The 255284-nt window shown below is 53.3% G+C and overlaps 3 protein-coding genes across 3 annotated transcripts; 2 read left to right on the top strand and 1 right to left on the bottom strand.

Annotated features, from left to right (window-relative positions):
- The first annotated feature begins 5615 nt into the window (after positions 1-5615).
- On the top strand, positions 5616-14918 carry UTP11 (UTP11 small subunit processome component). Its single transcript, XM_004614233.2, has 8 exons — positions 5616-5776; positions 8842-8903; positions 10285-10387; positions 10780-10893; positions 11886-11979; positions 12074-12204; positions 13872-13982; positions 14659-14918. Exons 1-8 carry the CDS (start codon positions 5714-5716, stop codon positions 14740-14742), a joined length of 762 nt encoding a protein of 253 aa, XP_004614290.1. The 5' UTR covers positions 5616-5713; the 3' UTR covers positions 14743-14918.
- An 18275-nt stretch (positions 14919-33193) lies between these two features.
- Positions 33194-36177, bottom strand: POU3F1 (POU class 3 homeobox 1). The gene has a single exon (XM_055138804.1). The coding sequence runs from the start codon at positions 36122-36124 to the stop codon at positions 34769-34771; it is 1356 nt and encodes a 451-aa protein (XP_054994779.1). The 5' UTR covers positions 36125-36177; the 3' UTR covers positions 33194-34768.
- On the top strand, positions 36123-153284 carry LOC129404867 (basic proline-rich protein-like). The gene is made up of 5 exons (XM_055138442.1): positions 36123-36168; positions 36222-36900; positions 141897-141982; positions 145018-145166; positions 152957-153284. The coding sequence occupies exons 1-5, from the start codon at positions 36123-36125 to the stop codon at positions 153008-153010; spliced, it is 1014 nt and encodes a 337-aa protein (XP_054994417.1). The 3' UTR covers positions 153011-153284.
- Positions 153285-255284: the final 102000 nt, after the last annotated feature.

Here is a 255284-nt window from a genome sequence, read left to right as displayed (position 1 = left end):
AGTAGGGAGTGACTTTGAGGACTTGGAGGTTTCTGGAAACACGGGAACCCCCCCCTTTAATTCCTGACTTTATTTTAAAAGTCTGAGGGGGCAGAGCCAGAAATAACCACCTCTTCACCTCCATCTGCATCTTGGATTGGAGAAGTAGGTCCTGGGTTCCACAGTGCCCAGGAATAGCCGTGACCTTTGAGGACTAGGGGAGACCCCGTTTCTTGGCCCCATGACCTTAGGGCTTTTCAGGGAGGGGCTGGGGAGCGCTTGGGTGGGCCCTATGCGGGGGGAGTGGAAGGACTCTTTCTTCCCTCCAATTCTGCAGGTTCCCCCTGCCCACCCAGGAAAAACCAGCTTCGGCCAGGGACAGGAGGCCCCTCAGGGTCCTTGAGGCCAACCCTCCTGGGAGCCTCAGGCTTGTCACTAGGAATAAATAGACTCAATCTGGGTGGGGGAGGGAGGAGGCGCCCGTGCTGTTTGCAAAACAAGGGACAACAAATCAGCTCTGGAAATAACCTCAGTGCCTAGAGTAGAAGAGATTCAGGTGCCCAGAGACTCTCTTGGGTCTGGACTGGGTCCACCCAATGGCTCAGGGTCGGCTCTGTCTCCCTGGCTGGGAAGCTGGCTCCTGCCAGCCTTCTCCCATCTCTGAATCAGGGGTTACTGCTACTTCTTGGGGTCCCAAGACACCCTCCAGGCCAGGTTCCCTTTCAAAGTGAACTACCTGCCTGTTTATTATTGTTGTGGCGGCTGCCTACCCGTAGGTGCCCTGAGGACAGGGCAATGCCAGTTCTCCCATGCATTCCAGGTATGGACTGCAACTTTGGGCCCTAATAGCGCTCTGACTAATGAATGACAGATGCTGGTTTTACTTGTGACCTCCTCCCTATCCCCTTGGGACACAGGTACCTGCTATCTAAAGTCCAGGGGATGAGCAGGTGAAATCTCTCTGGGATTTGCAACCCTCCGAGACTCCTGGGGAGAGAGGATGGCTAGATAGGTCTGTTCTGGGATGAGAGAAAGAGGGGTTGAGAGTAAGTAAAGAAGTTGCCGGGCACAGGTAAAAGGTGGGGTCGCTTGTGGGTTGATTTTGTTTGTTTGTTTTTTTGGTTTGTTTTTTTTTTTTGAGGAGTGTTCCTGAAGGGCCCTCGTGGGACCTGCAGGCCATTCCTGGCAGTTCCGGTCAGCTGAGATGAATTCGAGGGCCCAGCACTGGGGTGCTGCTGGGCTGCTCTCATGCCAAGGACCACAGGGCCATACCCAGCGGTGTTGCTGAACCTCCAGGGCTTTGTCCAGTAAAACTGGGGATGGGAGATGTGATGCTGGGGGCTATGGAAAGGCTCCGTGCATGTAAGGCAGGCACACTAACCCCTTTACCACTCCCCAGTCTGGGAGCTTTGTTTTTTTATTCATGGCTAAACCTCTGCTTGACATCATTTGAAAGAGCCAATATCTCCTTAACTCCTGTGTTCTTACTCTTCATTAGTCCTTTGTCTGAGCACCTGACATTTCTGAATAAATTGATTATCTTCCAGCTTTATGAATGTAGTTTTACTCCTGGCTTATATTATTATTTTTGTGTGCATGTGGTGGGGGGGCATACCCAGTGGTGCTAAGGGCTTACTTCTGGCTTTGCACCCAGAGGTAAGCCCTGGCAGTGCTAGGAGGACCATATGTGGTGCTGGGAATTAAACCTAGTTCAGGTGCATATGAGGCAAATTTCCTAACCCTTGCACTGTCTCTTTGGTCACTTTTAAGCCCTGTTTTAATTTTTTTTCATAAAAAAAAATTATGGGTTGTGGGCCACACCCAGTTGTGCTCAGGGCTTACTCCTGGCTCTGCACTCAGGAATCATTCCTGGCAGGATATCTTTGGCCACTTAAAATTTTACTTATTTATTTATTTTTGGTTCGGAGCCACACCCAGCAATGCTCAGGGGCTACTCCTGGCTCAGCACTCAGGAATGACTACTCAAGAGACCATATGGGATGCTGGGATCAAACCCAGGTCAGCTGTGTATAAGACAAGTACCCAACCCACTGTACTATCTCCCCGGCCCCATCTTTGGCCACTTCTTACTTTTTTTTTTTTTTTTTTTGCTTTTTGGGTCACACCCAGCAATGCTCAGGGGTTACTCTTGGCTCTGCACTCGGGAATTACTCCTGGCGGTGCCTGGGGGACCATATGGAGTGCCAGGGATCAAACCCGGGTCAGCCATGTGCAAGGCAAACGCCCTACTTCTGCGCTATCGCTCCAGCCCCTCTTCCTCTTTTTTTAAAGAGAAGGAAATGGAGATAGCGACCTAGCAAGAGTGACACAGCCAATGATGACAAAGCCTGCATTCAAATCCAGACAGCCAAATATCAACACTCTTTCCACAAAACAAACTGTTAGGATCTTCATTATTTATGTAGGTTTCGAGGCCCCATCCAGCAAGTGCTCAGGGCTCACTCCTGGCTCTGTGCTCAGGGATCACTTCTGGCTAAGTGGTACTGGGATCAAGCCTGGATCGACTGTGTGCAAGGAAAGCACTTCATATACTGTACTATCACTCCAGCCTGCCCTGAGAGTCTGTAAGGCTCAGCCTCCTTTCCTGGGAAGAGTGGTTGACTCCCATTGTTTCACAGCATTCTTGTGCTGATGGGACAAGAGCACACAGTAGAAACTCAGCACACCGGACTCCTAACTGCCCTCCCCCACCCACCCCGCCCCTTTCATAGACTAGTGTTAGGGCCCTGCTTCTTACACTCGGAGTCAGAGGTCAGAGAGTAGATTTCTGACTTGGCTCAGCCTAGAGCAGGGAGATGGGCCCCAGGCAGGTGCTGTGTCCTTGCCTCCTCATTTCCAGCTCTCCAGTGGGCTCACATTTCCCTGCTCACTCTATTTCTGTAGACCCAGGACGACGTGCCCGGGGAGACCTAGGGATCAGCCACACGGACTCCCTGTTCCTGTTCCTCATCAGTCCTCCCCCTCTCCGGGGACAGGTGTGTCTGAGCTCAGGCTGGACGTGGACCTTGAGTGCTTTGTGGCTGGACTGAGATGAGTGGCAGCTAGTTGTCCTTTTGCCCACTCGGAAGGTTTCAGCACATCTTTCCTTTGTTTGTGATGGCCAGGGGGCCTGCTCAGGGTGTCCCAGCCCTTGGACGGCATTTCAAAGGAGGCCCTGGGTGCAGACGGACAGGCCTCTCATGATTTCCTCTGGGCGCTGAATCACTCTCTGATGCTTGTAACCACAAGCCCTTCCGTCCCTGGCTGGATTGCTCACTCTTACCCGTTGGGCTGCCTAGAGCCCCTGCAGGCCTCATGGCTTAACAGCTACCCTCTTTCAGATTGCCCTGAGTTCTCTCATGACCCAAAGTCTGGCACTGGCTATGTGGGTGCAGAGGGTGAAGGGAGTGACTTTCCACACAGTATAGAGTGGAAGAGGGTGGAGCTCAGGGAACCAACAGGGTTAAAGGCTGACTGCATACCCGGCCCTGTGTTAAGTGCGAGTCATTACCTCCTTGGATGTTCACAAAAGCCTTATAAGGTGATCATGGTTATTAGCATGTCACGTCAGAAGGTTTAAAGACCAGAAAGTCTAACATGTGACCCAGAACTGGGTGGGGGATGCAGAATTCAACCCCTGAGCTACTCCCAGAACCACTCCCTCTAGCATGCAGAGCTTTCTTTTGGGTATGCCCATCACATCTTGTCCTCCTGAAAGGTTGCAGAAGTGACAAGCTAACACCTGGTCAGTCTGATAGCTGAGTCCTTTCCTTCCTTCCTTTCATCTTGTTTTAGTTTTGCTTTGGGGGGGAGCATCCCTGGGGTGTTTAGTGCTAACTCCTGGTCTGTGCTCAAGGATCATTCCTGGGGGTTCTTAGGGTATGTGATGCCAGGAATTGCACCAGTTGGCCAAGTGCTAGGCAAACAACCTACCCACTGTACTATCTCCCTCCTTCCCTCCCTCCATCCTTTTCTTCTTTCCTTCCTTTCCTTCCTCCCTCTACTGAGCTCAAGGCCTCAAACATGCAATCCTGTGCTCTACTCAGAATATCCTAGATTTCTAAATTTTCAATGGGCTATCGAAGTGGGTATGGGTCAAATCATGAAGGATCTTTCAATGATCAAATAAAAAGTAAGATGGACTCTTTTTAATGCATGTGTCTCTAGTTAGGCAAATCTTAGGCTAAGAGGCAGGAAAAAACTTTTGTGTGGGCGGGGGGGTGAAGAGAAGAGAGGGCACATCCAGAGATGCTCAGGGTTTTACTCCTGGCTTTGCACTCAGGGATCATTCCTGGCAGGCTCAGGAAACCATCTGGGGTACTGGGGCTTGAACCTGGGTCGGGTGCATGCAAAATAGTGCCCTACCCACTATACTGTTGCTCCCACCAGAAAAGCAATTTTCTTGCAGGAAATCTCAGTTTCTTCACACTCATTGGCCTTTTTGGCACCTCTGGGGCTTGAGGAGAGGATTTTCCCAGAGGTTCTCATTTGGACAAAGAACTGTCAAGAAAAATAGATACAACTTCTGAACTTGTTGAAGGTTAGCTTCAAGTGATGGGAAAGAAACTACGTGTCTCTGGAGTGCTCTGCTGTACCCAACTCTCTCCTTAGAGGTAATAATAAAATAATAGACTAATATTAAAGAAGGCCACACCAGTTGTGAACTTGCTAAAAGATGAACACAACATCCCATCAACGCTTTAGGCATATTATTTCATATAATCTTCACAACTTGAAGACAGGAATGATAAAATATCTTAAACACTGTTTTAAAATAAATTTCGTGGGGGGCTGGGGCAATAGCACAGCGGGTAGGGCGTTTGCCTTGCATGCAGCCGACCCAAGTTCGATTCCCAGCATCCCATATGGTCCCCCAGCAGTGCCAGGAGTGATTCCTGAGTGTAGAGCCAGGAGTAACCCCTGTGCATTGCTGTGTGTGACCCAAAAAGCAAAAAAAAAAAAAAAAAAAAAAATTCGTGGGACTAAACAGGAAATATAGAGGGTAAGGTGCTTGCCTTGCATGCAGCTGGCCTGGGTTGGATCCAGCATTCCATATGGTCCCCCAAGCTGGTCAGGAGTGATTTCTGAGTGCAGAGTCAGGAGTAATCCCTGTGCACCTCCAGGTGTGGCCCCCAAACAAAACAAAACAAAACAAAACAAAACAAACCCAAAATTCTCTGATTTATGATCAAGAAATGTTTTCGCTGTATACTCATTTTATATACCTCTGTAGTCTGGGTTGTGTGAAAATTTCTCAGGAGAAAAAGGGGACTAGTGGGTCAAGTGTAAGGACCCTTGCTCTCTCTAGTTTTCCAATTTAAAGGCAGCACATAAGTAGAGCAAATTGGGAGGCTAGCCGTAGGGGAATACGCATGCGCATACTCAAGCCCGCCCAGCTCCGGCGCAGTGCCAGCCACGTGTTCCCAGGTGCCAACGCGGGGGCCTCAGGATGAAGAGAAGCTACACGTGGAGAAGCGTTGGCCAATAAGAAGGGGCCCTGGCTGAGTCTTGAGACTCGATCTAGAGAACTACCTTTCCCAGAGGTAGCCTGCGATGCCCCCGCGGCCAGAGAGCAAACTTCCGGGAAAGCCGTTATCGGATAGGCTGCGTTGAGGCAGTGGGCGGTGCCAAGCCGCCTTCGGCTCGGCCCGTTTCCGGCAGGGCCCGGGCACCGGTGGGCCGCGGCGGGGAGAGAGCTGGTGTCGTGTGTTGAGCCTTTCGGGCGTGAGCAGACATGGCGGCCGCCTTTCGGAAGGCGGCGAAGTCCCGGCAGCGGGAACACCGAGAACGAAGCCAGGTAGGCCCGCGCCGGTGCAGACCCGCCCGCCCGTGCCGACGAGGCGGGGCGGCACCTCGCGGCTCCGTGGGGGCCGCCCCGCGCGGTATCTGGGCGACGTAAGCTCGGGTCCGCCCCGAGCATCTCTGGCCCAGGTGGGACTGTCCGGCGCCCGCGGCGGGGGATGCGCAGCCTTCGGACTGTGGTTCGCCTCTCCGTGTCGGTGCATGCTGCGGAGGAGGGCCCCGACGGCCCCGAGTGCCCCACCGGGGAGGAGTGGCCGCAGTCCACGTGTCCACGCGCCGGCCTCTCGGAATCGCAGCGTCTCTTCCAGAAAGGTCCCCTGCAGGCCCCGGCAGGGCGTGTGCTGCCTTTACTGTGCAGGCGGGCGCGCCCAGGGGTGGTGTCACTGACCCCCGGAGCACCGGGGCCCGCCCAGACCCCTGCTTCGGAGCCTGTGCTTCCCGCTGTGTGCGCTGTGGTGGCCGGCGCAGGAGTGACATCTGCCGCCTTATTTCAGAGACCTAAGGCCGTAGTAGAAGTGTGAGCGTGTGCCACAACCAGCGCCAAATTGCTGTCCCCTCAGTATGTGCCGCTCCAGCGAGTGGCGGTAGGGACGGTTACTTTCTCAGGTTTGCAGGTGGGGAAACCAAGGCTCAGCTAGGTGAGCTTGTGTACATGAAGGCCAACAGCTGTACTGTAGGTGGGACGTGATAGATCGGGTTGGTCCTTGTTCTGGGATGGCAGTGACAACACGAAGGGAGAACTGGAGCAGGAAGAGGGGAGAGGACCAGAGCTGGTCTGGAAGGAAGGAGTCCTCGCTGTTACTCTCTGGGCATTGGCTCCATGCCGAGTAGACCCCTACAGGCTTGAACACAGTTATCGCACTTAATCCTCTGTAGTCCTAGGAGGTAAGTCTTACGCCCACCTTTACTGGAGGGGTGGGCAGCACCTGGATGTTTTCAGGGCTGACTCCTGGCTCTGTGCCCAAGAATCACTCCTGGCAAGGCAAGCACCTTACCCATGGTACTAATCTCTTCAGCCCTGTTACCTCATTTGATAGTTGAAAAATCTGACAGTTACAAAGAACAAGTCATGTTGACATGCTTCTCATGTAGTTTGGGTTTGGATTAGCAGAGGAGACAGAAAACCAATTGGAAACCAACCGATCTAAGATACACACGTGTGTGTGTGTGTGTGTGTGTGTGTGTGTGTGTGTGTGTGTATGTATTTTTTCTTTTTGGGTGAGTATTTGGGGACCAGACCTCGTGTTGCCTGTGGGCTACTCCTGGCTCAGCTTGGGGTTTATTCCTGGTGTCGCTCAGGGGGATTCTGTGGTTCCAGACCTTGAACCTGGGCCTCTTACATGCAACGTGTGCGCTCAGCCCTGTGAGTGATCTCTCTAGCCCTTGAAGACATTTCACATGGTGTGTATAATTATGTGAGCTATTTCAAATGCACATTCAAGAGGGATTTGAGATTGATGTCTTATGGGATTGGGGGAGCTAGTACAGCAGGCAAGATGCTTGCCTTGCATACTTTTGACCCTGGTTTGATCCTGGCCCTACCAGGAGTGAACTCTGATGTCAGAACTAGGAATAAGCCATGAGTACGTCAAGGTGTGGCCTCAAATGAAAAACTATATCCACCCCCAAAGAATTATTTCTGCCTGGTGTTGTCCTTTGACTCTTTCAAGTGTACCCTCTTCCTCTGTCAACTCTCTTTGTCATAATTAAAATTATCAGAAGATGGACTGGAGCGATAGTTCAGCAGGTAGGGCATTTGCAGCCAACCCAGATTTATTCCCTGCCACCACATGTGGTCCTCTGGGCCCACCAGGAGTAAGCCCCTGGGCACTAGCAGATGTGCCCTCAAAACAAAACAAAAAAATTATCAGGAGAGGTTTAGTGTGATTTTAAATATTGAGTCACTTATTACATCACTTCAAGGATGAAAGATGAGAAAGTTGATTTAACTAGGGTTATCCAAGTTGTTATTAAGTATAAGCAGAGAACTTAAATTTGAGCTGCGTAAAAGAGGCTGCGAACTCCAGCAGAGTGGGGGAGAGCAGACGGCCCCAGAGAGAATGGGTTGTAGTCGAGCTTTGCCAGTATGTCTGTTCTTGGCCAGGCCATTCTCCAAAGCTCCTTGCCTTCTGGAAAATTGAGGTTCTGGTAGCCTCTGCTTTGCTTATTTTCTGTGATTGTTGTGGGGAATAAATGAGAGTATGCATCATGAACGTAGCAGATGACTTTGTGAGAGAATAAGTGCTTCATAAACGTGTCCTATTACAATAAGGACAGCAGAGACATCTAGCCTAGACCCCTGACATATATTAGTGTTCAACAAATGGTAGTTCACAGAAAGATAATGCCGGGATTTAATCCTGAACCTTCTGTGCTATTCAAGTTCTGTCATAGAAAATATTTCTGTCATGCGTGTACCTATTGTTGTACCTAAGGCACAGTAGTAACAGTAAACACAGCGGGGCACCTGCTAGTGCCAAGCCATGTGCAAGTCCAGACACTTACTGAGACTCCTTTCATCCTCTTCTTACCAGGCCGACTGGGCACTAATTTGCATTTTATAGTTAGGAAAAAGCAGCTCAAAGTAGTATAGAATAGACCCAAGGTCACAGGTTATTTAGAAGAGGGAAAGCAGGGCTGTGAACCCATTTCTCCAGATTCTAAATTTAGTCCTTTGACCACGGTTGCCTCTCTGTTACTATGTTTTCCCCTCATAGTATTTTATAAGCCCTTGGATTAAGCCTGTAGTAATTTTAGTACAACTGGCAACTGCTTGCTTAGTGCAGAGTCATTGTTGCCTCTCCCTGTCCTTAATAGGTCAAGAACCTACTATGGCAGTGCTTGTGACCTCTCTGGCACCGGCGTGGTCCCTCTCATCCTTGGGCAGAGCCCAGCCTAGGGAGGGAGGGGAACAGACAGGGTAGCAAGTTGGCTCCAAGGACATGGGTTTACTGAGCACCCAGAGACTTTTGGGCCCTCAGTGTTGATTTGTACACATGTTTGTTTGCCGATAAAACTAAGCACATTTACTCACTCTTCACTTTTTTTTTTGTCTTTAAGCCTGGCTTTCGGAAACATCTGGGTCTTCTGGAGAAAAAGAAAGATTACAAACTTCGTGCAGAGTAAGTTCAAGACTTTCTGGTCGAGGTGCTGCCACGAAAGCTTACATCGTATTTGCACTGCAGGGAATGGCCCTAGCAGGGGATAATTTCCTACCATTGATAAAACGACCAAAGCTCTGCCAGCCTGTGACTCTGAATTTTTCTTTGTTTAGGCAGAACATAATTTATTTAACTGTAGTTGCATTGTGGATGTTCTTTTACTGTGTTACTCTGGATCATTTTCTCAGAGTGGCTTTGATTTGCCCCTTGGTATTTGAGCCAAAAGCTGGATCTTTTTTTCTTGAAGTACAAGATACAATCTAACATTCCAGTTGTTGAGTCTCTTACATCACCATGTGTGTGGTGTGGAATGAAGAGATGTGAAGAGTGGATTCATAAGACTTGAGCGTGGGTGATAATGAACTCTGAAAACTTGTTTTGTAAAATAGTTATCCACATTATTCTTTCTCTATAGCACTTTATTTGCAAAATACTTTGTAATTATTTCTCAGCCATGCATATCAGCTGAGGTCTTTTTTTATGCTCTTTTCAGATGGTGATGAATAATTTCACTGGGTCCCAGATATATTAAGGCAATAATAATTAACTTTATACTGTTATCAGGTCAGGAAGTATTCTACGAGATTAGCAGTGGGTCAGTTCTGACCTGCACCTTACCTTTTGTACTATCTTTCTGGTCCCGAGATTTGCAGTTCTTACATTCATTTGCTTCCAACAACCTTCAAAATACTATCATTAGTATATTCATTTTTACAGAGTAAATGGCATATGAGTGGTTAATTAACTTCTCCAGGATTAATTTAGCTAAAGCCGCACAGTCAGAATTGGAACCCAAGTAATCTGGTTCTATAGTCTGAAATTCCAGTCACTATGCTGTTGTAAACTGTGCAGTGGCTGAATCTTGGTGGTCATTTGATGTCCAAACACTCACCAGCACTCTGTCTAAGGAGTTTAAGTTTGTGCTTTATTTGGTGTCTCCCTGTCATTTCATAAATGAGACCAAAATATAGGTGAGACATTTTATTTCAGGTAGGACTGAGATAGGAGAGGACCTGAGAGAGACATGAGCTTACATCTGTGACAGTGAAGTGTGGGTCAGGGTATCAGAATGTGCTTCTTCATCTGAGCCAGTGCTCATCTGGTGGTTCAGTGCTCACACTCTGTGAAGCTATGAAGCTTGTGGGCACCAGGGTTGCACCTGGCAATGCTCAGGAGCCCATGCAGTGCCAGGTCTTGAATTCAGGGCTTTTTATGTGCTAGGTCTGGACTCTACCACTTGAGCCATCCCCTGTTTTATGAAGCTTTTTTGGTGAGCTTTAGAAACTTACAATGTTTGCCCCTTGTTGGTTGTCATTGTGAATTTCATTAAATTGCCTTTTAGTGACTACCGGAAAAAACAGGAATACCTTAGAGCTCTGCGGAAGAAGGCTCTTGAAAAAAATCCAGATGAATTCTACTATAAAATGACTCGAGTTAAACTCCAGGTGGGTGCCACATGGATCCACTAGTATTTTGTGCTTCAGTTCAGTTCATGAATGAAGGGGAGGGGCAGGTGGAAAAAGAGAATCCTTGCCCTTCGCTCTTCTCCGGTTGGTCCAAGTGCTCCTGGTCTGGACCCAAGTCTGCACTGCTTCATGAGCAGTGCCCATTTCTGCTTCTGTATCTGAAGTGTCTCCTGCCTGGAACAGTGGGTGCCTCGGTACACATTGAGGAGGGGCTACGTGGGGCATGCATCTCCAGGGATGCTTCTCCAGGGCTTGGTGCGTTGCGTTGCTGTTGCGGGAGTCGCTGGGTTGTGATTCAGTCAACATCTGTAGTGCCAGTTTACTAATGATGCTACTCTAATAGGGAATGTATCTTTAACTTTGAATTTTAGGATGGAGTTCATGTTACTAAGGAGACTAAGGAAGAAGTAACACCAGAACAGCTGAAACTGATGAGAACTCAGGATGTCAAATACGTAGAAATGAAAAGGGTTGCTGAAGCTAAGGTAACAGCGGAAGCTCTGTTCCAATGTATTTTTTTTTTCTTCTTGGGTCACACCCGGCGATGCTCAGGGCTTACTCCTGGCTCTGTACTCGAATTACTTCTGGCGGTGCTCAGGGGACCATAAGGGATGCTGGGAATCGAACCCAGGTTGACTGAGTGCAAGGCAAACTCCCTACCTGCTGTGCTATCACTCTAGCCCTGTTCCAGTGTATTTTTGTTGGTTAAGAATGGAAATATAAATTCATAGATCTCAAATTAGAAGTTGATTTTTTTTCCCTACCCTTTACAGTCTTTTCTTTTTGGGAGGGGGATTCGCCCCGGTGCTCAGGGTTTACTCCTGGCTCTCTGCTCAAGGATCATTGCTGGCAGGGCTCTAGGGACAATTTATGATGCCAGGGACCAAGTCTGGATCAGCTGCGTGCAGGACAAACACCCTACCTACTACACTGTGTGGCCCTGCCTTTTACAGTCTTGTCTAGATGTGGTAATACTGGAGAAGTACAGTTAGCAGGGCAGAGTGAATTCAAGTTTGGGAATGAGACAGACTTAGATTTGAATTCTGGCTTGATTCAACAACCTGATGGTTATGGCACACAGACCTTATTAGGTAGTTTCTTCATTTCCGTCTCATAGGATCGTTACTGGAATTAAGTGACTTGAACACCTAGCCCAGTACCTGATAATATGGTTGGTGCTTGATTTTAGCAATTTTTTTCCTGGAGAGGAACAAAGCACGTTCTGGGTCCGAGGGAGAGAGCACAGCAGACTGGAGCTCACGCTCTGTCTGCAGGATGCCTTGAAGGGAGCCCTGGTACTGTGTGATCTCGTCAGCACCGAGCATTCCCCGGTGTGGCCCCCAAAGGAAAATCAAAAAAAGAGTACATTTCTTTGCTGGCTGGTGAAAACGACATGAAATAGTTTAAAATGTTGTGAATTCATTTCTGATACCCCAGAAGAACCTGATAAAAAATGTGACCCTATTCTGTATTCTAGAAAATTGAAAGATTAAAATCAGAGCTCCATCTGCTGGATTTCCAGGGGAAGCAACAGAATAAGCATGTATTTTTTTTTGACACCAAAAAAGAAGGTATGAAATATCTGAAGGTATCTGGGACAGTCTAGCATGTTGATTGTGTTTTTGGCATTAGAAACAGTGCCTTAAGGATTGTCTTGACTTTCAGTTGAACAGTTTGATGTTGCAACTCACCTGCAAACAGCCCCGGAACTAGTTGACAGAGTATTTAATAGACCTACAATTGAAACCTTGCAGAAGCAGAAAATGAAAGGCTTTACCTGTGATACCCGACTTAAGGTAATTTTCTCTTTTTCTTCAAGTCTGAGTTGGGGGGAAGCTAAGTTCCCTCCCCCTCTCACCTCCCCAGCTGCATTTAATAAAATGTGAAAAACTCATTAAATTCCCCTCGAAATGTGCAAGGAGGGGTTGCTAATGGGATGAAAATGAAGGAGGTTTCCTTGGCTTTTAAGGCTGGAGGACATGTAGCATAGTGATCAGGAGCTTAGGTTCTTGCCTTGAGATCTGCATTTGAATCCCAGCTCTGACCCTGCCTGTGTGCTTTTAGTGCATCTAACAGATGTTAGTGTTTTAAAATGCAGGGAAGGACGAAGACTTGAAGCTTATGGGATTTGATGTTGAACCCTTAGCAGTGAACACACAAATCAAAAAGACTTTGGTATTATGCATGTGTATCTAAAATTTTGTATTGACTTCTCTTCATGGTGCTTTCTATCACTGTAACTGGAATTGTGCAGAAGACATGCTTTTTCTCAAAGCCTTCTGGAGTTGAACTCTCACTTCTTGACTGATTTCATTTAAAAAAATGCTGTCAATGTGTTTCAAGCAGACAGCTGTTCTGTTTTGATTTGAATCATTTACACCGCATCAGCTTTGCTTCCAATGTTTAATTTCACAGCAGTTTCTCTAGCTCAGAGGCAGCTAAACTTGCTTTAGTAATATAAATACCCCTAATTAGTTTGACTATATTGGGTAATCCCATAAATTTGACAGTCTGTGCAATAAAGTGAAAACAAAAGCTGTCTGAAACCACTGCTGTGAGAATGAATGGGTGAATTGTTTGAAGTCTGAGGCCCAGTAATATTTCCCATTCGGCAGATAATACTTTTGGCCGAGGTCTTCTGATGACCTTGTGTGTCAGTTGCATTTTCAAGTTAACTGTCATTTACACTCTTCAAGTATTGCTGTAGTCCCCCAAAAGATTAGAATTCCAGACTTCCAAACTCTTAATAATTTACCAGTATACCTTTTGAGAAGATGGGACTGTTTGGATTTTGCTAGTTTTGCTTTTTATTGTTATTTTGAGTAGGATTTAACACATCTCTGGAAAACCTTTTCCTCTACTGAAATGTTTTGTAGATAGGAATATATGCTTTTACAGATTTGCACACACAGTCTGTAGTTTATTTCAAAAACAAATCCAAAGGTTTCATCTCTCAGGTTTGTAATTCCCCCGCCCTGGCAGTCTAAGGACCATTTGATAGTCTTTGAGGACTGTCAGCTGTGATCACTTGAAGGTCAGCGTCCACTGGCCAAGTCCTGCCCTCTGGGTTATTTGTGGTGGGGTTTCTCACGCCAGCAGGATACCTGGTGTCCCTTTTCTGCTCCTCAGAGTGGGTGGGGCTTAGGTGCCAGTTCATTCCTGCTGCTCCTCTGAGGACTAGGACACTTCCAAGGTTGCAGCAGCATTTGTGTTGTAGTGGAAAGATTCCTGGGCTCCTTGCGACAGAAGGATAGCCCTGACTTGGCTCCGAGATCCCCGGGCAAGTCTCTGAGCTCTGGAATGTGATGTTCTTAAAATGGAACTTCTAGTCTCTCCTGATGTTGATTGTGCCATAAGAGGGGGGTGATGAAATAATTTCTGCATTTATGCTTAAGTGATCTAAACAGAGAAATTTTTGTTCCGTTAATTGTCTTTTTTAAAAAAAATGTATGTTCTTCTACAGCGGATAGCTAAAGAAAGGCAAAAGCAGTATAGCTGCCTGACACAACGAATTGAGCGTGAGAAGAAATTGTTCGTTATTGCACAGAAGATTCAGACACGCAAAGATCTTATGGTGAGGAGAGAGACCCTTAGGTCTTTTTTCCCTTTCCTTGTAAAGGTCTTAACTGAGACAGGGTTTCAGTTTTGTATAAATCAACCCCAGTGAAAATGTCTGCTCCTCAGGGGCAGTGGTTTGAGCCAGCGTCTGTTGCTCTGACAGTGTCGGAGTGTTCCTTGATTAAGAAGGTAATAAGGGGCTTATTAGTGTTTTGGAACAGCAAAGGGTAGGATCGAGTAGCGTATGAACTTTATAGCTTATGAGCAGCCATCTGTAACATTTAAACAGGTTAACAAAACAGAGCGTGCCACTCCTTGGTGTTTAAAAATAGACAACATTGTGTAGTTAAATAGCAAAGCTAAGGAATATAAGATGCCCCTTTCATATTATTATCATTCCTCTAAATGTCAGATTCTTCAGCTTTGCAGATCTGTTAGGCCTCTCTCAACTGGGGTTCCATGAGAGAATATACTTTACAAAATAAGATTTGCCTCTTTTTCTTTTCAGTATTCTCAAACTCTTCTACATAGCTAGTGTAAATCACAGGGGTACATTGATTCTTGGCATCTGGGGTCTCTCTTAAACTTTGAAAAGGGCTGAATTAGGGGCTTTCTAATAGGTATCATACTCACCTTCCTGTTTTGGAGAACTCTTTCTGCTGTGTACTGTTAACCTCTTTACTTTTTTATAGGATAAAACTCAGAGAGTGAAAGTGAAGAAAGAAACAGTGAACTCCCCAGCTATCTACAAATTCCAGGGTCGTCGAAAACGTTGAAGTGTTATAGATAAGCTTTTATCATTCCACATGGAAAGAAATTCTGTTTTCTTTCCAGTAACTTCAAATTCCATTAAGTCTAAGTGACGTGGTTTTCCTTTTTGTGACCATAATAAATTGTAGATCTGACATGTGATGTCTTTCAGTAAACATTAAAACCCCTTTCTTCATCTTGCTGTTTTGGGGTTGTGTGATCAGTCTGTTTACTTTCTTAAAATCTCTCTCTCTCTCTCTCTCTCTCTCTATATATATATATATATATATGCATATATATGTATGTATACACATATGTAGGAAATATGGAAAATAAATGCATTGATTTCTAATTGCAATACTTTAAAAGAGTAGCAAATAGATATTGCATATTGATAATGCTTAATCTAGGGAAAGGGTCTGTTAAGTAAACACTTACTGTGAACATTCTGGAATTTTGTTCATTTTATAAAGATCTACCTCAATTTTTTGTTATGTTTCTTTGTTTTGTAGTTGAAATTATAGTGAAAATGTTATAACTTTTATTAACTTTTCCATTTTGTTACAATTATTTTTTTGGCCACACCTAGTGGTGCTCAGGGCTTCCTACTGGCTCTGTGCTCAGAGATCACCCCTGGTGGACTCTGGGGACCATATAGGATGCTGGGGATCAAACCTGGGTTGACCACGTGCAAGGCAAACACCCCACTTGCTGCATTATTGCTCCGGCTCCCATGGGTACGTCTTTATTGAAGTTCAAATCAGAGCAGTGCTGACACCTTTTCTGCCTCCGCTCCGGGTGAGCTCACGATTCCTAGACTGATTGGCTTGGTGTAGCCCTTCACCAGGAGTACAGACCCCACAATGTGTGCAGCTCTCCTTCTCCCCACCAAGTGTCTTCCCCATGTTGGCACGGTAGGTCATGGTGGTGGGCCGGGACAAAGCGTCAGAGCCAGTGTGGGGGACTGGGTTCTGGGAAGCTCGTTCACACCACACCCTCTGTAGTGGAAATAGCTGTGCATGGATTTAAAAGATTTAAAAAAAAATCATTGAAATTGAATGTTTCCGTGACTTCTCAGTTCCTATGTACAGGGCAAAATGAAAGCCTGTTTCCTCAGGGTGTACCTGTTGGAATTCAGGTCTGAGAGCCCTGAAGAACAGGAGGCCCTTGGGATAGAAGCTGGCAGCTTTACCTTTAGAAAGGGAGGACATCAACTCCCTTTGGAGAGCGTCTGAGCTAAATAAATGCTGATAGTTTTCAAACCTAGGGATCTGGATGCTAAAGAAGGGACAGGTTTGTGGTATAAAGGAGTTAGACCAGCATTGTGTCCTTATGACAAAATGGCTTGATCCTGCTGTTCTGTTCTCATTCCTGCTAGGTAGGAAGGTAGGAGGAGGGTGGGGAATATGCTTAAATGCCATGTCAAGCACACACCCACACAAAGATAACACACTTCATATATTCTCACATTAATACAGGCACTTAGGCCTCATAAACAGGTGTGTGCACATTTTTTGGGGGGGTGTCACACCCGGTGATGCTCAGGGGTTACTTCTGGCTCTGCACTCAGGAATCACTCCTGGAAGTGCTCAGGGGCCTTATGTGATGCCAGGGACCAAAGATGGGTTGACTGCGTGCAGACAGACGCCCTACTCGCTGTACTATTGCTCCAGCCCCAATGTGTATGCGTCTTATATGCCAACATAAAGGGTTTCAGATTTATAGGTCCTTCAAGTCCTCACGTGAGCTGAAGTGTGTGTATCTAGGTACACAGCAGTACTTGAAGAGGCATGTGCATGAGCAAATGGAACAGGAAAGTCCATTGTTTGGGTTGCCATGAGTTATACTGAGGGTTGTCTGAGGAGAGATTAGTTCTTTGTGGTTTTACCCAAGATACAGGTTCCAGCCTCCTATGCCTCCTGAAATCGGCCAAGGCTTTGGTGCACAGAGTGGTTCAGACGCCTGGCTTCGGGCCGGAGAGATAGCGGGTAGGCTTACCTTTTACACGGCCCACTGGGTGTGGCCTAAAAACAGACTCCTAGTGGATTGCTTTGGAAGAAGATTTTTTTCTGTAGCATCCCCTAGTCCTTAGTGGTCTGGACTCTAGGCATTAAGCTCTGGCTGTGCCCAGGGAATTCTGTGTCACAGCAGTCTGCAGTGGCCGTGGGGAGCATTCGTGTGTGAGGACCACGTGTCAGGTATAAATTGAGTCCCCACAGCAGCAGCCTCACATCGCAGTAGAGAACCCCCCCAACCCCACTTAGTCTTAGGGCCTCTCTGGAGCAGGAGAGTGTCGAACCCTACTTATTTATTTATTTATTCATTTATTTATTGTGGGAGCTACTTCTAGTGGTGTTTGTCCTGGTAGTGCCCTGGCAGTGCTGGGGTGGGCTGTGTGGTGCAAGGTGCGAGTGATCACACCCGGGCTTCACATGACTTCTGTCAGCAGCATCCAGACTCCCTCCGTGCTTGTTCTGTGTGTTCTGGTTCTGTCACTTGAGCCACATTCTCCTCACATTCTGTTTTTTATTTCTTTTTGCGTTTTTGTTTTTTTTTTTCTGGACCACACCTGATACTACTCAGGGCTTACTCCTGGCTCTGAGCTCAGGGGTCACTTCTGGTGGGGCTCAGAGGACTATATGGGATGCCAGGATTGAACCTGGGTCGGCCATGTGCAAGGCAAGTGCCTTCCTTACCAGCTTACTATCAGTTGGGCCCCCCTCACTTTATCCTTTTTTAATTTTAATTATTATTATTTTATTAGTGAATCACCGTGAGGTACAATTACAAACTTACGAGCATTTGTGTTTGCATTTCAGTCATGCAGTGATCATCCCTCCACCAGTGCCCATTCTTGTCCACCAATGTTCCCAGTATCCCTCCCACCACCCCCACACCATCCCCCACCACCCCACCCCACCTCTGCGGCAGGGCATTCCCTTTTGTTCTCTCTCCCTTTGGGTGTTGTGGTTTGCAATAGAGGTATTGATTGAGTGGCCATCGTGTTCGGTCTAGAGTCTACTTTTGGCACGCATCTTTCAACCCCCCGAACGGGTCCTCCCAAACATCTTTTACTTGGTGTTCCCTTCTCTATCTGAGCTGCCTTTCCCCCCAGCATGCGAGGCCGGTTTCCAAGCTGCCCCTCACATAATTCTTAAGCAAAATCTTTTTCTGACTAGAGGGAACTTTCCTGTGGTGACAGGGTGGGAAAGGGTCCAGTAGGTGGAGCTGCTGCCCCTTCCCTGGGGTTAGTTCTCAAGGTGCTGGCTCCATCCACTTAGCCCTGGACTTCTGTCAGCGGCATCCAGACTCCCTCCGTGCTTGTTCTGTGTGTGCTGGAGTGACTGCCACGGGGCAGAGCCGGTGGGGAGGGGAGATCTCCTTGGCTTCCATGGCCCCAACGCCCAGTTCGAGGTTGGCGTGGCTCCGGATAAGGATTTCCCTTCCTGCCTCTTCCTGAAGGAAGCTGGCCCGAGGCTGTCCAGCAGTGGGTGCGCTGAGACCGGGGAGGAGTGTGCACGTGCTATCTCCCCACGCTGCTGGTGGTGGGGCACTGAGCAGTGAGCCGCCCGGCCCCCGGCAGGGAAGACAGCCAGCAGACGCAGACTTGCTCTGCCTACCTGTGGAGGCCGGGGAGGCCGGGGCCTGTCGGGACTTGAGATGGGGAGGCGAGCGTGTGTACGGTGCCGGCCTCCCCCCATCAAGCTCTCCTGATGCGGTGCCTCAGTTCCCAGTGGGGGTGTGGGGGGAGGCAGGCCGGGCTGGAGCCGGGGTGGGAGTCTTGGCCCAGCGCCCCGGGTGAGTGGAGAGCTTGGGGGCGGACCTGAAAGGCTGCGTTGGAGCTGAGCCCGCAGGTTTCTGGGGCTTGTGCAGCTGCCTCTAGGGTCAGAGAGTGCGCGCCTTCTTGCCAGCCCAGTCACGGGGCCTCCCTGCTGGCCGGGCTCCCGCCTCGCTGCCTGGGTCTGTCTCGGCTGAACGTACAGAGAAGGATCAGAAGGAAATCGAAGTGACTAAGAGAGGAGGCAGAGCTTGCTTGTCTGAGCTCACCATGGAGGAGACCGCCGGAGCGGCCCGGCTCTCACCACCTGGTCAGAGGGAACGGGGTCTCCTTCAGGCGCCTCTGAGGGAGATTGTGGGTCCTTATTCCTGGCTCTGGCACCACCGACTCATCTGCAGCTCTCCTCACCGACTCTGTGCCTGCTGCCCACTGTCCAGCTCGCGGCTTTGCTGGGCTCCTGGCTGGCCTCTGCTCCTGCCGCTGGAGGCGGTCCCAGACAGAGCCCAGGACCAGGCTATTGCTGGCAAGAGGAGGGTATCTGGGGGCTGCTGTTTGGGGTCCTGGCGGTGGGGAGAAAGCCCATTGTCTGTCACATGGGTGGCCGTGTTCAGGTCCCGTGTGAATGGAATAGTGGTGCCCCGGAGCAGCTGGGCAGCTTCCCACTGTATCAGCCTGACTCATTTGCAGCTTTGTCCCAGTTACCCCAAAGGCTCCTCTTTGAGGTGACAAATGTGGGGGCTTGGTTTCAGGTCTCATGCTTTCACATTACTGAGTGGAAAACACGCACACACGCACACACACACAGACACACAGACACATACACACACATACTCCCTTTCCAAATGCTCAAATCAGCTTCTACAGCAAAACCAACGTGTCCTGAGAGTGCTGAAAATCCACCCCCCCCTCCACTCTGCTGCTCAGCAGAGACCAGAGAGGGGTGAAAGCGAGAGGTGGGAGGGCTGGGAGAGGCCTGGGGACAGTCCCTTTGGAGGAAGCAGCACTTGCTTTCCTGCCAGTGAAGTCAGGGGAGGACTTGCAGGGCCCTGGTGCTCTGGAGCAGGGGTCTCCAGAGGGCAGCAGGGGGCCCAGGGGCCAGTGGGCTCAGGATGGGCAGGGGACCGGAAGGAAGCCAGCATCTCGGGTCATGAGTTAATTTGGTCCTTGGAGGTTGGGCAAATGACTCTTTTTTCAGGGTGCTTGTTAGGTGGAGTGGTACTGGGGAGAAGCGGGCTCCATCTGGCACATGGATGGCGGGGGTACCCCCCCACTCAGTGGCTGGTGACATCATGAACCGCCCCCAACCCTGACAGGGGGGCAGATGGCCTCTATGGCAGATGGAGACTAGGTCGGTAGTGGCTGGATGTGCTTCCCAGTATGAGAGAGAGAGAGAGAGAGAGAGAGAGAGAGAGAGAGAGAGAGAGAGAGAGAGAGAGAGAGAGAGAGAGAGAGAGAGAGAGAGAGAGAGTGTGTGAGAGAGAGAGAGAGAGGGAGAAAGAGAGAGAGAGATGGAATCCTGACCTTGGGTCATTCTAGGGAAGAAGGAAAGAGGGAGCCCAGGAAGGAGTTGGAGGAACTGGGGACACACCCAAGTTTGTGGAGCTCTGCCCATGTGCCCAGCTCCTGCCCAGGTCAGCTCTTCAGTGCTGGTCCCTGGGGTGGGAGTCTCTGCCACTGCTGGAGCCCGACGGGCTCGACGCAGACCCCCCTCAGGGCGCAGGGCCTGGGCAGCAGCTCCTCCCCGAGGACGCGCCAGTTTATCATGCGCTCGGGCTCCCTCACTGTGCAGGCAGGCAGCGGCCTTCATTAGCGGAGGAGCTGGGGTCTGTTTTGGCTGCCTCATCAGCATCAGTGAACTGCGTCCCTGCGAGATTTGATACAATTTAATTAACCTAATTAAAAGCTCTGATTGCAGAGATGATTGGGGTAGCGCCAGCAGCGACTGCATATTTATAATGAGCTGCAAGGTGTGGGACCGCAGCCAAACGCCACGCATCCTAATGAGCGGGAGCCGGGAGCCAGGGAGCGGGAGAGGGAACGTTTATTTTTGGCAACAATGCCCAGTTCCTCCCTGCCAGGGAGTCAGAGACCCGGGGAGCAGAGACAGACCTGCCCACCGTGCTCCGTGGCACGAGGTGGGAGCAGGCGCGTGTACTCCCCACGCGTTCCTGTGCCTGCAGACGCCCACCGGCGAGCACAGCGCAGCGCTCTTCACCTACAGAGTGGGGGGCTGGGACCCCAGCGAGGGAGGCTCCTGCCCTCCTCTCTCCGTCTCCAGCCTTAGGGGCTGTCTCCGGAACCCGAGTCCTGCCACAGGCCCCCGCAGACGCACCTCTTGTAAGACTTGAGCATCCTGGTGTCGGCTCTCAAACTTGCCGGCAAGATCAATCAGAGGCTGGCGGGGAGATGGAAAGGCTGTCTGGGGGTCAGAGAGGGGTCTGAGTGCCTCCGAGACCCAGGGGACGAACCTGGGCCAGGAGAAACAGAAGCTGACACATCTGCTCCTCCCGGGATCCCTTCTGCTTGCTTGCTTCGGAGGACCCTGCCCCGGGGAGGCCAACCCCCCGACCCCGGACGCTCCTCTCTTCTCCCTCTGCTGCTGTCTGGGGAGTCGGGGTTTGTCTGACTCAGCGTTTCCGCTGTAAATCACATCTAATAATAACGAGAGTGAGAGTGGTGGCAGAGATGCTGCTGGTGAAGGGGGCATTGGTGAGGGGAGGCCCGCTGCCCAGGTGCAGAAGGGTGTCAGGTAGGGAGGGGATGCTGGGGGCGGCAGGGCGGGGGCTGGGTGCTGGAAGCTGCCATCAGAGGCTTTGGGGGAAGAAGGTGGGAGCCGCTGCCGCTGCCTCCTCCCAGAGTGGGGGAAGTGGCTAGGTCAGGAGCTCGGCGGGGCTGACCCAGCCCCCACGGCACCAAGTGCCTCCCGGACAAGATGAGCTCGTCCCAGCCCACCTTGCAGGGCTGCCTCTGTCAGCTCCCGAGCTCCCGTATCAATCTTCTCTGTGGGTTTAATCATCTCTCTGTCATCCTGCTGGGCAGCCCTCCCCTGCCTGGGGTCCTGGCTCCCCGCCCGCCCCCTCACGTCTCTGCTGGGTGCGACCAGCTCTCCCCTCAGCCCCCCTTCGTCATAGGAGACACAGCGTACACTGGGGTGACTTGGCCCCAGGTTAGCCTTGGGGGTGGTCGTGGGGGGTCCCCTTTCTAGACAGTAAGCATGCGGTGGATATAGGGTAATGGCAGACAATCAGTCCTAGCAGGACCCCCAAGATTTGTGACTCCATTCCCACCTGGCTAAGGCAGGGCTGAGAAGTGGACCTTGGGAGCCTCCAGGTCCAAGAGAGTCTCATGTGGGTGCCGTCTCCGTCTCGGACTTCTCCCACCCTCCCACTGGGCCCTGGGGAGCCAGATCCTCCCATGGCCCTCCAGCCAGCCAGCCAGCCAGCCAGCCAGCTCGGGCCGCTTTCTGAGTGGGTCGGGAGCCTTGTGGCGCTCGGGGGCCTGTGGGCAGGAACCATGAGCCCACAGCTTTGCGTGCATCTCGGGAAAGAGGGTGCCCAGGAGTCAATGGAGCCTGTGTTGTGGTCCAGGCCGGGAGCCAGGGTGCAAGGGGCGCCGGGCCCATCCCTGTGCTGACGTGCGAGATGACCTTCAGGACCATGCTGTGGCCCCGTATGCTCTGCTCTCTCCCCTGCAGAGCGGTTGGGGAAGGGGCCGGGGGTGGTGTGTGGGTACCCCACCTCCTGCCACTTGCACCCCTGCTCTCCGTGCAGAGAGAAAGTGGCTTCTCACTTCTCGGCAGAGATGGGGAGGCCCTGCTTGGCTGAGCATCTCCCTGCTGGTCCTCAAGGTGGAGGCTGAGAGACCCCTAGAGGGGAACCCCGTGAGGAGGGGAGCAAAGACTCCAGAGGGCCCTGGCTGGCTGTGGGTGGAGGGGGTCGGCAGGGGCCAGCCCTGCCGGGGGCTGCAGGACAATGGCACGTTGATAGGGCTTGGTTGGTGCACTCACATGACCTGGCAGGGGTGGGTGGGCTGCACGTGGCTGAGCCGCCTGGGCTGACCTTTGGTCCTGGCTAGGGAAGAGAGGAAGCCATGAGGCGCTCCTGCCCACTCACTGCCCCGGGCACCCTGCCACGCCGCCCAGGAAGTGACCTCTGTATACACCCTCCATCTCCCTTCCTCGCCCGCCTCTCTCTGCTGTGCATCTGTCATATGTGCGTGTATGTGTGTGTGTATGTGTGTGCAATGCACACATGTGTGTGAGCTGGGGTGTGAGTGGGAGAAAGGGGGCTGCAGATGAGATATGGTGAGGGGAGATGACGCCATGAGGTTTTTTTTTTCTGAGCAGCAGAAAAAAAACTTCATCCATGATGGGGATGCCCGTGGCACATGTTGTGAGTTCATGGGCAGGGAGGACCCTGGGTCAGGGGGCAGTGCCCCGTACCTCAGTTGTGCTGTCACCCCTGTTGTCTGCTGGTTCAGGGAGGGGCTGACTCCTCTAGTCAGTGTGTCCCAGCTGGAACCTGCCTATCCTGCAAGACTTGGCGTTGTACAATTGTTGTAATCAATTGAATTCACTGAAAATGACCATTCTCTCAAAGAGCCCGGCAAGCTACCTAGAGTATCCCACCTGCACAGCAGAGCCTGGCAAACTACCCGTGGCGTATTCGATATGCCAAAAACAGTAACAAGTCTTACCATGGAGGTGTTACTGGTGCTCGCTCGAGCAAATAGATGAGCAACGGGATGGATGACAGTGACAGTGAAAAATGACCATTCAGTGAGGAGAGAAAGTGGGCACGCACGCATGCATGCATGCATGCATGCAAACATGCACACGTGCGTGCACACACACACACATACATACAGTGAGTTCCGCATAGCCAAGGGAACACAGAGGGAAGTCAAGATACAGAAAGACAGGGGTATATACACTTGTGTGTCTGTGGTCATGCCGTCTTTTCCCCTCTTCCCACCAAGATACATCAGTGGCAGTACACTGGGATTAGCTCAAGAGGACCTTTCCCTGAAGCCCCCAGGGCGAAGAATCAGGCCTGGGAGATGTACAAGTTGGTGCACAAGCCTAGTGGCTACAACTCAAAAGGCCACCATGGTCTGACTTGGTTACAGAACATTAGAAATAGGGGCCGGAGAGATCGTGCCCCTATATAATGTAAGAGGTAAGGCATTTGCCTCTTACATACCGAACCAGGTTCTCGTTCCCTGGCACTCCATTTGATGCCCTGAGCCCTGCCAGCAGTGATCCCTGAGTGCAGAGCCAGGAGTAAGCCCAGAACACAGCTGGGTGTGGCTCAAAAACTAAACCCAAGTCCAAGGAAAAGAACATTAGGAATAGTCCACAAAGATGGTTTTGTAAAGCAGAGCCTCTCTTGGCCGTGCTGGGCTGGCGGTGAGAGCTCAGGTCTGGGCCCAGGGTGCTGGGGGCCATCTGGGCCACACATGCTGGGTATGTGCTCCACCTCTTGGAGAAAGAGACATCCCCAGCCCTGTGTGAAGAGTGTTTTTTTTTTTTTTTTAAATGGGGCTGGAGTGATAGTACAGCAGGTAGGGCGTTTGCCTTACATGCGGCCCACCCGGGTTCGATTCCCAGCATCCCATATGGTTTCCCGAGCACCGCCAGGAGTAATTCCTGAGTACAGAGCCAGGAGTAATCCCTGTGCATCGCCAGGTGTGACCCAAAAAGCCAAAAAAAAAAAAAGTTAAAAAAAATGTTAAAATGTTAAAAAAAAAAGTCCAAGTTATTTTGAGGGGTGACTAGGACTAGTTAGCACTCCACCCTAGTGGAGTTAACACTGTCCACCCTGGGAACTCCACCCTGGCACAGTGTGAAGGGCCTCGCACCTGAGGTCTGATGGTGGGGGTTGCCCAGAGGCTGACCTGGGGGCCTCAGGAGAGGAGACCAGCATGTGTGCCCCAGTTGCTTGGCCGCTCAAGCATACAGCTCTGAGGGTTTTGCCAGAGTGTTTCTGGGCACTTCTCCCACTTCCACGTTCTGCCCCCCTCAGAGCCTCTTAATTCCCAGGGGTCCTGGGGAGTTGGTGGGGGAACGGTCCTCAGCGCTGTGGAGGCAGGGAGGACGGAGCCTGGAGGGACTGGGCTGGCTCTGGGGCCGCGGAGGCCTGGAGTGAAGGGGGCGGAGGGGGCCACTGGGGGCTGGGGCTGGCCCTTGGGGCTGCATCTGCAGGTGAAGCCCAAGTGGAGACTGGATGTAAGTGGGGTTGTTGGCGGTGGGGTTGGCAGGGCCTCACTTCCTGTCTTGTCAGGATTCTGAAAAGCCTATTTTTGGAGCCCCAAAGGCAGATGCTCCCCTGGTGAAGAGCGATCCTGGTGTCTACTCTGTCCTCAGAGGGGCAGGCCGGTCCCCTCCCCCGCGCTCCCCGTGTGAGCAGTCATACATCACCAAGGGGCCGGGGCTCCCTAGATGTATTGCCCTAATACGTCGCTATAGCAACCCCACTCTAATCCTGCATTATTCTAATGTGGTCCCCCTCCCCAGCATGATGTATAGCTTGGATCTCGGAGCTGCAGAGCCCCTTCTCAGAGACTGCTCTCAGCATCCCAGGGATGGGTGGGCCGGAGACCCTGTGCTTTCTGGGGCTGGTTCCCCCACACCCCGTGCATAGACTCCTTTGTGAGGCTGGGTGTAGAGGTGGGGCATGGCCCCTCGGCCCACCACCCGCCTGTCCACAGAGGGGAAGTGGCAGGCTGTGTGTCCCGGTCTTGGCACATGGGCGCCTGACGCACCAACCCACGCCAGCTCGCCTGGCCTGGGGACCTGAGGCCTTGGGGTTGGAGCCCAGGCTGGACAATGGCTGCATTCCGGCTGTCAGCCACAGGCCCCCATTGTTCCAATGGACACTGCCTGCTTGAGGGCCAAGATTCTGGCCCTCACCCCGCAGGGGCCGTAGGATGCTCCCTGGGCCACTCCCCCGGGGAACGATAGAGGGGTGATTCATGGGGTGGCCAGGGCATAGGCAGCCCCAGCTGTGCCCAGATTCTGGGGGCCAGAGGGGGAGGCGACTGAGGGTTGTTTGTGTCCAGGGAGGCGGTGTTGAATGGCCAGAAGACTCGGGGCTGTGGCCATTGGCCACGTCATCTCCTCCCTCCTGTGTGGGCTGGCCAGAGAGGCCCCATTGTCAGAGGGGCAGCCTACTCAGGCTGGAGGGGAGGCAGGATGGAGAGGGACCACCTTAGGGTTGGGATGCCACTCTGCTCTGGTGGGGGAAGAGAGGGTCGGAGAATGATAAGGATTGCCAGGTCTGGGGCCTGTACACTTCCCTGCATCAGGTACCCAGATGCAGCTGCCATTTCTGGTTTAAAAAACGTCCCAGTGGTCATCTTCAGCCTGGCAGGAGTTAGGTTCATAGGTTGCCTCCTTCTCCCGCTTCTCTGAAATTTCTCTAATTCAGATCATCAAGGAGGGTTTGAGCAAAGGGTTTCCTAGGACAGTGTCGGGGCTATACTGGCAACATCTACTGCAGAACCCGGAAGAAATGAGAGGAGCATGGAGGATTCCGCAGTTCTGATCCACTGACTCATAAGTGCAATAGTAGACATGTTTTCCTTCCAAACCATGACCTCACCTGGGCCTTCCCAATCTTAGTTTACGGGACTGAGAGGTCGGAGAGGAAGAGGGGAATCTGGGAGTGTTTGAAGGACAGGAGGTTGGGCGGTGTTTATGTTTATGGTCCCAGTGCTCACCACAGGGCCTCAAACTGTTTGGCTACATGACTGTATGAGGGGGTGGATGATGGGTGACCGGGTCGATGTGTGAATACAGGGTTGAAGAGGAGCTTGATGGCTGCATGGATGAATGGATGGTGGCAAGAAGAGGAAGAATGAAGGAATTCCTTTCTCTAAACTGAGGTCCAGGATGAGAAGTGACCCAACTTGGATCACACTAAGGCTGAACAATGAATGAGGCCTGAATGCAGGCACTGGGGGTCCAACCCCCTATAAGAATGGGGTGCTTGGTGCATTGATCTTGTTGTCAGCGTCATTGCAGGGATGCTAGGAGTTGGGACCTGAAGGAATTGCTGGCTCATGATAGGTGGTGTTTTAAAGAGAGAGAGACAGAGACAGAGACAGAGAGACAGACAAACAGACAGACAGACAATTACTGGGTGACTAGGAATGGGATAGGGAGAGAGAAAGCACAGGGAAAGGGAATGAGTGGGTTTGTCTCCTTGGGACCTGAGCCAGGAGTTCTATTCAGTTTTTCAGGGGGAAGGAACCTAGGGGTGAATCCAGAGCCCCACGTATGCATGGCAAGCTCTCACATTCCTGCCACATTCCTGCCCAATCGTTCTTTACAGTCCATCTCAAGGACATTTCCCTGACCCTTGTGGGGGCTCTCTTCCCAGAACTTGGCGTGGAATATACTTAGAAGAGACTCAGAGCATATTGCTGGAAGCATCGGGTTGCCACAAAGAGGCAGACATGGAGACTAAGTTGGGAGTCTGGTCCTGTTTTCTGGGTCATTTCAGTCATGTTTTGGGGCTTTTATTTCCTCACCCGTGGGCTAGGGATGAGAATTTGAATTTGATTTTTTTTTTCTAGAGTGATCTTGAGAATAAAGATAGTTCTGCTATAATTTTCTACAATGCCTTAGTTCAGCAAATAACATGATGATATACATTGTACATATAAAATTAATTTTAGAGCTAACATGTAATGTGCACTTACAACACACCGGGCTGTATCCTAAGTGTTTCTGTATTTTTTCTTATCTAATCCCCCCAGTAAGCCTCTGAGCAGGGGCCATTGTTACTTTTTTTTTAACAGGAGAGGAAACTGAGGTACAGAGGCTTCAGCAGTTGGCCCAGGGTAACTGGATAGCCAATGGTACAGCCTGGCTGAATCCTGAGCAGACGGTTTCAGCTGTGTGTGGCCGTGCAGATGTCAGTGCTCAGAAAAGAAGCAGCAGGGGCACACCAGACCTTCTTGGGTATCCTGGGCAAGTCAGCTGAGTTCTTTGAACCTCACAGAATTTACCAGATAATGGGCGGGGGTGTCGTTGGTGGAAAGGGTGCAGATCCTCACTCAACTCCAGCCCCCATGGCCCTCCAGCGTCCCTCCTTGGCCCTTTCTTGAATTCTGGCACCTTCTCTGCTTTGGGCACTTATTGCTAGCACTGGACACTCTATGGCCCCAGTAGGGACTGTAGGGAGAACACGTGTGGGTGTTGGCAAGATGTCCCGTTTCTGTTACTGCCTAGTTGTGTTGCCTTGTCCAGGTCATTGAAATTGGGTACCGGCTTCCTCCTTTTCAGCACAGGGAGAATCAGGAGAACAAACTCCGGAGTAAGTGTGGGAAAGTGAGTCTGCCTGAGTGCCCGGACAGAGCGGGGTCTGCAGTGAATGAAGCGTCTTCCCTTTCCGCTCTCTTACAAGGCCCCGCCTGGGCCGCGTGATAGAAACACTTTTCATTCATTCCTCACCTACTTATGCTAAGCGCTCTGTGCACACCATCCCACTTGATTCTCAAAATAGCTCTATGATGTAGGCACTGTCATTGTCACCGTTTCAGGAAACTGAGGCACAGAAAGGAATAAAAAGCTGGTGGAAAGTCACTCTGTTGCTAAGAGATGGGCCCTGGGGTCTGTCCCGCACCTTGATCCCCTCCTCCACCAGTCTGTCTGACCTCACAGCCTCCAGGCTTCACCATTCTACCCTGGGCTGCCCCTGACACAGGGAACACTTGCCTGGGACTCTGGTGACAATGGCAGGAGGCAGGAGACACACATCCCCTGGAGGGAGGGGACTTGCTGGAGGACCAGGTTTGCGTAGGAGCTGCTGGCTCAGTGGAACAGCTTCTAGCATGAAGGGAGCACTCCCTCGCCCCCTAGGGCCCCAACCCCAGGGGAAAGTCGAGACCAGCGTCCACGCATGGCCCACCCTCAGCACTGGCAGTGCTGGCCGCGGAGGAAGGCCCAGGCCTGCTCCGGCTCTTGCTGCTGTTCAGAGCGGAATAATCTAGAGTCTTTGAAGAAGGATTTCTGAAAAGCCATCAGGAGTGAATCATTGACTTAGGGAGGCGATGAATCAACGGGGAGTTCATAAAACAGCAAATGAATCGGGGGTGAGAACAGCCGAGCCACTGCCATTCCCTAGAACCCTCCGGGGACAGAGAGCCGAGAGAAAAGAAATAAAAATAACATGGGGCCTTCCACCTGCTACAAAACCCCTCCTTCCAGGTGGAAGGACAGAGCGAGAGGCCCACGGGTGGGACACGGCGGGAGGGGGGCAGCATGAGGCTCCTGGCACTCCTGGCTCCCCGGGTCCTGGCTGTGGGCGCAATTAGCCAACGCCTTTCCCCCTTCTTTTCAGGAGCCCTCACAAGAAAGAACACTGATTTTGACGAACACCCAGAATAATGTGAGATCAGGCACCATGCATTATGCATGAGGGCTGATTTTACATGAACATTATTTCTTGTGTACGAGACCATATGCCTCCGTGCTGTCTCTGCCGCCTAATAATGCTCAGACCCACCCTGGTCAGGAGCAGCCTGAGACAGGCCACTGCGTGTGTGTGCAGGGGGGTGCCGGGGCGGAGCACTCCTGGGACCTAGCTCGTGGAAGGGGGCCTCATTCAGATGCCCCAGAGGTGGGTGGGAGGGGAGTGTGTCCCCCGGGAGCTGAGGGTGGGTGTCACTGTGAAAAGCGCCAGTGTGTGTGTGTGTATGTGTGTGTGTGTGTGTGCGCGCGCGCGCGTGTGACATCAGGAGCCCGTGACTTGCTGATGTGGGGCTTATCGCGTGGTGATGTGGGGATGTGTGTGTAGCTGAGGTTTCACGGCACACAAGGGACGGCGGCAGGAATGTAGAGATCTAATTGCTGTGTGTGTTTGTATATATACACGCATATGTACGTGTGGGGGTGTGTGTTTGAAAAATAAGATCAGACATACATACAAACACACAGCCCAACTTTAATTATCAGGAGAGAGAGGAGGTAGCTGGGAGGAGCAGGGAACAATGGTGGGCAGGAACGAGTTTGGAGAACGGTTGGTGGGGTTTCGCTTGGAAATCTTGAGAGAAGGGAACTGTATCAGAGGCAGTCTAGGCTGACTTTGTGTGAGCATGCGTGTGTCTGTGTGCACATGTGTGCTTAGTCTCATAGGTCCAGGAACAAGTACCTGGCAGCACTGGAGTGCTCAGAACCAAGGACCCTCAAAGCTGGCTCTGGACAGCCCTTTGAGGTTTGGGTGTGATCACAGGCGAGAGCAAAATGATGAGCAGGTGATCAGGGTTTTAGATGGCTTGAGGAGGAGGAAAGGGGCTGGTGCTGAGGAAGAGATGAGGGGGTCTCTGTGATGGAGAGTTTCCACGAGGCCATGGGATGGGCAGTGGGGGATAGGTGGGGGTCTGGGCTGCCCTGGTGAGTGTGAGGAGCAGGGATGCTGACTTGGGTGGTGACAGGTTCTTCTGCCTTAACTTATCTCTTATGGGGAAGCCAACTTCAAGTTGACATTTTTGGGGGATGCTCAACTATGAGGTGGCCTTGGTGACTACTGCCGTGTCCCGGCATCAGGACCAATAGAGGGCAGTCCTCACACATGGAGGCCTGCCAGGCAGCAACGGGAGCTTCGCCAGGCCTGCCAGGCACCAACTCCAGGGCCAGCAGAGATGTCCAGGTGCGAGATGTGGGATAGGGACCAGATCTTTTTTCCTCGCCAGCCACCCTGCAGGAGGCCCCCTGGTGGATCCTCATCGCTAAGTGTACAGGGAGTAGCTGGGCCAGGAAACGATCCCCTTTCTAGGGTCGAGCCCTGCTGGGGAAAGTCTGAGCCTGGGTATATATGACACTGGAGCATCTCCAGTGGCCAAGGAACTCGGTTCTCAACAGCTTTAAGAGGGCAGTGTGGTTTGGGTGAGACCCGAGGCTGAGTCAAAGGCTGACCGCACAGGCTCTAAGTTATGCAACGTAAGAGCTAGTGTGGCTTCCTGGGGCAGGGGCTGGGGAGAATCCAGCATCCTTGAGAAGATTGTGTCTAGGGCAGGCCATTTTCGGGATTTGCCTAGGGAACCCCAAGGGACCCGCGTAGGCACCTACCCACCTGCAGGGGTCCCGCAGGCGTGCTTTTCCCCACCGTCTGTCACTCCTTAGGAGCAGCTGTGGACATGTGGTCCATGCAAGCTCATTCAACAGCACAGAGGTTCACTGGGAGCCGTGACGGAATCTGTGGCCGAAGGATCATAGAAAAGAAATTTGTTCAGTTGGAAAAAGGGGGGTGGGTGGGAGGTGAGACTGAAAGAAAAGAAAAGAAGTCCTGATCTGTCAGGGGGAGTTTGGGCTTCCAGGAGCTGAGTGCTGCTGGCTCTCAGGTGGATCCATACCCTCATGGGGTGAAGACACCCCACGGTCAAGTTCAGAGCTCATGGTGGCTTTCCTAAACTGTCCAGCAAGGAAGCCTCTGGGGCCAAATATTTCTCTCTCTCTCTCTCTCTCTTTTTTCAGTTTACTTAAATTTTTATTTTATGCTGAGCTTATTCCCGGGCCATAAGTTTTTGCTTCTTAAGTTTCTTTTGTGGTATAGTAAAATCAGCTCAGGTTCCACTGCCATGCCAGGCTGGAGGTCCGGGGAAGGGCTCTGGCGGCTTGGTGTGATCGTGAGTTTGGTCCCCTGGTTGCTGTCTCAGGCTAGATTCTCTGCAAAATCCTCACAAAGTGTTAAGGTCTTCTCCAGAGCCTCTTTTCACATGTTTCCTTTTTATTTTTTTTGTTCTACTACTCAGCTGCCGCTGGTCTGAGAAGGCGACATTGTTTTGCTGTTTTGGAGTTAACTTGTTTAAATAATAAATCTGCCCTTTTGTACAGGATTAAGCAGACAATTAGGAAATCAATCAATCAATTGGTGTCAGCTGCAGGCAGAGGCCGGTGACAGGCGGACTTCCCCCTCACCCCCGCCCTCCCCAATCTCGGAGTCCACTTGGGTTTAGCGGGCAGAGTGTTCGGAGCGGCGGCTTCCATTTCAGGGCCCCCGAGCCCGGACCCAGTCTGGAAAGGAGAAACCAGCAGGAAGCCTTGGGGGGCATGAACCTGCTTTGGACTTCCGTGCTCAATAGAGCAGGCAGTGAGAGAGAGGGTGGCCGGTGGCCCCAGACTACCACGTCAGCTGCCACTAAATTTCTGGCCTACTTAAGACGTCGAAGAGGGGCTAGGAGATGTCTCAGCTGGAACTCATGCTATGCATGTGGGAACCGTGGGTTTGGCCCCCACCCCACATCAGTGGGTGTGATCCTTCTCCCCACTAAAGGAAGCAGCCCCGGGCAGGCTCACTGGTTTGCCAATCTGGGGACTGGCTGGGACACGGATGCCAATGATGGAGCTTACCACTCACTAGGCTAGACTGAAGAAGGGGGGAAAAAGTGAGAGTAAGAGAGTCTGCGCCTTTGAAAATCACGGGGGGCTTTGTACTTGCGGAGGTAGCTCTCTCCAAGATCCAGGGACACAGTCCAGAAATTCACCGGAACTCTGAGCCCCCAAAATGCCCCAGCCGGGAGCGGCTAAATTGGGGGCCTGAGAACACCTTTCTGGGTGTTTGTGATGTTCTGGCGGAGCCGAGGCCTCTCGCAAGCCTGGGCAGCTCCCCTGGCGGCAGGGGCCACACACGCCTCTTCACTGGGGACCCGACTTTCTTCTCTGGCATGTGACTACGGCTTTAGGTGTGCAGTGTACGGAGAGGTAGAGAAACCTGCTGGTTTCTCCTGAGAAGGGCAAAGCGGCACATCTACGGAGGAAACAGGATGAGCTGTTTGATTGGTATTTGGAAAGGTTGTCAGAAAGGAAAAAGAGCTCGGATGAGTTTTGGCTCACACGGGGAGGGGTGCAGGCTGCACTGAGGCTAGAGAGAAGGGAGAGTGACAGTCGCTGTGTCCCCCCCAGGTTAGGGCACTGGAGCCCCACCGAGGAAGACGCGTTGTTCCCTGGGAGGCCGAGGCCTCCGGGACCCACCCTGAAGGGGAGGTGGTGACTTCTTCAGCTCTAGGGCCAGGTGCCCTGGAGGATCCGGGGCAGGTGGGCGGTTTGCAGAGGAGGAGGGCCCTGTGCCTGGAGCGAGCAGACAGGGCTCCTTCCTTGAGCCCATCAGCTCCCACAGGGCCACTCTGCCCACAATGTTCCTGCTCTCCGAGGGGCCCAGATGGCCTTGGCCCCCACTTGTTTGTGGGTGGAGAGCCAGTTGGGATGGGCGGGTGCGATCCCAACAGGTTTCCAGTTGCCCGGGTCCCCAGAAGGGCGAGCTTTACCCACCCCAATCCCCATAGGAAGGACAAAGTGAAACCGAAGTCAGGGTTTGGGGTGTGCCCCGTGGGGTCGCAAGGTGCCAGGCAGGTGGTCCAGGCTGAGCTGGCCTCTTCCTTGGTGAAGAAGGGCAGCGGAGTTGTGCCTGAGGAATGGCGCAGCCAAAGTCAGCGCTGGCTGCCGAGTCCTAGGCCCCGTGGCTCTCGAGTCTGCTTGTGGGCAGGGACAGGAGGTAGCTGCATTGTCCCTAAACTCAGGCTCCTGAGCAGTGCCTCCCACCTCCCGCCACCCCGAACCCCACTGTGGTGCAAAGTCCAGGCTGGCCGCAGACCTCTCCTCAAGAGAGTGAAGTCAGAAGTTTAGAGCGTAACAGGGTCCCCCATCACTTTTCCCGCACACTGACCCAGCCCTGACAGTAAAGAGAACAGGACACGGCCCTGGGGTACATGTTTATGTGAGTAATAAAATATTTACTATAACATAAATATAAAGGGAACTTCCCAGTCTACATTATTATTTTTTTTGCAATAAAGATACAAAGAGAATGCACCAAAACATTGTTCCAAAAATAATAAAAATAAAATAACAAAATTTAAATTCAAACGGTAACAAACAGAACAAGAAATGGAGTAGGGGGAAGCTCCAAACACATCCAGAAAATAAATAGAGATGGGTCGGAAATCTGGAAATCATATTAAAATATCCTTTTCGGGTTAGTCGTTGTACAAAATCCTTTAGAATGGGGTCGGAGGGCAACTGGGAAAACCAAAAATAAAAACCAAGCACAAAATGTTTCTTCTCCCCGCCAGTGTGTACATATCTCACATATTTACATGTTCCCCTGTCACCCCAACTTGGGGAGATCTTTCTCCCCGCCGCCCGGCAGCCTGCGTCCCAGGGAATGGACAGGGAGCAGACAGAGGCAGGCAGAAGGTTTCCAGGGAACGGCTTATTTCTACAGCTGGTTAAAAAATATCTCCAACTTTTCCAAGTTTCGTCTGTAAGTGGCCAGGAGGGCAGGCCCCGCGGGGAGCGAAGGCCCTGCGCGCTGCGGTCAGTCGGGGCTGGGCGAAGCCCCCTCCCCTCCGACTGTGAATGGGGGCGCGGACCTCTCCGGCGTGGCCAGGATCCGAGCGGGGCTCGGATGAAACGAAACGGGGAAAAAAAAAAAACCGCACACTCCAATTTTTTTTTTGTTAGTTTCTTTTTTTTTTTTTTTTGTTTTGCTTTCTTGGGGGGTAGGGGAAGGGGACGGTCAGGGGAAAAATAAATTAGGCTAGATTAAAGCTTTGGCTATTTCCTGCTTTTATACACAGACGCGGCTCTCGCGGCCTCCCCTCCGGGGCCCCGATAAATACAGTATACAGCGATTTAAATTAAGGGCGCGGGCGAAGTTAGAAGGACCCCAGGAGCCCAGAGGCTCCATGAATAAATAAAAACCGTAAAAAAAAAAAAAAAAAAAAAACCAAGCCCGGAGGAAGGGTGAGGGGGGTGGGGCGCATCCTTGCAGGAGAGAAGAGGCGTGGAGCGGATAAAAATGACAGTCCCCCCCCCTGGACCCGCAGGCTCGGGGTGCGCGCCCGGGAGAGCGGGTGCGGGGCTCTCCTCTCTTCGTGCTGTCTCCCCGAGAATCCCTAACCCCGCACCGCGTTACCTGTCGCTGTGGGGAGGCCGCTGCCGGGATCCGGCCCCGAACAGCCCGCGGGGGCAGGGGCGGGGGTCGTCGAGGGGAGGGGGCGGGGAGCAGGCGGCGGGCGGGATGCCCGCGGTGTGTGGGCGCGTTCCGGATCTTCGCTCCTCTCTACGCGGGTTGGCGACGCAGCCTGACGGGCCGTCTACGCCGCTCGCCCGAGAGGGTCGTCCGGTGTTTGGTTTTGTTCGAAAGTTTCTGGGCTTTTTTTTTTCTTTTTTTCCTTTTTTTTTTTTTGTAAAATCCAAAGCAACCGAACAAAAAGAGTGGCGGCGGCGCGGCGCCCAGCGGCGCGCGCCGGCGGGGTCCCGGCCGGCGGGGTCACTGCACCGAGCCGGGCAGTGTGTGGTGGTGGTGGTGATGCAGCGCGGCCGGCGGGGGCGGCGGGGGCGCAGAGGGCGGCGACGCGCCGCCTCCTCCCGGCCCCAGCTCGCCGGGGGCGTACACGTCGTCCATGGGCGGGTGGCCCGCGCCGGCCGCGGGGGTCATGCGCTTCTCCTTCTGCCGCCGGTTGCAGAACCAGACGCGCACCACCTCCTTCTCCAGCTGCAGGCTGTCGGCCAGGCCGGTGATCTCGTGCGCCGAGGGCTTGGGGCACTTGAGAAAGTGGCTCTCGAGCGCTCCTTTGACCCCCACCTCGATGGACGTGCGCTTCTTGCGCTTGCGGCCCTGCGCCGCGATCTTGTCCAGGTTGGTGGGGCTGCCGCTGGACGAGTCGGTCTCCTCCAGCCACTTGTTGAGCAGCGGCTTGAGCTTGCACATGTTCTTGAAGCTCAGCTGCAGGGCCTCGAAGCGGCAGATGGTGGTCTGCGAGAACACGTTGCCGTAGAGCGTGCCCAGCGCCAGTCCCACGTCGGCCTGCGTGAAGCCCAGCTTGATGCGCCGCTGCTTGAACTGCTTGGCGAACTGCTCCAGGTCGTCCGAGCTGGGCGCGTCCTCGTCCGAGTGCTCGCCCACCGACGAGCCGCCGCCGCCCGCACCCGGGTGCAGGTGTGCCGCCGCCGCGTGCAGGCCGCCCGCGTGGGCATGTCCGTGTGCGTGTCCGTGGGCGCCCAGGTGTGGCGGAGGCGACGGCTCCAGCTGCGCCTCGTGGCCGTCCTCGTGCAGCGCGTGGTGCAGGCCCGGTCCCGCGCCGCCGCCGCCCGCCGCCAGCATCCCCGCCAGGCCGCCGCCGCCGCCCCCCGGGTAGGCCGCCTGCGCGTACAGCCCGAGCGGCTGGGGTTGGTGGCCCCCGCCGGCACCCGGCGACGGCGACATGGCCGGGCCCAAGTGGTGAGCCGTGCCGCCCTGCGCCCATGCCGCGCCCGCGTGGGCCGCCCCCTGGTGCACCAGGCGCGCGTGGAAACCGCCGCCGCCGCCGCCGTCGTCGGCCCGGCCGGTGCCGCCGCCGCCCGCCTTGCCGTGCTCCAGGTGCGGGCCGCCGGTCCAGTCGCCGCCGCCGCCGCCTCCCGTGGGCAGCCACTGGGGGTGCGCTAGGCCCACGGGGTGGCCCGCGCCCGCGCCCAGCCACTCGTGGTGCATCAGCTTCTGCACTTCGCGGTACGCGGCCCCCGCGTGCAGCCGCTCGGCGGCCGCCGCCGCCGCCGCCGCCGCCGCGGCGTCCGGGTGCATCAGGGGTCCGGTGCCCCCGGCTCCGCCGCCGGGGCCCCGCGGCAGGTACTGCGCGGTGGTGGCCATGCCGCCCCGCGCCCTACACCGCGCCGCCGCCGCCGCTCCGCTCCGTCTGCGGGCCCCGCCGCCGCGCTCCGCCGGCTTAAAGCCCCGACCCGCTCAGCGCTCCGGAGCCCCGCCCCTCCTGCCGCCCATTGGCTGCGCGCGGAGCCACCGCCCGCCCCTCAGCCCCGGGCCCCGCCCCGCGAGCCCCCCCGCCGCCCGGTCGGGCCGCTCGGGGCTCGCCATTGGGCCGTGCGCCCGGGGTCCCGCGCGCCGGCGCCGCTGATTGGCCGCCGGGGCTTCATTCACTGCCCCCCTACGGTCCGCGTACACACTCACGCCCCGGGGGCGCGGCCGCCACGTGGGGAGTGGCGCGGGGGCGGCACCGGGACCGCACCCCCTCTCGTCCGGGCTGCGTGGGCCCCGCGCTCGCCCCGCGCTGGCGCCTCCGAACCCGGCGGGTCCCACACTCTGCGCGAGCCGGAGCCCCGCTCGCCTCCCGCCGGCGGGATCGCGCGCCCCGGGAAGCCACCCCGCCGCAGAGCCGCTGCCGGCTGGCTGCGGTTCCCGCGGGGTCCGGGCGGCTGTGAGCGCCAGGCGGTATTTGGGTCCGCGGCCCGGTTCCGACTCGGACGCTCACCTCCAGGCCCGGCGCCCAGGCCCGTTTCTTCCTCCGCACCCCGCGCGTCCACTCCGCCGACCTCCGCGGCCCCGAGGAGCGCGTCGCACGGGTTCCGGGCCGGACCGGTTCGGCGGCACGCCTCGCGCCGCCCTGCGTTCTCCCGGGCGTCCCGGCCCAGGTGAGTACCGCGCGGGCGACTCGCGGCCGGCGGCAGCGCTGCGGCGGCGACACGGGCGCGGCTGTTAGCCAGGCGGCGTCCCCGGGTTCCCCAACCTCGAGGCGGACACTTGGCTCCGGTGGAAAAGTGGGCTGACGCCGACGGTGGAGATGGACACTCTTGTCCGGTGCCGGCCGCGGTCGCCTTCCACTTTCTCTGCGGGTCTGAACCGCTCCTGGGCCGGGGTCACGACGGGGTCATGCCCCGGGGGAACTTGCTGAGAAGTGGCACGGACTTGGGGCTGGTGGCTGGCACTTTAGAAATGCAGCCTGCAGGCCGGGAGCTGTCCAGCCTGGCACGGAACCTTAGGCTGGAGTGGAATCGGATTTGCAGGAAAAGCTTGCTGGGCAAACTGAGGCCGACCTCTGTCTCCCCACTGTCCTCCTCACAGAGAAGGCAAAAGCGTCCTAAGCAGGCTGGGACGACAGCCCCAACTCTCTGGGCTGGAAGCTGAGTGGAGTGAGCTGTATTCCACTTCTCCTCCGTATGAGGCTCTGTCCTACGTCTTTTCTCTCTGGGATTTTGCCTCCCATGAGTTCATAGATTCGAGGGCCCTAACTGGCAAGTCAGGACTGCGGATTAAAGCTTCCCTGTAAGATGAAGGGCGATGGATAGGATGATGCAAAAGAGAGTAGGACCCCAGGAGTAGTTGGACAGAGGGCCTTGGGACAGGGGACATCCTGGGCAGTGATTGTCATCTAGGCCCTGGGATTCATCTCTGGCTGGCTGCCACGGGCTGGAGTGGGGCAGGGCAGGATCCTTGTTGGACCGTTGGCCACTGTTGTGAGCAGGGACATGAAAAACCTCCAAGGCTCCACAAATCCCGGGTTTGGGCCAGCTTGGACTTTGCTGAACTCAGGTCCTATGACATCCAGGACCTCCTGGTCCCCTCACCTTCCTGGCCCCTCTCTCGGGTGCAGGATGTGTGCGCCAGGCTTGGTACGCTGCCACGGGGGCTCCTTTTATGCCAGCACTCACCAGGCTTTTATGCCGTGAAACTTGGGCTTTGATGTGGATCCGCCGCTGTCTTCCTGGGCAAGATCTCCGGTCCCAGTCTTTCGAGCTGGTGGTTTTCCTGTATGTGAAGGGGAGAGCACGGCACTGTGGGCAGCCCACATCTTGCACGATAGTAAATCAGAGGCAGGTGGGAAGCAGGGCCGTGAGAAAACTCCCAGGAAGAGCTTTTCCTCTGGTTTTCTGCTGTTCATACCCTGCGATGAGCAGGGGTCCCCTGCTCTGTGTGGGGGTTTCTTCATCACAGATAGGGCTGTGGCCTGGGAGCCCATTAATCTCTCAGGCCCTTCCAGCACTGTGGGTTTGTGAATCTAGGGATTCCTCACAGTTCCTGTTGGGGGAAACAGAGAGGTCTGGACAGGGGGTGGGTGTAGCCATGCCCTGCATTTGGCGTGGCCCCTGAGATGTGAAGAACAAGGATGAATTGCTTTTCCTTTTCAGCTGTGCCTCTGAGCCTTGGGGGAGAGTACTGACACTGTGACCCCCCCCCCAGTGTAGAGATGAGGAAACCGAGGCATGGCCGAGGGCACACACTCACTCTTCATCATTTTCTCTAAGCTGGGAGATGGGCCGGGTGCATGGAGGTGACACCAGGGAGAGCCTGGAACCCTTCTCTCTCGCGAGGGCCATGGCCAGCTGGGACTGTTGCTACCACCTCCCCAAGTCTGTGCGGAATGGAGAGGCACCGGGCAGCCAAAGTCAGGCTCCGAGGTTCGCTAGCCAGCATGTCTCAGTGTAGTTACCCCCACAGCAGTCCCGTGGCTCTGAGCTCGTGGCTTAGCCTGCCTGTTTTCATCTTTAACTGGGAAGTAGAAGACCTGCTTCTCGGGATGGCCCTGAAGCTTCCAGGATGGCGCGGAACTGTTATTCCCATCCCCCTCGCAGGGTGAGCTGAGGCGGGGAAAAGAGGACACCCCTTTCTTCTAGGGGCAAGTTTTGGACCCTCTGCCAATATGTGGGTCTGCAGCCAGCATTTTCATGTGGCAGAGAGGTAAACTTCCTCCTCCTCGACATGTCTCTTGCTGCTGGTCCCTACGGTGTGTTTGTGGGCCCCCCACCCGGGAGGCTGGTACGCATGAGGGCAGACACATAGCTGCTGAGTGCCGCTTTTCTGCAGGAGCCCCGCTGTCCCATCCCAGACTACCAGGAGGAGCTGGGCCACAGGTGTGGTGTGGGATGCCCAGTGGAGGGCGCACACATGCACATGCACAGACACACACAGACACACCACAACACAGACACAGACATACACAGACACACAGACTTACACACAGAACACACACACAGACACACATACACACGCGCACACACACAGACACACACATACACACAACACAGACACAGGCACACAAACACACAGACTTACACACAGAACACACACACAGACACACACACACACACATACACACGCACACACTCCGCAGGTACTCACATCGCAGGTAGCATCGCTGTCCATCCAGATTCACAATAGGGGCGTTTCAACTCATACCTTCAGGTCAGATATTCAGTCCCACATGCCACACAGTGGGACGCTGTCTAAACGACAAGTACAGAGACCTCCCCCCCCACCCCATGTGCTCCAGTAGGCTTTGCTTCTGCAGCACAGAAACACACAAGACCTACTGTGTGCCAAGTCACATGCACAGGCACACCCAGTCCATACCGCACAGAGCTGCCGTCACACTCTCTCTCTGCTCAGGCGTGCACACACAGAGGCCCAGCCCCGACCTCCCATAAGCACCCAGATGCACCCCACGGGAGCTGCCACATCTGCACAGGGGCTCAGAAGACAGGCCCGCCTGCTCCAGGGCTCAGTCCACTCGCTGTGGAGACAGCGTTAGCCAAGGAAAGGGGGCGGCTCTTTGTCACTCTCCATGTCCACGGAGAGCAGCTCCTGACGCAGCTAGTCTCAGACTTCCCTTCCCCGCGGGACCCTGTGCAGCCCACCCCCCCAGACCAGGAGTGCCCCGGCTTCTCTGAGTGGCACGGCCTCCTCCAGGCTCTGGAGTGTGACCAAGCGCCTGCTCATTTGATCCAGGTCACTGAGCCTCCAGCAGATGGGGCCTTCACTGTGGGGGGTCTCTGAGCTGGAGGGGTTTTGGGAAGGCGGGGGGTGGGGGGAGGCTCTGCAGGGTGGGGGAATGAAGCTCTGTAGGCAGCTCCACAGACTGCAGCCCCACATACAATCTCTGCAGAGCCCGAATCACAGAAACAGCCCTCCGCAGTCTGCATTCACACCCGCCGCCAGAGATTCCTGAGCACTTCAGAACACAGTCACACTCGCCATCAGCACCCTGGGCGGCCACAGAGGTGCTGGAATATTCCCGACGCACAGACAGGAGCACCTGCAAGGTGGCTCAGAGGGCAGGGTTTGGGAGGGAGGCAAAGGGGAAGCTGCTTTCCCTTTTGTTTCTCCCACCCCGCCTTTTTTTTGGTTGTTGTTTTCAGTTTTGTGGACCCTACTTGGCAGTGTTTAGGGCTCACGCCTGGCTCTGTGCTCAGGGCTCGCTCCTGGCAGTGCTGGGGGCACCATATGCAGATTGAACCCGGGTCAGATGTGTGTGGGGCAAGTCCCTGCCCGCTGTGCTGTGTCTCTGGCTCTGGACTCTGTGCTGGGTTCTGCTGGCCGGTCAGTAGGTGTTTGGGATCCAGGGATGCACTGAGGGTAGAGGCGGCTGTGTGGACCCCAGGCCTTTGCACTGCTGAGAGATTCACGCTCAGGGACACTGTCCTGGATTCCATATAAGTCAGGGCCACTGCTAAGAGCTAGCAGAGACGGGGCCCCCTGGGGAGGGCTGCTGGAGGCCCGGAGTCTTTGTTCCAGGAGGGTTAGGCTGGACTGGGGGGAGGGCAGCAGGACGCCAGCAGCTGCAGAGCCGCTGGCAGTACCCTGTTCCTTTTCCTTCTGCACTTCTGCTTCCTGGGCTGAGATCTTGAATTTACAGCATCCCAGGGTCCGTGGCAGCCCAGCCTCAGGCTTGCTGGATGACACGGGCCAGCGCTGGGCACCTCATCTAGGGGAACCTTGGTATTCTCGTCTACACCTGGGGCAGGATGGACTGGGTCGGGTTGATTGCTCGGTGAAAGCAGCGTGAGATCACTGTTCCGTGGAGATGTCCAGAGGGAAAGTGGGGCTCCCTCCCCCTCCCCAGCTCTCTGGCTGCGATAGGGAGCCAGGGGCCAAGCCGGCCTGCCTCCCAGCCTCAGGAGGTAAAGCACATCCACGTGGTGGGGCTGCCCTGCTCCTTTCAGGGCTGGAATGTGATTTGGACAGTGGAGCTGGGCCCCGCTGTCGCCCTCCCACCTGGGGCCTTGCCAGGGTCATTTTAGCCCATCTGCCACCTCCCTGCACGGTGGTGGCAGCTCAGCAGATTTGGAGTGCTCACCACGGTCCAGAAAAGCACGTGCCGTGTGAGCGCTCAGGCCCGCAGGCTTTCGCCCCTAAACACAGCCCTCCCAGACACAGCAGACACGGCTGCTGCCTTCTCTGCACTCCCTGGGGCACAGGGGCCATGGAGCGCTCCTCGGAGGAGAATGACTCTGTCTCTCTGTACTCTCTCCCTCTCTGTTGAGGAAAGGTAGGCTGGAAGGTGGAGTAGCTCGCAGGGACGTTCTTCCCTGGCTCTCCCCTCTCCTCTGGCCTCTCCCCTTAGGCCCGTATGTGGGATGAGGGTTCTCCCTGGGCAGCACAGAATGGCCAGACCAGGGTGGTCAAGTGCTCTTGCAAGTTACTTTCATTTTTAGCAGACTGGCAGCCTCTGAGTCGGTGTTAATGCCCACAATCCAGTTATGCAGAGCCCGCACCGCAAATCGGTAAATCATTAGAGGGGATTAATCACTCAGAAAGGCTGGGGCTGGGTTTGGGTTCCTTTCCTCTCCCCCCACCCCAACACTTTTTATCATGGCTGCAAAAGTCCCCCCTCTACGGCGGCGGGGGTGGTGCACACCGCATGTGATAATTAAAGTCCTTGTCACTGTGGCCAGAAGAGTGAGTGCCTTCCTGGGCCTCATGGTGACTAGGGCCCAAATGAAGGTGCAGGGAGCCCCCGAATATGGGGCAGTTCAATGTGAATTTGGCTTGGAGGGCTGCTGGGTATTACTGTATTTTGTTGACTGTGTTAGCATGCTGGTGTGAGACTGTATGTGTGAGTGTGTGAGTATGTGTGTATGAGTTTGTGTATATGTGTATCGGTGTGTGTGTGTGTGTGTGAGTGTGTGTATGAATGTGTGTGAGTGTGTGTGTGAGTGTGTGTATGAATGAGTATGTATGAGCGTGTGTGTGCCCTACCCTTACCCACTGTAACTGTTTCTCAGGCCCCTTGGGAATGGTTTTAAATATCACCCCTGGGGAGGCTGGCAGGACAGCCTGGCAGATAGGGTGCTTGTCTTGCATGTGGCTGACCCGGGCTTGATCCTCAAAACCCCGTATGACCCCTCAGCATCATCAGAAATGATCCCTGAGCACAGAGTCGGGAGGAAGTCCTGAGCACCACCAGGTGTGCCCCCAAATCAAACAAACCCCAAACCTTCAAAACACATTTAATTCTCCCTACACCTTGTCCCCGACCCCCAGGTGGATCTTGAGGGGGAGCAGCTGTTTGGAGGACCAGCCCCAGCCCCACCAGAATTTGTGTGTGTGTGTGTGGGGGGTGGTGGTGGTGGCTCGAGGTTAATTTGCATATTCATAACTCTTGCCTCCGCAGCTGCCCTCCGGAAAAGTTGATTAGGAGAAATGGAGACGTCAGGCTCTTAGTGTGATACCTCTTACTCCCCCCACCCCTTCAGGTGTAGGGGCCCCAGTTTCTGTGTAGTCATAGTAGCCCCAACACTAGCTGTGAGGAGCTGCCTGGTCAGGGGAGGAAGCTCTTTTGCCTTCCAGGCTGTGGTGCTTCTGGAGGGCTCTTGGTTGAGGAAGGGGTCCTTCTAGCCAGGACAGGCTGATGGGTGCCACTGTCTCCAGGGCAGCCTCCCCAGCCCTTTCTTCCTGCCTAGAGCGGCCCCTGCCTCCCCATGTCGCATCAGTAACCATCCTGGGGGTCACTGCCGTGTGCCTTCAGGGATCAGCTCCCAGCCCTTCCCCCCTCCCAGTCCTAGAGGATGGGGTCGGGTAAAGCTTAGCGGGCCCAGTCACTCCCCAAGCCCACTCCTCTTCCCTGCTGTCTTTGTCCCTTGCCAAGCCAGCACGGGTCCCGGGTGTCAGTCTCTGCCCTGTGTGCACACGCTCTGCCGTCCTGTTCCCGTGCTCCTCCGTCGCCCCTGTGCTCCCTGCTCCTCTGTGTGGGAGTCAGCCTGGAGGCAGGGGAGGTCGGGCGGGGAGAACTCCTCGGCTGTTTCGGGTTCCTGCGGGATCTGCAGAGTTGGTCTGGCTCCGTGCTGGCCCTCCCCAGCTTCTGGGGCGTAGCAGGTGGAGGGGGGAAATGGCAAAGGAGGATTTAGGAATGATATTTTCCCAGGGACCTCTTAGCATCTTTATGTATCTCTGGTGGCAGACATCTGTCTGAGCTGAGGGTAGCATCTGGCGGGGCTGGAGACAACATCTGTGGAAGCCGAGACACCTGGCTGCGCCCAGCACATTGTCTGGCCCCGGGACAGCTTCTTCTTGGGCCCTGGACATGTGTCTGAACCTGACATGGCATCTGTCCGGGCCTGGGTCAGCAGCATCTTTCTCACCTGGGACAGTGTGTGTGTGTGTGTGTGTGTGTGTGTGTGTGTGTGTGTGTGTGTGTGTGTGTGTGTGTGTGTGTATGCCCTGGACTGACTCAGGGACTCAGTCAGCTCAGAACAAGAGCTGCCTGAGCCTAGGGTGGGGGGTGGGGAACTTGTCACTGCAGGGAATCCCCCAGAAGCACATGGAGGACATGCACATACCAAAAACTGCTGGACATGTTTGCCTTCCTGCTGGGGAAGGGCTTTTATATGTAGTGCCTCAGTTTACCTGTCTGTAGGCCCAGGCTTGCTCTGAGCAGCCCCGCCAAGGACTCTCTGCACCCACTGACACCAGGAAATCAAGATGCCGAGGCCAGGCCTGGGCAGGGACAGGTCGTAAGAGTCAGTGGCGGGCTGAGGACCCTTCTTCTGTCCTTCCTCCAGCCCTTTTGCTAAGTAAGGTCACAGAGTCCCCCCGGACATGATTCCTGCGAAGTCCTCCATGGCGCCCCATCGTGCCCGCCAGCAGCTGCGAAGCCCCCACCCGCCTCTGCTTCGCAGCAGGAGCTTCTGTCTGCACAGACACAACGTCTCCTCCTCCCCGCAGCCCCCGTCTTTGCACGTGACCTCTCCCCGCCTACTCCCAGCCCTTGGCTGTCCTGCTATGCTTGTCATATCCCTCCAGTGCTGGTTGGAGGGCCACCTGCCCTGGGAAGTCTTTTTGCCCAGGTCACTGCCCTGCTTCCACACTGCTCGCAGGCAGAAGACACCGGCTCAGTCTCCGCCATGGTCTGCAGAGCACAGGGCGGGTCTTCTTGTTTGAGCCTGTTCAGACGCCAAGTCAAAGGGAGCCGGCGCGACATAGTACAGCAGGGAGGGCATTTGCCTTGCACACAGCTGACTCGGGTTGATTCCTGGCATCCCTTGCACCCGCCAGAAGTGATCCCTGAGTGCAGAGCCAGGAGTAACCCCTGAGCATTGCTGGGTATGCCCCCCCCAAACCAAGCCAAACCAAAAAAAGGCACCTGGCCCTGGGACCAGAGCGCCCTGCACAAGGGCCGCTGGGGGCCTGGTTCTGCCCCATGTTCTTCTTCCACAACCAGAGCGGGGCTGTGAGGCTGCAGAGCATCGCTCCCTTTGCTCTCCCGGGAACAGGGGAGAGCAGTGAAGGTCAGGCCTGCAAGGAGCCCTGGAAACAGCTTCTGTGTGGGCTGGGGGGGGATGGGACTACATCTGAGGGAGAGGATCCTTCCCCGGGTCCCAGCCCAGCTCCTGGAGGGCGGGCAAGAGAAGCCTGGCTTGGCTAGTGTGGACAAGTTCCTGGGCTTCTGGGTTTGCTCGTCCTGCCAGAGGGGAAAATGACAAGCAACGTTCTTCACAAAAACATCACATCCCAGGCAAGTCGCTCTCCCCGTCCGACTCACCTGGCACCCAGCCGGGTTCAGAGGACTTGGGATCCCCCTTGGGGAGAGAGGAACTCCGAAGGGAGGCTGAGAAGCGAGGAGTCCTCTGTGGACAGTGCCCACCTCTCGGTGGCTTTGATCCTAGCCAGTAGGAAGAGCTTTATGGTTCCTGCGGCTGCCGAAAGCAATACTTGCTCGGGGGTCTGATTGCCTTGCCTCCAAACACGAGGCAACGGGAGGTAGAGGTCCCTGTTGATCTCTCCCGAGAGATTAACGAGCACCCCTCATAACCGCTCCATCTTTCTGGAACTCGTTTGCCTGGGCACTCCCTGTGTAAGAACAAGAGCTGAGGTTTGTTGAGCGCTTGCTATGTGCACAGGCTGTGTGGGCTGTGCCCCCCTGGCTTCATGCTGTCTCCTCGCCCAGCTGAGGTAGGCACAGAAGGCACTGGGCTCAGAGATGGCCGCGATAACAGCAACCCGCATAGACTGGGTGCTTCCGGTGCCAGAACCGTTCCAGGCGCTTCACGTGCTCTCACCGCACGCCCAAGGAACCAGCACGTAGGAGAATGCCGGGGATGTCACGGATGAGGAGTCACTTGCTGGCACTTGAACCTCCTATTGTGGATTTTTGAGAGTCTCCGTGACGAGGGCTGGATGGTTCGGAGGACCCCCGGGTGGGAGGGCTCTTGCCCAAACTCCTGAGCCCTAGGCAGCCTCCCGGTGCCTGGAGATGCTGACTCAGCAGCAAAAGATGTTAATTCCCCACCTTGGTTTGCATATGATTTACACATATTTATTTATGAGTGTCTTTGATTAATGTCAAAGTGCCTCAGTGTTTTTTTTTTTTTTCCTGCCAGGCTTTAGGGCCCTGCAGAGGGCATGGCCAGTGTGGACCGACTGGCCGCAGGCTCTGAGTGTGCCTGTATGTGTGTATGCATGCGTGCATGCCTCTGTGTGTGTGTGTGTATGTGTGCGTGCACGTGCATGTGTCTGCTCAGGGCTGTGATGTGCCAAGTGGCAGTTGTGGGTGGGTGCCTGATGCCAGAGGGTTGACTTGGAGGCTGATGAACCTGGGATTTGGGAGTGGGTTATTTGGGCCACCTCTGTGAAGGGGGTGGGGGCGGGGGTGGGGAATCTGGCTATATACGCAGGGTCCAGTGATAGGGTGGAAACAAGTTTGAGGACCTGGCACAGGTGGGTGACTGATGGGTGTTAAGGCCCTCCGAGATCTATATATATCTTGGAGAAGCCAGGATCCCCGCAAGCTTTCTGGGTAGATACTCAGACCCCAGGGAGCAGGGCAAAATCTGGGGGTGGCGTGAGGGCTTCCAAACAGGGTAGGATGGGACCTCCCCCAGCTGCTACCCCTGCAGACTGCTTACAGGGTCCTGGGGAGAGAGAAGGACTCAGGAACAGTGCCATCAGCAGGAGCAGGCAGTGTGTGCCGGCTGTGCCCGGCCCTGTGCCTGGCACTGTGGTGGGACCAGTCCCAGCCTGCAAACCTTGGCAGGGGAGCCGGAAAGATAAGGAGGGAAGGGCAGGCCCCAACCATGCGGCTTTGATCCTTCCTGGGGATCAGAGGTGGTGGCGGTCTTATCTCCTCATTACAGCAGAGCAGAGACCCAGAGGGCTGCAGTAACTTGCCCAAGGTCACACAGCAAGTGAGCGGAGGAGTGCAGATTTGAACCTGGCTCTGCCTTAGTCCAGAGCCCAAACATGTCGCCAGTGTTTGCTGCCTCCACCAGGTGTCAAACAAGGATCACACCTGCTGTGGCATTGCATGAGGGTTACTCGAGCTCACGTGTGTGTAGCTTAGTACTGTGGCGGGCATTCTCTCAGGGCTCCAGAAAAGTTGCTTTTTCCCTTTTCTCCTGGTCTGGCGGACCCTACCCTTCACATGGTACCATGGTTCTTGCCAAGACTGGTTAAAGGCAGTGGAGGGTGGGCACAGCCTCTGGGCTGGAGAGTCCTTGTTACAGGCACATCAGTGTATAAGAGGTACTTGCCTTAGTTGGCCCTGGTCCTGGGGACCTGGGGGCCTGGGGAGGGAGGAGGGACATTGAAGTGGTCAGGTTAGGATTTGTGTGTGTGTGTGTGTGTGTGTGTGTGTGTGTAAAGATTCTGTACTGAGGTGTGTGTGTGTGTTGGGGTTGGGGGTATGACTAAGAATCCTATATGGGAGTGGCGTGTGTGTGTTTGTGTGATTATGTGTAAAGGTCTTTTACTGGGATGTATGAGTACACATGAGTGTGTAAAGATCCTGTACTGGTTGTGTGTGTATGTGTGTGTGTGTGTGTGTGTGTGTGTGTGTGTCTGTCTGTCTGTCTGTCTGTCTGTCTGCCTGTGTCTATGTTGGTTAGGATCCTGTACTGGGAAAAGAGAGCTGACTTTGGGAACAGGAGAGAGCATGGTCTGCAGGCAGCAGTTAGGTCTGGTTTTCGTTTCTGGTCAGAGATCTGCCTTGAGTGTAAAAATGAGCAGGCAGCAGGAACAGCAGGTGCAAAGGCCATGGGGTGAGATGAACTGAAGGTGCACATTTCTTCAGTTGCTAGAGAGACAGTGTGGACTGAGATATCTCAGTGTTTAGAGGAGAGCAGCTGAGTGGGAGCAGTTCTTCCTTATTCCTTTGTTCATCAGTTCAACAAATATCTAGTGCCTGCTTAGTGCAGTACTATCCTAGGTGCTGATGTCTTATACCCGTGAGCATGAGCTCAGCTTTAGAGCATGTTATTTTGCTGTAAATATGAAAGTATTGAATATGATCATGTTTGAATATTTATAATGCAAGGAGACAGGGTGACAGGGGAGATGGTTGGATTCTCTCTGATTCCCACAGCCGCTTCCCCTCTCCCAGAAAGACCAGGACCCTCACAGTGGGAGAAGTGGGATGGTTCTGAGAAATCACTTTGCTAGAATTTTCCAGCTGTCGGCTGAGTCCTGCCAGGGCCAGGCCCAAGCCTCCCAGAAACCAGTAGGTGAGAGGAGATGAGTGTGGGTAAGGTGTCCGCCTCTGTCCCATCCAGCTGTGCCTCCCGCAGAGTGTCCTCACTGTGGGACTCCTGACCGTGTCTTCCTCACCCCTGGCCCCACATGGAGCCTGAGTGCTGACCTCTGGGCCCTGTTCAGGCGTCTGGTCTCAGTGCACCCTGGCCGTTGGCAGGGAGAGAAGATTCCACACTGCTGTCTCAAAGAATTGTCCTGAAATAATCCCCTGTGCTTGGCTGGTCCTGTGGAGGCAGCAGGAGCCTGTGCTTCTCAGCTGTGACCTCACTCCTCACCCTTTCCTGCAGGAGGAAGGACAGAGAAGAGGAACCAGAAAAGTTGTTCAAGATTCAGAGGTGAAGGAAGGTGCTGGGCACTTCTGTCAGTTTTTAGTAAGTGAGGAAATCTGGCAAGAGGAATTTTCCAGGTGGGATAAAGGGAAAAGAATGTCTTGTACATATTCCTTTCTATATTAATCTGTAAGTCATGGCTCCCCCTTCTCCCATCCATCTATCCTTCCATTCCCTCCGCTAACCTATCCATCTCTATACCCCACCCACCCCTGAGCCTCCTACCTACCTGTCCATCCACCCGTCCATTTACCACCACCAACTCATCCATTCATCTGCCCATCATCCGTCCACCTATCCATTCGCCCATCCATCCATCTGTCCATCCACCCACTCTCCCATTCTCCCACTCACCTCCACTGACCCATTGTACCATTCACCTATCATTTACCCATCCAGCCACTGCACTGACCTGTCCATTCATCATCCATCATTCAGCTCCTCATATACCCCTCATTGACCTATCCATCCATCCATCTGCTCACTTACATACCCCACTGACCAATCCATCCATTCATCCATTCACCCACTCAGCCCCACTGACCCATCCATCCATCCATCCATCCATCCATCCATCCATCCATCCATCCATCCATCCATCCATTCACTCACCCACTCACCTCCACTGTCCTATCCATCTATCCACTCACTCCACTGACCCATCTGTTCATCCATCCATCCATCCATCCATCCATCCATCCATTTACTTACCCACATACTTATCCATCCATTCTCCATTCTATTTATCCATTTATCCTTTCATCTGTCCATCCATCTGCCCATCCATACACTGAGTGACTATCTAACAGCCGCTGGTTTAGGTAGGCTTACTGATTGTGTGGGAGCAGGTCAGTGTTTATACTTTCGGGATCCTTCTGTTCATCAGTTTCCTCTGATCACTTGGTTCCTAGAGGCATTCTGTGGGAGTTGGTCCCATTCTCATAGGGCTGTTGGCTCCCTGGGCTCACGATGGTGCAGAACCTTCCGTGTTGCTTCCACACACCCTGGGCCAGGCCTGTGCCCTTCGCCAGGGTCCAGTTTGGAGAATGCGGCAAAGCTCCCGGGGCGGCCCTCGCTGCCTGGCAGCCTGCCTGTGCTGCTGGCCCCTTGCCAGCACCAAGCTTTTGTAGCGGGGAAAGTTGTGTCTCCGTGGAGCTTCTTCATTCGCTGTAGTAAACAAACAGGCTGGGAACTGAGGCCCAGGGCCGGGGGCCGGGGGTGACTCCACGCAACAGCAGGAGGGCTGTGGGCACTTAGACTTTGAGCCGGGTGGCTGTGGTAGGCCGGCGCTCTCCAGCCACTTTCCCGGCCCTGGGTGGGATAAAACTGTCAAAAAGACCCTAGCCGGAGAAGCAGATTAAGATGGAGGCAGGGAGGTGCAGAGAGAGGGTGGGAGGGCAGGAGGTGGCCGAGGGCATCGAGGCCTAGAGAATGGCGTGTGTGGTGGGGGGAGAGGCAGAAGGAGAGAGACATACAGAGGGGTGCAGGCATGGTCTGGTGCGTGTGAGAGAGGTAGAGAGGGAGAGAGAGATGGGGAGAAGAGAGCGAGGAGAGTGCAGAGGAGAGAGACCAGACTCGGAGGCAGAGGGGGAGACGCAGGGTGTCAGGGCAAAGGAAGACAGTGGTGGGCCCAGGGCCCAGCTGGAAGTGTGGGGCTCAACGGGCCCCTCCTCTGAGGAGGGCACACCACAGCGAACAAAACTTTTCCACTTGCTTAAGCTCATTCAAGCCTCACAATGGCAGGATGAGATGAGACTGGAGTCGGCCCTGGCAGGGGGGTGGGGATGTGCCCTCGCTGGAGAAGGCTGGGGGAGGGGAGCAGCGTGACTGAAGCCGGCCAGAAACAGCCCCCTCCAGAAATGCAAATCAGAATAAGCGTGTGCTATCTCCTCCTGCCAGTGAGACGGACACACGTCGAGGAGGAGAAACTTCCAGCGCTGGCAGGGAAGAGGGGAGAAACTCTGGGTGGGAATGTCTCTGTTGGAGACTTCTCAAAAAATTCAGTTGTGGGGCTGGAGTGATAGCACAGCAGGTAGGGCGTTTGCCTTGCACGCGGCCAACGTGGGTTCAAATCCCAGCATCCCATATGGTCACACAAGCACCGCCAGGGGTGATTCCTGAGTGCATGAGCCAGGAGTAACCCCTGTGCATTGCTGGGTGTGACCAAAAAGCAAAAAAAAAAAAAAAAAAATTCAGTTGTGAGCTTCAGGACTGAGAAGGTAGGAGAGGGGTTAAGGTACTTGTTTTCCATGCAGCCAATCGGGTTCGATCCCCAGCACTGCAGGTGAGCCCCCAAATGCTGCCAGGAGAGATTCCTGAGCACAGAGCTAGGAGTAACTTGTGAGCATGGCTGGGGGTGGCCCAGAAACAAAAAAAATACCAGAGCAAAACCAAAAATAATTAAGTTTCCATTTGACCTGGTGAAGCCACTTTGTGACATTCCCTCCCCCACCAAGAACCCAAAATACAGTATTTCAAAAAGATCCTTGCTGGTCTGTGCATTGCAACACTGATGACAGTAGCTGAGATCTGGAAATAAACCATGTATCCAAGAATAGATGATTGTATAAAAGAAGATGCTAACACACACAGTGGAATACCATGCAGCTCTGAGGGAAGTTCAGGGTTGCCCTGTCCATGGTTGCAACTAGAGGGGATCAGGCTGAGTGAAGGAGAGGGACAGACGCAGAATGATCCCTCTTATGTGGGGGTTACAAAGAAGCACATTAGGGGGTTAAAGCGGGCAATGGCAACAGCCCCTGAGTAGGCCTGCAGAATTGAGTGGCCAAGGGGGTGGGCAGGGTGATGGGAGAGGGTGGGGGGCACTGGGGAGGGACTCTGGCACTGGTGGGGGGTGTTGGAACATTTCCTACCCAAAATGCTGCTGCCAACAGTATTATATATCCTGGTATATATTATATATACCTAAGTGAAAATCGGGAGAAAAAGCAAAATAAAAGGAACTGCCCCTTGCAGTGGCTGAGGCCCGTGGCTGGCTCCTGGGCTGCTGAGGATCTGGTTGGGCACACTGGCAGGACAGGGCTGCTTCTCGTCTGGGGCAGCCTCTCTCTGTCCATGCCCCGGGTGACCCTGAGCCCCTACCCGTAGTGGGCGCTGTGGGGAGCAGGGACAGTTGACAACGGCTCCTCACTGTATCCTCTGGAAATTGCCTCGTTGGAAGTATGTGTGTGGGGTCCTTGCCCAGAGTTCTGCTCCTCCCTGGGGACAGTGTGCCTCTAGTGACAGGCCGGCTGGTGGGGGCAGTTGCCAAGGTTTGGTGCCCTGGCTTTAATCTGCGTGCTGCTGAAGTGGAGGCTTTGTGGAGATGGCGCGGGAGTCAGCTTCCCGCCTGCCTGCTGCCTCCCAGGCCTCCCCAGCAACCCTCCTTCCTGCAAACTCCAGGCTCTGTGTTGCCGAGAGTTGGGACCTCTGGTGCTCATGTGACCTCAGCCTAGACTTTGCACACTGCCTTCTCTCCCCTGTCCTTGGCGTTCAGGGCCAGTGGAGGGGACCTGTGCCGCAGTCTGGGTGGCATCTCCAGGCGGCGGGGGGCTATGCTTGCTCAGGAAGAGGCTTCTGAGGTGACAGTGGTCCCCAGTCTGTAGGTGGGGGCCAGGCTGGCTGCCCTGGGGCTATTGAGGACACAGAGGAAAGGTCACTAGGAGTCCAAGGGTCAGCCCTGGGAATGTGCCAGTCTGCAGGACCAGCCAGTGATAAATACTAATCCCAAGAGGCACAGCTGATATCGCCCCCCCCCACTTCCCATCCTCCCATCTCCTGGCTGCTAGCCTGCCTTCCTGCTCTTGGCCAGGACCCCTGAGCTTCCCCGTCTGTCCCCTCTGCCCCTTGCACTGTGCCCTCGGCCACAGCAGCCTTACACAGCTCACAGGTGCTGTGCAGAGAGCTGCAGTGTGAAATGAAGTAGGAACTGGATTCCAAAGACACGGGATGAAAAAAGAAACCAAACTATCTCTCTGATGATATAAATAGCGATGACGTTGGCAGGGTACTATTTTCAATGAAGTAAAACATATGATAAGAATTGGACGTTATCCATGTCTTTATGTTTGGTGTGGACATTAGAACATTTTAGATAGAATGTGTGATTCCGTTTCCAGTGGACAGTGCTGCTTGGAGGAGCCCCATATCTCGGTGCCAGGGGATTCCGGCCCGCCTGGCGTGGATCACGTCTGCCTCGGAGCCCAGCCCTGAAACTCTCCCACCTCGTCCCGGGCATGGCGCCCCAGGCTGCAGGTTCACCCTCTCACTTCCTTGTACCTCTTCCTTCCTGCCTCCTCTCCTTTGTTCCCTGGTTCTGGCTCCCTCACTCCCCTGCAACTTTATAAACTTTGTTTGATAAGGTGTCTCCCCAGCTGTACTGGGGGGCACTCCTGGAAACAGCCTGACGGTGTGGGCTTGCTGACACAGCACCCGGGACCCGGGGTGCTGGGGTACCGGGGCCACCCTGGAGGACAGGCATCCAGTTCAGGGCCCTTGTGCACACGCTCTCTGGCCCCCTTGGACTGAAGCTCAGTGCACTCTGACCCCAGGGCCTTTCACGTGCCATCTCTCTGCGCATTCCCTTCAAGCCTGATGTCTTCCCAGATGTCCCCTTCCCAGGGGGACTTTTTCTTTTATTTAAAAAATTTTTATTAAAAAATTGTTTTTTGTGCTTTGGGTCACACCCGACAATGCTCAGGGATTACACTTGGCTCTGACTCAGGGATCACTCCTGGCCATGCTCAGGGGACCAGGCCGGATGCTGGAGCTCGAACCTGGGTCAGCAGTGTGCAAGGCAAGCACCCTACCCGCTGTACTAGTTCTTCACCCCCTACCATTCCTGTCTAATTCCTCAAGCAGAACAGCTAAACTCGGGTGACCCTCCCCATGAAAGTGGGTTCATCTGTTCCCCACCTAGAGGGCAGTACTGTCTGCCTTGGTCACCCCGCAGGCTGTCCTCCCTGCACTAGGCTGGCCTCGAGTAGGACTCAGTCATAACAGTCAGTTCAGGGAGCCACGTGCAAGGTATTTGCCTTGCATGCAGTCAACCCGGGTTTGATCCCTGGCACCCCGGGGGGTTCCTGCAACCCCACCAGGGGTCATCCCGGAGGGAATTCAAAAGTAAGCCCTGATCAACAGGTGTGGCCTCCAAAACAAGGAAACGAACAAAAAATTGGTGAAGAGGTAAAATATATAATGACAGTGACAGAGATGCAGAAATGGAGATGGTCTCCAGGCAAGAGGGACACTGGGCATGGCTCTGTGGCCCGAGGCTGGAGACTGTGCTCTGCCCACTGCAGCATCTCTTCCTCCTCACCCAGGAAACTGGGAGAAGGAGCCTGAGTCATTGGGAGAAGCAACGTGATTGGAATGGGGCGGGGGATGGGGGCTGGGTAGGAGGGCTGAGTGGGTGACGGGTTGCTGGGGGGTGAGGGGTGAGGAGTGGAGGGAGTCGTTTATTTGCTCTTCTGGCACCTCTGATTTTCTGAGTGCTGGGACTCAGCACAATTTCCTGATTGTAGGGACTCAGCTTCCTTCCTCTGTGCTACCCCTGCCCCTGCCCTGCTGCCCTGGGGGTGGGGAGGGAGGGGCAGGTCCCTGGGGTGGGGGATAGCTCTGCAGTGTCCCCCAGCTCAGACAGGCATGCTGTGGCTGATGCTGAACTTGGGACCAGGGAGGAGGCTGTGACATGAGAGAGGAGGAGATAAAGATAGAGAGAGAGCAAGAGAGAGAGAGAGGGAGAGAGAGAGAGGGAGAGAGAACAAGAGAGAGAGGGGTGAGAGAGAGGGTGAGAGAGGGGAGAGAGAGGGGGAGAGATAGAGGGAGAGAGAGAGAGAGAGAGAGAGAGAGAGAGAGAGAGAGGGAAGTTGAGGCAGACTGGGGTGGAGGTGGGAGCAGGTAGGAAGGGTGGTGGGAGGGACACTGGGCACATTGTCGAGGAAATGAACACTGATGAAAAGACGGGTATTGAAACATTGACTGAAACCCAATCACAAACAACCTTGTAACTGTGCATCTCATGGTGATTCAATTTAAAAAAAAATAAAGAAGGGAAAGAGAGAATGAGGTTGGAGAAGAATGGAGGAGAGAGACTGGAGTCCGAGGTGGGCTGCAGCCGACCTCAGGCCCCTCTGCTGGGCAAGCTGCCCCCCGGGGTGGATCTGTGGCATTGGCAGCTTTGGGTGCTCAGACCCTGTGAGTGTTTGGACCCGCCTGCGCCCTCCGGCCAGCTCGATTCCTGCCCCCACCCAGGGCCAGGCTTTGGATGGGGCAGGTTGGCTTCTCTCTGTTGGGCCGACTTCCGCATGCCCCTGATGCCCCCTGTCCAGCGCCCTCTGAATCCGGGGGGTCTGTGCCACCGCGTGTGAGTGCCAGCGGCCAGGAGCCCCACGGTGCGTGAGCCGCCCTTCCCCCTGCGGGCTGCTGCCCACAGGGATGCCTTTCGGTGGCTCCAGCCTGAGGTGTGAACCCTGCCCCGCTTCTTCCCTGCTTATCTTCACGCTCATCGCAGCGGGACTGGGTTTGTGACTGTCCTGGGGCCACATCTGGAGGTGTACAGGGTGTTTGGGGCAGGGGGTACTCCTGACTCTGTGCTCAGGGGTTGCTCCCGGGGGTACTTGGAGGACCACGTGTGGAGGACTTGACCTGGGCCTTCCGCATGCAGACATGTTTGTGGCGCTTGCTCCAGCCCCAGCCTGAAGGTTTCTGGACACGTTTCTGGAAGTTCCGACCACTTCCCTGGACATTGGCCACTTAGAAGACTGTGCCATGGGACCAGTGCTTCGTCTTTCCAGTGAAGAAATGAGGCTGGCAGGGGTCTCGGGGAGCCCCGGGGGGAGCTGCCGGTAAGAGCAGGGCACAGGTGCCAGCGTTTGCTGTGGCACCCGGGAGTGGCTCTGCTTGCTTTTCTCTGTGGGCGGTGATTCCGGGGACTCTTCCTGCGGCCCCCGAAAGAGGCTGGCTGGGGGGCCTGGAGGGCTGAGGGGCAGGAGGCCGACCCGTGAAAGACACAGCGGGAGTGGGGGGCCGGGGCTGCCGTCAGAGCCGCCTGGGGAGTCGCACCAAGGGGCCCGCCTGGGCTGTTGGGTCCAGGGCTCTGGAGGTGGAGGCCCGGCAGCAGGAGTCACAGAGGACTGAGTGAGAAACAGAAATCTGCGGGAGAGGAGAGAGGCCTGGGGGGGACGTGAGGCACGAGGCCAGCAGGCGTCAGCAGCAGAGCCCGGCACCCCTTCACTTACAGGACATGGCGAAGGCACCTCGGAGGGACGGGCAGGTGTGAGGAGTGACAGGGAGCTTCCCCCGGGCCCCCCAGACCTCTGGAAGGTTCTCTGGGATGAGCAGATGAAGGAGGGCGGAGGCGCAAGGGGCAGCTGAGCCTGGCCGAGTCCCTGGACGCCGGTTCCCTTCTCTCCCCCCGGCCCTTCCTTCTGCTTCTGGAGCTCGGGCCGGGTTTCTGTTCTGCGGCTTCTCTAGGAGAGCCCAGGCCGCCTCTGGGTCCCTGGTACCCGGACAGATGTTCGGGGACCCAGGGTGGGGTGTGGGGATACAAGTCTGACCTGGCTTTCTCAGCCTGTTGCCCTATACTTGGAAAGCCTTGGAAGCCCCTTAGTCTAAGAATGTTTTATAGAGAAAAAAAAAAAGGCCCAGGGAGGGAGGAAATGGACCCCAGTTCATGACCCTAGAAATAATCTCCAGCCAGTCACGGAATCCCTACCCACCTGCTGGATGCCACAGGTTTCGCATCGATTTTAGTTTTTGTGTCTATTTTATTGATTCCCGTCTTTTCCTTGGGAGTTCCTGATTTTGAAGCTGAGGTTCAGAGGGGTAAAGTGATTTGTCTGAAGTCACACAGTAAGTGGGCCCAGGAGTCAGCCCTGATCTTTTATTTTATATATATATATATATATATATATATATATATATATATATATAAATTTTTTTTTTTTTTGCTGGGAGGGGTGGGGAAAACTTCCAAGCAGTGCTTTGGAGGCCTGAGGGGCCCATCTGGTGGTTCTTGGCCACCAGGGACCCTGAGTCAGTGCGGGGAGCCGAGGCTGAGACTGTTCTGGTCCTGCACTGCTGGGGCTTCCGGGCTGCCCACAGCGGGGCTGGGAGGCAGGGAGTGGCAATGTGTGATGCCAAGAATCGAAGCTGGGTCGGGCACATGCTAGGCGCGTGCTCCGACTGCTGTTCCGTCTCCCGGACCCCACTGGATTAATTCCCCCCAACCCCCCCTCCCATTCCGTTGGCTTGTTCCTCTGTCCCTCAGAGGCCTCAGGAATTCTGGAAGCGCCTCTGTCCTGTCGCGTCTGCAGGCCCCGGGCAGCGCTGAGCAGGGGACAGGCTGTCAGCGACAGACAGGGCCAGCCCACCAGCCTCTGGCCCGGACACGCACAAAGCCAGTGGAAGAAGCAGGCGCGGCCCCCCGCCTGCCTGCTGCCCCGCCGGCCAGGCAGGCCCCCAGCAGCCTGGCGTTCTCTCCTGGGGCTGGAGCTGCCTCTCCGCCTCTGCCAGCCCGCCTGATCGGGGCAGCGCCGGCTTCATGTATTATTAATAGCACTGCCAGCCTTCCTGTTTTCACGCTGATAACCTGCTGGGGAGGGCGGTGGGAGGGAGGGAGCAAGGTGGCAAACCCTGCAGCTTCCAGGGCCCTCCCCCTCAGCGCCGCAGCTCTGCGGGGGCTGGCCCAGCCCCAAGTCTCTGAACTTGGTTTCCAGAGCTCTCCCCACTTGAGTCCTGCAGGAGGGGACAGGGCCCTGGCAGGGAAACCGGGAGACGGGTGGGAGGGCCTGGGGGCTCTGGGGAGAGTCTCCCTCTTTGCTCCGTGGAGGACAGGCCTGGCTCCCAGCACCCCTCCTTTCCCAGGAGCAGGCCCGCCCACATCCAGGTAGTTGCAGGTGCAGTGGGGTAGTACGTGCCTGTGTCCCCAGTACGTGCCAGGGAGCCCCCAGGGATCTCTGAGGCCTAGGCCCAGCCACACTCGAGCCTCAGCCTGCATCCGAGCTACTTTCTTTTCAGCCCTTTCCTCAGACCTCATCTTTGACCTTGCGAAAGCCCCCAGTCTGGGCGTAGATGGAGCTACCCTGGCAGGGGTGAGTGGGGTGGTGAGGGCAGAGCTGGCCCTTGGAGCCAGCTGTAGGCCTCTTATTCTTTTTTTTGCTTTTTGGGTCATACCTGGCTATGCACAGGGGTCACTTCTGGCTCTGCACTCAGGAATTAGTGCTCAGGGGACCATATGGGATGCTGGGAATCGAATCCGGGTCGGCCGCGTGCAAGGCAAACGCCCTACCCGCTGTGCTATCGCTCCAGTCCCAGCTGTAGGTCTCTTGTCTGGGCCTCTCTCTCTCTCTCTCTCTCTCTCTCTCTGTTAACTGAATTAAAAAAATTGTTTTGTTTTGGTCCTGCCTGGTGGTATTCAGGGGTTCCTTCAGGCCTGGTGCTCGGGGTCACTCCTGGTACTGGGGTGGGGGATGCTGTAGTGCAGGGCGTCAGACCTGGTCTTCCTGCGTGTGGGGCAGGCACTCAGCACTCTGAACTATCTTTCTGGCCCCTTTTGCCGACGTCTTGTCAGTGAGTTCCTGTGGTCGTCCGAACTCGGCTTCGGTGGGAGTGTTCTACAGTGCAGGAAGTCTGCAGTCTCAGCGCTGGCCCTGACCCTGAAGCCTGGCTCCAGGCACCTCCGAGCTGGCCCTCGGACACTGACTGGCGCGGGGCCGAGCCCCGTAGGGAAGTGCTGAACGTGTCAGCACTCTCTTTGCCTTCAGCGTCTGCCCAGGCTGCCCCTGGATTCTTTACTCTCCCCTGCCTGATGATGTTAAATAACAATCCTGGAAGCAGTTATTCCAGCAGTGGCTGGAATTTGCATGTGCATGTTAGTTGTGTCCTGGGTCGGTCTGGTGTAAGAGCTTCCCAAGCAGTTCGTTTTTGTCTTCACATTGTGCGGTGTACCCTATTATTTCCATTTTGCAGGTGAGGGAGTGAGGCACAGAGAGTAGAGGGAGGACAGTCCAGCTGCCAGAGTTTGGGCCCTCCCAGCTCCCGTGTGTGACTGCAGGGAGCCTGGCACAGGGTTCTGCAGAGACTTTCTTACTGTCCTGTTCCTCCAGGCTCCCTTGCCGGTTTCCTCTGATGTCTCTCAGGGACGGGTCACTCCTGTCTCCAGTGCTTGCTCCGCCTGGTGCTGCAGCATTGGGCACGGGGGCCGGCCCTGAGGTGGGTATGAACTAGCTCCACTTAACGCAGGTGATCCTGGGAATAGGGCTTAGCACACTGGACATACAGATGCCCTCTGATCTACTGGTCGCTCCCCCAGCGGGGTCCCATCCGAGAGCTGTGGATTGCCAGTGGTCAGCAAAACATGCACACTGTACTTGGGACCTTGTGTTCTTGTGGGGGAGCCAGAACAAGAAGAAAAAAAAATCCAGCCAGATGCAGTTAAGAGATAACCCCAACCAGTTGGAGTGCTTGTTCTCCATTTGGGAGGCCTGGGTTCCATCCCTGGCATCATATTTTCCATCCGCCTGACCCCCCCAGCATTGCTAGGAGTGGCATTTGGGCACGAATCTGGAGCAGCCCCTGGGTACTACCTGGTGTGGGCCCTAAACCAAAAATGCAAGACAAGCGAACTAAAAAAAAAAAAAAAAAAGAAATCCAGTATCAAGCAGGTAGTGATCTGAGCAGAGGAGAGACGGTAAAGCAGGGCACAGCGATGGACAGTGCCCTGGAGGTGGCGATTTTGAGGGGTGCTCTTGGGAAGAGACAGTGGGAAGTGAGGCAAGAAGCTCTGCGGTATACTCAGGAACAGGCACTCTGGACGGAAGAGGGCCTGGAAGGCGGAGAAGGGAAGGGAAGCAGGCCGAGCTCTGGGAATGTTAGAACCTGCAGCATCCAGGGGGGAAGGGGGCCTGGTGGGGCTGAGGGAGGGGTGAGGGGGAACGGGGCGGGTGGGGCTGAGGGAGGAGCATGATGCGGGGGCAAGGGAGCCTGTTTCTTCTGCAGGAGAGGGACAGCAGGCTGTGAGGTGGGCGGGAGGCAGGAGGGGACCTGCTTTTGGAGACTGATGACAGTCGTTCCGCTCTGGGCAGGGTCGTGGGCCCCCAGGGAGCCAGATGCAGCCCTGAATCGCCTCAGCTGCCTCTCTGCACTGCTCCCAGCTGCGGCCTGGTTCTGAACACAAGAAGGCCCGGCCCGAAGGGCCTCGTCCTTCTCGGGTTTCTGCTGCCATCTCTGCTTGGCACCGCAGCTCCCCCTGAAGGGGCCCTAATACTCCAGGGTCACCTCTGGAGTGCCTGCTTTCCAGCCTCTTCACGTGTGAACCAGCTTCTTCCCGAAGACCCAGAAAGTCCCGGAGTAGAAGGGGCTGCAGTCCAGGGCGGAGGAGGACAGGGGATGCTGCTGGGGGAGGGGCGGGGGGGAAGGTCCGGCCAATCCGGAATAGACAGCAGCTATGTGGAGGGAGCCAGGGCAGGGACGTCCAGGCGGGGAGTGTGTGGACCGGATTTATTTGTCCAGTGCCACACCCCACTCCAGTGCCCTAAGCGCTCCACATCGTAAATAAAAGTCACCTCATAAATCTCCCCTGTAAATTTTCGGCGTGGAATTTCATTACTCGTCTCGTTTCCAGTCATTAGGTTTTAGTCCAATTTGGAGTTGTCCCGTGAGCCGTGTAAATCACGCCTGGACTCCGGGGAGCTCGGACCCCAGGGAGAAATCACGCTGTGACAGCCTGAGCCGAAATATATGGGCCCAAGGGTGCGGGTGAGGTGTATGCTGCCGGTGTGCCCCCCACACTCTGCAGAGAGTCTCTTGTGGGTAGCAGGCCCTTTACACGGGGTCTGGACACCCCACCAGGCCCCAAAGAGCAAGAATTACAGTTCCCATCTAACAAAAGGTGGCTCAGGGGGCTGGAGCGATAGTATAGCGGGTAGGGCATTTGCCTTGCATGCAGCCAACCCGGGTTCAAATCCCAGCATCCCATATGGTCCCCTGAGCACCGCCAGGAGTAATTCCTGAGTGCAAAGCCAGGAGTAACCCCTGTGCATCGCCAGGTGTGACCCAAAAAGCAAAAAACAAACAAACAAACAAACAAAAGGTGGCTCAGAGAGGGCAGCTGTTTACTCAAGGTCACACAGCCCTACTGGTTTGATTCTGAGCTCAGGTCACTTCCATTCCAAGTGTGTCTGCTGCCTTCCAGCTTCTTGACTGGAGGAGCTGTGCAGAGGACATTGTGCAATGCCTCCTCCCCCAGGAAGCTTTCCCTGGTTATACTGGCAGAAGTCCAGTAACCTGTCTTGGGATCCTGCTGTGTGGACTTGAACACTTTGGAGGCTCTGGTCATACCCAGGCGCCCCTCGTGGCTCCTCCACTGTGCTCTCTCACAGCTGGTCCCTCCCGGCCTTCTCTCCCAGCCCCGCACGCCTGAAGGATGCTGACTCCGTCGGGGTGTTCTTTCTCCTCCCATTTCAAGCATGAGCAACGGGAGAGACTTTTCCAGCAGATAGTTCGGTATTTAATACCTCACAAGTTGTCAGGACACTTTCCATTGAATGGAGAATGAACGAATGAATGAAATCACCCTAGAATGAGGGAGGGAGGGAAGCCTATGTATCTACATGGCCACAGTTTGGGCAGTTTCGTTCCCACAGCCCAGTGGGGATCTGTGTGAGCAGGGAAGATTCTAGACTCTTATGCCCAAGTCTTAGCTCAGGACCCAACTGAGTCCCAACTCCGACGTAGACCCCAGTCTCCGCCCCTGGCCCGTTTCCAGCTCTGCTTTCAACCCCAGCCTCTCAGCCTCCCCCGCAGGACCCTGGGCCTTCCTTCTGGGCTCCAGCCTGAGCCGACCTCCGCCCTGGTTGGACCCCAGCTCCCCTCATGAAATCAGCCGCAGCTTGGCATGACCCAGCTCTGACCTGAGCCTTACCTTCAAGCCCACCCCACCTCAGGCCCATCCGAAATCTGGTCCCATCCCTGATCTCCACCCAACTCTATTCCCTTTTTCCCAATTCCCATTTCCCAGGTCTAGCTCCAACCTGGCCCTCAATGTCACCAGTCTGTCCTTGGGGAGACAGTAGGCCCCCCCACACCCCACGGCAGGGAGCAGCCAGGGTACCCAGATGCTGGCCTGCTGTTCTTTCCTCCTGCTGCCTTGCAACTTGGAGAGGCCAGGGGCCCTGGTGGCCCCCGGGGGAACTCAGGGATAATTTCTTAGGTTTGCATTGTGAATTGCAGCTTACAAACCACACACACACACACATCTGTGGCCCACCCCGCCTTCTCATTGCTCGGGGAGGGAGATGCGAGCATTCCTGGAGGCTTGGGAGGTTAGGGAAAATGCGTTAGCTGGATTGTGGCAGAAGGGGTGCTGTAACCCAACTCTTCTCACTCTGAATTCCAGTCGATCATCATTCTCGCCAACCTGCAGCCTGCAAGGAACACAAGGAGGGTATGCACACGTGTGCACGCATGCACGCCTGTGTGTGTGTGTGTGTGTGTGTGTGTGTGTAAAACAGCAGGGACCCCTCTCCCATACTTAGCACTCTGAGGTGACAACAACAATCTCAGTGTTGTCTGAGTGTAGGAGGAGTCGTAGGGAGAGTGTGGAGGTGGTCAAAGAGCCTGTGAGTAGGGGAAGGTGGGATGGGTTAGGGCCCTGGCCAGAAACAGAATTCACCTGGGATGACTTACACAGAGACTGTAAGGAGCAGTGACTTACAAGGCAGGGGTGGAGTTCCAGAAGCAGGAAGGCTTGGTGAGGCCCCAGAGGCTGGCACCTGGGGATGCCCTGGTTGCCTCCAAAGCTGATGGGGCCAGGAAGGAGATGCTGTATTTGCAGCCAGACCATGCCAGAGGGCTGGTGCCATGGAGGACGGGTGGGACAACCTTGGAGAAACAGCCACTTCCAGACCTGTTGCCTGGGAGGGAGAGGGAAGGAATTCTTTGTCTCTTCCTCCTCCTCCTGTCAACCTCTGCTGTTTCTCCTCCCTCTCTTGTCCCTCCAGCCAGGGCCACTCGGGCCAGTGCATGTGTGTGTATGTATGTATATTTATGTGTGTATGTATATGTGTATGTGTGTGGGTGTATGTGTGTGTATGTATGGGGTGTATTTATGTGTGTATGTGTGTATATGTGTGTATGTGTATATGTATGAATGTTTATTTATGTGTGTATATGTGTATATGTGTGTGTATGTGTGTATGTATAAATGTGTATTTATGTGTGTATGTGTGTATGTATAAATGTGTATTTATGTGTGTATGTGTGTATGTATATATGTGTGTATTTATATGTATATGTGTATGTATAAATGTGTGTGTGTGTGTGTGTGTGTGTGTGTGTGTGTGTGTGTGTGTGAGAGCTCTTAGGGCCCACAGCAGGTCCCAGCAGGGCAGGGCCTGAATCTGGAGCAGGGGATTCAGGGAGAGTCAGCAGTACCAGGAGACAGATGGAGAGGCACGTGTCAAGGAGAGATAGACAAACAGAGTGAGGTGGAGGCCATGGGCGAGGGAGAGAAAGGGCTCGGCATGTTTGTCAGGCAAGTCTGCTGAACCCAAATCTGACTCATCTGTGTCTCCTCAAATAAGCCTCCGGGAAGTGAAGGCTCAGGGCTGGCAGCAAGCAGGCAAGTCCACAAATATCTGGGCAGCAAATCCCGACTCTGGGAAAGGAGCCTTGGGGTGTCGACTCCCCAGCCCCAGCCCCGCCACCTTGGGGGAGTGGCCTCCGCCTTGGGAATAAGGGAAGCAAGGGAGAAGTCTCAGTCTGAAGGCCAGAGAACCAAGAGCACCACGTGCCAGGGCAGAAGGAGTCAGTCCCTGGACAGGGGATGGAGAGGAGCAGGTTCCCTCTCCTGGGCCTCTGCAGACTGGCGGATGCCCTCTGCCTTGGGAAGTTTCTTTATTCCACCTGCCAACTCAAATGCTCATTTATCTCTTCTGGAAATGCCCTCCCTTACAGAAATCAGGTTTCACCAGCACGCGGGGCATCCCATCGCCCAGTGGGCCGGACTCACAGACCAGCCATCCCTGCAAGCCCCACACTTGAACAAGCCCTGTCTGCAGCCTGTGGAAGAGGCATAAAAGCTCTTGCTTGGAACCACGGAGTGTGAAACCAGCAATCCCAGGAAATTTCAGGAAATGGGCGTTTCCAGGTCTCCTGCAGACAGCTCCCCCTCCCCCCAGCTGAGGTAGCACCTTCCCAGGACTCCCTGTTCATCAGTAACTCCCCTTTGGGTACCACGCCCAGGGGTTCCCAGGAAGGAGGTGACTCAGCGTCAGTCCTGGAGTCCATCTGTGTGGGAGCCTGGAGACCTGGCATCCTCGGGTTCCGGGCGGGCCCCACACCTCCTCTGACCCTAGACGGAGGTGGGGTGGCTCTTGTGAGCCCCGGCAGCCCTTCCCCCTCATTTCCGCCACTGCCTCTCTGGCTCTGAGCCCCACAGCTTCTCTTCATCCAGACCCTCCCCTCCTGTCTCCTGCCTCTGGGCAGAGACTCTGGCCATGGTGCTGAAGGTGGTCCTGGCCCTGCCAGGGTCTTGCAGGCCTTCAGGGGAGCCGGGTCCTGCTCTGCACTGGCGAAGGCAGAGGGAGCCCCCTGGGACTGAGCATCTGCTGTGTGACTGTATTTCTGCCGTTCACCAATCCCATTGCTCTGGCACATGATCCCCAGGAGGAAGAGATTATCATGGGGAAACTGTTGGGGTGGGGACAGCAGTCCCACACCTTCTAGGAAACAGCAATGCCGCTTCCTCTAGGTTTCAGGTAGCCCTGACTGCCTCAGAGGGTCCTGGGACAATTAAGGGCAGCCGAGAAAACAGTGACATGCAGAAATGGTTGATAAAACTGTGAAGGAACGTCTGTTGGCATTGGTTCTGAGCCTGCGGCCAGAGATGAATGATTGAAACACCAGGCTTGTTAAAGCGAGAGCGCGTTTGATTTCTCTCCCCTGCACTGCATGCGATTTCGCTGGAGGGAAGTTAGCAATCAGCTAATTGACATTGAATTAACCATGAAACTCAGCCCGTGCCTTCTCTCTGAAGCGCTCTCCAGCAAGACTTTATCAAGGCTTTGAATTATTGATTATTACTTATAGCTCTGATGGGGTGATTTCCTTTTATTTGTTTTCACGTTGGGTGTCCTTCATAAATGTCCCTGAGAGAGGGAGGCACCCAGACGGCAACGCTTCTTGCAGAGGAGCGTGGGGGGAGGAGGCGAGTCAGGGTGGACAGGGCTCAGACAAATACGCCCATATTTGTTAAACCACAAGACTTTATTATGATGATGATTACTGCTATTATTATTACTCTTAGTATTATTTGTGCTTGCTGCTGTTACTGCAGCAAAGCCTCACGTAACCTGACTAACAGGGCTGGGGTCTTTGTTGATTTCTCATGATGCCGAGCTAAGAGTCTGAGTACGCTGCATGCCTTCCCTCTCGCATATGTCTCGCGGTCTGTCTAGTCCAACTTTCAGCTATCTAACTTCTTCCAACTGGCCCTGCTCTAGACAGTTTCCTGGACGGCTGATTGTGTATGTCTGCGTGCATGTGTGTGTATGTATGTGCATGTGTGTGTGTGCATGTGCGTCTGCATGTGTGTGTGTGTGTGCATGTGCATATGTGTGTGTGTGTGTGTGTTTGTAGGGAGGGGGAGGTTTGGGCCATGCCTGGCAGTACTCAGGGGCTGTTTCTGTCTCTGTGCTCTAGGATTTCTCTTGGTGCCGCTGGGGATTGAGTTGGGTCAGCTGCATGCAGGGCAAGTGCATTACCCCTGGTTCCATGTGTCTAACCTGCATGGCCTGTTCTGGGGCTGGGGCATTTTCTCCCCCCTCCAACAGTCACTTCAAAGGTGCTCAGCTCTGGCTGGTACCTTTCGACTGGTCCCTGGGGCTCCTCCTCATCTGTTCTCTGCCCTCGTGCCCTATTGAGTCATTTCCTTCACTCTGTCCCTGGACAGCCCTTCAGGAATCTGGAATGAGATGGCGTGGCTGCTCCTCTACCGGGGCAACGGTCTTTTCAAGTCTCCCCAGAGATTGGATTTCAGGTTCCCTCTCCCAGCTGGTTCCCTCTTTTGCTGAGAATCCAGTGTATCTGGGGTCTCCGAGGAGAAGACGTCGGCAGGAATGGGAGTGTGTCCTGCCTCGGTGGGTGGGACAGAGCCTTCAGCAGCGCCAGGAGAGGCAGCACCGAGGGGGAGCACCCTACTGTGTGCTGAATTGAGTTCTTCTATTTCCCGCGTCTGGGGGCCCTGGGACGAACCTGGCCGGCGGTCTGGGTACTGACGCCCTGTGTGCCATGTTCTTTGTGACCCGGCTCTGCATAAAGTCACAAGTGACATTCTGGACCGAGTTTGTGACATCCCCCTTGCATCTGGAAACCAGACAATTGCTCTAAGACAACGTGTGCCCCTGAGTCAGTGCTGGGGAGGGCCTGGGCCCCGTGAGACTTGGGCTGGGTGAAGAGGACCTTTCTGGCTTCAGTCCCGATGGTTTCGCTGCAGCAGGGCCTGGTCGGATCCCCCTCCCCCCTCCCCCAACCCGTTTGCCCTTCACACGTGCACTGGACTGTGAGTCAGTTTCATCATCTCTGTGACAGGGGCTGTGAGGCATGTTCCTCCTCCATGAGGCCTTGCCAGGATTCGCAGCGGCCTTGAACTCCTTAAGGTCAGGGTGCACGCTTCCTTCCTGCTTTCTCCCGTGGAGCCAAGCTTGCCACCCACAGGGGAGTCTTCAGAGTGGGGTGAAGGGGGTAAGAAAAGGGATTTCTGGGTCCTTCACGATGGAGGCCCCCTGGGAACCAGGCAGCGTAGACTCATCTCTGGGTCCCTCCTGGATGTGTGTCACCTGGATTTGGTTGCCTCAGTGAGTTGGTGTCTAATAGACTTTCAAGGTTCTGTCACGGAGGGTGGGGACAGGACGAGGCGTTTGGGAAGCATGCAGAGTACATGTCAAATGCCCTCACTGCCCACCTCTCCAGCCTCGGCCAGGGGGCCCAGGTACCTTGGAATGGGGAAGGGTCTGGGCCCCTGGCTGCCTGAGGGGAGGAGTCTCTAGATACAGGCTCAAGTAGCCACTGGCCAGCTCTGGGCCAGACACTGGGCGAGTGGGCACCCACCCCCAGGCTCTCTCCTTAGCTCCCTGCCCTTCCCCCAACAGGTGTCTCTCCAGAAGTTCTGTTGGGTCCCAGCAGACCCCTGGGAAGGGGCAGGGTGGAGCTACGTCACTGTTGACCTGTGTCCAGTGTATGTCTGTGAGAGTCCTCTGGCCAGGGACAGCACAGAGGGGCAGACATCGTGGAGAGGGCGAAGGGCCAGTGGCACGCCATTTGGGATGCCTGCAATCCCCGGGAAAGAAGAGAAGAGCGGGAACTCCCAATTGGGGAACGTGTTAGTTGCAAGTTATACTTGATAATGAGTTTAATCCCTAATTAGCAGAGGGAAGGGTTGAGAGAGACAGTGCATTGGGTAGGGCTCCTCATTGCATGTGGTTGACTTGGGTTCAATCCCTGACACCTCAAAAGGTTCCCTGAGCCCTGCCAGAAATGATCCCTGAGTGCAAAGCTAGGAGTAAGCCCTGAGTACAGCAGGGTATGGCCCCAAAGGAAAAAACAAGCAAACAAAACCCAAAAGCAAAAAAAAAAATGGAGTATTAGTTGCATTTGACAGATGAGCAAGTTGATGCCTAGTAATTTCTTTTCCTTTTTGGGTCATACCCGGCGATGCTCAGGGCTTACTCCTGGCTCTGCACTCAGGAATTACTCCTGGAGGTGCTCAGGGGATCATATGGGATGCTGGGAATTGAACCTGGGTCAGCCGCGTGCAAGGCCAACGCCCTACCCGTTGTGCTATCGCTCTAGCCCCAATGCCTAGTAATTTGAGTTGGGTCTTGAATCCAAGTTTACATTCCTTCCAAGCCTGCCCCTTGTAATCACCACCTGCCTTCCATGACTTGTCCTCTTCATCTTTCACTCTCCTCCGCCTTGACACATGGACCATTTGCTTTCCTCCCAAATATATTTGAGTTGCCATTACCAGGCTTTGTAATTGGAGCCTTTATGATTATTTTGAGATGGAAAAGATGGGGGTGATTTTTGCTGCAGCTTCTTGGTAGTCAGGACTTACTCCTGCTCTGTGCTCAGAGATTATTCCTGGTGGTGCTTGGGAGAACACATGTAGTCCCGGGGATTGAACTGATATCTTAAGCAAGACCATTGCCTTACCCCTGTACTATCTCTCCGGCCCTGGAACCCCAGTTTTTTTTTCCTCCTGAAAATAGGGATAATAGTAGATCTAACCTCTTGTTTTGATTGAGATAATATGCATAGAATATTTATCAGTGTTAGTATTGTTAGTCCTTAATATAGTAATAACTAACATCTATGGAATATTTTGCTTACCATGTCTCAGGCTAATGGCTCAATGCTTTCTCTGGTTCATTTGATTGACTTCTCAAAACAACCCTGTGGGACAGACAGATGAGGGAAACTGAGACATAAGAGAAGTGAAGTGGGTTATCACACACTGTGAACTTGGGGTCTGAGGCCTGGTTATCTGAGCTGAATGTGGTCAGCGCCACAGAATAGTAACAGCCTAGGCAGGACATCCAGGCGTTGGGCGCTGTTCTGTCAGTGCTAGTCTCTCTCTCGTCTCAGTGTTTGAAACCGTCTTCTAGGAAAGCAAGACTAGGTAACTTGCTCAAGAGCTCACAGCTTGGGGCTGGAGTGATCGTACAGTGGGCAAGGCACTTGCCTTACGTGCAGCGCACCCGGGTTAGATCCCCGGCATCCCACATGGTTCCATGAGCCAGGACTCAGCCCTGAGCACTGGCTGTGGCCCAATCACAACAACAGCAGCGGCAGCAACAACAACAACAAGAGCCCACAGCTTGTCACAGGCGCTCAGAACCCAGGTCCCTATTCCTGCACTTCCCACCGTCCCCTTGGTAGTGGGGAGGATCAAGGTGTGACCTGGTCTTTGAATAGGCCAGGATGCTCAAACAGAAAATTACCAGATACATGCTCAAGACAAAAAGCTTCCGGGAAGTGTAAGGGGCAAGGATCGAACTCTCAGGCCAGGGTCCACCCAGAGGCAGAGGTGTTGCCTCGCTGACTGCACTTCTGCGCAGCGATCAGGCTTGCGGTTGGCTTCCTCCAGCCTTGGCCAGCTCCACGCATCTTGGGCTGGCCCCGACAGGTCTGGCTTGACTCAAGCCAGCTTAAATCAGTAAGATCATGTTGCAGCCAGTTGGGACCAGTCTGGACTGGATCTGCCAAGTTTCAGTTCAAGCGAGTGTGTGGGCGGACTCCCCTTTGGCTCCCGTGCCGGCTCTTCTGTAGGACTCGCTGGTCGGGACACAGAGAGAGAAAGTGAGTGAACTAGTAACCTGAGGGGGGCTAGTGCTTGGACCTTGGGTGCCTGCAGCTGGAGGGTCCTGGAGGGAGCCCTGGGTGGCCCTGGGTGGCCCAGCTCTGCCCCACCCAGTCTGCCCTCCTGCCCTGTCCCAGGGTTGTCCCCTTGCTGCGTGCAAGTGTCTTCTGCAGATTTGCCCCTTCAGTTGCCTTTTGCAGGTGTAGCACCACTGTGCAACTCGGGAACAAGAGCCAGCTCGGGTTGTGGGTGGAGCCTTCTGGGGTGGGTGACTGGAGAAGGTGATGCTCTTCCATCTTGGGTCCCCTAAAACTGGTGCAACGGGCACCACGGCGCCGGAAACCCAACGGAACATGGTTCTGGTGGGGGCTGGGGAGGAGGGGGGCAGGGAGGCGGTGCTGGCAGATGCGACCAGTCTCAGGTGTCCTTGTCCTGGTCCAGCAGGTCTGGGGAACAGGTCCCACGTAGGCCGGGCACCACCGTGAGGTGGTTGCTCTGTTCCCAGCCGGACTGCGAGAGTGGGCACACCCAGGAGCACCAACCACAGCTGACGTTCTCCGGGGTCAGGCGCCTCCAGTTCTGAAGACTGAGATTGTGGATTTGGGGCTGGGGGCCGGCAGCACCATCGGGGTGGGGGTTTGTATCTGTAGCAGGAGAGTAGAGGCGTCCAACACACTTCATGGTCACGCAGAGCCTGGAGGTGGCCAGACCCCTCCTCCCAGAGACCCACACGCTGCTGCTGGTGGTTCGGCTGGAGAGAGCAGGGGCAGGGGGTCTCCTCTCCCCTGTCTTCTGTCTCCAACCCCGCTCCCCTTCTGCCATGATCTCTGCCTCCTTCATTGAAGCAGGCTCTGCTCTAGAGAGAGGCCGGCTCCCCATCTCTTGCCCACCACCTCCCCCCCAACCCCAGTGAGTCAGACCAGGCCCCCGGCCCTTAGAACCCCAAAACACTTCCTAAGCCCCCAAGAACCCTCATCTTTAAGCTCGCTGTGGTGGGACTTGGGGCCACAAAGGACGGGGGTGTGTGTGGTTGACGAGTGCCAGTTAAGGGGGACTCTGTGGGCTGTGCCAGGGGCCCAGCTGAGTCCAGAAACAGCTGACCCTGGGGACAGCAATGCCATGAGTGACTGTCCCCAGTGCCTCCATGCCCTGCCCTGCACGTGCTGAGCCCAGAATTCCCTGGGACACATTGAAGACTTGCTGTCCAGAGCTACGAGGGTGACCGCGCCCAGGAACGGGCTATGCCCAGGGTGGCTGCGGCCCGACAGTGTTTCGAGATGTCCCCTCCACAGCAACGTCCAGTGACTCTGCTCAGGAGCCCCAGTGGCTGGTGAATAGACTGAGCCTCAGAACTGACCCTGCCCGGGGCTGCCCGAGGCCCTGGGAGTCACGGATGCTGGTGGTGGGCAGGCAGACGCTGCCCTCCCCGAGAGGGAGAAGGGCCTTTGGGGGTAGTTTTTCTTCATCCGCACCCCGAGTGCAGACAGCCTCAGACTTCCTAATTTGGAACCTGGCCAAGAGAGAAGGAAAGAGGAAGGAAAAATCAGAGGGATTAGGCACCATACTGTGTCCAAAAAGCCAGCCCTTCCTTCCACTGTGTTATTTCATTCCTAGGGCAGACGAGGCAGCTGAGATCAGCCCCATTTATAGATGAGCAAACTGAGGCTCCCTGTTCCAGGGATGGAGCTCGTGCAAGGCAAGTCCCTCCCCGCTGTACTGTCTCTCTGGCCCTGATGTGAACATTTACTGGTCCTTCAAACTCCTGCAACTCCTTTGCTTTGAAATATGTGGGCTTGTTGTCCCCCCTGTGGCCCCCCACCCCCGCCTGGCTCCCCTGGTGAAGGAGGAAGTGGCCTCTCCCCGTCTCACAGAAAGGAGCATGGGGAGCCTCAGAGTCCAGCTCTGGGCAGCCCAGCCAGTGTCCTGGCTTCTCTGCGGGAGCGGGCCCTTGGCAGGCCTGGGAGGAAGGGCTTCCCGCGGGCCGCATTCCTGCCTGCTGTCCCGGAGCCCAGCGGCCCCAGCACAAGCTCCCTTTCATGGCGCTCAACAAGGCGCCTTCTGAGCCCCGGCTCGGCTGTGCAAACATGCACATCTGGGCTGCTGGCTGGGGCCGGGCAGCGGAACTCCCCCACAGCTGGCCAGCTGCTCCCGACCTCCCGGACAAAGGGAGCTTTGGCCATCTGGGGGCTCCCCGGGAACACGGGGCTCCCGAGAGTAAGCACAGTGCCCGTCCGGCCCTCCGCGGAGAGTGGTTCCCGCTGGCTGAGCCCTGTCACTTTCCGAAGGGCAGGGACATGACGCAGGCAGCGCTTCCTGCCGGGGGCATGTCCGTCTGCCTCCCAGGCCGCTGCCTATAGAACAGGGCGCCCGGAGAAGGACTGTGGGTGGCCTGGGCTGCCGGTGTGGGCAGAGGGGCCTCGGAGCAACCCTCTAGTCTGACCCTCATCGTCAGGAGTTGCAGTTTCATGGACGAGAGAAACACACCAAGTGATCATCAGAAGCAGTGGTAGAGTCATGCTTTTCAGATTCTGGGTACTGCTGCCTTACCTATTTTAACTCAGTTTATCTGGATTATTCTTCCCAGTGTACAGACTAGGCAGTCGAGGCCCAGAGAGATTAGGTGATGTGCTTCAGGCCAGACAGCTTGGAAGTGATAGGGCTAGGACTTGAATTCTGCTTTTTTTTTGGTGTGTGTGTGTGTGTGTGTTTTGTTTTGGAGCCATATCTGGCAGTACTCTCGGCTTGCTCCTGGCTCTGTGCTCAGGGCTCTCACCTTGAGGTACTCGTGAGACCATACACAGTATCCAGTCAAGCCTGGGTTGGCTGCATGCAAGGCAAGTGCTCTCCCTGCTCTACTATCGCGCTGGTCCAAATTCTGCGTTCTTAGTGATGACGTATACTTACAGCCCCTGCTGAGGGCAACGAAGGGGATCTGGGGAGGAAAATGGGGCCCCACTGAAGGACAGTCACGTTGGCAGTTCAGAGGCTGTCTCAGGAGTGTAGGGGAGGCCAGGGAGATGCTGCAGTGAGCTGGAGCTCCAGGCTTGGTCCCCAGTACCAGCTGATGCTCCAAGTGCCACCAGGAGCAACGGCGGAGCACTGAGCAGGAGTAGCCCCCAAGCACCACCGGGTGCAGCCCAGAAACCAATCCACAAACTAGCAAGAGCATAAGAGATAGTGGTTTCTCGGCCTGGGTCGAGGGCTGTGGGGCGGGGTGCGGGGTGGCGCGGAGATGGTGGGTTCGGTGAGGAGAGTGGACTGGGGCTAGGTGCAGGGCCTAGCTTGACCCGGCAGCTGTGTTCAGAGACAGAGCCTGGCCCCCGTGGCCTGTGGACAGTGTGGGGTGCCACCGTGTCCTCAGACAGCAGCAGGAGCGCCTGTTGGCAGCCCTGGATTGGTTGTGAATCCTGTCTCTCCTCTGGCCAGCTGTCGGAGTGGGGTGAATTCCTCTCTCCAGCACCTTCGTTTCTCCTGCCATGGGGGAAGCATGTGCCCCTCCTGGGCAGTAAAACGGTGGGAATGACCATGGCGGGGAAGGGCAGAGAGGAAGGGTCAGAGCAGCTGTTTGCCACAACTGGTTAATGGCATCCTTTGAGACTCCCTTCCGTGTGACAGACGGGACTTGGGAGGCCTGGGCACTAGTGTGCAGCATGTCCCATGGTGCTGAACATGCCTTCTCGATCTGGACCTCGGTCTCCTCTGGCTCATGAGGTGGCAGGACCAGAACTGTGCTGCAGGCAGGTGGGGCAGGAAAAGGAGCCCCTGGATTTTGCATCTGGAGTAGTGCCGCCAGGAAGTACACGTCTCTTCACTCCAGCTCCTCTCATATGTTTAACTGAGCATCTATTAACCGAGGCGCAGCAGTATGGCTCGGAAAAGAGGGTGGCCTGGTCCCTGTGAGTCTCCAAGGCACGTTGTGCAGGGCGGAGGTGGATATGAGCAAGAAACCAACCCAGAATCTGGTTGGCATCACGAGATATCCTAGAAAAATAGGAAAGTCCCCAGCGATGCAGCAGAAGAGAGGCAGGGGGCTGGGGACGCCTTTGGGGATGGCGAGGCCGGGGATGCCTAGGGGTGGTGGTGGGGGAGGTTCCCCAGGAGGTGAACAGGTCACCTGGGGTTCAGAGCGAGGTCCTGCCGAGGTTCTGGGGGGCCAGGGGAGTGCAGCAGCAGGGCGGGAGCTCAGCCCTGTGGTCCTGTTGGGGGGGTGGTGAACTTTAGGAGCCGTGGGAAGCCTTTGAAAGGATTAAAGCCAGGCCGTGACATAACCCTGCGGTACCTCTTCAAAGGTCGCACCGACTGCCCTGCCTCAGAGCAGAGCTGGTGGTGGGGAGAAGGCATGGACACCCCTCTCGGACCCCACCAGAGGATGACCCTGTCGGTTTAGGCATTCCTTGCCCTCCTTGTCCGGACCGTGAGCCAGGAACCCCACAGATGGCCAGCCCCCGTGGGCTGGGCTGGAAGCTGGGGCCCCCAGGGTGGGATGTGGGTGTGGACGTGGTTGCCTTGCCCGGCTTCCACGCGCCACGCAGGGCAGACCCCCCGCCCCCACCCCGCATGGGGCTTTTGAATTAAAAAGTCTTAACTTTTTCTTTTAAATGGCAGCTCTGTGTACTGTACATGGTAATTAATACATTAGCATTTATGCAAAATACCATCACAGCCGGGCTGGTATGTCAGCTGCCTTCCTGAGCTGCAAAAATGTGAGCGCCCCGAGGTACCTCAGACAGGCCCCCACCCCTTGCACACGGCTCTCTTTGACCTACGCGCACCCAGAGTCTGCTCCTGCGGGCGCCACCCCCGCCGCTCCCAGGGCCCCTGGCCGAGGCATGTCTGTGTTGCTGTGTGTGTGTGTGCACCCAGGCCGCCTGCGTTCACACGCATGCACTTACGTGTGTCGAGGGTGTCCCTGTATCTTTGTGTCTGGGCGGGTTATGTATGTGCACCCGTGAACACGTGTGTGTTTTGCCTGCAGACCCGTGTCTTTGTGAATGGGTCTGTGTGCACAAGTGTAGACGTGTGCGCACCAGCATGTGTGCTTGTGTGTGCGCGCGCCTGTGTGGTTTATGCCTGCAGGCGCCCGTACGGGCATGTGCATGGTCACATGTGTCCACGCTGTGTTAGTGGCTCTGTGCGGGTCCTTTGGTCCTCTGTGGGCTCTGCTGTAGTGCGTGTGCCCCCGTGTGCCAGAGAACTGCGTGTCTCTGCTTACATTTGCCTGTCCCCTTGTGTGTACCTGGACAGATGGAAATTGTGTGTGTGTGAGAGACGTTTGTGTTTTCTTCTGGGCGGGCTGTCACACCTAGTGGTGCTTGGGGTGGCTCCTGGCAGTGCTCTGGGGACCATACTGTGTCAGTGGGGGCAGAGCCCGTGCCTCCTGCATGCAGAGCCTGAGTTGTGGCCCTGAGCTCTCTCCTGGCCCCGACAGTGGGCTCGGAAGGAAGTCGTAATGCAGTGGAGAGAAGAGCCACTGGCAACAGGTGGTATCGGGGCTTAAGCCTGAATGACCCTATTTCTAGCTTTGCCCTCCACTGCCCTGTGCCTCAGTTTCCTTCTCTGGCCAACGGAAGTGAGGAAATCGCCCTTCCCATAAGAGCGACCACAGGCTTTCCTGGGCCTGGGTGTCCTGCCGGGGATGCCCAGTGCTTCGAGAGGCACCTTCGAGCAGGGAGTGGCACTGTGGGGGGTGGGGAAGTCTCTGTGGATGCAGTTCTGGATGGTGGTGGTTGGGTCCCGGGCAGGAGCCTGCGTCGTGAGCAGAGCTGTGTGGTGCCTGCAGGTTGGGCGCGGCACACAGCCAGGAGCAGGGGTCAGCAGAGGAAATCACCCAGAGTCCAGCGGTAGTGGGCAGTGGGGAGCCAGGCAGGCCTTTGAGAAGATGCTAGAGATGGGGACAGAGGGGAGAGGCGGGTGACTGGCCGGCAAGGTCTGAGCAGAGGCCGTGGGGAAGGCAGGAAGGGGTGGCCAGAGGGTGCTGCTGAGTCAGCGCAGCGGGGAGAGGGACCAGGTACTGCCCAGGGAGGGGCAGAGTGGGCGGCAGCCCCCCGGTGGGTGCCTGGCGAGGGGACACAGGGGGACGAAGGACAGCTCTTTGGACGGAGGGTGACCCTCACACACCTTGAGTGGCCATCCCTGTGAGGTGCCACGCGCCCACCCGTTCATGCTCAGACACCAGGCACTGGGTGCCCGAGAGGCTGACCCAGGTGGACAAGAAGGTGAGTCCACCTCGGTGTGAGGCACCGGTGGCTGGAGAGATGGTGGAGTCTGGAAAGAAATGGTCAAGGCTTGGGAAGTTGGGAGCAGGAGAAGGATGGAGGGAGAGGGGGAGAGATAGAGAGAGAGGGAGAAGGAAGGAGCAGGATTGGGGAGAGAGAAAGAGAGAGAGGGAGGGGGTGTGGGGAAGAGAGAGGGAGGTAGGGGCAGGGGGAGAGGGAGTGGGGTAGGGAGGGGCAGGGAGGGGCAGGGAGGGGAATGGGGGAATAGAGAGTGAAGATGAGGGGCAAAGAGAAGGGGGATGGGGGAGAAGCAGGCCTGAGGACAGATGTTGGGGGTCCAGAGTCGGGGTGCAGGTGGGGGTCAGGGTTCCCTCTGAGGAAATCTTTCCTTCCCTTTTATTGGTGGGGGTGGTGGTGAGGGAGACACACCCGGCCCTCCCCAGGGCTTACTCCTGGCTCTGCACTCGGAGTTACTCCTGACAGTGCTTGGAACCATCTGGGGTGCCAGGGATCAAACCCGGGTTGGCCGCGTGCATGGCCAGCATCCTACCTGCTGTTCTATTGCTCCAGTCTCAAAAAGAAAACTTCTCTGTCCTCTTCTTGGCCCTGTCTGGCGTCCGCCAAGGGGTCCCTGTGTCCTGACCTGTGAAAGGGGCTCACTACGGGGCCCGTCCTCCAGGAACGTCCAGAATGTGCCAGTCTCTAGGACACCTGCTTCACCAGCCCCAGTGGGTGCTCAGTGAATGGACTTTGGCTCGGGAGCCCCTGTAAGGACTCGGGCACCAGGGGTACAGGGGCCAGTGGGGCTCCCTGGCTCCCGACCCGATGGGGAGGGTCATGAAGGAGGACTTTCCAAAGGAGGTGGCTCCCTGGCTGCTTCCAGGAGGATAATTAAATCTTGGGGCAGGGGTGGGGGTGAGGAGTGGAGGGGAGTGGCGGAGCTTAGGGCTGGTGGCACGGAGAGTCCACGTGTGTGGTGGCAGCACACGTGTGTGGGCGAGGAGAGGGGAGGTCTGCGGGACGGGGCGCAGAGCCCTTGAGCCTGGCAGGCGGGTACCCAGAGGTCTGCGGAGGAGGAAGGGCTGAGCAGCCTGTGTTGGAGGGAAATCTCTCCGGGGACCGGGCACCGCGGGAGGCGGCCAGGCTCTCTGTGACTGTGTTTGGGATAACGGCGGTGCCCCCGGCCTCCTGCCATTCGTCTCAAGGATGGAGGCCCCAGACCTTTTAAAGATGGGGCGTTGGAAGGATGCACAGAGCGGGCGGTGAGGCTGGCCCGCAGCCCGTGGCTTCTCCGGCTTCCAGGTGGCTCTGTGTGTGCCGGGCAGGCAGGAGGGGTGCAGGAGGAGTGGAGGCGTGTGGGGAAGAGCTGGGCTCCCTTCACCCTTCGGGGGAGCCCCTCAGGAGGAGGGCGGGCGTGGCGTCCGCCGCCCCCTCCCTCCCTGGCAGGGCGAGGACGGGGACGAGGACGAGCTCATGTATTTTCATGCTGCGGCCTGGCTGCTCCGAGGCTGGGGGCCCGCTTCGGGGTGGGCCGGCTCCCCCTTGAAGCAGACACTCCGCTATTGTTCAAAATGGAATTGGCCCCAGGAAGCTTGGAGCCTGCAAAAACCGCTATGAATTTTGCAAAACAGCTCTGAGGCGGGAAAACATGTCAGAGTCAAATGCGGAAATCCCCATTTAGAAACTCACTCTGGACAGGCACGGGCTGCCTGGAGAAGAAAGGGGCCGGGGGCTGGGGCAGAGAAGCCCCCTGTGTGTGGGGAGACCCCACCCCGGAGCCGCAGGGCGAGTCCCCGTGCCCTGGAGCCCCCAGTCTCCAGACAGAGCTCCTCACATCCTCCAGGTACCTGCACTCCCCCCACCTCCCCAGTTTGAGGGCAGCTTTATCATTCTGTTAAAAAGGATGCATATGTTCGTTGCAAAAATAAATACATAAATAAATAAATAAACAGACAATATGGAAAAGTTCAAAGACAAATATAAAAACCACCTCAGATTTCACCATCCAGAGATAACCACGTACCATTTTGGCGAACATCCTCCCAGACTTGTCCCTGTGCATAAATATGCACAAATAGATTCTCTGTCTGCAGCCAGAGGACGTGTGCTGCTCTGTCACCTGTGCCCCCACCTCCCCCCCTCGTCACGGGCATCCCTCATGTCAGCTGTGCAGACCCTCCTCCTTCCAGCGCCTGCTCTGCTTCCGGCCCTACCCGGTCTTGCTCCCCCAGGCCCCTGCAGGAGGCTGTGTCCGGGTTTCCCGTGCTTTTGCTCTTCTAAAACATCCTCGTGACGAACATGTGTGCATTTCATTTATTCACTCACTCATTCATTCACACCATGGCTGTTTCTTTTTTTCTTTTTTCTTTTTGTTTTTTTGGGTCACATCCGGCAATGCACAGGGGTTACTCCTGGCTCTACACTCAGGAATTACTCCTGCCGGTACTCAGGGGACCATATGGGATGCTGGGAATCGAACCCGGGTCGGCCGCGTGCAAGGCAAATGCCCTACCCGCTGTGCTATCGCTCCAGCCCCATGGCTGTTTCTTCACATGTGCTCCACATAGCAGCTCAGGGCCAGCTAGGGGGATGGGGCGGTGGATGAAACGACAGGGCCTTCCTTACTTTGGTGGAGTTTATAACGCAGCAGGCGACAGGACCTCCAGCCAGACCGTGGATCAAGTGATCCTCAGCAGTGAGCTTCTGTAGGACGTGCTCGGAGAGATACTCCATCGGCAGGTACTCGGTACTCCTGATTACAAAGGGAGAGTTCTGGCTCCTGTTTAAGGAAGATGAGAGACTTCCTTAGAACCAAGACTTGGGGATGAAGGTGGGGGGGGTGGGATGCTTCTCAGAGGAGGTGACATTCGGGTTGAGGCTGGTTAGGGAATAGGAGGGGGACTGGTGGGGGCCATGGATGGGCCAGTAAGAGCATTTCACTGAGTGTACCCCTCGCCCCCTGCCCCCGTCCATTTAAGATACAGAAAATTTCTAAAACTACAACAAAAAATAACCCCAAAACCCTACAAACCCACAAAACACCTGAATTGCTGGATCAAAGGGTAAGCGGAGTTTGCATTTTGTTACCTATTGTAAATTGCTCTCCGGGAAGGGGTTTCGGATTTACAGTCCCATAAAGGGGACATGGGGCGGCTGTCAGGAGGATTCAGTGAGCGGCAGGCGAGGAGAGCTCCTCGGAGCCCGCTCAGACAGGAAGTGAGCCTGCCGGTGCTCTCCCGAGCCGTTATTATTATAATGATCTTTGCCAATCTAATGGGTGAAAAATGATATCTCATCTTTGTTTTTAACCAGTGTATCTCTCCTCGACCCTGAAGGAGGAAGTGGAGCTCTTGTGTGTGCGTGTGGAGGGGGCAGGCGGGGGGTGGCGGGGGGTGGGGTGGGGGGTGGGGAACTGTCTCTCTTAAGTCACCTGTGCCAGGCACCTCCTGGTGCTGCGGGGAGGGGCAGGGCCCCCCTGGCCCACTGCCGTGTCTTTACAGCAAGGCCCTGGGGCTCAGCGAGGATCGCAAGTCCCACGTGGCTCTGGGCTTCCGAAGACTGGTACCAATTAGAGGGTGGTTTGGAACCCTGGCAGGCTGGGCGTGATGCCCGTGGGGAGGGACGGGCAGAGAGGTGCCCCCTCCCCCCAGGCAGAATCCACATGCCATTAGGAGTGCTTAGAGATCCCAGGTGCTCCTGGATGGTATTAATGCAGCGATATGAATATTAACCGCCAGGCCATTAATATTAATGACAATAATAAACAAGTGTGAGGATTGTTTTTAAAGAGGGCTGCTGCTCCAGCTGTTGCCTCCCTTCATTAAGCAGCGTCGGAGGTGCCAGGCCTTCCTCACCCCAGACCTCCCGCAAGAGTCAGTCGTGTCCTCGTGACCTCCGGCCGGGCAGGGCCTGAGCCCACTGGGGCGGCATCAATGCTCGGGATTGAAGGAGGGCGGAGGCAGGAAACCTGAGTTTCCAGCCCAGGCGCTGGGGGGCCGGGAAGGGATGAATCGGCCGGTGTCTGAGCCGCCAGCTGCGGATGCTGGAAGGCTGGACTCCCCCTGACCTCTGCAGGCATCAGGCCCAGTCTGCTGCGGCCCCACGGGGGTGCGGGCAGGGGCTGTGCCAGGGGCCAGGCTCTCGCGAAGGTGGCTGGAGGAATTATCCTGCTAAAGTGGTCATGAATTATAGAAAGGAAGGGTGTGTGTGTGTGTGTGTGTGTGTGTGTGTGTGTGTGTGTGTGTGTGTGTGTGTGGTGTGTGGAAGGCCCGGAATATCATATGTGTAAATAAACCGGAGTGGCGGCCAGGCATGAAAGCCAACCACCAAACCCCTCGTCCCTGGCGCGCCTCTCGTGCCGACCCGCGCCCCTCTGATGCCAGCTCTCACAGCCAGTGGCTCACAGCCGCCTCCTTCAAAGGATTTGTTAATAAGTCAATGACGGAACATCTAAAGAGGAAAAATATTTCTCTTTATAGTTGGAGATAATTGTCCCAGGAAAAAAAAAAAACAACAAACCTTTAATTACAACTCACATGGAGAAGGCTTGATTTGTGGGCCGAGCCCAAATGCTGAGGAGCTGGATGTAAAATATTTGTAATATTTAGGGAACCTAGAGTTTTACATAAAAGTAAACAGCATTGCCTGAAGGCACAATTTCCAGCAACACAATAAAATGTGCAGTGAATTTATGGCGGCCATCCATTAGCTCTTACCAAGGCAACGTCGCCCCTATCTGTCGTCCATCATTATAATAGAGGGTTAATGCACCGAATTTACATAAAAAAGTCATATTGTCTGCATGAATTATTTACACTCGAAGCTGTTTTTACAGCTTGGTTTCAAGCTGGATTCTGGGAGAGATTCTGCCAGTAAATTACTCTGTGGAGACCTGGGTCTATAACTGCTCGCGGAGCCGGCAATGAAAAGCAAGGAAAATGGGCAGGCCCTGGCGGGTCATTGGTGCCGCCGCCGCCCTCGGTGGGGGCTGCGTGCCGAGAGGCTGCGAGGAGTCTCTGTCTCTGGGCCCGCCGCTGCGAGTGAAAGCCGGCTGCGGGTGCGGGGCCCCTGAGCACCTCTCTCAGGCTTTCGAGGTATCCCGGGGCGCTTCTGGGCTGAGGTCAGCTTGTGCCGGGACCAGGGTTCTGAGAGGAGAGGAGCGGCGGTGTGTGTGCAGTGGGGGTTTGGGGAGGGGGGGGCTCCCTGGTCCTGTGCGTGACCCCCGTGGCCCCCTTGTACAGAGAAGCAGACAGAGATGGGGGGTGGCACCTGCTCAAGCAGGAAGCCCGTCCGTCCCCAGGGCTCCAGGGGAGTTGTGGCTGTGCAGGAGAGCGGCCACCTGGGTCACACAGGGAGTCCCGTGGCCCCCTACCCCTGCCCTCCCGCCCCCCCCCCCCGCCAGCCCCTGTGCCTTCTAGAGTCTGTACTGACTGGAGGACAGTTCTAGTGAGCAGGCTGACTTCTTCAGTTCTCTTCAATTTGGGAGTGTTGGGGAGAACTGCTGAATGGGGAGCCCTTTGTGGAGGGGGATGCTGGCTGGATGTCTAATTCCACCCCACTGCACAAACCTGGCAAAGCTCCTTAACTTCTAGGCCTCAGTTTCTACAGCTGTAAAATGGGCTCCCCACCCACCCACCACCGCTCCAGTCCTGCCCACCGCAACAATAACAAAAGGGTTGACTGGGTCACATGGGGTGGGGAATCTGTGATGCCTTAGAGGCAAGACCTCAGGGCAGGAGGGGGCTGCCCAGGGGAGTCTGGGGCTGAAGGCTGAGAGAGGGAGAGGAGGAGAAGGTGTAAGACAGAGCGGGAAGGCCAGACGATCTGACAGAGAAAAGAACGCCAGGGCCAGAGACTGGGAGAGACAACGGGCAGAGAGAAGGCCCCAGAGCGGGGAGAAGTGGCGAGGGCAGAGGGGAGCCTTCAGCGGTGAGGTCAGGGAGGTTGGCAGGATGGAGCTGCCTCCCGCCGGCCCTGTCTCCCAGCCAGGGTGTTCCTGGGACCCCTCACCACCCCCCCGTCCCCGGGACAGCCCTCGCAGGGGGCCTCAGGAGCAGCCACCGAGGTCCCAGGATAACACCAGGGGCTGGAAGGGCCTCCTGCTGGCCGCCCCGGCCTCCTTGCCAGACCTGTGCCCAGCCTGTGGGGAGTGGGATTTAAGTCTGAACCTGGCTTCCTCGCCCCGGAGAGGCAGAGTTTCAGCGATCAATCTCTCTGGCTTCCCGGGAGCGGCCACACGCATGTGCACAGACACACACCTGATGGTGCTCCTGGGCTGTGGGTTCCCGGGTGTGTTGTGTGCCCGCCAAACCATGCTCCTGTGTACCGCGCTAGGCCCGGGGGAGGGAACTGTGGCTGGATGGCTGGGCACCCTGGGTGGGGGGCGCGGTGGCACGTGGACGATTAACACAGAAATCACAAGAAACTTTTCACGTTGCACCATCATGGGGCTAAGAAGAGGGAATGCGTGTGGCCCCGGGCGCACACCCTGGCTGGGGTCCTGGTGAACGCTGAGGTGCATGGCTCCTGGATGGGCCGCTGGGGTAGCGTACAGATCTCAGAATGGGGGGCTGCCTGGCGCCCTCTCCCCGCCCTGGCCCAGGTAAGCTGGTGCCCCTCTCTGCGCTTCCATGTCCGGGGCTGGGGTCCTCCAGATTCTTTCTAGTCTCTTGGGATGACCATCGGGTGCTTCTTGGGAGTTTGGTACTCGGGGCTAGTGTGTTTGTTTGTGAGTACGTGTACATATTGTGTGTGCACTTTTCACAGCCAAGAGTAGACCGTACTGGGCTTCAGTGCCTAGGTTTGTATCGTGAGTTTGTTGAGTCTGGTGTGTGTGTTGTGTTGTGAATTTGAGTTGCGTTTGTTGCGAGTCTGTGTGAGTCTGGTGTGAGCGTCACAGTGAGATTGGCAGATGATCTGGGGGTGTGTTTTGCTTCAGTGGAGTCAGGACATGAGGCCACTCCCCACATCTGAGGTCTTCACCGCTTTGCTCTAACTGGTCCCCGGTGAACACAGTGTCTGTCACCTACTCATTCTTTGTTGTTGTTGTTGTTTTTGTTTTTTGGCTTTTAGTGCCAGATCTGGCTGTGCTCAGGGCTTACTCTTGGCTCTGTACTCAAGGATAACTCCTGGTGGGCATGGGCGACTATATATGACGCTGGGGATTGAACCCAGGGCAGTCACGTGCAAGGCAAACACTACCCGCTATACCCTCTCTCTAGCCTACTACTGATTCACTTTATGCTTTCTCTCTGCCCTGCCAGAATGTAAATGCCAGGAGGACAGGAGTTCAGCTGTTTGTGTCTGTGACTCTGATTAGAACAACCTCTGCTACACAGTGGCGTTGTGGATGTGGAACTACGAAATGAATAAACAACTTTGTCACCTCCTTCAAGATGTCTCTGAACTGTCATTTTGTTGGTTTTGGTTTTGGGCTCCACCTGACAATGCTCAGGGGCTACTCCTGGCTCTGCACTCAGGAATCACTCCTGGCGGTGTCTGGGGAACCGTATGGGATGCTGGGGATAGAAACCTGCTCACTCACATGCAAGGCAAGCTCCCTATCTGCTGTATTATCTTTCCAGCCCCACTTTTTTTTTTTTTTTGGTTGCAGTACCAGGGCTTAAACCCAGGCCCTCCAACATGCAGGTCCACACCCCACACCACCTCTGACCCTAGTGCCCCTCTCGCCCTTGGAAATGCAGTGGATCATAAAGCACCCTTGGGCACCCAGCCTCTGGCTCCACCGAGGTGCACAGCAGAGGGAGCAGAGGAGAGCGAAGTTACTGTGGGGAAAGAGTGTTGCTTATCTCTCCAGGAGCAGTCTTGCTGGCGTTCCGAGAACAGAAGAGCAGATTTCAGGGTTCGGGAAGGGGGTGGGTGGAGAAGATGAAGAGAGTAGGTTCAGGCAGCATTTGGAGGAAGAAGGAATAAACATCTTAGCCGGAGGAGGCAGTGGGGTCCCAAGACTGTTCCCCCCACGCCTCTCGCCTTGTCAGGGGTCCCTGCTGTTTGACAGCTGAGACATGCCTGCCGTTCTCGGTGTCAGGGAGTGTCTGGCTTTGTGTGGGAGCGAATACCAATGTCTGGAGCTGGACTGCTCTGGGCAGAGCTGCTGACCACGAGCACGTGGGTCCCTTCCTTTCCCTCTTCTCTTTCCCCTGTCCTTCCTCTGCCACCACCACCATTGTCGGAAGCCGGGAGTGGCACGCGTGCCTGACTGCGGTACTCACGCATTTCCAGTTGCTCGCCGGGGGCTTGAGCTCCATCCTCCTAAGTCTTGGTGCTTGGTCACATTCTGTCTGTGCTGGCTGGGTCCCCTCAGTGCTCACTCAGGTTTTCGCCAGGGGTCCAGGGCAGCAGGGCCAGAGACTAAGTCTTTCCCTTAAAAAATGTTTTTTCATTTTAGGTTGCTTTGATAATGTTAGTGTATGGTACTGATGTGCAAAGTTACTGTACCTCAGCATAGCCAAGGAGTCCACGTGTCACCCCTGGTGTGGTTTCTCCCCTCCGTCCCCCTCCCTCCACTGTTTGTTAGTCAGTTTTGTAATCCCAGGCCACGACTTGGGCGTTGATGCTCTCTGTTGCCTTGTTTTGTCTGAGTATCTGGTATCCTTCTCCCTCTGACTTATTTTGCCTAGCATGATGCCTTTCAGTTCCATCCAAGTTGCGGTGAGCTGCATGATTTCATCACTTCGCTGCATAGTACTCCATTGTCTATAAACGCCACAGCTTATTTATCCACTTACTTGTGATTGGGCACTTGGATTGTTTCCGGATTCTGGCTATTGTACTAAGTGAGGAGCATAGGAATGCATATATCTATTCAAATTAATGTTTTTGTGTTTGGGAGTAGACACTGAGAAGTGGAATTGCTGGGTCATCTGGGAGTACTATTTTTTTTTTTTGACAGGGGTGTTGGGCCATGCCCAGGGACCCAGGGATGCTTAAGAATACTCCTTTCTTTGTTCTCAGGGATTCTTTCTGGAGGGGTGATCGGGGGACCAGGGTGGTGCCAGGGATTTGATTCCGGGTTGGCAGCATGCAAGGTAGCACCTTATCTCCTGTACTATCCCCCCGACTCTAATTTTTTTTTTGAGAGGTCTCCATACTGCTTTCCACACAGGCTGAAGCAGGTGACAGTCGTACCACCATATCCCTACCAATGCTGTGGCTTCTGGTCTTTTTAATATATGTCATCTCAGTGGTATGAGATATCTCATTATTGTTTTGACTTGAATTTCCCTAATAATAAGTGATGATGAACACTTTTTCATATGCCTACTAGCCATCTGTTTGTCTTTGGGGAAGTGTCTGTTCATCTCCTCTCCCCATTTTTTTCATGGGGTTCTTGGATCTTTTATTGTTGAACTTTGTGAGTACTTTGTATATGTTGGTATTAACTTGATCTGATATATTGCATGCAAAATATTTTCTCCCATTCATTAGGGAATCTTTATATTATAGGTTTTTTTCCCACACCTGGTGGTGTTCAGAGCTTACTACGGGCTGTGCATTCAAGGATCATTCCTGGTGGGCTTGGGGTACCATAGGGGGTGCTGAGGATCAAACCTGGATTGGCCGTATGCAAAGCAAGTGCCCTACCCGCTACACTCACTTTGGCCCCAGGAGTCCTTATATTTTAGTCCTAGTATTTCTCCCCACCCACCCCAAGCCCCTACTTAGGCCAGCAGCGTAGAAGACGTGGTCTCTTGGAGACAGCGTGGTGCCAGAGTGAGATGGAACCTGGTGCAGTGACTGCAGAAGGTTCTAGAACCTCTCTGATGGCTGGTCTGTTGCTTTTTATCTGGAGGTTTGTGCCTGGACCTGTGACCTCACATACTTGAGGCACATGATCTAGCCACCACCCCACTCTCTGTAACCTCTCCGAACCCCACTTTCTTAGGCAAAAAGGAGGCGCTTTCCTTTCATGGCCGAATGGAAAGTCTCAAGCTCTTATTGCCACTCTTTTGTTGTCATAGTTTAAAAAAAAAAAAACGCGGGCCCAGGGGCAGAAGAGGTTCTTGGCTGCACGGTGAAAGCTGTCCCCCGATCCTGCATGCACTCACCGAGCCCGGCTGGACGGCTTCGCCTCCTGGCAGCTGGCAGAGGAAAGTGGGCTCCTGGGAGGTGAGAGGAGCCCATCAAGCATCATCCATCGTGTTCCGGGCACTTCCTGTTCAGGATGGTCCAGCAGCTGCCCAGGGATGACAGTGGTCCATTTTACAGATGAGCAGCGAGTCTCCCGGAAGCTGAGCCCGTGGTGCTGGGATGCTCGCCTGGGGCTGTCTGACCCTTTTTGCCACGTCCTCGCTGCCTTGTGTCTTTGCGGCTCTCGAAGATAGCTGTGAGAGGCCGAGGGGAGCCCAGGATGCCTGGACAACACCAGGGAAGGTCACAGAGTGGAGCCAGGTCAGTCCACGGAGGGCCTGAGATGCTTTCATGGGGTTCTGCCCTGCGCCCTGCTCTGACCCACATATCTGCTGAGGACTCCGGAAGATGCGGAGGGCACAGTCCTGGGACAACAGGGAGTGGTAGGTCAGAGAGAAGGATGGAGACCACCTTGAAGAGCCAGGTCTGGAAAGATCCCCAGAGGTAGCAGATTTGCCAGAGGAACAAATGACTTCAGCGGGATGGAAAGCCATGGGAGAAATGTTGTTTCCCATTGGCCGGGGGCGTGACAGGGTGAGGGCTGAGAGACAGTTTACGGCCAACCCTGCTCTGTTCCCGGCACTGCACAGTCCCTCTGACAGAGCTGCTAGCTCAGTAAGCCAAGAATCGCCTGGAGCGGCCTCTGGATCTCCCGGGAATGCTCGGAAGGCCCCTTCTCCTCCCTAAACAGCAGCACCTGGAAGAGGAATTAGGAGTTGAAGTGTCTCTAAGTTCAATTAATAAGGGTCACATTATTAGAGGTCTGGGGATTGGTCCAAGGGAGGGAACCGTCGTCCTGGGCCCACTTGTTCTAAGTCCTGGAAGTCTAGACTGTGCATATTTGAAGACTGTGGGCTATTTGCTGCCTTTTCAGTCCCCCCCCCATTTTATTTTTTAGGTTCCAAGGGGAGCAGAGCTCGACCCCTGGATTCCATCCTGATCACCCGTCCCCCCCAGAAGCACTGCTGTGAAGGTGGGAAAGGAAGCTTCGTTTGAGCAGCATGTCCTGGACTCCAGCTTTGGGCCAAACCACCCACATTTGGGGAGAGGAAAGGTGTGGACCCTGAATGTTCTGGGAGTGGGAGGGATTTGGGTGTCCCAGACTACTGACCAGGTGTCACCTCCCCTTCCCAGCAGTCTCTGTCTCTCCCCAGAGCCCTTGTCCGCTGGACACGGTTCGCCAGGGCGGACGGGGCTGGCCCTCCCAGGAGCACGGGCCCTGCAGCTGCTCCGGGGCGGCAGGACCCCTGCTGTTGGAGTGTCAGCTGTGCCCAGCGAGTGCGCGCTGGGCTGGGAGGGGCACGGTGCAGCCGGGGTTCTGTTCCCTTCTCGCAGCTGAGCGGGAGAAGCCGGGGAGCCTCCCTCTCTCCTGCCAGACTCACAGCCACTTTTTCCCGAGAAACAGGGGACTGCAGACACTTTCACTCATTAAATGCTTCTCTTCCTTTGAAATCTGCTTTTGTCATCCTCCCCCCCAGCCCAAACGGAAAAGTAAGACGGATGATATTGAAATAATTAAGGCATTTGTGATAGGAAGGTTAAAGCAGATTGTTGGGGGTGGGGAAGGGGGGTTGGATGTGTCCCACGTTTCTGTACACAGGCTGCTCAGAGCCTGTTGAGGAGGGGCTGAAAAAAGTGCTTGTGGATCTGCCCGGCTCCTAGCCAGAGCGGCCTCACGCAGAGTCCTGCGCTCTCACTGAGAGACAGCGGGGACCAGACCTGACATTTCTCAGGAGTCCCCTGAATGCCAGGCCTGCGATTGGGTGAGCTCCTCCAGGCCCTGGGCATTGGACCCATTTTACAGGCAGGAAGGTTGAGGCTCAGGATGATTCAGGCTGGCCAGGGACAGGCAGACTGAACTGGGGCTGAATGTCCATCTCTCTGTCTCCCAGGACCAGCTGCTCTGTCACCTGGGCAGCTGCCAGTTAGCTGGGGGCGTGGGGTAGGAGGATGTCAAAAGGAGAAGGAGGAGTGGAGGGAAGACGAGAAACATTTGCTGGCATGGGGGCGTGCGTCCTGCCTGGCAAGGCACCGCAGGGCACGCTGCCGAGAGAGAGCGCGGCCGCACTCGCTGGCTTCTGACCAGTCTGGATGGTGGGGTGTGGATGGGAACCAGGAGGGGCTTCCTGGAGGTGGAGGGCCACAGGAGCTGAGAGGAGGTGAGGGAGGGCCTTGTCTCAGCATGAGCCCAGATGGGACCGTCCTGAGCGGGTAGCCAGGGTGTGAGGAGGGGAGCCGGGTCTTGATGACTGTGTGGGCCGACGGGGCTATAAAAGCCAGTGCTTGGGGCTTCTCCTGGCAGTGCTCAGGGGACCAGGCAGTGCCCGGGGTGGAACCAGCCTCCTGCATGCTGACCCCGTCAGACTCTCTCTGGCCCCAGGTGTCTGGGCCTTGTCCTGACTGCCAGCGACTTGCCATGTGATGTTGGCAATCCCCTTAGGGATCCCTCACCCCTGGGCTGTAGATTTTCTGTCCACGGAGTCACAGAAGTGACCTTAGGGGATCCCTAAGGCTCCCAGCAGGGATCCACGAACAGACTCTGTGATCCAGTGGGCCTTGAACGTCAAGTTGGCACTAGAAGCATGAACTGCAGGTGTGAAATGGGGGCCCAGGAGTTGTCCACTAAACTGTCCTCTGTTCTGTTTGTCTAGAAGGATTTTGGAGGTGGAGGGACGGGGAAGGATGAGAGAAGGAGGGCATTTGGAGTGGGGGTGTAGAGCATGGGCAGAAGTGCTGAGAGCATGAGGCCAAAGACCCTGAGGTGTTTGTTGTTGCTGAATAACCAAGACCCAGAATTCAGGGCTGGATCCAGAGCACAGCAGGGAGGGCATTTACCTTGAACTCAGGTTCAAGGTATAACCTGAGTTCAATCCCCGGCATCCCATATGGTCCCCCAAGCACCGCCAAGAGTAATTCCTGAGTGCAGAGCCAGGAGTCACCCCTGAGCATCGCCAGGTGTGACCCAAAAAGCCAAAAAAAAAAAAAGCAGGAGATAAGGGACCAGACTGCAGAGGGACAGAGGGAGGGGGGCCAGACCTGGTGTTGACAGGAGCTTGCATTCCTCCTCCGGGTAAGGGGAGACACTGCAGCGATGTGAGGGACAATTCTGGAAGGTCCCTTGACAGTGTGGCCCATGGGATATGTGAAGGTGCTCGGGGGACCATATGGGATGCTGGGAATCGAACCCGGGTCGGCCGCATGCAAGGCAAACGCCCTACCCACAGTGCTATCGCTCTAACCCCCCACGAACAGATTTTTACTGAGATCCAAGACATAGGAGCCAGAGAGGGCGTCCGGGAAGGATGGCGAGCCCCATTTCAGATCTGGGATTCAGTCTGTGCAATGGCCTTTCCCCGTTTCTCCTCCTCCGCTCCTCTCCCGCCTCCCTTCTGCATTTACTCGGGGCCAGGCACCGCTGGGTACTCCCTTAGGGTGCTCAGGCAGCTCTTCCTTCGGAGGCTCTTCACTTCTGTCTCCCTCCCGCCAGGAGTCCCCCTTCCTTCCACAGGGCGAGGTCAGGGAGGAGACCACCCTCCCCGCTGCCCCCAGCCCCATCATCTCTGCTTTGGGGAGTGTGGGCTAAGGCAGGGAGAAAACCCGAAGAGCCTGGATTCGGCTGGAATGTCGGCCGCACCTGTTGAGTGGGCTTCGGGGCCCTCAGCCAGACCCTCCTTCTCCTTCCTCTTTGGGACATCCCTGGGCATCTCCAGATTGATTCCCCTCTCCTCCCCTGACCGGATGATTTCCACCACAGAAATGAGCAAATTAGTGACCGATTCCACAACTCAGGGGTTGTTTTCCCCTCTGGGTTGCTGGTTGGTAAATATTTCCCGTCATGCCTCTGCTTCCCAAGTGACAGGCCGCCAGACGCTGAGCATGGCTCCGGGTGTCCACATATGCATGTCGTTGGCACGCGTGACGAGCTAGCTGGTGTCGATTTCTTTCCTGTGTGCAGGGAAAGCTGCTGGTGGTGCCTTGAAACGTTTTTAAATGGTGTGTTTTTAGGGTTTGGGTCACACCTGGCGATGCTCAGGAGTTACTCCCGGCTCTGCACTCAGGGATCACTCCTGGCGGTGCCTGGGGGATCCAACCCTGGTCTGCTGCATGCGAGGCAAGTGCTTTGCCCTCTATACTATGTCTCCATCAGCCTCCCCCCCCCCGCCCCTTATTTTAAAAAGTCTTCCTAGCAATGTATGGGGGCTACTCCTGGCAGGGCTTGGCCAGCCAGGTGGGAAGGCTCAGTGCTTGGGTGCAGTGAACAGTGCTCCTGGGGCCGAGCAGTGCTGGGGGGACCTCCAGGGCCACACTTAGCAGTGGGGGCTCAGTCCTGGGGCCTCTGCAGGCACGGCCCACACGGCAGCTCTCTGAGCTGTCTTCCCCACTCCTGCTGGGTTTTCTCAGCATAAGGGGTCCTGCCAGCGGGGGATGCTCCTCTCGGACAGCCCCGTCCCGGCGTGGGCCTGTTCCCCTGGCCTCTGTGGGGGCCAGACTCGGGGGGCACAGATCTGGGAGGTGGGTGGCTGTAGGTTTGGACTTGGCTCTGCCTCCTGCCTGCTTGGTAATCACCCTGAGCCAGGAATTTAATCGCTGTGCGTCTCATCACGGCACCTGTGAACCCCGGCAGGCTGTGTGTCCCTCGGCAACTTGTGGTGGAGAGGAGGTGAGGTAATGGGCGTGTGGGCGTGCGAGTGGCTGGCGGCGAGGCCCCGGTTTCTGCCTGGCCAAGGCGGTCTTCTTCCCTGGAAGGTCCAGTGTGGACTCCAGTATCGGCTCTGACATGAGGCTTGGGGGAGCGGAGGGGCCGGGGTGCTGCCCTGGGGCGGGCAGGCGCTTCCCTACAGACCCCCACGTGTGGGAGGGCAGTGGAGGGGTCTCCTGCCTTTCCAGGGCTCCCCAGCAGAGCTGCAGATCAGCACCGTCTTCAGCTCGCTGTGGGTGTCGGGGGACAGGGGTGGTGGCCTGACCACACTGATTTACGGCCGTGGCCACTAGCAGGTGAAAACACCAAAGTTATGTGAATTTTACCTGGCCAGGTCTCAGAAGTCTGCAAGACTGCTCTCCGGCAAGAAAACTTGCCCCGTACTTTTGGGAAGAAACGTTTGAAATTGAAGTGAGGACCAGAGAGATAATACAGGGGTAGTGTGCTTGCCTTATACGCAGCTGACCCAGGTTCCAGCCCTGGCACCTCCGGGTGGCCTCCGAAGCACAGCAAGGTGTGGCCCAGAAACCAAGAAAAAAAATCGAGGTGAAGTGGGAGAGAGGAGGTGGTGGTTGGTGAGTCACTGTGTCTTCAGATCAGATCTGGGTTGGGGGTGGAGGAGGGTTTGGGATGTGTGGGTTGAGAACTAGCTGCAGAGGTTTCCTGGGCAATGTCATCTCTGGCTGTGTGACTACGGGCAAGTTCCTTAACTTGCCTGAGTCTCAGGATTGCTGTGAAGGTCCACAGCCTGGTTTGTAGACTTTCGTCAGTCCCGAGTACTGAGGGGAAGAATACCCCTGGGACTATACAAGCAAACTGTGTACGGCTGAGTTGATTGCCTGTTGGCTACGGAGCCCGATCTCTGGGAGCTGAATGGGAGAGGACCCGTTTTCAGAGCTCTGGGGCTTGTCTTGGGCCCTGAAGCCAATTTGCCAGTGTCCCAGGAAAGTGAAGAGAAAGAGGTCACAGTGCAGTTGATGGGTTGCTGCAGGTGCTGGGGGTGGGGCGGGGCTCTGTGGCTGAGCCCTGATTGACTTCCTCACTCAGGACACTCCTGCCCCCCATGCGCCTTGGCACTTTGGTTGGTGCTAAACTAATGAGTACACATCGGGATTGGTTCAGGTTGGTCCAATCAAATAGAAACGTGGGACTTTTGTGAGATGGTTGGGGAAATACTTTATCTCAGTGATCCACATCGAGTGCCTGGTGGAGTCAAGCTTGAACAGACTTGAAAATATTGATGCCTGGGTCCTACCTCAGCGATGATTCTGATGTCACGACTGTGGTCCAGCCCTCAGCCATGTTATTAGGAATATTAGGAAGACATTTGGCATCGTCACAGCTCTCCTGGTGATCCAGATAAGTCTGAAGCCCTTTGCTCTAGTGGGACTTAATTGATGAAACAGGCAACCAGTTCCTGACAGGCATCCGGTGACTTGGAACACGCCTGGAGTCACTCTCAAGTCTGGGGAGATGGGAAGAACCCAGAGAACTGTAGGTAAGCAGCCTGCGGGCTCTGAGAGATGGAGCCTGGGTGTTCTGGAAGTGTGCTGGTTTGTTTTGGGCCACACCTGTGGTACTCAGAGGACCTTATGTGGTGGTGCCAGGGATTGAACAGGGCTTGGCAACATGCAAGGCAAGCTCCTTAATCCTAGTACTATCTCACTTTTGTAAAGTGAGCTAAGAACTCCATTTTATTCAACAGTTTAGGTGCTATATATATATATATATTTTTTTTTCTTTTCCGAGTGATAGCACAACAGGTTAGGCATTTGCCTTGCACTCAGCCAACCCAGGTTCGATTCCTCCGCCCCTCTGGGAGAGCACAGCAAGCTACCGAGAATCTCTCGCCCCCATGGCAGAGCCTGGCAAGCTACCTGTGGCTTTTCAATATGCCAAAAACAGTAACAAGTCTCACAATGGAGATGTTACTCGTGCCTGCTCAAGCAAATCGATGAGCGAGGGGATGACAGTGACAGTGACAATGACTTCTTTTCAACTCTAAGATGATGCTGATACAGCCTGGAGTGAGGCCCTTCCTAGTGTTAGGAGCTCTCTGTGTGGACATGGTCTTGGCTGGAGTAAAGGGTTGGTTGTGGGGCAAACTGGGCAGTGCAATAGGGGCTACAGGAAATGAGGTGGAAAGGAAGTTGGGGTTGAATAATGAAAAGATTTGACTCTAGTTGAAGAATTTGGGCTTGATTCTGTAGGCAGTGGGGGGACAATGAGAGATTTGTGAGCAAAGGGGAGGGAGTTATTGAGTGACTGAATGTCGTAGTATTTTAAAAAGTCATCCTAAGGGTGGAATGTAGGTTGGGTTGGCAGAGAAGTTGGGGGCTGAGACTTAAGGAGAAATCATTTGCTGGTGCTGTACACAGTGTACTTATTATCTCTCTTAATCCTAACAGTCTCTCTTTCTCTTTTTAAAAGCCGAATTTCGAGGATCTTGAGGACTCGACCTATTGTTAGTAAATGGCAGTCAGGGCATGCACATAGGTCACCGTGCTCCACATCCTGTCCCATCATGCCTTGTGTTTGTGATGACACAGGCAACAAGTGAATAGGGGCCAGACCAGGACAGTGGAAAGAACGGAACCAGAGTCAGTAGAATGTTGAGATTCTAGATGTGGTCTATTTAAAGGCAAAAACTAGGCTAGGGGAGGTAGCTGTTATTATCCATACTTTTAAGAAACACTTTCCCCTAGCGTGTAATTTATAATTACGTAGAAAGATAAAATAGAAAATACAAATATGGGGAAACGAGAAAATTATGATGATTTTCAGATAAAATGATTATCTGGAAAGTCAGGGACAACTTCTTTTTATTGGGGGGGGAATGCACACTGGGCTGTGCCCAGACCTTAGTCCGGGCTCTGCGCTCAGGGATCACTCCTGGTGGGCTCCAGGGACCATCAGGGGTGACAGGGATTGAACCCGGACTGCTAGCATGCAAGGTAAATGCCCTACCAGCAGTACTATCACTCTGGCCCCTGCCAAAGACAATTGTCTGAAAATAACAGCAACAATAAATAGCGCTTAGTAAAATGGCCAATAGCCAAAGCAATCTACAAAATCTAATAGCTTCTCTGCTTATAGAACAACTATCTAGAAGGCAAAATAAAAGTTCACTTTCAGTGTCAAGAGGAAAACATTAGCACGAACTGCGTGGTGCTGCCTTCATGAGAAACGTGTAGCACCTACCAGGAGGGCTCAGTGAGGGTGCAGAGAGGAGACCGCCGGGAGGAAGACCCGACAGGTAGGTCCCCAGTCTCCCCAAGGGGCTGCACAAAGTCCACCCCAGTAATTCCCAGTGGATTCATTTTTTTCCCCTTTGGAATTTGAAAAAAAATCATAAAATTGATCTGGAAGAATAGAAAACAACACTGAGTATTAGGTATTAGGGCTCAAACAGGCTCAAACAGGGAAAGCCTAAAAAAGAAAAATGATCATTATTTACTTGATCAGATGTGTTCTACATAGAACCCCAAATTTAGGTTTTATTATTGCAGATGAGGCATATCCGGCCAGTGTTTGGTGTTTACTCCTGGCTCTGCATTCAGGAGACCATATGGGGTGCTAGGGGTCGATTGCCCTACCTGCTATACAATCTCTCCGGCCCCAGCCTAATATTCACTGTATCACTATCATCCTGTTGCTCATCGATTTGCTCAAGGGGGCACCAGTAACATCTCCATTGTGAAACTTGTTGGTACAGCCTAAAATTAAATTTAAAAAAAGGTGTTTCTATTGAGTCAGGAAAGTATGAGCTATTTTAGGAAGGGTATTGGGATAGAATGGACCCATCATTACAACATGAGTTGGCTTTCTACCTTATTCCAATATGATTAAGCCATGAAGGCCAGAGAAATAGAAACAGAGATGAATATTTCAATTATCTTAAGGGAAGAAAGTTTCTTCAAGCATGACTTTATCCAGAAATCATTAAAAAAGAAAAAAGGATAAATTGGGTATGTGAAAACAAAAAAATGTACATACCCTGAAGATCATTGAAGAAATAAAAGAGAAACAAGGTAGAAACAAACTTTCATGGCAGATGAAAGTCTAATTTCAGGGGCTGAATCAATAGTGCAACGGGCAGGACATTTGCCTTGTACGTGGTTGACCCGGGTTCAATCCCTGGCATCCCATATGGTCCCCTGAGCACTGACAGGGGTAATTCCTGAGTGCAAAGCCAGGAGTAACCCCTGAGAACTGCTGACTGTGACCTAAAAAAAGAAAAAAAGTTTAATTTTAAATATATAAAGAACTCATAGTTCTTTAGGGAAAAGATAAATATTTTTTAAAAAAAGGGCATTAGGGCTCAAACAGGCAATGCACAGAAAAGGTAGTTCCAGATGATCAGCACTAGAAGATGTTCACTCACTCATCAGTAACCTAAGTGCCAGCAAAGGTGTGTGTCCTCTGTGCTCCTTTGGTTCAACTGTGCACTGAAGTTCAGGGTTAGTGGCAGTTTGGGGAGCCCTGGGCACCCAATGAGAGGAAGGACTCTGTGGCACTTTCCCCGAGGGGCACAGTGGTAACGGGAGGTGGCATCCCCCTATTGCATGTTCTCCTTCGCCATCTTATCCTATAGGGACAGTTGCAAAAATGAAGGAAAATCTTTGTGTGTGGATATTTATCTCAACATTGTTTACGAGAGCGAAATTTCAACAACATCCTAAACCATCCTTAGAGACCCAGTTACAGTACGGCACAAACATACAATGAAATACTATGAAGTAATTAAAATAATTTTTTGTGGAGCTCTATTTATTGACATAGAAAGATGTCTGTGACATATTGTTGAGAGAGAAAAGCAGGTGTCAGTGAGAACAGTATGTATAATACAATCCCTCGTCTATAAAATTATATACATAGATCTCTATGTGTATATATGCATAGAGATATGTCTGGAAGGCTGTTCACCAAAATGCTAGGAGTGATTATATCTGGGCGGTAGGATTTTGGGTGATTTTCACTTTCTTTTTCATACTTTTAAGTATTTAAAAAAGAAGAGAGAGCATACTTTTCCATCTGAAGAAGTAATAAAGCTGTTTTCATTTTGGAAGTTCAATATTCCATACGAAAAATCCGCACACGAGCTATTTAACTGATATGGATAAAGGGTCAAGACGTGAGGCGAGAATTTGGTTCTGGGGCCTGGAAGGGTTTTGAATGGTGTGTCACAGAGCAGGGTGGATTCTGGGGAACAAGGAGGCATGAGCCTTTCCAGGCTCTGCCTTGTGGCAGTGAAGGTGTGGAGGGTGGAGGGGCATTAGGAGGCTGATCAGAGAGAGGTAGGGGTGGGAGAGGTAGAGCCAGGAGGAGAGAGGGGCTCTTTGGCATGAGTCATTGAGCCTGGGGCCCAGAGTATGGGTATATTTATGAAAGGGAAGAAGACTACGATGGGCTGTGGGGAAGGCGAGGGACCCTGTGGGACCTCAGAGTTCCACGGAGGGTCTGGGGAGGGAAGTTCTCTGCAAAGGCCAACTTTGTCTTTCACTTACACCAAGGAATAGGTACAGGACTCGACAGATCGGAGTTTGTTGGGACAAACTCCGGAGAGAGTCCTGGAGGAGTGGGGCTGGTCATCCAGGGGCGGGAGTCAGTTGGAGAAAGGGGGGCTGCATCTTCGGGGAGCAGATGTGAATGGAAAGGAGAACTGTTGCCATACAGCTGTCACGTGTGTCTGCGCCCCAGCACGGGTCGGTAGGGCTCACCTGTCACTCTGCTGCGCCCCCCGAAGCCCCAGGCTTCCCCGCCAGCCCGGTCGGGCAGCCCCTGGCAGCGTGTCGGACTTGGCCGGTTTGATGAACCTGCTCTCCGTGCCCGGGCTTGAGCGCATACTTGGAGGATGATGAGAAGGTGGGCAGGGAAGGGGTGACTAAAGGCATGGCCGAGAGCATGCGCTCCCCGGGAGCGGGTGTCCGGGCCCCGGATGGCCGGCTGCTGTCTGAGTGAGGTGACCCCCGGCAGAAGGATGGTGTGACCGGCCTGTGACCGGTGTGTGAATGATGAGTGGGTATCTACACAGACACGTGGGGGCTCGCTGTGGTCCCCCCATCTGCAGTCTAGGGAAGGCATTGGGGGCCCACTGTTATTTAGGTGGCAGAGAGGAGGCCTCTGGGTCCTGTGGGGTGGTTGATATTCTCCCTGGCGAGGAGGAAACGGCTCTGCTGGGCCCCGAGGCCAGTGCATATGAGAGCAGTGTGGGGGCAGTCTAGGCGTGGTCCCCTCCAGGAAAAGGCTGGGGAGAGGCTCGGCCCCTGCTCCATGGAGGAATGTGTGAGGGAGCACAGCAAGGAGCAGACATGGGCTTTGAGCCCTAAGTCGTGGCCCCTAGAACATGTTCCCAGGGACCCTTCCCTCCTGAGCGGGGTCCCTGGGGAAGGGATGGTTCCCCACCAAGCCCTGCTCATGCCCATGGTCAGGGCTCTAAGATGCCCTGAAGTGCCCAGATTTCCTCCAAGCTTTACCAGCCCCAAAACTTTTTTGACCAAACCCTGACGTGCCTCCTGCAGGAAGGTGTCTGGCCCGGCACAGGGCGTTGACAGGGCCCGTGCGGGGCTGTGGATGACAGCCAGGTTTTGACTGAGGTCAAGGATGACCTTTGTGGCAACCGCAGATGCTCTGACCGTGAAGGAGGCCGAGAAGGGCTGACGTGCAGGTGGCCCTGGCAGGGCACGGCTGAGGTCTGGGCTCCCGGAGACGGCTCTGTGACTGCCTACAGGTGGTTCTGCTCCCTCGGAGCTGGTGTCTGTGCATACGCAGCTCAGGAATCCTCGGGAATCTGGAAATGAACAGTCTGAGAAGGTAAGACACGAACACATAAATATCCTCATTAAGTCCCAAATACACATCCCAAACTTTACATAACAGGAGCAGCAGCTGGAGACGCCCACAGCCCTAATTGCTTTGCTGCTGCAGGAGAACGTCCTCTCTCCACTCCGCGTCTCCCATTCATTTAGGTAATTACGGAGAGAGCCAGCTGCGGAGGGCCAGTGGCCGGTAGGCGGGCGGGTACCTCTGGCGTGTGGGCGCACCCGGGTGATGGCGTGAGCTGGAGCCGCTCTCTGCTTTCCTCCTGGCCAGTGGGCTGTGAGGATGGGGGGGTCCACCACTCAGCGGGTCTGTCCCGATCCTGCTGAGGCCCAGACTGAGCAGCACTCGCCTGGCCGGCTCAGGGGGTGTGCAGGAAGACCCCAGGGCCCATACAGGACTGGGATGGGAACGGGTAAAAGAAACCAGCTCCGTCCCATAGGGCTCTCTTGGATTCTCCGTGGGCTGGGGTGCTGGCTAGGCCATCAGGCCCTGCCCTCTGACCTCACACCCAGGGAGGAAGCAGCCGTGGGCAGCCCGAAGGCAGGCCCCTAGGTCAGCGGTCAGTGCTGAGAGGTCCTGAAGACTTGAGAAACTGACCTGGCGCTGGGACAGGTGAAAACTTCTGAGGAGAAGCGACAGTGGCCTTGGCAGAATGGGAGGAGAGAGGGAGAGAGGGGGAGAGCTGCCACAGGCCCGTGGTCCCTCCTGCACACGGGCCCTGAAGTGGCCACGTGTGGTCCCGTGTCCCCGCACCCCAGGGCATAGTAGCTGTTCGGGAGTCTTGAGACTTCTCGAGAATTCTCCAAGGGCACCCCAGCATGGAGCTCTCAGCTGGGAGCTGGCCAGGTGCCTCCTGTCCTGACTGGCCCTGGACGGGGGGTCGTCTGCCTGAGGGGTGCCCCTCTGGGGAGGGACCCGAGGACAGCGGTGTCACGAGCGCCCTGCCCACCAGGCTCTCTCACCGATGACGAGTGAAACTTTTCTGCCTGGTTCTCTCCCAGCCGCCAGCTCGGCTCCCCCAGCCTCAAGTGGCGGCTCCTTGGGCCGGAAACAATGTGCTTTCTCCACGCCTGGGAGTGGAAGTCAGCAGTTTGGCACCGTCTGGCTGGCAGCCTCCACCGGCTTCCTTTGGCACTTTATTGGCAAAGGCGGTGACATTTCTTTCAGTTGGGTGGGTGGAGCTGTTATGCAAACTCGCGCGCTCCTCATTCGCCAGATGAATATTCATGACTCAGGCAATCTGTGGCGGCCAGACTTTCCTGCGGGCGGCAGCTTTCTTCCCTTCCTCTCTCTCTCCTTTCTCCTTCTCCCATTCCCAGCACTTTGGAAAGCTGGAGAGCAGCTATATTTAATTTACAAATACAGAGCTATTTAGCTTGCCTTTTGAGGTGCAGGCATGCGGGGGGACGGGGGGTGGGGGGTGGGGGCCGTGCTGGGGAATGGCAGCCGTGGCTGGGCCTTTTGCTCCCTGACCCTGGGCCTTTGGGGCTGCGGAGGCCTGGGGGTCCTTCTGAGTTTGGCAGCTGGGTCCCTGCGGGCCTGCCGGCATTACAGCCGCCCCAGCCCACCCCCCCTTTGCTGGGCAGGGGGTTGAGAGGGCAGTGAGCTGTGCCTGCTGGGTGCACCGGCCAGACCCCACCACGGTGCCCCTGCTCCCTGCCACCCGCCTACTGCCACCCCGGAGTCCCTGTTTGTATCCATCTCCCCCCCCCCCCCCCCCACATTGGCTCTCCAGCCATTGCTTTCCTGGGAAGGGTCCTGCCCCTGGTGGTGGTGGTGGTGGTAGTGGAGTGTGTGTGGGGGGGTGGTCCGCAGGGAGACTGCTGTTTCCTCCCTCGGAAGGATGCTCCTTCTCACTTCCTTTGTCTCCCCCTGCAGAGGCCCCCAGGAGCCTGACCGAGGGGGGTCAGCGTTCCCAGAATTTGCCCGGGACGTGCTCGCGTGTGCCTGCGTGCGTGTGTGTAAATATTTACGCACAGCTTCAGGGACGCTGTGTGCCTACATCTATGTTCAAGTGTCTGCGCGTGTGTCTGGATGTGGAAGGGCGTGAATGTGTATGTGGCGGCAAGTCTGGAACGCCCGCATGTGCGAATGCGCCTCTCCAGGCAGAGCTGCGTGAGGGGCGCTGGTGCTGGGCGCTGCCGGGGGCCGAGGCGCGTGGATGGGTGCGGGTGGTGGAGGTGTGCCTCGGAGTCTGGACGAGAGAGCGTGAGAGAGTGTGTGTGCGTCGGGGGGGGGGGGAGGGAGGGAGGGAGAGAGACAGACAGACAGAGAGAGACAGACAGAGGCAGAGAGGGAGGAGAGACAGAGAGAAGGGGAGAGAGAGACAGAGAGAGAAGGGGAGAAAGAGACAGAGAGAAGGGGAGAGAGAGACAGAGAGAGAAGGGGAGAAAGAGACAGAGAGAAGGGGAGGAGAAGAAGGGGAGAGGGAGAAGGGGAGAGAAAGAGAAGGGGGGAGAGAGACAAAGAGAGGCAGAGGGAAAAAGAAGGGGAGAGAGAAAGAAGGGGCGAGAAAGTAAGGGAGAGAGAGAAAGAGCGTAAGAGGGAGAGAGAGACCGGGAGAGAGAAGAGCGCGTTGCTTCCTGACCTCCATTCTCTCCCCAACCTTCTCCTCTCCAGTGAGGTGGAGGGGGACAGTCCCCCCACCCCGCCACCCTGCTTTGGCAAGTGTTACAGATTCTCTCCAAGGATGGGAACAGAAGGCTTCCCAGCACACAGCGTCCCGAAATTACTTTATATTCCCCCCCTTGTTCCATCTCATCAAAATAGCAGCATTGGGCTCACCCGCTCTCCCTGCCCACCGCTCGGCCCGGGGAGGCAGCGGGGAGGGCCGGCTGGTGTGAGCCCCTTTGCGAGCACCTTGTAGCCGGAGCCAAGGAGCTGTCTTCCAAGCCTCCTCGGTCCACGGCCCGTGCTTCAGTGGCAAGAGCCAGCTGCCTCCCTGCCTGCCAGCAACTGCCAAGCTCTTCCAGAACCCACACCCAGGCCCGGCCTCATTTACAAATATGCAAATTTGCATCTTTTCTGGTATGCAAATGGAGACATGACAAATATCTAATTAGGGTCAAAAGAAGCACTCAGAACCAATTAGTTGTGGGGTCGATTCCTTCCTGGGCCCTCCTGCTCCCCTCCCAGACCGTGTCTGCATGGGGTCTCCTGTCCCGTTGGGCTGGGGCAGTGAACAGGAAACGCCAAGGGAGACACAAGTTTCCGCAGGAGACCTGGCTGTGCGTGGACTGCCTTGCTGGGGCCTCAGTCCCTTCCTTTGGGCAACAGGACAGTGACAGTGAGCACCGGGCCCCTGTCCTCCAGCCCGCGGGGGACGGGCCGTGGGAGGCGCAGATGTACGCTGCCTTTGAGAACCGTGCTCAACATTCCTCCAATAGGCACCCCGTTTGGCCTCTTCCAAAATGCTCCTGCCCTTGATTTCTATAATCATCCCGCCCCGCCCTCGGAATTAGATGAATTAGATGTAATGACAAGATGGCAGTACACGTCGGCCCGGGTGCCAGCCCCGGCCAATTAGGAATGGCTGCCTGGAGTTGTGTGTTTAAAGAAGATTCCGAGGCCAAGTCTGGATTCACTGAAAAAGCCGGCGATTGAGGCGTGTCACCTGCTGCGGGTGGGGCTGGGTGGGCTCTGGCATCTGATGGCCAGGAGACGAGGGGGCGGGGGTGGGGGTGGGGAGCAGGGACGGGCTGCACCCTGGGGAAGTGGCTTCCGCTGCCTTGGCTCAGCTTCTGTGCCCAGGATGAAAACCAAGCCTGACCTGGGTTCTGGGGAAGCTGAAACACAGGGAGGGTAGGCCGGGCCATTTTCCCTTTGGCAGGGGAGGTGGCTCTTGCACCGAGCGGTGGGGATCTACGACCCCACTGCAGCGTGAACCCCCCGGACTCCGTGCAGGCCTGCGGGCTCTTCTCTTCACCACAGCGGGAGCCGGGCTCCCTCCTCGCCCCTGCACCGATGCCCCAAGCAGGCAGACACAAGCCCGCTGGCCGGGCTCCACTCCTGGGTGTGAAATTTGGCTGAGTCGGCACCTGGGAGAATGGGGCAATTGCCATCCTGGAGCCTGGGGCCTGGGCCAGGGCCAATGGGCCCATGGAGGGATGGTGGGAGGGCTGAGTGCCAGGGAGCCAAAGCAAGGCAGCTGGCGGGAGCGGGCAGGGAAGAACCTGGCTGGAGGAGAGTCAGCTCAAGGGAACAGAGAGTCAGGGCCTGAGCTCCGAGCAGAGCCAAGGGGAGTGTGTGTGTGTGTGTGTATGCGTGCGTGTGTGTGTGTGTGTGTGTGTGTGTGTGTTTTGTGGCTGCTGGCAGTGTGTGTGTGCATGTGTGTGTATATGTATGTGTGTATATGTGTGTGGTCCTGAGTATCCTTTCCAGTGTATGTGTGTATATGTGTGCATTTGTGGTATGTGGCTGCTGACACTGTGTGTGCATGTATATTATATATGTGTATCTGTGTATACGTATGGTGTGTATATACATGTGTATGTATATATGTTTGTGTTTATGTGTGTGCACGTGTGTGGCTGCTGGCAGTATGCAGTATGTGTGTGCATATATGTGTATGTGGGTATGTATGTGTATGTATATGTATGTGTGCTCATGTATGTGTATGTGGGTATGTATGTATGTGTGTATGTGTATATGTATGTGTGTATGTGTGTGTGTATGTATGTATGTATGTGTGGGTATGTGTATGTGGTGTATGGCTGCTGGTAGTGCCCAAGCACATTGGCTCTGGGCATCCTTTGTGCCTATGTGTGCGGGCACCTTGGGGACATGTGTTCCTGTAAACCACACATCTGCATCCCATCCCAGGACTGAGTGGTCCCTGGAGTGGGATGCCCTGTGCGCTGTGCCTGCCGCCCTTGGGGAGACAGTACACTTCTTGGTGTGTGTGTGTGTGTGTTTGTGTGTGTGTGAACGCCTTTGTACATGGACCTCTGGGTGTCCATTTGTGCAGCTCCCAGTGCCATGCAGGTGAGGGCCTGCAGCTGCCTGGTTCACCACCCCTCAGGGCCTGTGGACATGAGCCCATGTTGTTCTCGGGGCATCCATGCAGCGTCACTGTGGTCCTGAGTCTCTTTCCAGTGACCCTCTGTGAGTCCGGCCCAGCAAGACGTCTGCCCAGGGACCTGCATTGGTGCTTGTCTCTGAGGCCATGCCTGTATATTAGAACATTTCTGACTCTGCAGCTCTAATCACGAGGGTGTTAGTATCCCTGTTGGGGTGCAGGCACGGCTCTATCAGGCGAGCAGGAGGGACTCTCCCGTGTGGCTGCCGCAGTTCCAGGCCTCCCAGGATCTTAAATCCTGGGTCTGGGACCTTTTGGACCCTCCTGTGTGTTCTTCGTCACCGGCTTCCCCCGATCTGACCAGATTTGAGATTTCTGGTCAGATCTGGGGATTTAGCTGCTGCTCCTCACTCTTTTCCCATTTCCTTTCCCTCTTCTGTTCTTCCTCCCTGTTCCCTCTTCTTTCCCCTTCTTCATCCTTCTTTCCTTCCTTTCTTCCTCCTCACAGCTCATTTGGACAGACCTGGACAGAACCACACTGGCTCCTGGGTTCTTTAGATAAAAGTCACTGCCTCCCCCCACCCCTCTCCACAGCCTCCCCATTGCATTTTAGTAATCGCTAAAAAAAAAGTATAAAAAGTATAAAAGTAAATCACTGCAGCACGAGGACCAGGGACTTTTCCTCCTCTTCCTTCAGGAGCCCCCATTCTTTCTCCCAGGCTTCCTACGTTCTAAAGCCCTTTGGCTGGGGCTGGGGGGCACATCTGCGCTGAGGGGTTGCTGATCTGTGCCAGTGCTTCTGTGGTCACTGGTTCTCTGCCGGCCGTTCCCGTCTTCCTGTCTGCCTGGGTTCTGCTTCAGCCTCGGCTGCCTCCTCTTCCCTGCCCGGTGACCCAGATCATACCCAGGCAGCTCACCCCTGGAGCTTCTCTCACGTGCCAGCCGGGAGTGCCTCGCCCATCCTGGCTCAGGGATGGGGTCAGCGGCATCCCTGTGTGCAAGCCTGCGGGCCCAGCAGCGCTGCCCGAAAACGCTGAGGGATGAGTCTGCCGAGACACAGGGGCCCCGGCTCAGACCTCGCAGCTATCAACGGCCTCCCCTCTCCTTACAGTCTGTCCCCTCTGCGGAAGAGCTGGGATTTGGGATGGAATTTAAAATAAAAAGATTGATTAAAAGTTGGAAACTGTAAACATGAAAAGAAAAGCCACTCCAGACCAATAAGTGCCACGTGATCTTCGTGTAAAGAGGAAGCCTGGGGGCTGGAGCAATAGCACAGCGGGTAGGGCGTTTGCCTTGCATGCGGCCAACCCGGGTTCAAATCCCAGCATCCCATATGGTCCCCCGAGCACCGCCAGGAGTGATTCCTGAGTGCATGAGCCAGGGGTGACCCCTGTGCATTGCTGGGTGTGACCCAAAAACAAACAAACAAACACACACAAAAAGAGGAAGCCTGTTAAGATGACGTCTTAGGGACAGGTCCAGATTAGCACACAGGTCTCTGCTGGTGAGTGTCTTGATTTTTCTCCCATCTTTGGGGGCTGTGTCTCACTCAGCATCCCCAGAGCAGGCAGGCTTCGAGGGCGAGAAGGAAGAAGCTGCGCTGCAGACCTGGAGAAGCCCCGGGTCATTCTCATGGTGGCGTGAGCCTTCTGACGCTCTGTGCTCTCGGCCCAGTGGGGAGAAGGGTCTGTACATGCACCTTCAGGGAGCATTTGGGAGGAGCGGGAAAATGAGTGCACAGGCATGTATCCCTCAGTCTAACCACTTCCATCTCTGCTGTCTGGTGACAGGCTGAGTGCCGTCTGACCCCCGTTCCCCAGGGGTCTGCACTGCAGCCACAGTGGTCTGATGGTCAGTCAGGTCGTGTCGCATGACTGTTCAGAGCTGCTGTGGCTCCTCTTGTGTCTGGACTGAAAGCCAAGGTTGTCACGACCACCTTCAGGCCCTGACACTGTCCTGGTTCTGCAGCGGCATCTCACTTCCCTGCAAGCGCGTGGCCCTCCTCGCTGTTGCTCCGGGTTCCAGTCAGCATCATTCCAGCCGCGGGACCTTGGCACGCGCTGTGTGATCCCGGCCGAGAGGCTCTCGCCTGAATCTCTTCAGGGCTTCCTCTGCTGTTCCCTTCTGGCCTTTCCCCCAAGGCCAGCCTCTCCTGGAGGAACCAGGCTCTTCCTGACATTGTTTTCCTGGCACACAGCACCTCCTATTCGACCCTCCCCTGTCCTGATTTATGGTCATTCACAGCGCGGTTCTCTCCGAGAGCCTGGAAGACGCCTCTTGAGAGCAGGGGTTTCTGTCTGTGCTCCCACCATCTGGAACAGTGCCTGGCCCGTCACAAATGCTCAGGAAACCTCGCCTGAATGAGCTGCTCTGCACCTCCCAGAGAACCCGGGCCTGGCGCTGCCGTGTGCTGCTCGGGCCATCAGGCCGCCTCTGTTCCGGGGCGGCCCTCCTGGAGGAGGTTGGTCCCTCCAGCCTTTTCTCACTAAGCTTGTGGGTGGACGGGGATGACACCTGCCCCTCTCGGGGCCGTCCACTCAGGGGAGGCCGGTTGGTTCTTAATTTCTGACCCAGTTTGAGAGTCTCGGGCACTGCTTCCCGCCACCCCCGTCTCTGTGCATATTGGCCGATGTGTGTCCAGGGCGACGTGCCCCGGGCGGGCTCCCACTCAGCAGTGTCTGTCTGTGGGAGGAGGGCCATGCAGACTGAGGGCGGTGGCGGCGGGCCGGCCAGGGTGGGGAGCGGAGGAGGCAGGAAGCCGGGCGGAGGGCAGCGGGTAGGACTGCAGCGGGCTTCCTGAGGCCAGCATTGTGCTGTGTGTGTGGCGGGGCTGGGGGGGCTCAGCAGCTGCCTCAGTTTACCTGCTGAACACTGATGAAGGGCCTAGGAGTCAGGTGATGGAGGCCCCTCAGGGCCAGAAGGAAGATGCTGGTGAAGGTGGGGAGAGAGCCTGGACTTGCACACGTCCTCAAAGATCGGGAAGAGGGGAGCGGTGTCCGGGAACTCCCCCTGCCCAGAGGGCTCGAGGGCAGCTTTGTCCAGGTGTGAGGACAGAGTTCGTTTCTTCTCTCTAGTCACTGGCGGAGCTGGTGGTCCCTTCTCAAGCAGTGTTTTTATTTGTTCAAAAGAAACCCTGTTTGGGGGGCTGGAGTAATAGCACAGCAGGTAGGGCGTTTGCCTTGCACGCAGGTGATCCGGGTTCGAATCCCAGCATCCCATATGGTTCCCCGGCACCGCCAGGAGTAATTCCTGAGTGCAGAGCCAGGAGTAACCCCTGTGCATTACTGGGTGTGAGCTCCCCCCCCCAAAAAAAAAAGCAAAAAAAAAGAAAAAAGAAAAAAGAAACCCTGTTTGGGTTTTGGGACACACCTGTGGTGCTCAGTGCTTCCGCCGGACTCTGTGCTCGAGCATCACTTCTGGCAGAGTTTGGGAGGGGACTGTAGGGATGCAGGGGATGGAGCCCAGGCGTGTCGTGCGCCAGGCAAGTGGCCTCCGCGCTGTCCTGGCTCCCTGGCTCTCTAGCAGTGTTTTGAGTTGTGTGAAGTGGAACCCTGATGGGCGGGGGGTGGGGGGGGCGGGCTCATTCTGTCTCATTCCCATTCTCCCTTGAGAAGACACCCCCCACCCCCCTGGACAGCATCACCGACCCTGCCCCTCCCCACGTGCATACACTTGGAGTGGAGCCAGAGTGCCGGAGCCTTTTCTCACTAGTGGGGGGGCGCCAGGCATAGCCCACCACTCCAGGGAGCGGGGTCTGAACTGTGTGGGAGCCATGGGGAGCAGAGGGCGGGGCTGCCTGCTGGGTGCCAGGTGCCCGGAGTGCTTCCTGGCTGGTTCGTGCAGAGCTGGAGCAACAGGGCTCAGGGATTGGGGTCTCAGGACGGGGCTGGGGTGGTTGGTGCTCAGGAGGGAGAATGGGACTAATGGAACCAGAGATCCTTTCGGAGGTGGATCTAGGACATTCTCCAGGCTGCCAGAGCTTTCTCCTCCATCACTCCCGCCCAGGCCCCTGGGGCCTTTGCTCGTACTGGTGTCATCCCGCTAGGCCCCCTGTATCAGCACTGCCTCCAAGTTACTTTTTCAATGACAGTGGGCTTCCGGCTGGGGAGACATTGGAAATCCCGAGCTTCGTCTCTGAAGTCGGTCCAGGTGGGGCTATATAAACCACATAGCGGGATCTTTCCCTGCCAGCGAGAACGCCAGCCACCCCTGGTGGAGTCGCTTCTCTGAGTTCAGTCTTTGAGACCAGGCCTGCCGTGGGCAGATTCCCCCAACCCAAAAGGCAGGGTCTTTGCTCCCCCCTCCACGGCGGCAGAGATGGTTCTGGAACCTCAGCAGCCGATGCTCCCTCCGGCTGCCGGCAGCGAGGCAGTGGGAAGGTGGCCCCGGGCCCCTTTGACAAACACTTTGTGCTTCCCACCTCAGCCTCCTCGCTCCGTGGGCGGGGAGCCGGCACTGGTCTATTAGCTTTCTCCCGCTGTCCCCCGAGGGTGCATTTGTCTGTTTTGCATTTTTTCCAGGCTGTAGTTAGACACCTCCTGGTCCTGGGGGGAGTGCTGCAAAGAGAAAATGTCAGGGCGACACGCCGCCGAGATAACATTAGCGAAATATCAAGTCCTTTATGATGTCAGGAGGGATTCCTTCCCGCCGCCGAAGCTGCCTAATGACATCATAAAACAGGCCTGCGGCAGCCGCATCCTCCCCAGTCATCAATCAGGCCTGTCTGTGGAGGCCCCAGCTCCGGGGTGGGGGTGTGTGTGCACAGGCCCCAGCTAGCATGGTGGGGCGGGGGCTGGGGTGCAGGATCTGAAACTTGGTGGAGGCCCCAGCAAGGCAGCACCAGGCAGAAGGGCTGGTGTGCCGGCAGCCCTTAGGAAGGTCAGCAACCCTGGAGGCCAACTGTCCCCCAAGATTAGCTGGGGGTCAGGGGTAGACTTGGCTTCTGTGCCTCGCCCAAGGCTGAGAGAATTGCTCTGGGGCAGGAAGGGCTCCCCGGGAGCTTTTGTTCTGCCTGGAGATTCTCAGGGGTTCCTCATCTGGCCCACTTGTATGCAAGTATCGTCAGCCGCGTGTTCAGGACGCCATGGGGCGTCAGAGGCAGATGGAGGAGTTTCCGGCTCCTCGGGGGCAGGTGTGGGCTGCTGCAGCAGTGTGTATGCACGAGTGTGTGCGGGTGCACGTGTGTGTGTGCGGATCTCTGTGTGTACATGTGTGCAGGTGCGTGTGTGCGTGTGTTTCTGTCTCGTGGAGATACTGGGGTGTGCCTTTTCCCACCTGCCTGTGTGTGTGCCGGAGACTCCTTCACCCTGAGTGTCCCTGTGTGCATGCACACGCATGTCAAGTGTCTGTAGTTGCAGGTGGGGAGATGTAGAAGGGGGTTAGGGAATCCTGAAGAGGGTGGGGGATCTCTGGAGGGCTGGGGCGAGGGCGCTTCTCTCCACTCTTGGGAGAGAGCTTCGAATGTAAGTTGATTGGAATCACCCAGGAGGATCTAAAATCCTCCCCGGGTTCCAGGGGCAGCTCAGAGAATCACCCTGGACTCTCAGGAGCTGGGGGCCAGAAGGGAGATTTTATTTTTATTTTTATTATTATTATTATTTTTTCTTTTTGGGTCACACCCGGAGATGCACAGGGGTTACTCCTGGCTCATGCACTCAGAAATTACTCCTGGCAGTGCTGGGGGACCATATGGGATGCTGGGAATTGAACCTACCCACTGTGCTATCACTCCAGCCCCAGAAGGGAGATTTTTAAAGGCTCCCCAGGTAATTCCCAGGCATTGTCTTCTAAGTGTAGCCCCTGGACTAGTTCTGTTGGCCTCTTCTGGGAATTCCTAGGACCTGCAGAATATCAGGCACACACCCTATCATAATCTGCATCCCCATCTACATATACATTTTAATTGATTTACCAAGTTATTCATGATTGAGTTTCAAGCATACGATGTTCCAGTCCCAATCCCTTCACCAGTGTCCACTTCCCTTCACCGAGGTCTCTGGTTACCCTTCTACCCCGCAGCCTGCTGTCTGGCTGGCACCTTGTTTCGCCCCCCCCACCCCCACCACCCAGTATTGTGGTTTATAATACTGTTACCAGAATTTCATGTGTGACACTCCACCACCTTTTAGCCCCCAGCCCGACAGTGACGACTTCCTTCCTGGCACCTGCCGCACACTCTCAGCCCCAAGCTTCTTACTGAAGTCCACATCTCATGTTCTTCATTACTATTGCTTTTGGACATTTCTTATTCCCCTATTTTGTTTCTTTATATCTTGCATCGGAGGTTGTTTTTTTTTTTTCTTTTTGGGTCACACCTGGCAATGCACAGGAGTTACTCCTGGCTCTGCACTCAGGAATTATTCCTGGCGGTGCTCAGAGGACCATATGGGATGCTGGGAATCGAACCCAGGTTGGCCTCGTGCAAGCCAAACGTGCTACTCGCTGTGCTATCGCTCCGGCCCAGCATTAGAGGTTATTTTTGTTGTTGTTGTTGTTGTTGTTATTTTTGTGCCACACTCAGTGGTATTCCTGGCTTACTCCTGGCTTTTGCACTCAGACCTCAGAGGATCATACGGGGCCCTGGGGAGAGAACGTCACTCAGTCATGTGTGAGGCAAGTGCCCTACCCACTGTACTCCCTCTCCGGCCCGCGCCCATCTGTGTTTTAATGAAACTAGGAAGAGAAGAGCAGGCTCGCTGGTGGGCGCAGAGCTCCGAGTTTCTCTTGCAGAAGGTCTGGGTGGGGGAGGCCTGAGAAGCTAATTTGTTTCCCCACTGTTAGTGTTGGTGATTCTGGGAGTTGCATCTGATTACCACTGGCTGAGCCATAGAGTGACGGAGCTATGGGGCATGGAGAGTGTCGAGGGGGTGACACGGGGAGAGGAGGTCTTGGTCCCTCTAGAAGTGCATGTGCCCCCACTTCTCTCGAAGAGTAGCCAGCCATCATGTCAGGCCTCAGTGTCCCTGATTTGGGGTTCCGTGTATGGATGGGGGTGATAAAGAAAACAGACACGGTTTTCTCCTGCTGGCATTCCCCCTGCCCTTGGGTCACCAGGAGACCCCCTCCCAACCACTCTGTCGAGGAAAGGGACTCCGGGATGAGGCTCTCTTTGGTCCCCAAGACCCCCAGGAAATGCACACAGTAGCAGAGGTGGGGCTCACTAATTGAGGGTGGGGGGCTCGTGCATTCCACGTGCCTGGACCTTCCCCTGTTGGCTTAGCTGGCGAGGGAGAGAGGAGGGAGAGGGGAAGGAGAGGGGAGGGAGAGGGGAGGGAGAGGGGAGGGAGAGGGGAGGGAGAGGGGAGGGAGAGGGGAGGGAGAGGGGAGGGAGAGGGGAGGTGTTCCTGAGGGTGGGCCGGGAGGCCGCTGAAGGTGTTCCTGAGAGGAAAGCCCTCTGGGACCCCCTGGCTTTCTGTGAGGACTGGGAGCAGGGATACCCAGCAGCAGTGGTGGCGGGGCCGGTGGGGTGGCTGGGGGCAGCCTCTGGGGCGGCAGGAGCGGGGTCAGCGGTGGGGGTGGGTGGCTGCGGGCTGGGCTGCTCTTGCTCCCCCGCTGCAGTGCCGTGTGCCGGCATCTCCCGGGCCCCGTGACCTGAGGCTGGGGAGGAGATAGGGATCGCAGGAATACCAGAGGTGTGAGGCAGCGGTGACCTCACCCAGGGTGTGCCGCTCCCCCAGCCGCTTGGCTCCCAGGCACCCGCAGGCCGGCGTAGACAACAAGCCACGGCCAGCTGTGGCCCCGCGTCCCTACGCACAGGGCTGGGTGGGAGCCAGGGCTCAGCCCCTGGGCTGCCTGCGGGCACACGCTGGGGGCCGAGGGAATCCCGGGCTATCTCAGGCTTCTGGGGGGTGGGCCGTGCCGGGCACAGGGGAGCAGCCTCTGGGGCTGGAGAGGGCAGTTCAGGACTGGGCTGAGCGCCCTGGACCAGGACGTGAGCCTGGCAGCCTGTCTCGGCCCGGGGAGGGGTCAAGGACAAGGGAGGGGTGCCCTGGCAGAGGAGCCCCCGCTCTGTGCCAGCCGGCAGTGCCCCAAGGGGAGCCCCACGCAGACCGGCCTGAAGAGGTGGGGGGAGCAGAGTTCTCAAGCCGAGAGGGTCAGGGTCAGAGGCGTCAGGGGCCACAGGTCCCCCATGGTGCTCCGCAGGTGGGGCCGGGGGCCTGGCACGCCGGGAGCTCAGGGGCTCCTCACAGTCAGTGAGGCTCAGTGGCTAGGGCAGCGAGTGCATTAGGCAGCGGGCAGCAGCCCTGGGACCTGGCCCTGTGCCTCCCGTGGGGGCCGCCCGGGGCCCCTCCCACGTCCCACTCAGTCTTGCCGCTCCGTGCGAGCAGGCTCAGGTCCTTCCCACGCCTGCTCCCCGCGCCCTGTCGCACACAGCGGGCAGCCGCACCCACTGCAGAGGCACCCACGCTCAGGCCCGCTGCCTCCACGCACACCCCACACCCACACTCGCGAGCAGGCAGGTGGCCTCGCCCAGGTCTGGGGCACCAGTTGCGTGCGGGGGACACTTGCCTGGGCGTCAGGAAGGAGTAGATGCTGGGCCTGGTTGTCACCAGCCTTTTCTGCCGGGCCCCCTGTCTGTGGGCCCAGAGTTTCAACACTAGCAGGACCCCCGGCATCTGTCCTGGGCCCAAGGCGCCCCGGCGGGGGGGGGGGGTAGGGCTGCCTCATAATCCAAGCAGCTGCTCAGAGCCCCTTATCAGGTCCGCGTTGATTTGTTCTATCAGCTGAGAAGAAGAGTTTAAGGGGTGGACTGGGGTGTGCCCTGGGGTAGAGCGCTTTCCTCTGCATGCTTGGATTCCGTCCCTGGCAACACATGTGTGCGGTTACATACACTTACACACACACACACACACACACACACATTTGGGGCTAGAGAAACGGCATGTATGACCTGAGTGCATGTTTACATATGGGAGCCCCGGGTCCAATCCTTGGCATCTTATGGTCACCCAGGTACTTCCTGGTGTGATCCCAAAACACAAACCAAAGAAACCCAAAGGGAAGTCAGAGACACATCCCGCACCCTGGGAGAGCCGGGCTCTGTCACCAGGCTCTTCTGCAGCCATTACCCTCTTCTCAAGGGGCGACTGGGCCTCTCGGTGTGTACTGACAGAACACAACCCAGAGGGGCCTCCGCGCACCCCTGCTGTGAGGGCTGGAGCGCTTCCTGGAGGAGGAGGCAGGGAGGTTTTCTGGGAGGGCACGCCAGGGCCCCGGCCTGGCTCTAGGCTTGACACCCTCAGCTTAAGCCTCCAGGGAGCTTCGTCAGAGATCAGAAATCAGCTTCGTGGGGGAAATTTCGCAAATTCCCAGCAGCCTGCGGCCCCACCTGGCGTGGGCAGGCTCCAGCCTTTTCTCAGGGGCTGGGGCTGGGACCTCCCATTTTTTTTGCTCCCTGGGGCCCTCCACGAGAACCCCCTGGAGGCCCTTGCTCTTGTTGCCTGGGGCGGGGTGGGAATGGAGTGCTGGGGCCTCTGGGGGGCTTTCCTTCCCTCCTCAATGCCAGGGGCCCCACCGGTCCCCCCGTGCTCTGCAGGCTCCCTGGTCCTGCCTCTCCCCCTGTCCCGGGACCCCTCCCCAGCCCCAGCAGGGCCCAGGGCAGGGCCCGCAGCTGCCCCAGAGCTGCAGCCAGGACGCTGGCCGGAGCCGTGAGGCACGTGTCCCACCGCACACTGGCCCTGGGACGGGGGCTCGCAGCCTCCAGCCTGGTTATCTGATTTGGGGGCTGATGGGGTTTCTAATGGAAAACAATATGGTAATTTCAGAATGTTCCTGATTAGATGAAAATGATATTGCATCAAAGTTACTTCCTTAATTTATTCAGAAAATAACAAGAGAGAATTCTCTCCTAAGATCCTTAATTAAACCCCAGCCTCCCCTGCTCTGCGGAGCTCCAGGTGTGGGGGACAAAGGCAGCTCTGGGCCGAGTTCCGCCGCCCCCCCCACCCCGCCACCACCAGGCTGACGCCCAGACTGCAGGGTCTAGTCAGGTCCCCTCACACAGCTGCTCTCTGCCTGGACAGAGGTGGGCAGCGTGGGGAGACCCCTCTCACTGCCGCCCTTCCTGTCTCCTCAGGCTCATCTGGGGTCCTCAGGTGCCCATAGACTCACAGCAGGGCTGCAGAGCCGGACACACGGGCTTCCTTGGCAGGGTGAGCGGCAAATGTGCTGGGAGGGTCAGTGAGTGGCACTTCACGGGGAAGAAGCTGAACCCTCTGCAAAGCCCCCCTCAGGGGGACCCGGTGGAACCCGGCGGGGCCAAAGGCAGAGGAGTGAGGGGATGCAGGAAGTGGAGGTGGGACCTCAGGAGCAGGAGGGAGCAGGAGCTTCTCTCAGGCCGGAGAGGCAAACGCAGGGACAGACAGGTGGACGGACAGACAGAGCTGTGGCTGCGGTCTCTCACCGCTGCTCTTGAAGCTGTGGGGCCCGATCCTGGGACGCCCAGGCCACAGAGCGGGCCAAAGCCGGATCTGGGGCGAGGAGATCGAGAATGGCTTGCACAGTCCCCAAAGTGATGGAAAACCACCTCTCCTTGTCCATGGCATCAGAATCTCACCAGCACGTCCTCCTTTCTTTCCCTCGTCACTCCCTTAGCAGCTCCAAAACAGGCTTTCAGCCCACGCAGGAAAGAAACAGACTCCGAGAGGTTGAGGGATATCTCTGAAGTCACACAGCTGGGAAGGGATTTGAACTCAGGTCTGCGTCACCCCAGGTCCCACCCAGGAAAGGCTGGGAGGCACATGGAGAGCCTGATCTAAGTTTGGGGCAGGGTTCTGGTGGGTCAGGGCTCTGTCTAGAAGCATTTGGGAGGCCACAAGAGAAATCCTGACCCCCTTTTGTGGGTCGAGAAGGGGCGTCTCAGCAAACGGAGGTGACCAGCACCTCAGGAACCAGCCTTTCGGCTCTGGCGGTACCTCCTGCCTGGGCCGGGATGCAGCCAGCGGACCCGCTGAGCAAGAGGCTTGGGGCTGTGGAAGGAGGAGGTGTCATTGCTGAGATGAGGTTGTGTTGGAAGGAACTGTTTGTCGTCTTCCAGGGGCATCCCCTTAGCTCACATGCTGGGTTCCAGGGTGCTGTCCTCATCCCCTCCCCCCGCCCTGCCATGGAGGTGCTGGAGGGCCCTCGAGAGCCCCAGCCGTGGGTGCCGGTGTGGCACAGGGTGGCCCCAGGCCCGTGGTTGCTGCAGGGACCTCCGGTGCAAGGAAAATTCTGAGGGGGGGAGGCGCTATGGGTGTGTAAGCACTGTGTGTGTGTGTGTGTGTGTGTGTGTGTGTGCACGCGCACATGCATGTACTGCAGTACAGCTGCAGGGAGCAGGTCTCTGAATAGATCATTTAGTCCCACACTGCTTTTGTTGTAATATTGATGAGATCAAAACAGCCCCGGCACAAAGTTGAACAAAGTGACCCTAATGTCGAGGTTCAGGATAGGTGGCATGTGACGCGGGGCACCCACATGTGAGAGAGAGATGGGGAGAGAGAGACAGAGAGGGAGAGAGGGAGGAGAGGGGCGGAGAGAGGAAGAGGGATAGAGAGGGAGAGAAGAGGGAGAAGGGAGGCACAGAGGGATTTGTTGGGCTTATTAGGGATCAGAGGGTCAAAGGAAAGAAAGAAAATGACCCTTTATGGGTAATATGAGGTGAGAGCAATGCTAAAAATAATAGCAGCTAATTTTTAGGTCATACTTTACCAAAGCCTGTTTTAAGCCGTATATATAAGATAAAAACAACTCTGGTGCCAGGTGAGCAAATGCCCCTAATGTTGAGATTAAGGATGGATTGTATGTGACTTGGGGCACCCACATATGAGAGATGGGGTGTATATATATACATATATATATATATATATATATATATATACTCTAATTTTGCTTTTTTAAGGTATTTTTTTAGGGGAGGGGCCACATCTTAAGCAATGCCCAGGGGCCTAGGTGATATTCAGCTGTGTAGACGCGATAGTTCTGTGCTAGGACCTGGCGCTGTCTGGTTGCTGCTCGGGCCCAACTGTGCTTGGGGGCCTCCCAGACTGTACCCAGCAGTACTTGGGGCTGTGCAGTGCATTCCAGGCACACATGCCTGACCCCTGCATAAGCTCCCTGGCCCAGTATTAACAAGTTTTAATCCTTGTAATGAATTTAGGAGATAGATACTATTGTGACTGGATTTTACAGATGGGGAAATGGAGGCCCGGAGCAATTCAGCGATGTGTCAAATGGTAGCACTATAAATGGGGCCCATAGCGGTCTGAGACTGGGCCTGGGGGATGTGCAGGCCAGGAACAGGGGCTCCAGCTTCAGCCGTCCTTGGCTTCGGCTCTTTGTGTGGCCATGACGGTGGCTAGTTGGCTGCCCCCGCTAAGCCTGAGTACCAGGCAAGTGACCTCACTGAGCCAAATCATGGGTGTGGAGAATGGCTGGCCTGGGGGGGTGGGGTTCGCTCGGGGCCCCTGCTGTTTTCTGGGGAGGTGGTGGAATGGGCAGCGGGCGCTCTGGGGGAGCCTCACAGCTAAACTGAGGTGTGAGGCCCCCCAGTTGGGTTTTATGCAGGAACTGGGGGGTGCGCCTCTGAAGGCCCCTCTGGCTGTAGCTGGGACGGGAGAGACGGGGGTGGGAGGCCAGGGGCTGCCACAGCTGGGACGGGAGAGATGGGGGTGGGAGGCCAGGGGCTGCCACATGCCCTCCGTGCCTGCCTGCGGGGCAGGAGGAGATGGGGCCACGAGCGTGGAGAAGCTGGGACTGTGCTCTGGCAGGTACAGAAAGGCCTCCTCGCACTGGGATGCATGAGTGAGGGCAGAGACAGTATGGAGGGTGAGCCCCCCCACAGCCCCCCCCCAGTCCCCCGGAGGGTAGGGAAGCCTGCAGCCCTGGGAGCTGAGACAAGGAGCAGCCTCTGACCCTGGAGGTCTCAGCTGGCCGCGGGATTTGCCGTGATGGGGCCAAGGGCAGGAGAACAGGCAAAACCAGTGCACAGACAGGAGATGAGTTGGAGCAGTGCTGGATTTCCCCTCCAACGAAAAGTTTTCTCTTCCTTCCTTCCTTCCTTCCTTCCTTCCTTCCTTCCTTCCTTCCTTCCTTCCTTCCTTCCTTCCTTCCTTCCTTCCTTCCTTCCTTCCTTCCTTCCTTCCTCTCTTTCTTTTTCCCTCCCTCCCTCCCTCCCTCCCTCCCTCCCTCCCTCCCTCCCTTCCTTCCTTCCTTCCTTCCTTCCTTCCTTCCTTCCTTCCTTCCTTCCTTCCTTCCTTCCTTCCTTCCTTCCTTCCTTCCTTCCTTCCTTTCTCCCTCCCTCCCTCTCCTCCTCCTCCTCCTCCTCCTCCTCCTCCTCCTCCTCCTCCTCCTCCTCCTCCTCCTTCTTCTTCTTCTTCTTCTTCTTCTTCTTCTTCTTCTTCTTCTTCTTCTTCTTCTTCTTCTTCTTCTTCTTCTTCTTCTTCCTTTCTTTCTCCTTTCTTCCTTTTTGAGGGCAGGAAAATTAGACCGTACAGGCCAGTGCTTGGGAATTACTCCTGGCTCTGTGTTCAGGGGTCTTCCCCGCGGTGCTCTGGGACCATATGTGGTACAAGCCTGAGCCTGGGCTTGCCAGGGTCAAGGCAAACACCTTAACCCTTCCCTTCTGCTATCTTTTCGGCCCTGAGTTTTATTTTTCTTTAGAAAAATTGATTTCTTTTTTTAATTTCTTTTTTTAAGTTTTTTTTTTTATTTTTGGGGTCACACTGACCTATGCTCAGGGGTTACTCCCAGCTCTGCAGTCAGGAGTTACTCCTGTGGTGCTTGGGGGACCATATGGGATGCTGGGGATTGAACCTGGGCCGCCGCGTGCAAGGCAAACGCCCTCCTCACTGTACTATGATTCCGGCGCCGGCACCCCCATTTCTAAAACACTCTAGCAGAGAGATTCAGGGGACCCAGTTAGAATTCTCATTCTGGGGTTCCCCCAGGGGTTCCCATTCCCACAAGATCCCTCTGTCCAGGCGTTTGCTCAGGCAAATCCTCCCTCTCCGAGTGGCCACCTCGCAGGACAGCACACTGCCTGGGGACACTGGCTAGGCCACGCTGTGGCAGCAGCTCTGACGGGGGGGGGGGTCAGAGCTGGGCTGACAGCCTGGGGGGCAGCTCAGGTGCCCGGGGCTTCTCTCTGCCCAAGGCTCTGGGCACCCCCCTGTGGCCTCCCCACTGGCCAGGGACTCAGCTATTCCTGAGGGACTGGGAGCGGGAGGGATTTCTGACCAGGGCCGGACCCCCCTCAGCGGACTCCCCCACCTTCCGATGTGCCAGGCCCTGCCTCTCTCCCGGAGTCTGAGGCCAGGCGGAGACGCTGAGCTCAAGGCACATTGCCCATATGTGCGGACACTTGGCCTCAGAGCCTGGCACCTGCCATTTCTCAGCTGTTTTCTAGGGCTGCGGGCTGTGCCCACCTCGGCCCTGCTGCCCTCTCCTGGGCTAGCATTACCCTCCCCCCAGCCCCCCAGATCATTTGGCTGTCCCAGAGGTGGGTTTGGGTGAGGCCGAGGCCCCCATTGCTGGCCTGTGCCTCCTCCCTGGACCTTCCCTGTCAGGATTGGCGGGCTCCCTTCTCCAGCCCCAGGGCTGGTGGGGGCGGGGGGCCGGGCTCCGGGGCCTGAGCCCCCGGCTCAGCTCTCCTCCTACCCAAACCCCAACTCCGAGAGTTTGCTGGCAGCTGCGTCGATGACTTTGGTGTAGTTTCTGTGGTTTAATAAGCTACAAAAACGACATTATTTTAAGCCAATCTGGATATAGCACAAAAACTCTCACCCCGTCTGTTCTGTGAAACTCAGATACCCTGACGAGCACACAGCTCACAACCAACTAATACAATATTCCACTGGGCGCGCTGTCAGCGGGCCCCACGCGGGAGCTGCTCCCGCAGGACGGCCCAGGCGCCCACCGCAGGCAGCCCGGGGAGGTGGGAGGCTGGGACCGTGAGGAGGAGGAGGAGGAGGAGGCAGGAAGAAGGCCAAGGGGGGGGGCCGCGGGGGGAGGGGCGCTGCCTCTCTCCTCTCCCCCGGGGAGCCGGGCCGGCCACCGCCCCTTTGGGCTCCCCACCCCCTCCCGGGACGCAGCGAGGAGAGGGTGTTTCTGGCCTGCTGACAGCCGCTCTACTCCCACAACTTGCATATGTCTGATTCCGAAGCCGGGAAGTGTGTCCAACACACCCAATGCAAAGACAGGTTGTTGAATATTTTTTCTCTCATCACTAAAAAGGATTCCCTGCTGGGTGCAATCAAGATCCATAAACTCACGGCTCGAGTCGGTGTGAAAGCAGAGCTCCAGCCCAGACTCCCTCGCTGGCGCTAAATGCAGGCTCGGGGCGGAGAGGAGAGAGGCACAGACATCCGCAGACAGTCTGGCCTTGCGACCGGCAGTTCCCGGCACATTAGGCAGTGCGCTTATTTTGGGCGACTCTTCAGTGGATTAACTTTCATTGCAAAGTTTCCCAGCTCGGGGCCTGGTGACCGTGCTGCTGCCCGCCTTCCCTTCCGTGGGAATCAGGCTGCAAGGAGCCAGGGGCCGGAGCTGGTGGCTGCGAGCGGGGCTTCCTGTAGCTGCGGGTATCGGCAGAGGGAGAGGGAAGCCAGAGTAAGAGATCTCTTGCCGAGGCCCCTGATGGCCTGGACAACCTTTTTTGCTGACTGGGCCTGCTCTAGGGTGGACCTGATGCCCAGTGCCTCCCCCCGTCACTCCCAGCCCGGCACATACTGAACTTGCAGGCTTTGGAGATCTGGCAAGATTCCCTTGCTCTGCCTTGCTCTGCCCTGGGTGGGCTTGGCTTCCATCCAAGGCCCTCCCCACTGGGCCTCCCCCCTACCCCTAGCATCCCAGGACACAGACTGGAGCTTGGAATTGTCTTATTTACGTAAAGGCTAGAGTGCCTTTTACTCCCTGTTCATCAAGCGGGAAGACTGAGGAGGAGGGACATGTGGTGGGACTCTTGGCTGGATGCTCTCAGGGGTGGGAAGGGCAGAGAGAAAACCGGAGGGAGAGGAGGAGGAGGAGGAGGAGGAGGAGGATGAGGAGGGGGCAACTTGCTCCAGGCTCCTTTCTTTTTTTTTTTTGCTTTTTGGGTCACACCTGGCAATGCACAGGGGTTACTCCTGGCTCTGCACTCAGGAATTACCCCTGGCGGTGCTCAGGGGACCATATGGGATGCTGGGATTCGAACCCGGGTTGGCCGCGTGCAAGGCAAACGCCCTACCCGCTGTGCTATCACTCCAGCCCCCTCCTTTCTGATGCCTTTGGGAAGGTAGAGTTTGGGGCTTCTGCAGAAACTGAGGGGTGCCCTCCCCGCCCCTCGGTGGTTCTTCTTTGAGAGATGTGATCAGTTCAGAGAGTAAAAAGAACTTCCATAAATTATGAAGAAGCAGCAAAATACTGTAATCTCCTCTAATGCTCCTCTGTCCCCCAGCACCCCACTTTCTGGTGGCACACAAAGTATCCTTTAAAGCCAGGAGGGGAAAAAATGGTGTAAGAGAATGAAAATTATTATTTTGCACCTCGTCCTTTGCCGGGGGTGGGGGGACAGGGGTGGGATTATGTTCTCCTTGATAATGAAGTTAGGTGGAAGGGGAGGTCTTATTTCTATCCTACAGGTAATTTGTGTAGGAATCAAAAGCATGGCTCCTCTGGCTTCCTCTCTGAAAACAAGGAATTATTTAACACGCATTGACACGGGTGCGGCAGTTGGGTCAGTGAAATCCCCGTCCAGTGTGAGCCGCTGGTGGTGCACACTGCTGGTAGCCTGTTAGTGAAACTCCATAGGCTGCAGTCATCAGTGGCAGCTAAAAGCACTCGGTGGAAGAAATTTTCTGACTAAAAAGGCGATGCAATGAAAAGATGAAAAATAAAACCAAGGAGGAGCTTTGGAGCAGACAGAGTCGAGAGCGGGGGTGTCTCCAGACTGTGGGACCAATCATAGTCCCTCTCTCATTTATTCACAACACTTGGTGCTGGTGGTTCTAAGGGACCCGGCAAGGGTGGGGTGGGGAGCGCTGAGTGGTCCCCTAGGAGAGAAGAGCAGGGCATGCCCATTCCAGCGCGTGGCTGTCCATTTGCACTCGCCGAGGGTGTTCGGGCATTTGCAGTTGGAGCCTCCCCGCCACCGCCGGAGGCCCCAGACACACCTCCTCCGGTGCCTTCCACCCATGCGTGGAGGCCCAAAAGGAATGGGGTCCTTTTGCCTTGAAGTTAGACGGAGGCAATGACATAGACAGAGGAAGTAGAGGAAGTGTCAAGGCCGTTTTGGGGAGCCCTGGCTGAAACAAGAACCCGTTCCCTCTCTCATAGATTATAAAGCATGCTCTCTCTCCGCACCCCTCCCCCCACCGCCCGCCCCCCCCTCCCAGAGATCAGCACATTGCAAAGACAGGTTGTTGAATATTTTCTCTCTCATCACTAAGAAGGCCTCCCTGCTGGGTGTAATCAAGAACCATAAACTCGCCTCACTGCTGCTCGCAGCTCGAGTCCGTGTGAATCGAGCCCCGCTCCACTTGCCTCGATGCAGACACGCTCAGGCCAGTGAAGACGGGCATGGGGGGGGCTGGGTCCCCCTCCGGAGGGAGGGGCTGCGCCCAGCAAGGCAGGTGGGGGGCTGCTCTCCCAGACTCTCCTGGCCAGCCAGCAGGGGCCCCGGGCTCCGTAATGACTGAGCCTGGAATTCAAGGGGCGTCTCCGCAAAGGTCAGGAGGGAGAGTAATCGATGGATGCCTGCAGACAAGGAGTCAGGGCACTGACAAGCGCCACTCCCTGACCTTCACCCGGTCCCCAGGTCCCTGTGGAGCGGGGAGAGGAGGCAGGAGGACCTCTCGGGCCTGGTGGCTCTCGGCAAGGGCCAGCCCGAGCATTCTTTGGTCCAGTTTCCAGAAATGCCCCTTTCACGGTGGCAGAGGGCTGAGAACCGGTATGGATCCAGGGGGAGTCGGGGTGGGGGTGGGGTGGCTGAATGACAGGGGAGGAAGTGGGGAAGGTGAGGAAGACACTGATGCTCAATGTGCCCTTCTCTCTTTGTCCGGAAATCCAGTCACCGGCTTGGGAATAGAAGAGTCTCCAGCCTGCCCCTGGGCTGCTCCCCAGTGTCGCCGGGTCGCCCCTTCTTCCTGACCTCTGTGCTCCCTCCCGGTGACCTTTCCAAACCCTGGGTCTGTCTGCCCTTCCCCTCCCAACCCTGTTGCTCTGTTGCCTGTGGAAAGTGAAGTGAGTGGGGAGCGGGGTACCCACGCTCTGCTCGCGTGGCCTTATCAGACTCCTGGAGCCAGCAGCCTTCTGGTCACCCACTGCTCTCGCCTCTGACCCTCCTGCCTCATTGCTTTTTCTTTCTCCTCTTTCGAGTGAACTTCTGCCCATTTCTTTCCCTCCCAGATTCAGCGGAAATGTCTCCTGGAGCAGTGTTCTCTGACCCCTGAGGCAGAAGCCGTCCATGTCCCGGCCGCCACGTGTCCCTCAACCATTGTCCCCTTCAGCCTTTGACTCCTGCAGCAGCGTAGCCCTGCCCATGCGTCTCCTGGTGGCCTACGTGTCTCTGGGCCAGGGATGAGCCGATTGTGGGCTCGGGGTGCCTCAGGAGCTGGAAGATATGATCAGAAATTACAACAGCACGTCCGACATGGCCCTCTGTCCTGCAGAACTGAATACCTCCATGTCGGCGTACCCCTGTCCATGCTTCCCCTCGGCGTCTGTCCAGGCACGCAGGGCACCCCTGGAGGACAGGCTAGAATCTGGGTCCTCTCTGAAAGGGATGGGATGGGGCTCCAGGGGTGCTGATGAGGTTTTGGAAGTGGTTTGGATTTTGCAACAAAGAATCTGCCCAGAGCTCAGCCAGGGAGCTGCATGGTCCTCGGTGCCGTTGGTGGCGTGGTGTGGCTGTATGACTGTGCAGGGCTGCAGTGCTCAGCCTTCGGTGGGGTGAGGGTGGCGGGCTCACCCAGAGCCAGCCTGCAGGCTCACTCCCCGCACAGGGCTGCCAGATCCAACCTGCTCTTCTCCCCAGGCTGCCCGTGCTGTAGCTCTGGGGGTGGGGGGGGAGGCAACAATGTTGCTCTGTGGCCCCTTCACCTCTCCAGGGACGCAAGGCGTGGGGACTCAGATAAAGAGAAGGGCCTCTTCCAGGCTGGCGGCAAGCCCCCCTCCCTCCCTGCTGAGACCACGGAGATATCGCCCACCAGCTTCAGGGCCCTCATAACTCTTTCAAGACAATCACTTTATTTATATGAGTTTGCTTTAAAGAACCCACGGACGACCCACCGTGGGGACCGCTCCTACCGGCTCAGCTTGATTCTCTCCTACCCTCCGAGTCCATAACTCTTAGTCTTTTGATTCTCCCAGTCCACAAACTATAAAAATCTTATTTCTATAAGGTCTTTTATGGTTACCAAGATAGTCAATAGTGTCATTTTCATTCATATCATTCTGCAGGGAAGTTAGAGGAAGCGAACCAGACAGAGGCAAGCTATAAATAAGGCTGGGCTACACAGGGCCCCCAGTGGAACCCGCTGCGTTCTTGGAAACCGACTCATGCCCAGAGCACGCGTGTGCACACACACACACACACACACGCGCGCGCACACACACGCGCGTACACGCACACATGTGCCTGTGCACGTGAGGAGACAGGTGCCTGCAAACTCCCCGTGTGCATGGAGTGGGGAGGTGCGGCATGAGCACGGGCTCGCTTGCACACACGCACGGGCACGGAGTTGTTCCCAGCCCTTGGCAGTCTTAGAGAAGAAGCGCTTGATGGAATTTTCCTGGCTCTGCAGGGCCAAGAGCAGGCAGCCGCACTTGCTACAGCGAGCTGGGGGCACTGAGACCCGCCGGCCCCGAGAACATTCCAGAGCGATGAAGGGCGTGTTGGGCAGCCGCCACCGTGAGCTCGCAGATGGATGGAGCTCCAGGTTCCCGCCATGCAGGAGGTGCTGCCCCGGCTGGGCGCGGGGCTCCCTCTCACGGTGGGCGTCCGACGGCCCCCCCTTTCCCGGAGGACAGATGGCTCGCTTTCCCCTTCAGATTCGACGTTAGCTCGACTCTCACCCTGGCACACCGGTCCCTCACCCGAGGAGCTGGATCCCCCATGTTAGGACCCCGGAGGAGGAGCAGGAGAGCTGGAGGATGGGAGGGGAGGAGGGAGCAGAACAGGAGAGGAGCAAGCATGGGTGGCAGCCTCAAGTTCCCTGGGGAGCACTGTCAGCCTGCTGCAGTCAGGGAGCAGGTGGAGGGGAGAAGGGGCTTCGAGGCTCTTGCAAGTCCTCACCCCCCCCCTCAGGGAACTCTGGGCTCATCAGCCAGGGGCACAGAGAAAGGGGGGGCCCTGGAGCCTGGGCTCTGGGGTTGACCCTATTTGCTCCCCATCTCTGGGTGAGTTCAAGGACAGTTCATGGGCCTGGTCCCTCTAATTTGGAGCTGGGCTGGGGAGCTGCACCCCAGGGCCCAGGCAGGTCTGGCTCAGCGGGGACAGTGAGTCTGGATGTTGGCAGCGTCCCTGGGATGCCGTGGGGTGGGCGGGGCTGGGCAAAGGTCTGGGCAATTGGAGGAGCCAGTTCGGAACTGGTGGGCTTGGAAACTTGGAGCAACTGCAGCAGTCCCCCCCACCCCAGTGTGTCTGAGACCCTAAACGGGCTCCCCTCTCGCCTCGGGCCCTCCCCTCTCCCCGTGCCCCACGCGCAGCTAAACATGGGGTGAGCAGGGAATGTGCCCGGGGCTCTGAGCTCAGGGCCTTGGAATTCCTCTATTTCCCCTCCTGCCTTCTTCAAGGGAACTATTAATTGTAATTTAAGTCTCCTAAGTTAAAAGCAGCATGCAGATTTAAGGATTCTTTCATCCCAATTACACATCTTCTCCGGCTGCACTTTAGTGCCAGGCTTTTATCTGTTGTTCTGGGGAATCACTTACCGGCCAGAGCGCGGGCTGCGCACAGATCTCCTGATTATGTTTGATGGCAAATGGAGAGTTAACTGCCCGCCCTCCTCTGAGCTGTGTCGGCAGTTTTCTGGCCGAGACTGAAATCTGGGGAGCAGGGGGCCTGGAGTGGAGGAGCTGCAGGGACCCCCTGTCCTGGGGTGGCCAGTACAGGTCTGCAGGGGACCTGGAGGCTCAGGTAGCTCAGACAGCGCCCTCCTACCCTCAGCATCCCGGAGACCAGGCGCGTGCTCAGTTGCCAGCCAAATACAGCTGCTGGTTTCTTCCCACAGCTGTAGGGGAAGGACCTGAGCAGCAGCGTCCTCACTCACAGTAGCCTGTGCCCCGTGGCTAGGGTCACTGTGACACTCACACGTACGCACAGTCTTACAGGTGTACAGTCGTATCCCATGCCAAATCTGAAGCATGCATGACGCACACGCACATCCATAAGTGCCCCCCTCCCCCCCACACACACCCCTAGGGTCACACACAGAGATTCCGGGCACACACAGTCTAGAGCATGTGTGTGTACTACAGTGGAAGTAGTGTGCAAGACTCAGGACTCAGTGCACACACAGTTCAGAGCACACAGTGGGGAAAGTGTGCACACACACAATCCAGAGCACACAGTGGGGAGAGTGTGCCCACACACACAGTCCAGAGCACACAGTGGGGGGAGTGTGCACACACACAGTCCAGAGCACACAGTGTGGGGAGTGTGCACATATACACACAGTCCAGAAGCATGCATCAGGGAAAGTTTGCACACCCCGAGCTCACTTCTGCTCACTCTCAGTGTCACCCGGTGCCATTCTATTTTCAGGGACCCTGCTCTTCCCTGCAGTCCTCCTCTGGCCTTGCACACACACAGTTCTGCTCTTCTCCAACCTTGCACAGGGCATCTTTGTCTGCAGACCCCCGTAATTATGCTGCCGTTGGAACTTGGAGAGGATCTTGGAATGACAACGACAGGACTATAGAGGCAGGTCCCTCTGTAGCCACGGGACCCTTGAGCCATGGGACCCTTGTGTCCCAGGGCCCCGTCCATCGTGCCCTGTTGGGGTGTCCATGTCACGGAGCTCAGAGGGCTGTCCCTCATTCTGTGGAGTGTCTCATTCCAAAGCAGAACTCCCTGCCTCCCCCAAACCTGCCTCCCCTTTGCTGTGTCCCTGCTTCAGCTCTGGGCAAGCTCTTCCTTTCATCGCTCGCTCGGGAGAGGAAAGCCTGGAATTATTTGTCTGCCTCCTCTCCCCTCCCCTTCCCTCCTCTCCCCTCCCCTCCCCTCCCCTCCCCTCCCCTCCCCTCCCCTTCCATCCCCTCCTCTCTTCTCCCCTCCTCTCCTCTCCCCTCCCCTCCCCTCCCATCCCCCTCCCCTTCCCTCCCCTCTCCTTCTCTTCTTTTCCTATACCCCAGTTGATCTGCAGGTCTTACTGGGTGGGTTTCAACAGTACCTTCCTGATCGGATCCTTTTACCCCTCTCCTCTGCCATCACCTGGAGTGGGGTACACTTTTCGTTTCCTGCAGTAACCTCCAAACATGTGCTTCTCTGCCTGTATCCACAGAACACCCAGAGGTTTCAATCCCTGCTGCTTCTCTGCTCCTTTCTCAGAAAGTGGACACTCAACATTTTTCCAGGTTCCTCCTCTCCCCTTCCTCAGCAGCCTAGCAGGGAGGGGTTCCCTTGCTGGGGTCTTGCCCCACTTATCTACCTATCTCGTCTCCTGGATCACTTTGTACCTGCACTCCACTTGGAGACCCTCCTTTGCTGCAAGTCTTTACTTAATGCTCCGCTCTTTACACATTGGCTCTTTAAGTCTACACTCTGCTGTCCTCTCTGCTCCTGACTGCTCTATTCCCACTGTTGTTGCCCCCTCTTAAATTGTACACCTTTCCTTTGTAGGTGGGTCCCTCAACAATGGGGATGTAGTTTTGCTTGCAGGAAATCTGGGGTGAGTTGGGGGAAGGCTCTTAGATCTGGTCTTATGGGAAATGGGGGAGACAGCACTGAGCAGAGGGAATTGCTGAGCTATATCATCACTAGGGCTACAGTACACCCACTGGGTAGCAGGGCAAACTAAGTTGCAGAGACATTCCCTCCCCTGTCTTTTTAAATTTTTAAAGTTTTTTTTGGCCACACCCAGCAACACTCAGGAGTAATTTCTGGCTCTGCACTCAGAAATCATTCCTGGTGGTGCTCAGGGGACCATATGAGATGCCAGGGATCAAACCTGGCTGTCTGCATGCAAGGCAAGCACCCTACCTGCTGTTCTATCCCTCTGGCCCTCCTACCCTGTTTGATCAGACATTGGAGGTGAACTGCCTCCAGGGAAGGGAGCGACTGGGTGATACGGGGCAGTCCTGGAGGAGAGGGACTCAGCTGATTGGTCACTTGCCAGTCAGTGCTAGGGGCTCCTGGCATGTAGAAGCTGGGTGAGTGAGCCCTCCGTTCAGAAGCTGAGGGTCTGGGCATCATAACCCAGGACCTTTTAGATATACAAGTGAGGGCATACAAATGCTGTGGTCCAGCATTTCTACTGCTGGAGAATAAGTCCCAGGAGGGAAGGGCTCCCGGTGGGCAGAGCTCCCTGACGTTTCCTGCGGGTCCACAGTAGCACTACCAAATATTTGCGGAGTGAGCGACTGAGCCTGCTCTTCCTCGGTGCTCTTATGGCCTCATGGTGACCACTCTTGGAATCCTAATCCCTTCTGCCATCAAACGTCCTGCAACTGTAGTCAAAATGTCTAATATCACTTTGAGCCTCTGTTTCTTTATCTGTAAAATGGGAGAACAGAAGCACCTACCTTCTGGGGGCGGGAGGGATGGGTGTGTGTGTTGGAATTGTACCGCATGGAGCAGGGTCTGGAGCGAAGCTGCTCATCAGTCAGTATGGAATGTTGTTGATGATACTGTTTGGGCCTTCTTTGCCTTGCTTGGCTTGCTGCCAGGACTGATTGGACTTCGAGACGAAACCCAAACTCCTGCTGGGGACACTCAGGTGTCCGAGGTGAGCAGGGGGCTGCTTCTGCAAGGCAGAGGTGCAGCACTCAGCGCATGGGGGCCCAGGAGTCTAGAGGTCTGCTCCGGAGTGGAAGTGCAGAATCCCTGTTCCAGAGAGTCCCGGCGTGACTGCACACTCGTGAGCATGTCTATTTGGAGTCAGGACTGCCTTCCTGAGCCCAGTGTTCTCTGCCTCTGGGATGTGAAGCCTTGGAAGGAAACTAGCAGGGGCAGGACCTGGAGGGACCAAAGGTTCATCAGCCCGGCTGCTCGCTGCCTCCTGCCTGGGCATCTTTCCTCCTGTTCCCCCGAGGTCTCCATCTCTCCATCACACGTCTCCATCTCCAGTGGTCCACGTGAGGTCAAATCTGGTGCTCACTAGACCTTAGCCGCCACCGATGCCGACCACCCCTTTGCATCTTGAGTTTTCTGATACGATGCTCTGGGGCCGGTGTGCGCTGAGGTGTGGTCCCCAGATACCCATCCACACCTGGCAGTGGGATACCGATATTCTCGGTCCGTGAAAACATGAAGTGGCAGCAGCATTCAGCCGAAGGTCTCCCCAAGCACTGGCCGTAGGAACTCTCCCAAGCCATCACCTTCTCTGGAGGCAGTTCGTATTCCAGGACAGGCCGATTTCTCTTGCCTCGTTATGGGAGATCTCAAAAGCACCGTCCCTCCTGGAGAACTTTCCTTGGGATTGACAAATGCGTTGTATTGCAAATGCGTTAGAATTCACTCTTCCTCTGCCCGAGGCTGCTACCCTCCCTTCATATATAGGTGTTGTTCCCACGATCACCCTCCAGGAAGCCATCTGTGCGCAAATCTCCATGTCCTGTGTTTCTAGGGAGCCTGACCTACTCTACTAGAGTTGGTGCTGGAGTGGTTCCTAGGAAACCAGCCCTCAGATGGGATTGTGGAGCCATAGCCCCCCTGCTGTCCAGTTGGTAATATGAACCCTCTCACTGGTGGTGGGTGGGAGGAATGATAGCACCCCCCTCCCCCTTCCCACAACTCCCCCTACCCCCCACAATCCCCAGATGAGCAATTGTTTCATTTTTCACCAGTGGTAAACTGGGGTGGGTACTGGTCGGAGGAGATGCAGTGGGAGTAGGCAGAGAGACTCAGGAAGGAGTAATGATGAAGGCGATGGAATGAGATGATTTTGCTGGGGGCTCTCGCTGCATTGGAAAAGGACAATGAGAGGTTGAGGGTGATTAATCACCAATAAAAGGTGAAGTGAGAGAAGCAGAGGCCTCCTTCCTCTTAGATGAGCGACTTTCTTCTGCAGCTGGAGGGCAGACAAAAACTGGTTTGGACCAGGAATTAATTGCAAGAGGAGCAGATTCCCAGAGAAAATGGAATTCTCCACATAGCCAGGTGACACTGCCTCGGCTGGTCTTGATGGAGGAGAAATGGGGTCCTCACCCTGGGGTGGGGACCTGGGGGGCTGCATTTGGATCTCTGGGCTGCACTGAGCCCTCGAGCTGTGTCTTCTGCTAAAGTTGGCCTGTGCTTGAAGATGTGCAGAAGCTTCTCCCTTTTTGAGATGTCCTGTGTCAGGGTCTCCCTGGACCCCATTCCCGGCAGCCCCACTGATCGTGAAGAGAAGTTGAAGTTGCTTCTGAACCAAGGCAGTTGCATGTGTGGAAGCTGGGAGTTTAACCTTATTTCTCTCCCGCATCCCTGGCAGACTTTCTGCCTCTAGTCTTTATCATTCATATTGCTCTCAGAGGGGTCTTTCTGGAACAGATCTTACCTGGCCTCAGCCCTGGCTAGAACACTGTCCAGGTCTTCATGCCTCTAGGGAAAGGCCAGACTTTGTCACGGACTGTTGCTCTATCTCGGCCCCCTTGTCCCCTTTCTGGAGTCTTCTCTTTGCACTTGTCATCTGTGTTCTCGTATTGAGGGATTTCCTGGGTTTGGAAAATCTCGCTTCACCCTCCACACCTCTGTCCTTATTCAAGTGTCACAATCACTCCCATTGCATCCTTCCTGTGACTCCTTGATCCTGGTTCTAAGAACTAACAGCGAGAGTGATCTTGCTTCGGTCTATGACCGCTGCTGGAGTTGACCGATGACCATGAGGGGATGACCCAGAGAGCTGACCTACAGGTCTCCATGGAACGAGGGGACGATTCAACTTCCAGAGCTTCTTAGGATGAGTCTGAGCTGAACCCGCCAATGTGGAGCTCTGCACATATTTCTCCACCCGAGCACCCCACTGAACCTCACAACACTCTCTTGCAAAGTCTGTTTCAGAAGAAGTCAACCTACAGCAGTTAAAGAGTTCTTAGTTCTTATTTCTGTAGCCCCTCCACCCCCCGCCAGAATTGCACATGTGCATTTGGTAGTTGCTTCTTTTCACTGGTCTGGTGCTGGATAAAAAGAACACCCTGATTTGTAGGGACTTCAAAGTATGGTTGCCTTCTTTCTCATGATCTTATGGGCTGGCTGGCCTCACTGGGGCAGCTCTGCCGTGTCTGTCCTCTGAGAGCTCTGCTGATACTAGGCTGTCACTCCTCCTCAGGGACTCATCCTCTAGACTTCTTATCACTGACACACTTGGCTTTGGCTCCCTTACAGCATGGCATCAGGGCCTCTGGAGCAAAGAACTGGATGCAGTGGTCCTTGTAAGACTGCGACTTAGACAATATCAAGTGTCATTCTCCCTGTATTCTATTGCTCATAGATAGACACCAGGTTCAAGGGGAGGGTAAATAGGCCATACCTTTTCATGGGTAGAGCATCACCCTTCCTAGAGTCAGAGGAAGGCCTTAATGATTATATTTGGAAACTCTCTACTGCAAGGCATAATAATCATTTGCTGGAAGCTCATGAGGGCTAGATTCAACTAGAGACCATGTTGTCCCAGCCTAGGCACTTCCAGGAGCTGTTAGAGTTTTTGGTGGTGGGATGCGCTCCAGGCTTTATCCATCGTGCTGTGTTTGGTCTTTATGGAGTTTAGGGAGATGGTAGAAAGCTGTGCCCTAGACTGTCAGCTGCCTCTATTGAAACATCATTTTCATGTCCAAGATAGTGACTCCACATGGGGATCTATATGGGTATGGAGTCTGCCCCCTGAGGCATGAGTGGGGCACATATTTTTCAGCCACATGGTTGCCCAGGACCTGGGATCCAAACACAGATTTAATAATTAAAACTAATTTCTCTTGTCTCTTGTCATTGTACATTTAGAGCATGTGGAAGTCATTAGTGCTGTTTGTCAAATATTTCTGGCTATGCACCTGCTGAACACATGGAACAATTGCACTTCTTGGCCCTCTTGTGGTTGGGTGAAGTCTGGTGATTCATTCTGGCCAATGAGTTGTGAATGGAAGTGACTCGTGCCATGTCTGGGCATTTAATTGCTGCGTGGCGCTCTCTCCAGGGCTCTTCTTCCCTCTGCTTTGGTGACTGGCGGCGTTGAAAACCCTGTCTGCTTCATCAGTTGGGAGAAGAGGCACGGTCCAGAGCCCTAGCACTCCCAGGATATGCAAGTGGCATGATTAAGGAATGATTTGTGCCAGATCTGAGGTCTCAAAGACTAAGGGGATGTTTGTCATACATGTGGTATCTGGACTGATTTAAGGGGTTTTGCTTGATCACAACCAAGCTCCTATTAACATTTAGGTTCATTTGATTCTGGATAGAGATGGGGCTTTTGGGAAAGAACTAACTTGCAAGCAGGAGGGCATAAAGATTGGAGCAGATGTCAGAGTGGATTTCCTACGCATAGGCCTCCTAATATGAAAGCTAACATATTGGTATAATTTAGATTTGTAAGGCCTTAATATTAAATGGGATGGGAATATTCAGGAAAGTGGGAAAGTTTAAAGATTCCTACCCCTGCCTCCATATGTACTTTTCTCCCTCAAAACTTTTCCCCCAATCCCTCACTGCTAGGGATTTGAATAGTTGTCTTAAAAGCAGAGTGATTTGAATGCCCAGACATTTGCATATGGACTTTCCTTCTGTGACTTTCTTTATTCTAGTTCAGCGCCTCTCTAACTTTAGTGTGCCTAAAAATTTCTGTTCATGACTGTGTAAACGAACCCATGGATACTGGCCTTTATGAGTGGTTTAAATTTCTCAAGGGTACTTTTGACGGTAGACAATTCTTGTCTTATGCACAGACTTCAAAATCTAACCCCTCTGTAAAATGAGATTCCATTGTTCAAAACCAAAAGGGTCTTGCAAATTTCATGAGTTGCGGAGAGCACAAGATGTCAACGGCAGCTGCTCTTAGCCCATTTTCCACCCATCACCCAAGTCCTGCTGATTTTACACCCACAGACTAAGGCTCCATCTTCTCTTGCCTGCATTGCTCTAAAGGGTTCCTCACTTAACTTTTTTGCTTTTAGTCTTGTTGCCATCAATCCTTTGTCTGCATCCAAAATGAGACTTTCCAGACACCCATCTGGTTTATTCCCCTGTGTGTATCCTTCATTGGCCTCCCATTGATTGGTCTAACCAGGAAGGCCATCATCTTTTATGGGTCCTTCCTACCGCTTGCCTTCATTTCCTAGCAAATCTCCCCACTTGGACTCTTGGTGGTTAGAGTATGAGAGGTCGTGTGGCCACGAATGCAGCCACATGCTCCAGGAATTCTAAAATTTAGAATATGATTATACAGCAGATTCATTCATGGATGAGGCCTATGTTGCTCTCTTCCGGGAGCTTTATTTCTGAGTCTCTCAATCGTGACCATTGATGAGATTATATGGCACCAGGAGCAGTTAGTCAGTGTGACTGCCAAGCTATTGGTACTCTTGGGAGATGGGAGGAGGAGGCCCATTTCCACTCTGAGAGAGCTTGGAGATTTCCGTCACGGGTCCCGAATACCTGGTCAACTTGTTTTTAATATCTGATGAAGACTTGTTTCTTACACTAGAATGTAAAGTATAGGAGATCAGGGGTTGTGCCTTTCTTGTTATTCCAACATTCCCAGCACACACAATGTGCACTGTATTCCTTGCATGAATGAATGTACAGTGCCAACAGTGATATGGTGGTGGTGACTTTGATACTGGCGATGGCACTTCCATTTCTGTCTCCTATGGCTGTTGTCTCTAATGATTACTCTGACTGGTGTGGTGGTGGAAGTGGGAATTATCTCGGAATGCAGAGCTAAGACTCAGTGGTGGAAGAGAGTAAGGGCCAGTGAATGGCTAAATCAGTTATGGGACAGAGCTAGATGGTATTGGAATTTATAAGCAATCTTTAGTCTCTCCTTCTCTTTATATCTTACTCTTCCTTTCCCTTTGATTGGAAACTAACCTTTTGGATATGTGGTGAGGCAAGATGAGCATGGATGATAGTTTTTAAAATGTTAGTGAGATTTTAGAAAGAAACTGGCCTGCAGATGGGATTGTGGCTCAATGCTAAGTGAATGTCTAGTGTTTGTGAGGCTCTTCCCCCCATTCCCTCCATGCACGTATGTGTGGGCATGCATGCATGCGCGCGCGCACACACACACACACACACAAATCCAACAAAATAACAGTCAAAAGCAAACTTTGTTGAGTACAGTCTTACTCAAACCTGTGGGACAGACCAGTGAAGAGCCATATTGTGGTATGAAGCCTGAGAGCACAGATATTGAGATTTGGGTTAATATTGGGCTATTGTTTAATTATCTTGCTGGGGCTTTAGAACACTATTACGTGTGTGTGTGTGTGTGTGAGAGAGAGAGAGAGGGAGGGAGGGAGGAGAAAGAGAGAATAAGATTTCTCTAGGAAAAAAATCAACATTCTTAATTTCTGTTATCCTAGGAGGATTCTGGAGCAGAAAATGAGAAGGTACAAGGTAGCATGTAGCTTTAGGGAAATTTCCCTCTTCTTCCTGGAGTCTTGGGTTGATGTGTCCTGGATTTGAAGCCTTGGGTTGTTGTAATTAAATAGAACATCATATTAGTTAAGTCAAGCCCTTCATATCTCAATATCCTAGCTAAATAAAATATTTGTCACTTCCAAAATAGATGTTCCCAATCCCAGGCAATAGTCTTCTATGTGGCACTTAGGGATCCAGGATCCCTCCATCCTTGTAGCTATTGTAGCTACTTGTAGCCCTCCCTCTGCTCCCGAAGAGAGTACAGAGCCCGCCCCAAGAAGGAGGACACTGAAAGAGCTATACTGTTTATCCACATGTACAGGGAGGAAGTAGAGCAATACATATAGAAGCAGATTCTGAAGGCTTTGAACTTAGGGGTGAGTTGAAATAGAAATCTAGATCAGGGAGAGTAATACTGTAGCACTGTCATCCCGTTGTTCATCGATTTGCTTGAGTGGGCACCAGTAATGTCTCCATTGTAAGACTTGTTACAGTTTTTGGCATATCGAATACACCACGGGTAGCTTGTTAGGCTCTGCCATGCAGGCAGAATACTCTCAGTAGCTTGCCAGCCTCTTCGAGAGGGGCAGAGGAATCAAACCCAGGTTGGCCGTGTGCAAGGCAAATGCCTTACCCTCTGTGCTTTGGTTCCAGCTCAGATCAGGGAGAGTAGGAATACTTATTTGGGAGTCAGGATTTAATGTCTTGCAAGGATACTGGGAGTCAGTTCTCAATGCTGCTGAGACGTTTCTCTGAAGCTGGAACAGAATTGTGACTTGCAGTACATCAGTGGAGAGGCTGGAGTTACTTTGTCTAGTTCTGAGGAAATGATCCAAACATCCAAATGTTTAGAGAGCTGGCATGAAACTCTAAGGTCAGCTGGATCTGATCTCTGGAGGGCCCAGAGGACAGTGTCTTCACTAAAATACAAAGATATGTATGGTGAATATAAGGTATATAGGAGCCGAGGAGCTCAGTTGTTGCTATGCGCTATTGGTGAGGGGTGAGGGCAAGAGGATTCATCCCCTTGAGATCAGTTGGCTTCTGTCCACAGCCATCTCACACATGTACAATGGGTCATTCATTATAAAGAATAGCATGGTAGAGGAGACACCAAGGAGGACTCCCTCCCACCAAGCTGATCTCGCTAAAGAAGCTTCTCAATGTATGAGCCATCAGCAGTCGAGATCAGTACCCTCACTATGTTGTTGGTTCATGTGGAGGACTAGACTCCAGTGAAAATAGGAAAGAACCCATTGATTGTAAAACAAAGATTTCCGACTACTTGTTTTCTCATGTTAGTAGATTTGCATACAAAGAAAGGAGGTAGGATTTCTATTCCAGAATAGGGACAATGAGGAATAAGTCTGGCATTTTTTCAACTTCTCTGCAAATTTTCTTCAGTTTCTGCTTTAATTATGATTGTTGGGACCATCATCACCCAAATCCATGTCTTACAGTGAGTTTTAAGGGGGATGTGTGGCGGGGGAGGCAGAATATAATAATAAAGTTAAAATTTTGCCTTAGGTGAAGTGAAATCCATTGAAAAAAATTAAGCAGTGGCAATACATATCAAATTTGCATTTAGAAAGATAACTGCAGGCTGTGTAGAGAATGGACTGGTAGGACCAGAACAGATTAGGGAGCCTAGTTAGGAGATAATAACAAAATTCCACACTAGATATGATGGTTTTGGATTCATGTGATAGTGGGAATATTCAGTAGGCTGTTGAATACATTTGTATTTCTAGAGTCTAAAATAATGCCTGGCATATTAGTAACTCGATAAATAATTGTTCATTGGCATTGATTTGATGATCTCCCCTCCCCTCGCAGCAGTGATATAGGAGTGCAAATGTTACTTTCTGTTTAGGGTATTTTAGTATTCAAGTAAATGGCTAAGTTAGCCTAAGCCCAAGATCTTTGATCTTTGAAGACTTTGACAGAGTACTTGATTCACTGAAGCCTTTGGATATTCAAGGTCTTGAAGAATAGAGGTGTGTGTCAAAGATCCACATGAATTCCAGGACCTGGATTTTCTGAATGAGGTAGTGATGGGGTTTGGAGTGGGGTGGAATAAAACATTGTACAGGTTTAAGTAGACTTAGAAATTGGGTAACTTAGGATTAAATCTTCACTCTACCCTTTCCTAGCTTTGTGATATTGGGATAATTATTTAAATTCTAAAGCATATTTTACATGTATGTAATATGAGAACATTCATGTCATTTGCCTCAGTGCTATTGTGAGAATGAAATGTGATAAAGCACATATCAGTTCAATATGTGGCATACAGAAACCGTTTGATAAATGTTATTTATAATAATCTACCAGTCAAGAATATTGAGTTACTTTAATCTGTCCAGTGATATATATTTGTCATATTCATTCTACCTTTCCAGTAAGGTGTCATCATTTTAATTTCCATTTTACATGCAGGAAAGACAAGGCAAGAGAGTTGAAATGACTTCACCCACTCAAGACTCTAGTGGAACTCGGGCAACTTGTCAGGTTTTTGACCCTATACCCTGTTTCCCATGACTCATCCATGGAGGTTTAAAGGTGGGTGGGTGGGTCCATCCAGCCCAGTCTAGCAACATGGACAAATGCCAGAGTTGCAGGTGTGTGAGTGTGTGTGTGTGTATGTATGTGTGCGCGCATGTGTATATGCATATACACATGCACATGCATGTTGGAGGACTGGTGTAAAATGGGAGACATCTCTTCTATGTCTCCAAGTTTTCAGGAACCCCCACCTCACAGAGGGCAAATTTTTGTTCCATCCTTTCAATATTGTTCTTGATCTTCCTACCTGGACTGATCTTCTTGAGAAGGCCTATTAAGTGAGCTGAAACATTTTTTTTTCTTTTCATGTGTCTTTGTATCCTGTTGTCCAAGCTGAGTCAACTGGACAATTCAAGACCTGGAAGAAATCTGTGATCAGAATGCCTACATTTTCATTTAGATGCTTATTACTCCAGGAGTCAGAATAATTCCTTTTTCTTTCTGGGGATCAGTTTCCTCTCAGTACCAGATGGGGACTGACCCAGCCTGACACTCCATGACTCAATGTTGCACCTTCCCACTTGTGGGGGAAGGAAGGAGAGATTAGGGGCTGTGCCATCCATCTCCTTCCTGAGATGGCTCCTCAGAGCTCTATATTTCTTGCCTATAGTGACCAGGGAATTTTCCCCTATTGATTGCATTCTGTAATCGAGCTTAACAAATAGAACTTCCCTCAAATGATTCTTCCAACTAAACTGATAGAAAGCTAACCTTGTTATATTTATTGACAGAACATTGAAATAAATATTATAGGTCTAGAGGGAATGTTTCAGTCCATTGATTTTTTTAAGGAAATAATAAATGGAGCCTATTCCCTTTGGCATATTATGCTGGGAATAATCTGAAAAAATGCTTAGCTTGTTCAACACAGAGCTTAGAAACCTTCCTTCCACTCCCCATGGAGCATGGGCCCTTTGCATAAATCTGCTCTGGCCCAGACAATCAATTTTCAATTTTAATTATTTTCAAAACTCGTTTATTATTTGCTTGTTCTGTGAGTCGGGAGCTTTTCTTTCTTGGTGAGTTTGCAGCCAGGAGTGATCAAATCTCTGGCCTGGGTCTGGGTGCATGAAATCTCTTAGTCTTACCCACCTATGAGGAAAGCTCACTGGCACTCTTTGGAGGGTCCCTTGTTTGACGGAAACTGACTGAAAATCTGGCCCCTGGCCCATACTTGTAAATAAAGCTTTATTGAAAAGTAGTCACATCCCTTTGGTTACATGTTATATGTGGCTATTTTCCGCTATAGCAGTAGAGTTGAGTAGTTTTGACAGAGACCAGATATCGCCCACAAACTATAAAAATTTGCTGTGTATTCTGGGCCTTTTATTTATTTATTTTATAGGGGGAGGGGCACACGTGGTGGTGCTCAGTGGCTAGCTGGGGATTGCTTCTGCTGGTGCTTAGTGGACCAAGCACCCTGTGAAGACGGACTGAATCTGAGCCTCCTCCATGCGAAGCATATGCTCCAGCAGTTTGAACTATCATCGCTCTGGCCCCACACTCTCTGTTCTATTTATATTTAGGCCACATCTGGTGGGCTTGCTCTTGGCTCTGTGCTCAGGGGACTATGTCCAGTGCCCAGGATCAAACACTACTCAGAGACAGGTAATAGTCTAGGGTCTTCTAGTTGTTATTTTCTATTGTTCTGCTCAGCACTGTCTTTCAGAGCCAGAGAGAAGAATGCAAAGGGCATTAAAGCAGAGAGCTGCATCAACCACCCCTCACTCATCCCTATTCCCTCTCCACTGAAGACTTCTGGGATTATATTATTCCTTGCATCACTCTTTTTTGCTCTCAGCCATTTGCTCCTCTTTCCTTCCTTCCATAAGAGTGGGGGCATCTGGCATCTGGTTCAAGGCCTTCTTTTTTTAAAAAAAATCAATTTTTGGTTGTGGGGCCTTACCTGGCCATGTTCATGGACTACTTTTAGCTTAGAGCATGGGGTTGCTTCTGGTATGGGATCATGTGGTGTCAAGAATTGAGCCTGGGCTTTCCACATGCAAAGCATGTGCTCTAGCCTTTGAAATATATCGCAAGCCTCTTACGGTCCTCTTTGCTTGGGCATTTCTCACCTTTATTCATGCTGCAGATGTTGCTGAGTGCCCAGAACCCTTTATGCTTGGTGAGTCATATAGTCTTAGCAGTGCTTTATGAAAGAACTATAGCCAGAGTCTCACATATTTCAGCTCACAATGAAAGGCTTTCTGGACAGTAGTCTTATAGAAAGCCATCCTGTGACCCCTCTGCCTCCTGGGCTATTGTCATCTCTTTGGTCTTTTGGAAACCAGATAGATTGAAGGCGTTTCTTTGTGTACTTCCTGCTCCTTAACCTCTCTCCTCCGTCTTCTCCAAAAGCCTTCACCATCAAGACTGTTCTCAAGAGACCCCTAAGAGTTACGACAATTGCAAGAATGGTACTTTCCAGTCTGTACGTTTGGGATCTGTCTTGCCTATGAGACTTGAGCACTATCTTCTAGAAATGCTTCTTCCAACAGCCTTTTCCAGACCTTTCTCCAGCCTTTGCAAATGTTCTCAGCATCATTTTATGCCCCTGCAATTTTCTTTATTTTCTGCCTTAACTTCTGGGTTGCCAGGGATTGACTCCTACATCCTCATTGCACTCAGGGTCATGCCATCACTCTGAATAGGGATTAAATGTTAGGCTCCTCCGTTGTCCCCCAAATCTCAACCCACTGCCTTCATTTCTGTTCTGGACTTAAAAATGTGTGTACAACTATATGCCCCTTGCCAATCCCTCAGGTGTTTCAAAATTCAAAATGCTGAACTTGTGATTTCCCCTCCTATCTATAAATTACCAATATTAATGAATTATTTCAAGCAAGCTGTTAGAGCCCAAGGCTTCTGCTCTCTCATTCTTTATTTAGATCCAGCCCTGTTGATTTTGCTTATTAAATACCTCTCACATTTATTCTCTCCATTTTACTATCGATACAACTGCCTTCGTTCATGCCCCTCTCATCTCTCATCTGAGTAATTAGCCGCTTACCTAATTTAACAACTGTTCATTGTGTATTATTACATGCTGCCAGATACTGGCTTACCCCTCCTGGATTTAGATCCTGAGAAGGAAGGACTCTGAAAGACAAGTAAGGGCATACTTAAAGAAAAGACTTTTAATAATGTTAGTCTTTGGAAGAAAATAAAATTGGGGGATGTGCAGGAAATTGACCAGAAGTGAATCCCTTTTGACTGGGGTTAGGAAAATCTCCCCAAGGAGATAACCTTTGAGCTCACATCTGGAAAACAAGAAGGGCAGCAGCTACAGATCTGTGAATGACCCTAGCAGAGGGAGTCCCTGCCATGAGTTTAAGGGGTACAAAAGGTCATTGTCATTGGAGGTAGAGGGTTTGGGGAAGGTCACTAGGAAATGCATTTCAAGAGTAGCTAAAGGATACAGCATACTGGGCATTATAGGATGTCACAGATAATATAGATTTTTGGGAACAGGGATGCTTTTTTTTTTTTTTGCTTTTTGGGTCACACCTGGCGATGCACAGGGGTTACTCCTGGTTCTGCACTCAGGAATTACTCCTGGCGGTGCTCAGGGGACCATATGGGATGCTGGGATTTGAACCCGGGTCGGCCGCGTGCAAGGCAAACGCCCTACCCGCTGTGCTATCGCTCCAGCCCCGGGAACAGGGATGCTTTTAAGTGTGACTGATTTATAATGAATGTGGAATCAGGGAGATGGTCAGGAGGCCATTGTGATAGTGAGGAGGTGATGGACAAGGTCTGGAAGGGAATGAGAGAAGCACGATTTGCTTTGGAGGCAGTCAGCAGGCTTACTGGTGTGCTGATGTAGGGGTGAAGGCAGGGAGAGATGCCTCCTAAAGCCCACATTCCCCTTTCTCCCTGTGCCTACTCACAGAGAAAAGAGAGGTCTCTGGACAAGAACTCCACTGCCTCCCGATCCCTGGCTCTGACATGCTGACTCAGACAGAGGCCAAGGACACATTCCCACCTAGACAACAGCCTGGCCCACATTTGAACCAGTGGGTGAACATCAGTCATATCCTGAGCCATGGGACGAATGAGTCTAGGCAGGCTCCTATCCCTCCTCCGTCCCCAGGCTGCCTTTTTCCCTAGGAGCCATCCAGCTGGAGACCCACATGCCTCTTCCTATCCTGTCTGTGCTCTGCCTGGACCCTGAAGTCCGAGTTTCACGGTACTCCTGGCTCTAGTTTGGATGTTGAAGGTTCTGAGTGTCAGAATTCCCCTTTGGGACTGGCTGGAATGGCAGATCTAGAGGTAAAAGGAGAAAAGAAGAGTCTGGTTTTAGTTGAGTCCTCCATGAGTGAGTGTGGTTTTACAAAATCCTCTCTATGTCTCTTCCTGAGGCTGGTTATGATTCCCCAGAAATCATAATCAAGGGAAGGACATACCATCATGAACCCCTATCCAGCCATCAGTAAAAATGTTTTCAGGGACCATATGGGTAAAAAAATTAAGTTGTTTTTTTATTTTTTGGGTGGGGGGGGAGGAAGGGAGCCTGTGGTTGATTTGCCAAAGGGTGGAGAGGAGGTTGGGGTTGACAGAGCACTGCTCAGCGCCAAGAGACTGTCAACGTGTGGGAAGTTGAACATGGCGTTACCAGAGCTTCTGAGCTTCAGAGTCAGAAATCTGGAATCAGATGTGAAATCTCCTGCTTGTTCAAGGCTGGCAATGAACTCAGTTAGGAGACCACTGCCTCCGCCTTCACAGCGTCACGGTGCCTCTGACCAAAGGTGGCTGGTTTGTGATGCCTAATATAGAATCACGGAGGAACCTGAGACAGAGAGGGGCATAATGGAAGCCAGGCACACCGGCTCATGCCAGATGCAAATGCGAAGTCTAGGAAGTACCCACAACTTGATGTCCATGTGTTCCCATGGACCAGGAATGCGTCACAACACACAGCTGCCGAAGACGGAAATGCTCAAGACTTCATTTGAGCTATGGAACCCCATCCAGGGTCCCTATTAACGTCAGTTAATTAGCTGTAGTTGGCCACAATACATGTATTCTCATGCATACTTGTTTATTAATTCCACAAGGCCCCATGGTCATGGTGTGAGACACAACTGAGCAGGAGAAAAGAAATACTAATAGTGCGTATAAGGGCTGGGAAAGGCAAGGATTGGGGAAGCCCAGGATCCAACAAGCATGGGCTGAGAAATTGGTTTTCAGCAAGGGCAGATGGCAGAGGACATGGCTGTGGGTGCTTGGCTATTAGCATCACTATTGAAACGAACCTCCAAGTGGCCCCATGCATAGTTGGCGGTAAGCAGTTGGCAGTTGGCATGGCCTCCTGCTTTGACTCTGTGCCATGACAACTATTCCCAACTGGTGCTCTCTAATGAGAATTCCTCAGTTCTCCAGGCTCAGCCGCTCTGAGGTGGGGGCAGAATGGGGCAGAAACCTCGGCAGGGACAGAGGTGGGAGGCCTGGTTGCCCCTGGTGTTCACGGGAGTCAGTCTCTCTGCACCTCTGCCCCTGGCACACTAAGGCACATGCTGCAGACCGGGACACAGAGGCTTCCTGTGTTCTTAGGACAGAGACCTTGATTTTGGGACAGGCATTCTTCCTGTTAGTCAACTTGAAAATATAAGGGTGTATTTCCTAAACACAAAACAAGTGAATAGAGCTAAAAAATTGAATTAATATTGAAAATAATAAAAATATGCAGTGTTACCAAGTAAAGGGTGCTAGGAGAGCCCGCTCAGGATGAGAGATGCGGGCTGACAATAGACTATAGACTGAACATGATTGCCATTTAATACCTCTATGGCAAACCACAACACCCAAAAAGAGAGAGAGAGCAAATGGGAATGCCCTGCCACAGAGGTGGGACAGGGTGGAGGGGATAGCATGGGGGTGTGGGAGGGATGCTGGGACCACTGGTGGTGGAAAATGGGCACTGGTGGAGGGATGGGTACTTGATTATTGCATGACTGAAACGCAAGCATGAAAGTTTGTAAGTCTGTAACTGTACGTCACATTGCTGTTGCTGTTTTAAGTAGCCCATTGTCCCTGCAGGGCTTCTTACCATCTTTGGGTCTGGGTGTCTTCATGTATCAGGGTCAGGAGTGGGAAGTCTCTAGGAAACTAGAAATTTGATAAACTTATATAAATTTCTGTTTTCAGGCTTGATGGAGTCCTTGGCCTCTGTCACACCACAGGGGCCAGTAGGTCAAATGACGTGACGGTGCAGACCCTACGCCAGTTGTGTGCTTTGTCCCTGAGCAGGATTGCAGAGAAGCTCTGCTCTCCGTCTGGAACTTCAGACCCTATCCCTGCCCCTCCGAGGGGGCCATGTACACAGTCAGACCCTGGTTTTCCAAAGATCTCGTGGACGGGATAGTAGGTTAACAGGTTCTTGGGAATTTTGAGTTTTAGTGAGACACTAAATAAGTGACTATTGAATAATGTCTCATTCATCATGGGCAAGAATTGTTTCTTTCTCATCAATGCCACACAAAACATTGAATATGACTGATTCAAGGACCAGCGTGGCAGAGCCATGGCCAGGAGAAAGACCTGGGTTCCAAGCCTGTCTCTGCTTCTTAGCTGTGTAGCCTTCGGAGGGTCATCCACCCTGCTGGGGCCATCTCCGTAACTGCAAAATGATAAGAACATGACCTTTATTAAAGATGAAACAAGATCATGCGTGGGAAGCTGTTGGCGGAGTCCCTGGTGCACAGGGCATGTGACACTAATGGCAGCTGTTATTAGGACGTGACTGGGCTGGGGTGGGTGGGGGGAGGGCGTGTCATGTTGAGGGGGTGGTGTCCTCCTTCTCATGCTCAGCTCAAGAAGGTGGGGGCAGGCAGCAGGACGGACGGTCGGTCTTCCCTGGAGGCTGAAGCTGGCCACGCGGCTCCTCTGGGTGCAGCTGACCATGTCAAGCTGTGTGGCTGCTTCCGGGGACGATGGCGTTGGGTGCTCAACGGCTTGAAGAGGGCGAGTTGTCAGGGGGTCTGGGGGACTGGAAATTCTGTCCTGGGAAGCAGGGCCGGGGCAGCTCCATGAGAAAGCAGTTTCTCATCACACTGCTGCCAGGCTGTTGTGGGCAGAGCGAGGGGCTGTGCTGTACCCAGGAGGGTGGGGAAGACCCCGTCATGCGATTGCTGGGCTCACACAGCCCAGGCTCAGCCCCCTCTCCCCTCGCCCGCTGTGCTCGTGGCTCTCCACGAGGCCCAACTCCACAACCATGTGGGTTCCGCTCTGCCCCCATGAAAACACTACCCGACCATCCTGGGGTGGGGTGGGGCTGTGCACCGAATCCCCGTAGCTGCCCTCTAGGCCCCTCGTTTTCTTTGAGCTTTTGGTCTAGACTTTACTTTCTTGGCAATGAATCGAACCCAGACTTGGCCCAGAAGGGTTTGTGAGGCTCTGGGTTCAATCTCCAGCACAATCAGAACAAAAACAAAAAACAAAACAAAACCGCCTAACGACCCCCCACCCCTCCCTCCAACAAATGACTCTTGTTTGGTGCCTGGGCCTCCCCAGCTCCAATGTGGGGGCCTTTGTCTTCTCTGGGGGTGGCGCCACGCCAGCTACAGCTTGGCTCTGGCCCTGGCTGCCAGCCAGTGAGGAAGCTCCGGCCTCCCTGTGTGTCAGGAGGTGGGACCCGCCCCCCAACACAGGGGACAGTCACCGCCCCCAGGGGGTAGCTCTGTCGGGGAGGGACGGGCTGGAGAGTCCGTCAGCCTCTTGCCACCCCATGGACTGGATGACAGGGTCAGCCCCGCCAGAATGAGCCTCTTGCCAAGACCCTAGATTTTCTCTGTGGCACTTCTGGCCCCCAGGAGCTATCAGGAGCTCTGACAGTTGGTGGGGGCTGGGGGGCAGGTAGTGGGAGAGGGAAATACATTTTTAAAGATAACCTGGAGGCAAATATAATATTTATACTTATTTATCCTCAGAGCTCACTCGCAAGGGCCCAGACATGTCTAATGAGCAGGAATTGCAAAATGGCCACGGATCCTCCTTGTCTGCCTTTGCAGGGCCTCTGAGCCGTCACAGGGACCCAGATTTTTCAACTGTGTGACTGCTGCAGGCGAAACGGCTGTAAGGAACCCCAGGACGCGCAGTGAGTGCCCGACTCCCAGAGGCCTCGAGCCACAAAACTGCCAACCCAGGAAAATGAGGCATTCCCCCGCCCCCGCAGTCAGAACACAGCATCCACATAGGAGCCCATGCGAAACGTGCATGCGTGCACCCACACGCATCCGTGGTGAGGCCCTGGCACGCTCCACAGGGCTTCCCTCACAGGCCTGCAGGCCTCCGTGTTCGAACCCCTAATTCTGCCCCATGCAGGGCTTATGCCACATCTGGACAGGCTCAGGGCCTGTCTGGTTGAGGGCTCATCCCTGTTCTGCTCACTCTGAGTCCCAGTGCCCGGGACAGTGTCTGGAGGCCTTTGTCTAAGGATTCCTGAGACCTGAGGCCAGCACGATCTGCTGTGGGATGCGAGTGACAGGTGGGTTATATATAATCCGGTTCACTCAAGCATTTCACAGCGTGATTCCCATTTCTACAAACACACAAACATGCACTATTCATGCACACAGAAAACTGATGATATTTCACACACACACACACACACATACATACACACACACACACACACACACACACACACACACACGCACGCACATATTCAGAGATGGCATAGCCGGATCTGATATTCGTTTGTAGAGTCTGGCGACAGGTGTGTGGGTTTAGAGGTCCCAGGTGGGTCTGCTGTAAATTACTCTCAGGTCATCAGGGGTCTTTCTGGAGCACTTGATAGAGCTGTGATGTCTGTGTCACCCTGTGAGCCCCTGTGAGCTCTGTCTCCTCAGTTTTTAACTGAGCACCTGCTGTGTAATCAAGTCTTGCACATAGCAGTTAAAGGAAGGGGAATGAAGGCTTGGTACTTCCCTTCTGTGGTGTCTCTGCTCTGGGTTGCTTGGTAGTCACATCTTCTCTCGGCACCAGGAGAGCACCTTGAGTGCTAACAGTAGGGGATGTCCAGGCTAGGTCTCAAAGGTTCCAGTTTCTGGTATAGCCCTGACCGCCACTGCATTTTATTTATTTATTTATTTATTTATTTATTTATTTATTTATTTTTTGCTTTTTGTGTCACACCCAGCGATGCTCAGGGGTTACTCCTGGCTTTGCACTCAGGAATTACTCCTGGCGGTGCTTCGGGGACCATATGGGATGCCGGGGATCGAACCCAGGTCGGCCGCGTGCAAGGCAAACGCCCTACCTGCTGTGCTATCGCTCCGGCCCCCGACACTGCATTTGAAACTCACTGCATTTGCTCCCCTGGGATGCTGCAGCCTGTGTGTGGGACCAGCCTCCCTGCTTCCCGGGAGCTTCATCGAGCATCAATTCCCTCCTCCTGTGGGTGGATCGTGGCTAGCTGGACTTGCTGGTGGCCGGGTAGGGCTGTGGTTTAGAGAGCTTGGGTTTCCATCATGCTGCATCTTAATGTCACCTGGCCTGAAAAATACCTGCACAGAAGGAACTGTGTTGCCTTAAAGCCAGGACGGAGTCTTCCTGTATCCCTGTTGCACTGGGCCAGTCTCACCAGTTCTTGCTACAGGTCAAGAGGGGAGGTGCATAGGACCCATCCCTGACCGCTCAAGGAGCAGTGGGTCCAGGTCTCGCCCCTGAGCCTCTCATTTCTACCACAATGCTTGCTCTGGCTTCTAGGAGGCTGGATGCCCGTTCCCCTCACGTCCACAGGAAAAGAAAGAAGAGCAATTTCCTCGATGCTAACGACATAATTTTAACCAACCAGGAGTTTCTTCCACAAACAGCTGGTTTTGCCGGCTAATTGCTATTTAAAAGAATGACTTCTGGCTGCTTCTAGCTAGCGGCTCCCAAATCGCAAACTAGTTTTTCTTTATTGAGTGATTTTGCAACACCCTCCCCAATCCACGATAGAGATAATTGGCTTAGAAGCCTGAGGACCAGGGTACCTCCTATTCTTCACACCTGAGGTACTTCCAGGTACCCCCACGAAGGATTATATAAACAACAATAATAGCAGTAGCTGCCGAAACAGATGACACAGTCGCATTCTGAATGTCCCTGTGGACTGTCGCCCCCTGTTCCCTGAAAACGCTTTTGGTGTGTCTTCCTCAGGATGGAGGCCACACCTGACACCCAGACTCTGCTTTGCGATGAGGCACCCATCCCACTAGGTCCCAGAGACGTGGCTGGTCCTCTCCCAGCGGGTCCCTCCCAGCGGCTGCTCTACCCTGAGGCCACCTGACTCGCTCTGGAGCGCCAATTGTCTGGCGGCGGGCTGCCGACGGTGCCAAGGACCCCTGGCCTCAGTTCTTCCCAGAAGTCAATTTCAAGCCCCAGATTAGCCTTTGTTGAGGCTGCGTCACAGCTCAAAGCTCCCCCTGTTCAATTCTGCTCTTCTGCTTCCCAGAGAGGTGCAGGGTCCCTTATAAATTCTCTCCAGGCTCATTTCCAAGCAGAGTCTGTCTACCGTCAGCCACTTTGGTCCTTTTCTGACAATTCTCTGCCTCTGCTTCTGTTATTTGGGTGAACGTTGGAGAACTTGTTGCATTCTGGTGCAGTCTGGCACAGCCTGGGCTGATGTGGGAAAACTGGGATGCAGGGGTAAGCAAGAGGCTCTTACCTGTGGTAAGAGGCTGGGGAGACGCCGGAAGGGCTGAGCCTATGCTGTGCATGTAGGGGGTTCAGATTTGGTCCCTATTGCCCCATGGTTTTCCTGAGAACCACCAGGTGTGACTCCCCCCCCAAACACTGAGCTGGGTGTTGCTCCCGAGCACTGCTGGGTGTGCTCCCCCACCCCCACCACTGTATGACAGGATCTCAGGTGCTCTTGCCTGGGTCTCACTGGGCTCACTGGGTTTCCGTCTAGCCCACAACTTCCACAGAGCTCTGGACAGTAGGCAGTGCACGGCCAGGGTTGCAGAGAAGCACTGTGAGTCCTCCTGAGGGGTGGGGGGAGGGCGGTTCTGTCTTTGCTGTCAGCACACAGGAACCTCCTCTGTGTGGCTGTGCTCAGGAGAGACTCCTGTGTGCGCCAGGAAGGGAGGGAGCTGGATGGCCGGACCCTTTGGCACTGCCAGCCTTTCCCTTCCCTTCCCGCAGGGCCCTGGGCTGCAGAGAGCGTGAGAAACCCTGCTGTGTGTCTCTGCTTGCAGTCACATCTCCTTTGCAGTCTCCGCTCTGCACGCTTGAGAGTCCAGCCTGCAGGCTGCGTGTGCAGGCCCTTCTGCCATCTGCCACTGGTGAATGCGGTGAGTGTGTGGCATGCTCAGGAGCCTGGGGGGTGGGGAACCCGGCCCCGGCCCTTCCTGCACTGCCTGCATCTCTGGCGAGGCTGCGTGCTCCGGTGCTTTGGCTCCAGGTCTGCTGGGTGACAGGCCGAGGGCCATCAACTCCAGAGAACCACCTCCTCCCCTCCTCCTCCTCCTCCTCCCTCTTGAGTCCTGTAGTCCCACATGGCTTCCTCCTCACCCCTCTGCACCTCTCTGGCTGGGTTTCAGCTTCTCTGCCCCCTGCGGATCCTAGTCCTTGAAATTTCTTGCTACAGATTCTTTTGTTTTTGCCGGGGTCTGTGAGGGGTGTGTGTGTGTGTGTGTGTGTGTGTGTGTGTGTGTGTGTGTGTGTGTGTGTGTGTGTGTGTGTGTGTGAGTGTATGCTGAGGACTTTTAAGTGGTTCTCAGGGGATCCCAGAGCTATTCTACTAATGGAGCCAGCAGTTCAGTGCCAGTCCCTAAGAATGTGGGGTTGGTCAGACCCAAGTACTAGAGACCACCAGAGCCACCCCAGTGGTGTTTGGGCACCTCCTGGCAATGTCTGGGAACCCTTGTGATGCCAGAGATTGGATCCAAGTTGATCTAACTCCTAACTGCTATCATTACTTCCTGCCCCCCATATTAGAAATTCTTGAGGCAGATTCTGTTTTCCTGGTTAGGTTGTGACTCATGCTTTTATATTTATTTATTAATTTATATTTTTTTGCAGTTCTGATTGCATTGGGGTCTGGTTTTAAAAGGGGAAGTTTTCTGGAACACCCCCTTCTAGCCCAGGATTCCAACCAGAAGGTCCTTTTAGGGATTTGGGGAGACTTCCTGTCTGCACCTTATTTTTTTTTCCCTTTTTGGGTCACACCCGGCGATGCACAGAGGTTACTCCTGGCTCTGCACTCAGGAATTACTCCTGGCAGTGCTGGGGGAACCATATGGGATGCTGGGAATCGAACCTGGGTTGGCCGTGTGCAAAGCAAACGCCCTACCCGCTGTGCTATTGCTCTGGCCCCTGCACCTTCTTGAGTGTTTGAGCCATTCAGAGTTTAAAGCGGGGGCGGGGGGGACAGCAGAGGGGGGGCTGTTACTCTGAAGCTGTACGTGCTGCCGGTACGTACAGCCAAGTAGCTCCACGCAGACGCTGCAGCTTTAATCCTATTATAATAGCAGGAAGACTGTGCAGTCGAACAGTTCGGAGAAGCATTGCCTCAGAAATGAATTGGGAGCTTTTCCACTCTAGGACTCCTCAGAACTTTTTAGACGCTGGGCTCCTTTGTGAGCCTGCAGGAGGGGAAGTGGTTTGCAGAGTTTCCTGAGCTCATTTAACCTCAGGTCCCTCTTTCCCGCACTGTCTCAGGGAGACACGCCCAGGTGACCCACTCTGGAGAACTTTCTCCACAGCTCTGCGTGGGTGTGGGTGTCCCGTTGATCTGTGTGCTGGATGGGGCCAGTGCTGTGTTCAGGGGGAGAATATTGTCCCGTGTGAGGACAGGAGAGAACCACCCATTTGGGGGCAAGTCCTCATGCCCTGTACTTCATGAACTGAACCCATTTCTTTTGGTGGGGGGGTTTGCTCCTTAGCAGTGCTCAGGGGGCCCAGGGCCACTCCTGGTGAAACTCTGCTAAGGGGGCTAGATGGCTCAAGGGCCCAAGGATCTTGTTGGGTGTTCAGGGCCTGCAGTGCTTGGGACCACCAGAACCACCCTGGTGGTGCTTCGGGGGCTCCAAGACCACGCGGGGCGGGGCAGGTGGAGGATCAAATGGCTGCGTGATGTTAGGGATAGAATCTTGGTGTGCCCCTGGCCTCCGATCTCTCCTTGGCTCCTAACAGTTTTTATTTCCTTCATGTTTCCTCTTGTGTATTTTTTCCACCCCCCAGCCCCGTTGGAGAGATTCTGCACATCCTCCAGCTAAGATCTGGGAGTGTAGTAGGACTTCTGGAAGGACTGGAGGGATAGTCTCTGGACTGCGCTCAGCTGGTGCTGCCCAGTGTGTGCATCAGCACTGAGTGTGAGGAGGGTGTTGGAACCTGCGTCCAGTTGTGGAGGGTCCCATAGTCCCCTCCCAAAGGTGCTGGGCGACCGACCACCGGAGCCTCTGGCAGGCTCTTGGATGGGGGAAAGCCCATGACAGCCCAGCTCCCCTCACACCTCTCTTTCTCGGGGGACCAGAGCTGCTCCCCAGCCCTGCCAACGCATGAGTCCCCAGCTTGCTGGTGCTTCCCTGCCTGGCCCAGTCTCTGCAGTCTGCCTGGTTCCTCTCCTGGATGACTCTATGCCTGCACTCCAGTTGGCCCAGTCGAGATGAACCAACAGTCGAGCTCCCGTTCACCAGATCCCTTCATCTAGATTCTGCGTTTGCTGCTGCTTCACGTGAATACCTTGGGCCTGGAAATGCCGGGGGGCGGGGGGGGGTCACCTGCTACCAGTTCTGGCTCATGGTCCTACTTCTCAGTTGTCCTAAATGGCTTTTTCTTTTACTGGTGGGGGAGCCACACCTCGCGATGCTCAGGGCCTACTCGTGGCTCTGTGCTCAGGTATTACTCCTGGCAGGCTCAGGGGGAAACATATAGAGTGCTGGGGATTAAACGTGGGTTGGCTGCCTTCAAGGCAAGTACCTACCCGCTGTACTATCTTTCTGCTCCCCTAAAAGACTTTCTCGTATTTCAAATCAAATTTTGAACAAGAATCCAATCAAAGTATATGTTTTGCATTTGTAATAGTCTCAGCTGTACAGACATTTTTTGTGTTGTGGATTTTGTGGAGTGGAGGCCAGTTATCTTGGAGGAGAGTGTGGATACTAAACTCCTCGTTGTTTTCTCCTGGTGCCATTTAGCTTGCACCTCCTCCCCCCGTTTATCCTGTAAACCAGAGGTTACTCTGAGATGCTTAATTAGAGACAAATTACTGTTCCCAAGAATATGTCCCAGGGGCTATGCTCTCATGTTGGAATACATTAGAAACACAAAGTAGTTTCTTGAAACTTTCTTGAAATGCACTTTGAAAGAATAAAATAAAATGGAAAGAACAAAATAAACTTTATTTGTTCTTGGGTCATACTCAAGGTTTACTTCTGAGCTCTGCACTCAGGTGACCTCTTCTGGTGGGGCTTGGGGGACCCTATGGGGTGCTGCGTGCAAGGCAAGTGCCTTACCCACCATGCTCTTACGCTCACACCAGCTTTATTTTCATGATTTTGGTTTGGGGGCCACACTTGGTGGTGTTCGGGGGGATACTCCAGGCCGGGTGCTCCCGGTGGTGCTGAGGAGGCCATGCAGTGCTGGGAAATGAACCCGGTCTCCTGAATGTAAAAGCATGCGCTCAGCCCTTTGAAACACCGTCTGGCCCCAAGAGTGAAATAAACTTTAATATACAATATGATATGCAAGTTCTGGCAGAACTCTCTCATCGGGACTCAAAACAGCAATTTTGAGGGGAGGAGATTGAAATTCTTATTTATAGAGGAACTGAGGCTAAGAGGTAGAGAGCGAAGCAAACCTTTATTAAGCAGCTCTCAGGGGCCCTGCTGGCCCAGACATTCTCCATCCTCCTTGATTTCTGCTTCACGCAGGGAGTTCTGGAAGGGAGGTCACATGCCCAGGGTCTGAGTCAATTAAACGCCAGGGCTCACATCAAACTTAAATCTTACTCTGGTGCTGAGTGTGTTCTGCTCTACCCCGCTGCTACCCCCAGGATTCTGCGCATCCAGTAGCTAAACTTCGGCTCTTTAACTTCAACCTGATCTCAGCTTATGTTGGAGTCACGCCCCAATAAAGTAATAAATCCAGGTTCAATCTCTGGCACCATTTATGTCCCCTGAGCACCTCCAGGAGTGATGCCTGAGCACAGAGTCCAGAGTAAGCTCTGAGCATCAGTGAGTGTGACTCCTAAACAAAAACAACCCCAACATGGAAGCCAAAATGTCTGTAATACACCTAACCTAGTAAACATCAGAGCTCCACCTTGCCCACCTCAAATGCTCGGAAGACGTATGTTAGTCGGGGCAAAACCATGGATCACAAAGCCTCTTCACACGCCAACTTGTTGGTTCTCGGTGTCAGTGATTGAACACAGCACTGGAAGTCCACACAGAGCGGCGTGTGCATCTGTGCCTTTCATGCGCACGGCTGAAAGTAAGCTGGGCCTGAGGAACGTTTGACACTTTGAACGAAGATCAATGCTGGATGATGGTGTGGCTTCCGTGACAGCGCCATCAATTTCTCTCTCCTTGCGTGTGGCGGAGGACAGCTGGCAGAAGGCACCATGGAGGAAGGAAGGGTGTTGACCCTCAGGACTGTGGGGAGGGGGGAGCTGAGGTTCAGGGAGAAGTGGGATGAGTGAGCAGGCCACGCCCAGGCATCTGACAGAGACTTGGGAGGAGAAATGACTTTGGGGACAGGATGACTTGCCTTGGCTTGTGCAAGATGCGGCAGCATGACACCACCCCTCAGGGCCCTCAGACAAAGCCTCAAGTCTGGGGCTCGAGTCCCCAAATGTATTCCTGTGATGCTTCCTGCCTCCTTATATGTATTGCATTCATACCCCTCTGTGCTGGCCCTGACCTCAAGCCTATCCATCAAGGCCCAGCTCCTAAGATCCCTATTTCTACTAGAAAGTAGCCTTCTTTGCATTGGCCCCCGAGTTCCTCCTCTGGGCCTCTGCTACCACCTTATCACAACACCATGTGTCTCAGGACTGGGGCCGGGCAAGTCACTCTGGTTTGAGTCTGGGTGCGATTCTGTGAGTTCCCCATCAAAGCTCTGCATTTCTTCTTTCATGAAACTTTTTTTTTTTTTGCTTTTTGGGTCACACCCGGTGATGCACAGGGGTTACTTCTGGCTTTGCACTCAGGAATTACTCCTGGCGGTGCTCAGGGGACCATATAGGATGCTGGGAATCGAACCTGGGTTGGCCGTGTGCAAGGCAAACACCCTACCCTCTGTGCTATAGCTCCAGCCCCTTTCTCATGAAACTTGGGAATAATAATGACCCCAACTTTATAGGGTGCTTGTGTGACTCCATCACTGATTCTGTGACGGGCTTGGCAGGGTGAACACTGTTCCTCTGTTCCCCACTTTGTGATCAGTGATGGGATTTGTTAAATGCTCCCCGGACCAAATGGCCGATGGGACACTGAGCAGGTGTGTGTTGGGGACAATCCTTTTTGTCAGTTGGTTTCTCTCCCCGAATACTCCCATGGATGCACCAGACGTGGGGCTCGCAACAATTTGGCTTTTCTTAGCACCCCTGAGTGTGGGACAGGCTGGGCTGGGCCCACAGCCAGCAATGAAGCGCTCGCTAATAATATCATTATATGCTGAATAATTATCTGCCATTTAAATATTCATCTGTTGTTGGGGGCAAGGCCTTTTATCAGCGTCTGAGGATGCTTCAGCAGCGGGAGGAGATGGATGTCAGCATGGCTGACTTTGCTGTGAAGGGCGACCTGGGGTCCAGAGAGAGCTGCTGGAGTGGCCGGTCGACAGTCAGCTAATATATAACCGCAATATCCTCACGTGATAAACGGCCAGTCCATAAATGCTGCCTATGAGCAAGCCCAAGACAATATTGGAAGCATTCATTTCATTTGACTAATGCTTATCTATTTTTTATTCTGTTCCATCTTTAAGGAAGTCCCCTCTTTCTTCCCTACACAGGGAGGTGGGGTCCTAGAGCTGCGGATGGCATGGAGCAGAGGGGGTGGGGGGATTACCTGCTCTGTCCTTGCTCCCGGGCCCTTGGGACGGTGCAGGGAGCTGGTCCCAGGCCTGGGAGCTCTTCCTTATGGAGTCGTGTCAATGGCTCCATGCAGGAAGTCCTTGGGCTCTCTGTTGGGATGGGGCAGAGTGGCATGAGCACCTTGGGCTTCACCAGGTGGGCCGAAGCTGCTGTGGCCCCCCAGTTAGAGATGAGACTCGAGAGAAGGTGTTGCAGGGGGGAGGTCCAGCAGGCAGGGTCTGTTATCATGAAACAGCTCCCTCGGGTTGCTGAATAAGCGAGTGAGAGGGGAGGAAGAGAGGGGCCCAGCCTGAGCAGAGGGAAGAGGAGGAGGGAGGGAAGAGAAAAGAAGAGTGAGGGATGAAGGGGTGGAAGGGGCATGAGACTTGAGCTGGTTAACTAGCTCTCGCTGGAGGGAGGCTGCCGGGTTCTGGAATCAGTCTGGACCTGAGTTCCGACTTCGTGTCTGACTGTGTGACCTTGAGTCAGGGCTACCGTCTCCGAGAATCGCTTTCCCCTTTGTACAACGGGCAAAATAACTATACTTCTCTTATGTTTTAGTCAGCGATTCCTACACAGATTCTAACCAATTGCCACACACTGTGATTTTCAGTAGTGTGTGTGTTTCGGTTCTGTGGGTCTGAGGCTCAGGTGTGGTGCAGTTGGGTCCTCTCTGGAGTCTCCGAAGTACAGTCAAGGTGCCAAGGTGCTGTGTCCTCCTCCGGTGGCTTGGCAGGGGATGGAGCTCCATGCACACTCCCTTTGGCCATTGGCCCAGTTCACTCTTTGCTGGACTAGACCCGCAGGCCCTGGCCTCTAGCTGGTGGTGTGCTGGCGGTGACCTTCTGCTCAGCTGGGTCCCATGGTTCCTCACTGCTGGGGCTCTTCACCAGGGGCCCTGAGGTGTAAGGAGAGCCTGAGTCCAGCTTGTTCAGATGGAACCTGGAAAGTCACCGGTGCCATTGCATGTTGGTTAGAAAAAAGCTCCTCGTCTGGTCCACACTCGTGGGAAGGGATGGTTCGAGGGTGTGGACACCAGCGGGTGGGGATCTCCTACGTGTCTGTCCACCCACTGCCCCTCACCGTGACGGTCAGCGCCTACTCCATGCCACTTAGACACTGTCCTAAGTGCTCTTCACCAACCAGCTTGTTCAGTTTTCAGCCGCAGCCCAGCGAGGGCTGTAATTATCACCTCTGCCCTGGGGAAGAAGTGGCGATATGGCACATTGGCTGCAGCAGTATGGTGGTGGCAGGTGAATTCGGCACCTACATCGCATACTCACGCCCCAGCTCAGATACTCAGGTGCAGTCTCACGGGGCTGCTGGCACAGACGATCCGTATAAGCGGCTGAGTGCAGGTGTGGGGCTGTCACACCCCCATGTGGAAGCCACGACACTTTCTGTTGCCACCCAGAGCTCTGGAGAGCAAGGCGGGGAGAGGGAGGGAGAAGCCGGCCAGTGGGTGATCCTGCCCTTCCCGAACACCCCAGCCCCAACCCGCTCACGTCTGAGTCCTCAGCTTACAGGGTATTATTTCCTGTGGTTGCTATAACTAGTGGCTGTCAGCTCAATGGCTTTAAAAAACAAACAAGCTATTGCCTTCGCGTTGGGGAGGGGAGGTCAGAAGTCTTGAGTGTCTCTGGGCGGAAGCCATGGTGTTGGCAGGGCGGTGCATCCTGCCAGAGGATTAAGAGGCAAACTAGCATGACTTTTCCCTTTTTATTTTCTTTTTTTTCTTTTTTGGGAATGCACAGGGGTTACTCCTGGCTCTTTACTCAGGAATCACCCCTGTCGGTGCTCAGGGGACCATATGGGATGCTGGGATTCGAACCTGGGTCGGCCGCGTGCAAGGCAAACGCCCTACCTGCTGTGCTATTCCTCCAGCCCCCTCTTTTTCTTTTCTTGTTTTTGAGCCACCCCAGCTGGCGCTGGGGGTGTCTCCTTGGCGGGTGCTGGGTCTCGAACCCGCTGAGTTATCATCTCCCGGGCTCAAGAGGCAGCTTTGGCTCCGATGTGGCTTATGCCTTCCCCACTTAAAAACACCTTAATGTGTTCTTACAGCAGATATATAGAACCGGCATGGATGATGGACAACACGGAGACAGGCACGCGTAGGGAGGACAGCTGCGGCATGGAGAGTGACAGAATGGAGGCTGTGGTGACAGTGGCACTGCACCTGCCCGGGAGCTGCCGTCAAAGTACTCGGACTCGTATCCGGACCTCAGCACTGACGTGCTCCGGGAAAATGGAGCAGGGCTATTTATAATGGTGATAAAGCCAAACTGTTGAAACTGTTCACAGAGCCATTTGACTCGCATTCGTGTTCTATGTCTCGGCAGTTGTATTAAAAATAAAATGAAATAAAAATAAAAATAAAATGACATGCAAATGGAAATGGAAAGATGTCCATCGCCTGATTTCTGTCCCTTACGTTTTATGTGCAGTCCCCTACATAGGTGGATGTGGGTCCTCTGGGGGAAAATACCTGGCATGCAAAACTACCAATGAGAGGAAGAGGTTTCTGTTTTTTGACAATGAAAGGTTTGTCATCATAGAGGGACTGGACTCAGGGACTCACGTTCATTAAGCACGTGTCCTGCCACTGTGCTCTCTCCCTGGGCCCATCAGAGTGGGTACCCCACCAGGTACTCTCCATGTGCATTGGTTGTACTAGTGGCGCGTCTTTGGGGATAATTGTTACTTGTTTCGCCTGGAGATCTTGCAGCTTGGCATCCCCAACGAGGTTAATCAGGTAGTGCTTGCTCAACTTCTGTAAAGCACTTGAGGTTCAGTTCTGATGTCCTGAACAGTTTTCTTTTTAATTTTAATTTTTTTTTTATTTATACCAGATCCAGGACGAAAACCTGTTCAGTGAACTTGGAAGAGCTGATTTATGTTATTGCCCTTGCCCCAGGATGGGGCATGTAAGGGTGAAGTTTATTTGCCCCTCCAATAGAGGGTGCCATCTTCCGCAGCCAGTTGAGAGAGTAATGCTTCAGATATTGCCTTTCTCATTTTCTAATGGCCACTGACTTTCTTTGGCTAGTGACCCCTTCGTCCATCTTCAGGGTCAGCCATGGCCAGCCATCTATCTCCCACATGCCACTTTGACAAGAATCCTTCTGCTTCTTGCTCCCTCTTTTAAGGACCTCTGCGATTGATTATACCCGGCCTACCCAGATAATCCAAGATTATCCCTCCTTGAAAGGCAGCTGATTAGCAAACTTCATTCCATCTGCAACCTAGATTTGCATAACATAGCATGGTTGAAGTTTGGGGGATTAGGACTTTGTTAGGGTTTGAATGTTTTGCATCCCGCCCCCCCTCCCCATTCATTTGTTGAAACACTACCTTCCAGGGTAATGGTATTTGGAAGTGCCACCTTTGGGAGGTGATTAGGGTTAGGGGGATCATGTGTGGGGAGCCCCCAGGAACAGGATTAGCAGGTTTATAAAAGAGAACCTGACCTCCCCCCTCCCTGCAGGGGGGGAACACAGCGGGGAGCCGGTCATCTATAGACCAGGAGGTGGGCTCCCAACAGACACCCAACTGGCTGGTGCCATGTTGGGCTTCCCAGCCTGCACAAGAGCAAGAGGGACCTTTCTTGAAGCCAGTGGGTCTGTGGGATTTTGTTAAAGCAGCCCAACAGATGGGCATGCGTGCCTTGGGGGGCGTGTGTCCTTAGTGGGCTAGAGTTGGATGTCGTATCTGCTCTGGCTCCCTTTGCTTCTCCATCTCTGCCTTCTTCCAGGCTCTGAGGGCCAGCAGCTGAAGTGAATGGATTCTTGGAATGTTAAATAACACCAGGCAAATGAGCTCTGATTCGAATCCAAGCATTTTTGATTTTAATGTAATTTTTGGTTTTGGCTTGGGGGCTACGCCCATACCCAGGGCTCTCTCCTGGCTCTGTGCTCATCGATCATGCGTCTGGTGGGCTCAGGGGACCATAGTGGGTTGCCAGGGGTAGAACTGTGGTTGACTGCAGGCAAAGCAAGTGCTCTACCCACTGTACTATCTCTCTGGCCTCAAATCCACGCCTTTAGGAGCCCTGGTTTGGTGACGAGCACCTTCTGTGGCCGCGGTCAGCTGGCAGTGGTCAGGCACTCTTGGGATCCAGGAGCACGTGGGGCTCAGAGCCAGGTGCAGGGATGCTGGCACCTCTGGGTGGGAGGCAGAGCCAGGACCTGCGCAGCCCTTCCAGAAAGAGTCCCTGTCCTCTCGGCTGATGCAGCTTCTGCTGGGCGACCATCCCCTGTAGTTGAGTGGCCTGTGCGTCAGGCCGAGCCATCGAACTGTCCTCAGCCCTGTCCTGGGCCTCGTAGCACACAGCCCTCAGCACAAATACAGACTGACTTTGCTGAAGGTGGCGCTGAACTCGATCCAGCAGCTTCTCACGCCCTCTCGACCTACCCTTCTGGGGCGTACCCCATCTCACGCCCTCTTGACCTACCCTTCTGGGGCGTACCCCATCTCCTTCCAAAGCGCTCAGCTTGTCCTGCTGGGGGGACCAGCTGGCTGCGGGCACAGTGCATGTGTGCACAGGCATTCCCCCATGGCCTGGCCCCCGAAGGCAGGGATGGGGGGCTGGCACTCGAGGGGGCTTCCTGCTACCCTTGCACCGCCCCGGCTGCCTCCTTCCCACTCTCTCTCCCCCTCGCATTGGCCATTCCCCGGAGGTCGGGCCCGGTGTAATTACAGGGTGTCTGCTGCCTCCCTATAAATCTAATAGACTTTTTGGCCTTGTCAGATTAAAACTTACCTATCAACCCGCCGCAGTCCTCTAGATCTCCCTAAATCTGTACTTGGGAGAGAATTTATGGCCAGGAATTGCATTTTGCAAAATGATTAAAGTTGCCAAACAGCCATAAAAAGTTGCAGGAGGAGATATGGTTTTTTTGAAAGTCTGCTTAATTTATAAGGGGTGGAAGGTTTATTGTCATTTAGAGTCCACAGCGAGGCAGCGATGGAGCGTTTGGCGGCAGCTGTGCACAGCTGCTCTCGCTTTATGCCTTTTACATGTTTTTAAATTGCCCTGTTTGAATCCGGCCTTCTGTAGCGGCAGTAACGCCCTGGCGGCAGCGGCTTTGTAAGAGAGTCACCCCCCGCCCCCATCCCCCAAGTGTCCTCTGATGCCAGGCCCCACTCATCCTTTCTTCCCCCACCCTCTCCAGGCTCCCAATCCAGAGGCACTTCCGAAGGTGGACCTTGTCCTGTGCTGGCCAGGGTGGCCCATTCCACGGTCCTCTGCTGGGTCGGTCTCTGGAACATAGGCTAAGACACATGCAAAAGCTCTTAAGTGTCTTGATGATTTCACGTGTGCTGTCTTCGTACTTATGGCCGCAGATGAAACAAGATAAAACAAGCTCCGAGCACACGGCGCTTCCTCGTGAGCTAATAAATAGAACCAGGGCTCCCACTCACTGCCCACTTAGCAGTGCTGGGAGCGCCGTGCGGGGCTTCACGTGTGCTCATTCATTCCCCCCGCTCACTGCCACTCGGCTCTCAGGAAGCTTGAAGCACTGCCGTCCAAGGTCATGCAACAAACACTCTGTGAATATTAGCTGATATTTTTAATCCTCTTAGGACAGGAGCCTTATCGGCTGTGCTCCCACCTTGGCAGCTAGACGGCTCTCAGTCAGTCCTGCTGATTGCACGCACGCAAGCACGCACGCATGCGTGGACTTGTCATGTGATCCCGGAAGTACAGGCTCAAACCCTGAGCTGAAGAGCACCCAAGCCCCTCCTAGGTGCTTTTCACATTCCGACACCCCCCCTTCCCAGTTTGTTGTGCGGTGTTGTGGATGGAACCAGGGTTTCACCCATATTGGAGCAAGTGCTCTACTGCTGGTCCACAGCCCTAGACTTGACCTATTTGAGAGAATGGATAACGGCAACCTTCACAACAATGCCACAAAGAGGAAGGTTTAGGCATTCCGCAGCAGAGGACTTGACAGTGGAGACAGGTTTGACACCTACTCAGCGGGGGCCAGGATTCCATGTCTGGCATTTTTGCTGTTGTTGTGCCTGGCCGCCCACGGTTAGGAATTTGGGGGTATGTTGAGAACCTTTCCTGCTTTGTATTATCACGTCTCTGAATGAACGATTTAAGGCTCTTCCTGTTCCTGGAGCGAGCAGATATCATTGGGCTGCACTAGCTCGAGACAGGGACGAATGGAGACATTACTGGCGCCCGCTCGAGCAAATCGAAGATCAACGGGACTACAAGTGATACAAGTGATTATCAAGTCTAATGATAAACACCTTTAACTCACTAGCATGAGGCACCACTCAGTCACCTTTCAACATATTGGAGGTGCCGCTGTCCCCCCATTCTTTAGATGTGGAAACAGGCTCAAAGAGTTTCAGTGGAATGAAGACCTAAGCCTCAGGGCATGAGTGAGGAGGCTGCTGTCACAAAGCAGGGTGGGCATTGCTGGGAGGGAAGACCTTCCAGTCACTCTGGACATGGAGAAGAGGAGCATCAGGGAGGGCTTCCTGGAGGAAGGGTTGGTAGATGGAGCTGCTGACCCACTGTGGGTGGGGCAGCCTGAAGCAATATGGGCCCTGCAGCAAGAGACACAGAGATCTGGCCAGAGGCATTCTTAAGGGCTCCCTGGCCACAGGGTTCAGCTCTAGTCCCAGAGTCCCCGCTGTAGAGATGTTTAAGGTGGCCCCTCCTCTCTCGGCAGGGGTCAGCTGGCCAGAGCTGGAGCAGTCAGGCTTCTTGGGTTTGATCCCTCTGTTCCCTGGTCCTCCCTTTAGCACTGCCATGTTCTCTCTACGGTCAGGGCCTGTCTGGGAAGGAGCCTCCCCTTCTGCTTTCCTTTTCTCGGGTCCCACAGTCTTCTCTGGGCTCTTCCCTCACTTATTCATCCCCTCATCCATTCCCTCATACATTCATTCATCCATTCATTCATTTAATAAAGAGCTCTTTGAGGACCTGGTCTGTTTTGTGCTTTTTGTTATAGTTCTGTCTTTTGGACTATATCTGGTGGCACTGGGGCTCCTCCTGGCTCAAGGCTTGGGGGGTTGTTCCTGGTGATGCTCAGGGGTTCATGAAGTGCCAGGACCCCAGGCCTGCACGCCCAGCATGTACTCCAGCCCATCTGAGGACCGAGACTGTCCTGGATACTCATCTAGGGGCTGGGACCTCAGCAGGGAATATCTCAGACAGGACTTTCTCCCCGTGTTCACCATGAACCTGTGAGTAAGCACCATGATTTCGGGGAGGGACATGTGGCTGGATGTCAGGTAAGCAAGCTGGTATGATGGGAAGTGACTGAGGACACGTGTGTGCATGCATGAGCAGTGTTTTCATTAGCACTTAGGGCAATCTGTTCTCATATTTAAGTGAGGAGAAGCCAATGGAGGAAGAACATCTCACATAGAGGGACTAAGTAGTCAAAAGGCCCCGAAGTGGGAAGGGCTCCAGGTGGGCCAGAACTGTCTGAGTCCCCAAATCTAGGAACAGAGCCTGGAGATCAGAGAGGGAGCAGCAGAGAGGCTGGTGACCAGGAGCGGGGATTCGCCAAGTCAGATCCCACGGAAGCAGTAGGCCAGCATCAGACTTTGGATTTTAGCCCAAGTGCAACAGGATGCTCCCGGAAGATTGAATTCGAGGGAAAACCTGGTCAGATTTAATTTGAGAGGATCATTCTGTCTTTGGTATTGAGAACAGACAGTAGATTATCCAGACAGCCATAAATCCTCGCCCACACCAAATGCTCCTCCGGATGCACCGTACCCCATCGTGCACCTGCCAATCCCAACGAAGCCTTTCCCCCTGTTTCCTAGAGCATTCCCAGCCATCCCTCTGCTCCCAGATTCCTGCTCCTGGACAAGCTTCCTGGAAGGCGCGCGTCCCCCTCTGGGGACGGGCAAAGGACCAGTGTCAGCCTTGATCAATCTCACTTTGTTCTGTTCCTGCGTCTTCCTGCTCCTGCACTGGACAAGCAGCTCCTCGAGGACCAGCCTGTGGCCGTCTTAGCTCTGAGAACCAGCATCCTGCAGCCGGCCGGCCCCTTGCAGGGATCTGCCATCTGCTCTTGGGTGCCCGAGAACTTTCCGAGTCTCCAAGTCATTGGCATAAGTGCTAGGTGTGCAAGCTCCCTTTGTCAAATTAGATAATAATGTTAGAAGTAGGGTAATCTACTATTTCCCATAACATTTACATGAAACTTAGACTTACTAGGAAGTTTGACATCTGGAGGTTAAGTTTGTGAGTATTTATGAAAAACATTAGTCTGTGATAGTCAAAATTGGAATAGTGCTCTCTCCCCAACTGCCCCCCTGTTGCCCAGAGACCGTGTTTGTTAAAGGATCCATTTGTTAAAATACTTGTCAGTACTTGTGCTTGAGAGAATCTGTTTGTTGGGATATTTTCTGTGCGCACTTGGTGGCTTATGGCTATAAACCTGTGTTTGTCCCCCAGTGCTGTTCACACAGCCCCTTCTGGTGCTAATGAACTTACAAGATAGAAAAGAGGAACTTGTCTGACTAAGTTAGGAATGAATCTGGAACTGCCTCCCTAGTTTGTGATTTGGGCAAATAGAAACAGAAGAAGATGGGAGCCAGGCCCCAGGACAAGATGCCTGATTTACTGAAACTTTTCTGCAAAGTTCCACCCTGCAGAACAGACACCTTAACCCTGACAGTGAGTGAATGCGGGAACTGATGGCATTGCTGGGCCAGACACCCCCCACCCCGACACACACACCCCTAACTCAGCAGCTCCGTCCTTGGAGAGTGTGGCCTGAGCAGAGATCTGTGGGCTAACACCAGCTCACCCCAGCCTGCCCTGTGCACGCGCAGCCTGCACCCCAGTGGTTTCCCAGAAGGTCCCATAGACAGTAGCCCCAGAGGCAGAGCGCCGATGTGGCACAGGGTATGGGCCTGGCAAGCCCCAGAGGAACGTTGGCCCATGGACTGCACCCTTAATCCCTCTAGTGCTTGCTTTGAGGTATGTCAAACAGCTGATCTTTAAAACGAACAGTTGTCACTTAGATCTTGGGCAAAGAGGCTGGACAAGTTACAGAACTTCTCTCTCTCTCTCTCTCTCTCTCTCTCTCTCTTTTTGGGGTCACACTTGGCGATGCTCCGGGGTTACTCCTGGCTCTGCACCCAGAAATTACTCCTGGCAGTGCTCAGGGGACCATATGGGATGCTGGGAATCGAACTTGGGTCGGTTGCGTGCGAGGCAAATGCCCTACATGCTGTGCTACTGCTCAAGCCCCAAGTTACAGAACTTCTTGACGCCTCAGTGTCTCCCTCCATGAAATGGGAGGTCAGAGTGCACATACATCACCTCACCACAGTCCAGAGGCCCTAGGAGTTGGCTGCTTGCCTGCATCCTGACAACTAAAGAGAGAAGGAAGAGAAAGCTGTCTCCCGCTCTGATTGCTTTGCTCAGACATCTCAGAGCCCAGTGTGACAGCAGGGGTCCAGTGTGATCAAATGCTGTACTTCTTAGCCCTGGTGCAGAGACCCACGGTCATCCTGGCTTACTGCTGCTCCGCCTCCAAGGAGTGAGGGTGCCTTTTCAACTGAGGTGCTAAATTTCCCATCTTGGTGCCTTAAAAAATAATTCAAACAATCTAATTAAAGAGCAGTGATTTGCAAGGTTATTGATAGTTGGGTTTTAGGCGCATAATATTTCAACACCAATCCCATCACCAGTGTCAACTTCCCTCCACCAGTGCTCCCATCCTCCATCCCACACTCCTCATCCCCCACCTGCCACCTCGACAGGCACGTTACAAAGTTCAGTAGTTGCAGCTTAGAGCTCATGTTTTCAGTGCTGTTGAGTCTGTGTTTTTGGTATACAGCTATTCTGCAATTCCACATCCCCAGTGTAACCAATGCCCCAACCCCTGCCCCCCAATTACTTCCATTCCTCATCTTCTACCATCTTCTCCTGTTTTCTTTCCTTCTCTCCTTCTCCTCCCTATGCTCCTGGGTCAAGGGTGATCCAGGCATCCCCCTTTGTTACAGGACATTGCCTCATCCAGTTATTCGATATACCACAGACAAGGGAGCCCATCCTGTGTTTGTCTTTCTTCTCCTGGCTTACTTCACTCAACACAATATCTTCCAGTTCTAAGTGGGTTGCCTCTTCCTCTGTCTTTCACATTCATTCCTTCCACAGAGCCTCAGGGGGACCTCCTGTGTGTGCCAGAGACCAAGGACACAGAGGAAGGTGGACTCCATCCTCCTGTATGCTGCCTTCTAACAGGAGAAGGTGGGGATTGGGGGAAAACCCATAGGTCGCTGGGACCATGGGGGTAGAGGGGTGGGAGACAAGAGGGATCTGATTCTAAGGCCCATTCCAGGAAGTAAGTCTGGCCTGACTGAGCTCTGTTGTTCAGAAGTTGGGGGCACGAAGGGTGGTCCTATCTGGGGGGGAGGGGCGCAGCACAGGCCTAGTCCCTGTGTGCCAGCAGTTGGTGACTCCAGACATGGGTCTTCCTGCATCTTTCTCCCTGCCCTGGTTATTGGTAGGACGGAACATGAGAGATGTGTTTTGTGCTCAGGGCTGAAGGTAAGTCCCCTTTTAAATTAAAGCATCACCCTCATTGTTATTGTTAATTATTACTGTGGCTTTGGGTTCATAGCATTTTGGGTTCAAAATTTACAGGAGAGATTTCTTAGGTAACTCCACCCCCACTCCACCAGAGGTGGATGTTTATTAACATCAGGGAGTTGACACCCATCGACACACCCCATCACTCCCAAATCCCACAGTTTTACAGTGTGGGGGGGTCACTCTTGGTATTGCCCATGATGGGTTTGGACAGTCATATAATGGCATGTGCCACTCCGTTCAGTACCACACAGAGCCTGTCCCTGCCCTGAAGTGCTTTGCAGGTGAACCACTTTTTTTTTTTTAAAAACTCCAGAGACATCCTTAGTGGAGGATATTAGGACAGGAGAGTCATACACAACAGAGGAAGGCAGAGCCTGACTTGGCATCTCCTTAAAAGCAAGCAAAAGGATGAAAGCCATGGTTGAACCAAGTGAGGGAGCCCAAACCAGAGAGAGCCAGAAATACCAAAAAACCTTGACGCCCACATCGCAAGTTCTGTCAGCGAGCTAAGGGGCGTTCTCTCAGTTTTGCCCAGCTGACGGAACATTCGGGGATCCCAGGACCCCAGTTTAACGCCCCCCCCCACAACCAGCAAAGTGGAGGGTGGCATTGTTGTCCATCATAAAAATCAATGGTTCTTCTGCTACGTGGTCAATATTTATTTGGCTTTAGCATTGTTTAATTCAATGCATCAATTAAAGATAGTGTAATGTCTGCTCCGCTCTGCAGCCCCGGCCTCTGTGTGTCGTTACCTCATCTCTTTGAGATCACTCACGTCCTTACGTCTCTGCTCCTTTGTCCCCTTGCATAACTCAAGGACAGGAGTAATTGACGTGAAACTTTTAAAAATTAATTTCGCTGCATATGCCATGGAGGGGGAGTGCAAGTCCTCCCAGCCATTTATAACGTCACGGTGATTGGTCCTGACAAAACAATACCTTAAAAACTCACCAAAGTAAATTATGGCCCGAGCAAATGGCTGCTCCGCGGCAGGGCCGGAGGCTTGGAGGGGAGCCAGGCAAAAACAAAGTAATGTGCTTTTGATATTAATAACAGAGATGATATTGATCTGCAAGCTAGTGTCACTTCTCCACTCCGGCGAGGAGATTGCTCCCGGCAGTTAGTCCACTGAAAGCCACTTTCCATGCAGGCCATTTAATTTTGCGAGTCTTTAATTATGTGAAATGGAGTCTAGTTAAAGGGCCAGGTCCCAGCTCTGCCGGGTGGAGACGTGGGCTGGGATTCAGGAAGCTGTCAGAAATGAATATAACTCAATTCTTAGATCTGCAAATGCAGTTGTCTTTCTCAATGTTGATTTCATCCCCGCACTCCGCTGGCCCAGTGCCACCGTGCATCAGGACAGACACAGCCTCTGATTACAGGACCACATTTTTCAAAGAACCTGAAGTTAATGTGCCTGTTTTCTGCATAATAAAAGTCATAACTCACAGGCACCGCCGACGCCTCGCTCCTGAAAGGGAGCCTGGACAGGCTGCAGAAGCCGTACGCTCGGCCCCGACACCCTGCCCGCGTTCAGCCAGACCCGAGGGTGGACAGTTGGGTCTCCCGTGGAGCCTCGGCAGACCACACCGAGACCACAAGCCCGCCCGCAGGTCTGATCGCCTTTCAGCATGGCGATTCCACGGCCCCAAAGAGGGAGACAGCCAGAGAGACCTGTGGCCCCTGTTCAGGCTTCGGGAAGCCTTTAATTATGGTCAGTACCTCCCTCCCTCCCACTTCTGATCTCTGACGCCCCTTTCTCAGGTCGAGAAGTGCTTTCTCCTTTCTCACCCCTGTGTCTGCGTATGTGTTTACATTCCTCCCGTGTGTCCAGACGCTCTTCAAAGGCACTGTGTCATATATGCACACATGCAGGCTGACGTGTGTTGGTGGGCGTGTGTGCCCGGAACCTTTTCCTGGACTCTGTTTACCTGTGGCTCCTAGTGCCCAGGCAGTCTTTCCTGCGTGTGACTGAGCTCGCTTGTTGAAAAAGAGTTAGGGTGCAGCCTGCGTGGAGATGGGGGATGGTGGGGAGCGCTCAGTGGAGAGGGGTGTCCCTCAGTGTTTCATGACAGGAGCTACCTGAAGATCTGCAGGGCGACCTGGCCACCCCCTGCCTCTGGAACACTCTTCTGTTACCTGAACCCCAGAACGGTATTACAAAGGAGGCCCAGAGCAAATCACCATCTGGGACCAGGAATTCAGCTCCTGGACAGCGCCTCTTTCCAGGACACAGTCCAGAGGCAGGCGCCAGGCGCGAAGGTGGCAGACCCAAGAGGAACCCTGCTGGGACGCCCCACAATGTCACCCCTGGGGGGGCGGCGCTCAGCAGAGCTTTGCTCAGAGCCTTCCTCTCTTACCTGACAAGTCGATTCCACAGCTCCTACCGTGTCCGCCTTGCCGAGGATCTAGGGGCAGAAAACCCCACAGAGCAGCTTGTAGAGAAGCAAAGCCCCACGGTGGTAGGCGATTGTGGCTGAAAGGGAGGGACGCGAGAAAAACTCTCTGAGCAGACAAAAGAACTCGACACCATGAGGGTTCTTTTTATCCAAAGTGGATTTTTATAGTGCATCACTGGGCGGGTGGAGAGTAAGAGTACCCCCGGGTAGCTGGGAAAGGCTGGGGTGAAGGAAGTCAGCCGGGCTCCTCAGCCGCAGGAGATGATGGTGTCCTCGGCGGGCACACGTGGGCCCTTTCCAAGCACAGGAGGGATGGAATTGCATTGTTTCCCCCAAGCTCATTTGCCCATAAGTCTCTGCTTCCCTCCCCCTCCCCCAGGGTGCTGAGGTTAGCATTCAGCCGAGCACACTCTGGGGAGTGCTGATGTACCCGGGGGGTGTTTGTCCTGGCAACTGTCGAGGATACCATCTGCTTTTTGGTGGTCGACAGCCATGGAGTCTCCTCACAGAAACAGCCGTTTGGAGACACACCCCTCCCCAAATTATTTAGTGCGTGTGGTTTCAGTGGGAGCTTATCCCTCAGCTCCAAAGCAGGACAGTCATCCGTGCTCAGCTGCTGTGACAATGGGCTATCCCCACCCCCTGCCCAGTTTAAAGCTGAGCACACGTGCTTTAGAGCGCCCGGGATGCCGTGGCATTTTGAGGGGGTTCTGGAGACAAGTCTGGGATTCCTAGGTGGAGGATGTGGGGCCTGCAGCTATGACACTCAGTATCTGAGCCTAGAAGGAGCCAACACAGGAGAGGGAGGGGCCAAGAGGTGGAGAGCAAAAGGCTTGTTTTTCTGAATATGTTGGTCTGGATGTGCTGAGAAAATTAGGATGGAAGAAGGGCCCAGCATGATGACCCCATGACAGGTGAGGAAGTGACTGTTGCTTGGGTCCAAGGGAAGATAATGCGGACTCAGTGATTGAGCCAATCTTTACTGGGCTGTGATTGAGGCAGGGGAAGGAATGATGGAGTCCAGATTTTTTTTTTTTGTGTGTGTGTGTGTCTGTTTTTGTTTTTCAGTCACACCCGGCAATGCTTGGGGATTACACCTGGCTCTACACTCAGAAGTCACACCTGGTGGTGCTCAGGGGACCATATGGGATGCTGGATTGGCCACATGCAAGGCAGAGGCCTTACCCACTGTGCTATTGCTCCATTCAAGCCCAGATTTTTGACTTGCTAAGCTGGGTGGACGGTGTTACCTTCTAAGGCAGACCAGGTTTATCTTGGTGGAAGGGGGTTGGCAGAAGACCACGGAGACATCAGTCCTCCTGGACTTAGGGCGGTTGAGTGATCTCAATGGAAATATTGAATAGGGTATTGACTCTAAGGTCAGAGAAGCTTGGGTGGGAGATATAATTTGGGGGGGGGGAGACATTGGCCCATGGGAGGTAATGCATGACCTGTGGCCTGGTCATTGACACCCGTGTCTGGAACAGGAGGGTCAGGTGTTAAAGGAACTGTAAGAACAATCCTCAGAAAGATAAGACAGGGGAAAGTTAGGAGGAGTCAGAAGAAAGACTCCACCTGCTGAGAAGCCGAGTCGGAAGAGCACTGAAAGGTGCTCTTTGGACGTAATACTGGGAATCAGAAATCCCGCTAGTCAGAGCATTTGGTGGTGTGCAGGGCAGGAGTCAGGGGAGCGGGTGGAGGAACGAGCAGGAGGTGGGAATCCGGCAGAGCGATCGTCAGCTTCAGCAGCGTGAACAACGGCAGACAGACGTGCACGCTGTGGCCCTGGGCCAGGCCTGAGAGTGCGTGTACACATTAGTCCTCACAACGACTCCTGGAAGTAGTTACATTCATTTCCATTTTATAGATGAGGAAACAGGCTGGTCGGTAATTTGTCGGAGGCCATGCAGTGGCGTGTAGAACAGGAATTCAAACGCCAACAAGGCTGACTCCAGCATCCCTCGAACTCAGCTGTTAATTGATATCCAGGAAATACAGGCAGACAAAGCTTGCAAGCAGCTTGACTGTGAAGGCAAGGAGGGGAGAGAGAGGGAGGGAGGGAGAGAGAGAGGAGAGAAGAGGAAAGAGAGAGGGAGAGAGAGACAGAGAAGAGAGAGGAGAGATAGAGAAGAGAGGAGGGAAAGGGAGAGACAGAGACAGAGACAGAGACAGAGACAGGCAGGCTTGTGGAACCCCTGGAAGGTTTATCTACGACACAGAGATCTCAGCTGCGGGAGACGTTGGGAAATGGAAAACGGGAGGGTAGAAGAAATGGGGGTAGGGGGTAGAAAATGGGGCTTCGATGACTCCAAACATCTGGGGAGCTGGGAGGAGGAGCCCCTCATCAAATCAGGAAGTGGGAGAGAAAGAGCACCCAGGTGGGGGAGGTTTGCAGGTAGGATTCCTTTTGGGAGCACTTTCTGACAGGGGGCAGGGAGTGGAAGCAGGAATAAAGCATCTCAGAGGTTCGAGGGGATGGGGCATGTTTAAAATAGTCATGGAGAGCGGACGAGGATGTGTTTCCAGCTGGTGACCTTAAACTGGTGGGCTTGTGCGCAGCACAGAGAGGGCAGAGGGCTCACCTCAGATGGAATTTGGTAAAGTCAAGAAAAGATTCTGAGGAAGAGAGTGCGGGTGTGTCCCCAGTGCATTGGTGGTGCCTTCTGGTCCTGACACTTCCTGGGTGCTCCCACCCTGCAGATCCACCCTCCCCTGTCTAACGGGTTGAGGCCACCTGCCCCGGGTGGACGTCTGGCTCTCCAGAGTCACGGCTGGCTGACTTGAATTTCCTTTGCGTGCAGCCTGGTCTGTCAGAGGGAGAGTCATGTCTGGGGCAAGGTGCATGATTATAGGCACTCAGGATGCTTTGCTGGCTCCCCATTTCCTTTCCTCTTGATTGCAAAGTCAATTTTTGGTTTTGGGGTCCTCCCAAGTTTCCTGTATTGATCATGCCTGCTGTCCACTGCTCCATCTCCCAGATTCCTGATACCCCCTAGAAACAGACATGCACTCTCCAGGGTCCTGAGTTCAGGACGTGACATGTCAGGATTGGGGAGGACAAGTGGGGTTTTGGGAGGAACCTTTGCAGCAGAGCCTTGGAAGCCCCAATTGCTCCAAGAGAGTTTTCCAGCATCTAAGATCCCTGGGATCCAAGAGGTGCTGGGAACTCTGGCATCAATGCCCCGTTAATCCCTGGACAGAGTTCCTGCAAGGGCTGCTCACTGTGGGTGTGAGGTGGAGGTGGGGCAGTTTCCCTGTGGTGGTTCTGGAGCAGGAGGCTCTTGGCTCCCAGCCTCCCTGGGGCTGGCCCTTCAGGCTCTCCCTGACCTCTTCCCCAGGGTATCATGAGCTGGAGCACTAAGTCGGGGCTCTGAATTGCTGCTGGGCATTTGTTTCTGTCCTTTAGGCTAGAGAAGAGGGAGGGGCTGAGCAAGGAGCAGAGAAGGAACTCAGTTGGACTTATGCATAGATGAAGCCTTTCTGGGGGCCACATCACTCTGCAGTTTAGTGAATCCTTCTAATGAGCCTGGGAGGGCGGTTCCTGGTTCAACCTCATCTCACAGGGTGGGAACAGCCACGACCTGCTGGGTCCTTGTGTGTGGTGGAGCCAGGACTTGTGGCCCCTGAAACTTGGCTGGAGCACCGGGTGGCCAGGGACAGAAGCCCACACCTACAGTGCCCCCCCCCAACAGAGCTGTATAGGCTCAGCATATGAGGGACTCAGTCGGGCAGGGGCAGTCGGGCCGGATTGCCCTCCTCCGAGCCCCCTCTCCTCTGTGCCAGCTGCTTCCGCTGTGCATCGCTGTGTGCTGCTCTCTGGCCGAGGAGAGCAGGATTGCGGATGGCAACCTCGCCAGCCCCTGGTGTTGTGGAGAAGGACCAGCTCAGTGCTGCAAGGGGGCTGCTGTCAGACTAAGTGACAGACTTAGTGTTTTTCTCTACCTTGACCTTGTCATGGATTGCCCCTCCTCTGAGTGGGAAAATGAGCTCGCCGGTAAGGGGGTGGCACTGGGGTGCAAAGTCTCTTCTCTGTCCGGGTCCCGCTGACTCAAGCCTAGGTCTGAAAGGCCAGGCTGCCCAGAGCTTTTCAGATGCCTGTGGTGCGGGTGCTGAGTGACCCTGGCTCAACCCCAAGTCCTCTGGGCAAATCTGAGATGGGAGAGAGGCTGGGACCAGGGGCAGGGGTGGGCGGGTGGAGGAGGGTTGCTGGGAAGAGGATGTGAGGGTTCAGGACGCGGGGATGGCAGGTTGCCTGCCCGGGGCTGCCTCTGCCCGAGCTCTGGTTCTGGGAGCCTGGAATGTGGGCACTTCCCCGGCCGGCCCCGGCAGGGAGCGAGCAGTTGGAGGCAGGAGGCAGGCAGGCATGGTGCGGGCCCTGCCCATCTGCGGAGCGCTCGGTGGCTGGCTGGAACTGAGCAGTGGACGGCGTTTGGACTCGGAGGCTGCGAGGCAGAGCCGCGAACGCCAACAGTCTGGAGCAGGCTCCGGAGGGAGACAGGCTCGGGCCCGTTCCCTGAGCTCAGTTCCCACGACAGCTCAGCAGACAGATGGACCTGGAGATCCTCGCCGCCTGGCCAGGAGGGTGTACACACGAGTGGGAAAGTGGGCGCCCCGCAAGGAAGGACGGCAGGAGGCTCCCGACAGAGTCCGGGGGCCGAGGGAGGCCTGGGCCGGACTGTCAGACAGGCCAGGAGGATGTGCTGGGCCCCAGGCCGGATGGGCCCTGGGCCTCGGCCCTGTCCAGCTCTGCGCCTGCCCGGGGTCCAAGCCCAGATGCTTCTCTGAGCCAGCACCCACTCCGAGGCCCCCTGACCACACTCCGACCACCTGGACCCCGAATCTGGCTTTAGACTGAGCAAAGCAGTCCTGATCCCAGCCCCAGCCCTGGCCATACCCTGCCCCCAGCCCTGCACTTCACCCCTGCAGGGTGACTGCCGTGTGACCAGACTCTCTCCACAGAACCGCCTGTCCAGGGGATGTCCCCTGACACGTGGGTACAGCCAGAGCAGCAAGAAACAAGAGTGCGGGTGTGGGGGCTACAGGCTGATGAGGGGAGAGGGAGCTTGTAGGGATGCAGCCCCCCACTCTCCTCTTCTCCCACCTTGGCAGGTCCAAATGTCAGAGCCGGGACAGAGCCCATGGTGGGGGCACCTGGAGACTGTGTGGGTTCAGACAGGGGGCGCAAGGGACGCTGGCAGAAGGGTGGCTTGGGGTGCTGGTGGTACTCAAGGGTGCTAATGTTCAGGGCACACCGCTACTGTCAGCACTCTGGGATCTCTGCTCTGTCCTTGTCGAGGCTCAGTGACATATTGGGGCACTTCCCCTTGAGCCCGCACCCTGTTGATGATATCTGAGGGGTCTCTCCGGTTACAGGAATGTGCTGCCCCTAATATGCATGCATATGCAGCGTGTGTGAATGTGTGCATGTGTGTGTATGCGTGTACACATGAGCATGTGTGCGAACATGTGCACGTGTGAGTGTGTATGTGTGTGCATGTGTGTGTAAGCACAAGCATGTGTGAGCATGTGTGAACATGTGGACTTGTGAGTGTGTATGTGTGTGCATGTGTGTGTACATGTGAGCATGTGTACATGGGTATATGTGTATACATGTGTGAGCATCTATGTGTGTACACATGAGCATGTGTGTGTGCATGTGCACGTGTGACTGTGTATATGTATGCATGTGTGTGCGTGTGTGTGTCCCCAGAGCCCCTGGGAGCACCCCAAGGGACTGGAGTTTGTGGGTGAATAGCTCAGCTTCCTCCTCTTCCAGCGAAGCTGCCGGAGGTGATTCCTGCTCTGTGTTCTAGACCAGAGCTCCGCAAGCTTCTCTGCAAAAAGACCAGATAGCCAATAATTTAGACTTGGAGGGTCAGATGGTCTCTGCTGCCACGATTCTGTTCTGTCTGTTGTTATGACAGAAAAGCCGTCACAGACAACACAGAAAGGAATGGGCATGGCGGAGTGCCCTCCACGAGAGCTTTATTTACAAAAACAGGAGACATGCTGAAGCTTGCCTGGATGTCCCAGGCAGCACTGAGTAGAGTGGTAACCCAAGCTGTGACCCAGCCTTTGTCGGCTCCAACCCCGTCCCCTGCCCCCCAGCTCCCCTTTGCACTCCCCACTGCTTCCCGATTCACTGACTTGCTCTGGAATTCCTGTCTCAGATCTGCTGCAGGGCCCTCAGCCTCGGACAGACCCCAGTGGACAGAGGCAAGGATCGAGTCCCTGGTGCTGAGCACTGCACACGTGGACACACGAGGAGGGTCAGAGCTGCCCTCGTGGGTGACTGTGCGTGCACCCAGACCTGTAGCCGGGGAGAAGAGGTGTGCCAAGTGGCCTGGAGACAGGCCCGAACCCGCAAGTTATTTTGTATCCTGGTTTGCTACCAGGGACAGCTGGCATAGAGCACCCCGGGGTCAGCTGTCTGAACGGGCCCTGTCCGGTCACACCCTCACTGCGTCCTTCCCTGGGAGATTCACTGGATATAGCTCATGATTCTCCCTTCCCAGAGGGAGTACTCATAGAGGAAAGGAATTTGCTCTAGATTGCAGAGCTTATACTTGGCAGAACTGAGTCTCACTCACAGTGCTCTCAGCAGCTGAGGGAAGCAGAGGAGGGGGTACACACATTTTGGGGGCTGGTGCTCAGAGAAGCTTCTGCTTACCCCCTTCCCTGTTTCTCTATTGAGATCTCATCAGATCATACACACGCACAAAGGGCCCATAGGGAGCAACTCCCCTCACTCCCATTTTACAGATGGGAAAACTGAGGCCTGGAATGGAGAAAGAACTTTCCAAGTGAATCAGTGACTCGGGTCAGACAGGAGCAGGAGCATCAGATCGCCAATAAAGCAACGTGGGTCCTCGAGTTCCTACCAGTGTTGGGGCATCTCTGATATGTGGGCTCCCAGAGACCAGCTCTGGAGTGGACCTCAGCCCTGAGTCAGCCTATCCCTCTCTCCCCGCTGCTGAAGCTCAACTCTCCGGGCTCTGGCGCTGCCTGAACACTCCTGTGCCAGCCTGCTCTCGGCAGAGTGCAGATTATCGCTCTTGTGCTAATTATTTTTATGATTAAAAGATGATAAATTATTAAACAAAGTCTGAAAAATGTGCCAAGATCTACTCTGAGGCTGGGCCTGAGAAGTTGCCCCCTCGGCGTCCACATTAATTAATAAACGAGGCTCTCTGTGGAGGGGGCCACAGCTGGCACATCTGGCAGCCAGGCAGGGGCTGGCGGAGGGCAGATGCTGGCCAGGCGGGAGGAAGGGGGCTCCTGGGGTGCCCCCAGCCTGGGCTTTGGGAGCGGAGGCCCCTCCCTCTCTGTGCCCCACCAGGACTCAGCGGAGGCCCCGCACCTGGTGCCTGGAAGAGGCGTCGGCCATGAACCTGAGTGAAAGGCTGCTGTCAGGTCAGCCCCTCGGTCCTGCTCCCCTTCCCCAGGAGCAGATGGGGGAGAAGCTGAGTGTCAGGGAGAAGGCAGGAAACCAGACTCCAATCCCTGCCAGCCACTTTCTCCTCAGTCACAGTGGGGAGGCTTCTGAGCCTCCATTTCTGCACCTGTGAAATGGGTGGCGATGACCTCTAACCTGGCCATGCCAGGGTGTTGGTGAGGGGGGATAGGGAAGATGTGGAGCCATTAGTTGCTGTGAGCTCAAATTTGCGTTTATTGAGCTTAGTACCACCGTGCAATCTCTGGCTGCGGACTCTGCTCAGTCCAACCTTTCTGAGTCCCAGTTTTCTTCTCTGCTTAATGGGAAGGAGGAACCCTAAACCCTTGGGTCAAGGGCGAAAGCTCTAAAGTGAGTAAACGCTCCGTCCGTGATGCGTGGAAGATCACTTCTTTGTCTCCTTTGCTGGTTCCTCCTTCCTTCCCCACCTCCACCCCTGTGGGGTCCCGTGTCTCAGCATGGCTCTCTACTCTCTCCTCTCCTCTCCCCCTCCTCACCTCGCTCCTGTGTGCTGCTGCTCCCCACCTGGATAGCTCTAGCCTGGAACTCAAACCAGATCCCCCCAGCCTGCCGTCCCCCCCACGCCCCCTTTGCTGACAGATGGCTCGAGTCGATCACATCGAAGAACACAACCCTACGAGGATTCTCGATGTTCCTCTCGCAAACCTGCCTCCCCGTCCCCCCTCCCTCCACGCCCCCACCCTGCTGGTGCCAAGCATCCTTCCCTATCCGTGAGGAGACTTCCGGCTCTTTCAGTCTCACTTTCTTGCCCATCCGGAAGTCCAGCTGGGTTCCCGTTCCACCTGTGAGGTGAAGCCCGGTCGTTTCCTCTGCCCCCTGACACTCCCTCTGGTGCCTGCTCCCCCTGATGTCTGCCCACGATCCCAGGGCCTTGTCTTGCCTCTAGTCCTGCAGCTGCCACTACATCGGTGCCCCCTGCTTGGCCACTGTCCCTGAATGCTGGGCCCCCCAGAGCGGCCGGATTCAGTCCTTTAAAATAGACCAGGCGTCTTCCTCGTCCACTCAGCACTTTCTAGCAAATCAGCGGCTCTCCACAGCGCAGAGGAAACATTTTTTGTGGAGGTCTCCAGGCCCTACCACCTGAACACCCCCTCATGAAGCCTTCCTCCCCTGTGGTGCCAGCCACATGCCCTCCTGGCTCCCTAGAGCTGGGCTCCTTCCTCAGGGCTAGGAGGAGGTGCCCCGGGTGAGCGGGCATGCCCGGTCCCCACGCTCCCCGTGCCATGGACCTGAAGACTGTGAACCAACGCGTGTATCCGCCCGAGCCCTGGCGCAGGACGGGGGTCTCTGCCTGTCTTGTCCTCTGCGCCAGGGGCCGAGGCTGTGCAGGAAGGCCCCGGTTCTCCCTGCTCTACGGATGTGACAAACTTTGGCGTGTGCCTGGGCAGCTAAGTGACTCTCTATGGGCTGGGGTCTAGGCTGAAGGCGGGGGTCTCTCCAACCTTGTTTCCCCCAGAAAATGGGGCAGGAAGCAGCTGACGCCAGGGCCCCAGGACACTGGCCTTGGGTTCTGCACAAAACCACCCTGTGCACTGCAGTTATCTGCAGTTCATCTGAAATGCCCCCCTCAGCCCTCACATTTTCATCTTCTCCATCCACTCTGCCTCCTGTCTGCAGATTTGGGGGGCAGGGGGGCCAGCTCCCTGTATCCACCAGACCACCTTCCCCCACTGGGCTCTGGGAAAGGCCCCTGGCGGGGGGGAGGTCATCACTTTCTTGGGACCAACGGAGCATCCTGGGGAGGCGCTGGTTTTCCTAAAGGGTTCCAACGCTTCCTCTCCTGCTGTCAGGGGTCCCCCAGTTGCCCCGCACAGCCTTTAATGCCGGAGCTCTGGAAAGGGCTGCAACCCACGGGTTAACTTGCTTTCCCTATTAAATATTTACATAAACACACTCAGGAAGGTGTGTGTAAGTTATCAATAATGCAAGGCCAGCCTAGGCTCGGTGAGAGCTAAGAGACCCAAATTGTATCATCATAATCCATTATTCACATATAATGCGTCTATTCTCCTCCATTAGCGCAGGCAGGAAATGCCCCTGAGTGCCGGGCAGGCTTTGGAAAGTGCAATAAATGGGGGAGAGACACATGGCAGGGGGACGGCAGCTGTAGTTAAACAAGTGTAAATTAGTGCCCGGCCGCTCCCCGCCTGCAGCCTGAGCACTGGGCACGGGCCTGGCAGGGAGGGCTGAGGGGCGGCGGGGAGCTCGCCATCACCCCACAGCCCTCCAGGCCTGGCTGGCCCAGAGAGGCGCTCCTCACTGGCCATGCTGGACAAAGAGTGTTTTGCTCTGGCAGGACTGGCTGTCAGGCTGGCAGTGCCACTGAAGGGGGAGATTTCCTAGGGGTGGGGGGCCAGGGGGTGATGGCCAGCTGTCCCAAGCGGTGGGCCCAGCTTGCTACGGGTGGGCTTGCTGGAAGGGAGGTCTCCTCTGTCCATGGAGGCATGATCAGAGCAGGCGTCCCCCAAAGCACGCGAGGGCCAAGCTTGGGAAAGACAGAGTGGCCCCCTCTTGTTCGCTTCTTGGCTTTGTCCTCTCTGCAGGCAGCTGTCCCCCTTGCCTCCCCCTGCCCTCCCCACTGCCCAAGACTGTGGTCAGTCTCTTGGGTTCGATGGGGACTGTGACCATCCCAGCCTAATAGCCAGTCCTGCCAGCTTTGCTAGCTCTTTGGCCTTCTTTTTCCTCTCTCCATCACCCAGTTCCCCTGGTGGGAGGTGGGGGTTGGGGTTGGGGGTCAGGGATGGGGGTCAAGGATTGGGGGGGAGTGGTCCCAGAGTCACCTGTGCATGCACTGTGCAGACCCAGGCTGAATGGAGGCTGTGCAGCCTGGTCTCGGAGTGGCTGTCCATCTGGTCTGAGCTCTAACTTTCTGCCCTGTGAACTTTCTTAGGTTTCAGGAGCATCCCGAGGCTTCCGGGCCTCAGATTCCCTCCTTACGAAGATAATGGCTGGCTGAGGTGATGCACAGCTGTGCTGTTGTGAGCACACAAGTATTTCAGGGTGCTGGACTTTCCTCTGGATCCATCAGAGCTGAGGACTGTGTCCAAGGCTAGTGGAGTTTTCTGCGTTAGGCCACACGGCTGTAGGCCCTGAAGGCTGGGTGCTGGGGTTGAGCTGGTTGTGTCTGCAGTAGGTCCCCAAAATCAACCTTAGTATGTCCCCCTCATGGAGAGGGGGTCGTGAGCTCAGCGCTTAAGGAGGAGGTTGGTACTGGCCAGTGGAGGCCACAAGATCAAACGCCAGTTTGCAAAGGCAGACGACAGGCAACCAGATGTAACCTTTTTCCAAACAGGTGTGGGTGTGGGTGTTGGTTGGCCCAGCCAAACCAGTGTTTATTTATTTATTTTTTTTGGAATCACATCTGGTAGTGCTCAGGGGCTCTTCCCAGCAGTACTGACGGTGGGGTGCTCCAGTACTGGGAATCAGACCCGGCCTTCCCCATGCAAAGCACGTGCTCAGTTTCTAGAACTCCCCCTCCAGCCAGCTCCTGGCCCATCTTTGATCAAATATCCCCCTATCTAAAGTGGCCCCGTGGCTTGATGAGCCCCCTCCGCCTGCAGCCTTCCTCCCCTCCCCCGTGCTACCTAGACCTGCATACAAACCTACCGACACCTTATATAAACCCACCGGTCTGCTTGCTCGTTACGTGTCTCCTGGCCAGAACCCCAGCTCCATAAAGCCGAGGATCTTACTTGTCTGTCTGCTTTTCACCGTTCCCCCAGGCCCAGCACAGCGCCTCGTAGAAATGTTCTCCCTGTCCATCGGATGAGTGATGCTGGAGTCCAGGCTAGCACACAGCGAATGCTCTGCCCCTCTCTGTGTGTGCTGCCCTGTAATCAGCTCCTCCGTGAAGCCTGCTCCCGTCTGCTGAGACCAGAGGGCATCAATATTCAACTGCCTTTGCATGGACTCATTTGGTTCTGGGGCCTAGTCACCATCTACTGGGCTAAGTGGGCCCATGTCCCAAGTATCTCCATGCACACTTTTCTTCTTTAAAAAATTTTATTTTTATAAGGTAGTTCACAATATTCGATTATATTTAATATTCAAACACCAATCCCAACACCATTATACCTTCCCACCACCGTATTTTGGATGTTTCCATCCCAAACCCCAATCCCTGCCCCAAAGCAGAACCAAAATAATTTATTTTTGTATTGTTTGTTATGAATAAACTGCTGAAAGTGCTTAAAAAACTTTACTGAGAGGAGAGTGTGGGAAGATTGTTGTATTTCATCCAGGGGCCACTAAGCCCTTTTATAAGAAATTATTAGTATGTTATTAAGAATTGAGGCTTGTGTGCATATATATAAATAAATTTTTACAGATACATGTATACATATAATGTATCTGTAAAATATAAATATATGCATATAGGTGTATCTGTAAAATATATTTATTAAATATATTTATCATTGTATCACTGTCATCCCTGGGGGTCTGCTACGCTGGTAGGTGAGGAAGTCCTGACCCCAAGTGGATTCTAACACTGTCTCCCCCATGTCAGTAGCAGATGTCCCGGAAAGACCATACGGGATGCCAGGGATGGAACCTGAGTGAGCTGCATGCAAGGTAAGCATCCTATCTGTTCTACCAACACCCTGGCCCCATACCAGAAAGACTTTAAAGCGGACACAGATACTTAGTCTCAAAAGGGTTCTAACAGAGCTTTGACTACTGAAACCTCTAAATGCTCCTTAGTCCTACTGGGTTTAACCAATGAACATTCATGCATTCGCTCATCTGCTCACTCACTCATTGAATCAGGGTGCTATGTGCCCTGTGCTTCCAGGTGGCGGGGGAACAAATGAGGTCCAGCCTTCATCCTGATGACAGTTTAGTGACAGAATGACAAAAGCAATAGAAACAGCAAGGATGGCTTTCATTTTCAAGCTACCTTGTAATGTGCCAGCATCTATTCTACAGATCGCCCCGTATCTCATCCCCACCACATTCCTGTGAGGTCAACATCAACATCCGACCTTCAGGGATAAGACACCCCAAGTTCAGAGAAGCACATGACTGTCCCAAAGTCACGCAAGGGGCAGGGGATAAAATTGAATCCAGATTCCTCTGCTTGCGTAACTTCAAGAAGTCCGATCCCTCAGAGGCAGCTTCTGAAAAAGCAGCATCTCCTGCCTACCCAGAACATTCCAGAGGAAGGAGAGCACAAATGGTGTGCAATCCAGCGTAAGGAACCAGGAGGGATCCTGGGCCCACCCAGAGGTAGGAGTTCAAGGCAGAGTGACGGGAACCCCACTTAGCCTGTAGGGCTAAATCTGTGAGCAGGGACAGCCCAGGACTTGCTTGGACAATGGCCCAAGTGGGTCATGTGACAGCTTTACTGTCTGATGAATAGATCCCCGGGGACCAGGAGAAATTCAGCCTGGTGCTGGAAGATGCAGAGGCAAGACAAGGTCTGTCCCCAGTCTACTGGGGGGCACACTGGTGACAGTAGGTAGGATGATGCATCCTTGGATTCTGAGAGGGACAATGCAGATGGTCTGGGGCTGCCTGGATGCTAGTCTCTCCCTCGGCGCTGACTTGGGAAAACAGCTCTGGGAAAGAGAGTCAACATGAGGACGAAGGGTGAGGCCCGGGGAGAGAGCCCAGGCTCTGCTCTCGAGCACGCATGGCATCCCCAGGGGCCGTCAGAGAATTGCACCCCCCTCCGGAGATCTGAACTCCTTCTGCTGGGGTGAGACTTTCACCTTTGATGGTCCTGGGAGCAGGGGCCAGTGATGCCCAGTATTCGGGGTCTGCTCCAGGCCAACAGTCAATAGGGCTGGCACAGGGAAGGGAAGATGGACATGAAGAAAGAGGCAGCAAGGACTAGGTAGAACCTGAAAGGATGACTTGGGGTCTGCCAGAAGTTGGACACAGTGGGACTCACACCTGTGCCTCAGTGGGTCCTAAGGTGTCCTTCAGTGGGACTCACACCTGTGCCTCAGTGGGACCCACACTTGTCCCTCAGTGGGACTCACAGCTGTCCCTCAGTGGGAGTTCAGTTGTCTCCCACTGCCTTCACAACTCTGACTGGTGACACTGGAGATCTGGTGACATGGTGATGATGTGGGTGATCAGGTGACACAGTGATGATAAGGCGATCTAGTGACATTGTGGTAATATGGGTAAGCTGGTGATAAGGTGATATTGTGATAATACCAGTAATCTGGTGACAGTGGGTGATCTGGTGACAGGGTGATCCTTCCAGAAAGGAACAGCCTGGGCAAAAGCCAGCATCTGTTGCGGGGGGTGCTGGTGTGTTTGGGTACTGGAAGGCAGGTGGGGGATGGATGGAGGCTGAGACAGGAGATCAAGAATGATGGTGGAGAAGGGTTGAGTGTTGGCTTATGGGAATCTAAAGCCAAAGGTGTTTTCCAGCCTTGGCTGACTCAGCGGTGGTGGGAAATAGCCCCAAATGAGGCCCCAGGGGTCCCCGCTGCTCCGGCCTTCTGGGGTGTTTATCTCACTTTCTTCAAATCAAAGTCCTCCTCTAGAGCTTCTGGGCCACCCTGCCACCCCTCCTGGCTGCCCCTTGCCCCTCGCCCCACTCCTCGATTGCTGGTCACTGCACCCCCATGCAGCCCAGCTGGGTGGCCTCTGCTCTGGAGGGTTCCTCACAGCAAGGGGAGTGGGCTTTTGTCACTGTTTCACAGGCAACTGTGGGGGCATTTCTTGGTGCCTTGGAGGCAGTTTCCACTGGGATAGGATGACGTACAGCAGGAGGTGAGCAGACTGTCAAGGACTGCGAAGCCAGCACCACCCTCACCCTCCAGTGGCAGGAGCCACAGACTCTACCATGCTGCTGGCAGCTCCCCGACCCATCTCTTCCAGACCCTTCCAGGAAACTCCAGCTACCAAGCACAATTCAAGGCACGCCCCCTGGCAATGCTCTCCCCTTCCATCCCGAGCCCCGGGCAGGGCCTCCTCAATCTCACAGTGTAAGGGTCTTGCCAAGCTATTTTCCTGCTCCCCGGGGAAGACAGTTGCAGAGTCTCGGGCATAAATAGACACCACCCACCCCCTGCCTCACTCCACCCACCTCCTGCTCTGTCCAAAGACTGAGTGAGATGCAAAGGTGACTTTGCAGCTATCAAAAGTGATCACGGGGATGCCTGGCAGAGTGTGGAGAACACCCCGGGCCCCACGTGAAGACGCTGCACTCTCACTTCCGGGCCTCGAATTGACAGAAAACATTTGCGCAGATGTATGGATATATATGTACGGTGGCTCCACTGTGCTAAACATTGGAGCTACTCTAAATGCCTGGCAGTGGAGGGATAAGTAAAATAAGCAATGGGGTGTATATGGTGATAAAAAGACAGAAGTGGCTCTCTTTATATACTGACATGCAAATAGATCCATAATGCTGTGGAGTGAAAAAAGTTGCAAGACGGAGTTGGTATATTTCTTGGTAGAAAGTTTTAAAGTATACATATCCGTGTGCCTGTGTGTTTGTAGATGCAGCATAAGTCTCTGGAAGGGCAGGTCATAAACTGCTCATCGTGTTTGCCTTCCAGGGGGGTGTCTGTACCTTGGGAAATGTCCCCTCTCCTGGATTGCTTTAATTTCTTACCACAAGCACATATTGTTTATATAATTCCTAAAAAAAACTCAATATTTTCTTGTTTGGGGCTCATAGCCAGCAATGCTCTGGGCTTATTCCTGGCTCTGTGCTCAGGGGTCCCAGCTGGCAGTCCTTGGGGGATCCTAGCCAGGGCTCGGGATTGAACCTGGATTGACAGGTGCCTTACCCCTGTACTAGCTCTCTCCCCAAAACTCAGCAGTTTTTTCTCTTTGAAGACAAATGTTTACCAATCCATGCCAAATATGAATGGGATGAGGCAAAGTCATTTCCATCTGAGGAGAGAATGTGCTAGAAATCCTGGTGGGTGGGATGACAGGTGCAGCCCACAGAAGTGAATGGTGGATACGGTGGGGTTCAGGGGGAGTCCCCTACTTCCTCCAGCAGCCTGGGCAGGGCTAAGATCTGCAGCACGCCAAATTTTTCCCAGTATCACTCTTAGCCCAGAAACCCCAGCCCACATCCCCTCCCTTGCAAGTGGCACTGGGTATCAACTATTCAATTATTTTCAAATAGTTGAGCTTGGGTCTGGATTGAATAAATCACATTGATGCCAATTTCCAGGGAAGTCCTTTCATATTTTATGATCCGGCCCCCACTTCCCACCCCCTCCTTCCTTCCGTGTGCTCCTGTTAATGAACCTGGAGACTGCAAAGGCGGCCTGGACGTCCCTGCCACGGAGCCCCACACGGCCTCGCTGCCGCTGAACGTGCTGTGGTTCAGCGCTGGTTCCTTTCCCTGTGCACAGGCCTCGGGAAATTGATATGCAGGCAGGATTATGCTTTGTTTCAATCTCAGCCCTGGCTTCTGAGAGAATACATTATCCAAATCGGGGCATGTGGTTGGAATTCTGCGAAACTCACTTATGTCACACGTGGCCTGCCAGCGAGGTGTCCAGCCGGTCCCAGGCAGCACAAATACCCGCGATCAGAGAGTATAACCACGAAAGCCATCAGCTGGGGAGCGGTCCTGGAGTCAATCATTCATTCTGCCAAGGCAGGAGGGGGCCTCACACACATCAGGCCTTCACCTTGGCCATCCTGTGTGCCAGCCTGCCCCAGGCCTGGGGACAGGTGCACTTCCTCTCGTCTTTCTGGCTCTTGTATTTAGAATTAGGATTTATTCAAAAAGCTGATTGAACAGGAACATGGAGACCAGAGGGAGGCTTTATTTAATTTTTAACTCTGTGTGTGTGTGTGTGTGTGTGTGTGTGTGTTTGAACCACACCTGGTGTGCTCAGGGCTTAACTCCTAGCTCCGTGCTCAGGGATCACTCCTGGTGGTGCTTGGGGGACCATATGGGATACTGGGCATTGAGCACAAGTCAGGCACGTGCAAGGCAAGAGTCTTACCTGCTAGACTTTCTCTCTGGCTCTTCTTGTTTTCATCACTTTTTAAAAAAATTTGTAAACAGCTCTTAAATTTCGTTTGCTTTGGAATTTGAGAATGGGAAAGAAGGCTGTGAACTTGGCCATGCATTTTAAGTTCCACCTGTCTTGAATCTTGTCTGTGATGGGACCGCAGAAGGAGCCACTCGTTGGTGATGATTTGGGAGCCACCGCAAATCCCAGTCCCACTTGCTCTTTAAATGTTAGATTTTTAATGATTTAGGAACCAAAAGAATAACTAAGAAGCCCAGCAGTCATTATCTCAAATAATGAGACTTTTTAATGCAAAATCAATGTTTGTTATAATGAAAATAGATTCCTTAGCTCCTGCAGGGCCAAATGTACAAATCTTTTCTGCGGTTAAATAAAATGTGACGGCTCATTTTCAAGAGGATGGTGAGCATTTTTATTCAAGAGTAAAAATAAAATGTCAGAACTTATTTACTTTTATTAAGTGCTCATTCTCAATCAGATACTCTAATCAATATCTAATTGGTGGTGAGGAAACAGAAAATAATTTTTATGCCAACTTGGGGAAAGGAGGGAAAGTAGAAGTCAAAAGAATGGCTTACAGTGCATCTTCAAGTGGCAATAACAGCAAATATTTATTAAGCAGATGCCTCATTCCTGGACTGTGCTAAATGCTTTGTTTGTCTGCTATGGTCATGCCTTCCCAAGAATCTGCAATCTGGGGACTCAAGAAGGTGCAGTTGTGGTCCCTATTTACAGATGAGCAAACTGAGGCTTGAGAAAGTACTCACTCATGCTCTTGGATGGTAAAGCAGGGAGGAAGCCATGTCTGTTGACTCTTTTGCCCTGACTCTTATTCTGTCTATCCTGCTAACCCTTTGGAAAAGATTCTTTTTTTTTTTTTTTGCATTGAGATGTATCCCTAGCCCCTAGAAAATATCTTAATTTTTTTTTTTCAAATTGACTCATTTTTGAGAGATGAGCTTTGCCAATAGCAACACTTCTTTTAGTACTAAGAGAAGGACTGAAACAGTATGAGCACTGAAACAGTAAACTTAAAATAGTCTGGAGAGGTAAAAATTTCCCTCAAATACATGACATGCTTGTCTGTCTTAGCAAACAGCACACTGAGGAAAAATTTAACTTTTTTTTTTTCTTTAGTGACTCAGAACCCAGCTGGATTCTGATGTGAGGTGTCTGTAGACTCACTCAAAGAAGGAGTGGAGAGCGGGCTCTGATGTCTGGTCCTGTGCACGTGGGCACGCCCCTTGTGAGCTCCCTGAGACCTGGGCCTGGTGATGCTCTGTGATGTTAAGCTTCAGGAGGATCAGTTACGTCTGCCCTCAGAAGAACCTTCTCGGCACTAGATTTTCTGTGAAAATATTCAGACTCGCTCTGAGGCAGAGTGAGACAGCCCCGGGCCTAGAGATGTTCAATCAAGACCAGTTCCAGAGAGGGTTTAGAGAGGATGGATTTAAATGCCCCCCCCCTTTTTTTTCCAGGTGGGTCAGCAGTAAAAATGCTGTTTTTGACATTGTAGGCCATAGTCTTTGTCCCCAGTACTCAGCTCTACCTTCAGCAAAATGAGCCAAAGACACTATGGAAACAGATAAGTGTGGTCATGTTCCAGCAAAAGTTTATTTATAAAAGCAGATGGATGGTGAGTCCAGGTCCTAATTTGCTGATCCTTGTATTACGCTTTCCAATGAGAAATTTCTCTTCACATTCCTCATGTGCTGGGTGACACCCTGGCAGTTGGAGACTGCCGTAATCAATAATAAGTTAATTCTTACGTAATTCTTACTCGGTACCATGCACTTTCCCAACCTCTTGATCACGCCTTTAATCCTCACAAAAATCTTTAAATGAGTGTCAATGTTATTATTATTCCCATTTTACCATACAAAAATACAAAATTTTACCATAGAAAATTTCAGTTGTATGTTATCTGACTTGGTACACATTTAGTGCAGGTCTGGCTCCAGTTCTCAATTAAGATATATTGAGTACTCACTTTCCCAGGTCTGTCACTCAATATTTGTCATACATGATGTCATTATAGCCTCTCAGCACCCTTACAAAAATGCTCCAATGAGTATAATTCCCATTTTGTAGAGGAGGGGACCAAAGCTTAGAGATGCTGAACTACTTACTTACCCCACATCACAGTTGAGCCGAGAAGCAGCCTTATGGTCCTGAGTAGCCCACGTCACTCATGTGCCCAGACTCCTGGCACTATTTCTGCCTTGTCAGCAAATCTTGTTTGTTTCCACTTGAGAGCCACACCCCAGCTCAAGTTTCATCACCTTCCCAGGACCGCCCTTGGGCAGAGCGACTGTGAGGGCTCCACCAACCAACCAGTCTCCCTGCTTGCATTCTTGCAACTCTTGCCCTATATTGTTACAAAATAAATAATAGCAATTGAAAAGTTGTGATTTTTTAAAAACCACATCATTTTCTTTTTGTTTGATAATTAGTTTTAGGGAGCAGAGATATTATAGTTATACTTGAAATGACCTTTCAAGTGCTACCAAATGTATGCTACCTTTCCTCTTTCCTTTCTAGAGGTAACTACTATCCATAATTTGTTTTCTTGGCTTAATTTCCAGATACATTTTACTTTTATTCTTAAACATTTATAAATCAATAAATACATAAACCAATAAATACAACCAGTCAATAAGTACATATAAAGTAGGTTTGCTTTGGATACTTTATAAAGTGATACTAAATGGTTTCTATTTTTCAGCTTGACATTTTGAGGAGATAACAATTGTTAGAAATACATTCTATTTATATTTGAGCTCTACTGTTACTATTATCCTTCCCCACCCACATTTTTTGTTTTTGGGCCACATCTGGTGGTGCTCAGGGGTTACTCCTGGCTTTGCACTCAGGAATAACTCCTAGTTGTGCATGGGAGACCATATGGGATGCTGGAGATTGAATATGGGCTGACTGCATGCAAGGCAAGTGCCCTCTACTTGCTGTACCTATTACTTCAGTCCTGATATTAGTATCCTTTCTATTGTAGCTGAGGTAAGTAACACGGACACAATAGTACTTCCATTTGTGTTTATATATATGTATATGTATATATATATATATGCCAGGGAACTTTATATGTATATAGTGCTTTTGACATGTATGTGTGTGTATATATATATATATATATGTATGTATGTATCACTGTCATCCCGTTGATCATCAATTTGCTTTAGCGGGCCCAGTAGCGTCTCCATTCGTCCTAGCCCTGAGATTTTAGCAGCCTCTCTTTACTCGTCCTTCCCAATGGTGCTGCATTAGAGGCTCTTTCAGGGTCAGTGGAATGAGATCTATCATTGTTACTACTTTTGGCATGTGAAGACGCCACAGGGAGCTTGCCAGGCTCTCCCATGTGGGCAGGAAACTCTCGGTAGTTTGCCAGGTTTTGTGAGAGGGAGAAATAGGCTATAAGATGTTGCACAGCCGAGAAGGTGACCACATGCTTTCGGGAGTTTGGTTTTATAGTCTCTGGATTTTGGCTGTTGATGGGATTATATGGTGCTGGGGGCAGTTTGTGGGTGTGACTTCCTAGCTATTGGAAAATGGGGGATCTGGGTGGAAGAGGCACAGTCCCGATCCGAGCAGGCTTGGCGATCTCAGCGTTGGGTCCCGCACAACTGGATTCCTCTGTGTGGAGAGTGGCCTTGAGCATGGCTGTGACTGGGTTCCGGAGGTCTTCAGCTGCCAGGGCGGGAAGGGAAACTCAACCTGGCCCTCTCCGAGGGGCCCCAAAGAAGATAGCCAGGCACGGGGGTGGAGCTATAGCACAGTGGGTAGGATGTTTGCCTTGTACTCGGCTGACCTGGGTTCAATTCCCAGCATCCCCAAAATAAATAAATAAATAAATAAATAAATAAATAAAATTTGATCTACAGAGTATCTTTCTTCAAATTCTTAATCTTTATTTTTTCAATGTTTTGTATAATTTTTAAGGTATTAGTGTTGCACTCCTTTTTTTGCACTTCTTTTGTTAAATTCATATATATATATGAATTAATGTTTCATATTCTTGCAACAGATGCCAAAAAGTGGAATTACTGGGTCATATGAGAGCTTTATTTTTGTTTGTTTTTTTTGGGGGGGAATCTCCATATCATTTTCTTTAGAGCCTGAACCAGATGACATTCCTACCAATAGTAAATGAAGTTTCCTTTCTTTCTGCATGATCATTTAAGAAAAATCTGTTCTATTAATGTATTTTATAAATACAATAAAATTGACATACAATAAAATTCATTCATCTCAAGCATACTGTTCAACGACCTTTGGCAAATGTGAAAGTCCACCATCATCCATAACTAATAGAAGAGTGCCTGTTCTAGTAGTTACTCAGTAAGTGCTCAGTGAAGGAAGGAAGTAGTGAGCAGCTGGAGGACTGTCTGAGTTCACAGAGCCACCAGGTGCTCAGCATATTAGGGTCCTCTGGAAAGGTCCCAGGTCTGTCATCAAGCATTTTTGGGTCTGCTCTAAGAGAGGCACCATGCAAGAGAAAGTTGGGAGAATTCAGGGAGCCCACAGGAGTTCAGACCACAGTGAGGCATAGACAGATGCTCAGATGAGGGTGGGGTGATCCCCGAAGAGCTGAGAAGGATGAGGATGGGTGGGAGAGAGGGCACCCAGGCTGAAGAGATGCTGAGAGAAGATGGGTTCTGTTGGGACATCCTAGCAAATCATTTTCAAAACAGTAGAGAATGTGTGAAACGGAGATGGGCGGGATCAGGTAGGGGCTAGGTCAAAAGGGGCCCTGGATGGAGAACAGACTTCATTCTGCAGGGGGCCTGGGGGCATTAAGGAATGTTGGAGAAACATTCAAAAAACGGGAAACCACACCTAGGCTTTTTTTTTTTTTGTCTTTTTGGGTTAGATGCTCAAGGTGGCACTTTATCAGTTACTCCCTCCCCACCCCAGCAATCAACACGACCTCCTGGGTGTCCATCTCTGTAAATGTTCTGCTGGGCCCTAGCCACTCATCTTTTAGAACTCAGTCACCAGCTCGTCACTGTGGGTTCATCCCTGTGGGTTGACATTTTCTTTCCATGACATTTTTTTAAAATTATATTTTATTTTTGGGCAGAGCCTGGCAAGCTACCCATGGCGTATTTGATATGCCAAAAACAGTAACGATATGTCTCATTACCCTGACCCTCAAAGAGCCTACAATCATTGGAAAGATGAGAAAGGAGAGGCTGTTAAAATCTCAGGGCTGGGAAGAATAAAGATGTTACTGGTGCTCACTCGAGTAAATCGACGAACAACGGGATGACAGTGATACAGCGATACAATGATATTTTATTTTCATAAGGTTGTTCACATTAATTGATTACATACACCAATCCCACCACCGTTATACCTTCCCACCACCATTAGTTTGAATTTTCCCACCACCATTCAAGCTTGCCTGCTACAGGCAGATGCTAGGTGATTTATTTTCTGTTGCTTATTATGAATATCGTGAGAGGTCCTGGAATTCTAAAATTGTAAATGATTGGGGTCTGGAGACATCTCTGTAGGGAACTAATCCATTTTGAGATTCATTTGTGAGTCTCTGGATCAAGGCAGTTCTTAGGTGTGACAGCCAGGACCCTGAAGAGGTGGGGAGATGGGAAAGGATGGCTCGTCCTTGCCACCTCCATGTGGCCTGGAGTCATCAGTCCCTCATCCTGCATACCTGGGTTTTTCTTCTGGAAGTTTGTGGCCACCGGGGGTTCATTTAGAGTGCGTGGACATTTTTTTTAACAGAGTTATCAGGGGTTTGCAGCCAGTGGTACTAGGGGGACATGCAGAGCCAAGGACCAAATTCAAGGCCCCATGGATGCTAGTCATCTCTCTAGCTTGAACCATCACCAGGGCTGATTTTGTTGTCCTGCTGTATCCTGCCTCTCTCGCAGGTACGAAGGCAGGACTGTTTTTTGTTTTTTGTTTTTTTTTGTTTTGTTTTGTTTTTGGGTCACACCAGTGATGCTCAGGAGGCTACTCCTGGCTCTGTACTTAGGAATTACTCCTGGCAGTGCTCAGGGGACCATATGGGATGCCGGGGATTGAACCTGGGTCGGCTGCATGACAGGCAATCGCCCTACTCACTGTGCTATTGCTCCAGCCCTGGGTGTTGCAAGTAGGAAGCCAAAAGCAATCGCATCTTTATTCTCACTAGCTTCTGAAACTCAGCATTCCTCCCCATCAGGAATGTAAGGCACTTGCCCTGGTAGAAAGAAGAGTGCAGGAACTTGGTCACCAGCAGAAATGACATGCTTTACATTTGTTGGAAATATCTTGAAATTAATTTATGCTACCTAGAGATCATATTGTGTTAAGAAGACCGGGCAGATCTTGCTGCCCAATACATTAATAAAGGAACTCTTCTAGCTTGATTTCACAGATTTAATTCTTAGGATCTGGATATCTATATTTAAAACAAGTGATTCTCCATAGAACCCTGTGTATTTACTTGCTGCAACCTGAAGTATCATCCTGAGAAAGGTTCATAGACTTCACAGTAGGACCCACCGTGTAACAACAACAAAAAGGATGAAGAACGCTGCAAGGAGTATTGCGGTTCCTTCACAAAGCCCCTCCTTACCCCCAAGTCCCTCCAAGTGTAGCTGGCACATCTTCTGTGCCTCATTGTAACTGTGTGGTAGTGGAAACTAGTCACGGACATAAGCACCCCCTCCCCCTCCCTGGAGACAGAGCTCCCAGTAGGTGGAATGGAGTTTGAGTCATGTGTCTGTTCCCCATAGAATTGTTCGGTGCATAATAGATGCTCCGTAAATGCATGGGCAAGTAATGAGTGAGTGAAGAGGGGGGAATCCACGAAGAAGGAAATGAACCCTGAGCCTTATGGGGATTCCCCTCCTGTAGGAATGTTGAACCCTTTAAAGTCCACTGTAGGCCAGCCCCTGGGAACTCTCCCATCTCTGACCACAGTGAGCCCCTCCAACTCTGCTCCAAAGAGACCCGGAGCCCTGCTTTCTAGCTGGAAGGAAGCTGGAGCTCAGGGAAGACACGTGCTCAGTTAGCATTGGAGGCCTTTCTCCTCTACACTGCATTTGGTTCACACCTAGGAGGCAGGTGATGGGTAAAGGCAGTAAAGGCAGAGGTGGGAGGTGGTGGAACCAAAGACTAGGAACTGAGGCCACCCAAGGGGAGCAGCCTAGTGGGAGCTGAGGTTTGGGGCAGGGGTGGGGGGGGGGGTGGCATGACCACTGTCAGAGGCTCAGTGACTGCCAGAAAAGAGGGGGAAGAAACACCCTGGCTTCTTCCTTCTCCCAGCTTCCAGTCTTCTCCAGTGCCTTTCAAAGGCCAAACATTCCAGAAATTTAGTGTGGGGAAGCTGGGAAATGTAGTTCCCAGAGATATGGAGCAGAGGCAAGAAGGGTGGGCATGGCTCTGAGAGCCCATTGGAGGGTGCGTGGCCGAGAGCTCTCGAAAGAGCAGAAATCTGGGCTGTGCTCAGGTCAGCACACAAGCAGATCGAGGGGCCCAGCCAGTGGGACTCTGGCCCTGAGCATGAATCTGGAGCAATTGGAGAGACAGACCACTTAGTGGTGGTCATCAACCCTCAGGGCACACTCATCCTGGTTTCTCTTCTGCCAACCTTCACTCCCGGAGGGAGCTCATCCTGTCTCTTGACATCACACATCCTCTGTGCGTGAATGACTCCTCAGTGCTGAACCAGCCCCTGAACTCCACACCTGCACACCCACCTGTCCTCCCCACAGCACCGCCCGGGATTGGGGAGCAAAAGGATCTAGTCAGGAGCCAGATGCTTTATTTTCACCTTCTTCCTTTTTTCCCTTTTTTATTATAGCATCATAATTTACCAAGTTGTTCATAATACAGTTGTTTCCGGCATTAAATGTTCTAGCACAATCCCACCACCAATGTCCCCAGTTGCTCACCCAACATCCCAGCCCGCCCGCTTAGCAGACACAAACAAATATGCTTGAGATTGTTTGTTGTAACACAAAAGCAAATGGAATGATCAAAACATAGATCAGTGAGTCAGTTTGTGATAATTGCTGTATCTCACAGTGATGTCCCTAATGTCATCGCCTGAGGGTTTGCTGTTGGGGTTGGTGCTAGCTGAACCTCGGTGTTGTTGTTTAGGCTCACTGAGCTTGGTGGTCTTCCATGCAACTTGCCCAGTAGATTTTCTGTGATCCTCCTGAACTGACAGTTCTAGGGAATTTGGAGGTGTCAGGGCCCCGTGGCCTGGGAGCTCTGGAGCTGGAATGTGGCCTGGCAGTTTTATGAGGTTCAGTTGTGGAACTGGGCTGTTGTTTCTGTGTTGGAGGGTGTGCGGTGTGGGGCTGAGGGCTGCTGTGCCTTTAGGCAGAAAGGGGAATCTGCCCGCCCCCATTCAGAGATGGCCCAGAGTTTTCATCTTTTTTTTTTCTTTTTGGGTCACACACGTCACACCCAGTGATGCTCAGGGGTTACTCCTGGCTCTGCACTCAGGAATTACTCCTGGTGGTGCTTGGGGAACCATATAAACGCCAGGGATTGAACTCGGATTGGCTGAGTGCACGGCAAATGCCCTACCTGCTGTGCTATTGCTTTGGCCCCAGCCCCTAGAGGTTTTCAGCCCAGACCAGTCTACCTGGGAAGGTTCAGCAGGTGTGTGTGTGTGTGTGTGTGTGTGCATGTGATGAATTATTGGTGACATGGGGGCCTGGGCACTTTGGTGGTGGAGAAGGTGTAGTAACTGTATATCAAAACAATAAATGTCAACATTATCATAACCTTGTAACCTTACACACAGAAGTGCACACACACATGTAAACACAGTCACATGCGCACACACATGCACATGTGCATACACGCACACGTACACACATGCACAGACGTACACAAGCACACATGCACATGCACACACATGCATGCACACACATATTCACATGTGCAGGCACGCGGATATGCTCTCTCTCTCTCTCTCACACACACACAACACACACACACACACACACACACACACTCCAACCATTTTGGCAACTTCTTTCCTTCGTGCAGTCTCTCTAGGTCATCATCCGCAATGGCCTGACATCAACAAGGCTGTGCTTAGGGCTCCTCATGGTCCATTTCACGGGATCCTTTCAGTGCTCCTGAGACCCCCACGGAGCTGATCTTCCCATCTCACAAGGCAGCAGGTGCAGGGAGGTCTGGGGACATGCCCAAGAGCCCTGCTCTGAGGCAGAGGAAGGTTAGGGCCCTCCAGCTCCTGACCCCACTCTCTCTAGGATCTGCCTCTCTCCCCTCTGCCGAGGGAGAGGTCTCAGCCAAGTTTCTAGGCATTTGACAAGAGCACAGAGGGGGACCCTGGAACCCCACGCTCCTGAAGGTTCCCTCCAGACCCTTGCAACTGCTCTCCACTGCCTCCCTTGGTGCCTCTTCCAACTAATCTCATTACCCCCTTTATGCTTCCTGATGCCAGTCGTCGTGGTCCCCGTCAGGCTCCCCCTCACCCCTGCCCTCTAATCGTCATCTGCTCCACGCTGGCTGACTGCCAGGGACTGCCTCGCTCCTCTGTCTTCTGAAAAGCTTGTTTCTGTGGCAAAGAACACATCAGCCTCCTCCTCTTCCTCCTCCTCCTCCCTGGGGTCTCCCTCCAGGACACAGTTTCCTGCAGCCTCTGGGGGCAGCTTTGGTCCCCCAGTCAGGGGTCACAGGTCCTGGTTGGTGGCGAGGTGGCCTTCTGGCCTCTTGCCATTATTTATTTATCCTTGTCTGTCCCGAGTCCTGCCATTAGACCTCGCCTCTTGAATACCCCCGTAATGCTCCTCTGCGGAGCCCGGCTCACCCTGTTCCCATTCCCTGGAGACTCAAATGCCACCTCCTCTGTTTCTCTGACACTGTCCCTTGGCACAGTTAAGGAGATCCCGGAGGTCACGTTCCATAGAGAGCAGCTGGCCAGAGAGGCAGGCGGGGGCAGCTGGCGCCAAGGGTGAATCAAGGCTCTTGAGATGATGGGAGGGCAAGGCCACAGGCACAGAGGGCTTGGAGAAAGAGAGGCCAGTTCTGCTACTCTTTGGTTTAGCACCTCTGTGGCCTCTCACCTCCCTGGGTCCCCACACACCTGCCAGCCTGACCCTCACTCCTGCTGCTCTCACTTTCCTCTCTCCAATTCCTTTTGGGGTTGGAGCTGCAGGGCTCTGCAAGGGGCAGGAGCTGGAGCCTGGCCCCAGGGGCAGGGGCTGCAGCCTTGTGGAAGGAGTTACGGGGGAGGGGGGGAGCATGGAGGAGAGAGGAGAGAGGAGGGAGGAGGAAGGGGGAGGGAGGGAAGGGAGAAGGGAAGAGGGAAGTTGGAGAGGGAGGAAGAGGAGGAGGAGGAAGAGGAGGAGGGAGCTGGCTTTCTCTCCTACCCCACTGGGGCTCCAGGTCTTTCTAGCCTCCCTTTTCTTTTTTTCTTTTTTAATTTTTTAATTTTTTAATTAGTGAGTCACAGTGAGGGTACAGTTACAGATTCAAACATTTCGTGCTTGTTTTTCCCTCATGCAGTGTTTGGGAGCCCATCCCTCCACCAGTGTCCATTCTCCACCACCCATGAACCCAGTATCCCTCCCACCCCCCATCCCATCCCCCCACCCCACCCCGGCTCTGTGGCGGGGCATTCCAATTTGTTCTCTCTCTCTCTCCTTGTGGGTGTTGTGGTCTGCAATATAGCCTCTCTTTTCTGCTTCTGCTATCTGGAAGTTAGGTTCTGGTGGGCAAGTCGAGTCTTAAGCATCCGCCCTATCACTTACCGGATACGGCTGAGTGCCGGGGAGCTGCGCTGGGCCTGCGCATGCTTTGTGGCACGTACCCAGGCTGCTCCTGCCTGCACAGGGCCACTGGGTCACCCCCAGGAGCATCCTGGGAAGCACACAGTCTGGAAGGAGAGTCTCTTGCCCCCAGCCCTCTGCCCCCACCCCTTGGCCCCCAATTTCCAATGCGGCTGCTCTGAGGCTGCCTTCGGGCCTTTTCCTGGCACACAGGGGGGTGGCCCAGCTGCCCCTGAGCCTCAGGCCTCTCCTCCTCACCCTGGCACATGGCTTTCCTACCCCCACCCCCCAGCTGTCATCTCCAGCTCCCCTTTCCTGTCACCTCTGCCCGCAGGCTCCCTGCTCAGCGGGCTCTGGCCTGGCCGCTCAGCCCCTCTCCCCCGCCCCAGCTCAGGCCCACCCAGCGTCTCTCTCCTCCTCTCCACCCTCCCCCTGGCTGACCCCAGCCAGAGAATCTATTGTCCTCCTCCCTGGCAGCCAATCCCCAGCCGCCCTGACAGCCCCCATCAAGGAGGCACATTGGGAGCAAGCGGCTCATTTACATGGGACACAGGGGCCGGTTCTGTCTTCAGAAGAAAGGAGACTCAGGCCACCTAGATGGCTGGACCCCGAGCTGAGGGCACAGCCTGCTGCCCCTCCTGCCGAGGGGTGGGAGCAGGAGAGAGCAACAAAGGAAACGAAGGGTTGGGTGGGGGGCGGTGAACGCCATTCAGTTGTCTCTTTGTATTTGTTTGGAGAGTAACTTTATTTATTTTTTGCCTGCATGTGCCCTTATGAAAGAAACATTGAGGGACTGTTTGTCCCTTTCTGCCTTGTCCCTTTCTGCCCGCTCCCAGCCCTCATGGTTAGAGTTACCTCATCATCTCTCCCTTCTGGCCCCGATCTAGCTTTTATTTAAAAACCAAGCGATAGGGGCCGGAGTCATAGTACAGTGGGTAGGGCGTTTGCCTTGCATGTGGAGACCCGGGTTCGAACCCCGGCATCCCATATGGTCTCCCAAGCACTGCAAGGAGTAATTCCTGAGTGCAGAGCCAGGAGTAACCCCTGTGCATTGCTGGGTGTGACCCAAAATGGAAAAAAAAAGTAAGATTAAAAACCAAGTGATCATGGTGCAGAAAGGCAGGAGGCGGGCGCAGGTGAGCTGGGAGGGGCTGTGGGGTCCACGTTTCACCCCAGCTCCATGTTTGGCAAGGCACTTTGGGGAGCCTCAGTTTCCCTCTGGCTAAGGTGTGGAGGGTAACAGGAGTGCACTGGTGGCCGTGTGGATGGGAGGAGTGAGAGCAAGGGTGCTGGGTGCTCGGAGCAGGCCAAGGAGCGGAGCCCTGCGGGGTGCTCCCTGGGAAGGCTGAGGCACCCGGGCCTCCTCCTCCCGCCCTGACGCACCTCGGGCTGCGGGCACAGGGTACAGAAGGCCACTTCTTCTAGTCCTCTCCGTCAGGTCCCTTTTTCCCACCCCACCCTGGTTAAAGAGTGGGGGAGGCAGGCAGAGTTGGGCAAGCAGCGCCCCGAGTGCCGTGGGAACAGGGGTTAGGAGCTAGGCTAAGCCAGCCCGCTCTGCCCCTGGGTTAATTGCAGGCTCCGGCACGGCATTTCCTGCCAAGCCCTGGAAAGTTCTCCACCACAGAGTCCTGGTCCATTGGTGGAGTCTCTGCAGGCGTCGTGGGACAGGGAGGATGAGGTGGCATCTGCTGGCCCCTCCAGGGGCTCTGGGCTCAAGCTGGGGCTTGGGTGAGCTTCATGGGCAGGGCACTAAGGCTGACACGAATGAATGGGTAGAGGGTGGTCAGCCAAAAAGGGACAGGCAAGACTATCTGTGGGTGGGGAAGCTGCTGGGACTGAGATTTGAAGCTGGCTGGAGGGGACATGATCTTCCTGGGCTTCTCATAGGAGGCTGAAGCACGGGAGAGGAACAGGTGAGGAAGGCATGAGAGATGGAGAAAAGCACTCAGTGGGGAGGCAGGGGACAGATGGGCACTGGGAACGGGAATGCTTATTTGTTTTGGGGGGGCTACACCTGGCAGTGCTCGGAGTTACTCCTGGCACTGTGCTCAGAAATCACTCCTGGTGGTGCTTGGGGGACCATATGGGATGCTGAGGATCAAACTTGGGTCAGCTACGTGCAAGGCAAGCACTCTCCCTGCTGTACTATCGCTCCAGCCCTGAAACATGAACTCTTTCCTGACCCCCTGGGCCCCTCAGCTGAGGAAGCCCCTGTGGCTGTCTCAGGCCCACCACAGCATACCCCTGTGGGCCCCTCTTGGGTGCCCAGCTGTGCCCACCACATGACCTCCTGGGAGAAGCTCCCCCCTGGAGCAGGAGCGGCTGGACACAGAGACAAGAAGACGGGTTGTCCTGGTCTTGTCCCCAGGGAGTCCCTAGGGTCTGGGGGTGGTGAGGAGCGGCGGTGCCCCTGGCATGGCGAGGCTGAGGGGTTGGGCTGTGCTGCCTGAGCCTGAGAGCTGTCAGGCTCAGCACAGGGCCGGGCTCCTTCTGCAGGAAGGCTGAAGGGTCGCAGTGGGGGGCTAAGAGCGGAGCGGGGCCATTGCTCCTCATCCCGACAGCAGCGCTGGGTCCTCCCCATCAGCTGAGAGAATCTGAGCTCCAGACCACCCCATCCCCAACCCCGACTAAGGACACCTCAGGGACCAGGTCCAGGGTTTTCCTGAAGCAGAATCTTCCCCTGGTGCCCCACTTTTCTGGAGGGAAGAGGCCCCTGGCATTCTGGAATGCTTTAGAGACAGACCCTCTTTCCCCTCCTGCTTTCATCATCTCCCATCTCTTCTGCTCCCCTCCTAGGGGCTGAGGAGACAGACCCCGTGCTCCCCGAGCAGACCCCACCCCTCGCTCTCGTATCTAGGGTGCCACACAGGCTGGTTCCCAAAGTGGGTGCCCTGCTCTGGAGACAACCGAGTGATAGTGGTGCGTGCACCTGGGAACACCTTCTGCACTTTGGCTTAAAGAAGGGGTATTTCCAGGTGGCACAGAGTCATTTTTTTTTTCTGGGAAGGGGCAGTAGGCTCAGAAAGTTTGGGACCTTCCGCTCCAGGGCTGGCAGGCTGGGCCACTGGGCTCTCACCCAGGCTCCTCTGCGCAGGAAGAATTTCCGTCTCCTTCCACCACTCCCCGGGCACAGGCCCAGCTCCCACTCTCCCCTTCATCCCTGAGAGCCTAATTGAAGAGGCTCCGCCTGGCAGAGAAGATGAAAGCTTTATCTTCCCAGTCCATCCCGAAGCGTGTGAAGATGATGGATGAGTTTCCAGACCCGCACGCTCCTCCCAGCAGCATTAACAAAATTGCCTTTCAGGGTCCCCGCTCCCTGGGCAGGGCCGGCTGCGCCGTGGACGGGAGACCTGGGCTTTGGCACTCGATGGGGAGCATTAAAATCATTTTAATGCTGTGTCTTAGGAACCCGCCTGTGCGCCCGTCCCAGTGCTGGCATCAGAAAGAGATGAATCGTGTTTGTTAAAAAGCTCTTTGGTGTGGCCTGATTGACCATTAGGAGCACTCTCTGGGCGCAGGATGTGTGGACTCAGTCTCTGGGGCTGGACGGGATGCTCAGAGCTGTCCTGCTGGCCCCGTTGGTCAGGACCAAGTCTTCCCCCTTACATCTCTCCCCCTGGCAGAGGTCAGAGGTGGAGGCGGGGCAGAGTCCGGAGTAAGAATTGTGGCCTGGTGTGGGATGCTGTGGGTTATGCTGGGTAAATGCGTTCTCCTTCATCATCTCTCTGTCTATGAAATAAGGGGGGTGGCAAGTTGTTAGGGCTGGATTATGTCCCCCCCCCCAACTCATGTATTAAAATCCTAGACCTAGGCTCTCACACCCAGATCTGATTGGAAAACAGAGACTGTCAGAGTGTTTCTTTCTCCTGATAGGGTCACCGTGTTGTGGAAATGAGCAAAGTGGACAGCCAGCCACGGACCCTGTGACGATGAATGTGTGGAGTCTGAAAGCCAAGGAGAGGCAGGAGTTCCAGCACCCCCTGAAGCTAGGAGATGGCCCTGAGCAGTGTCCCAAGGAACTGACCCTGTCATTGCCTAATTGCAGGCTTCTGTCTGCCACAACCGTGTGGGTTAGTTTCTGGGGCTGAAGCCGCTTGTGGGGGGCACTTGGTTACAGTGGTCATAGGGATGAACTCTCTGGCATAAGCTTCTCTCCCTCGAGGCTTCCTGAGGTGGAGGCTGGGCCCTGGCCTGGGGCACAGTGGGGTCCAGCTGGGATGGGCAGCACCCAGGGCGTGTTCTCTCTCTAATATGCCAGGACCTTGGAATAGACATGTCTGAAGTCTTTGTTCTTGTGATTAAAATAGTTTTGGGGGTCCAGGCACCCAGAAGGAGATGGGGTGGAGAGAGCCCAGGAGCCCAGGTGGAAGTCTGGAATATTCCATGCCTAGGGGCGGGGGCCTGGAACCCTGGTCCAGAAGCCTGGAACACATAGGGACAAACTTCTCAACCCCTCCCAGGTTATTGTATTCCCAGTTTCCCAGATGAATAATGAAAAAACTTTCAGACATCTTCCTACTTTAAGTAGGTATCAGTGAACAGTACAGGAAAAGGAAGCATAAAATTCTTGCACACCAAAAATGCACAGTAGAAATGACATCAGCACCTGTATATTCATTGCAGCACTGTTCACCATAGCCAGAATCTGGAGAGCGCCTGAGAACAGGTGACTGGTTAAAGAAACTTTGCTACATCTACACAGTGGAATACTATGCTGCTGTTAGGAGAAATAAAGTCATGAAATTTGCTTATAAGTAGATGGGCATGGAGAGTATCATGCTAAGTGAAATGAGTCAGAAAGAGAAAGACAGACATAGAAGGACCACACTCATTTGTGGAATATAAAATAACATAACATGAGACTGACACCCAAGGACAATAGACAGAAGGGCCAGGAATATTGCCCCATAGTTGGAAACCTGCCTCATGAGCTGGGGGAGAAGGCAGCTGGAATAGAGAAGGGATCACTAAGACAATGATGGTTGGAGGAATCGTTCGGGATGGGAAATGTGTGCTGAAAGTAGATAAAGGGCCAAACTTGATAACCTCTCAGTATCTGTATTGCAAACAATAATGCCCCAAAGTAGAGAGAGAGTATGGGGGAAATTGTCTGTCATGGAGGCAGGAGGAGGGTTGGAAAGGGGGGGCTATACTGGGGACGTTGGTGGTGGAGAATGTGCACTGGTAGAGGGATGGGTGTTTGATCATTGTATAACTGAAACTCAAACATGAAAGCTTTGTAACTGTTGTAACTGTATCTCATGGTGATTTAATAAAAAAATTTTTTTTGAACACCTGAATATGAGACCTGAGATGCAAATATGCCGATATTTACTGAGCACCCAGTACCCCAGACAGTGGGTTAAGGATTCTAGTGATCCCACTGTCAGCTGGTGGCTCCGTGCTGTGGTGGACACTGCACCCGGTGCACAGATACTCTGTGGTAGCAATTCTGTCACTACACTACTGTTCAAAATCACACCGTCCCCATTTCACAGAGCAGGAAAAGTGAGCCACAGCAAAGAAGACTGGCCCGAAGTTGCCTGGACAGCAAGTGGCGCCTCTCGGATGTGAAATGAGCGACTCTAATCCCAGCCCACTCTGAGCTTAAGTGCTCGTAGCTTGGGGGCCTGAGCTGGCAGCCCCAAGTCTGCTCAGGAGACTCTGGGAACTGGGGCTCACAGAGCAGCCCAGAAAAAATGATGGGGGCTGGAAAGCCTCAGGACTGGAGGTAAGATAGTGGCCGGAAGTGCCCTGGTGACCCTGGGTCAGGCTTGTGGTGGGAGGTGGGGGCTGTTTATCCAGTCCAAGTGTTGGTGGCCGAGGGGGAAGCTTGTTCAGGGAGGACGACTGGGTGGGGACGGGGGATCAGCCTGGCCCTTGGCTGCCACCCCCCGCCCCCCGGGGCAGGTAGCGCCAGGTGTTTCTGGCACAGCCTCTGGGAAGGCCAATCAGGCAGGAGCGGAGCGGGCTGCGGGCCGGGATTGCTCCGGATTGCTCTTGCAATCAGGGCATTTCACACAGCAAATTGTGGTCATTTAGACTTCTCAACAGCGAGCTTAATTTCGGGCCCAAGCGCGGTGGATATTCAGAGACACAATGAGGTAATTTCACATTTTAAAGCAGAGAATGCAGCGTAAATTAGTAGAAAAATCATGACACTTATAAACCCCGTTCTAAAGATGTATTGTTCCCTTTTCTTCTGGGAGAAAAAAAAATCAGCTTCTATTAAGATTGAATTAACCACTGGAGGAGAATTCCTTCGACGGCCGATTCATAAGGAGAAAAATCTATTTTAAACTTGGTCAAAAGGCTTTTGCAGAAAGTGGTGGGAAGAGAGTTCCGAGGAAATGCAGGTGTTCTCTCAGCGGGACTGGGCGCCTGGGTGCCTGGCAGGAGGGTGGGCCCTATTGGCCACCGCGGCTAGGGCCCCTGGGGGGATCCTGGCCTGGCCTAAATGCCCGCCTCTGCAAGTCAGCGGCGTCTGGGGCTCGCCCTCACCAAGCGCGTTGGTCCTGGACTCACGAGCGGCTGAAAGGGTAGAGATGTGTGTGGGTCCGGCTGCCGGAAGCAGAAGCCAAGCCCTTCCCCTGCCAACTCCAGGACCGGAAGCAGGTGCCCAGTTTCCTCCTCTGAACTCAGGATCTACAAATGCAGGCCGGGAGCACCCATTTTGGGGGTTCAGTGAGGAGGGGGGTAGCTCATAAAAATCCTGACATGGAGAAAGCTCGCAGGCCAGTTTGGGGTGTCTCCCCAGAGTCCCCTGAGATAAGGACTGGAAGCCATGAGGCAAGTCCACTTCCTCTGCGGGCAGTGAGCCCTCAGTCCCACTGGGAAGTGGGAGCCTGCATGGTAAAGCACCCCCCCTCTGCGTGAGACGGTGGGCATGTACACCCCAAGTCCCCTACTCCAGGCACCTTTAATTTACCGGCTTTTCCTACAGCAAGATGTCAAAGAGGGTTCCAAGGACAAGAGAACCCCATCTCTCCAGCCAGGAGGGTGCGGGCAGGCCTGGGGTGTGGGGCTGGCACTGTTCTTCCAAGCCCCCATGCTGAGGGCTGGCTCTGCTCAGACTCACACGTTTCTTTGATCCCAGACAGCCCCTGCCTGCTTCATGTCATCGAGGGCCCAAGCCGAGGAGACTGGGTTTGACCCCAGCTCCGAGCAGACTGCCAGCCTGAATTCCTTCTCTTCTTGCTCTGGGCTGCAAAGTATCTCCCATCTCTTGGGAGGTCTTCCCCCAAACTCCCATGCCTTGAAACAAATGATCCTCGACGACACGGGCTGAGGGTAATGGGCACCCCTTTCCTCGCCTGTCCCAGCCTCCCTCCCTCTGGCTCTGGAGCTGAGCGGACCAACAAGGTTTCATTGTGTGGAGCTAGACCTGGGGGCCGAGGACCAGAGCTCTGGCCAGCTGGGCAGGTACCTGATTTCCTGAAGCGAAAAGAAGTAGTGGGTCCGGGCTTCTGGCCTTCCTTCGGTCCCTCCAAGAGTCTCGAGGCAGGAAGGGGAGGTCTGGGCCGTAAGCCTCGGCTTGGGCAGGTGGTCCCAGGATTCCCTTTTATTTTAAGACCAACATCCGAGTGGAAGCGAATTCCCCCAGAAACCCATGACCTTGTCTCCGCAGAGCAGATTGATTGAATACGGGCCCACCCCCTGCACTGCTCCCCAGTTCTAGGGGGAGGGGAGAGGCGTCCTGCCCCAGGGCCGCAGACAGCAGGAAGGAAGGAAGGCCCAGCCTTTAAGACCTGCAGGACTTTCAAATCAACTTTTCATGAAGAACTCCCCAGAGCCACATAGTCCTTTCTTTTTCCCTCTTTATGATAAGTTTCCAGCTCATTCCCCACCCCCTACCCTGATCAATCGATTCTAATGTCAATGAAAAGGCTTTTTTCTGAGACCCTGAGTGACAGTGCCCCTGAGCGTGGTGGCCTTGAGTCCAGTGCTGGAGCAAAGCTCCGGGGTCCAGAGGCAGGCGGTGTCCAGCCCAGGATGCAGGGAGCAGAGGCCGCTGGCTGTCTGGAGCTGGCCCCCTCTCCTTCCCCCCGGCCGGCAGCCTCCCGGGGCCTTGCCTCTCGCCCCGGCAGTGTGCCACTGCCCCCGACAGCCAAGGGCAGCGAGATGGCTGTTCAGAGTGAGCTTTCTACAAAGACAGAAATAATCGGGTTGACCAAAGGGGAAAAAAGGGAAAATTGAGCATTATGAGGGTGATAATTCAGAAAGTGTCAGCGTCAGAGTAATTGAATCGGATGACATTTTGTGCTACGGGAAACAATAGCAGCTCGCCCGCTGCCCGGCTGATGCATGTCTGGTTCATGTTTAACAAAACAAGGGCAGGGGTCACGCAGCCACGAGCCCCATAAATAACCCGTTAATGGGATTTCCAAACAAGCTGTCCTCAAAGTGGCTTTCCGTCTCACTGAGAGAATATTAAAATGCAAATGGATTCGGGCTGTGTCTTCATAAACAACCGTGTTCATTTAACCTCCGACCTCCCCGCTTAACTGCCCATTCCAGCAATTTGTACGGGCTCCTCGGCCGCCGGCTCCTCGCGGTAATTCAGGGAAAGTGCATTAAAGGAAAGGGTTACAGTTGGCGACGCTCAGTTAATCACACTATTGAGATGTTTATGGACAGAATCCGCTCCACTCGCTGGGCTCAGGCCTTCTGCCCCCACTGGCCTGCCCTGGGTAACTCCTGAGTTCCTTTTGTTTCTGGGGGGTCTGGGGAGGTGGGTAAGCCGGAGTGCTCCCCAGTGGAGGACTCTTTGGCCGCTGTTCCTCGGGTGCTGGGCTAGGGTGCCACGGCCCGCAGTGCAGTGCTCTGCCTAGTGATGGTTGCTAGGCGCCTTGATCTTTCTGGAGTGGCCCTGTCTCTCCTGGGTAACTGAAAGTGGCTTGTGTTTTTGGGAGGTGTCCCCGCCCCATCTGTTCTGGCCTGGGCTTTGGCTTGGCAGAGTCCGCAGCCTTGAAGAACCCCCAGAGAGGCCGCTGGAATCTCTGCTTCTGGCAGGGCCCCCAAGCTTCCTCCCGCAGTGACCCCGAGTCCATCTGCCGGAGCGGAAAGAGAAGACGGGCAGGAAGCAAGGGCAGAGGGGCGCCTGCCAGGGTGCGAGCTCCGACAGCCCCAGTGTCCCAGGGGTGAACCAGGCCTCTGCTGGGGGTGGCACGTGTGTCTCTGCAGCCTGGCTGGACTTTCCCACAAAGAACCACGTCGACTGACGTGTGGGGCTGTGACGTGACTCCCGGGCTCCAGTCTGAGGCTGGGAAGGGTCAGACTGCGAGAAGCAGAGAGGGTGGGCCTGCTGGAGCCCGGGCCTGCTGCTGCTCCAGTGGTCAGAGAGCCCACCTGTGGCCCCGTAGGGGTTGCCTGCCCGGAGCTGGGTGGGCGTGCTGGAGGGAGGGCCGGGGCCAGGGTGGGCTCCTCGAGTCAGTGGCCTGCGCCCTGCTGAAGGCTGGTGCTCTTCTCCAAGGGGCCATCTTTCTCTGCACCCCTTCCTCTATTACTTTGCCCAGGTCATGTATCCAGCTTTCTGACGGCCGTCCAGGACCACTCAAATGGGAAGCCGCCAACTCTGTCTGCTCTCCTGCCTGAGAGGCTCAGCCACAACCTGTCCCGGCCTCACATGGCCTGGGAGGGGGTGTGAGCCTGCCTGGGAGCGTGGCTATGAGCTGGCCCGGGCATTGGCGGACGCTGGCCTCGGGGCTGCACGGCTTCTGGGAAGGGGCCCCAGGCTCCTCTCCCCCTGCCCTCCTGCCCCCTCTTCTCCAGTTTAGCCCCCTCAGAGTGCATGTGGGGGTCCCAGAGGAGGGCAAGGCGAGTCCTGCAGTCCTTCCTCCAGAACTCCTGTTATGGTCCCTCACTTTCCTTGCAGGGCGGCAATTTTTTTCTCCTTCTCTCCCTGTTTCCATTTCTCTTGTTCTCTGGGCCTTTGCCTAGTTTCTTGTTTGTTTGTTTGTTTCTTACGTATCTTTCTTCCCTCCCTCCCCCTCCTTCCCTCCTTCTCTCCTTCTCTCTCTTTCTCTCCCCCAACCCCAATATCTTCTCAACTCATCTGCTCACCCCCTGGCTCCAGGGAAACTCCACCATCTTGGGGGGGTCCCTACAAAAGCCCCCTGCAGGTGTTTCTTTGTCTCCAATCTCACCTTTTGTCTTCTCTGCTTTCACAGTGGTTCATCGAAAATGCAAATTGGACTGTGTCCTTCCCTGGCTTAAAATCCTTAAAGGTTCCCCACTGCTCTCAGGACTAACCCCAGATTCCTCACTGGGACACACTTGGCCTCCGCAGCACTGTGGCCACCTCTGGCTGCTCATCAACTCTCTCTTCACTGCCCTGGGCTCCTCTCTGCAGTGTTTGTGTGCCAGGGGAGAGGAGAAAAGAATGTGGACACAGTGGCAGTATGGGGGGAGGGAGAGGAAGAGAGAGGGGGGGGAGAGGGAGAGAGAAAGGGAGGGAGAGAGAGGGAGGGGGAAAGGGAGGAGAGGAAGAGAGAAAAGGAGGGAGAGGGAGAGGGAGGGGGAGAGAGGGAGGGAGAAAGAGAGGGGAGAGAGGGTGAGAGAGGGAGAGAGAGGGAGGGAGAGAGATGGAGGGAGAGAAAGGGAGGGAGAGAGAGGGGAGAGAGGGTAAGAGAGGGAGAGAGAGAGGGAGGGAGAGAGAGGAAAGAGAGGAAAAGAGAGAAGGAAAGAGGGAGGGAGAGAGAGGGAGAGAAGGAGAGGGAGGGAGAGGGAGGAGAAGGGATGAGAAAGTGGGGAGAGAGAGGGAGAGGGGGAGAGGGAGGGGGAGAGGGAGAGAGGGAGAGAGGGGGAGAGGGAGGGGAGAGGGAGGGGGAGCTAAAGAGAGGGAGAGAGAGAAAGGGAGAGAAGAGGAGAGGGAGAGAGAGGGAGGGAGAGGGAGGGAGAGAGAGGAGAGAGGGGGGAGAGGGAGAGAGAGGAGAGAGGGGGAGAGGGAGAGAGATAAGAAATGAAGACAGGGGTACCGTAGCTCTAGCTCTCAGCCCTCAGGCCAACTCAGTCCCATGTGTGGGGAATTTCTATGGCACTGGAACCTGCACTTCTAACCGACTGGACACGCTGACTCTCCTGTCGTGCCCTAGGAAGGAAGGACTCTCGGATGGTGCCGGGGACGAGGGCACAGGTCTCTGGAGGCAGGTGCATGAACAGAGGTCACAGGTGCTGGTGGCCCGACTTCTTGGTGAAGTGGGAAGTGAGGTCACTGTGATGGGGGTAGGGGGTGTCAGGAGCGAGAAGGATGAAGGCAGGGCTCAGTCTCAGAGGGTCACAGAGTAGGAATTCAACCAAGGGGCAAATTGGTGGCCTGCTGGGGAGCAGGGGGAGCCCTGGGTGATGCCTGGAGTTGTGAGACTGGTGATTCCCCGCAGCAGGGTCTGGTGGCTGGAGTTTCGAAGCGTCCCCCGGGGATGGTTGGGTTGACCTGGGAATGGAACTTCTCCAAGGTGCGTGGAAAATGGAGGGGTCAGAGTATTAAAGCCTTTGGGAAAAGAGCAGATGGTGTAATAGACCATCTCCGTGGGGCTGGGGGGAGAGAGGCAGGAAGTCGACTGGGAAATCTGCAAGAGGAACGTTGGTGGTTCTGTGACCCAGGAAGAGTGGGAATGGGAGGAGGGGTAGGAGAAGGAGCAGATCTGGGCTGAGCAGCGGGCCATGTGTTTATCTCACGAATGTGGGTCAAGCTCACCATGTGGTACATGGGGGCTCGAGAGCAGCTGAGGTGTATTTCGGGGGAGCCCTGAACTGTAACAAGTCAGTCGCGGGCACAGTGACGGAAACTATCTATCTGGGGTGGGTAGGAAGCCCAGTGGTGCTCGGGGGTTGCTCTCTCCCCTTCCCCCTCTCCCCCACTCTAGCAGATCTTGCTTAGTCAGAATTGAGCAGTGGAGGACCATATGCAGTGCATGGACTGTCCACCTGAGGTTGGACATGTGCGAGACAAGTGCCTTAACCCCTGTGCTATCTCTCTGACCCTCGAAAGGTGTTGGGGTGACTGGATCTTGTGTCACTGCCTCACCCACCAGTCCAGGTTGAGAATATGAGCATCACCACCAAGTCTGCACTCTTGGGCAAAAGTGAGTCCCAAGGCCTCCCCCAAGAAACAACGCAGGGAGCCAGTCTCCTCCTCTAGAAAGGAAGTTGCGTGATGACACTGGGGCAAGCAAGGCCCAGAGCACCCAGGGAGCTCGATCGCCAGCCCTAACACGGAGGGTCCCCAAGTGCTCAGGTCTTCAGAGACAGAGGGGGGCTGGCAGAGGGCTCTGGAGTAAAGAAGCTTCAGGGAGGACAGGGCTGGGTCTCAGGGAGGGGGCAGTATGAGTGTGTGAAGAGTTGAGTGTGTGTCAGAGAGACTTAGTGTATGTGGTGTGAAGAAGTGAGAGTGTTGAAGTGAATGTGTGTGAGTGTGTATGAGTGTGTGTGTCTTTTTTTTTATTGAATCACTGTGAGAACAGTTACAAAGCTTTCAGGTTTAAGTCTCAGTCGTACAATGATCCAATACCCATCCCTTCACCAGTGCACATGTTCTACCACCAAGAACCCCAGCATACCACCCTCCCACCCCCACCCCTGCCTGTGTGGCAGATGATTTTCACTTTACTCTCTCTTTACTTTGATTACATTCAATTTTGACAGAAAACCCACTAATATTATTTGGAATTTCCCCCAACAATCAGACCTGCTGAAAAGGCATCATTAGATAATTTGTTTTCTATTGCTGAGAATGAAGAGCACATGATGTCTGGTTTTGGAATTCTGGTATTTTAGTAATTAAATCCAGAGGTATTTCTGCCAGCAGCTGCTGCATTCTGAGATTGGTTTGTGTGCCTTTGGGATCATGGCCATTCAGGAGTGGAGGAGCTGTTTGTGGGCGGCCGCTTGGGGTCTCGTTCGGGTGGGGAGCAGGGCCGGTTCCACCCTTCCCCTCCATCATGAGATTTCCCATGTGCCCCATCACTGCAAACTCCTACCTCTCTGTCCAATTGGTTCTGAAAGGTGGCAGTCGCCATGCTGCCGCAAAGGGGAAAAGGCCGAGGGGCAAAAACCCTTCTCCTTCCGGGGCAGCACGGGGCCATAGCTTAGTTCACAGTCCAGGAGCATTTCTGCCAGCAGTTGCTGCATTCTGAGATTGGTTTGTGTGCCTCTGGGATCATGGCTATTCAGGGTCGGAGGAGCCATTCAAGGGCGGCTGCTCGGGGCAGGGAGTAGGGGAGTGTGTGTGTCTGTGAGCATGTGAAAGAGTGAGTCATTTTGTGTGTATGCATGTGTGTATGAGTGCATCTAAGTGTATGTGAGTGTGTAAGAGCATATGTGTATGTGTGTATGACTATTTGAGTGTGTTTGTGTGTAAGCATGTGAAAGTGTGTGTGGACATATATATACATATAAGTATGTAAGTTTATGTGTATGAGCATATGAGGATATGTCAGTATGTATATGGGTTTGTGTATGAGTATGTACATGAGTGTGTATGTGTGTGAGCATATGTATGTGTGTATATGAGTGTGTGAGGGTTTGTGTGTGAGTGTGTGTATGAGTGTGTATATGGTGTGTAGTGCGTACATGAGTGAGTGTATGTGCATGAGTGTGTATGTGCATGGTCATGTAAGTGTGTGAGTGTGTGTGTTTATGAGTGTGTGTATGGGTATATGAGTATGTAAGCATATTTGAGCATGTGAGAGTGTGTGTGAGCATGTGAGTGTCTATAGTTTGTGTGTGTGTGTGTGTGTGTATGTATGCTGAGATGTTGAAGTGGGTGGGCATGAGAGGAGACCAGATTCTGACAGGGTGGGCAGCTGCAGTGACAAGCTTGGGAACTAGTTCCGGGTCCTTTGTGGAACTGTGGCATTAGCAATTCTGTCCCTTGACTCCCCCTGCCCCACCTCAGTGCTGAGAACTGACAGAAGGTCACGGCCCATCAAGACGCTGCCCAGGGGAAGGTTGCTCCATCAGCTCTTTCTTATTGACCGGACTGTCTTCACTTTCTTTCACTCAACAAGTAATTATTGAGCATCAGTCATGTGCCAGGCTCTGTGCAGGGGGACGGGGAGAAGACAGTGCCTGCCCTTGGGGACGGGAAGTCCAACCATTGTGGCCAAGGTGCGTCTCCACTCTCCACAAGTGTGTGTGCACAAACAGGTGGGCCCCCAGCCCTCCCTCATGCTTTGTGACTCAAATCACATATGCTTGCTAATTAAAACACAAAACTTTAAAATCATATTAATCATGTATTTTCCTACTTTGATTTTTGACAAGTCAATCTTTTTCTAGAATAGGAAACAATTATTGTTTTTTGGGCCATACCCAGTGGCACCCAGGACTTGTGCTCAAGGATCACCCCTGGTGGTGCTTGGAGGACCCTATGGGGTGCTGGGGATCAAATCTGGGTCTGCTGTGTGCAAGGCAAGCACCTTACTGGCTGTACTATCTCTCTGACCTTTGAAAATTTTAGAAAACAATTGTAGATTCTGCTTAAGAGCTTTAAAACAAAATCTCTCCTTTATTGGTTGACTCTTGAATCAACATCTTTGAACAAAGGAAATGCCAGGGATCTGCTTTAAAAAAAAACTAGAACCAGTGGCTGGAGAGATAATACAGCAGGTAGGACACTTGCCTTGTGCATGACTGTCCTGAATTTTATCCCTGGCATCCCATATGGTCCCCAGAGCACTGCCAGGAGTAATTCCTGAGTGAAGAACCAGGAGTAAGCCTTGAGCATTGCTGTGTGTGGCCCTAAAACCAACAATTAACTAAATAAAATAAATTTCTTAAAAAAAACAAAAAAATTAGAACCACAAGAAACCAAGAATAATAATAGTAGCAACAATAATAGCAACCTCCTTACCTGTGACATTCTGCAATCCCCAAAGCCCACTCCTACACATTATGCCAGTGTCCTGTAAAATGTCTTTCAAGGTTGACCCGAAGTTCCCTGGAAAGTTTATGGGGACAAGTATGGCCTTGGCCGAGGGGCAGGCTTGAGTGGCTTTGTGTGCCGGACAGCTTGTTGGTCAAGGGGTCCTTTCGAGGGGAAGAGGTGCCTCCTTTGTCCCCAGGGGCAGGACTGGCCCCTCGCAGAAGGCTGGAAACACGCTTCACAGGGCTTTCCAAGGACCCCTATGACCAGATTCATTTATGAGGTCTGAGAAGAGTCATCGACTCTAGGAAGATTCCAGTGTTGAAGGCATAAGTCCCCCTAGGGTCCTGCAGAACAAGGCTACATGCTCTCAGAGTCGGGAGCGTTGTGCGTGGAAACTGTTAATCAGGATGATGCAGGCACATACCTAATGGACACCGTAAATATAGGTGGGTGTCAGGGCTGCCCTCTGCTCCTCCAGGGCTTACACGGAACCTCACCCTTCTTCCTCTTTGGAGACTAGATCGGGTCCTTGCTCTGTGCTCTCCTCAGCTTCCGGGGTGCCCCCAGAGACCTCCCCATCCACACACATCCCAGGGGGCGATGAGCAGACCCACAGACAGCCTCAGAGGCACTCCGATGTGGACAGACAGACACCTTTCAGCCCCTTAGTCAATGGCATCTGAATGCTGGCTCTGGTTTACCCACTGTACTGTCTAGTTAGAAACTTTTTGTTTCAGGGCTGGAGCGGTAGCACAGCAGGTAGGATGTTTGCCTTGCACGTGGCCGACCTGGATTCGATTCCCAGCATCCCATATAGTCCCCTGAGCACTGCCAGGAGTAATTCCTGAGTGCGGAGCCAGGAGTAACCCCTGTGCATCGCCGGGTATGACCCAAAAAGCAAAAAAAAAGAGAAACTTTTTGTTTCTTGGGCCACACCTGGAGATGCTCAGGAATTACCCCTGGCTTTCTGGTTTAGGAATTACTCCTGGAAGTGCTCAAGGGACTATATAGCATGCCGGGGATTAGGCCTGAGCTGGCTGCGTGCAAGGCAAGTACCCTGCCCACTGTACTATCGCTCAGTTCCCAAGTTAGGCAACTTTTGAGGTAAATCCTAAACTGATGGATGAGTATTGAGAAGAAGGCAGGAGATAAATAGAAGGATTAGGAAAAATTTAGGGGTACAACAGATCCAATTAATAAATAATTATGAGGGGCATGCTTTTACCTACATATATTAACTTACTATGGTTGACAAAAGGTCATGACATGGAGCGGGAGCAATAGTACAGTGGGTAGGGCACTTGCCTTGCACATGGCCGACTCGGGCTTGATCCCTGGCACCCCATGCAGTTCCTTGGGGCCTGCTTGAGTGATCCTTCAGTGCAGAGCCAGGAGTAAGCCCTGAGCACTGCTGTTGTGCCCCCTGCCCCACCCACAAGAGACGTAATAACTTCTTTTGGGGGAACTTCCAAGAGGCATTCAGGGGCCCAAGAGCCACCTGGGTGAGGTGATTTAAGGCTAGAGTCTAGTGAAGCCTCAGTGCTTGGGCCCCCCAATGTGGCGCTCCCAGGGCTAACAGCCAGTGGCTTTCAGGGCCATGCAGTCCTGGGATCGGATTTGGGGCTTTGAGCCTGTGAGTCATGTGCCCCAACCCTGAGCTCTCTCCCCAGTCCCAACACCAGGAACTATTTTATCTCCAGGTCACAGATGAGGAAGGCGAGGTGACTGTCGCCTGCCCGAAGCCCAGGCTTCCTTGTTTCTCGATTCTGAGGCAGCCATGTATGGGCAGGGTGGTGACAGTCGTGTTTAAGGAGAGGAAGGACACAGGAAGACTGTGGGTTGGACGGTCAGCAGGGGCCGGCGGTGACACTCAGACATGCTGCCATGGTGTGTCCCGTGAGTCACCTGGAGAGAAAGGGTCTGAGGACACTGGGCTCTGTGTCCAGGTAGATGAGCACTGGTCAGAGAGAGAGAGAGTCCTGGGCGCCAGGACCCTGAGGTGACATGGGGAGTGGGGGTTGGAGGAGCTCAGCAGGGGAAGATGCCCCAGAGAGGAGAGAGAGAGGGAGAGAGGAGAGAGAGAGTAGAGAGAGAGGAGGGAGAGAGGAGAGAGAGGAGAGAGAGAGGAGAGAGAGGAGAGAGGGAGAGTGGAGAGAGAGAGGGAGAGAGGAGAGAGAGGAGAGAGAGAGGAGAGAGAGGAGAGAGAGAGGAAGAGTGGAGAGAGAGCAGAGAGAGAGGAGAGAGGAGAGAGTAGAGAGAGAGAGGAGGGAGAGAGGAGAGAGAGGAGAGAGAGAGGAGAGAGAGGAGAGAGGGAGAGTGGAGAGAGAGAGGGAGAGAGGAGAGAGAGGAGAGAGAGGAGAGAGAGGAGAGAGAGAGGAAGAGTGGTGAGAGAGAGGAGAGAGAGAGGGAGAGAGGAGAGAGAGAGAGGGAGAGAGGTGAGAGAGAGGAGAGAGAGAGAGAGAGAGAGCAGAGAGAGAGAGGAGAGAGAGGAGAGAGAGGAGAGAGAGGGGAGAGAGAGCCAGTGCCATGGCAAAGGCTTCCGAGGGAGCCCAGAGCACTGTGGGAAACGAAGGGGGCGGTGCTGGCTGCTATCAGAAGGAAGGAGCGCAGAGGACCCCAAACACCGTGGTCCTCTCTCTCTCCCTCCCCCTCCACTCTCCTCTCCTCACTCCTCTCTCCCATCTCTCCTTCTCTCCCTTCCCTCTCCCTTCCTCCACCTTTCACCTCCTCTCTCGCTCCTCTCTCCCTGTCCCTCCCTGTTCCTCCTTCTCTCCCCTTTTTCTCCCTCTCCCTCCTTCCCCCTGCCTTTCTTCCCTCTCTCCTTATCCCTCCCTTCTTCTCTCTCCCTTTCCCCTTCTCCATCCTTGACCCTCCTCTCTTCTCCTTATCCCCCTCTTTGCTCTCCCCCTCCTTGTCCCTCCCTCTCTCTTCCATCCCCTCCCCATCCCTCCTTCTCTCCCCCCTCTTTCTCCCCCCTCTCTTTCCTCTCTCTCTCTGTCTGCTGATCCTGCTTTCCTTCTCTCCCCTCTTATCTTCTGTTCTCTCCCTCCCTCCCTCCCTCCCTCCCTCCCTCCCTCCCTCCCTCCCTCCCTCCCTCCCTCCCTCCCTCCCTCCCTCCCTCTGTGTTTCTCTCTTTCTGCATCTGTCTGTCTGTCTGTCTGTCCCTCTCTGAAGGGGAAGCTGAAGCGCTTTGGGAGCCCCCTCTCCTTGGAGATTGATCGGAGCAAACACCCAGTTTATCATTTCCTCCCAGGATCCTCGAGAGCCTCTCTGGCTAGATAGAAATCTGAGGCTTGTCATGAAATGGGGGAGACAGATCCTGACAGCCCGTCCTCTGAAACCTGCCTGCTACCTCCGCACCTGGAGAGCCCCTGGAGGTTGGGGCGCTGGCGGGCGGGGTGGGGTGGCCCTCATCCTGTCTGCTCCCCTGGGCTCCTGCAGGCAAACACCTGGAGCCCTGCTAGCAGGCCCAGGCTGCTCTGGGACTAAGCCCCACACCTGACAGTGGCGTTTGCACCTCTCCAGCCCTCACGCCAGTCTGTGCCACCTGCAAGCACACACATCCAGGCACACGTATATACATGCATGCACATGTATGCACACACATGCACATGCATGCACGGCCTGGCTACAGCAGACTGTGGTCCCCCGGGGCTGGGGGGAGCAGCTGGGAGAGAAGTGGCTCTGTCTGGCTGGGGTGCTCGCTCTGCTTCCTCTTCTGTACGTTTGTTTCCTCATTTAATACACAAGGACCTTCATTCGGGAGGAGCGTCTAACACACTGCCAGTCCCAGCAATGTCGTCAGGTCCCAGGTGAGGACGAACCAGGTCCTGGTTCCTCTTCCCTGTAGCCCCACCAGGAAGCGTCAGGGGCTGTGTCCACCTCCAGGGCAGGGCAGCCCCAGGCTCCAGGGGCTCAGCTTCGCTCCTCTCTCAGCCTCGGCGCTCCCAGGCGTCAGGCCCGCGGTCTGACTGCGGAACGCTGGCGTCTGAGTGCAAGGCCATGTTCTTTGCCTGTGAGTTTTCCGCTTCCCAATCCTGAACCCTCTGACTCTCATCAGAGGCATCTTCTTAAATGACTCGTCGGCCCCTGTCACTCCCAGCAAAGACCAGAACCTAAGTCTGGTCTTCCTGCAGCTGCATTAAAGAACAAAACAGAACAAAACACCAAATCCCAGCAAACCCAAAGCCTTGGGTGATCTCCTATCTCACTTTCCCACACATTGTCTTGGACCTGAGCACCAGACAAGGAGCAGTGCCCCCTCCACCCCATGCCGTGTACCTACCTGTCCAGGAGGCTGGTGGGCTCCTAGAGGCAAGACTCCCGGCTCTGAGCACCTTCTCCATCCCTGGCATCTTCTCTCCCACGAGCTTCCCCCAACCTCAGCTTCAGTGCAAATTTGTATAATGAAAGCTCAGGCGGGAAGTACAGGAAAAGCTCCCTTGAGTAGTAGGCACTGACTTTGACTGAGCGCCATCTCTGTCCCCAGTTTTGTGGGAGAGCTTTTGGGCAAATAAAGAATGAAGAGACTCTGTCTCTATTCCTAGAAGCTGGATAGCTACATGTCACACTGCGGGAAAATAGGAGCTGTTAGCACATGTGGCCTTGATGCTGGCTGGGGTTTGTAGCTTGACAAGAAATCAAAGAGAAATCAGGGCAGACTTCTGGAAAGGGAGGGCACTGGCATGACACCTTTGGGAACTGGGAAAGGACAATTCTGGGGAGACTCTTGAGACATTCACATTCATTTATTTGCCCCACTCTAGCTGCTGCCTGTCCCCTGGGTCCTCTATCCCTGACCAACTCTTTATTTTTTACTTTTGCTTTTTGGGTTACACCTGGCGATGCACAGGGGTTACTCCTGGCTCTACACTCAGGAATCACCCCTGGTGGTGCTCAGGGGACCATATGGGATGCTGGGAATCGAACCCGGGTCAGCCGCATGCAAGGCAAACGCCCTACCTGCTGTGCTATCACTCCAGCCCCCCTGGGTCAACTCTTGAAGTCTCACTTCCCACCCTAAAGCAGGAAGGGCTTCCTACACCTTGTCTCCTGTGGGTTGGTCCTCCTGAGAGCAAGGGTCTACTTCCTCCTCTTCCCGGCCAACTCCTGATGATCCCTCCGTCACACCTTAGACACCACTTCCTCTACCCCCGACTGCTTAGTTAGTTTAACTCTCCTGCGTCCTTTGCTCCCCCTTCTGCCGTTGTCAGCTCAGCTGGACAGGATTAAGTTCATTGTCTGCTTGTCCCCCTGGTTGGCAGCAAACCAACCAAGAAGTCCAACCCTGGGTCTGTGTTTAGCCGATTTATCCTTGCACACAGTAGGCACTTCACGGGTGTAGGCAGGATTAGTGATAACTAGCTTGACAAACAGCAGCTAGTTCTCGAGTTCTTGTATCACTGCCAGGAATGCTCTTCCGGGTCAGCACCTCAGCCTTCGCCCTGGGTCCCGGCTCTGCTCCCTCTGGGTCCTGGTTGCCAAACCCAACCCCCCGAGTGAAGGGTTACGTCCAGTTCCAGACTGGGCATGTCTTGAAAACAAGGCTGTGGAAGCCACAATGGGCTTGATCCGGAGCGCTTGTCCCTGCTAATTATTACGGACAAGCCTCCTTATTGAACCCCGTCCTCTTATTGACATTCGGATGCATGAGCTGAGGCTGTTGTTTTAAACGCACTCATTAGCCACACAAATCAGTCCTGTTGACAGAGCGCCTTTGAATAAGCATCTCGCCGTAGTCATTGGACAAGGAGCAATTTATAATGCCATTAGCAACGCTTTCGAAGGTTACAGGCATCAAAAATTGTTCAGCCGTAATTATTCTTAATGGATACAAGGAATAAACTGACGCAGGACAGCTTTTTCATTAGCCTTCAATCAAGGCTGATGGCTTTGAGAAATGTACAGTAAGTGCGTTTTGGGGAGAAATAATGGTGTTACAGCACCTTTCCCAGGAAAATGCTCTCGGTACACAGCTTAACTTTTAATGGCCTTAATTTGACATAATTAAAAAAAATTTGAATTTGTTTTTGAAGATCTTGAAATAAATTATTTGGCTCCCATTTTAACCCTTGGAGGCACTGGCACTAAGTAGCGATAAGGGAGCATGGGAGCCGGTCTCTGGGAGCAGAGGGGCGGTGTGGGGATTTGGGGCTTGTAGACCAGAACTCTCCCCAAAATCCTACTCGTCTGTGACTGGGAGCGCTGCCCTACCTGGGGCTTCTGAGGGGCTTTGAGAGGCCCCCAGGGAGAAGAGGTAGGTCAGGGGAAATCAGGTCTGTGCTCCAGAGCGCACTGGGGGCAGCTAGGGAGTGAGGAAGAATCTCACTCTTGTATGACAGGCCAAGGAAAATGGCAGCATCAGGATGAGGTCTTGGCCTGAGTTGTGGAACCTCAGGTCCCTCTGAGCCTTGGTGTTTTTCCACCTGTGAAATGGGGGTGATAATATCCATCAATATCCATATCTTGGGGCCAGTGTGAGGATTTGATGGAAGAACTGATTGAAAAAACTGTTGGCCCATTCCTGGAACCACCATAGGTGCTCAATTAATGTTCCTTTTCTACAGTCAGTGTCTCACTAAGCACTCACTAAGGGTGCTCTTGGTCAAGTTCTTTTATTTTTGCATTTTGGGTCACACCCAGCGATGCACTGGGGTTACTCCTGGCTCTGCACTCAGTAATTACTCCTGGTGGTTGCTTGGGGGACCATATGGGATATCAGGGATTGAACCCAGGTCAGCTGTGTGCAAGGCAAACGCCCTCCCCGCTGTACTATGGCTCCGGCCCCTCTTGGTCAAATTCTTGATCAAAATGGGGACAATCAGGTTTAGTAGAACCTGGGGAGAACACCTAATGTGACCAGACACTGGAGGGGGGATGTCTCCACACACCACCCTTCTTGTACACAGAACACTCAGACCTTTAACCTGAGGAGACTTTTGTTGAACTTGGGTTCTTGCTTGGCTCTGTGGAAGTAGCGGTGCACGGCTGGGGCAGAGTGGAATTGCTGGGCTGGAGAAGGAGGAAACAGCACAAAGGAGGAGTCAAGAGTCTGTCTGGCCTAGGGTCCTCGATTTCTCCCCCAAATTAATGCCAAACAAATCCAAGTCCATCAGACTAGCAGTGGGTCAAATTCTTTTTTTTCCCCACTTTTTTTTTAAAGATGGAATCACTGAGATAGTCCCTTACAGAGCTGTTCATGATTAGGCTTCAGTCTTACAATGTTCTCACTGTGGGTCAGATTCTGACAACTGCCAAGATGGCTCCTGTGGCTGGTCCAGGCCTGATCGTACCAAAGGGATCCTTACGCAGGTGGTCAGCCTGAGCCAGGCCAAGCACATGCCCTGTCGCCTTCACCAAGAAGCTTCCCTGGCACTCACCAGGAGGTGGTGGAGTGGTCCTGGCATCTCTCCAGCATGTCTCCACCCCGTCTCCCTAGGGTGGACTTGGATCTAGTGCTGTTCCCTCTGGGTCTCCGATTCCTCCTCTGAACCTGAGCAGCTGGAAGTCACTATTTCAAAGGCCAGAAGAGTTCAGCGTTCTCACTGCCCATCAGGACGCCCTCCGCATCAGGCCTGCCCGAGAGCAGGGCTGCCCATACGGGGATCTGCGGACGTGGATGGCAGAACCAGTGTATGGGTACATCTGTGTCTTGGCTTAGTGCTTCCTGGGATCCCAGAGAGGGGAGCGTAACTGCATACTCCCAGGGTATGGGGGCATCTGTGAGCAGCAGAAGGCTATCCTGGCATCCACTGGTGGGCAGACTCAAGGCCAGGTGCTGAAACAGTGATTAAAAGCTGCCAACCTGGGTTCTAACTCCCGCCTGGTCACAAATTGCTTGATCAGGCCAACCAATGGACCTCTCAGATCTCTCAGTCCTCATCACATAGGATAGAATCCGACTTAACTGATCCTTCCCTCCCTTACCCCTTCCCCTCCTACTTTCCCTCCCCTCCCACTTCCCCTCCCCCTCCCACTTCCCCTCCCCTCCCCTCCCCTCCTCCTCCCCCCTCCCCTCCCCTCTCCTCCTCTCCTCTCCCCTCTCCTCCCCTCCCCTCCCCTCCCCTCTCCCTCTCCTCCCCTCCTCTCCCCGCTCCTCCCCTCCCCTCCCTCCCCTCTCCTCTCCTCCCTCCCCTCCCCTCCCTCTCCTCTCCCTCCCCCTCCCCTCTCCTCTCCTCCCCTCCCCTCTCCTCCTCTCTCCTTTCCTCTCCCCTTCCTTCTCCTCCCCTCTCTTCTCCTCCTCTCTCCCCTCCCTTCCTCCCCTATCCTCTCTCCTCTCTCCCCTCCCCTTTCCCACCTCTTCTCCTCTCTCCTCCCCTCTCCTCTCCTTTCCCTACCCTCTCTTCTCCTCTCCTCCCCTCTCCTGCCCCTCCCATCTTCTTCCTTCCTTCCTTCCTTCCTTCCTTCCTTCCTTCCTTCCTTCCTTCCTTCCTTCCTTCCTTCCTTCCTTCCTTCCTTCCTTCCTTCCTCCCTCCCTCTTTCTCTCTCCCTCCTTCCTTCAATTCTCTTTCTTTCTTTCTTTCTTTCTTTCTTTCTTTCTTTTCTTTCTTTCTTTCTTTCTTTCTTTCTTTCTTTCTTTCTTTCTTTCTTTCTTTCTTTCTTTCTTTCTTTCTTTCTTTCTTTCTTTCTTTCTTTCTTTCTTTCTTTTCTCCCTCTCTCCCTCTCTCCCTTCTTTCTTTCTTCCTTCCTTCCTCCTTTCTTTCTTTCTTTCTTTCTTTCTTTCTTTCTTTCTTTCTTTCTTTCTTTCTTTCTTTCTTCTTTCTTTCTTTCTTTCTTTCTTTCTTTCTTTCTTTCTTTCTTTCTTTCTTTCTTTCTTTCTTTCTTTCTTTCTTTCTTTCTTTCTTTCTTTCTTTCTTTCTTTCTTTCTTTCTTTCTTTCTTTCTTTCTTTCTTTCTTTCTCTCTCTCTTTCTCTCTCTCTTTCTTTCCTTCCTGGAATCACTTCTGGTGGTACTCAGGGAACCATATGAAGTGCTAGGGATTGAACCAGGGTTGACCACGTGCAAACCTTTAACCCATCTCTCTGGCCCAAACCGTTCTTTTGCCTTTATTTTCTTTCGTTTTAGCGCCTTATCCTGTTTTCCAATGGACTTTTATGTAAATGCCACATATGTGGGATAAGTAAAGATGGCCCATCCGGTGAGTGTGGCCGCTTAGCATCTGTCCTCTCCAAAGTCCTTCTTCACTCCTTTATAGGGGCCACACCTGGCAGTGATTTTGGGGTGATATACAGCACCAGGGTCTGAGCCCAGTTAGAGGCAGGGGCTCTACCACTTGAGCTGTCTCCTGCCCCCCTCCGAGTGTCCTCTTGAGGGCCTGATGGCCTTAACCTTCCTTTCAACTCCCTCTGGGCTGGAGAGGCTGTACAGGGTTAAGGAGCTTTCCCTGCCTGTGGCTGACCCTGGCTCAGTCTCTTTTACCACATGTAATTTCCTGAACACACCAGGAGTAGCTCCTGAGTACCATCAAAATAGCTCCCTCTCTGATATTTTCTGTCCCCACCCCCGTTGTACCCCCTCACTGCCCCTTTTGTCAGTTTCTGAGCCATTCAGGTTGCTTCTTCTTTCTGGAAGTTTCCTGCCTTGTCTTTCTGGATAACTTCAATGCCTTTTCAAGAACCTCCTTAAGGGCCGCCTTCTCAGTGGCCCCTCATAGTGGCCGCTCAGAGAGAAGCCCCATCTCCCTGGGCCCGTACTGGGCTTTGGAAACCAAGTGAGGAAAGAGATTGGGAGGGAATTTTAGCTCCTAACTCCTATGTGTTCCTCCTCAGACGACTCCTGCGTGTTTCTCCTCAGACGGCTCCTGTGTGCTTCTCCTCAGACAGCTCCTGTGTGCTTCTCCTCAGACGACTCCTGTATGTTTCTCAGATGGCTCCAGTGTGTTTTTTTCCTCGATGTGCAGGAAACTCTCCTAATGGGGCTCAATGTTCTAGTCCTTGGCAGTAATGACTCATGCTAGGGCGCCCACACGACACAGGACTTGGGACACCAGGGGTGCCTGGCTCTTCTGGGGCCTAGATCGCAGTAGGTAGGTGCCCACCTAGTACAGGTGCTGGCACATGCAGGAGCTCCCCCATGCCAGGGCAGGTGCTGAGTACACAGTGAGGATCTCGGGTAGGACCTGATTCTCAGGGGGTATCGGCCAAGTACAATATCATTGGAGTGGGGGCTGCTGGATTCTCTCCAGCACTACCAGTCTCCCCCCACCCCTACTCCTGCTGGCCACTGGCCGCTGGTCGGAGCAGGTGTGAACCCCCTCCCCAGCCAGGGTGGGGGCACCAGGGTAATGAGCAGATACCGTTTCCTTATCGCCATCGGCATGTTCTCAAGCTATTACTCCCCGTCACCCTCCCCGCTCAGCCTCCATTTGCACTTCTCCTGATAAACACCAATATCTGTGCAAATTCTTGAGGCTGACTGCCTCCCCGGCCCAGGGGCTGTTGGGCTGGAACTCCAGATGCGTGATAAGGCTGGGAAATACATTTTCAGTCCACTAAGTCATCACATTTTCTGACAAGGATTCTCAGGCGCACGCAGATCTCTGATGACTAATACTGCCTTCACTCAGCAGAGGGCTTCAGAAACCTCCAAACCATCCCTGGGCTGGCAGGTGTCAGCTCTGGCCGGGCCTCGCATGCGGAGAGGCCAATTGAGGAGCCTGGGTCCCGATAAAGCCAAGAAGGGGGTCCGGCTGGTGGGCGGCTGTCTTGGGACCTGTCCGCTCACCCTGGGCGTCTGTGGTGGGTCCGCTCACCACCTCCCTGCCTGCCCCCGGCCCTTCTGTCCCTGGGGAAGAAATGGATTTCACAGTCCCTCAGGAATCTTCTGGCTCGGAGGTTGTGATTCACTTGCTTTTCTGCCACTAGGAATGAGGGGTGCTTGTGTGAACGGTGAGGCATAGGAGAGGACTGAGAATCCTGGGGAAAAAGTAAACGGAGGAGCTATACGATCGCCTACCCCATTTTATAGATGGAGATCTATAAAAATTTCCATCTAAATCTGTTCTTTCTTACCTGTGATGCCCTTTTTTATTAAAGGGAAGAAGTATTTTAACATTTGACTTGTGGGTCTGTGTAAAACTTTAAGGAAATGGTATATAAAAATTTGATAGTGTATTTTTTTCCAATCATCATCATAAATATATATATACATATATATATATATATATATATATATATATATATATACACCTCTCGGAGAGCCCAGCAAGCTACCAAGAGTATCCTGCCCACACGGAAGAGTCTGACAAGCTTCCCATGGTGTATTCGATATGCCAACTACAGTAACAATAAAAGGTCTCTTTCCCCTGACCCTGAAAAGAGCCTCCAATCGTTGGGAAAAACGAGTAAGGAAAGGCTGCTAAAATCTCAGGGATGGGACAAATGGAGATGTTACTGGCGCCCACTCAAGTAAATCGATGTAACAACGGGAGACAGTGATACAGTGAAAGCCCTAGGAGTAAAAATATAGTAACTAGCCCTTTCTGGAAGTGAGGTCACCTTCTTGGAGCTCTGGAATCAGACAGACCTGGGTGCCTAGCCTTGTTGTGTTTCTGACTAACTCTGTGACCTTGGGTAAGTCACTTAACCTCTCTGGGCCGGTTACCACCCATGAACATGGATCCTAATAATTTCATGAGAAGTTATTTAGAAATCACCTCTCATTTTCAATAATTAAAAAAGATAAAACTTCAAAATAATTTCATGAGGCATCATTAACATAGGTCCAGAACAGGATTTAGAACTCTGGAAGTGGTAATACGTGTCGTCTTTAAAAATGATCAGTGTTAACAATGTCCCTTATAATCAGACTCTCAAAGAAATGATCACTGATTTTCCAGTGACATTTAGAGAGGTTTATAAACCTGTCCGATGGTCAGAGTCTGGGCGGCCCCTTCGTGTCTCTGTCTGGGTCCATGCATTCAGCCTGTGCTCTGTGCTCCATCGCTGGTGCTCCTCAGCTGCCTCTCTCTCTCTCTGTGCCTCTCACTCAGAGTCTGCAGAACCGGCCAGCTCAAGGCACTGGGGAGAAATGGATGAGATTAGCTGAGCGCTATTGAGTCAGGCAGGACTGGGGGGTAGCAGCCTGCTTTGGGGGCTCAGGCCCACAGAGAAAGTGGGGTGGGGCCGGGATGTGGAACTCAGCTGGCCCCTGCAAGTTGGGCTTCTCTTTGGGGAAAAAAATTAAGAGAAAATAGATTGCAGTCTGTTACAGACCCAGTGGCTGCAAATCATTCTGAAAATTAGCTTTCTATGGGAAAATCTATATACTAATTAACTCCATGGCCCCTCTAACGAGTTTAAGCACAATAAGGCCTCTGAAAATATCGAGGCATTTTGCAGCTGCCTTAAATTCTACCTTGGGAGACATGCTCACAGCTCACGAGTCTGTGCAAGAGCTCCAGGATGAAAGAGGCTCTGAAATGATTCATTTCCAAGGGCAGTAGGTGGGGAGCTGGGACTTGAGGTTGTTGCTGAGGGAAGTGAGGGGCCCTGGGCCTGAATGGGGGGTCCCTGCCTCAGTGGCTTGGTTGGCATCTGGGTGTGGCCACCTGTCTCCCTCCTCGCCCCCACTGCAGGCCCTGTGGGCATCATCGGGGCTGCAGGTTGGCTTCTGGGAGCAGAGCGTGGAAACCTGTGGGTGCTGCTGCCTTGCGCAGTGCGTGTCATACCCTGGGCTGCGCAGGCTGGAGGAGGTGCAGGCACCCTCCTGAGTGTGTGGTGGGAGGCAGGACACACCCTGGACTGTCCACCTCACCCAAGCAGGGAAGAGCATGAAGGAATGCTGTGTCACACATGGCACTTGAACCCCACCCGGGCTCCTGAAGAGGCAAATACTCCTGCAGGCACAGGGGTATGTGTAAAACACAGGTGTGTACTCACACAAGGCATACACACAAACCCACTCTTACATATTTATGCGCACTCACACAGTCAGACATGCAAACACGCACTCTCACACACACTCACACACTCATACACACATTCATACATTCACGCACTCTCACACACACTCATACACACACTCATAAACAGTCATACACACTCTCACACATACAGTCTCACTCATACAGTCATACGTGCATACACATACATGCACATACATGTACTCTCACAATACACACTCTTACAATCATGCATACACACACTCTCACACATATTAACTCATACACACTCATACACATTTACACACATGCACTCATACACACTCACAGTCATACATGCACACGCTCTCTCACACACTCATGCACACTCATATACATTCACTTAATGCTCTCACACATACACATTCATACAGTCATACATGCACACAATCACATGTATACTCATATATGACAATACATGGACTGTCACAATACACACTTATACACACACTCTCACACATTCTCACTCAGACACACTCATATACATTCACACAGCTATACATGCACACATTAACAACTCTCACACATTCATGCTTATACACATTCATTCACACAATCATACACACACTCACACTCATACATACTCACACACTCATACATACATACTCATACTCACACAGTCATAAATGCACATACTCTCACACATAGTCTCACACTCACATACTTATATATGCTCACATTCACCAGTCCCACATACACTCTTCCACTCATAGTCACACATACTTACACACTCATACATGCACACACATACCCATAAACTCATATATAGTCTGTCTCACAAAGTCTCACATTTATACACTCATACATATTCACAGTCTCATACAGTGTCACTCATACTCATACACATTCACACATATACACACTCACACACTCATACACATACTCAGAGGTACACACTCATATGAAAACAATCACACATATACATTCACACTCACACACTTATACATGCACTCACTCATACACACTTATCCTCACACAGGCACACACACACTCACTCTCAGGCACTCACTTGCAAACACACACTTTCACATACCCTCACAACTCTTACATGCATATTCATACATGCTCATACTTATACCTACACATATTCATACACACTCAGACACATGCACATTCTTCAGGCCATATACACACTCACCCCCCACACTCACACACAGACTCTCATGTAAGCTCATATACGCATACACTCACAGGCACACACTCACACACTCTCACACATTCACTCACTTACACACTTAAAGTACTCATACATTCACACTCATGCATTCATACATTCACACACAATACTCTCAAACTCTGACACATTCACACACTCGTGCACACTCCCTCACCCACACACGCTCATACCCCCCACACTCACACACATATGCATACTCACACTCACACATACCCATACTCTCACACACTCTCATGCACACTTACACACATACTCACACACACACACACATTCACACACACCTCTTCCTCCAGCCCTCAGAACAGTGCTGAGACTGCACTTTGTACTTGCTCCCTGCTCAAACCACCCACCCACTGCCCCTGCCACATCCATGGGATAAACAGTGTATCAAGACAGGGAGGGTCCAATCTGCCCTCTGCCTCTGTCCCCTCCAGGAAGCTCACCCGTCATCTTTCAGAAAGCAACAGCCCTGCTCCTGAGCTGCCATGCCTGTGGCCTGTCCCTGTCCATCTCTGCAGCCATCCTGGGCCTGTGCTGCACAGCCCTCCTCCGTCACCAGAGGGGTGGGACTTGTTCAGAACAGTGTCTTGAGAGCCGCCGGGGGCAGCAGGCTCTCTCGGGCAGCAGGTGTCCTCTGGGCTGGTAAGGAAGGAAGAGGCAAATGCAGAGAGAGCCTCCCCTGGGGGCTGAGTGCAGAGGCCAAGCTGTCCTCGTGCCTCTATTTGCCCTCTCATTCCCCTCCCTGGCCCCCATCCCATGATTTCATACAGTCTCATGGCTTTAAGTATCAGCCTGGGTTCACAGTGCATTCAGAGCGCCCCCAAACCCTCCCTCTATTCAACTGCCCCCAGACCTCTTCCCGGGTCCTATTCAGCTACCCCCAGACCACTGCCTGGGTCTCTGTCCAATGTCCCGGGGTCTTTTCCCAGGTCTCTATCTGATACCCCCAGGTTACCTGGTTGCTCATACCCTCTCCAATGAACATGTGCTGCCAGTGCTCAGATCTAAATGTGTGGGGGAGCCCATTGTCCCCTTCTTTCACCAACATGCCCCAGAAATCACAAAGCCTTGCTGCCTCTTCCATCCCTCTCTGTGTTTGACACAGGTCAGAAGCCCCTATCCGTGGGCGCCTCTTGGCCTCAGCCTCCAACCTGTGTCCTCTGTATTGTTGCAATGCCCACCCCCTGCCTCCACAGTGCAGCTCAACCACTCAGCCCTGCACAGCAGGCGTCTCTTGACAGAGCTTCTGGACCATGTTCCATGTTCTCCACCCAAACCCCATTTCCTTTGCTTCATGTGGGCAGTAGCCAGAGTCTTCAGGCCCTTTGTGATTGGGACCCCCGGATGGGGAGCCCCTCGGTCTCCTGACCACTGCTCTGGAGAGCCCACCTTGCACTCAATCCAACTACCCTCTATTGTCCAGAACAGCCGACCCCGTCCCTGGGGCTCACCACTCCTTTCCAGGGATGTCCATCATGCTGTTCTTTTGAGTCTCCTGGCCTGCAAACCCTGGGCAGGCTCTCCAGAGTCGCCCCTTTCCTGCCTGCCCTTGTCTGCCCTCATGTTGGCTCCCACCTAATGTGCTCACATTTTGCATTGGTGTCATTGGCTTCTGTCTTAATCTGCCCTCAGGAACCAGGTCTCCCAGATCTACGACCTGAGCACCTCTGGAACCTGGCCATACCAAGCAGCAAAATATTGATATAATGACTAGTGTTTTATTTTTTTTTACTTTTAAAAAAATATAGGGGCCACCCAACCACAGATGAATCAGTTATGTTATATATGCACAATGGAATATGATGCAGCTCTAAGAAAGAAAAAATCATGCCATTTGCAGCAACATGGATAGAACTAGAGAAGAAGGATCGAGCCGTGAGGTTTCGAAGAGAACAATTTCCTCGTATCCCAAAGCTTGCGAGTGTGGCTGTAGCTTTCCTAAGGAAGGTTTTTCCTTGCGAAAGCCTAGCTTTTCTTGCAGGCTCCGTTATGGGAGCAACATGGCAAGTCTCAGTAAACCTTTTCCCTCCAAACAGCAACATAACACACAAAGCTGGTCTTAGTTCTCCTTGCTCTTAGGACCACACAAAGCTGGTCTTAGTTATCCTTGGGGGGATAAATGATAATTCCCCCCACCAAGATGGGAAGTAAAAATAAAGAACAACTCGGCTACAGAATAGGAGGCACCTATGAGCTGGAGCTGGAGTCTTGAACGGGGACAAGCATGCCTGGTCCTCCTCTCCACAGAATGAAGAGTGTCCCCAGCTACTGGCAGGGTGGCTTTCCTGGCAGAAGCTGCTACAATCAGATTCTTCTATTTCCCCTCTTCCTCCCTCTTTCCCTACCCCCACCCCCCTCCTGCCCAGTCCTGCCAGCCCTTCCCTTCCTCTCCCCTCCCTTCTCCCACTTTCCCCCTTCCTTCCCCCTTCCTCCTCCTGTCAGCCTTTCTCTTCCCCACGCCCCCTCCTTATCCAAATAAACAGAGTGAGAGCTTTGAGCTTGAAGAGCTTGTTTTGTGGACAACACTGGTGAACAAAGCTACGTCCTAGGGGCTCCAGGGGGACAGGGAGGGACTGGAAGACTTCCCAGAGGAGGTGATATTTGGAGCTGTGAAACTGAGTGCTCAGGAGAGAAGTGACGCTTTCTAGGAAGAAAGGCAGGTTTAAAGGCATCGAGGTTAACTGTGTGTGTGCATGTGTATATTTTGCATTGTGCAGCTGTGTTTGCATGTGTTCATGTGTTTGCATGCCACGTGTTTATGTGCATAGGTGTCTCATGCATATGCTGGTGAGAGGTTGTGCATACATGTGTACGTATGTACTGCATATGTGTATATATGTGGGTATATATGTCTCTTGCATGCATGTATATGTATGTGTGTGAACAGATGTGTGTGTACATGCATGTGTGTATGCATGAGGCCTGGAGGGAAAGGCATGCGAGGGGGACAGCACTGCCCTTTGCCGGCCAGTCCTGCTCCTCCTGGTTTTTTCCCCATGGCCGAGAGGAGGCATCCAGCATCGACACCTGAGGAGGTGTGGGTGTGGGGAGCCAAGGCATGTTCTGGAATCTTTTTTTGTCTGGACACCGGAAGGGGAAGCAGAATATTGCCCAGTCTGGGTGCTGCTGTTACGCTCATGCCAATGCTCAGACCACACAGACACCATCTGTGCTGTGTCTCCTGTGGTGGAACTTTCAGGTAGCGTTGAGACCTGGGTGGGTTCTGTTGGATTTGTCAAGCGCTGGTGGCTCCCGCATGGGGCAGCTGGCCCAGCCCACTGGGCCCCGAGCCTCCGCTGGGACCTTGCTTAGCTCCCCATATCCCCGCACCCCACTCAGGAATGGCTCAGGGCTGAGGAAAAACACATCCAGAAGGCCCAGAGCTGGGTCCCAGTCTTGCTCATTGGTGGCATTGCTTTAGAGGCAGCAGAGGGGGGCTGGCCAGGCCCACCCCTCCTTTCTGGGGCCTCATGGGAAATGGCTGCTTTCGTGAGGGAGAAAGAACCTTTACCTTTGGGGGCAGTGAGAGGACCAGCCAGTTTCTGACAGTGTCTGAGGCCTCTGGCAGGCTCAGGAGGGAGGCAGGGAGAGGGCAGTGGGGGAGTTAGACTTTGAGGGAGCAGGGGCAGCATTTCCCGGTCCCCCACAGTGCCTCCCGCTCAGCAGAGCTCCCGAGTGTTCACTGAGGGGCTCCAGCCAATCCAGTTCTGCTTCTGCTTCCCCTGGGCTCAGCTGACCCCCTGCTCCTGCAGATGCGTCTGGTCTGTGTGCCGGGCCTGCGAGTCCCAGCTCTGACGCTGGCCGGGGGAGGGTGGGTTCTGCTGCGGCCCAGGGCTGGAGTCTGCCTCAGTCTCTGCCCCCATCTAGGAAATGGACTCACTCCTTGTCTCCCAGGGCCCTGGGCAGAGCTGGTGCCCGAGTACAGGGCTCAGGCGGCAGGCTCCGAAGGAACTCTGGACGCCAGCAAGGAGACCCCCAAGAGCAATTATCACACTGGCCATGTGTTTGCTAAGACCGGGCGCCAGAGCCCCGCATCCCACTGAAACGTCTTAGGCTCCTCACAACGATTCAGAGAGTCAGGCAGGGACGGACAAGGGAGTTTCGCCCCACTCCAGAGTCAGCGCCTACCTGGTGGGGACAGGGTGGCTCCCTGGCTTGCAGGAGCAGAGAGAGCCCTTCTCAGAGGCCTGAGCCCAGAGCTGGCCCCTCCAATCTCTCGAGGAGAAACTCTCCCAGTGTAGACACGAGCAGGGCTGGGAAGGAAGTGGAGAGAGCGGCTGGCTGTCAACGCCTGGAGCTGCCCTGGAGTCAGCCCACCTGAGCCGGGCAGGTAAGCCGATCTGGTAGGACCATGGGGAGAGGGGCCCAGTGCTGGGCCCCAGCCCGGCCCCTCCCAGCAGCCTCCACTGCAGCAACCCTTCTTCTTCTTCTTCTTTTTTTTTAAGTCAAATGTTGCCTGGAAGTCATTGCTTCAGCAATTACCTCTGAAACCCATTGTTTCCTCAGCCCCATTAACATGTCAGCTCCTGGCAGCCGCTGACGGGGCAAACACCCCTCGGAGGGCTGCAATTCAATTTAAGGATCACCTCCCCTGCACAGACAGCCTCAGAGCCGGCCCGGCTCCAGATTTCACCAAATCGAGGAGAGAGTCTCAGGGCGCAGTTTGATCATGCTGCTTCCTAAATTAAAAACAAAATTGTAAGTGTTAAACATCTTTAACAAGTCATTAAGCCCCAGCCATAATCCGGAAAAAGTCCCTTAATGAGTAATGACATATGTTGTGAGCGCAGTTATCTCCGAGTGTCGGATGCTGAGACGGGGTGATGAAATGGCTTGGTGCACAGAGGAATGGATCACCGCTAATGGCAGGATAATTCCCGGCTGTTGGGCTGAGGACCCAGGAGGGCCCTGGAGGCAGCCCCAGGCAGGCGGCCAGGCCACCCCTCCTGGACCAGTGGGTCCTCAGCTCTGACTGTCCTGGTCGCGGAGCCCCATCTCTGGGGGCTGCCCCGCCCCACGCTGTACCCTGCGTCCATAGCTGCGTCGGGTGCACACATCTCGTGCTGTGGCGCTGGGCTCTCCCAACGGCCCTGTGTCCCAGCCCAAGTCCTCAGGCTCCCGAACAAGCCAGGTCTGCTGTTCCATTTGATTACGGACACTGTGGTCCCTGTGCCCCACTGGCACCCCAATCCGAGGCGGGCTGCTGCCGTTGATATTGTCTTTCTGTTGGGGCTCACTGCTGCTGCCTGGATCTACACTGGCCCCCAAGTCTCAACCTCAGATGAGGTCCTAAAGTTAGGACCCTGTAGGACCCCTAACTATTGTTCATTTACCCACACTTTAGTCCACATGAGTGAAGACACAACCTAGCCGGCTTCCAGCTCCAAGTCCTAATTCTTAGGGAGAGAACATATGACTGCTCCAGGGTCATCAGGTGAGGTCATCAGGTCACTCACGGAGAGGAGTCCAGGGCCTTCCTCGGCCAAGAAAATTTTTGACCACTGACCTACCTCCCCGTGACTTTGTGGCTTTTTGATTGTCCATATCCCACACCTTCCACGCTGCCATTCTCCTCCTGGCTGGGCCTGGCTCCCGTGCTCCAGGATGGCTGCTGTGGGGTGCCTCTGGCGCAGAGACCCCTGAGGGGGCCTGAGCACTTCAGTAAGGGGCGGGGAGAAGCAGGGCAAGGAAGGGGAGACAAGGAAGTCACAACCTTGGGCAAAGTCTGCAGAGTGAGGCTGCCCTCTGGTTCTGCAGGAGAGTGAGGTGCTGGGGGCCCTGCTCAGATGCCAGGCCTGAGGGACAAAGCCACACGCTACACTCATCTCCTTGTCTGCTCCTTCGTTCACTCCTCACAGGTCTATTCAACCTGGGCTTAGGCCCACATTGTTATTTATTGAGTATTTATGATCTGCCGAGCATTGTGCCTAGAACTTTATACACCTTATTACATGACAAACATGTCTGGTACTAGCCACTGAGGCTGGAGATAGGACCAAGTTGTATTATGTAGAAGGAGGGAGCTGAGGCCCAGAGAGATTCAGAAAATGCTGTCAAAGATCATGCAACCAGGCAGAGGTGGAGCCAGCCTTTGGTTGGCTTTGGGAGAAGAGCTATAGGAAATACCTCTATATGTTTGCACCTGTATTTTTCTTTGCGAAAGCCCAGCAGCCTTCTACAAGTCTAGCTAGGTACTGACAGATGAGTCCTGTGCTAAATCATGTACATTAAACAGCTGTTGGTGCCATGGAATTTCAGAGGTGAGAGGGAGCAAGGTGATTTCCTGGTGTCCTCCTTGCAGTTATTTATTCATTTTGACTTTGGAGACTCACCTGGCAGTGCTCAGGGCTTACTCCTGGCTCTGTGCTCAGGGATCACTCCTGGCATTGTCAGGGGACCATATGGGATGCTGGAGATGAAACCCAGGTCAACCGTGTGCAGGGAAAGTGCCTTATCCACTGTGTTATCACTCTGGCCCATCTTTGAATTATTGATTTATTTAGGGTTTTGGGGTGTTTTTTTTGGCCACACCTGGCAGTGCTCCGGGAACTATTCTTGGTTCCTGTGATCAGGAACCATCCCTGTCAGTGCTCGGGGGACTATATGTGGTGCTGGGGTTTGAACTGGGGTCAGCCATATGCAAGATAAGTAGTGCCTTATCTCCTGTGCTATGTCTCTGACCCCTCACCCCTGCACCCTACAAAGGAGGAAAATAAGGCTGAGGACCTGTGTTCTCCAAAGCCGCATGCAAATGTTGGTGAGAGCAGCCCCGAGGGAGGTGGCCGAGGGCCTGAGGCAGCCACACTCTGTGCCCCAGCGGTCAGCTGTTTCAAGGGAGCTCGGGACAACTCCTCACTGTGCAGTTTACTTAGGAACAACAGAGAAAGCGCACAGAGGAGGATCAATCCCTGACCATGCATTCAAAATTAGGTCCTCACAGCGCTTCCCTGCAGAGCTCTCTCCATCGCTGCTAAAAGGAAGCAACTTTGCTTATCAGTGTCTGGGGGCCGCAGGAGTAGCCAAGCCAGGCCTAGAGGTGGACTGGAGCTGGCTCCCCTCCCCGGATGCCTTCAGCTCATCCAGCTTTTGCCAGTTGTGTCCTTCTCCAGCCCTCAAGGCTAAGATGGAGCCCTATTTTGATCCTGCTGCCTGAAACCTTCCAGGAACTTCTTAAGGTTATTTGCCCTGGGGACCAGCCTGACCTAACTTTGAAGATTTCCCCATACTGGTCTATGTTGATGCTCAGAGGTCATCAGTTGGTTCCAAGTCTAGGCCCAGGACCTCTCAGGGACTTTAGGGGTCAGGGTGGGTCCCCGCTCTGAGATGTGTGGAGAGAACAGAGGACAGAGGTGTGTAAATCCCAGCTCCTAGGAGTCCAGTTGGTTGTGCTGGCAGGTCAGGAAAGGGTACTAGGAATGGATCACAGGCTTGCACCTGGCAGGAGGGGTTTGCATATGTTCATGGGTGTATGTGTGTGTGTGTGTGTGTGTGTGTGTGTGTGTGTGTGTGTGTGAAGAAACCAAGGATTGAACTTAGAAATGGTTGCCCATTTGTGCTGAAAGAAGTCAGGAGGAGTGGCCTGCAGAGAATTTTCTTCCCCTCCCCTGACCCCTCCCCTATTCTTCCCTACTCTCCATTCCCTTTCCATTTTTGGGTGGCCACGCATGTGATGCTCAGGGCTTACTCTTTCCTGGCTCTGCACTCAGGGATAATTTCTGTTGGGGTTTGAGGGACCCTATGGGGTTGTGGAACCCAGGTTGGTCATTGTACTATCTCTTGCCGAGCATTTCTGACCCTCTTTGAAGGCAGAATGCTTTGATTCTGCAGACAAGAGAATCGAACAAAGTGCTCTCCTCTCTGCATTCTCTTCCAAACACTGCCCTGTGCACTGGATTAAAAATCCACTCTGAAATGTGCGGAGAGGAACAGAGGAGTAAAGATATAACTCCAGGCCTATCCAAAGGGATGCGACGGAGCTTTTTAGACTTATTTATTTATTCATTTATTTATTTATTTATTTATTTATTTATTTATTTATTTATTTATTTATTTATTTATCTATCTATTCAGCTGTTTGGAGCCCACGCAGGCTGGGCAAAGGGCTTGTCAGACACCAGAGCGCATCCTCCAGCCTCACCCTACAGTAGCGTCCCCCTCCTCCCTGGCCTGGGACCCAAAGAGGGACAAGAAAACCCTCTTTGTTCTGGGCAGACAGTCCAAAGCCTCGTTGCCATAGTAGCCACAGCCATTTCCTCTAGCTCTGCTGGGGCAGTGGCTCAGCTGGGCCTGGGCTCAGGCCTGAGAAGAGGGGAGCAGAGGTCAGCCTTGTATGTGGGGGGTCTGAGCTGTGTAGAACCCCACAATGCAGCAGGAACTAGAAGTTGGCACTCACCAAGGCTGTTTTTCTGTTGCCATCCAAAGCTGGATCAGGGAACAGCCAGGGTTGGGGCTGGAGCCAGGACACGGGCACCCGATGGTGAAGACAGGGCTGCCCCCAATCTGGCAGGAATCAGGGGTCCCTGTGCAGGGTGGTGGTGGGGAGAGCCTGGGGGATGTGGAGAAGGGAAGGAAGGAAACAGCTATCCTAGACCCTGTCTCTCAGACTCTGAAATATTAATGAGGCTAAACTTCTAGAAAACAGCCTAACAGCTTCTCTGCAGGCTTGTCTCTCTCCTTTATCTGCTGAGCATCGTAGGGAGTGCTCATGGGGGCAGAAGTTGTGGGGTCAGGGGAAGAGTTTAGGACTTCAAGGAGCCATAAATGTGGTAAATGGGGGTGGCTGGTGAAGGGGTGGTGAGAGATACTCAGATCCTGGCCTCTCCCCTGCAAGAGGCAGAGATGTTTTACATGCTTAAGCCTGAGGAATTCAATCTCAGTCTGACCCCGTTCTGTTAGCTGCTTGCCTTGCCAAACTTCAGTTTCTTCATCTGTAATATGGGAACACTACCACTTACCTTCAAACTTTCTTTGGAGAAAACATATTCATATTTCATTTCAACACATAATTGTTACACCCTACTTTTTCAGGTCAAACATTGATTTATTCCATAACATAGGCAACTTAATAATGAATGATTTAAAAGTACCAAGGGTACTATTTTCCCCTTCACTGTATGATTGAAACCTAATCATGAATAGCTTTGTAAGGGTCTCTCTCACAGGGAAATCTTAAAAATAAAAATAAAATAAAATTCCACATAATGGGAGCTGGAGACCTATTACAGCAGGTAAGGTGCTTGCCTGGTATGCAGCTGATTTGGGTTTGATTCCTGGTAGGCTGTATTATCCTCCAAGCCAAGAGTGATCCCTGGGCTCAGAGCCAGGAGTAAGCCCTGAGCACCACCGAATGTGGCCCCCAAACAAACATCAAGATTGCACATAATGATTGCACCCCACTTTTCTGAGAAAAATTTGGCATAAGATCTGGGTTGACGTGTTGAAATATTGGGAAGAAAATGCACAAAAGTTGTAGGGGTGCTGTTGGCCCAGGAAGAACTCCTTCCACAGTGGTTCTGAGCAGAGCCATCTGGAGACTGGGGCAGGCAGCACGGGCACTTCTCTAAGCCACCTGATTTTAGGTCAGGTGCTGAATTAGGTTTAAGGTGACATGGGGGTGTGGGGGTGTGACGAGTCCTGGGCCTGTGTGGGGCTGTGCGAGGGGCGGGGTGGGGGCAGAGGGTTCCTCCACTCACTCCCTGTCTAACTTGGGAAGACGCTCATCTCTGCTCTCTGTGCCGCCTCTGTGTCATAGGAATAGGGAAGTGTCGAGAGGATGATGTGAAGGGACACGGGGAACCAGACCAAGGAACACCCGGTCCCAGAGCTGATGCTGAATGAAGTTTTGTGAAGTGAATGAATCAGTCACCTGGGAGGGGTGGTCATTATGCTTCTTGCATGGGTGAGGTTAGGAGTCCAGGCGATTCCCCAACAGGGCTGCACACAGCTGTTTATCTGAGAACTGAGAGGACCTTTGCTGTGGCTTCTGCGGTTTCTGGTTCTATCCAGTCCAGGCTCTGCAGCCCTCCACTCTGATGATGCTCCATTGATTGTCTGTCCAGCCAACTGGCTAGCAGACCAGCCAGCCACTGCTCAGGACTGGATACTTCCATGTCCCTCCCCTTCTGCTCCTCTCGTCCACTCTCCCTCCTGCATGACACCAACTACTGTTGGAAGCTTGAACTTGGTTTGGGATGATCCAGGAACCTAGAAAACATTTTTATTTTTTTTTAAAGTCAGGTCTATTGTGATATTATTTGCACACAGTAAAGTCCATTCTTTCAGGGCTCTGAATGATTTTTTTCATGAAATAACTGTAATTTACAAAGCCATTGATAGTTGAGTTTTAGGCATATAATATTTCAACACCAATCCCACCACCAGTATCAACTTCCCTCCACCAGTGTCCCCATATTCCCTCCCCATCCCAACCCCTACCTTTACCCTGTCTGTCACCTTGATAAGCACATTACAAAGTTAGTTGAATGATTTGTGACAATTTTATACAGGTGTGTAACCACTGCCACCATCAAGATAGAGTATTTCTATCTCATTTTCTTACCCCCAAAATCTTGAACTTCCTTGTGGTCAACCACTTCCCATATCTTCTGCCCTTTGTAGCCATAGATCTATTTTCTTTTCTTACCAGTTTGCCTTTACCAGAATATAGAACAAATGGAGGGGGCTGGAGCAATAGTACAGTGGGTAGGGCGTTTGCCTTGCACACGGCCAACCCGGGTTCAATTCCCAGCATCCCATATGGTCCCCTTGAGCACCGCCAGGAGTAATTTCCTGAGTGAAAAGCCAGGAGTAACACCTGTGCATTGCCAGGTATGACCCAAAAAGCAAAACAAACAAACAAACAAACACAAAAACAAATGGAATCAAACAGTGAGTATGAATTTGGCTCCATTCAATCAGGTTAATGCATCTGAGATTCATTCTAGACTGATGTATCAGAAGCGTGTTTTTTTTTTTCAATGCTGAGTAGTAGTCTCTTGAATGGATATACCACAATCTGTGCCTCACCAAAGATCACCTGGAGAGTTTCCATTTTTGGCAATGAGAGATATAGCTGCTGTAAACATTTGTTTGCTGGCTTTGACTAAGCATGCTTTCATGCCCCCTGGGAGGAATACTTGGGAATGAGATTTCTGGTTCCGTTGCAAAGTCCCATTTAATTTTATAAGAAAAGGTTAAACTGTTTCCCAAAGTCATTATACCATTCCACACTCCTTTCTTACATAGGAGAGTCTAGTACACTTGTCAACTTTTGGGATAGTCTTAAAATAACAGGGTAGCCAATCTAATTGTGTGATGATATATCATTGTGGTTTAAAATTACATGTCCCTGATGGCTAATAATGCTGGATATCTATCCATATTTTGCATTTTAAAATTTCCACCTACATATCTTCCTTGGTAAGTGTTCAAAAAATTTTGGCCCATTTAAAAATTGAATTGTTTTCTCATTGCTGAGCTTTGATTTTTGTTCCTCTCACCCCCCATTGAGTGTCCCTAGCTGTGCTGGGGACTGGGGGATACTCTTGGTGCCGCCTGGACTTGGCAGTGCTGGTGGGGTCACTGAACCACCTTCAGTGGACAGTCTCTGGGATAGAACACAGGCTTCCGGCACGCAAAACCTGGGCTCCCTTCCTCTTTGCTATCTCCCTGGCCTCTTATTACTGAGTGTTTAGACCTCTTTATATGTTCCTGACTTGGCTATGTGCTCTGCAAATAAATCTCTCCCAGTCTGTGGCTTACCTTTACGTCTCTCCATAGCGTTTTTCAGAAAGCAGGTTTTAATTTTGTTAAAGTTCAGTTCATACAATTTTTTGTATCATGCTTTTGTATCACATCTATAAAATCCCTTTCTAGCCCAGGAGATCATTTCTTCTGCTTACCTTTTCTAGAAACTTAATGAGATGTATGACTTCTTTTGTATTCATTTGTATAGATGGTACTAAGTATAATCAATTTTGTTCTTTTATTATTTAAAAAATAGATGTAGAAGTATTCCAGCACTGTTTGTTAGGTCATCCTCTCTCCACTGAATTGCCTTTTCACCTCTGTATGAAATGAATTGGTCAAATATTTAGGATTATGTCGCTGGACACTACTTTGTTAATCTCTGTGTCTATTTTTTTTGCCAATATCAAGTGTCTTGATTATTATAGCTTTATAGTAAGTCTTAATACAAGGTAGTTTGAGTTTTTAAACTTTTTAAAACTTGTTTTGAAGGTAGTTTGAGTGTTCTTCCTTTTCAAAATTGGTTTTGACTGTTTCAGTTCTTTGTTTTTTTCATACAACGTCTTAAATCAGCTTGTTATATTCCTAGAAAATTTTGGATTTTGATAGGGATTTTGTTGTATCTATTAAAATATTTGGGAAGAATTTATACTTTAATATTCATCTAATCATGAACACTGTATATCTTTAAGTTGTATTTAATTCTTTGTTCATTTTAATTGTTGACAGCATATAGCTAATGCATATATTTTACTGTATGTATCATAGTATCTTAAATACCTCAGTGCTTTTTTTTAGTTAACGGTTCCTTTAAGATTTTAATTTTCATTTTTTTCCTGGCTGTATAGTGCAACATTTGATTTTTGTATATTGACTTTGAGCTTGCTAAACTAATTTCTCTGTTCTATTAGCTCTAGTAGATTCTTTGGAATTTTTTATGTAGATAATCATGTCTCAGCAAACATACACATATTTCTTCCTTTCTATTTGTAGTCTTACCCTTTCTTGCTTTATTGCACTTATGATTGGCAGATTGTTGTTTTTTCATTCCTAACTTTACATATTAGTGCTCCTCAAGTTTATGGCATGAACCTCCTACTGGATCATCTAACCTCTTGGTTTTAACTACCTCCTTACAAGACATACAATTGAACAACTATTCACAGAATTCCCAGTAGGACGTCACTCTAGAAAAAAAGGTGAGAAAGACAAGCATGTCTTGCCCTCTTGGCACTCCTCGATTGTAAGTTTCATGTTCATTTCTGCTTCTTCAGGATCTAAAACAATGCCAGACACTCAATACATATTTGGCGAATGAGTGTATAAATGGGTAAAAAGACAATAAGTACTAACTACACAAGTATGCATATAATTATATGGTATGTGCTTTAATGGGGTAAATACAGAGTGCTTAGAATATGTAAATTCAGGGAATATACTCTTAGTGAAATTGGAAGTCCTGGGAAGCTATCAGAAAAGAGACATTTAAGCTTAGCCAAGGACACGGAGCAGGAATTGGCAATGCATTGCAGATACTGGCAGTTTAGAGGATGTGGCAGTGGAAGTTGAGGACACTCCCAGTGATGCAAGTTACTCCAACGGAGAGGAAAGCTACCCTTAAAACACAGCAGGCTGGGAAGCCAAAAGGGGTTTGAAGACTTTCTCCAAAAGCTCACTCCTCGTAAGGAAAGAAAACATTGATTTCATTTTTTTTTTTTTTTGCTATTGTAGTTGTGTTTCTGTAGTATGCACCAGAGGGCAATTCTAAGTGATCTAGGAGACTTAAGGATAGGAAGAAAGCAGAGAGACCATTGGTTAGGACTCTGGATGAGCTCAAAGAAGTCTCCTAGGGGTAGAGCTAGAAAGTTAAATGGATGATTTTGATGGAATGTAGGTACCTTGATAAGTGATTTCAGAGGGGAAGCAGTACCTGGAAAACAAGCCTATAGTGTGACATGTATGAAGAGATCAGGATCTGAGGTGACAGTGTGTGGGGGTAGGGGATTCCCGTGTGCACACTCAAGATCTCAGGGAAAAGTTGGGGTACCAAAAGATCTGAGCCCACCCAGGATTAGGAAGAATGGTCAATGGGGAAGTAGAGCAAGGAAAGGGCCAATGGCAAGGGGTGCAAAGGGGTCACAAAATATGGAGGAATAGGGAAGATACCCAGATTCAATTAATAGTGATGTATAGGGACTTCCCTGGAGATTCAAACTCATACCACCCTTCTAGACCTTTCCATTTCTTCACTCCTGGGCTTTGTCAAACCCCACATCTGAGCACAGGCTTGCCCTGTTTCTTCTGCACTCTCCCTCTTCCCACCCCTACCCTCACCACTCAGTAAGTGACCAGTCACCCATGAGTCAGAAACCTGGGGATTCTTCTAGAATCCTAGAATCCCTTACCCCAGGGTGGCACCAGCTTTCTATCACAGATTTGTTTCCACCCATCTCCTCTTCCCCTTCACTCCCTCAGCCTCTTCCCCGTCCTGCTCCCTGCCTCCAGCCTCTCCCCATGAAATCCATTATCTAACACCTCAGGGAACCACTCCAATGTTGGCTGAATCCAAATCACACTCTGCACAAGAAACCCATCACGAAATACCTACTTTGTCTCTCAGACTCATGAATATGAAAACAGATTCCTGAAGCGAGGTGGGTACCGTGGGCAGGGACGGGGTGGGGGGCAGGGACTGAGGATAACGGCCCCAGCTGTCCTGAGAGATGAGGGTTCTCTCCCTGTCCCAGGGGTCCCCGGCTTGTCCAGTCTTGGGGGCCAGCAGTGGGGTGCATCGCTCTTATGTGGACCCAACCGGCGGGCTCTGAGACTGTGGTGAGTTGCCTTAGAGGTCCTGCGGCAGCCTATGTGTGGGATGGTGGGCTGCAGCCTGGGAGCGGGGGAGGGGAGGCCAGATGGTAGGATGGGGGCTGTGGTGAGAACAGTGGGGAAGGGTTGGTAGCAGCTGGGAAGGATCAATGCCTTTTCCCTTTCCGTGTTTGCCTGTGTTGCTATCCCTGCTCAGATGAAAGAAATTCAAATAGTTATTGATTCTCGCTGAGGGGAGAGTGTGGGGATCTGGTTTGACGCGGGTCCAGCTGCACCCAGCCTGCTCCCAGCTCCAGCCTCCCCTCTCGGCTGCCTGGCCGTGCCTTTCTCTGCCCCTGCCCTTGTCCTAGTGCTTGACTTGAGAGGGGGCAGCAATGTAGCCTGCTACAAAGGGCTGGCGCGCATGCTTCCTAGGCCTGGGTTTGATGGTTGGTGTGGTCGCCGAGCACTGCTGGGAGTGGCCTCCTAGGTGTGCCCTTTCCCCACCCCCAACTTCAAACAACACGGCGGGGGCGGCGGGGGGGGGGAGAAATAAATAAATAAAATAAATAAATAAAAGACTTCCTTACCTTACCTCCTGCTTCTCCCCCTTCACTGAATGTCCTTGTGAAGCTGTTCCAGGCACAGAGATCTGAGCGGAAGCTGCTGGGATATAAGCTCAGATGGGGGTTGGGGACAGGGAGGGGAACCAAGAACTGCAAACCCTGAATGGAGGCCCCGATCAAGGCTTGCCAACCCCAGAGCTAAGAATAGCTCTGACTGAGTTTAAAAGGTTGGAAAGAATAGCAGAGATTGTCTTTGGCCTGTTAAACCCAACGTATTTACTATCTGGCAATAGTTTTACTTGCTAGTAAAACGTTGTCATCTTGGCGTAGACTGTCCTCTTGCTGTGACTTTGTTTGTTTTGGTTTTGGGACCACACACTCAGGGGCTACTCCTGGCTCCGGGCTTAGGAGTGTCCTTTGGCCAAGCTGGGGGTGCCATGCACTGTCAGGGATCAACTCTGAGTCATCACGTGCAAGGCAAGCCTCTTAGCCTCTGCACGATCTCTCTGCTCCACACTGTGTGTGATTTTGCCACCGATTTTCCCTCAATCTGAGTATTCAAGACTCAGAATTCTGTGCTGCCTCCTGCAGGTCCCATCACAAGTCTGGGGGCCCTCCCTTTCCTATGGTCAGGTGGGGTTCAACTGTCCAGTGGGCGTATAGGGTGGCTTTCCAGGGGCACTTTGGCCCCAGGTGCCTGCAGCCTCCCTTACCCCTGGGCAGGAACCTGGAGATCTATCCAGGACTTGTTTTGGGGAGCAGTGACGGGGGCGCACAGGGTTCAGATGCTGCGTATTCTACATGGGTGGGTATACACGGCCTCAGCTATACACATGGCTGAGCCGAGTTCCTCTTCTGCTTTGTGGCCCTCCCCCCGGGGACAGTAATGGGAATCATGTCAGGGTGAGGTGAGCATTGCGGGACCAGGTTGTGGTGGGGTTAACCAACCAACTCCTCAATGTTTGGCATTTTCAGCTTTGGGAGAGGGAGACCCCTTGCCACTTTGACGCCCACTTCCAGTGTCTGGTAAGAAAGAAGAACCAGCTTGTTTCTGTATAGGCATTTAGTAGAGGTAAATGCCAACATCGAACGAACTAGAATGATTGCGCTCGAGTTTCTGGTCTGCTTCTCTATGGTTGCAGAGTGCGACTATCCCCACACCGACCGATGCCTGGAGGGGGCTGGGGCCGTCCGTGTTCCCGCTCCTGCCGCCAGAACGAGCTCCTTGGGCTGCGCGGGCCCCGCTGCAGTCTGCAGTGTGGACATGCAGCTGCTGTCCAGGCTGGGCTGCGCGCGAGGCCGGGTCTGGAATGGCCTCCGGGGCAGGTGCTCAGAGGAATAGGCCGGAGCTGGGGGAAGGGGGGCGGGGTGGGGGGCTGGGGGAGGCTCGGAGCCCGCTGCTGAGCCCACCCCTCGGGATGTGCAGGAATCAGCAGGAAGAGCATCGATCACCGCAGCAGCTGGCCACACGGGCTACATATCGACTGGCTCCCAGGCTCTCGGCACCCCCTCCCCTGCCGCAGCCCTCCCCCAGCAGGCAGCATGAGTCCCTCTGGCCTTCTGCCTCTGACAGCACAGGGGAGGGGTGAGGGGGGTGGTGGGTGGGGGGCAGGGTGACCAAGAAATCTTCCTGATCCCTCTGACAAAGAGATCTGGCAGCTGCACGTAATTCGGGGCTCTGATAATCCCTAATCCCTAATCCGGCTCCATTTGCACATAAAAGCAGCTCCTGGCTTCTGACCCCCAGGGGTCCTGGGAGCCTCTTGGGGGGTTTCCCCCCATTATTTACTCTGAGTTTTTATTGACTGAAAGGCCCCCTTGGCCTCCTGGGTCCTGAAAGGAAAAGCATCTTCCTCCCCACCCCCAAATCTCCCTTTCTCAGGATTGAAGAGAACTGGGAAGGGGACGTGGGTACCCAGGGCGCTCTGACTGGGCCCCTGGAAGTGCTGGGGTGCCCACAGGCCTGCCTGTCCCGGCTGGGCTGGAGCTGTGGGAGCTCCTGAGAGAAGGGGGCGGTTGCGGCAGAAGCATCGCAGGGTTAGAACTGTGAGAACGTGCAGTGCAGGAAAGACTGGCCCTCCGCGGCCTTAGAGGGACAGAGCTGTAGCGAGTCTCTCTGATGGTCTCTGAGGACTTATTAAGGGCCTGGTGCTGGACTCTGTGCTACGACAACTCCTGAAAACAAAGGAGCTGAGTAAGATCCTACTTTGTAAGTGAGGACCCACAGGTGGCTGAGATGAGGTGAAGATCTCAGTGTTGTGGCAGTGCTCCCATCTGACTCATGAGCACAGTGCTCAGTGGTGCTCTCCTGCCGTTGCTGCCTCTGCTCTCCCTCCCTGGAGAGGCTCCAGAAGCAGCTGAACCAGCTTCTAGGGCCTCTGAGGTAGTGGTTGAGCTTCTAGGCTCTGGCATGAGATGCTTTGGGTTCGAAGCCTGGGTCCAGCACTTAGCACGGCAGTCTGCTTCCCCAGCCCCTGATTTGATCAAGCGAGGCCTCTGCCCTGAGCTTCTTGCTGTCAAGGGAGCTGCTCCAATGGGCTGCTTTGGGGAGAAGAATCCAGGGGGGTGTGCCCACCTGGAGCCCACCATTCTCTGGATGAAATCACAGTCCAGGGACCTGGGACCCCAGAATCTTAATTCTCTTACTATGGTGCCTGTGCAGGCCCTTCCCTGAGGTCTTTCCTCCCAGGACAGACCGTTTGGTGTCTTGTGGCCGAAAGGTCGCTGTTTATGAATATTGGGGTGCTATATGTGGATAAAGAAGTCAGCTGGGCTGTGGCCTGGAGAAACTGCTGAGTCCAAGAACATGGACCCGACTTTCCAGGTCCACTTGAACATTCACCCATGGAGGAACTTCATTCTCCACAGCTGTAACTTTTTCAATGTTCAGGCAGATGTTTCCAGGTGTTCTTGCTCGGGATCCTGCAAATGTTAGGGTGGCCTCGCCCTCCCACACAGTCTGGAGTCACACACATGTCTAGGTCCAAATTCTGGGGTTGGTTCTTAGGAGTGGGTGGCCTGGAATAAGCCCTACATCCCTCTGCCTTCCTGCTTTTCACATCTGGAAAATACCAGCACCTCCTCCGAGAAGTCTCGCGCCAAGCGAGGAAGATCATATGCAGAAAATGCTTGCGAGGATCACCGGGCACGCAGAGAATGCTGCCTTGGACTTGGCTCTTTTACCCATCTCAGATTGTGGAGATGGATTTGAGTCCTCTTCATGTGGCCCAGGTAGAGGCAAGGTAGAAGTGGGTGGGGGATGGTGGTGGTGGGAGGGGGGGACGGTGAGGAGGGACACTCCATATTGTACATGGGCTCTCCCCTCTCTCTTGCTGTGTTCCCTGTTGCAAATTCTTTTTTTTTTTCTTTTTGGGTCACACCTGGTGATGCACAGGGGTTACTCCTGGCTCCACTCAGGAATTACTCCTGGCGGTGCTCAGAGGACCATATGGGATGCTGGGAATCGAACCCGGGTCGGCCGCAAGCAAGGCAAACGCCCTACCCGCTGTGCTATCACTCCAGCACCCCCCCCACCCCCCGTTGCAAATTCTTTAGGCTCTCTGTTGCTTTCCTCATCTCTAACGCCAGTGCGATTTAAACTGCCTTCTGCTGGTGAGGGGCCAAGGATTGAACGAGAAGTTACGAATGGTGCTCGAAGGTCTCCAACACATGGGACAGAGGGGACAGTTTCCCAGGTTTCTTTCTGAGCATCCCATTCTTCCCCATGGCTCGCTGTGTGAAGTGAGCTTCCCCCATGGGGGACACTGAGGCTTGGGAGGAATGTGACTCCCTGTCATGGGGGGAGGAAGAGAGTGCTGTTCCCCTCTATGCTTGGTGCTTGGGTATTGACACAGGTTCGCAGATAGCCCGGAAAAGGGAACTTACAGCCCTCTGAGCTGTCAGAGCCTCAAGGACATGAAGGGACTGTCTGAGTCAATTCCTCTCCGTGTCACCAGCGTCTGAAGTCGGACAGTGCTGTGAGTCATTCTTCACGCCCACCCAGCATGGAGCAGGTGGGCTCACAGCCCGCTGCTGTCTCTCTCGCTGCCTCCCCAAGCACAGGGCATAACAACTCCGGGATGATTGGTACCTTCCTTCCCCCGATTGGACACCGATTCCTAGAACTCCCCAAGGGGCTAACCTCTAATTTCAATATGTTAATGTGTGGATTCTAATGGCATATTTATTGCTTATGTAGATGCTAGTTATTTACATGGAAAACTGATTTATCTATTAGATAATTAGTAAACTTCAATAATTGCAAAAACCTTTTAGCAATCAGTTGACATTTAATTAACATACAATAACTGTCTTATTAAATCTACATTAAATGCCTATTGGAGTTAATTAAAACTCATACCTATGACTCCGTATTCATTGGGAATCCTCATTAAAGACCACCAGGAAGTGTGCAGTTGGGAAAACACCCCACGGTTTGGCATGGAGTTGCTTGAACAGGACTCCAGTGTGTGCCCCATGTCTCTGGTGGACTGAAACAATGTCACACAAGTCAGGAGAGAGCTTGCCTCCGAGCAGCATCCAGGGACTGTGGTGATGAATCTATTTCTTGGCGCAGATAGGTGGGACTCTGTCATGTGACAGGTGAGGGAGCGGTGGGTGGACCCCAGAGCAGGAAGCCTTGAGCTGTCCATGGTGATCAGATTTACAAATGCTCTAAGAAACGGCCATATTTCCCTAGTCACCGAAGTCTTGCTGGACTTTCTGGACTCCACACAGATGCCGCATTGAGTGCTTTGCTTCTGTTCTTTCCTCTGAGCGTCAGAGCCAAAGCCTGAGTAGGGCTGATCTCTGTTTCACAGGCAAGGACACAGAAGCTCCCAGGGGTAGAGGGTCTCGCTCACTGTCATGGGTTGTTATGAAGAGGATCTAAACTCTGATCCAGGGACTCCAAAGTCTTCCCGTGTGCTCATGTGATGGACTGCCTGTCTTGCTGGCTGGGGCCCTGTGGCAAGCTGAGTTGCAGGGTCAGGAAGGCGCCATCAGTGCCATGGACACCCAAGGGAGAGTGCTGGACCTGGGCCAGAACCCAGCTCTTTGCTAGAGAAAGAAAAGAGCCATGTTTGCCAGTGGCCCTTCCTCCCTGCCCTCTGAGCTCTTTTGGTTTTAGAACCACAGCAAGGTAACATAGAAGGACAATGGAATTATCATGTATTGAAGAGGCTGAGAAATTATTGCCAAGGGCCTCACATTCACACTTATGTTACCAGACCTTGTTGAGAAGCCGGCATTTTTCAAAGCATATTCCAAAATGAAATAGTGTTCTGGGTGTGGTAGGGGCCGGGAAAGGCTTAATGGAGGGGCAGGGACAATGCAGGTTCCCGACAATGCTCCCTTTCTTCCTAACAGAGCACTGAGTATGGAGTTGCATCAGAGTCACCCAAGAGGCCTCTTGGCCCCCTCACCTGGCAGTACCTGGGAGGGGCCCCTGAGCCAGCCACTACATTAGGCCCACAGGAAGACTCCAACACTGCCAAGATTGCATCACAGCTCCCTTGGAAGGACTCATGTTCTGAGAAACATCCTTTGGAAATTCTGTGGTGGAGTGAGTGTCTTTTTCTTTCTTTGTTCCCCCATCTGAATGAGAAACAATTGACAGAAATAATTGACAGACATCACTGTGTAAGTCGGATGCAGTGACTTGTATCAATGGTGCAAAGATGACTGCAGGAGACTGAGTGGCCATCTGTCTTCTCACATTGATACCGTGGAAAGAAAAGGAAAGGAAGAAGAAAGGGAAATATTTCTCTGGGGAATGAGAATTCTCAGGAGGTTCTGAATGACTTTCTCAGAGCAGTGTTAGCTGAGACAGGTCTAAGTCAGTCTTTAACATCCAGGAAATCTTAAGTTGACATTATTTTTGTCACACACTACAAACTTACACCTGGGAAATCTTAGGCTGACATTGTTTTTGTCATATACTACAAACTTACTCTGCTGCTGAACTCAGAGTCAAAGGTGGATGGATGGTCTCCATCAGGGAGGCTGAAAGCCCCACACAAATGTGTGCAGAGAAGCTGGGGAAACTGCCAGGGGAATTCCCACACTCCTAACAGTGGGACTCTAGAAGCCCCTCTAGCCCAAGTCTCCCTCTGAGCTCAGTGAACACCCAGGATTCTGCCGGGGCCTCTGATCCTGTGGCAAAGACCGGGAACAGCAGCCCTGCGGCTTCTTTGTCTGTCTAGGGTGGTCATACCAGGATCTATTTACTTTTTCTGCTGCTTAAAAACAACAAGACGCCAAAACAAGTTTGTGGACCACAGATGCTATTCCTTCCTTTGCCAGAAGCAGGACCGGAGAGGACCAGAGTCTTCTCCGTGGCTGCCCGCAGGCCGGTGGCAGAGCAGAAGGCGCTTCCTTCTGGCCAGTGCTTGGCTCAGCTCCTTGAGCCGCGTCAGCCTGTTAAAATGCAGCCCACGGGCAGCACGGCGGTCAAAGTCGGCTGTAAGTCAGAGGCGCACCCGAGGAGCGCCTGCTCGTCCTCCTTGGGGCTGACCTCCCTCCCTGGCCTCCCGTCCCTCTCGCCTGCCTTTCCCCAGCACCTAGCATATGTATGAAGGGGAATCAAACGCTGCCGGACTTGACAGAACTGCTGAACTAAGAGCCGTCCTGCGTCCTCTGCTGAAGGACATCCCTTGTCAAGATAAAGCCCCGTAAATGCTCCTCCGCGGGAAATCAGGCTTCCAGGGGGGCAGCATGTATATTCATGGGGGCTTGCAGTCTGCCCATGGCCCACCACCCCCCCAGCTCCAGGCTGGCCAGCTGACCAGCCCAGAGCCCGTTTGGAGGGAGGGGTTCCCACCTCTTATGGGGGCTCTGCTCGGTCCCTTCCCCCTCCTGCTGTTGGGTACTCCTCACACCCCAGCACTGGGGACCCGGCACTCACAGACAGCAAAGTTCCAGGCACAGTGTCCAGGCCCTGAGTGACAACCTGGCCACCCTCTGTGACTGCTCTTGGAGGTGATTTGTGCTCACCTTCAGCCCTGCCAGGTGCCTGTACATGGGCAGGATCTGGTCCCTCTGCTAGGAATTCTCCATCTGCCACCCCCCATTCTGTCCCATGCACTCATCGTCCCTGTAAGTCCAGTTCAGTATTATACCTTCCCGGAGTCTTTTATGTCATCCCCTCTTAGCCACCAGAAAGCCTTCATCCATTCCACAAGCCCCCTTATGCACTCGGCTGCTCCTGCGTCTATCTCTGCTACCTCTCACCAAGAGCTCCTTGAGGCCAGCGAATCCCCTAGGACCCAGCCTGGCCTGGCATGTGGCGGTTACTGTGCCCGATGTCCTGTGCCTATCCCTGTGAGTGCTGGTCCATGAGTGGTACTCACAAAGCCCCATGAACCCAGGCGCTCAGGGTCAGGAAAAAAATCACTTTAGTTTGGAGGTTCTACCAGAACCAGGGGTTGGTGTTGGTTCTTCCGAGCACCTTCCCTGATTTATTGCCATCTTCTCTGTATCTTTGCAAGATTAAATGTCTGTACCATATCCCTAACCCCTCTCTAAGATCAATCAGCCACTTGGATTCAGACCCACAGGATCTCATTTGACCTGAATTGTCTCTTTAAAGACCCTGCTTCCAAATATAGGGGCTAGGACCATAACCTGTGAATTTTTAGGGGGGAAACTCTATCCAGCCTTTAACACTGGGGTAACAAAGCACCTCCAAGCGCAATGGCACAAGTATCTGCAGTCGAGGGTGGGGACAGCATATCTCTGGTCTGTGGTGTCTGGGATCTCATCTAGGACAACTAGAAGTTGTGTGTGTGTGTGTGTGTGTGTGTGTGTGTGTGTGCACATACATGTTGCCAGGTTGGGGGATTGAGTTCCCTGACAGCTAACACAACTAACAGGGGACTGGAGCCACGGAGACTGGGCTGGGCACAGGGCACTTCTTTCTAGCAGAAGGTCTCTGTACCGCTGGCTCCGGGTTCGTGAGGCACAAAACAACCCCTTTTAAGACCCCAAGTCACTGGCTTTGTGCTTTATGGGCTGAAGCAGTCACAGCGGTAACAGATTCAAGAGGAGGGACTTTCTACCCACCAATGAATGAGGCTCCATCCACTTATGAAACGAGGCTCCACCCAGCTGTGGATGAGGCTCCACCCACCTTTGAATGAGACCCCACCTACTCGGGGATGAAGCTCCACCCAGCTGCGGATGAGACCACACCCACTAATGGATGAGACTCCACCCACTTCCGGATGAGGCTCCATCCAGCTGTGGATGAGGCTCCACCCATCTATGAATGAGACCCCACCCTCTCGAGAATGAAGCTCCACCCAGCTGTGGGCAAAGCTCCATCCACTCATGGATGAGGCTCCACACAGCGGTTGTGACAAAGCCATGTTGGAAAAAAGTGTAGGGGCGGCAAGAACATGACTGTGACCATCTTTCTGCCATGTGCCAAGATGGAGGCCCAGATCTCAAAAAGACACCTTCTCCTGCTCATTAGGGGACTGCTGAGGAGAAGAACTGTTAGGGAAAGACGGCTGGTACTCCCGTTGCATGGGATCACTATTGGTATACCCTTGGGGGCTCAGAGTTTTTTATTTTCCTGCTTATCCATTGCGGCCATAGCACCTCTTTCCCGCTAGCTGTACGACTTTCCTTGGCAGAGCGCTCAGCAGAGAGCCTGGAGCCTGGGGAAAGCCACAGTGTTTGAGTTTCCTGTGGTTGAGCATTTAGAATCATCTGTTTGATCAGCATGCATTTCTCCTGTGCCTTCAGGGGACCCAACACTTCGTTTAGAACTTATCGATCACTTACATAGTAAACAGCGTTTGTGGATTTTGTCATTCAACAAACACTGTCATTGTTCAGTCATTCAACAAACACGGTTAGGGCATGCACCCCGGGCATCCACTCCCAGGAGAAGGGGCTCTTGGCAGAGAGGGCTGCTCCCTGGCTAATGCTGTGCTCAAGATGCATCAGGCAGAATTCTAATAGCATCCGTGTGTTTCATTTTGCCCATTACGACACCATTATATTTTAAAGCTTGTCTTTCTAACGCTCCTATTTTTCTTCTAGACTGCGCTCCTGTTATAGGGCCCCAGTTTCTCTAACCATTAGGAAGGTATTATAGTTACTGGAGATCCATCTATCATTTTATGAGCCTCTTTCAAGAGAGGAAATAACAGGTTGTTTCAAGTGCGAAGCACCAGCTCGTAGAGCCCTGTGGACCGGGCGCCCTGCTCCCAAGGGATGTGCCAAGCCGTGTTTATCTTTGACACAATAAGCAAAAGATCAGAAATGATTACAACAAATGGCAGAGCAAACAAGCATGCGCAGCAGAGGGCCCCTGCCTGAGTGTGGGGAAATTGGATCCACAGACACAAACTGCAGGAGCAGAGGGGAGGGGGCTGGCCACTCCATGGCGCCCCTCGCTGGTGTGGCAGGTGTAGGGGTCCGGGCACCCACCCTTACCCTTAGCCCTTCGCAGAAGGGAACCATGTTGGTATCCCTCCAGGGACTTCTCTCCCATTTATGCCTGTCCAACTTTTCACTTAACCCTCAGATCCTTCGCTCTCTTGGGATTTGACTGGACCCCGACTTACCCCTGTGGCCTCCAACAGGGTCTGGCCGAGATCAGATGCTCCATAAACGTTGCTTGATAGAGGGAATGAATGGCCTTACTCCTGCCACCCCCGCAGTGCCACATCTAATTTCCTTCTCCCACGGTCTCGGATGAGCAATTTTTCGCTCCTAGAGTACAGCACGCTCTGCCCTCTCCTTTTTCTTGTGTTCTGCTTCCTAGGCTGGGGCACTCTTGAACTCCCCACCCCTTTAGGTCTCAGCCCACATGTCCCTTCTTTCTGGAAGCCTCCTTTCCACCTTCCTGACCCTCCTACCCGGGGGGCACTTTCTCCCGTAGTTTCCTTCTCCTCTGTTGATCATCCCTGATCAGATGTCAACTCTGGTGCTACCTCAGGTGCTGAGTGGGGCTACTGGGGAATGCTGTGCCTAGTCCGGCCATCTTCTCCCTCCAATGATAATTGTCATGGAAGTGATGGATGTTTTGCGGTCCCAAAGTAGTTAAGTTGGGGCACCCCATTCTTCACACCCCTCTCTTCTTTTGCTCTGCAATGAAATGCAGAGGATGAGGTGCAGGCCTCTGAGACACTATACAGAGCCTCTAACTGCTAGCCCTGCTCCACGAGGGGACTGAAGGCATCTCTCTGCATCTTCTGTTAAGAGCAAGAGGAGTGTTGCCGAGAAGTTTGGGAGGCTTGTTCCAGACCCTTGCATTTGGTGGCTCATCTGCTTTTCTCAATCAGTTTGGCTATATAAGGCAGGAGTAGGTAAGGCATTTGTCTTGCATGTGGCCGACTTGGGTTCAATCCCCAGCATCCTCTATGGTCCCCCAAACACCACCAGGAATGATGTCTGATTACACACAGAACAAGGACTGAGGGGCTGGAGAGATAGCACAGCGGGTGGGGTGTTTGCCTTGCACGCGGCTGACCCAGGTTCGAATCCCAGCATCCCATATGGTCCCCTGAGCACCGCCAGGAGTAATTCCTGAGTGTAGAACCAGGAGTAACCCCTGTGCATCACCGGGTGTGACTCAAAAAAAAAAAAAAGAACAAGGACTGAACCCTAAGCACAGCTGGGTGTGCTCCTGCTCAAAAAAATATTAAGTAAATAATAAAAAAAACCAAACAAATAAAAGACCAACCAAGTATTGTTTACAAGCCATTTCCTGAACATACCAATACTGGGAGCCTGTGGTCAGGCAGTGGAGAAATGGGAACAGGCCGTGGCATTGTTAGAACCACCAGTTTGCTCGATTCAGTGCACTAGAACATAGATGGTCTTTGCTTGTGCGCAGAAAAGGTGTTACCCAGCACAAGGCCTCAGGTTTGCTAGCAAAGAGGGGAGGAGAGGGGGAGAGCTTCCTCTTTCTCAGCCCTGCCGTGGTGAGCTCTGTGGATCCCAGTTCTGACTTCCTCATGGGTCCTCTCTCCATCCCACTACCCAGGCAAGCTTCAGTTCTCATCTTCCCACAGAGCCCCAGGCTCTTGGCTGGTCTGTCCCCTCCTCTAGTTTCATGTGACCAAACTGCCCTTTACACAGGCTCACCATCCTCACCCCTCTTAATGGTTCTTCTAAGCCCCAGAGCCTCCTCTTTGCCTCCTGCTGGCTCCTGGAGGTACCCCCTCAGCACCTAATGTCCAAGCAAGGCATTTTTCTATAAAATTTTTGTTTCTTTTTATCACCAGATCTCAGCATATTTCAGAGACCCTCAGCCCCTTCTCTTCCAATTGTACCCAGTTCATTTTGCATCCAAGTCTCTGCTCTAATTTCTTTTTCTCTCTCTTTTTAAAAATTTTTATTGAATTACTGTGAGATAGTTACAAGCTTTCATGATTGGGTTACAATCTCACAATGATCAAACACCCATCCCTCCACCAGTGTACAGTCCCCACCACCAATATCCCCGGTATAACCCCCCTTTCCCACCCTCCCCTTGCCTTCATGGCAGACAATATTCCACATACTTTCTCTCTACTTTGGGGCATTATGGTTTGCAATACAGATACTGAGAGGTTATCATGATTGGTCTATTATCTACTTTCAGCACACATCTCCCATCCCGACTGGTTCCTCCAGCCATCATTTTCTTAGTGATCCCTTCTCTATTCCAGCTGCCTTCTTCCCTCCACTCATGGAGCAGGCTTCCAGCTATGGGGCAATCCCCTGGCCTTTGTATCTATTGTCCTTGGGTGTCAGCCACATGTGATGTTATTTTATACTCCACAAATGTCTGCTCTAATTTCTTCCCCTATTTCAGCCACGTGTCAGACTCCACCCAAATGTCACCTTGTTCAGAGAGCCTACCTAGATTCTCCTCCTCTGAAGCCCAACAATTGCTTTGCTGTATCTCTCTTGTGACTGCTCTTGGCTGGAAAACATAGCCTGAAAAGCAGGCCTGAGTGCGTGTGGTTGATTTGGATCCAGGGCACAGTGCGAGGGTGCTGGAAGGGAAGCCAGCACTAGACTGAGCTGCTGAGCTGTCTACCCCCTGCCTCCTGCCTTGTTCCAGCACTTATGGGGTGACGGGGTTGAAAGGTTGACTCAGAATTAGCCACTTCTCTTTCTCAGGCAGACATGTGGATCCCCAGTAGACTTCCTTTTCTTCCTCTCCCTGAGACCCCAGAGAAGACCAAGGCAGGAAGAGAGATGCAGGTGTTATAGCCACAGGCCTGGCTCGGTCACATGGCACTTGGAAGGCAGGTCACAGTTACACAGAGCGTGTGGTCACTATGTGGTGGCTGGAGAGACGTTTGCAAGCCTCATGCAGATGCCCCTCACATACTGATTCTCCCAATGACAGTTCTAATATACATGTATATACTGTTTTCATTGCCAAGCCTGGGGATTCTTTGCAGACAGAAACGGTATTTTTAAATGTTTTTGTGGGGAGAGGCTTCCTTAACAGTGCTTGGCCAAGCAGCTCCAGGGATTGAACTCAGGGCCTTTCTTTCTTTCTTTCTTTCTTTCTTTCTTTCTTTCTTTCTTTCTTTCTTTCTTTCTTTCTTTCTTTCTTTCTTTCTTTCTTTCTTTCTTTCTTTCTTTCTTTCTTTCTTTCTTTCTTTCTTTCTTTCTTTCTTTCTTTCTTTCTTTCTTTCTTTCTTTCTTTCTTTCTTTCTTTCTTTCTTTCTTTCTTTCTCTCTTTCTTTCTTGTCTTTCTCTTTCTCTTATTGAATCACTGTGAGAAACATTTACAAAGCTTTCATGTTTGAGTTTTAGTCATACATTGATCGAACACCCATCCATCTACCAGTGCACATTTTCCACCACCAATGTCCCCAGTATTTGCCTCCATCTCAAACCTCCCCCTGCCTCTATGGCAGACAATTTCTCTCATACTCTCTACTTTTGGGCATCATTGTTTGTAATATAGATACTGAGAGGCTATCACATGTGGCTTTTTATCTACTTTCAGCACACATCTCCCATCCCAAAAGATCCCTCCAACCATCATTGTCTTAGTGATCCCTTCTCTATTCCAGCTGCCTTCTCCCCCAGCTCATGAGGCAGGCTTCCAACTATGGAGCAATATTCCTAGCCCTTGTGTCTACTGTCCTTTGGTGTCAGTTTCATATTATGTTATTTTATATTCCACGTCTCTCCAGCCCTGGGTTTATTTCTTTTGAGTCCAACTTAAGTTTTTTGTTTTGTTTGTTTCATCTGGGGCCCAGCTGGCGATGTGCATGAGTAACTCCAGGTTCTGCACTCAGGAATCATTCCTGGTTTGATCCCTGGCACCCAACATGATCCCCAGGCACAATCAGGAGTATTTCCTCAGCACAGAGCCAGGAATAAGCCCTATACATTTCTGGGTGTGACCCAAAACAAACCAGATAAATTGACTTCTCTTTCTACACTTAACTTGAGTGTTTTGCTTTTGCTATTGTTTCAGGGACACACTTGGCAATTTGTAATTTTTAAATTCCATTTGAACCCAGGCCAGCTGCGTGTAAGGCAAACGCTCTACCTTTCCTCTATCCCTCTCGGAGAGCCCAGCAAGCTACCAAGAGTATCCTGCCGCCCGCATGGCAAAGCCTGGCAAGCTACCCGTGGCGTATTCGATATGCCAAAAAACAGTAACAACAAGTCTCACAATGGAGACGTTACTGGTGCCCGCTTGAGCAAATCGATGAGCAACGGGATGACAGTGATATAGTGATACAGTGATATTCCACAAGTGTGAACTCAGGGTCTTTCTTGCACATGCAAGGTGTAGGCTCCTGCCTGCTGCAGAGCTACCCTGCAGCCCAGAGCTGTATCCCCACAGCTGGTGTGGGGACCGATGCATGGAAATGCTCTCATGTAGTGAATGAGTGAATTGAAAAGGTTCAGATGACTGTTGTCAATTCACCCACAGGCTAACCTCCTTCAATGTGAAATACAAAAGAAGTGAGGCTGGGAGGCTACATCCAGAGAAAACCCTGAGCAAAGCAACAGCAGCAACAAGTCTTTAACGGGTGCATATCACCTGGCTGGTGAGGAAGCATTCTTTGTATGAGCTCAGTTCATCGTAGCCACAACTGGATGAAGAATCAGCATTGTTTTTCCCATTTCACAGATGGAGAAGTGAAGGCAGAGTGAAGTTAAACAATGTTTTCAAGATCCCAAAGTCAGGCGGGAGCAGGGGTCTGAGACCTCCCTCCACATGATACCCAGGGCCGAGAGGTCTGTCGAGAACATCCTTGGCACTCAGATCCTAGAAACTTGGGCACATAGGGGGCTCATTAGGGTTTAGTTTTATTATAGCTTTTGATTAAAGTCCACAAGTATATTAGCTCCAGTCTGAAGGAGAGGGCACAAAGTGTGAAATTTATCTGTTAAGACTCTCCTCCCTTCCTCTCTTTCTCTCTCCTTGTAACCAATAAAGAAAAGAGAACACGGATTTAAATAATAGACGGAGGAAGTCATAGGAGAAGAAATACAATCAGGAAGGAAATAAAATCTGTAGTTATAAACAAAGACACAATAATGTGAAAACAACACTAAGTTCCCCACGCCCCCCTCCCTAGTATAAGCCAACTTCCCACTGTGTGATTCTGTGATTGAAATGAAGCCCAGGTTGGCCAACACCCCGGGGAACAGGGGCCTCCATTCCCAGCTGCTGTAGTTCTCCAGGGTAATTGGGTAATATATATTCGAAGCCTGAAAGCTTTGCCTTTACTTTGATCCAGCAGTTTCTTCTGGAACAGATCCTAAAGAAACAGTCAAGGATGTATGCAGAGATTTAATTACAAGTGTCTTTATTAAAACAGTGTTGATGGTAGCACACAAGTGAAAGCAGTCTCAATGTCCAACAGCCAGCTGCTTACTTATCACAGTGGATTACTAGGCGAGTCATTAAAGATGATGTTGTGGAATAATATTTAATGGCATGGAAAGATGGACACGATAAAGTCTTCAGCGAAAAAAAGCGAGCACAGAGCAGATGATGAGCAGAGGCGATAATACATGTACATAAACAACTCAAACACAAGTGCTCCGAAGAATTCCCATTAGCCCAGCCCCGTAGGAGGAAAGAGGCAGATTCCCAAACCTGAATGTCTGGATGCAACCCCCAAGTCTGCTGAAAATGGGCTCGGAGAGCTTTGGCAAATGCCTCCCTCTCTGTTACATCAGTTTTCTCCTCTGTAAAATGGAGATTTCTCACAGCACCCACCTAGATAAGTCAGCACTAAAAGGGCAGAGGAGGGCCTCACCCCTTGTAGGCAAAATGTGATGCAAACCCTTTCAGTGTTTCATTGAAAAGCAGGCGAAGTCTGTGGAAAGAGCAATCCATTCTCTTGTGCCAAGAGGCGTGGCCCATCCTCATTAGTGAGTGACAGGAAGGGTTTCGACAGGTTGGAGAGGGAGCAGTTTGGAGATGCACCTTGCCCAACTCTCCCCAGGGGAACAGTGCTGAGGCTCCCTTTGAAGCAGACTGGGAGAGGGCACCCCTTTAGCCATATGGGGCCTTGAGACGCCTTGGTTGTTGGGGCACTGCCAGCCACTCCATGTTGAGGTGGGTTCTTGGCTTCCTTTGTCACTCAAAGCTCCCCTGGCCAGGCCTTCTCAAGCACTGCTTGTGCACTACATTTGAATTTTGCTGGACAAAGCAGTTTGCCCAGCAAGGTTGGGGACAGAAAGGCAGATCTTAAGTAGGCATGATTTTAAAGAGGTGAATTGTGTGAAATAAGGTGGTTCTGTTTTGACAAAAGGTTGTGCAGAACCAAAGCTTTGTAAATACACTGGTCCTGTGAAATTCTGGATTTTAGAGCCAGAGATCACTTTTCAAATTATGCAATGGCTAGATGGAGAAATGAGAGCAAGCTACTCACAAATCTTGCCTAGGAAGTTCTGGCTGAATGCGGTGAGGCTTGAAGGTATTCCCAGGCAAGCACTTGAGGGCCAAGTTCCCATCTTAGTTCTGAGGTTAGGGGAAGTGAAGGGAGCCATATCACAGGGAGTGATTGTTTTAATAGGTAAATCTAAATTAGAACTAAAGTGGGGACCAGAGAGCTAGTACAAGGGTCAAAGTGTTTGTCCTGCATTCAGCTGATCCTGATTCAGTTCCTGGCACCAGGACTGACAAGAATGACCCTTGAGCACAGAGCCAGGAATAGCCCCTGAGCACTGGATATAGCCCAGCTGCACTCACAGCCTCCCCCCAAAATGAGAACTGAAGTGGGATGCGTAGAGGTAGCGAGTTTCATGTTACCAGGGGCAAGTAAGCTAACTCTGAAGAACTTAGGGAAAGGCACAGCTAATTCACTTAATGTCTGAGTTCTCTTTCAACTTTTTTAACTTTCTTTCAACTTGGAGATTTCACTGTGCAATGATCAGTTGTATCACTTGTATCACTTGTCATCCCATTGTTTGTCGATTTGTTCGAGTAACGTCTCCATTTGTCCCTGTCACGTGCTAGTGTAGCCCAATGGCATCTGCTCGCTCCGGAAACATGAAGAGCCTCAAACTGTTCATTCAGGGTCTTGACAAAGAAGTCTGACCATCTTCTAGGTGGGAGGCCACGTGGTCTTTTGACGTCCTGTGGAATTCAGTTGGTAACAGCTCTAGTCCAGCAGTTGTCTCTAAATCACATTATGTGTCCGGCCCATCTGATTTTTGATGCCTTGGCAAACGAGACAGCATGCCTGATTCTTGATCGTCAATGGAGGTTGGAACTCCAGATTCCTTTCTTCACTTGAGTGAAATGTGATATTCCAATATCGAAAGATATCACAGTATTTTTCGATTCCTCTTTGGGATACTTGAATAGCGTTCTCATCCTGTTTTCGTAGGACCCAGGTCTCTGAGTCGTATGTTAGTGCAGGAAGAACGGTGGAGTCGAAAAGATGTGCCCAGAGCCGGAGGTTCTTCATCCTCTTAAACACTTCTTTGATGCTCTTGAAGGTATTCCACGCCGCTCTCTTCCTCCTGCGCAGTTCAGATGCCAGGTCATTTGTCATGTTGAGTTCTTGACCTAGGTACACATAACTGCTGCATTTGAGATGTTCATTCCGTTGAGAGCAAATGGAACATCAGGAACTAGTCCATTTGTCATGAACATTGTCTTCTTGAGATTCAGCTGCAGTCCGACCTTTCCACATTCACAGTCGAAGTCGGCCAGCATTCATGTTGCTTGGCTAATGTTTGGTGTTATGAGAACGATGTCATCAGCGAAGCGGAGGTGGTATAGTTGCCGACCATCTATCTTCACTCCCATTCCTTCACATTCCAGCCATCGAATGATGTTCTCGAGGGTGGCACTGAAGAGTTTCGGTGAAATGGTGTTACCCTGCCGCACCCCTCATTTACATCAATGATCACTTCTTTGTAGAATGGTGAGATCCTGCTGGTGAATCCGTAATACAGCTCATGGAGGATCCTGATGTATTGAGTTTGAACACCCTGTTTGGCTAAGGTTTCAATGACCACTTGAGTCTCAACAGAATCAAAGGCTTTCTTTAAATCAATGAATGTTAGACAGAGCGGCATCTTGAACTCTCATGAAACCTCAGTGAGCTTGGTCACCATGTGGATATGGTCGATCGTGCTGAATCCTTTTTGGAACCTGGCTTGCTCACATGGTTGTTCTTCATCTGGTGTTCTGCCAATCGTATTCAGGATGACTCAAGTGAGTAACTCGAGTGCCATGATATTTCATATTATTAAAAATAATTTAATAATTATTTTAAAGAGGTAGAAATGAAACATGCTTATTTTAGCAGCTAAATACAAGAGATCAGCATTGAGCTGTATTAACAAAAAAGAAATTGCTTCGATTTTCTTTTTCTTAGGAGAAAAATCCCAGGCTAGCAAAGTCCTCACTTTTGCAGTCCTCCTCAGATGTGACCATTAGCTTCAAGCATTTAAAAAAATGTTTATGATGTATCAGATTTTAGGCCTTTGATGAATTTGTATGAAACTATAGACAACATGTAATATTGTCTTCTGTGTTCTTAAAATTAATATCAATGGCATCACACTATACATAGCCTTTTGCAAATGCCATTTTCTATTTAATGCGATTTTTTTGGTCTTTTTGGGTCACACCTGGTGATGCTCAAGAGTTACACCTGACTCTGCACTCAGGAATTACTCCTGGCGGCGCTCTAGGTCCATATGGGATGCTGGGGATCAAACTTGGGTTGGCCAAGTGCAAGGCAAACACCCTCCCCACTGTACTGTTGCTCTGGCCACAGTGTGTGATGTTTTTGTGACTTAGCCATGTTGAAGCACAAGAATTTAGACCAGTTATGTCAACAGCTGTGTCGTGGTTCACTGCACAACTGAATTACACTACGTTTATTTATTCCCTATTCATGGGCACTTAGGTTGCTTCCTAATTTTTCTCTCTCAAACTATTTATAGATGAAACTGCTGGATCATTTTATGTGTACATCTTCAACTTACAGACATGAGCGGTTCTTCAAAGTGGCATGCCTGTGTATGGCTTCATCAATAGCAAACATATTCCCTACTATCCCTCCCATCCTCCAAAATATGTAACCTATCAGTCAGTCACTTCACTTTTTGCCAAACTGATAAACATGAAAAGTTATCTTGGGATTGTTTGCATTTGCTTCCTGCTTCTTGCTATTATACTTACCAGGGCCTTCAGAACTCTTTGTTCTTTTAGTGGTTTTAAAAGTAAAAAATTCCCCATTCCCCACCCCTACCCATTACTGTTGCAATGACTGGGGTTTGTGCTCACTGGGTTCTGGCGTTTTCATACCTACTTGCCAGAATATCGGGCATAGTCTTAGGTTGTGGTACTCACACACTCTTGGTTGTAGTGTACAAGACACCAGGCTGTGGAGCCTCTGAGGTCACACTTATTGCATGTCAGAAGTGTAAGAGACCAAACTTGTAAGCTTATGTTTGCCAGGCGAGCGTGTGCTTTGCCACTGAGCTGTCCTCAGGGCCCCCATCTTTGTCTGTTCTTGACTTTCAGAGAAATAATTCCAAGATTTCATTATTACCTATGATATTTGCTAATGGTGTTTTGATAGATAACTCTTCTCAGCCTCAGGTTTTCTTTATAGCTTATTAAGAGGGTTTTTTTTTAAATTATGTACAAATTGAGTGCTGCTAAATTTGGCCAAATTCTGTTTCTAAATCTATTGACATCATCCCATGGTTTTTGTTTTAAATTCTGAACCTGGTGAATTAAAATGATAGGGTGCTTTCCTTTCTTTGCTTTAGTTCTTTTTAAAACAAGTAAAATATATCAGAGAGAATTGAAGCTCTGTATGCTCGATCTTATTTTTCCCTCCCTCCCCGGAGGCAAATACCACCCTAAATTCAATGTTTATCATCCTCATGCATATTTTCATACTATTGCTACATATGTATGTATCGTAAACAATATGTGGTGTTGTTTTGCATGTTTCCAAAGTTTATATAAATGGTGTCATACTATGCATATTCTACAATTTGCTTTTCCATTTTGATACTTGAAGCTCTAGTTGATTTTAGTTGCTGGAAGACCTTGCATTGTAATGCAATATAATTGCATTACTACAATTTATTTATTCCATGTTTTGTTTAGGAGTACTGAAGCTATTTCTAATTTTTAGCTATTCCAAAGGTGCGAATAGAGTTGTTTTTGTGTTTTTGTTTTTGGGTCACACCTGGCAGTGCTCAGGGCTTACTCCTGATTCTGTGCTCAGAGAATCATTCCTGGTGGGTTTGGATAATGCATGGGTTTGAACCCAGGTCAGCTGTGTGCAAAGCAAGCTCCTTACCCGCTGTATTATGGCTCCAGATGCAGAGATTCCTATAAAGGACCCCTGCACAGTGGAAAAGTGCCCTGTGGGGCCATAGGCCATGCACTTCTTCAAGGGTCTTGAACAGGGCCAGTCTACTTCCTACACCTGCCCCAGAGTATAAGCTGAGTGCTACTTTCCACTCCCATCCCAAGACCAGGCTTTTAATGTTCACTGCTCTGATGGCTATGAAGCAATATTTCATTATTGTTTTAACTTGAAGTTCCCAATTTAATAGCAAGAGAATCTTATATACACACATATGTGTATACACACGCAGTTACATTGCTGTTCATATCTTTTGATCTTTTTT

Source organism: Sorex araneus, chromosome 5 (genome assembly GCF_027595985.1).
Source record: "Sorex araneus isolate mSorAra2 chromosome 5, mSorAra2.pri, whole genome shotgun sequence".
In the NCBI taxonomy this organism is placed as follows: domain Eukaryota; kingdom Metazoa; phylum Chordata; class Mammalia; order Eulipotyphla; family Soricidae; genus Sorex; species Sorex araneus.
Note: the sequence above shows the minus strand (reverse complement) of the source record. Positions and strands in the feature narration are given on the sequence as shown.

Coding starts and splice junctions, on each gene's coding strand:
- UTP11 (XM_004614233.2), top strand. CDS start 5,714: ATGGCGGCCGCCTTTCGGAAGGCGGCGAAGTCCCGGCAGCGGGAACAC. Junction 8,904..10,284: donor GATTACAAACTTCGTGCAGA/GTAAGTTCAAGA, acceptor ATTGCCTTTTAG/TGACTACCGGAAAAAACAGG. Junction 10,388..10,779: donor TGACTCGAGTTAAACTCCAG/GTGGGTGCCACA, acceptor TTTGAATTTTAG/GATGGAGTTCATGTTACTAA.
- POU3F1 (XM_055138804.1), bottom strand. CDS start 36,124: ATGGCCACCACCGCGCAGTACCTGCCGCGGGGCCCCGGCGGCGGAGCC.
- LOC129404867 (XM_055138442.1), top strand. CDS start 36,123: ATGCCGCCCCGCGCCCTACACCGCGCCGCCGCCGCCGCTCCGCTCC. Junction 36,169..36,221: donor CGCCGCCGCCGCTCCGCTCC/GTCTGCGGGCCC, acceptor CGACCCGCTCAG/CGCTCCGGAGCCCCGCCCCT. Junction 141,983..145,017: donor AAGGAACCCCAGGACGCGCA/GTGAGTGCCCGA, acceptor CCCTTCCCGCAG/GGCCCTGGGCTGCAGAGAGC.